We start from the raw sequence: 271,657 nt of genomic DNA, 5'->3' as shown, positions 1-271,657 counted from the left end.
ACTTTTATTATATCCGCGTGGATCATACGTTTTTGCCCCAAAGAAAAAAAAAATCACAAATGGTTCTTATCATAAAGCGTCGTAAATCACGTCTATTACTTCTTTCATGTCGAATCCAGTTATGATTATTTATACCAAAGATGTATCTACACGATATAGAGACTCGCGTGCGAGCACGTGATACGTTTATTATTCCTGGCTTTTATTTTATTTTTTTTTTTTTTTTTAAGCTTCGGTAAAAATCGACGTCGTCTACTCGTCTTTGGTTTGAAAAACGTGTGCTCTGATTTACGAGCTGTGCGGTAGTGTACGAGTTACTACGGCATATGTATATTTTTTTTTTCTGTTCATATACAACATAATTTATTCATACATATATTTTTTTGTCATCGAAATAAGTATACGTGCAATATAAAAGCCTGCTTTTGGATCGTTCGTTATAAATCAGCCGATCAACAACAATTTTGGTGATCGATGTATGTACATACAATCGTGTACAACAGCCAGTCACGTGAGTAATCCGATATAATTCCGATATAGATAATCGTACTTGGAATAATAAATTTTAAAAAGCGATCGATGTATGGTATTCTGAAAAGGAAAAATAAAAAGCTTCTCAACTCGTGACAATAGCGTGGAAACAAAGGCCAAAAGAGAAGGAAGAGAGAGAAAAACATATCAGCAATACTGGAAACAAAATCATAACCTCGAGCTGTGCAACTTACACGGGAGCGAGCGAAATCGAGAGATCTATTGAAAAAGTTATCCAAACGTATACGTCCCGTAGTTTTTACATGCCAAAGTAGCAAAAACATCTCTCTGCTACAACGTGAAAATTCACGCTAACATTGAACTTAAATGTATGAGCATTTTTTTTTTTTTTTTTTTTTTTTTTTACCATTACCTACAGGTATCTCGGTACCCTGTACAGATACTCCCAGAGCGTTGGGCTGGTTGATTAGAAGTAAGTACTTATATATATGTATATGTACGACCTGGAAAAGAGCAGAGAAGTTACATAAAGTGCGTTTTCACCCGTTACGTCATGGGCTGGTAATTTTCCATTTCTAACCAAAAGTATGATTGTAATGATGAAATTTGTCGAGATAACCAAGCTGGTACAGGAAATTCGGGTGAACATCTCTCTTGTTCGTAAAAGCTATATATGGAATCGTCAATTAATCGTGTAGATTAGTGATACAATTTAATAAACAGAGCAATTGCTGGTGTAAATTCTTCAAAATAGGAAAATAATTTTTTTTTTTTTTTTTTAATCAAGTTTCTTGATGTAACGATGTATCTAAATATTACCAAAATCCCACCGGGGAGTTATGAAAAAAAAAAAAAAAAAAAAAAAAACTGGGGTTTAAAGTTACTTTGAAAGTCCACCCCGTCCTGCGAATCTATTCATTTGTATTAATAATCAACCCTAACTTTTTTACGCTCAAAAATTTCATGCAGCCAATTATTTCATCGTAACTTTTTTCTCCTCGATAATATTAACGCGTTTCGCGCAGGTACATGCATAGAAACACGTGGTTACGCCTTTTTCATATACGCTGCAATTATACATATACCTATCGAGCACTGCATGTACCAATTGCACATGAAACAACTCGACCCACCCCAATCCCATGATATTATTACACTCCCAGCGTGTTACAAACGCGAACCACGCGACTGCAGCAGAGAGAGAGAGAGAGAGAGAGAGAGAAAAAAAAAGAAGCGCGAGAAAGAGAGAGAGCAGCCATTTTGATTCCGTGTGATGTCACGACGTGGCCTACTTTGCCTCGGTACTCCACGTGCACGGGTCGATGACCTGCCTCCCGCTTTCTTCTCCACCCCCGCCTACTATCGCTCTTTTTTGCTCGCTCTCTCTCTCTCTCTCTCTCTCTCCGAGGCTCAATCATGCTCGGAATATCGCTGTTCGGGCTTTTGTATATATATATAGTCGCCCCCCCCTTCTGTATACACATGCTCATTACACACATCACAATTGCGCTTATGGCGGGGTCCCTCACCCCTTCAATTTTTTCCTCTTAAGGGTTCACAGGGGCTAATTGGGGAGTCACCGCGGTGTCAGCGATTCGGCTTATACATAAGTACGTATGGATCGCTTGGTTGGTATTCTTTCTAAATTTCCTCAAAGCTATACGATCAATGTAACGGAAAAAAGACTCGAATAGAGAAAAAACAAGTCACTATAGCACGAAATAGAATCCATATTTAGCAAATACAAAAATATGCATATGAATGTGAGAAAGAAAAAAAAAAATGTATGAGAAACTGTTTTTTTTTTTTTTCGTTTATTCATTTTTCTCACGTATACAAATTTTTATATCCAACGTCGATCGATACTCTTCCGCTGAGGTGTGTATATACATATAACGTACGCTCCATGGAATAAATCCCCTGCACCTACACCTGCAGTATAATATAAAAACGTGCGTGTACCGTAACATCAAGAGTTGAGGAAGAAAAAAAAAAAGTTCAGAGAGTCAACGGTATGGTGTCTTTTCATTAAAAAAAAAAAAAAAAAAAAACCGGCTCCTCTCTGTCCCTACCGTTGCGTAGTGTGCATAATTTATTTTCAAGTTTTTTTTTTTTTTTTTTTTTCCTCATTTTTTTCCACGACTGTTGACCCTTTCAGTTGCACGTCATGATGGCATTTTCTTTCATATACACACGTTTTTCCTCGGCTACGGTCGAACAAATGTTCCGAAGGAGTGTGAAAAATCTTGAAAACATCCTATACAGTATACATACACACCTTAGAAAAGCACTTTTACTGTCTCTCTATGTGTATACCTACAACTTTTGTGTGAAATGAAAAATTTGTTTGTCTCGAGAGGCCCAACGACTTACGTGTACACAAAACAACACACACCTGTACGGATGACAAACAGGAAAAAGGTGCTCTTTCGGCAACGATCCGCCATCAATATTTTGTTATTTACGACGTCCCCGTTGTCCCGCATAAAATCCAAAGGTCCGCAGGAGAATTGTTCGTGCAAAGTCACTTGACAACCGCGTGTTTTCCGCTTTTCCCGAAATATTTCCACGCCTCCTGTGCCCCCCCCCACCCCCTGTGCCTTATCTGCCTTTGTGCCATCCATCGTGTAACGGAAAAGGAAAACATACACACACACAAGCAAGTACTGCACCATCGGGTGGCGTGTCGAAACCACGTTGGGCGCAAACGGAATACTCACACAGGTATTACACACAAAGACGGACGGAGATGATATTTTTTTTCTCACAAACGTGGACAAGTGTAGTATAAAATTATAAGATTCCAAAGAGAAAGAGGAAAAAAAAAAAAAAAAAAAGAAACGGCGCCAACTAATAGAACTTCCCCTCGATTTCAACAAACGAGCCGAAAACTCGAGCTCCGTCCCATCTCCCGTTATGTTAGTTATACTTGGTTGTTTCGACATCGTTTCGCCTTAAAAGAAGCGCGTATGTGTATAATGTACCTATATACCTAGTGTAGCAAAACACGCACAGCTCTCTCTCTCTCTCTCTCTCCTCCAAAAGGTCTCCGTTATCCATAAATCCCTGCGGGAGCGCATGGGTTAAAGACTTTTTTTTTTTTTTTTTTTTTTTTTTTTTTTTTTTTTATGGCGCGGAGACAAAGAGACCGGGCTCGGCAAGGAAAATTTTCGAGCTCGGGCTGTAAAGCAGCTCCGCTGGGGATTGTGTGTCCATCTGTGCGTGAGCACAAACACACTTTTTGACAAACATTTGAGTTTTCGGCTAACGGGATGCGTGAGGTGTCGGAGGAGCTTTTCCGTGATGGGATATACAGGGGAAGGGTCATTTAGGAATCTGGAAAAAACAAGACGGTACAAATTGGTAATGAGTTCACTGGTTCACAGTTTTTTTTTTTTTTTTTTTTTTTTTTCAGTGCTGTACGAAATTTAATTGAGCCAGATGTAAAATAACAAAGCATCGATAGTTCATGTCCATATACGATACTCATACAAATCTCGAGTACAGGTCGATAAAATTATCCAACTCGAAAATGTTATACACTCTCCGAGAAAATTTCATGTTGGATGAAAAATTTGTTCTCCAACCAGCTTTCACCTGTAATAATATAATACGTGTGTTTGAGAAGAAAAAAAATAATCTCCTGGCACAAACCTTACGTGTATAGTCGTGTGGCCAAAGATCCATCGTATAATTATATACACATAATAACGATCGCCTTATCGCGTGCCACAGACACGTCTCGTAGTCGTCGAACTTTGTCAAACGACAAAACGACGACTGCTACAATTTTTTTGTCCCCGATAAGCTCTTCCTTTACCGCACGTATTACACACACACACACACACACACACACACACACACACACACACACACACACACACACACTGATAGTGAACGCTTGCGTGCAGTGGATTTGGTTGTATGGTATACGTACATACTTATCATAACTGATGTCGAGCAGCTTTACTGAAATGTGTAACATAGTCTCTGGTATGCCTCATGTACACGTATAGAAAATGACACTTGCTTGGTTATTATCTTTTGTATATATATATATATATATATATATATTTTTTTTTCGGTTGTACCTATGCTTTTCTTAAAAATTTAATTTTTTTTTTTTCGTAGGTACGTGACATTTCATGTGCCGACAAAACGATGGTTTTCGGTTCAAAAGTTTCTATCGAAAGAACCGTCGTAGGTATAACATTACGAAACGACGATGCATACATAAAAAATGTAAGCTCCAATCATCGCATGTAATACATCCGTAGATAATTCCTACGTGCCATAACGATCAGACGCGGCTCCCTATACATCTGATTACAGGGAACTACTCGTGGTACTATCGATCGCACGTGCTGCTGCCGCATTAGCATAATGACGTATTAATGGATTCGATGTTTAAATCGTTCATCGATCGACCAAGTTTCCAAGTAACTTTCGTAAAATTTTATGCGCGGGGATACTCCCTCGGTTCGTTTACATTTCGTCTCGAAAATCATTACACCACACGCGCGTACTTCTCGCTTCCCCACAGGTGCACCTACGGCTCATCGTATTCGATCTCACGTATAATATATACATACCGTTTTGTAAAAAAGTTTTCCGTATCATAGCCCGAAAAAAACTGCTCATGGCTGTGTTTTATGCGCACATATATTTGGAACCGCACGCTAGCGTGCACGTAACCATAATGTACATAATAAGGTACAAGGTGCGTTCGGTTAAAAAGCAAAAAAATGACACTGCGGAAAACTATAGATTTAATTGTCTTGAAATCAATTGTACATCTATAGATAATTGTCGATCAATTTCGTTAACGCGTTTTACTTATAGTTGTGTTCCTTTGTCTCGTCATCTTTGTATTCCAAAGCCCCATTGCACCTTACACCTCCGAAAAACTCGTACCAATCTTCATGTATCACAATGTGCTCCCTTCTCTGTAATAACAGAGAGCCCTTATCATATACGTACATGGACAAATCTCGGGTAATATAATAAACTGCAGTCAGTCCTTTCAGTGCAAGCTTATAAAGTTTATCAAGTTGCACAAGGAGCTAGAGGGAACGGATGGAAGTGAATGTCACTGGCGTGCCTGTCTAATTAGGTAAGGCTCCGCGACAACCGCGCGGCGGCAATTTCAGAGGAGAAGAGCGTGTTGGGCAGGTGATACGGTCCCTTTTGTACGACTCGCCGTGGAAACTCCACTCGTTGGAGAGGAAATTTTGCACGAGTCCTCGTAACTGACGGCTCCTCCAACGGAATTATGGCCATTGATTAATTAATTTCACGCTTCTCGTCCTATACATTGAAACTTTTCGTGTGTCAGGGTTATACAACCTGCGGTTGCAATTAAACTGCATTGTCCTCCTTCCACTCGAGCTCAACAACCTACTTGTAATCGTAACGAGAGCTCCGTATAGTGTCGGTCTTATTGAAAAACGTCACTCATCACGTTGTTCGTGGTACTTCTCCGCGCGTTTGGATGAACATTCTGTCTATTTTAATATACATTTTCACCCTTCATCGACGCTCAACTTGTTTCACATATTTTATATCCATACATTTACAAGGACTTTGGCAGCTTACGCCATCATGCATACATACGCGTTATAGCATATTGAGGTCCATATAAATATAGGTATACCGATGACCATTATACGTATACTTGATAATCATTAGGTATGGACGTTTCGTGCTTCAATACTTGTATATCACTCTCTGTAGAAATCTATATTGCATCCGTGTTGCAATCGTCTAGATGATGGTGATGATTAATTGACACAGTCAAAGTGCCACACCTATACGATGTGTAATGACTCTCTGTGGTGAAGAGCGCGTGTACACACCTACCCCCCCGATCTCGCATGCAACCACCCCCTTTTTGTATACGCACGAAATGATGGCAAGTTATCGTGACACGCGCGCCCTTTTTCTTCTCTCCTAATATACTTACTCGGCGACAACGTCGAGCCCAAGATCGACCCTCTTACTGTTAGATGTGCCTGTACCTATATATACCTACCTTGTGGATATAAGGTGTACCACACAAGATGACCACAATACAGGTTGGATTTTAATAATACACATTTCACTCGATCCACTGTGCGTGTGTTCGACCATTATACACACAATATACTCGAGCGTGCAACGCTCGTATATGGTCGTCGTCAAGGGCATACACGGAGGATGTTAGAACGCGCAGCAATAATCCCACATGGTCGAGTGGGCCGGTCGAAAAGTACCGTTACGGCCTTAGTGAGCCTCTGTAATTCGAGAGAGCCATCGGGAATACAGCGATTGGCGTATCATAAGGTATTAGAAAGTCCGAGTGTGGGTTTTATGGTGATGGTGCCTTGCTTGGTGCCTATACATGTGTACGTATTATTATACATATACAACACACACACGTCCCGGCTCTGGCTGCGCGCATATTTTATTCTGGCTGCGTCTTCTATCTCTCTGAAGCTGGTATATAAACCTACTTTCTGTGCTGTTAGAGGTGGTGCGTGCGATGGGAATAATACTTACAACATTTTGGCCTTTTATAGGCTGTTCCGGAATAATTAATCGGCACCGAATTTTTCTATTTCATCGAAAGAACTAATAGAATCTGGGGGTTATCTGGGCGCAGTTGATACTCGGTAGGCATTTGTTCATGGGTGGGCCATCGTGTTGCTTCATATATTAGTGCAGTATATATTTTATGGGGATGTAGTGGAATAATTTTTATGGTGACGCGCACCCATCAAGTGTATGAAGTATACGGGACGTACGAAACATTTCGATGGTCACGTGCAATATAAACATCTACTCCAACGCCCCTCCAATTGGGCGAACCTCGAAATATATGGGAGGTACCGTGTACGAAAACATCGTATACAATGTCATTGGGCAAACGCGGCGTACACTCGTTGGAAATCATCCTAAATGTCATTCGTTCGTTCGTTCGTTTTTTTGTTTGTTTGTTGGGACTCTCCAAAAATCCCGACCCCCCCCCCCCACCCAGTAAATCTACATTCCACCAGAAGAGATAAACAACTTCAAGGTGTATACGACTGAAACAGCCACAGAGAGGAAGCAACGTAAAAACAAGATTATAGCAGTCTTATGGGTATATACCAAAGCAAAATGACGGCAGAGACGGGCCCACTACATTACTTGTCCAACCCTCGTTCAGGTACAAAATAACGAGTTGAAGTTTTTCGGTGAATGTTTTCGACCTGTCGATACTCGGCGATGGCCGTTGGTCCAGTTTTGTGTTTGGCTCGCAGGATATTGTCCTTCGGACGAAACAAAGGATGAAGATTAGAGCTGCGGTGTCGAGAATAACGAAACTTATTGGTTTTCTTCTTACCGCACTTTTGCGTACGACTACCATCTGGTTGGCATTTTCACCTTCTCACTCGTGCTCCAGTCGAAGCTTAATACTTTGAGCGCTTTCGAGCAACTTTGCTCCAAGCTGATTTACAGCACAACGATTTTGTCGATGCGCCAACTTCTCTTTTTTCCAGAACACATCAAACCGGACTTCCCCAGCCGAGCCGTATATAGACAATGACCGTGCGATTCCGAGTCCTGTTGGAGCAGGTATATGATTTATTTTTGGGGAAATTTTACAACGCTCGTCCTTCCCACCCCAATCCCGAGAGAGGCAAGCACTTGGGCCTCCTCTATTGTACGCTATTGTGTTGTACCTGTGTGCATGATCGCTTTGCCCCAACAAAGGCGCTGATCCCCGTAACACCAAGATCAGACTTTGGCGTGGAGGAACTTTGAGGGGAGGGGAAGAGCGGCAAATCCCACCTTAAACTCCCACGAACGACTCTTCTAAACTATCCCCTCGTGATCGATGCGCGAAACTCAAGTGGATCAATCTGACGGTTTGGAACTCTCTTCCGGACTTTTGGGAAACTCGCGTGATTTATCACGGATTACTTTCTCTGCAAGTACTAAGCTAAAATACGCTATTTCATTTTTCTATTTCAACGAAATGAAGTAGTAGTACGTATTATTTTAACAAAAAAGGGGTCAAAGCTAGTTTTTCCGCTTGGACGCCCGAGTAGAGGAAGCACTCGTCTCTCCACAGCAGCCTCCCTCCCGTTGGCCCAATTCCGATCTAGGACACGTACATGGGCTTCTTATACACTCTTCGGCCGCGTGGGGCTAAACTATACACGCGCCAGAGTTGGCTTCCAGGTCACTGGGTCAACCCTTTCATCGATCTCGGCCCCTGCTCGAAAATTACTCCCCGGATTTACTCTGCACCGCGCACACACACACACTGGAGCCTTCGACCCCCGGGTGACCCCGTTCGCGTGGCTCGGGAACTGATTAGTGGGCCATATATTGCACCACAGCTCCTCTTGTGTTGCTCAAAAATCGCATTGCGCGCAAAAGTACTTGAACCCACGATAAGTGGGGGGGGGGTCGAGGGTCTCTTTATTCCGCGTAGCGCGAGATTTGCCCGCTAATTGCCCCACGTACGAGCGAGGGTGTTTTTTTTGCCCTCGTTTGACTCCCTCTTTTTTTTTTTCACCCTCGTGGCCTGTTTTTTTTTTCCTATGTCCTCCTCACCTGGAAATGACGAACGGGGTGCACTGGCGTCGGTCGACGGAGTTATACTGTTTATTCGATCGACGGGGCTTTGGCTGGCTGTTCGAGTGAAATTTATAGATGCAAGAGAACGCGGGAGGGAAAAATTCATTTCACGGTACGTCGAGTCGAAATGACTGCTATTTCGCCCTCCGGGAATTTTATTTCGTTTTTTATTTTGTAAAAAAAAACTACTGAACCTATACGCTGGATATGAATTTTCATCGAGTGTCACGAGAAACTGAACGTATAAACTCTTGGTAGATCCGCAAAGTATCCTCTAAATGGAAATCGCATTGATAACTGTAGGTATTGTTTCTTTCGGAGATGAAGACTTTCTTTTTATAAAGTTGCAAAAGTTAATACTATTTCCTTGAAAACAACCCCGACCCCTCTGAGAGCCCCGAATCGCCACTTGAATAATTTCCACCCTCCCGAGCTGTCTCCAGCACCAAACGGCCGATAACCCAGATTAAAACTCCGCTCGAGTTACCACGAGAAGGAAAAAAACAATAATAGGTCATTCGATAAATTAAGAGCGTGCAAGAAGTTCCGAGTGGAAACGACTCCGTGGGGAATACGAGGCGACGAATTTTTTCACGCGGAACATTCAGAGAGAGCTTTCTGGGGCACTGGGTCGGGCGTCAGCCCTCCACCGGCTGGCTATCGACCAAACTCCACCGCCGGCGCTGCTACTGGCGCTGTACCGCCTCCCCCGGCTCGAAAAATTTTCTCCAAAACCTTCGGGTGGACGAAAGCGGGGCCGAGGTCGAGCTCGTTTGTTTCCCCTCGACGCTGCCCCCCCTCCTTTTTTTCGCGAAAATTCGCGTGCCGCAAGCACAAAGTACTGATTCTTGTTTTCCTTGGGCGAGCTTTTCTCGCGGCCTTGTTTCTCACCGTTGCTCCTTTTTCCTTCCTTCGAACTTCTTTTGTCTGTTGGCCGAATTTTACAGCCTCAATGCGTGGAATAAAAAGACACCCAGCGCCGCAGCCCCGATTCTCTCGTTGCGTCGCGAAAAAGCTCCGGTTGTGCCCTCGAATCAGGTACTTAAACTCGCAATTAACTACTTTTGACAGGATTGTGTGCCATTTCAAAGTCGGGCCAAAAAAAAAAGTTTAGGTATATGGACAGCTGTAATCCCACAAAACTAGTCCCTCCCGAGCAGGAGGTCAACACTTGTGGGACTTCTATGATTAAGTTTCACCCTGACTCTAATAAGTGTCCACGTTTTCCGCCGGTGGACGTTAAATCGACAGCCACGCGTGTGTGCAGTGATGAATTATAAAATATGGTAATACTTTAATGGAACGAGCCAGAATGGAGACTCGATGAGCCATTAAAAGCACATCGTATTTACCAATTAATGTGTGCATATACATATACATGGATCCCAGAAACGAGGAGATTTTCTCTCTCTCTCTCTCTCTCTCGGCGTATGCGTGAAATATAACGCGCTCGCGTTATTATAAAAAGCTGTATCTTTGCAGTTGGTATTTTATATCCGTATACAGATCGGCTTATGGAAACTAGAGCGGATGAAGGAATATTTTTTCGTTTCCCTGTGCGATATGCAAATATAAAATAGTTATAATCGGCTAACGATGAATTTCCACCCGTTTCCCACCGATAATCGATTCAACGATTACATAATGCATATATAACTAGCTGTTACTTCGTAGAGGCGACGCATATCATCCTTGGATTGCGAGTTTAATTCAATTAAGATGAAATGCGGGTAGTGTAGGCGCATCGAGCACAGGTGACCTCGTTTGATTTTCCCGAATTGATCCGGTGGGCGAATTAATTGTGACGATTATTGCTAATAATATCTTGATACGAGAGAAATGAACGGTGCAAGTGCTCGTATAGGCGGGCGTTTCTCGATTCAAACCCAAGACTGTCGTTTCGTATCCGCAAGATCTGCCCTCGTTTTGGCTGTTGCAGTACATATACGTATGTAGTAGCCTCGGGCTCGAGTAAATGGGTCACCGTGTTTAACAGCAATTAAAATCATTTAATTATACTCACTCGTCGGTGCACCCTGGCTTGACTCCCGAAATAAGTATATGGGAGACGTATTTCACGAATTCACTTGGGACAACCAACTTTTGCACGAATTCAATGACAACTGCTTGGGTAATAAACGCCGAGGGTTGGTTGTCGAAGACGATAATTTTGCAGAGTAAGAGATATGCCTGTTTCCCATACTTCTTTCTCTGTCTCTTTTCTACCCGGAAAATATAGCGCGCGATGAAGAATGGCCTATATCGTTGACAAGCTCAGAGGAGAAAAGGCATTATTATCTTATGCCCGATGCTACTTTTTTTCATTTACTATAAAAATACATGGTGAATAATTCAGATTCTCATGAAAAAACATCGCAATTTAGCAAAAGATAATTATAAATTGACGAGTTGACATCCTTCTCCGCTTATAGGCTGACTATAGGAGAAAAAAAAAAAAAACATCCCCCAGATGGAGAGGGAAAGAAGGACCATCTCTGCAACGTGCGAGGCTGACCGTCAATCAAGCGCGACCTCGTATGGTACAAAAGCTCTCCGCGTCGACGAAAAAGTAGAAGAAAAAGAAGAAGAGCCGAAGGGGGAGGAGGTCGAGGGTGACAGATAAGAAGAACAACGGGGACGTGCTGGCGTCGGGGAGGGGAAAAAGCTTAACCCGGTTTCTCGAAACGGCAGACTGTCGGGCGACTGTACTTACGTAGTGTGCGTACATACAATGCCACCACGTGGCTCCTTCTATACGCTTGTTCTCTCTATTTCGCGTCACCATTGCAAGCTCTGTTGTTTTTGCTTCATCTAGATCTAGCGATGAACTGACTGTTACTACAATTTATACGAGTGATGAAATAAAGCTGTTGAGAGCTTTCGAACTTCTTGTACAATGAAATGCAGTTTAACAAAACTATAACAAAATTCATGCTATTGTACATTTAAATACGTTCTCCGTGTCCCTTCGACACCGAAACCCTCTAAAAGTGATTCCTCGCTAACGTGCACGGTTTAATTCGGTTTCACCCTCAAGCACGTGTGCACGTACTTATTTTTGGTATCCATCACCTTTTGTATAAGCAGGTACGTACATACGCTTGCACGCAAGCTGAGAGGAAACTAGAGTAAAACGCATGCGCGCGAGAGCCGCGACTAGCTCGAGAATAATCCGACCGGAGAGCAACTCCGGGACCCGCTCAGCCTCCCCCGCCCCGATGCGGCCTCTCGGCGATCCGCACTGGTGTATATATAAGAGGGCCGCGTTTATAGGTCACAGTTAATTTACCATTTTAGCCATTTAGCGGGTGGATCACGTGGCTTGGCCGACTTTACGAGGCCGCGGGAGAGCTTGCGGCGGTTGTAGAAAAACTTGCGCAATCACCGGTAAAAAAAAAGGATACACTCCCCTATCCGTGGATGTCCTGTGGGATCTATCGTTTTTTTTTAATTTCTTTCTCCCGGAAAAGGTGAGCCATGAGAACCGATTGAAAGTCGAACGGGATTTGTCCTCGATGAATACCGTAAGGTAAAAAAGAAGAAGATCGTAACTATCTTTGCGATGTTTTGCTATTATAGTGCGGTGGCTTGTATGTGTTTCCAGAGTCACCCTTACGAGGCAAAAAAATATTGGAAAAAAAAAAAAAATACAGTAATCACGAAAAATGGCGTTCATGGTATGGTTGTTGAGCTTTTTCCAGCAGTATTTACGTTGATACAGCTTTTCTGGGATTTGTGCGACTTGCAAGAGCCTATGTATGTAAATATCAATACGAAAGCTTATGCTTAAAGATACTCTGAAACGAAACAACGCAGTTCTGTTTGTGATTTTATGAAGTAAACACAGTTTTGTTCCTCTACCAGTTGCAAAGCTCCCGCAAGCTCTCCACGTAACGTTTCCATATCCATCACAAGAGAAAAAAAAAAGATGCATTAACAAAAAAAACTTTAGCCTAAAGCACCTTGGTCCTCTTCTTACGTGTGAAAGGAAAACAAAAAAAGTCACGAAAAAGCTCGAAAGACGATCCGTCCGTCCAGTGTACATAAAATCCACCTCGTATGGGGGGGAAGGGAATGTAGAAAGGGAGTTACAGTAGACGAAAAAGAGAGTAAACGGGGGCGCGAGTATTGATCCAGTCACGTATAGCTACGCGCTGCTGCTGGTGTGACACATTTACCGAAAAGCTCTCCCTCCACCACCACCCTCTCTCTATCCCCCTCTTGCAAGCTGCCGGCTAACTGGCTGGCCTCTGCTCTACTTTCAAGCGAAATGAAAGCAGCGGCGTATAAGTATAAAACACACCCAGTTTGTGGTGGTTGTAGTTTCAGCGTTGACGTAACGCGCCACGTAAATGTCCAACGAAAGAAAGGGTCTGCTGCTGCTGTGTGCATGAATATAGGTAAATAATAAAGGTCCGCGTGCGTGACTTGCGTTCGAGGGTATAACCTGCAGTGCACTGCTTGTTTTTTTATTTGGCTCATTAAAACTTCGACGTCTGTCGTGTACTTACACACTCGTCCCTTTTTTTATTTTTTTTTTTTTTTTTCCTCTTCGACTGTTGAGCAACGCGCGAGCCTCGTTAAATCGAGGGTATAGGTACAACGTCGCCCGATACTTGAACCGTTTTAATCTTTTTTAATTAATTTTTATTAATCCGTGCAGTTTTTAAGTATTATTAGTGTGATCTTAAAGGAGGAGCTTTTACCAAAAAAAAAAAATTAATATCCTCATTTTTTTCATTTTATTTATACCTGGCCTGTAAACCCAAACGGTGCAGTCGTCTAAAACACCTACGCAGCTCTCACCGGCATGAGGATACGCAACGAAAGAGATAAAGGCCACACGTGTGCAAAAACGGAGTAGGCATAGTCGAGTTGCTTGTACGAAAGAATCTTTCGAGTGTCAAAAAACGCAAAGTCGACAGAATCGCGTTACCATCAAGTCAGTGGCCTCTATATATATCGGTAGAAAAAAAGTGTACATATATGCAGGGTATACCCTAATAAGGAGCGGATATAAAAGAGAAACCGAGTGTGGAAAAATAAAGATTTGAGATATGTATACGTCCGATGGATCCGTCTCGAAACGGGTGCGCCCTCGGGAAGTGGCGGATCTCCTTGTTGAGCTTGGATTTTGAAAGAGATGAAGAACAAATAAAAAAAGATCCTTCAAGGTTTAAATGTTTATGCCCAAAACTCTTGATGCATCAGACAGTGATGCGTGTGAGAAGCAGTGCAGACCCCCGCAGTGGCTTATATATATAAATAACTTGGGCCACCGCGAACGTATACTTACTACAAACGCCGGGAGACTTTTAACGCACATGAGGAGAGAGAGAGAGAGAGATGCGGCCATACGCGTAAAATTCATGCCGACGATGAATACTGCAGTTATTGATTAACAAAGTTTTTTGGCCGCGAGCCAAGGCTCGTGTAAGCGTGCTATAAGCCTGCAAGCTCCCTTTCATTTTTCTTTTTTCTCCGCGTTTGGACTGCCAAAAGAGCGACACGGATGGGGTAGATAGAACCCGTCCCCGGAGCTCGCGTGCGGGGAAATTTTTGTTCCAGCTCTCAGAGTCGAGGCTGAAATTGAATTTTACCATTTGTACATTGTAAGAGTGTGGAAAATAAATGGGCGCGCCTCGCTGATGGCTTTGTGGAAAAGCATGGGAGAACGAGTTTGAAAGCTCAAGACAATGTGTCATAAAAAACCAAGTGTCGTCACACACACACACACACACACACACACACACACACACACACACTTGATTAAAAAAAAATAAATAAATAACAAATAAAAAATAAAAACAGTAGCGTATGTTTGTTCAGGATAATTCAACCGAGTATGGCTTGAAGCCCTCCCAGCTGGCCAGCCAGTCCCAGAGTCCCTCGCGCAGCCTAAATATACATACACTACCCTAACATGCTTACCCATGCATAAGTACCACCGTATATATAGGTACTGCTTTTTCCAACTTTTGCGCAAGGGGCACGATGCAGCATCAACAAAGAAGAGAAGAGAGCTGCCCGCAGTAGCATAGCACAGTATGTATATATACGTACTCTGATTATCGTACAGCCACTCTATACGTATGCACTGTGATATAACTGGTGGTGGTGGTGGTGGTGTACATATATATTTATGCATCAGACAGACAGCAAACTAGTAACGAGAGAGTGAGAGAAAAGCTCGATGCGCGTTGTATGTATGTATATATAGTATACATGTGTATGGGAGAGTATAGCTTGGGAACGTTGCCAAATGGGTCAGACAGCGAGAACCGGGTAACCTCCCTGGTGCACTTGTGTGCGCGCACTCACACCCATATACTTATACGTTATACTCTCCCAAGGCTCGAAAATACATGTATAGCTTTGCCGGAATATGTAGCACACGGCACGTGCTACTGCGTGTATACGCCAGTGCTGCTGCAAGCTCGAGCTTGCGAGGGGAGGGGGTCTGGCTCCCTCTTTATCCGATGCCCTTCTTTCCCTCCGTTCGCTGAGGAGGAGATCCAAAGGGGGCCGTAGCAGCATGAAAAGGACGCGGGGGCGGTATGTAGCACCAGCTCGGCCAGTTTGATCAATACTCTCGCTCTCTTTGCCTGCTGTCACCGGTGCTGGGTGCCGCTCCTCCCTTTATTCCTTCCTCTCTTTCCCTCCCACGCCCGTGCCTCTCGAACTTCTGCATGGTAACAAGCGAGAGAGGAGGAAGAACAACGAGCCCTTTTCCCTCTCGTGTGCGCGTGTGTTCCCATGCGAGAGCTTGCAGGCGTAATAAGCGGAAAACGGACGATTTTTCTCTTGCAACTTTTCTTTTCGACACCGTATAACACTGGGCGAACGGAGGGACGATGCGTGTGTAGGTTACCCGGGAAACGCCTAGCGACTATTTCGATCAAGCGTCCGGAGGGTATAGATTTGATTAAAGGGCGAGCTTTTGAGAGCTTGCGGGAGAGGTTTTGTTTGTCCGCTCGACTCCCCCACGTGATTGATCGATCGATCATTCATACGCGCTATTGGTTTGATGTTTACATACAACTAAGGAATTAAAGTCTATAGCTTACTGCGTCGAGCTCAATCGTACACACGAACGGCCATTGGCGATCATTTTTACTCGGTTCGGACATTTATAGAAAATACGTCCGCGAGAAGCACACATATATATATATATATATATATATATATACACACAGAGAGAGATGGAGCTGAGTATTAAGCTTTTGACATTTATTTAACGGCACGTTTATCAAACATTGACGCTAATGGCATGGCTCCTCGCCAGTGGCGAATAATTGATGCGGTTGGATACACACGCGCAGAGACTCTCGCGGCTTAGGGGTTCAACGGGGGGCACGATACGATTAATTGTTAATAATCGTCGAGGTCCGTTGGGTGTGGGATTTATACGCCCGAATCGATACCTCACGCGAACTCAATTATTGGTCAAATTGATGGAATTTCGCCACGTTTGGGTGTTTGGTCTGGGGTTTTTTTTTCTTTCATTTTCGAGATGAGAAAAAAAAAAAAAAAAAAAAAAAAAAAAAAAACAGGGGCTACAGGTGAGAGATATAACTATACTTTTTTCTAAGCACAAATAATTTGACAGGGGCTTTATTTGCCAACGACTATGTCATACATATATGGGCCAATTGTCTGCTGTGTTCGAGGAAACAAAAGTAATGCTCCTATACGGGATAAAAACGGGCCGGGAACGTCCCAATTGCACGAGCTGCCAGAAAAGCGCCGAGTTTTCCCAACTTTGGCACACATGTGTGTGCACAGTGCGACACAAAGGGGCTTAAAGGTGTATAATAACTTTGCTTGGATTACGGGCTTATTAGAAGGATGCCCTTTGTACGAAAATAGCTGCTAGAGTCCGCGACCACGCGTATCACAAGTGTACACAGTTTAGGGAGGATAATACGCGAGAGGGTGTTTTATCAAAAAACTTGAGGTTTGTGAAATCGCGACGATTATCATCCAAACAATCACGTGACGAGCTCCATTTGTTTCTTTCCTCGTTCAACGCGGGCAATGACAAAGTTTTTTTTTTCTATATCGGACCATCTGGTGCGACACCATAAAGTTTTTGCTCGAACGAAAGTTGAAACGATTCGCCTTGCGTGCCGTGTCGAGAGCGTCGACACTTAAAATATTCCTTGGGTGGTACGGATTGTATACATTTATGTAGGGGTGTTCGCGTGGTAGGGCAAATTTTATTTTTCAAGGGAGAAAGGAAGAATCAGACGTCTAGACGGGGATATCCATTGTATATGGGTACCCATACACTATTATACGGTGTTTGAAGATAACTTATTCCTTAGATATATATACATGCGTTACCTGTAATGACGACTCTTGGAGTAAAATTGAAGGTGTGAGAAGCACGTGTATACGAAGCACCGGACATAAAATTACACAACTGAATTCAGAGCGCATAAAATCGTTCGATTGAAACACCATATATCCAGTTACCATGGGTATTTCAACTCTATATTTACATCCCTCTTTTTTTTCTACTTCTCTATATTAAGTTATATGCAGTGATGCTTCTCGAGAAGAGCCAGAAAAATGAACGTGAATCGATGAAGAGTTTTATCTTCCCTAACTATAATAATAGGTTCAGATGATTGCACACAAGTAGATGTACATTCCATGTATACTCCTCGGTGCCCCTATTGCTAAATTTGTTACAATAGATTATTTATATACAGATATAATGATACTGTCAACATCACCATAGCAATGAACGCACGATAGGTATACCTGAACGCAGGAGTGTATAAACGCGTGCACCATGTCTATCGAGTATATTAGTCGAGTTGGGGTTGAAATGTGTTCAGTTTTGTACCTGAATATTTGCCGACAAACCTTTTCTAAATTTAAATTGCGTCACGTTCGTTATTCTTATATTAAAGTTGAAGTAATTTTCCAATCATACGCCTTTATCATCGCGTACATTTGCAATGCCCAAGAGACCGTTTTACCTTTACTCTTGTACCTTTATTTATCAATGTACTAGAAGTTTCTACTTTAACTGTTGTCTCTATAAATATTGCTCTGCGAGCATAGTATGTTAGTTAGCGCGCCGCGGCGGCAGAGAAAGCTTCTCTCCGCTTGCCTTCACTTGAGCACATTTTCCTAATTTAAGCACTGTAAATATATTGTATAAATTTTTATTGCACATTTGCGTTACAATGATATGACCCGAGTACGGAACAACAACAGTATAATATGATTATACTGTAATGTATGTACTTATGTATGTACACATGCTGTGGGTATAGGGGTTACGATCGAGTCCATGGTACGATAGAGTTATTTGCGCCAGTCGATTGGTGAGGTATCGTATCATCTACAACAGTTGTTATATATTTATACCAATTTGTATACACGCACACACGTTATATTATATCGTAGATGGTGTACATGCATCACGTATATATTGCTCAAGTTTTCTGAAAAGTATGTATAAATAATAAGCGATGAAATAACAAGTTCTCGCAATCGCTAATAGCAAAGTACAAGTATTGGTTGGGGTATAAAAATACGTATACCTACATACATAATATCGACGCCCCGGGCGAAGACTATACGTTCCTAGCACCCCGGATGGCACGGGGTCAGGAAGTGTACTGGATTATTTACGTATATTTGTATGGAACGAACGAAACAGAATTGTAACGTAACGTAAACATCCGCGTCTCTCCTTCCGTTCACTCTTCTTTCGATTTGTCGCTTAAACTGCAGCCCACATTGATGATGATACGGTGATTGGGCGCAACAGCTCGAGACAAATGAGAAAAAAGAAAGAAAAAATTTGCCACCCTTTATTGTCTTACCATGCACACAGTGACGTTCACAAATGTCACTAGTTTTTAGTTGTATGGTATCGTATGGCCATTGTATGTGCTGTTGTTTGCAACCCACTTGATGAACAATCGGGGTCAAATAACTTCCTCTCGTTGAAATTATCAGTACAAAATTTTTCACAAGTGAAAAGCTCGAGTTTGTCAAATGAAAGTAAACGAAATCAGAAAATTTCCTCGTTTGAGGGAAGGAAAAAAAAAAAAGGCAAGCACGCGATCATGGGTCATTAAGAGCAAAACTCAGGGAGAAAAGAGGGGGAAGAGAAGGAAAGAAATTCTCAGCACCCTCGGCGACGCGACAATACAGAAGGGAAGAAAAGCCAAGCTGCGGACACTTTTACAGCGGAGAGAAGAAAGAAAAGGCGCTCGATGACCCGAGAAGAAACAAAGGAAAAGTCCATGTACTTACCCTGCGTGAAACCTATACATACACGTTGTAAAATATATAACGTTATATATAGTGCTTGTAAACGTTAGATACACCAACCTAACCGCCCGTATACGTATACATCGCATCGTGTACGTCAGACGTGTGTATAGCCTACGTCATCGCAAAGGAAACGCGGAGGCAGGCAAGCTAAGCGTATACACGTTATAAACTCGTGTGCGTACGTATACGTACGTGCATGACAGGGGTACATAATATTGTATACTTGCATTTGAGCCGAGGTCGATGATCTCCCTACTTTCCTCCGTAAGTATATATACCCATGTCTGCGTGTTGGGTACTTATTCCGTCTCTCCCTTTTGTATCACGACCATTATCCACATCGGTATATATATATACCTACGATGCCTCGGCTGCGTGTATTCATACACCTACATGGTGTGTATGTGATGTTGCGTTAAAGAAACTAATGGGCTATAATATCACGTTGTGTGAATTTTATTACTCGTGTTTGTCCAAGTATATACAGAGTATATAATTCATATTTTCGAAGGGGTTCTAATGAGTACCTACTTTGAGATATGTGTTTATTATATATATATATATTTGGATTTTCCGAGCCACGCCTACATGGAAACACCCAAAGAAGCGACTTTCCGGCAGTTTGGTTCATAAGGTATATACATGCTTGTACATATACGTATCTATCTCAGCTAGGGTTTTCTTTACTTTGTTCGCTCTTCTTTGTCCGTGCTTGGGGTCTGAACTTGGGGGTAGTTTCTCCATTGAGTTGGACTCGATGCTGTTGTTTTCGTATTGTTCAAAAGAAAATAAAAATAGACACATAATCGAATGAAATGGTAAATTTAGGGGATGAGAGGGTATACGGTGATCTTCAAACCCACATAGATCTTTCGACGAGTGTAAAAATGCCCGCCAACTTTCGATATACTTTCAGGAGCCACAAGTCGAGAAAAGTGTGGGTACAGGAGAGATGGTTTTCGCGTAAAGTTCTTGGCTAACTTTCAGTGGCATGTGTTGCAGCGCAAGTAATCCAATTATGTTTCCCGTTGGGGCACATTAAAGTGTATACACACGCCAACTGCGGGTATCTCTCGCTAGTTTCGGGAAGTAGGTGTACGTATATATAATTACTTTGTAATCGCTAACTTGGCGCTCAAGAAATAATTACTTTCAACGGGGGACGCACGAAAATTTGCCCTTACGAGAATTTAAAGAGTTTTGTCAGGGTGTGCAAGTTGAGATTGGCTCCAAAAGTTACTCAAGACTTGGATTTATTCATTCACGTATAGATTTCAAATTTTTGAAAAGCCCACGCAGCAACTGTTATGTGTAAAATTGGGGGGTACATATTTAAAAATTGTACAGCATTGTCAAGATATACAGCAGGTATGTACGTTTGCAAAGACGAAAAAAATTGTAAGCGCATAATTATTGTCCTTGAGTAACGTGGTATATGCTTGTCGACTATTAAAATACAAAAAAAAGATATTTGTAATTAATTACAACCCTAACATCAGAAGACAGAGATACCTTTTATTAGAGCCTACACGACAAAGAGGGAGAGAGAGAGAGCTATATGGGGTTTCCAAGGGCAACAGCGAGTCGCGCATCGACCAACACGAACCCACACTGCACTACTAACTGTTGTACCGCATCTCCCTTGTACGAACCCGATTATCCACCTATATACGTTCAATACACCTACACTGTGGCTCTGCGGGGTGATTCCGATCCCTCCCTCTCTAGGATAGGCGTCTCTATTCCTCGAAGCTTTTATGTATGACCCTACCATTCTCCCCGAGCTTTTTTCCTCCCTCTCTCTCTCCGATAAACCCGACAGTTTGCTCGATCGGCCATTGAGTTTGTGTATTGCTCATACCAAAAGAGATACGGGGTGGTGGTGGTGGTTGGAAACTCGTGCGCTGTGCGATCGATTTTCAGGACTACTCCGGGGGTCGCCTCGCATTGACGATGGCTTGTTTCATCCAAAAGAGCACGAGGGATCCAATCTAAAATTAGAGGCAATTAATTGAGAGCCGATTTCGGGGATATCCCGAGGTAGGTATCTCCTCCCCCGCCACCCCTATATATTTTCTCGTCGTTGATTACGACGTTTTGTGATGCCAATCGGTGTTATACGTATTATATAGTCACTTGGTCGGTCGAGAAATAACGTAACGACCAATGTTATGGATGTATTAAGAAATGGAGAGTAAGGAACCGGGGGAGAATCTTTCCAGGGAGCTTTCAGGCCAAAGAAGACAGAGGGGAACGAAAGAGCTCTGGAAAATCCCAAGCGCAGAAATCGTGACTGCGATTTGTACGAAACCCCTCGAACCCAATTTTGGTATACTGCATCGTATCATCCAAAAGCCCCGTACACCTGTTACATGCATGCACGTGTACACGAATCATCTCGCGTCAAAGATCTCTTGCGTGTACAAGCGCATTGCACATAGGTATACGCGAGCTCAAAGTGAAAGTACTACACATGACGATGTTTAATTTGTCCTCGATCTCCGTGACGCGTGGGTTACTTTGCGTGTACACTTTTGCACGTAGGTGTCTGTCGGGCAGGTGTGTACATCACGTATGTGAAGCCCATCTCGATTTGCAAAATATTATCCAACAGCATTCGCAATCTCATGCCAACGTTTCCTTGTCCGACGATTCAACGATTTTTATAGGAATAGACTTTGGCCCTTTGTTTGCCTATACAGCCAATAGCTCCCGAAGTATCGTTCGAACCGCCCGGAAAAGAAAAGTCCCGCGTTCAGAGTGAAAAAGAAGAGAAAAAAAAAAAAAATCGGTAAAAAAGAAGCGCTCGGAACGTCGAAAGTGTCGCCACGGGTCGTCGAACCTGTCCTCGTTAATATATATAATACACACGCAGCGCTTTCCATTAGGTATATACGTTAAGGTACACCTAACGAAACAAAGGTTGCCCCACGAAAAACCAGTTGAATCACACGTGTATACGAAAGAACAGGGGAAGGGGAGGCTTTCTCTCCTCATCTTGCCGCGTATGTATGTATATGTACATTTATGTAGTCGTCGACACTTTGCGCGCACGATTTTCAAATAAGGAGGTCGTCGAGTGAAATTGTTATCGGCTGAGCGTACTTTGCTCCACCGTTGCTGTACCGTATCGGGTTATTACTTGTACATACATGTATAGCCATAGTATATATGGCTCGCCCACGCCAAACGTTGCCGCAACCCATAATGTGTAATCGTCCTCTATGTATATATTGCAATTTGATAAAATCTGAATGATGAGGCCATTTGGAGGCTCTATTATACCGAGCTACGTGTTTTGTTGCGCGTTGAAAATGATGCCTACGGTGAGTAAATTAAATCTTACGATTTTGCAAAATTTAGCATCACTCTGTCTCAGTATTTATACGTATAAAATTTAATCAGTGAAAACGCGATGATTGGTTTTTCTCAGTGAATCTCGATTTTTGGTATGTGCTCCAATGGTCGAAGATAAGTATAGCACTATCGGGTTAATAAAGTTTAAGCAGCACCGATACATCGTTACACTGACTTAGCAGTGGCCTAGTTTGAATTGACAAATCAGTGAATATATGCTACATTAAAAAATATGATAAGATAGACATAGAGACTGTTGTATCTTTATAGTTACTCTATATTTCGGAGACTCGTTTCGTCAGAAATTTTTAAAATTTTTTTCTACATTGAATTATCTCATTGACGCGTACAACTATCGCCTACAAGTATTGTTACAAACAACATGGAATGCTTTTTGAGAAACAAAGAGACACGACTCCTCCTTTGTAAGATTATGATCGTTTGTCACTGAATAGTATTAAATTAAGAAGACAAAGTGATATTTACACTGCCCTTATGATTACACTCCTCAATCATGAAATGTCGCATCGCGTAATCAAATTAAAACCACATAATTAGAGTTCGTGTGAGTAATAAGTAAGTGGACACCTTGCAAAACAATACTAGGAACCAAAAAAAAAAAAAAAAAATTTAATCACGAATTACGCACACTCTCAAATGCAAAAACAAGGGGGATCCTTGAAATCTCGATAGAGCGACGCTGTGCGTGATATTACACGTGGGTATAAGTTTTTTTATTTAAACTCTTCCAACAATCTTCATCGCGATCGAAAGAAAAAAAAAGTTTGACATGCAACCAAAGGAGTCGGGAAAATGTGAAAACAACGTATCGCATGCGTGAGGTACTTCTGCCACAGTCAATAAAATGTATCCCAACATATTTGAAACCTGATATGATAATTGCTCAAAGTCACGAAAGCGCCCAATATTTTTCATGTAGTGCGCGCACGGCCATAATCCAGCGAACGTAAAGACTAAGTAATTCGTGTCAAACGTCATTTAGTTGTCGGACCATAGAGGCGCCCCTGCCTGGCCGTGCTCCCCATGTCGAGCATCATGACGAGAAAATTGAGAGCGATAGGCTACGGCGACAATTATTATCATTCATGGCATGAGAAAAAAAAAAAAAAAAAAAGCTGACGGCAGTAGTAAGTACTTGAGATTAAAATAATAGAAAAAAAAAGCAAAGACGAGCCCGCAGAGTGTGAGAAATCGTGATGTCTATTAATAAAAGCACGAGCTGGTATATTTATCAGATCAAGTATATGAGCGTGTGTAGGATCGAGAGGGAGCGTGTTGGGGTTACGGTGAAACCTTCCCAGGTTTTCCGTCTCTGTCGTAGATTTTCTCGCTGTCACGGTATATATACGGCGGAGGCACGTGAGCTGATTTTCTTATAATTTTTGGCACAGCAGGCAGAGCCCATTAATTTTCTCTGTGTGAATTTTAGCTTGCGTTCGTATGTGTATACGTGTACGTAGGCGTGAAAATCGGGAAAACTTCCAAAATCCATGTAACCGCGCCGAGTATACGTGATGGGTGGAGAGAGAACTAGATCGCTTGCCAAGTTGGCAGTGAAAGTCAAGGGGTCGGTAAAAAAATATACAGGTTGAGGTGAGGGGGGGGGCTCGGTGTTGCTTTTTTGGAAAAACGCGTGGCTTACGTAAGAACATTTTGGGTACGGACATGCTCGGATCGCATGAGTATATGTACAAGTTGTGTGGTTTGCGGATTGTTTTTTATTTGCTGTACAAAAATTGGCGTGACTGAGGAAAGATTTTTTTGAAAGAGCAAAGGGAGTAAATGAAAAAGTGGGTGACATCCAATAGAAGGTTATAAGGGTCATGGAATGGCACTTAAAGCATGGGAACTAATGGAAATTTTGCTTTTATATTCGCCCAAGGCAGGAAAATGAGCATTTTCCGCACAGTCTCGAGGATGAAAAAGCCGATTTTCGATACAGTGTGCGGTAAATACCAACTTTCTACACACACATTACGGAATATCGTGTTCGCGTACAATTTCGGCACTTGTTACCGGCCACACGAAATTTTTCAACATCTAATTTATAGTTAATGTATGTAATTTTTTATAAGGAAAGCAAGCCTTGGACACCCGAATTATAGAGTGGGTTCCACAAAGCACGACACTATTGTTTGGCCAATAGTTTTACCGGCCACTTTCAACACATATAATCAACATTTTAATTACCTGGATCATTGTAAATTTCATTAGAGAATGTAAAGAGCGTCATTGAGACGCAGCAGCGTGAAAATAAAACATTACGTGCTATGCGAATAAAATCCACGTCGGTGGTGACAGCATCGTTGCGATTGTATTGCTCAAGAGAAAAGAAAAAATACTCAATCAAACGCTAAAGCACAAATCATGTTTGAAGCATCGAAAGACAACGCAGCGGACGTCCAAACGAATGAAGAGAAAAAATGCTCATTAGAATAGTATGCCACGAGAAAGGCTGAGTAAATTTTAATTCAAGATGAGAAAAGGCGTGTTAATGCGCTGGTGAGGCTTCGAGTATTCGAGTTGCAGCATCACCACTTGTTGAGAATGTTCCCTCTTTGCTCCATGTAACGCTTACACTTACGTGAAATAGTGCAATCTCCTTCTATATATTGTATATTATGCGCCGTCCTTCGAAAAAAGAGCACGTTATACTCGTACAATTTATAATATGTATGTGTAAAAAGAGACAGCGCCTAGCTCGTTGCGTTGGTAATTGAGAAACGAGAAAATACAGCTCATTAGCGGCGCGACTCTGTATTATTTTTCTTCCACCTGTTTTTTTTCTTTTTTTTTTTTTTTTTTTTTTTTTTTTTCATAATCGCGATTGCGCGAGGTTTAGAGGTTGAACGGCGACAGAAGAAGGAGAAAAAAAACAGAATGTAGAAAACACAGGTCTTAGCCTGATTATTATTAATCCACGGTTATTTCTTGCGTAACTTGATTTAACATAATATATATACGTGCAACGTGGGTTTCAACACAAAGTTTTTTTTTTTTTTTTTTAATTAGAGTAGGGCGTGTTTCGTGTAATGTATTTTTCTCATGACCTCCCCGAAAGTACGAATTTTTCCTCTGTGCAGGTGTTTTCGAGGGCGAAAGCGACACGTTTACTCTCAACTGCCTCCCCCAATCAAAGGTAAGTGAAAATATATACGTTCTCAATGAAAAGTCCCTGAAAACAAGAAGGAAAAGCAAGTAGTACTTTCGCAGAAGGTAACAAAAGAAATTCGCAGGTATACTTTTTCGTTTTGTAATATGTGTATACCTGATATACGAAACGCGTACCTTTAGCATTATTTCCTGGATACTCTTCTTCTATTGAAATTTGAAGATAGTAAAGTTACAATAGGTATGTAATTAAAATGTTTTTTTCGAAATGGTCAATAAAAGTTCTATGAAAGCGTACCTTGGAAAATTATGTGTATTTAACCAGATTAGAAGATAAATAATGTAAATTAAGGTTCTTCGTGCGTTTCATTTTTTACATGGACAATAAACAAGTGAACAAATTGATGGACTCGAAATGAATACATATACTTTCTGTGTATTCTATGACAGCCATCACTATTTTTTGGACTTGAATAGATAAAAACTCCACTCATTAATTTACCTTTAATTAACCTTACACGCATTGTACATTAACAACAGCAGCAACTGCATCAGTAACTGACCTCGAAAAAAGGAAGAAAAAAAAAAGCCCGAAAATGGATCAACCCTCGACACAGATTGCTACATACATACATACACACATATATATCTGCATTCGCTTTCCCCAACACAAGCTCGCACGGCCCTGCACCCGCGCAAGTATGTACGTGTGCTCATGGTCCTTACTCCACTCCCCGCAGCCACCCTGGGAGCCCCGAAATTTCGGGGGTAGCAGCACGTGGCTCCCCACCACCGGCCTAAATTTCCTCTCGCGTAGCAATAAGGAAGGAAGGAAGGGGAGAGTAGGTCGACAGCTACACATGTATATATATATATATATATATATATATATATATATATATATATATATATATATATATATATGTATGTATGTATAGGTGGTGACACAGCCCTGCTGCTGATGCGGCCTTTTCGACCGAACAAAGGAACAAAGTGAGTAGAGTAGCCCAACCATCCGGCTGGCGTGCCCTAATACACCTATACATACCCCTATACTGCACGACCCCTCGTCCGCGATCGTCTTGTAGCTCCGACTCGGTTTAAGGGTGCATACAGAGAAGAAGGTACAAAATATGTATGTATATATATAATGTACGGACACTCGGTCTTTGATGGTGGTCGGTCGAGTGGAGGGTTCGATGTCTGCTGGAAAGGATATGTGTCTTGTATTTCTTGCGCCGACTGGGCGCGGCGTTCAGCTTTTTAACTCAAAGATGGATGAGTGTATCGAAAATCTGTAATTGCATATTATTTTTTCGTGGGTATACATTACGTTAACAACAAAAATAACAATTTTCCATGTAAAATGAAAAATATAAAGTCGTGCTTTCCAATTGAAGTAGGAAATTAATACAAAGTGGCAGCGCGAAGGAGAATGAAGAAACAGGTGTGCCCCGTGTATGTACGTGGTCACCTTACGCCTCAAGGGTCAGTGGTCCAGCGATGGAAAACATGAGATACAAGAGCACCGAAGAGGAAGACCGTCAACGACGAGTGTTCGTGTAAAGTATATGTATATATTTCGAGAGAAAGGATATATTATTATGCGTTGACGGTGTCCGTGTGAGTCAAACTGGTTTCAGGCCCTGAACTTGACTCGCGGTGCACCCATCGGGTCCGTATGGATTGTTACTATATGGGCACTGCAAGCGAAAGGGATTACGAAATGCGCAGAAAAAAGATTTTTGGAAAAAATGGCACCGAAACAAGGGTCAGTTTTACCAAAGTAAGATAAATATATTACTTCTATCCGTTGTACTCGTGCGAAATAGGAGCGATCGATGGTATACGGAGAGAAAACTGAGGGCCCCAAGCCCCGCAGTCTCCACCGTTCACCCCACGGCAACGATCGTCCCCTCGAGAGGAAAACTTACAAAGGAAAGCTCTGCGGTAAACGCGTCCTTCGGTACGTTGGTCGTATACAACGTGTATATACAAGTGGATGGCTCACGCGACGCCCGAATCCTTGACACCCTTCCCGAGAATCCTCGGGTATACCTAATGTCTCCGGAGACGCGCGACCTCCGATGCACGTCACCTTGAAACACCTCTTGCACACAAATCACCCCTCCTCTTATTTTACGCCCCTAAAATCAGCACGCGCCAGGGAGTACGCTCGCGTGTACTCGAGTGTCCGTGGGTGGTCAAGTCTGTTTGAAGGTCTTTTGCTGGGTGATTTCAATCGCACGGTCGGAAGCGATGACTCTAGAGATCGGTCGACCTCCGGAAGAAACGTCGACTCGAGTTTTCGATACTTATGATCAATTGTAAGCCTCTGTTCGCACCAGGAGGTGAGGAACGACGAGAAAAGTGGTACGACAACGATAGGAAGAAACAAAAAAGAAAAAAAAAGGGGGGGGGGGGTATATATCAAAGCAAAAGTAAATCGGTATATCGCGGATATATGCGGGCTGCGGTAACTGCACATCATCGGCAGGACACGTCCGAGAGAAGTAGGGATAATATCAGTTAGTGGCACACACAAATACACACGCGCTCGCGTACCGTTCGCCGGGGGAGGAGGATCCTCCTGCCGGGACGAGATTGCGCAGAAAACTCGTTCTCCGCGCTCGCGAATCGGCCTCTCTCTCTCTCTCTCTCTGTAGTCTCTGTTGGCGTGCATTGTTTATAACTATACGTGCAGGTTCAGTTTTCGCGGGGCACATTGTACATTACACATACATCGTCGTGCCTATGTGTGTGTATAACGTACGGGGCGCGAAGCGGTGGTTCGGCTGGTGCTGCCGAGGCACGAGGTGCTCAGTCGGCGCTCGCTTGGTTACCCGAGTGGACACTGCGGGCTTCTTCTTCCTCATCTCTATCTCTCTCTCTCTGCACCTACTTCTGCTTCTCCTTTATCTTCTTTACTCGGTGCGTCAACTTTGGGACCCGCGAAAGGAACTTTTCGCGCCGCGGGGAACGACGCTTGTTTGCAGTAACGCGGCGCACCGTCCGCTTCGAAAGTCATGCGATATTGTTGATTATATACATTGGTTGCTTCGTTGAGTTTTTTTTTTTTTTTTTTTTTTTTTTACTTTTCAAGTTTTGTACAAATATGAACATGTCAATGTCATTCCCCCTCATTCGGCTAAATTTTTGTTACGTACGTCCTCGTACGAAAAGTACGCGTTGGCATCATCCGACCGACGACGACCATTGGATGGAAGGACGCAAGAGGTTTGCCGTCGTTGCTATGTTATATTTCTTGAGAGAGAAAAAAAAAAAAATAGGTAAGCACAGTTTTTTTTTGTTCTGCCTCTGATTTTAATGGACTTTTATGCACCTGTTACGCGAAGCAGCAAATTTTATTTGTTGCTCCAGTAGTCCGTGAAGCTCTGGAACGCATCCTTGCACCTATGCGTGTTAAAAGTGCATTAGTAAGCCAGAGTTGAACTAATATGTCATTTAAAAAGCATCGCTCACGCAACCGTATAATTGTGAAACGTATAAGCTTATGTACCCTGTACTCTTAGTTGTAGACCTCGCGTGTATTTTTTTGCTTTAGCGCCTCACACCTCTTGTTATCATTACCCAAGTAGTTGTCGCCATATTCTGCTTGAAAAAAAAAAAACAAGCGTACATTTCATCTGAATGCTTGCAACCTATTTGTTCGAGTAATTTTTCTCATTTTCAATCATCGTCGTTCAATGTAACACGTTAAAAAACCCCGATGCTTCTCTCTCATTTGAAACTCTATCCGCCAGCTCGCACCATACGCACACGTAGAGTAATAAAGAAAAAAAAAAGCACGTAATGATTATCTCCGAGAAGCCGCGTCGCGAGCGACCGCGAGTGGAAAATGCCGTGCTAAATTTTTTCATGAATATTTTTTCCTCCTCTCCCTTTCCCCCCGAAGATTTCGTAACTGTACACCATTAAACTTGTACTGCAACTTCGTAGGACCGCGTCTGACGGGTGATGATTTTAACGGTGTCTCTGACCTTTCGCCAAAAAACAGAAAAGGGAGCCAAAGTCACGACGTTTGTACTTTGCCCAACATCCGTAGAATTCACGCAACAAGTTGCAAACACGAAAGAAAACCGTAAGGCGTACAGCCAACGCGAAAGAGAAAAGAGGAAAAAAAAAAAAGAGATACACGCGTATATGTATACAACCCCGAGACTCTCTCGGTTGCGTAAGCTCCGCCGCAAAGTCAGCTATATACGCGTGTGCTTCACGTCGTACGTTACATTACAATATGTATATATGTACGCTCGTGGCCTTATCTGTGTGATGCTATACGTACGCACTGTACAATTGCTGGGCCAAGGCACGTGGTCAGCGAGGCAATCACGCGGCCCCGCCAACAACCCACGCGAGCCTAATCTGCGGCGCAGACAAGCTTCCGACTCTTCTTCATCCTTTTTTTTTTTTTTTTTTTTTTTTTTTTTTTTTTTTTTTTCACTATCTTGTATATATATGCACGCAAGAGTGGTGCGTCTCGTACACACATGTCTCGGCTCTCGAATGTTTGTTTTGGGATCACTTTTTTTTCTCTCTGTTTTTTTTTAATTTCGTGTCCAGCCAACGCGAAATAAGTAAACAAACACGTGATAATTTAATAAATATTGTTGATAAAAAAAAAAAAAAAACCTTATCAACCTCAGAGCGCTCAATGAAACTCGGGCGTTGTTTCGCAATTAGATAATACTGCAGGCATATTCTAGAACGCAACTACGAAAGCTCGAGGGAGAGATTATTTTGAAAAGGCTAGAATCAGCGTGCGGGTTACTAATTCCCCCCCGACGATCATCTCTCGTTTGGAAATAAGGTCAAACGCGCGTACGTTGTACCCCCAGTAGTGGTGAAGGCAGTTCGAGCTTGCGCAAGCTCCGAATTTTCCGTTCGAGTGGAAATACGAGCGCGTAAGTATATATATATACATGCAGAACTTTCAGCTCTCCCCCCGCTGAGCTTTTTATAGCCATGCCCGAGTCATTCGCGTGCAGGGCGCGCGGATGAAGCATTTTTATCGAATGTACCTCTGACTGTTTGTCCCATTGGCGCGGGTAGATGCATGGTTGCATTGTCTAGACCTGCATGACGGTATGTACGGTTGCGCGAGGCTATAAATATGCTGAAAGATGAAGGTTGGGGGAAACAAAAAGTAGGCGGGAATCGTAATGTCCGTCGTTATAATCCATCTCAACACGCGTACGGGAAAAACTTGCAAAAGCACGTGTGCCTATGTAACGTATACGCGTCGAAGGGTAGAAGGTCACGAGTTTGTAGACGTGGAAAAAGAAAAGAAACTGTTACAATAGAGCATTGATGAGGGTAGAACTATTTCACCCGACGCATGATTGTTGAATGGCCTAGTTTTTTAATGTGACACTGCGCAATCACATGTTATATATACGCAGTTTGTAATTGCACGCAAGCATCGTGACACCTCGAAATACCTACTTACACGCCGCACAGCCATGAAATTACGGCCAAGGTGAGACTCGCCTACGTAACAATCAAAGGTATGGCTCCACTTACCTATTACGAGTAAGCGAAAATTTCATGGCAGCCAAAAAAAATACATGCTTTTTGTATAGAGTCGAGAATATGTGTGGGTAATACATATACGTACATGTAACGCTCGACGCAAAACAAAAAATAGCCGGGTACTGTCGATTGCAATCTCATTTCCGTGACTGGCTAACGATTGTGTACGATGGATAATACCTGTAGAGGCGAAAATTACGCATCACTCGTAGTTACGTCAGCGAGGAGACGATTGAGAGATGAAGGCTCCGTGTGTATATATACACCTAAGGGGAAATATTAATTTCGAGGCTCAATTGAGTTTTGTATACACCGCAAATAAATACTTCCTACAGAGTTTTGTCAAACCAAACGAGCGTCTTTGGATTTGATTTTTTTTTTTTTTTTTTTTTTTTTTTCATCTCCCTCTTCTCTTTCTCCCTCACTTTGTTGTTTGAATATTGAGTAAAACACAACGCGAGAATGTAAGAATAACTGCTGCAATTGATTTAAATGTAAAGCTTATGTCATAAGGAGTAATTCGTTAAAAAAAAAAATCCATGATAATCCAAACCCCGCGACATTGCTAGATTATCTTTATGAGTGCCCGTTGTTACTTATAATTATTGTCATTTAAAAACGAAATTTCAAATTTTTTTTTTTTTTTCTTCTCGAGTGAAGCTGTAGACGCGCGTAAGAAAAAAAAATCGCAACAGAGCCGATTTCCAGCAAGCAAACGATCGCTTCTCTCCGGTTCTAGATGTACATGTAAGGTATATGTAAGACGTAAAATCGGCCGTGTACCAATACTCGATATACCTTGCAGCTTTCAAGCGAGAGAGAGATAGAGAGGAGGGAAGCCTTGGGCGCGAATCGCCGAGTCAGTGGTGTATGTAACGCTGCAAAAAGATCACAAAAAAAGAGCTAGTAAATACGTTGTGTGTCCTCGAGGCTTCCCCTTCCTGCCTCCACTCCGCCTCTTCTCCCATCCGAAGGCCGTGCAACTGTTATATTTATATGTATAACGTACAGCTCACGCGTAGCTATCCATGCACATGTATAAATACTAGTTGGTAGAGAGCTGGTGTTTAAATTTTATATACGTACCTACGTGGGTATTGGGTGCAGGCGTAACTCAATTGCTGCAGCCTCGAGTTCTCGTACCTATACCTACAAAACAACGGCCAACGGAAGTTAAAATACGTATGCATTATCACATGTGTTTGCGATCTGGCTACACAGGATGTACAGGTCCCTACAGAGCACGCGTTTTGGGCTACGTAATGTATTACGTAACACTTTTTTTTTTTTTTTTTTTTTTTTTTTGCCACAAATCAAATCCGGTCGAATGTTTTTCCACGATGGTTGTTTGATACGCGGCATCGAGACCTTCTGTACGTTGTTATAGGTACGCGTGTATACGTAATGCACTGTCGCCACAGCACTCGTATACAATATACGCGTCAAATGGGACCTTGGCTTCGCATCGCACGCACGTCTAATCGGTACGCTCTTACGTAACTTTTTTTTTTTTTTTTTTTTTCCAACTGACGTTTCCCGGGACTGCAAATTATTACTCCACCGACAGTAGTTGCGGAGGAAAAAAGAGAGAGAGAGAGTATACGCGCGTGCGGTAATTAACCAGTCAGTTGTGGCCTTAGAACCCCATATACTTTACGGATAGTACTCGAGTGCGGATTTAATCGCTAATTTTTTCTACAGATGCCTGTATCAAATGTTTCATTGGTTTGCCGAGTTGATTGCACAGACGCGTTGAGGAGCTCATACAGTTATACCACATGATTTTGCACTGTTTTTTTTTTTTTTTTTTTTCTTTTTTTTTTTTTTTTTATTACCACCGATTACATTGTATATTATGGGGACACTGTGAAAACTTGAAGCTAACGCGATCCTGGGAAGCGTATAACTGTAGCTATTAATTAAAACTAAAAGGGGTGGAACGTCTGCCATCCAAGGCTGCGTTCATCGGCTATAATGTACATAAGTACCTGCATGCCTATACATGTAAACACAAGCGAGGGATATATATATATATATGTATGTATAAGCCCAGTTATGTAAGCCGTTGAATCAAATTTATTCGCTCCGATGCAATTGAATGACGCCGGTTTTCAATTAACGAGAGGGTTATTTAAGTTCTGTTTTTTTTTTTTTTTTTTTTTTTTTTTTTTTTTTTTTTTTTTTCAAACAACTTTGTTATCGACGACGGCGGACGCAACAGATTATTATTTTCATAAGCCACTACTGATGGTGATGACGGCTTCTGTGGCCTCAGAGGCATACATTAGAACAAAGTTATGTCGTTTCAAGGCTTCGGCGATAAAAATCTTGCTGGTGTCGAGATTGTTGGTTTTGAATTCCATGTTCAAATGGACAGACAATAACTAGTACCAAAAAAAAAAAAAAAAAAAAAAAAAAATAAAGAAAGAAAGAAGTCCCTATACACAAGTAGTATGAATAATCACCACCAATCCTGGGCATATCACAATCGTCCTATACCACGTCGAAAGACAAAGAAGCTACCATCATCAGCATGCCGTTGAAGAAGAAAAAAAAAAAAAAAAAAAAAAATAGGGTATTAAGGACGTTACGGCAATGCGACATAACGCTACTCCGTCCCCATCAGGCATATATTTACGTAGGGGGTAGGTATATAGGACCAACATACCATGATCACCCGTCGGTTGCAATTCTCGCGCGCGCGCACACACACACACACACACACACGCATATAGGAGCAAAAGAGCCCGCAACAAGAGAGGAGTTCCCGCTGCAGCTATGTGAGTCAAGGACGACACGTGCGGCTCGGAGCGACCTACATATATACTCTTTTTATTTCCTGCGCGCTCTCTCTCTCTTGCACAAGCGATACACAACAATTTCATCGGTGCATCCAATAAGCGCGCTGCACGTACGGGGTGCATTACTATACGAAACAAAACTCTCCCCCAAAAGGTAAACCTATACGTGTGATGTGTATTTTTTCGGCGCATCGGGTCGGCCTCGGTGAGCCGAACTTAGCCGAGCGTCGTGCAGAAATGTAACATGTAGAGATGTGGCACTCCCCCCCCCCGTCCTGATATAGATCCTTCCCGACGCGCCGCAGCGGCTACGTCGATATATAGCGCCGCCGTGGTTCTCGGGGGGCAGCTCGCTAACCCCGGAACCCCTTCCCCGATACACGAGCGCGAGACCCGAACGGAGTCGGACGTGCGCCTCTCACTTGCACTGTACGTTTGTCACAGCTTTCCCCGTTGGCTTTTTTTTTTCTCTTTACAGATTAATTCATTTTTTCGCTTTTTGCACTCCCAGGTGGACAGAGTGTCGCGGTTTACGGGGCAGCGCGTTGTTTTTGCAAATCCAGGGGGAGGCCGATTTTGCGAGGCTCGTCTGACCAACTAGGCTGTTACTACTGGCTGGCTATAACTGTTTGCATTTTTTCGTCTCGTCGGTACTTATATACGCGATATTTCCTTTTTTTCCTCATTTTTTTCATAGACACGTGTTTTTGCACGTATGGTGGGGGAAAAAAAAAAAACAAATTTAATAAATAAACAACATCAGGGCGCTCGTTGGTTTTGCCGCATGTTCGCTTGGTTAATTGAGTAAGGAAGTCATGCAGAGGCGCGTGTGATAAGAAAAAATGACAACAAGACGATTTGCGCAAGTGGGTTTTTTCTGTGCGTGTGTTTTTACATGTAGGATAAAGACTATGTGCACGAGGCGGGGAAAAACCTGCATATAATATGTATTAATCGTTGTTGTTGTACTTGGCTTGGAAGTTTTTGGACTGGCTTTTCTTTCACTTGAATTTTGTTTTGTTGTGGCTGATGCGACGTAGATAACAAGTACTCGAGTGTAAAAGTGATCATTGACTTTTCGAGTGGAGATCAACGGCTTTACGAGGTGAGAATTTGCACGATTAATCTTTTTTTAATTCCGCACGATTTCAACGCATTGTTTTTTCTTATCGTTCGCCAAATCTATACACGAAGCTGCGGTTTGTCAAGATAACAAAGTTGTTTTAAACTTGCTAGTGGAAAAGGGTATATTATTCAGTACCCATGAGTTGATTGGCAAACGGTACGAATTTTTCAAATTGTTAAAAACGTTTGATTCTAGAACAGCGCAATTTGAGCGGTGCCGTACAAAAGCGCTACACCAATAGCAGTTGAGAGTATATCGTAAACAATTTTAACCTATGAGCCAAGCCTCGAAACGCTTTACTAATAATAGTACACGTGTGTACTCTTTCTCTCGCTTCAAGCTCTAAAATTTCCAAGTTTCCAAAACAACGGCGCAATCGTTCTCCTCTAAAATCTTTATCCACCGTAGCCCCTTCAAAACAATAAAGCCAACTGTTTTTCACCCGTACAAAACACTCCAAAGTTTCCCCGAGAGTCCACAGATTAAGTACCACCCTAAAGTTTCCCACGTCTCCCACAGGCGAGCGACCCAAAAATACACCAATTTCCCAACTCTGCTCGTCAGAGCCCACGCCTGTAGAATCACAGGGGCCCCATAAAAAAAAAAAAAAAAAAAAAAAAAAAAAACAATATTCCATTACTATTAACTTGCGTGACCTATATATTCCGGTGCACCCACATCTTCGTCCAGTGGATAATAAAAGTACAATCTAAAACGACCATCTAGTGAAACGATAAATCTAGCTCTCGGAGATGGAAAAAAAAGGAAGGGGGAGCCCCTTGATATACCCTGCAGCAGCGAATAATCCCAGTAGAGCACCGTATAGACCCAGCACTCCCAAAGCGTTATCTATGGCTGCCTTTGTTCCCGCCCCTCCTCCCATGCCACATCCACCATTGGTATACAACACACACACGCACACACCTATTCTCCTTTTCCTTCCAGGGGCCGGAAATCGGCGTCTTTGTCTCTCTCTCTCTCGAGCGCGCGTTCGCGTCCTAGTTAGCCGAGCAAGTGGGAAGATCGATATAAAAATGGGTCAAAGGTTAGAGAAAGACAGAGGCGCGCGCTAGCTCGCTCGAACTTAATAGCGTGTACACGCATATATTATATTAAATACGTATACAAAGGGCGAATTGTGTGGGCTCCTCCGTATGTGTAGCTATTACATATTATACATATAAATTCGTGGATGAAAATGAGCTTTCGAGTACAGAATCGGTCAATAAAAAAATTGTTGGTAGTAGAGTTACATGCGAGTAAGTACTAATACGATAGAAAGGAACAAACGGGAAAAATAATAATATCCATCCGGTGCGCGTGTGGCCTCGAAGTAGAAAAAGTACGCACGTGTGTGTACGAAGCCATGCACACACAACAGTCGGGAAAAGTATTAAGTATAATTGGGATTTTTTTTTTTTTTTTTTAACGATGTAATTTTCACGAGAACTGATATCTGTACTTTTGTAACTAGAACGAAAATAATCAGCTACGTGATTATACAAGTTGAAAGAAACGATATCGCTTCGGGAAGTAAAGTAATACATTTTTCTTTTTTTCTTTTTTTCATATATCAGCTATGAGGAAAAAAGTAAATAAATATAGAAATTGAAAAATAAACTGAAAGTAGTGACACAATATCAAAGCAATCATTCGTTTCTAAAGCCACTCGAGAGTACATATACATCTAGGTATACATGTAGAGACGTACAAAGGTGCGGCATCGTGGAAAAGTCGGAAAAGCCACCATCGGTGTACGGCCGCCGTGGCACATTTTCCCAGCGCACACACTGACACCGAAAAAATATATAGTATGCTATACCCAGGAGAGGAGGTCTGCTTGTGCATGCACTACCTTACACTGGCGCGCGCAGTCTGTCGCTATGGGCCGTACCCTATCAGCAACGGGGATAAGTATATATAGCGCGTTCCCGCGCCCGCCGCGCTCAGTCTTTCCGCGTCGTCCGCTCAGCAAACATCGCGTCTACCAAAACCCCACCCCCTCCCTCGGCCTCTCCCCACTTCAGCTCCGCCCATTCGCCCTCCCCACCGCCATGACTTTATGTGTGGCAGGTCCGTTGCAGGGTGCGCCTGCGCCGACCAATGGTGCGCTAGTCGAGCCCGACCAATCGACAATCAGCTGTTCCGTTCCGGCGGTGGGGATAGTGCGGGGCCAGCGGGGGATACACGGAGAGGCGACGAGAGCTGCGGCGCGCTGCCTTGTCTCTCGCCGACTGCCGTACGAAACGGTCGTGAAAGTTTTGTCTCTGTCGCACACACTAACCTACTTCAACCTCGTGGTCGTCTTCACGGATGACCAAACGTGCTCTCTCTATCTTATGGACTTTGATTAAAATTTATTCCCGTAACGTGTACTGGTATTTACTTTTCATGGTCAACGTGTAAGTTAAATTTTTTTTTTTTTTTTTTCCCCACGTGCTTTTACAATTTTTCAATGACTGGAGTAACCGTAGTGTATTCACGAAGAAGGAATTATCATCCAAAATACAAGAGGCACGAGATTGGATCGCGACTTCAACTTCGTCGTCATCCAGGAAGATAAGTTACAACTTCTGCATTGCGCGTTTATCATACATTAAACTACTGTGCGAGGTACTACGACGACGGCCATGTTGAATATTTGTCGCGCGGCACAACTGGGTCAGCGCGTTCTTGGCTTTCTATTAGGTGATTACGCTGCTACCGTAAGAAAAGTTTTTTTTTTTTTTTTTTTTTTTTTTATTATTAACACAGCTTTCTTTTTCTTTTTTTATGAAGTATCATAACACGTCAAGACTCGTTAAATTTAACCACGTGTTTGTGCGGAAGTTAACGGTACATAGCTTTCTTCCAGCATGAATGCATGAAAAATCACAGCCACGTTCCGCACCATAACCTCCAAAATTCCCGAGTTCCAACTCTTGCCGTTTCAAAACGGTCAAACGGATAAAAAATAATCGTAATGTTAAGTGAAATTCCAAGAGTCCAAGTTATCAAACTACAGTGACAAAGAAGATTAGGACAACGACGGTGGAAAAATGGAGCAATGATCTATCCATCCCCTTTTGCTCGCGGCGAGCTGTACCAAGATGGCTGAGAGAGGAGAAAGAGCAGCGAACAAGCGACTAGTTTAGCGCGCGCGCGCTCGATTGTTGAACTGCGCAGGCGCACCCTAGTCGTCGTATGCAATGGTGACGCAACGCCTGCGTCACGTGACCTGATCGTGAACTGCTGCGATGGGTAGTGGTGCGTTCTCTCTGTCGATTGCTCGTTGTCCAGCCGTGGTGGCGTCAGTGTGTGTTCTGTTACAAGACTGGCTTGTGTGGCTTGTAACGTTATGGAGCTTAATTTCCGGTCCCAGGAGACAACAATTTTCACCTCTAGATACTACAATTATTTATTCGTTTAGTCAGTGGGGGTGAGAAACTGGCTTGGCTAAGTATTATCCTGTTCAGTGGGACAGTCAGTCTTTTTCTCTCTCCTATTGGCTTGGCGAGCAGTCGTCGTGCAACGTCTGATCGTAAGAAATGCCCAGAAGAAGATGTAACAGTTGGCACACATACGTAAAGAAAAACTGTCGACAAAATGTCTCTACGTTACGTGTAATGTACAAGAAAACTAGTGTGATACACGAATACACCTAATATTTGGCACGTTATTCATTCAATGTTTAAAAAAATCATCGGTGGTAATTGTTATACAATTCATCTCGATGCGTACGGCTATATTTGATGTGATTACAAGACTCAGCAGTGAAAACTGTGTGCCCTAAGACCGTTTTCTTTTTTGGAGAAAATTCGCTTCCTAACGAATTTCTCTTCAGAGATTAAAATTATAAGAGGCTTTGGGTTCACGGGAGACACTGCGGCGAGTTCTAAACTCAACTGCTGCACTCTATCTTGATTACGACGTTCACTTCGCTTTCCATGTTCTCATTTACATTTTAATTCGATTTCATTTTACGTGCGCCTGTATTTTTCTTGCTCCTGCATATTTTACATTACTTTTCATACTGTAATTATATTCTCTTATTCGTAGTGTTAAATGTTCTCAGTGTGTATTTACTTTCACATCTACATGTTTTTTTAGTGACGATTCATCAGATTTTTCACCATACTGCGCCACTAATAGCAACTTTTCTTTCACTTCGCGGGAAGAAAATCCCGACTGTTGGTGCAGGACTGGTAAAAAATCGTGCTTCAACCAGGAGACAAAGAAAGCTGTAGATCACGTCCTTGTCAAATGCTTGCGACCTGAGTCTTTCTTCATTTTCCCTCCCTGTAGGCAAGTAGTGTTACATTTTTGAGTACTCTTGTCGCATTTCAATACATGTTAATCTCTGTTGTCTTGATAATCGTTCCAAAATTTTTTTAGTTGCGATTTTAATGTCAATAAACGTGCGATTTCATCAATACTATTGCACTCCGTATAAAACGTATCATGAATGATTTATAAATTGTTGTTAAGTGACCCCAATAATTGTTATTAAATAAATCATTATAACCGTAACGTAATACATCAATAAAAAACGAAGTTGTCATCTTATACGTAGCGGTTCAGCTAGTTAATGCCCCCAAGCTGCGTTAACTACACCAATGCACGTACATTACACCGCCATACCAGTACACCATACACAGCTCGACTCTCAATTCATGATGCGCGTATATATATATATATATATATATATATATATATATATACATGTTTTATTTTTCTAGGAGGGGAAAAATGTAGGTTAATTCTAGAGAGCCTCTACCATCGCTGTCGTGTACTTACCGCTGCTGCGGCTACATTTCTCTTTCGCCTTTCATTCGGCCTCGTTGGCCACTATATATTTACGCTGTATATACCGCCTCATTGCCTCATATTGTCACACACAACCGGAGATGAGGAAATTCCCCTATCCTTGTGCGTGAGATGGTTAACGGGGTCCCCCTCTACGCTCGTACGTGTAAAGTATATGATGAGTTCCACAGATAATCACCTGTTACAAACAAAAATTGAAATATTTTACGTTCAAATACTTGGATTTTTGTGAAAATTGACGAAAATGTGATTAACAAAGCCCATTTGATAACTTCAACTAAACAGGTCTGGATGTAATTAAACATATACAACAAAATTTTACGGTCATTGCAATAGCGCAGATGTAGCGAACGACCCAAATTCGTAAATTAGTATTTCACTTATAAAATGTTAATTGTAACCTCTGCTGGGGAAAAAGCGTTACAACCAAAAACGGTACACATTTTACAAAGTTGAGAAAAATAAGTTGCCATATCAAGGTGGTCTTAAAAAATGTCACGTTTCTTAAAAGGGCAATCGTGATATTTTCAATTCATCATTAATGGTACGATTAAATATACATATTTTTTTTTTTTATATTCATTATCACCCCTTAAAGAGCTCAGACATGGCTATTTTAACACCATGTAGTATATTTAACCATACGTTGGTTAATGAACAGTAGGTGAAACGGTAGGTTTATTGAGGCTAAAATCTCTTAATAATTAATGAAAAGTTTTGCCCAGAGTGGGATTTGAACCCTGGCCACCAAAATAAATATAAACAATAAACTCCGTTTGAATTTTTCCGAGTACACCGGACAATATGGATGGACGACTTTTTCACGGAATCGCTCGTACACACAAACCGAGCCCGCGCGTAAAGTACATGTATAGTAGAATATAGAAAGAGCCGTTCACCCGTTCGTTCGCTTACACTTTCGAAATCCATTTACTTTCGTAACGCGTATAAGAGCTGCTGCCTCTCTCTCTCTCTCTCTCTCTCTCTTTACTGTATAAGTATACAGCTCTTTTGTATCGCGTACAATATGGTATAGTGTATACCTATACACTTACGGAAATGACGAGTTTAGAACAAAGCGCTCTTGGATTATTCATCCGTTGAAAATAGTGTACTTACTTATCTGCCAGATTTTTATATGATTACTCTTTCTCTGTGCGCCTGAAAACAAAAATTCGAGTGAATAACATTTTTGCATTTTCAATGTCGCAAAGCAAGAGTTGGAAGGCACGCAACAAAGGAGCCACCGCCAACGCATCCACATTCCCCGAGGAGATTCATTAACGATCCAAGACCTCCCGATATTGTTACCCGCTTTTATTTACCGGTGCAAAGCAATGATGGCCGCGTAAATGTACATTGCGAGCATAGCTTGGAGATACTCGGAGAAAAATGTATAAAAACGTGGCGTGCCATTGTCGGGCTCGAAGAGCGCTGCGATGTTAATTTATGTAAAATACGGCCGCCGCGTGTTGCACAAGCGGCACAACTGTAGTTCCACAGCCAGCAGCCCTTTTTCTCTATCCCGTATACCATACGGCTGATGGTGGGCTTTCATGTGTATGGGTATACGCGCTAGGGATCGAAGATGTGTTCTATTCGAGAACATTATAGCCTGCACCTCCGAAACTTGGCTTTTCAGTTCAATAAAATTTTCAGAATAATCTTATATTTTCGCATTAAAAATGATTAGTACTTTTGATGAGGATTTTACGGTGCAATGTTTCATCGATTCAGCAGGAAAAACTTTGATTCGTTCAAAAGTGTAACCATACGTGTTTATACACGTACGCGGTGTAAGTAATAGGCAAATTATGAGATAATTTACAGCTTCTGGGAAGACACGCTATATACTCCGTGCGCAATTTACCCGCGAGAGGGATTTTTCGCTTTGTTGGACGCTTCATCCGCGTGTAATGCGCAAGGCTTTACGACCACACACAGGCAATTAAGTACGGAAGCGAGTGGGAAAAAAAGGCCCGCAATTACCCTGAAACTTTTGTCGCGGCGACGGACCAAAAGTTTTCACGAGAGTCGTTGAGGAAATTGCGGGGGTGGGGGAACAAAAAGTACGCGTTTAGCGACAAGTTGGAGGGAAAAAAATTGTTATCCACGCATGATTATCACTCCAAACTGTGATTGGAGGTGTACACGCGATGCCGAGGTCGTGATTGTACCGGCTAACGTTACTGTTCATGTTATTATATTCACTTTCGAGGGCCATTGTATCATTCTAAGAAAATATTAAAATACAGTATTTTGTACGGTTTAGGCTTATCTTGTTCGTTCTACTGGATCGCGTGTGTGTGATGAATCAAACAAAAATTGTACTTACCTGAAAAAGCCGAGGAAACTTACTTTTCTTAAAATTGTGGCAACAATAGAGATGTTTTCATCTATAAGTTTATTTGTTTATATTTTTTTTTTCTCTTTTTTTTCTTTACTTACGTAGAACTCTTTTCTTAAAATTCCCCATTTTTATCATAATTTATTAACCACATTTAGAAATAATTTGCAAAATGTTAGTGTTTCTTCAAAGACAACTGCGAATATTTGTGAATTTATTTATAAACGAATGTCAGAGGGATGGAAGGAAAAAAAGGACACTTTGAGACATCTTATCATTTTTCTAACCAGAGCCCCTTAATCGTTCTAAAAATATATGTAAACGTTCATACGTAAAACAAACAGTAAACACGCTTTTTGAATTCCAACTGAGCAGAGATCAGTTTCAATAGGTATACAAAATTTTTTTTTTTAATTTTAGATCCATATATGCACACATGGTTTTTTTTGGAATTTTTTATGAGTAAGCATATAATAGCAGTTGGAGTGGAAAATTTGTACTCAAAGAGGAGTCATAAAATGTAAATAATCAGTTCTTATCGGTTTCGTGCACGTATCCATAAAGCAATTTACGGATGAATAAGTATTGAAAGAGGAAAAATGTTTGTTTTATCTCGCATTGTTTGTACTCTTTTAATGAATGAAATAAATTATCGAGTATGAGAATAATCCAGGTAAAATATCTGGTAGAACAAACCGTAGAAACGAGTTTTCATTACTACATACTTTCGTATAATGCCAGAATAAAAAAAAAAAAAAACAGAATTTTACTACCTATACCTATACAATAAAATAAAAAATTAACAATGGAAATAATCATTTTTAAAAAATGTATAAACACACGTCAAACTTTCTAAAACACCTCAAAACCTCCTCCACATCATTGCACACACCGCGTGCGTGTATCTCTCTTTACTTTGAAGTATCCTCTCGCGTCTTTATCTTCATGGTACATTCGTGCACGTCTGTAAGTTTCACATTATGAAGATGCGCCTCACGAACATCCTCCGTCCTCCTTTTATATTTACACTCTACCTTCAGCCTATGAGAGTATACATTTTATTTTTTTTTCTCATTAAACATTCACTACACACGTTGGTGCAATAAAGAACGAGAGAAAGAAAAAGGTGAAAACGCTTCTGTTATTGTCTCTGCTCGTATACGAAAGATTCTCCAAAAAAATTGGGATAACCTCGTTCCCAATCACACTCTTGATAAAATAATTTTCAACGATCATCAGACAATACATAAATAATGTAGATTTTTCGGGTAATTGTGCAACAACATAATATTTGTCATTGAAGTAGCCGTTTTTCATCTCCGGACATGCATTGCCTACTGAATGGGTGCCTAATTTAACCACTACTTTTTCCCTGAGCATCCATTACGTGAAATCCAGTCAAATTAGTGTCCAACATTCATTTAAAAAACCGTAGAAAAATCAATGACGTCCAGATTCCCTTCTTTTGCATTATCGTCGCAAATTTAACAAAAGTAATTAATTTCTTTCAATTTCAAGCGACCCGTCACGTGAGCACCAAAATTTTTGCAGAATCGCTCGTGCACCTATACGTTATAAACGTCCGAGCGAGCAAAGCAGGGCCTCGTTGCAGCGGACAGTAGACACGTATCATGAGTGTGCACATAGCGTTGTACCTACATGTATCCTTTAGCATCCCAGTCACGTAAAGCGACCTAATATTACTGGCATAATCCTCTCTCTTGCTGTCGCTGCAAGCAACCATCATAACAATACACCATCGCAGAGGTCTCGCTATACCCACGGTATTGTATTATTGTACGCTCAAAGTATATAATATCACCCGCTGCAGCGAATTTCCAGTCGTCAGCGAAACGAGACAACGTTGTTGCATCTTTTGCGATGGAAATTAAAAAAATACCCTCCAATATTTCTCACATACTTATACGTATGCCCAAAAAAGTAAAAAAAAAAAATTTTTTATCATTGGGTTACCGCGCGTTCTACATAGGTCGAGAGAGAAAAATTTTTTTACTTTTTTTTTCCGTCCGAGCTGCAGGTTCTGCCCGACTGATAAATACACCACGCGCTTGATAACGCTTGCTGCAAAGAGCTGATGCAAAACACGAGCCCCGATATATATACCAACTGCGTCTTACTTGCGTTCATCCGACGAGTATAGGTATATACATGTGCGATCGTCGCATCCTTGTATCTGTGGAATACCAAATATCCGCGTTCCATTGTGCTTACTTGCACACACGCATACCAAATTTTTTTTTTTTTTTTTTTTTTTTCTCTCTCGTGATCATCAAACCTATATACGTATACGATGTACGATGTCTTGGGTATACGACACATTGTTGATCACTTTAAAAAGCATCAGGCATGGATTTTTTGTTTTCCGAAATCGTGACGCATTTTTCCTATCACTACTTGTAAAACGATGCTCCCCCAAAAAGTTTATATTTTTCAATCCACTATTTTGTCAAGTTGGTATATCGTGTTACAATGAGTACAATAAACCGCGGAACATTTGATGAAATAGATAATCGAGCTGCCGATTTCTGCTTGTATATATATATATATAGGTACCCATACTAATGGTGAGATATACGTGCAATCCTTTTTTTTTTTTTTTTTTTCAACTCGCCTTCGTTCATCACCTTCTCGTTCGGTTCGCTTAATCGCCTATAGGTAAGCAACTATAGTGGCGTGCGTTAGATACACAATGAATTTCATAACAGCAGAGGAGAGCATTATTACTCACGAGCCGAGTACGCGAAGGTCGACTCGGTACGCTCGTGGTATCTCTAATTAGTCGCGGCCCGTCGAAACCGTCGTTTCCCGCGTTTGCACCAGAGGCATAAAGTAGGCACCTAATGCGCCATTCTTGCGTTTCTTTTTTTTTTTTTTTTTCGTTCCGTTTGCTCCTTCTTCCGCTTTTTCTCCTCTGCCTTTCGCGACTCTTTTTTCCCCTCGATATTGCGATTTTCGTAGCGAGCAAAAGATCGATCCGCCTCAAAAATCGCCCTACAAAATATGACATTTGCATCTTGTTGTTGGGCTTGAGCATAAAATAACAGCCTACCTTTTTATTTCCATGATTTCAATGCACCCACGCACCGCGAACGGATGATAAAAAAAAAGAAATCAACACTATATTATATGCACGATAAAATGAAAAATAAATAAATAAATAAAAAAGGAGTCGAACGAATTTATTTGGAGCGGGAAACACGTGGCTGCCAACGAGACGTCGGCGACGAAAATTTACGTGCCAAACAAATAGCTCGCAGCAGCGTCTCCGACCGTTTTATCGTCGGCCTGTACGCCCACGCGTACACGTTATACATATACGTGTATTTGTATAGGCGTGCGTATACACACATGCCCCGATTCGCACCGGCTTATCTTTCATCGCGCATTTTTTCGTTTCTCGGTTGTTTATCATCAGATAACCGAGTAATTGTACCGTCGTCGACGCTGGCACGTGTATGTGGTACATATTGTAACCCTTTTACCAGTCATTTGGGAAAAAAAAAATCGCGGCGCGCTGTTTTACACCGCAAACCTATATTCACCCGAAGGAACCAGCATCATCCGTTCAAGTGTTTACCAAAAAGATACGACCAAATTTACCGCTCATTTTCCCAACGCCACCGAGTATACAAACATTCCATCACGCACGCGCTCTCTCGGTGCAGATGATGCAGGTGAAAAAAAAAAGAAAAAATTCCCTTTTGTTCAGGCTTTTTTCTCCTCCAGCGCACACGCGGAAGACGTGCACACCGACAATACTTGCATATGCACTATCCACGTGGTGGTACCTACACGTAAAGAGGCATTTCCTCGTTCTGCAACGCGATAACGGCGTTTACTCGCCACGGTGGGTGTGGGTAAACGTATATAAAAGCACATGCACCACCGACGCCGAAGTACTATGTATACATCTCATATATATTTATCATCATCTACCACGTATAATGCATACTTATATACATATAATCTCGGGGGCGAGAAGTTGTTCGTAGATGCCCTTTTACATTGTTGTAAATTCGTAAATCCGTTTTTTTTTTTTTTTTTTTTTAATTGTATTGATATGTATTGAACATGAGACCAAAGTAATTGCATTAAGTCGTTGGCCGAAAAATTCTCGATTGTAACAAGAAACACCAATATCGGTACGAGATCGGTGGAAGGGAGGGACAATTGAACAATTAAAAAATGACCGAGTTTACTGAAAAAATCCAGAAAAATCCAGCTGTCACCGGTGCGAAAGATACTCTCTCGTAATAATCATTCATTAGTTAAATTTACTGATTTTTCATATCTCAAACTATTGTCCGATATACCACATACCGGACTAATAAACCCGCGTCTCTTTAACGACTCACGAATACATGATGATAAAGTATATAACACGATATAGGTTCGTCGTGACGCTACAGCTGACAATAGAAGCACGTATGATAATATTCCAAAGCGTGCACGTGTCCGAAGAAATGCGACCAAAGAAAAAATCAATAATTTTCCAATCGCACGATGAAAAAAAAAAAAATAATAATAAAACGATCTCGCAACAGCAAGGGGGGGGGGAGAAAAAAAACACGCATCGGTAAGCACGCGATGCATCGACGGATTGACGGACAGCTCGTGATGAGCGATCTGCATTGTACATAACACATGATCATCGGCGTGTCGCCAATTAATATACGAGAGTTTGTCTCTCTCGGGCGTGTATTTGTTTGTACAATGGCCAGCTATAATGCGCGTGCGTTAGATTGATTATGCGTTTTGCCCGTGAGCTCATCCAGCATCGGTATACCGGCTCACCTCTTTATATATGTACGAGTTTTTTGCAGCCGCAGCAGCTAGTTGCTCGCTCGGTAGCATTGGCTCAACTCCGGAGAGACATACCGGTGCGCCAAACCCATACGATCTATATGTCCTGCGACTCTGCCACTGCTGCGCGAACGTCACTTAACACAGGTGCGTATTGAGCTTTTTCTTCCCCTAGTTGCCACGCTTGCTATGTAGGCCAATACACGTTATTTGTACATATACATATTATATATGTAATGTACCTGTACGTGTGCATACGTATACTCTCTCGTGATTTCTTTCGCTTGTGTCGTTATCGTCTTTGATCGACGATTGTTTCCTATATGGGAAAGGAATATTAATGCAAGCTTGGCACCAAAGTGCCGTGGCTGCGTGAAATTAAACTCCCGCGGCTCGTTTCGGGCGGAAGCGCGTCAGCGCTGGCTTGGCATATTTTTTTTTCCTGAAAAGGACCCGCGACGTGTCATTGTCATCGCCCGAGCGACCAAACAAAAAAAAAACCGTAAACGTTGTACTTACCATCGGTTTCAGAAATAGTGAGGCAATAGGAAGGATGTCGAGTGAAAAGGAGTTGCACAGAGAGCTGGAGCAGCTGAAGAGGAAGGAGCGGGAGCGGGAAAAGGAGCTGCAAAAGGAGGTGCACCGGCTGCGGGAGAGGCAAGAGCAGCGGGAAAAGGAGCTGCAGAAGGAGGTGGACAGGCTTAGGAAGAAAGAGGCCCAGCTCGAGAAGAAGAGGAAGCCCAAGGAGGAGCCGGACAACCACGGCAAACTCGCCAAGGAGCCAAAGGACAAGCCCAAGCTCAGGCAGTCGTTTAGCGCGTCCATTACCACGTTGGCGAGCAACACGCTCCTCCACCATAAGCAGGACAAGCAGCAGGAACAGCAGCACAAGTAGTACCTGTATGGGGACTGCTGGAGCGATTGGGAAGACCGGGAGGAAAGGAAGAGGGACCCGAGAGAAGAGAAAGTGGTGAAAGTTGGGATGTCGTTGTGGCGCTGGTTTCTACAATTATGTTAAGTGGTACGTGTACTCGAGGAAATCCGTTGGTTCGATAGAAACGAGCTGGCTAAAGTTTTTTTTTTTTTTTTTTTTTTTTTTTTTTTTTTTTTCTCCCGAGATACATATACGTGGAGTAGTCAAGGGTTCTTGTTGGCCGATGGAGGCCAAGTGCCATCACCATGTGTTACGGATATTTATTGCAATATCTTACTAATCTTGAAGGGGATCACCATCGTTTTTCCAGATTGGCCAAGAGACGAAACGAAGAGACTAACCAAATGACGACTCTGTTTTCGCACAGAGATAAACAAAAAATTTACTAGATTCGAGAAAATCCGTTTACTTGATTTCTATTGAGTAAAAACAAATCATTAATTACTTGGAACTAGTACATTTTCTTTTTTTTTTTTTTTTAGTGCACCTATAAGGTGTACAACATGCATTGTTTGTACTGTTGATTCAATCATCGACTGTTACTAATTGTACCTGTACGTAACCATAACAGTAACATTAATAATAATAATCATATATTTTTCTACTCTTGTTTTTTACATTGTTTCTTTGTGTACACCTATATGTATTTAAAAATATAATAGTGATGATATACTCGTATATCTTACGTTTTGTACAAAACTTTAACAAAGAATAAACGACTCACCCAAAAACAAACGATCCCTGAACTCCCGTCTCGATTATTATTCCAAACCAAACGATAAAGAAAAAGGGAAAAAGATGTTGCAACAAATTTTTTGCAAAGCCGTACCGAGCGAGCCCATTCTATGAACTCTCCGCAAACGGTCCATGGATGTTAATTATCATTGCGAGAGACTCTTCTTCTTTTGTTTGGTAAGCAAGTCGCCTCACCTTTTTTTTTGCCGCACGTCTCCTCGCACGGGTACAGCGAATAGAAATATACTCATCATTTCCATACGTTGTAAGGAAAAAAAATGATTGTACGAGAAAAAAGTTACAAGCTTTTTCGCTACGTACAAAATTCAATCGAACGCCTGTACCGGTGGTTGCAAAAAACACGCGGAGAAAAGCCACCACCGTGATTTTGCTCGTTTCGCTGAAATATGCAAGCTTATAAAAAAAAAAAAAAAAAAAAAAAAAAAAATGAGCAAGAGTGCCGAGTGATTTATCAGAGGCGCTGATAAGGTGACAGGCGAGACGAACGAAAAGACGGAAACTTTGAGACGCGTATAAATATGCTTGCACCGAACAAATATAAACGTACACCCAGAACAGATACACATGTGTATGTGTGTATTGTTGAGAGAGTGCACGTTTTCAGGTTTCGCGTGATGAAGTTACTAGCGAAAGAGATGTCGAAAGAGCATTTCACATTACAGGGTTCATTCATTTTATTACTGAAGACAAAAAAGATGACTAATCCATCAGATTGAGTCGGGTCGTGTCTTTCCCTGCAATTGTAACATTGTTGTACTTAGGTAATATTGTGTTTTCGTGTGCATCATGAGAGAGAGGCCCATTGCTCGTCTATTTCATTACGCAACGGTGGAATTACACTACACGTGTGTGTCATATATATGTGAGTTGAACCTGCAATTACAATTTACTCCTCTAGGCCTATATTTGGCAAAAAAAACACCACCCGCTTGTTTGTCTTACAAAATCATCTCAATTTCGTAAGATATGTACTCCATTTGTCTATATCTACAACACAGAAGAGGATGAGCCATTACAAAGCACGTGAGCCAAGGGACGTAGCTTCGCGGAAGGATTAAATCGCGTCGCGTATACGATTTTCGGGGAAGCAGTTTAATTTCTTGCATCCCCGTTAAAAAAGGCATCCCGGCCCAGACCTGTTTTCCTTTTCTCCCCTCGTGTTCGTTAGACCACACTGGCGCGATGAATAAAGTTGGAGAGAAAAAAAAAAAAAAATCAACGGGTGATTACATACCAGTGAGGCTTCGACAGGCTGCTATTAATTCGTACGTTACGAGCGAGCTCCAGAGAAAGAGAAACACAAGGCTCGGCTGTTTCAGGTGGCAAATGCGGTGGCGTACGTCGGCTTTTTATTTTTACAACGCCTAAAATCACGAATAATATGTGCGGTGCCCTTCCATTATACTGCTCATTATCGCCGGCTGGTATCATTCATATGCTCACATTTCGAAAGTGTTAAACTCTTGGCACGTAACATAAACGTGTATATAAGGTATACACGACATCGGCAGGTGCCGTTACACTGAGAGAAAAATATAATAAAAATTACTGCGCTAGAACGGTAATCTGGTGTCATTCCGGCGTCTAGGGACTTTTTGCCAACCTAATTTTTACCATTTCGGACAGTAATTTTTATTATATTTTTCTCTCAGTGTACCACTGACACGTTGATATTCGTCCGTCGAGTGCTGATTTACAGGGTGAATTAAAATTAATAACATTATGTTTTGCGGTATAGGATGCAGATGAAACGCGTGTATAAAATCGCTGGATCGTATAAACTTTCCGCTTGTGCGTGGGTATACACGTATACCCATATCTAACGCTGACTCTTGGGAATTTTGCGAGCCAGCTGAATTTTGCACCATTAGCGGCCACAAGCACGAGTGCCCCGGACGCGAAAACATCATTTTGATTCACGCGGTGGTAAATTGTAATGTGGGATTGCACAGCGTGATGACGCGGTAATCCATATCATTCGCTGATTGTGGCGTTTGCCACCGGGAAATGAAAATCTCTGTGGTTTATGTACGTTACATCCATTCGATTTGCGGCGGAAACTTTTGTTTTTCCATGCAGGTACAGTTGTTAATTCCGTGCACTAATCTTTTAAAAAGTGGAAAAATTCGTAGTTGGCGTAAAAGGGAGAAAACATAAATGTACCACGTGAATTTTCCATCCATCCTCGTGCACATCCTAGATGTAATTATTACAATACACGCGCACGCAGTAATATACACGTCATCGTTTCATCAACAGTGAGCTAAACTAGTTAAATAGATTTCTACGTTTGCGTACATGCGCATAAACATGTACAAGAGGGGAGATGGGAGCTGGTGACTTTCACCCTCGTTCGGCCCAGATATTCAATATGGCTTCCTTCGAGTGATGCGACCGAGAGTAGGTCCTTCACACTTGCACACCAAAAGCTGCGGGGGTGCGTTTACAGGCCACGCCCTGATTTTTAAATCTCCTCCCCTCCCATATACTCTTTGCCAAATGGTTTTTTGAGCCGAGGTGCGACTATATATAATTTTACTTTCAACAAATGCGAGTGCCTTCTTATACATTTTTTCCATTAATTTTGTATTATAATGATATACTATGAATTCAAGTGCTTTTAAATACTTTAATTTTTTTTTTAATGTAATTAAAATTTATCCTTAAAAAAAAAAATAATCATTCGTTTAGTTAAAAACTGTTATGTTCAATGAAAGCATTTCTTGAAACATTCATCAACATTATTACTACACCAAATGCATTTTATGTAACTATAGCATCAACTATACTTACTATAAGCGTGTACTTAAAAAAATACTTGGATTTACAGAAGTGTTTCATAATATACTGCACGCCATAATGCGCTAATTTTCTCTCAAGGTGAAACGCAAATCTCCCGATAATAATAAGGTCATAAAGTTGGGGCGAGCAGTTAATCGGGGGAATCCCCGGGGCGGAAGATGCTGTGCAGCTGTACTATATACAGAAAACGTTAAACCGGTAACTTGTGCATGTGGGGGGGGGGAGAGGGTCGCGCCAAGGACGCCACGTGTGTGCAAAAATGCATACGCACCATGTCGATGAAGAGGAATATATAGAGCACGTTATCCGTGCGTCTTCTTCCCATTCGATCATTTTCCTTTTCCCATTCTATTTCTGGGTCCTTTTTGCACGTAGGTACATTTTCTTTCGACTGGGCGCGTTGAAGTTCGAAGGTTGCACGTGGCACCGCTCCAAAGTGCTTTTACATATTTGTACAATCTGTCAATGCGTCGTAAAATTGAAATCGAAGCGAAACCGGAGGAGTAGGTGTATAAAACGCCTCTTTTGTCCGAAAAAATGGGGGTAGGTATTATTATGGCCCGTCCGTAGTTTCCGGTATTGAGCTTTTCTCAATACTCCCGGACTCTAAATCACAACTTCAAACAACTTCCACTGCATTCTTTGATGTTTCGAAAAAATTCAACGGTGGGGAAAAAACTATTTAATTCAAGTCTTTTGGGTCGAAAATGAAACTTTTGTATACGCGCAGCTTCGTCCACCTGACCGTGGCTTGAAAAAAAAAAAAAAAACCGCAATTCAGTTTGTCGCTCCGCATTTGGCACGCGCACGTCATTAATGAACAAAAGAGTGATTGATCGGCCGCGATGTTTCAACGGTTCTCCCCTGGGCCGGTCCTCTCTCGAATTATCGCCATCGCTGGACTGTTTCGCCTACTTGGGCATATATCGCGAATAATGCGCACACACACACATACATACATGTATCACCTGACGGATTCAGGTCATGTAGCGCGATCATCTCATTTGAATGGTCCAAATTTGCGTGTAAGGTATATAATATATGTACATTAGGCGAGGGACAGGAAGTGCACTTAGTCACGGTCTCGTGAATGGTTGAAACTTTTGCCGCGCGGTTGTCCGCTGCTTTTGGCGAGGATGCCTATAAATAATATAAACTGGGTGCCTGTTTTTATGCGACTTTTTGTTACGAGAGTAGAAAAAGTATGAAAATCGAGTGATGAGTTCCCGAATTCATGTGTTTTTCTTTCCTCTCGGTCTTCGAACGAGAAACTTTGCCATCAGTTTACGGAGCGATCGTGTCTCTCTTTTACCTTTTCTTTAAACTCACGGACGCTCCCTCGCTACAGTACCATTAAGATAGTCCTATATATACTTCCCATTCCTTTCGAAACGGATCGATTTTTTTTTTTTTCCGGCGCTCGTTCGAGGAAAGCGTGTACCTACTACACAATATCATTGTATACGAACTCCTTATATACAAACTTTTTTTTTTTTCTTCACATTGTACAACTAAGCTACCGAAATAAGTGGAAAAACTTTTATCTGCAAATCACGCGCTCGTGAAATACTCTCTTCTTTGCGAATTCCCGAATATATTTGTACTTTGTACGTACAAGGTATGGATTATAGAAAAGTTTTTTTACGCTCGCGCTTACGAAGGAACGGGCGCCTGCGTGGCAGCTTCATCAAAGAGAAAGCTTTTTAATAGTTCGTAAAAGAGAGGAAAAAAAAAAAAAAAAAAAAAAAAACAAACGTAGAACTCGAGAGTAGAGATACGGTTTCATTTCGAGACTTTATATAGTATATTTATGTGATGATACAACAAGAAGACAAGAACGAGGAAGAAACTATTTTTAAACGCGCGCGTGTGTGCATTTCTTTCCGAGGAATTTGGAGGCAGGGAGCTTGGGTGATTTTTCTTCCCTCGTGCACACACACGAGGAGTAAAAAGGTATCGGGGGAGAAAATATTCGTAACAAGTTTCGTTGGTTTGGCAGTTGAAAGGTGAGGAGAAATCAATTTGGAAAATCGCAGACCCTCTGCAATATGTTATGTACATTCCACCGATAACGAAATGCGGAGCTGAAAAAGCAAACGATTTTTTTAGTTGGAACAAAAAAATTATAAAACGATAAACAAACGCTACCTAACATTATACACGCGCACTGTGATAGGCAACGAAAATTGCCCACTCGAGGCAACAAGGAAAGAAGAACGTGAGAACTCCATAAAGTAACGCACAGGTCCCCACGGGTAATATATGTATATATATATATTATGTACACGAGAGAATAGGCGCACAAGTAGTCCAAGAGTATAGTAGGAGGAGGCGAAGCGCTTTCGGTGTCCGGGAAGGTATAGGTATATGTATTATTTTCGAGAGTAATAGTACTATATCGCGGCGAGTCCCTCGTTCGAGATTTTTCGTTTCTTTTTTACCTATGCTGTATACGCACGTGACGCGTAAGAATCCATCCTTTGATCCTTTTTTCTATTTACCCCTTTCGCTCCCTCCGTTTCTCCTCTCTCTCTCTCTCGGTTTTGTTTCCGGGCCTGATGCATGCGCCGGGGGAAGGAGAAACTAAACCTAATGGACGGAGTTGCCGTTGAGAGAACCACTGGGACGGAGATGCGCGAGGAGGTGGTACACCGGTTCGCCTTGAATGCCTTGATCCCTCTCAAACTATCTACAAGGTATAGGAGAGAATCGTTACGTAAGAAGGACAAGCTGACGCCACTACGTATATAATACGCAGCTGCATGAGCTACTCTCGATGCATTTTCGAGTGTCTTACTCGTTGTTAGGTATAGATTTGAAAAAAAAAATAAATAAATAAATAAATAAATAAGCGAGGACATTGTGACTGTACTCATACTTCGAGGGGAGGACATTTCTTAGCTGAAGTTTCTCGGCTCAAAGTTGGCTGGATGATGCATTATTTTTGCCTCTCGAGTCATTTGGCGTTTTTTTTTTTTTTTTTTTTTTTTTCTTAGTTTAACTACATCTTTAAGAAACAAAATAATTGTGTAGAACAGTTTCCAAGTGCCCTCCGCGTACAGATGCAATTTTCTATTTCTAGTTTCCAATAATTTCCAAAAAAAAACAAAAATAAAATAAAAACAAAGTTTAATAGTACAAATACTCGCGATATGTTATCGTTTGGTGATAGTTTAGCAAATACGTTGGAACGAAAAAAAAAAAAAAAAAAAAAAAAAAAAAAAAAAAAAAAAAAGAAAAAAGCCAAATAGACCTGCCGTAGATTCCCAGAGGAAATGTTATCCGGCAAAAAAGGGCAGCAACAATAACCTTCAACCGATCCGACACGAGCCAAACTGAGTATACGCTTTCCCTTGCCCTCCCTTCCTCTCTACGAATCCTTTCTTTGAAAACTTTTTTTCTTCATTTTATCCCTTTTACTCTCCATCCTCGTTTTATGTCCCCCTCTTTTCTATATTATTAGCACTGAGGGTGTGCAGGCAAAAATATTGCACAACTACATTATATTTATAGAAAGCCTAATGATGTCTAGTTAACAAAGTTTAACGAACAACTTTGTGAGGCCCATTGGAGATGAAAAACAAAGGACAATGGTTTGTTTGTTTGTTTGTTTGGGCGGTGTACTAGTGAAAAAGTTTTTTTTCGTTTTTAATTCTGCTAATTTTCTTCCTATACATTTTTCATCGCTTTCTCTTACTTTTTATCACGAATTGGATGGAATAGAGAGCTTTTCCTGCTACTTATGTGCTAACGATTTCAATGCTGATTAATTTCTCCCAATTCATCCGAAAAAGACTCTATGACCGGCATCGAAGAAATCTCAAGTAGGTATTTCGTGAGCCCACACAAGCATACCGGACAAATCGGCTCTATTTCATCCTATCACCGCGTGCCCCAGATATACATATACCGATAGCTCAGTGGCTCAAAAAGAAGCATCATCCGCACATAGCTCCCCTCCATCGTAGGTATACATGAGTCACATTTTTGGATCTCTGGCCCCGCGTTGGTCGTCGCCATGGCAACAACTCCAACTTATATATACACGCGCACCCTCCCCTCCCACACACACACTTGCCTCTTTCTTTCATCTTTTTTTTTTTTTTTTTTTTTTTTTCGCTTTTTGATACCCAGCTTCTCCACTTCTCGCTCCCCTCCGCATTTCTATTTGCATCCGTACCGCATAACAGCCGGCCAACCGTATCGCCCTCCCGTTTTCCTCTCGATCCCCTTTGTCCTTCTCTCCTTTCTTCCCCCCTGGATCATCCTCCTCGGACGATTCTTTTCGTCAATCGCGAGAAACAAAATTTGAAAATCCAAGCCACGAAAATTAAACCTTGAGCTCAAGTGACCCGTTAGCTCCCACGACGCGGAACTTGCATGAAACCCTGCGCGGGGCTTTTAAAAATAAACACCCGCGCGTCGCAGTGCAGGGACGCGTACTTTGGCACCGTACACCGGAGTTCCGTACACGGAATGATGTACAAACGCCGGAGCCGCCGGAGTGTACAGAGAGAGATAGAGATAACCCCAAGCGTTTCCTCCTCGTCCCGTTACAGCAGTATATTTTTCGGTGGCTCGCGTCGTGCGCGCGATTAACCGGCCAATAAAAAAATCGTCCGTTTCTCTTTCATTACTGTGTACCCGGTGCAGTGTCAGTGCAGGCCTTTATTGTTTCTGCGCCTATAACAGCTACTATATACTTACTCGCCAGTTTTATACAAAGAAAACGCAGAGCTTGCATTTGGCGTTAGCTTGTTGTTCCTTTTTCACACGCACGCCTAACACGTACTGAGAGCTGCTTCGATTGTCAAATGCTACGCACGATCGTTCTGATTTTCGCGTACGGTTCTCTCTGGTTTTTTTTTTTTTTTTTTTTTTTTATATATAAAACCGCGCACGTACTTTTGTCCCGTTCCCAAATGTGCGAGCTCCTTGGGCAACTGTTTCAAGTACCGTGTTATGGCACACACTCGTCAGACGGCTCGAAACTTTATGCACCCCACCCCCTCTTTTACATGTATCCCTCGTAGTCCTGGTCCCAAAATTCCCACTGTGTACCTATCCACTTTGGCCGCCCCAATGCGTATACTGTTGCCACCCGCCCTACATTCGCTTCCTTTAGCCGCTGAAAATCTCCTCTCGCGAGCGAATGTACCGCAGTTGTCGGGGAGACCGGGAAACGAGAACCCGGTCAGTGGTTTCGCTGAGGAGGAAAAAAAAAAAACAAAATTAACGGGGGTGCGGTTTTGCTCCTCTGGTTTTGTAACGAGCGAGCAAAGCTTGGTCGATTGTGTATAATTTTTCTCTGTTTCATCGATGGAGCCGTATACTCCGGGATCATGAGCCATTGTACCTGCACATATATGTTACAAAATTTCGTACTTTCCATTTTCCTATTGTATCCCAACCAGCGCCGTTACTCTGCGATTTTCTATCGTAAAAAAATCTGCTTCAAACAAAAAAAAAAAAAAAAAAAAAAACAGTTAAGGCGCATCAACCCGGACTCATTGCAGTGGTTCGTGTCATCGCACGTTCCACCCTCTGCCCGCACATAAATATACAGATAGGCTTCCTCAGCGATGCACATACTTTTTTTCATTTTTTTCATTTATTCCCCTATTCACACGCGGGATATACATATAGTTGTATACACAGCAGAGGGGGTGGTTAATTGTGTATGAATGTAACCACACATAAAAGTCATGGTAGCGGGTGGTTACTAGGTCAGCTCCCTCTCGCTCCTCAGTCCGTGGTGACAGACACATGCACGGAGACGAATCAATATTTGCGTTCAAAGCGTGCCGTCACGCTTAAATCGAAACCTCTGAATAATAAAGCCTCTACTGTATGAGGCTTGTATATAAATAACCATAATGTACACACACACGTGCGTTTTTATACGTTTTATATATGTATATATATATATACCTATTACATAAGAGAAACAGCAGCATTATGTAATAAAAAAAAGAAAAAGAGGAAAAAGTGTATTGGTATACGATTCGACAGCAAAAAAAGGGGTTGGGATGCTTGTAGCTGCCCTCCAGGGAGCCCTTCGATGGTAAATATCTGGCACCTTGTTTGCCCCTACTTTATTCATTGGATGGATGCTCGGGAATTTTAATAATATACGCTTCCATGGTTGAAAAAACAAAAAAGTTTTTGTTTACGAACGTTAGTGGCAACGTTTCATTCGAACGAGCTTTTTTCAAACGAGCGCAGTTATCATACGCCGATGCACTGTAAAAATACTCTTTACAATCTTAAAGTTGGTATAACACATCTTGTAGGTCATCTGACAAATAATTCATCAAATGACATGTCTATACCAGTAGGTATAATATACATACATTTTTTTTGTCATACGTGAGAGTATCGGTTTTGTTGCCTCGAAAGTGAAATGCAAGTGTAGTAGGTACATATATGTATATGGTGTGTACATTGCAGTTACAATACACGTACATACATATGTATACAAAGCAAATACAGGTAGCAAGAAAACCAAAGAAAACTTTTCTCACGCTGCAGTACAATATACATATACGTATTCATGTAGAATCCACACAGGTATACCCAAAACGCACCCCAATTACGTCCACTTTGAATATCAATGAGGCAGAGAGTATACTGTGCGTGTATCCGGTGACAGCTTCGTATTTTTCCAAAAAATTCTCGTGAGCTCTCACTTACACGCGAGAACTTTCCCATCTCACCTCTAAACCTCAAAACCGAGTAAGCGCGAAAAACACCTTTTACACCAATACGTGTGCATATAATATAACGCCAGGTGTATAATGCTCATAGAACCTATCACCACCACCAACATAATAATAAATACCAAGGGTTACAAGGTACACGTTACACATGTATTTCGCGCTGGTTTAGTTTAGGAAAACTCTGAACAGTGCATGTATGATAACAATACACACCTAACGTACACTCGGACGATTCAGGCACATTCTTATTAAAGAAATTAATCGTCACGATTATACCAGAGCTTTACGTGCGTGTGGCAAATGATAAGCCACTTTGGTAAAATTGAGCGATTGGATGTGGGCGCGTAAAGGTATAGTTATTCAAACCCCCCCCCCTCTCTCTCTCTCTCTCTCCTTTGCTATCATCGGTTTTGCCGATGAATCAATATACTTATGTGAAGGAAACGAGGCAACAACCTCTTGAATTCCCCTTTTATATAATACAATCACCCTCACCCTTCACCCCCTCACACGACGAACAACGGCAAAAGTAATGACTTATACCTGTACACCCCCGATAATTTATCTTTTTGGGCTCGTTATACTTATATATCGTTGCAGCAGCAGATATGACAATGACAATTAAGAGATACATAAGGTACAGTCCCTTGGCTCGTTATAATTCACACCCCTATTTAAATGGAATACATACGCTACGCATTTATGCGAAGGTATAGAGATTACGCGTATTACGTAACGTGTACCTATTATATGTTGTAATGTGTGTAGCTGCTGTGTATATATTTATACTGACGTGCAAAATCCATAACAATAGGCTGCAAGAGGGACGAGACAGACAGAGACAATGGGTGCCACGGGAGGGAGGGGGGTAGGAAAGGGGTGGTGGATCTTATTGATGATCGCGATTTATTTAACGCCTCGCAGCAGGCACATCGGTAATCGGTATACCGCCGTCACGTCATACACACTGGCTATGATAGTCCTCCGCCTCCTCCTTATTCCCATTTTTCTTTTCCTCCTTCCTGTCTTGCACACTGCGAGTAAAATTTTATATACGTGTGTGCTTATACGTATTGCATACCTACAGCACGCGTGCAAGTTGCAACCGAGAGCGGCCTGACCTACTTTGCTCGTTACGGTCTCTCTCTATAGATACGTGTGCTGCATCAGGTATGTAGGCCAATTGCAGCTCCAGTTGGGCGACTCTCTCTCTCTCTCTGTGTGTGTAAAGTTTAGCGCGAGAAGATGAAAGATGCAGCAGCTAGGCGGGCTCATACGAATAGATATATATTACACCGTTTACACACAAGTGTCGAGGTGGGGTACGGGGTGGTGTAGTATAGTATCATCGTTACCGCAGTATAAAATTGATATTATATGTATATACCTCGTGCGAAATGTGTGTAAGTACGAAATTCCGAAAAGAATTGAAAAACTTCCCATCGGTTGTTTCTATACCCACTACTTGTAACAGCTTAGATTTATCTATTAAAACAAATGGAATATCATATTGTTCCACCCCCTTTGTCAGCGAAAACATAGGATAAAAAAAAAAAAAAAAAAAAAAAACAACCTGTACTTATGTCCAAACGAGTTGTACACCATATCGTGTATAGGTCCATGAACGGTGCGCGTGCCATTTTCCAATCCATCCAGATTTAAAGCCATAAGCTGTCCCAGGGTGTGCATGCAAAATCGCACAGGTGCATCATTACAGTGTAATTGTGTATACCGCGAAATTCGTTTACCCGAGAGCGCGCGCGTGCGTTAAATGCGACAATTATATAATATGTATATGTATACTCGTGTATTTCAATCATCTCCCCCTTGTACCCGCGGAAGAAGGTGCACCTATACAGAGTGATAGGGGAAAAAAAAAAAAACATTAATCGAGCTCGCTACAGGTGTATGATTTTCCATTTCTTGATCGAGTGTAGGTCGGAGGGACGAGGTGACACCGGTGATTTTGTGTTGATTCGATGAAGCCTTTTTGTGGACGAATAGATAATAGAGCCTTTCATCCCAACTGAGCTTTTTTTCCCCGTACGAGCAAAGTTGTGATGATGTATGAAAGATGGTCTGTTTAGGATAAAAGTATATATTGATGCACGGGAGACGAAAGTACATTCTATAGATGTACAGCCTTGGACGGAGACGATGGACATACGTGTGCAGAATAGATATAGGATACACGTAATAATATCCTCCAGATATTATTAATTTTTATACATAATACTTTACTCACGTATAGTCGTCACGCGGAGATACAACCACATACGGATACGATTAACGCGGGCCAGGAGGTTTGGTTCTCCGCGCCCAAGAATAACCCGATAGCGGTGGGATGCGTTTACGCGCGTTTGGAGATTAAACGGGAAAAATCTCTGGGTGGACGGTATACGACTCGTGTCGATGGACGCTTGGCCGATAAAAACCAGTAGATCACATTCACGTTATATTATATGAAAGAATTTTTTTTTCCTTTCCTAAACTCAGGACCTACCGAGAAAAATCCACCTCGTATCCTTTACACCGCCATCCCGGAAAAATACCCGACCGATCACCTTATTGTATCATACCGATTTGTTGAAGCACCTGGAATCCCCGCACGCAAAATAATTTAAAAAAAAAACACCGCCCTCAAGTGACCCTGCGATATCTCTGCAACTTTGTCGTTGAACAATTTTTTTACCTCTCACCTCGTCGTACCGTATAGTCGCAGAGTCTCTTATTCGGCGCTTTCGTGTATTGTGCATGGCTCGCTAAAGGATTGGTAGAGTTACATTCAAATACAATTAAATTCATCCATGCACCCTTAAACAACTCTTGTATCTTTCGAAGCAGGTTGGGCCAAAGATCTTTTTTCCTCGTTTTTCTCGTGAAATTACGCATCTAAGGACCAAAAACGGCTCGGATGGACTATTGATACGGTTACGTCCGCGGTGGCTCGTGCTTCTCCTGGTGATAAGTATGAAATTACATCATTAGCACACGCGCAATTTGCGGTGTATACAGGAAGGAGGGAAAACGGATGCGCACGTGTATATATGTATATATTATGTATAAAAGCCGCGGTGATACTTACGCTATACGGTAATCTCGAAGTATAAGTATCGGGTTCTGTTGTGCCGTGACGAATCAAAATCCCCGGCCTGCATAAATATATACAGCGCGACCGCAGCTTTCCCTCGGCATCGCCTCCTTCTCATCTCCATGCCTTTTCTCTCGTGCATAATCACACGCTCCACATGCACCCGTATATACATGTATATACCCGCATTTTCCGGTATACCTCTCCCCACAGAGCCAACTATACCGCGTGTTTCTACACCCTATTCGTGGATACCCCGGATTGAAGGAAGAAAAACTCTTAGCGAGAGGAAAAAACGAAACGCCACAGCATCCGAGTTGCGTTGGCATACATCGGAGCAATGTTTAGAATTAAAAAAAAAAAGGGTTACCCAGTGGGGGAGAGGAAAAATTTCTCCCATGGCGAAAGAAGAGAGAGAGGCTGCTACTGCCTTACTTCTCCCTCCTCTTATTCTTCTTTTTTTTTCCACTCGAGAGGAGGAAGAGGAGGCACGAATGTGCCGCTTCTAAGCGACCTCGGCTCCTTCGCTGGATATGTATTATAGAGGTACTGCATATTATACCCTTCACGGATCGCGTGTGTGCGGTTGTGGCAATACATTTATACAAACGACATTGCGTAACAACACACGCACACACACACGCCTCATATGGAGTTACGCTCGAGGGGGTATTAGTTTTTTTCAGCCTTGAGTCGAGCACAACAACGAAGGAGAGAAAGAGAGGAGGACGGGGAAAAAAAAAAAAAAAAAAAAAAAAACAAAGAATACGTATGAGGGCCTATATATATGTATGGTGCGTGTGGATGAAGGAGAAAGGCGATAGTGGAAGAGGAGACGCACGAGAAGGATAAATAAGGTCAAGAGGGAACAAGTGAATTCCACTGCCGTGCCCCGCTGCTCTATATATAGCCTCTCTTCTCTCCTTTCTCTCCCTATTTGTTTATACGAAGCTTTATTCCATGGACACATTTCTTTCTCGTATACTTACTGCTGATTAATTGATGTGTGTAAGGGTGAACATTTATATAGGCTTCGATATTTGCGTGCATTTTTTTTTTTTTTTTTTTTTTTCTACTTCTTTAGCAATGAATTGAAGAAAAAATGAAAACGAAGATAGCGCGCGACAAATAATTTTAGTTCTCGACGGAGAGAGGAAGGAAAAAAAGGAACCGAGGACTCCTCGCGCGCACGTGCATGATGTGTATACGTATACGCACGATTCATCCGACGCGTTTACAGAGAAATCAAAAAAATATATATGTATATATATATATAAACCGTGTGGTAGGTATATATATATATATACACACTCCGAGGACGGGTCTAAGCTGCTGGTTTATCGGGTTTTTTCCCTCCGATCGCTCACACGAGAACCCATGGTGTTCGTTTCCTTTTTTTTCCTTCTTACGTTGATACTCTCCTGCCCCGCGGCTCGTATACTCGCGTTACAAAAACTTTACACACGCGAGTTCATAAATACGATACTCGTTGCTGCTGTTCTCACTCGCTTCCCCGTAAGTATTTGCTTCAAGTTTTACGATTTTCCGCAGATAGTTTATGATCTGTCATTGGTGCCACGATAATTTCATTAGGGCGTTTCTTTTAGTTTCTCTCATACGGGAGATAACGCGTGGAAATGATCGATCGGAGATGAATAATATATACCAGAACTGGTTTCCGCGCTTCTTTGCGAAATCCAGAACTCGCGTTGTAAGTTATTCTCGTAGTAGAATGATGAGTAAGTTTTTTTTTTTTTTTTGAAAGAAGTAAAAAATGATTTAGCAAAAGAGGAAAACTAATCAAAGGATTTTCCTCGAGAATGTGTTGTTTTACCAACGAGGTACACCTGGAGTTGCACTTCCGCGCTCCGGCGCTCCACACACGTGTACCGTATACATCGACCTTGGAGCGATTGCTCGTTTCCTACACCGAATTCCTCCGAGTTGCGACATCGACGGCATTGTAAACTCTTGTGCAACGCACGGCTATACGTGTTTTTGAGCGTTTCTTTTTTTTTTTTTTTTTTTTTTCCTCGCTACCACGCGTTTTAAAAATAAAACTCGAAAGAAAAAAATGCACCGTATCCCACGAGGCGCTGACACGTGTGGAAAAGTTTTGGGTACGACTAAACTTTTATTACCAGTCGGTGGCTGCAGGTACCGAAAAATGTCATTTATCTTGAATACGTTATCGGAGAGGAGGCCTGTCTGTTCAGCATCGCGCCCGGAAGCACCGGCTCTAAATGAGAAAAAAAAAATATGATAATTGTGTTCCTCGCTGAGGCGCACATGGAAGTTCACTCTATAATAATTCATCGGACCTCCCGTACAAAGCGTATATTTTTATGTTGTGCGAAGAGTTTGTGCTACTTCGCGTATCATACATAATTATGATATATAGGTGCTGCCGATTATTTACCGAGAGATGAGAGTAAAAAATTTAAGGGGTTACTGAGAAATTTCGTTTAATTTAGAAGTTTTGGAGAAAAATTATACCCGACTTGATTTTAGTTGTTCGTTATACTGCCAAGTTTCGGAGGGATCTCAAAAAAATTAAATCTTAAAATCGATATCTCGCATACACAACATAGGCTCTTCTGTGGAGCTGTCGTAAGGACAAATACACTTTTTTAAATTGCTTTTTCGCTTTAAGAAACGAACAAGGAAATCTTTAAAAAAAAAAAAAATTAATATGTCATCTTAGACCATCATTAACTATAGAATACTATATCAAAATTTCAAAAAATCTAATTTTGGTGCTTGAAAGATATAGTTAATCGTTATTAGCATAAGTGGTATGGGCTTAAAATAAACAGATTATAAACTTGGTTTAAAAGGGGCACTTTTTGATAAACTCTCCAATATAAATGGGCTTACACAAATTGACGAATATAATAATACCGATTATGGTGATAAAAACTTTTGATAGATCGACCTACTGTATTGGGTTTGGTTAACCTCGTTTTAGTGGCAATTCATCGTGGCATCCTCAAAATTTCAACATTGGTTTATGAATAATTTTTAAAAACCAATGAATTTTGAAGATGAACGCTTACCTGGTAAATTGAGATAAAATGCAGATTTAAATGCTCGAAAATTAGCTCAAATCAACAAATGGTCAATGTAGTAAAATGAAACGTCGATATGTCAGTTAAGTAGAGGTACCAACCAAAAAATTTACCAAAAATTTCATTTTCAAACACTATACTGTTTATGCTACAGTATAATATATTATGTATAAGCCTTGATCTGCGCGGGAAATCAGACGACCGGACGTGACGTACTTCTAAACGAGCATCACAACGACACAGTTGGGCGTGTTCCGAAATACTCTTCAAAGTTTCGATCACTTATCGCTAACTTAATCACGACTCAACAGTTGTATTATCGAAGTATAATAGGTATACGCGGCATCGACATTCGTGAGCCACGTCATTTTAAACGCGTCCACTCTCAGTCATTGACGCGAAGTCGAGTTATCAGCAACGAAGTTAAGACTTGTAAGTCTTATCGCGCCAAAGGCAACGCAGAGACACAACAAGCACGTTTTACAGTAAGTACAAGATATAACATTTGTCGTATAATATAAGCACATGATTGGATATACAAGTAAGAAACAAAACTGTTAAAATTGGAAAATTCGACAATAGAAAGAAAAAAAAAAAAAAAAAAATTATTTTGGGGTTGCATCACGTGGACTACGATGAATTTACTTCACCCAGAACCGTTCTAGTGCTCGGCACGATGCTAAATATACCGTAGACGTATGCACATTTCAAAACCCCGAGGTATACGCGCAAGTGTGTAATCTAATCTAACGAGTCCGTTTGACGATTAGAAAACGCGGTGGCCACGTATGCGCACGAAGCACGTCGACAAAAAACCTAGTTGAAAAAAAATATAATTTATAAATACTCGATATAGCTGGTCGAGGAGTATCATCTGAACAACAAAAATATAAAGTTATTGAGTATTGTTTCTAGCTTTTGTCCTGCCTGCGCCCACGTGAAGAGATAACAACATGGTCTCAGAGAACGACGGCAAAATGGCCCGAGTGATCAAGATTCTGGGGCGCACCGGGTCCCAGGGTCAGTGCACCCAGGTGAAGGTCGAACTCATGGGGGAGAACCGGCAGCTCATCAGGAACGTGAAGGGCCCGGTGCGCGAGGGCGACAACTTGGTACTTCTCGAGTCAGAGCGGGAAGCCAGGAGGTTGAGGTGAAAACCTTGCATCTCTGCCCACTGTTGACCACACACAGGTAAGATCGTTGTTTCCAACTATGATTAATTTTTTTTTTTTTTTTTTTTTTTTTTTTTTTTACCACTGATATATAGCTGATGCGTGGGTGATGTGTTTCGAGGTTACTTTCACTACGGATACGTAACACGTGTTTTTTTGTTTTTCCACGCCTGTTTCAGAAGGTATCCAATTTTACTCTTCCTATGGATCATCAAACAAGGATGGGAAAAAGTAATACTGCTGAATACAGTTTAACATGAAGTTTAACTTCCCCCAATGGTTTGTCAACAGTGATAATAAATGTTTAAACAAAATTTCTGGCCGCTTAATTGTTATTGTTTATTGACCATTTTATCATCGTGCGGCGCTCGCTGTCGTACAATCAGTACCTGATCTCTGTATGGTTGCTTGGAGGTGTGCGTTGTACTGGGTTATGGAATGTTAGATCACGTTTATACTGCACAAGACACTATAGGTTCGAGAATGTAAATGACAAAAACAATCGTGTCCTATAAAACTGTTGAATAAAGTGGATATGCTTCGTGGATTTTACAATATGGAAATAGACAGTGTTTTACAATTGTAAAAGATCATTATAACGATAGTTGTATTAACACTGGTATATACAATATTTAAGATCTTGACTTTGGTTACGAAATTGTAGTGAAAGACTTACATTGTTGGCTCGATGGAAATCTAAAAAATATCTGCATACGCTGATCTCTCTCAATCAGTAAAACTGATACGAAATTTCTTCACCCGATCTTGTAAAATTTAAAACACCGTAGCTTTAACATTCTCTATACAATCATCTTTCTCTAATAAAACATTACTTATTCGAGTGATTTGCTTCTTAACATTTCATGGATTGATTTATAATAAGTGGTTTCTACCTCTAAAAAGATAAAATGAAATACTTGATGAAATAATGAACTACATGATAGTTTACTTACACTTGGAAAACACGTAAAAATTCTTTTGTTGAAAAAAAAAATATATATATTATTCTGGTTGGTAAAAATATGATCACAATGACACAAAAATAGAGCATGAACTGACAGATTGAGTCAAGACATTGTTGAAAATTGTTTTTCGTTTATGAAAGTTGCACGCGATAAATCATCTTCGACTTTGTAATTCTTTTACACATCAAAATGTATGTTTTTACCATCAATGACTCTTCCCAAACAACAAGCCTTGAAGTTTCGGCTCATCTAAATCTGTCGTATATATTATTCCAACAAATATACTCTTCTATTCTAGACGAGAAGGTAAATAAGTACCTCATCATCGATTTGTTTCATCGGACGTTGTACAATTCTTGATAAGACCTAATAACACAAGAGATAGTTTTTCACCTCAGCGAAAGCTCGATAAAAAATCCAACAGCCGTACATTATACGCTACGAAAAAAGAAAGGAAAAAAAGGAAAAAAAAAAAAAAACCTCGGAAACAGTCATCATCGAGTGAGAAGTGTATCATCTCGTTGTTCTTTCTGTAGTGGTCTTCAAGGCTTTCTGCTAAAACATTTCATTTTTTAGTCTTGGTACATTTTACCTGTAACGCCAATAAAATCCTTAAGGGTATATACAGGTGGTGGACCCACCCGATGGCACGAGAGTGCATCACGAATTCCAGGCACGACTCTCCGGACCAGTTCAATTGTAACTTTGGGTGCGGATCAGCTATACATGTATATAGCCGTGGAGTGTACCTACTTACTTTTCGCAAAGTTTCTCCGCTTGCCGTCGGCTCGACTGGCGTGGGTTTTTTCGACGCGCGCCCGAGCTTTCCCTGCCTTTCGAAAAAGCTCCAACTGAAAGCTCAACCACCCGCAAAAAAATGCGATTCAACAGCTTTTGGCAATAGTGAAATCTCGATCGAGTACGGAAAAGCTCTAGCACGCAAGCTTTCATGAGCGATATTTCTGACGATGAAAAAGCGAAGAAACTCTGGTTGTTCGTGCTCTGCCTCGCAGGAACAATTTCATCGGGCGGGGCGCGCTAAATCGCCAAATACCCGAAAGCTCGGCTATAAAATAACGGGGCAAAAGCTCCCCGAGTCCATAAATAATATCCTCTTGGCATCGCTCGAAGAGGGGCATCGATGAACCGGGCTTCGCGAGAATTCCGCAAATAGCTCTCGCGAGCCGCGGTATCGAGGAAAGGGCCGAGCGGGTAGAGCCGCTGCAAGCTCAGCGCCAATTCGCTAATGTAATGGCTTCGCCATGAATCGATGCTTATTGCGGGGAGCTCCTTGGCTTTTGGTGCACCTCTTTTGAACTGGTTTTTTCGTCTTTGGGGCGTGTTTGGCATACAAGGGAGAGATGTTGCCTTTGGGCGTGAACGTCGAGGTATGACGGACGCGTAAAATAATAAGCTCCGAGTCGCGAGATAAAAATGTTTCTTCTCCCCCAGACGTGAAAAAAAAAAAAAAAAAGAAAAAAAAGTAGACTCTATAGGCCGAGCAGCAAAGTGAAATCTGGAAAGCACATCTCGCGAACGTATATAAATTAGATTGCCGGAGCACGGCTGCCACCGCAATTTTTCCATATCCCGGTGAGCGCGTGAAATAATTCGCTGTAAATCAACCCGAGTAGGTATACGTATACATATATACGCTTGCACGCGTACATCGAGCCTCAAGATAGCGAAGGAGGAGAAGACGCGCGCGTCACTTTTTTACCAACGAGTATAGGGATTATTATTTAATTTGGCTGGTCCGAATGGCGCCAAGATGAAGTGGAGAAGAAAAAAAAAACAAAGGAAAGGAAGGCAATCTCGTGCGGAGGTGGTTATCCTCGGGGAGACTATATATTGGCGGAAGAAGAAAAGAAGCTGGCTGCCATTAATCATTCCCCAGATTTTCCGCGTTTGGAAGTTCTTGCTATTCACTGCCATCTCATACATCGTACGGATGGGCCATTCGTTGGTTGTGTTATTATTAATCGCGTACGAGAGTTGTAAGTGGTATCGTATTATTTTCCGTCTTGATTATTATAGTCATCGTACGCCACGGTCGCTTGGGCTGGTCCATGGTCATCACATAAGAGAAAAATGACGCAATGGTTTTCGCCAAACGTCCATTAGATGAGAAATCATTACGTGTACTACTGCCAAAGAACAACGCGGAAGTAGGTTTTTTTTCATTCATTTTTTGTTTTTTCTTATCAGGGCTAGAAAATTTTCCCGATCGATGAAGTATTTTCATCCCACAAAACCTATGCCTGCACAGACAACAAAAGCATTGGAAATTTTCGCGCGCACGACCGTGATAACTCATCGCGTATCAACGTGACATCACCCGATGGGAAAACGCTTTCCGCGCGCATGAGGTTCGAGATGTAACGGAACAAAGACAACCGCGTACACCCATACCGATGTTGTTATCCGATTTCATTGGCACATGTGGAGCGAAACGATGGCCTGAATAAATTTACTGCCTTATTATTTACCCGGATGGGTATTTTTTTTTTTTTTTTTTTTTTTTTCACGCAACCTCGCGAGAGAAAAGTAGTTTCGTTGGATCGAGAGGAAGGCATATGTGTTGGCGGATCAAGAAAATTCATGCGCTATAATTACTCTCAAATGGATGCACATTTAGACGAGGATGCGATAACTAATCCTTCAATTCGAGCGAGCGCGGTGTTAATTATGACGTGACCGATCGACGTGTTATATATATATATATGTATGTATGTATGTATGAAAGCTCGCGCGGGGAGAGCCAAGTTGGTTGGAAAAGCGTATACGCCGAAAATAGACCGGAGCCATGTGGTCTCCCTCCTTCTCTTTCGTTGTCACCCTCGTTCTAATTTCGAGCCACCGTTGGCGAGGCTCTTTTTCGAGCGCTTCCCTCCCACGTCACGTGCGACCGAGGCTTTTCATAAAAAAAAATCCCAGATATTATTATTATATATACACCGCGTATACCTTACACATATATACGTATACCCTTCGTTTACGCGTATACATTCCAAATCAAAGTAACAAATAATTGAACAGCGTCAGTCGCGGTAAAAATAGTTTGCCTCGTGTTGTAAAATCTATATGGTTAATCGCAGCGGTGTACGTATATATACCACCCACGCGGGAGTTTGCGTAAGCTCATTGTATATAATTACAAGATAAACTACATATATGTATGTGGCCAATAGTTTCCCTGTAGGTACTACACGTATATATATGCACCTGCATGAACATTAACTGCTGCGTATAATAATATAATGCATTCATATAATAAAGATGTGTACAGAAATTATAGAGAATCATCGTTATATATTTTTACAACTAAAGGTTTTATATAATGATTTTTTATGTACGTTTGTGTGTGTGTGTGTGTGTATGCACAACTTGGGGGTTTATTATTAGGTATACCGTTCGTGCGGCAACGAGTAGGTACATTTTAAGTTTAACGATGACGTGCAGTCGCTTCTATAATTACATAGGTGGAAACTCATTGCTACGCGCGAACCATTAGACGGGCTTTTTATGTTTTTTTTTTTTTCCAACACGTTTTTTTCTTTTTTTCCTTCGTTATTGACGTAAGTGGTATACATATATTATCCATGGAATTCTTCTCCGAATATTCTCCAAAGCTGTAAATTGTAAATCGACACCCATATACTCCACTATAGCTGATTGTGGCATCCTCTTTGTCTTTGAAAGAATTGTCCATTCCCATTGTCATAGCTGAGTGCCTAAATTACATAGTGAGTCCGAAAAAAAACAAAGAAAAAAAAAAAAAAGAAAAAAAAAAAAAAAAAAAAACTGGTATCAGCACACTGAGAAGGAAAAAAAAATCGAGCTCAATATCGAGCAATCGAGGCAAATAGGTCCGCGCGATGAATTAAGTTCAATCAATTTGCCAAGCCGAGTTGAAGCTCTTCCACCCGCCACGTTCTCCCCTTCCGAATGTATACTTTAATTGAATGACTACTAGAGCAACCGGTATAGTGAAGGATAAGCATGGCGATGGTTGGATATTATCTGCCATCGAACATTGATTGTTTGAATAATATTTTGGTCAACAGTAACGAATGAATTTTTTGTTTGTTCTCATTTCCTCGCACCTTCATGGTTATAAATACCACCTCTCGAGCAACCGTGTACGAGTCGGCCGATCCGCCGCGTATGCATCGGAGCGAGAAAAGAGCAGAAATGGACGGTTTTTCTCCTCTCCCGTCACTCTCGCAATCAGCTCTCGAGGCCGACAAAGAATAGTACATGCACCGAGCTCTCGTTAGCGATAAAACGACGCGTGGGTGCAGAGCCTTCTTAGATTAGCTGCTCTTTTCCTATACTCGTTTCCAACAACACTGCCATACTGCCATGCGTACACACTCATCGAGCTACGCACAAGGTATAAAAACGCGTGTGCCTCGATCTGCAATCTACGATCGGTTCGTGTGGGTACGTGCGCAAAGGAACTCTAAATGTCATGTTGTGCAGATAAGCCGGTGCTATTTGTCTCAAAGTTTTTACTCGTTACACACTTCACAACAATACTTCATGCAAGAATCAAATGTTTTTGTCAAAGTGTACAGCTCGATCGTGACCAATTAACCGCGTGATTTTCGATTTTTTCACCTCAATGTCATCTTGCTAGCGAGCTAAAGATGCACCCAATTGGGTTATTCAATAATATATGAATATATTGTCGCACACATGGGACCAGTATGTGTGTGTACGAATGTGCACAGAGCATTGTTTTGGGGCACCCGCGTTAAATACTTGCGTGTGCCAAAAAATGAAAAATTAAGGGCTTACCCGACCCGCGAGAGCATACCTGTATATTTCAAACGCAGCCATGGTATAATATTATGTAACAGCCACGTGCAATGGTTGTCCCGAAGAAACGAGAAAAACCATCGAGCATGTGCAGAGCGGTAAGAGGCTGTACTTGTGACTCGTAAAGAAAAAAAAAAAGAAAAAAAGAGCGAGAAAAACAGAGGCGCGCGCGTGCACGCAGTAAAAACGCGAGAAAGACAAGGTCGCTCTCGCAACGAGAGCTCGTTCACTCAGCGGGGAAACGATAATTGCTATCGCCTAGTTTTTCCCATGTTCCCTCTCTGTCTCGCGTACACGGCCCAAAGAGGCGAACAGCTCGCTTTTGGCGCTTCGCGCATCACCGCGGCCCCGATCGAGCCGAGTTATATTACGTAAACTCGCGATGCCCCAAGGCGTATATATACAATACATATACAACTCTAACATGCACCGAAGAGAGGGTGGAGCCTTGGCTTCCTTCTTGTACGTATATTACGTGCGGGCTCTCTGGCCGCTATTACCACGCGCGAATTGCCTCTTGTTTTTCACTGCCTTCGGCGGTCCGAGGTGCGGGACAAAACGCACGGAAGACTCGCGAGATGACCATCAATTGTTTGTTCCTTTGTTATCGCGCGCCTCTCACTGTCTCGTTGCGCGCAAGGCAATTTACCGCAAATAACGAGAGATCGGGACGACCGATCGTCGTGGAATTGAAAGAAGAAAAAAAAAAAAAGCAAATGTAAAATAACCGTCAGCCAACTCGGGGGGAGGTAATTTCTGAAAAGCGCAGCAGCCTCTTCCTCGCTCGGCAACTTTATCTCCACCCCCCCCTTGGAAATCCTTTCTTCGCGCGTGGGCGTATATACGTATATTATTCGCGCGGTTCCGCGGGCGCGCCGTGTGTGTATAATTGAATCGCAATCTAAAAGCACACTCGAGCCCGCGTGAATAAATGAGCCAGGGATAAATTTCCAAGGGGTGGAAAAACTGCTCGGCCGTACGTAACGTACAACTGGTGAGGCTTGGAAAATCCCAGCTGTTGAATGATCAACGCTCCGTTGTGGGGGTGATTTTGGTGGATCGTGCAAATTTTAGTTGGTGCCAAACGAGCTTCTTCTACGTGGGATAATTATTTTTCACTCGCTGGGGACGATGTAAAAGTACAGAAGAAGATGGAATATTAATAAGAAATTTTACATTGGTTCGGTATACAAAAAAAAAAAAAAAAAAAAAAAAAAAAAAAAAAAAAAAAAAAAAAAAGTAGCTTTTTCTAGGCTGATGGAGGGGAGCTTCCCTTCATTCCAACGACGATACGTTTCATGATAAGGATAATGAAGGCAAAAAGAAAAACCGTCGTCACAATTAAACGATAAAAAGTATAAAAAATGTCCTGGAAGATCAAAGAGAAAAGCGCATTGGCCACGAGAATGGATCGAAAGCCCTCGACCTCACGAGGGCGCCGACACGTATGGATGAAAGAATCAAAGGAGGGGACGCGGCCGACTCGGCGCGGTACACTGGACGAGTTTCCATCGAGCCACCCCTGAGCTCCTTGCCCACAATCCACACGAAAGATCGAGCTCGGAGAGGAGGAGAGAATCTAGGACGAGGCCGGGCCGTGTCGGCCCCTATACACCCCCCCAATCCCCTATACTCGGTGATGTATCTATACGTGCTCCGTCTTTCTTCCATCGACGAAAGGGCCGCGACAGCGCCTGAGATACAACCGGCTACAGCTCGCGAGGAGGATGGGTGAGTTGTAGTAGACGCAGGGCTCGCGACCTTGTTCGAAAGGGGTAAGTACGTAGCGGCGCGTCCCAGTAACGCCACACACTGCCGGATGTACGGATGACGGGTGGCAATGGCCCCGTGCTCTTGTTGAGTTGGACTATTTTCTTGTACCACCGTTGGTTTATAGTCGTCCGTATAGGGGTACACACCTTAGTTTGATGGTTCATCAAAGACTCGGTAACGTTTTTAACGAGGCGTACAGTGAAAATGGCAACCGTTACGTATACCGCATTCGTCGATTTGTTGATGAATCAAGCTGTGCGGTACACAGCTCCATGATTAAAAACGTGCCCCTATATCTCTCTCGCGATCCCATCGGGAATCGTTGATTAATCACAACCCGACCTCTCTGGCACGTCGAATAAATCTCCCATCGAAGAGATAAGAGCCGTGCGAGTTATCCCCTGTATGATAACAGCCAATTTCTGACTGATGATTTCCACCCCCGGAAATTCTGTCGTGGGTATACATATTAGACGTGTGAGGTGGTTACGTGGGTGCACCGTACGATGATTTCATTAATTTTCGCCAAACATTGCATACCCCTTCGCCGTGGTTGGTATCGATTCTTCAGCTCGTACACCGTGTGTACAGGCATCTGCGTAATAATGCCGAATCGGTCGATTCAAATTCAATATAACTTTACGTGTGCGTGGGGTGTATATTCGCGCGGCATGGCCTGAACTTTGTCGATTAGTTTAGGAAACTTGGCGAGAGAGAGAGGCGTGTGCAGTTTACACGGGTAAGTTGAGCTGTGCTCCTTATACGACAAACACAATTGTATATACAGCGAGAGTTAATAAGCACTTGACGTATTATATCGTTTTTTTTTTTTTTTTTTTTTTTTTTTTTTTTTTTCTTAAGCTGGAGGAAAACTGATACCAAACGCGTTGGTGAACGGGTGCGTGAAATGCCGTGTGCGTAGTATAGACGGAACAAGTGGGTCTAAATTGGCCTCGTTGTTCAAGAAATCTATGACTTTTTGTCTCGAAACGATTTGTTTGGAAACACTATACACAACGATTTTTTCGAACCATACGTGTAACTGTACCAACCCACTGTAGATCCACACACGCAGCCACGGACCAATGCGGGAGTCTTTCCAGTATCGTAATAAAAACGTGTATATTTAGTAAGTAGAGAGAGAGAGAGAGAGAGAAAAGAGTGTCACGAGGCGTTGAAAAGTGGAACGAATGAGGATCCGGAGAATAACGAACGATAGGGTTCAAGCGAGTGTGCGCGCGGTAGGGGGGTTGGGAGGGAAAGATGGGATCTGCCCTAGTGTAGGGCAGGGGAGCGGGAACGAGAGGATTTCGGAACTGGAGCAGGATTCGGCCGTATACTGTCTCCCCGGGGGTACAAAAAGTAATAGTGTCACGCACACGAGCCCAACGGGAAAACCAAGGGGGAGGAGGCAAAAGAAGGGTGTGTTGGGCGCATGTGCCTGCCACACATATATACACCCTCCACTCCCTTTATTCTCGCGAGCTTGTGTATTATTCGTGCATGTGTATACACACCATCATCATACGTGTATGGGTAAACGTATACGCAATTACGTGGATGTGTGTGTGTGTGTGTGTGTTTCTGGGCGATCGATGTCGTCTCCATGGTTACCGGGGGCTTTTCGCCGCGCTGATGCTCACCGATGCCGTGTCCGTTGGCTGTTCTCTCTTGCCCTCCCTCCCAACCATCATACTGTCTTCTTTGTACACACACAGTTTAGGTTACACATGCATAGCCTGCTGATGGTCTATAGTGTATAATATATACCTTCCACCACTGATAATTTACGCCAAGGATTCATCATCATCTACGTTTTAGATTCCGTACACACGTATATCATATACATACGTTATGATTGAAAGACCAAGACCATCAAGAAGATTGTATTGTAGATGCACACGCACATATTTATACGTACACACTTGTACAGACAATTTGAAAAGAGCGCGTATATGCGAGCACCCCTCGTTCGGAGGCTCTCCTCTTTCGTTCCTTCTTCTCTATGCGCTTCTTTCTCTTTGTGTGGTGATGTTATGTATATATGTCTTTGAAGATGCGTGTTATACGAGGGAAAGCGAGAAAAAGCAGTGGTAGATACAATAACATTGTAGTATATACATGCAGCCTCGGGGCCTTTCTCCTCTCACCTCGAATACATATACCTGATCTATATGCTTCTTACAATACCTATCTATATATATACTTGTGCTCTAGCTCTTGTCGCTATGTGGATGTTTTCATCTTTCAGTTGCCATGCGGTCGGATTATTGCCTAATTGCCTCCTCCCTCTTTCTCTCTATTTGCCTCTTTTGTCCTTATTCTCTCTCAAATTTGGCTTTTTTTCACCCTATTTTAAAAAGTACGTATTGTCGCTCGATTGCATGATTTCTTTGTTGCACGTATGTAGACTCGAGATAATGAATTGTAGCTGTGACTTATAGACCGGCTGTATACTCGCGACATCTAAGCCTCGCGCGTTTGTGCGCTTCTTGAAAAACATCCTCTTGCGCCACTCTGATAAAACATGAAGGATATACCCCTAACTTGCAGTGATGGCGAACGTAGTATAGTTAGCTCACCTCGGCAGATCGATAAAGAAGAAAAAAAAAAAAAAAAGAATTAAAGAAACAGGGGAATCCCCTTGATTGGCTTCCCTTACATGTATAGCAGAACATGCCTTGGCTATACGTAAGGGCGCCACCTTCCACCATATCGTAATCGAGTGAAGAGTATTAGACATCCACCCCCGCGCGTGGTCACCTTCGTGCCTTATGCCCATCGGAAATCGCCCCCTTTCTCCCCCCACCAAACAATACACACACACACACACACACACGCACACAGCCATCTACTACAGCTGCTATCCAATATTAGAAAATATAAAAGCGGCACAAGGCACTGGGCGCATGGACACACGTATACTTATATACAGTGGACGCCTCGTGCCAGCAGATTTTGAGAAATCGATCCGCGTCTCGGTGACTCGCTCGAGGCTGGAAAATTCTGCGCCATCGCTTCTCAATTTCTATTACCTCTTCGCTGATCATATATATATATACGGATACACTTTACTTACGTGTGTCTGAACACAAAAATATAGGCTTAATCTGTACACCGGTACACCTACACACACACACGGTTAAAACTCTCGAGCCACCCCTTAATTCTCTGTTGTATATATCAAGTACAGCTGCACGTGTACGCACACACTTGTACCCCGAGAAACACAGCAGGGAAAGAAGAGACGAAGAAAAAGAAAAAAAAAAAAAAAAGAGAGAGAGAGAAAAGTGGTTTCGACCCAGTTTCAGAGTCCCGCGCTGGCCTCGTCTCGCGCAATCAATACTCGTACCCGCAGCGCCAGCCAGTGGTTCTCCCTCCCCCCCGATGCCGCCCTTATTTTCGCTCCCCCTGTTGATACCGTACACTCGGGCGTCTCCGTCCTCTCTTTCTTCCCAGCCCATGTACCCCCAAACCCCCCCCCACCCCCCGAGCTTCTTTGTTCGACACGACGGAAGCCCTTCCCTCCTCGCAACAACGGCCGGTTTTTCCGTCTGCTTCTTTGTCAACGCTTTTCCATCCCCTTGACGCGAGTCTATACGTAGACATTTTTTCCTCTCCCACCCCCGACCTTCTTCTCGCCCAACTATACGCGCATCCCTCTTTTATTCGCTTTTTTTTTTTTTTCTTCTCTTTTCTGTCTTCGATTTTTTGGTCCATACAGATACGTCTTGGCTCGCTACGATCCAGAGGGTGTTTCTCCTCGACTTATCCGTCTCTCTCTCTCTCTGGGTGTTGGGGGAAAGATTTCGTTTGGCAAAGTACGGGAAAAGCTGGTTGTTCGGTTTCGATGTATAGGAGATGAGGGGTGTGTGTGTTTGTTCGTGCAAAACAGTGTTTGTTTCTAACGTAAACAATTTTTTTTTTTTTTTTTTGAAGGGGGAGGGTGAACCGATTGTATTATCCACGCGATAAAACATGCAAGTATTATCAAAGTTCATGTATAGACAATGTGGTGCTCGTACCGATAATCACATCTGGGAGCCTACATGTTACCAATATAGGCCCATCGCGCGTACCAACAAACATATTACACGCGTGTACGGATTTTAGCTGTTCGAAACCTTCCATTCCCCATGTGCGTGCACGGCTTCCTCGCGATTGAATGTTCTGCAGGGAGAATCGATCGGTTGGGTTCCATCGGGTACACGTATGCATAATTCACAACTGTTTCCCTGTTTGTTCTCGCGACGTTGTCCACTAGGGGAAAATAAAAGCGCTCGGGGTGACTTGGGACACGGATGCGTCACGAGTTCAAAGGGTGGAAGGTTTCATTGCCCAAAGCCACGAGCCATGGACACAGTAGTTGACCTACTCGCACAAGCGTAGATCCATGAAAAGAGAAAAACGACAAACGGCGCGAAAAACCCACCTCCTTATGGTCCTTGTGTACGTAACATCAGGGTTGTAGCACTTCTCGGCTGGAAAAATCGCGTATTACCCGCGCATGGGTTTAAATCACGCGAGAAAAAGAGAGAGGGAGTGTTACACGTGTATACACGTATACGTTGAGGAAGAAGAGGAGAGAAGTCGCGCACACACATCGCCAAGGCGCACGCGGCGTGTGGTTTTCCAAGAGAGGAACTGCCGTGCCCTGAATTTCTCTTTTGTACGAGGTACGTGTATAACTTACGTGCACCTCGATAAAGACGATTGCGAATGGATTTTCTCGAGGCGGCGTTTTTTTTCTGCAGGTAAACTTTTCCTGTGCCCCAATGAAGCGCCAAATATTTCCCGTGAATCTCGAAAAGCTTCGATCCATCGGCTTTTTTTGTTTTGGTCCCCCTCTGATGTTTCTTCTGCCGAAAGATTTTTCTCTCGCGCACGTGCGCGTGGCCTGGATTTTTCTTATTCGATCCGCCAATGGCTTGTCCGAGCGGCGCCACCCCGAGAGGATCGACGAGCCATCGAGAATATGATGTTTGGGATCGTGGATTCTTGAATGCGATGTTTGGTCATATATTGACGAAAGAATGAAAAAAATAAATAATGTCCCCCTCTGTCTTTCTTACGCGCGCAACGAGTGCCACATTGTGAGCCGATCCAACTGGAAAGGCGCCATCATCGCCAGCACTCCCGCGTCTGGGCGTCTATTTTTAATATTTGGTTTTTCGGATAAAGCTCGACCCTCCCCTACAGGGCTCTGATTTCCTGCAGCGTGTTTTCTCTCCGTTTCCACGGAGATGCTGCTGCTCCACTTGTACAAAAGTATCGACTAAATTTTCGAGGAGATGGCCTAAAAACCTCGTATCGGCCGACCCCTTTCTGGGCTGGTGTTTATGCATATACGAGTGAGCGCCGTGACCCCAAGGTGTTCCATTGAGCTTATGACGGGCGGGAAAATTATTACTTTCCTTATGTATTATATTGTAGGCACGTGATTTACTTCTATGGTACCAACTGGCATTGGCTTGAACTTTTCGTGTTGCTCGGAAAATGTATGTATACAAGGTGTCTCGGTTCATGTACATTTTATTGTAAAGATGTTGGAAGTCGAAGTTGTCTTGACGACGTGTTGCCCTCGAAAGTATAAGCTTCTTCACTGATACATCTATATATATATATAATAGCATATGATTTGTAACTTCACGGAAGAAAATGAAAAACATGAGATGGAAACAAAATATAGTTACCATTTATATAAACAGGCACAAAGAGTTCCACCAATATTCATGTGGACGCAGAGTCAGTTGAAATAGTCGAAATAGTCCGATGGAGAGATTCTTTACGACGGAGCCTCCCCCCCCCCTTCCTCCTTCTCGCATTATAGAAATGCAAATTTTACATACATAAAGGTTAATTCAATATTTTTTAATCGCCATACTTAGTTGCGTTCGAAGTAGAGCTGAAAATGCAGATGCGAATTTTGTTGCTGTGAAAAGCACAACTGTACATACATACCTACGCGCTTGCAGCATTAAAATAACAATGCACAAAGACATTCTTTGTGTATACGCTTTCGTGTACAAGGTACAAATATATTATGTACATCCTAGAGCTAAGAATACAATTTTCAAGCTACTATTATATGTAACATGTGTGGGTATAGTTGCTACAGGAGATTTTCGTTTATCGGCGATCGCTCCCCTTGTCAGTCAATACACATCTATATATTATATCGCAGCTCAAAAGTGTCTCTCGAACAAACAACTCTTTCACATGTGCTTGTTTGCGCGTTTTTATAAATGACGTTTCGAATAGGAAAAATACGGACAGGGTCGCGGAGTAAGAAAAGTTTTTGTTTTCTTTTTTTTCTTTGTAACTCGACGAACCTATTCCGTTCAGCTCGGTTCCGCGTTGAAATCCGGTGATTGAAAAAAAAAAAAAAAAAAAAAAAAAAAAAAATGATGTGTGCCGGACAAATGGGGGGATTTCGAATTATGTGTTGACGTATAGAAACCTGATGTTATAAGCACATGACGTGAAACTATAAAAATTTTTGGCTCCTTTTCCTCGAGGTTTATGAATCATTGACACGGCCGAAAAAGCCTGTGGAGTACGATACTATATGTAAGGCTAAAAAAAATCCAACCACACCATTACGCGTACGTACAGAGAACTCCCGGTATAGTATCAGCTCCTTCGATGCGATCAATAAAAATTCCAGTTCTCCATCACCGTGAAATCTTCCTCGCGTCCAATTCGCAATTTTACGGGTAGGTAGTATTTTATTAACCAAATTATTCGAAAAATATAAAAAAAAGCCTATACCTTATCAATGCCAATACCTATACGTACAAGTAAGTATAACCGCGGCGTCCATAATAGTCGCAAGAGAGCCGCGCACGATTCCTGCATTGCAGCTGTGCATATATATTATACAACAGCAGTGCAGAGTCGCGCGTCGCCTGTATATATAAGTACATACACATCTAACGTTTTGTGTTGAGTATATAATATATACGCGCGCGCAGTTGTGTAAGTAAACCTGCAACTCTCGCAAACGCAGAATGTAGGACAAAGCAGCAGCAACCTCGCGTTCAAAAGGAAATTACCATTTTGCATGCCGCTGCGGCTCCAGCCTCTCTCTGCTTTTTCTTTGCCTCGCTACTAATCTCTTTTTTTTTTTTTTTTTTTCCCTTCTGATTACATTTTGTTGCTTTTCCATCCAGGGAAGTTCAATTACGCCCAAAATCATTGATACAGCAGGTGCACGTAAACGACTTAAAATACATCGCAAACATCCGCGGTGCAAGCTTCCGAGATGCAAGTAAATCGATATGGACAAAAGAAAAAAAAAGAAAGAAAGAAAGAAAGAAAAAAAAAAGAAAAAGAAAAACCAACTTTCCCTGCTCCCCGTACACGAAAACGTTACACCCGATTAGGGAGTGGAAGAAATAAGGCCTATAACGCTCAAGCGCACGGTATAAAAATACAATTTACCAAATGAGATAGCGTTATCCGGGCGCGCGCTGGGGAAAGAAAAAACGAGCTAGCGGTTCTTGCACCCCCAGGGGGGTAACGGCTCCCCTTCGACCGCCCCCTTTTTTCCCCTGTAAAAGTGACGCGTCACGAAACTATATTTGTATGTATGTATGTACACACGCACCGAAGAGGGAGGAAAAAAAAAAAGAAAAGGAACTGTCGAGGTGGGAGGGAAAATTAAAATGTTGAACCCGACGTACACGAGCATATAAGGTGGGTAATGGTATTGCATTTATACACATATATATACGTGCGGTGCGACGGCCGCGTTGTAATGTACGTATGGCGTGCAAGTGTACGTAAGTATATGGTAGGTCGTGCGCGTTGACTCGTAATCGATCAATGGGTGCCTCGCGACGTACATGGTATACGTATATATACAACGCACCGTACGCGAGTCTTCCACGCGTGTGAGGGGGGAGGAGTATTTTGTTAACAATCATCGTTCATTTGAAAATCGAAAAGTAAACGAGTACAAGCACCTACGTGGGTATATATGTCTAGTGCGCACACTAGTGCCAGCGTTTCCTTTGGCCATGGAAGTTGCCTTCATCATTTTCAAATACAAATATATACGTATAAGTAGCGCGAAAAAACTTTATTTCTTCACCGAGTTTTTCATCTCGTCTCTTTGTCTTTTCTTTTCTTTTTTTTTTACAGTCGCAATCTGCAATTCAAATGCAGCGAGAAAAAAAATGCGTGCTGTTCATGCTAATCAACGGCCAGCTGAATTAATGATTCGTGATGAAAAATCGATAATTACACCACCGTTAGAGCTCGGCCGTGTTTGGCAATTGTGACGATGAAAATATTTAAACTAACCAGAGCTACGTCAAATAAACAACATGATTAAATGTTTGTAGCGCATGAAAAAAAAAAAGCGAGAGAGAAAAAAACAAAGTTTATGAAAAACATTTCTTGCGTCAAATCTAGCGTCACAGCAAAGTTATAATGCCATTAATTTCCGTAATTACACGAGCTGTGTCTTTCCACTGCAAGGAAGAAAAAAAAAACAAAAAACAAAAAGAAATAAAAGACAATCCACTAGGGACGCGAGCCAACAATGATTTCAAAATAATTGTAGTACACGCGCGTACATTAAACACGCAAGGCAAGGGCGGTGCTGCACGTACACACACGTGCGAAGCGTTGCAAAACTCAATAAAAATTTTCATACAAGATACGCGCCGGAGCTGGTAGTTTCTATTTTTTTTTTTTTTTCCCCGGTTTGAGCAATTTTTTTCCTTTTTTTTCACGGAAACGTGAGTTTGCACGCGCGCGTTGCGCAAGTAGGTATGATATTCTTTGCGGAACACAATGCGGCCTGTTTTTTCCTCCTCCAGTCGTCTCTATCATCCCGTCGCTTTAATCTCGATAAAAGACATTGAGATCGTTACGCAAGCCAAGGCGAGTCGGAGCGATCATTAGACCTATATATATATACGCATAGCTCCTCGAGTTGACAAAATAATATTGTCGCAGCAAAAAGCACCTCACGACTCGGCAAGAGGAGCCGTCAAGATTTTCGCGCTCCGTGTGAACAGCACACATCACCAGCCGTCACTTTTCTCTGTCAATTTGTCACTATTTGCCATACTTAGTTTGCTGGCACGTCTATACCGTATTATGCGCTCGGTTCTCGGTAAAGGGAGAGCATATGGGAGCAATGGAGACAGAGAGAACGGGTCAGGGCGCAAAACCGGAGCACACATTAATTCGCTTCAATTGGATGGCACCACCATCATCAGTGGCAGCGAGCGAGCAAATCAAGCCGTTCATGTAGTATTACTTGTAACAAGTTGGTATATACACGTATTAAAGTGTAGGTACTGCTCTATGCTGCTGACGGCCTTGTTCTTCTTTTCGCTCTTTTTCTTTTCTTTTTTTTTTTTTTTTTTTTTCTCCTCGTTGTGCAGCTTGTTAACGAGCTGGATTTCGTAACTCATTTTGTGTCAGAATTCTTTGACGAGTGACGTAACGAGATTGTGCCGTACATACATTGGCCACGACAAGCGCAGGGAAAATCGGATCACTCTGGTGCAGGTGTTTACAGGAATTCTCGGTGTATTTGTTCAACAATTTGTGCGTCTGGGTGTTTCGACAGTGTTTGGTCTAAGCGCAAGCGTTACGAAATATACGTACAGGGAGGCGCAGCTTTAGTTGTAACTCTCTTTCTCGTGTGTCGGAGCCGTGTCAGCAGGAGAGCTGGGCTTGAGCGAGCAAAGCCAGAGAGCCGTGAGATAAATAATACAGAAATAGAGTTTTCCCTCGCTAGAGCGTGTACACACACCCGTCGTCGTCGTAGTCGCTTTAACCCCAAATATTTACATTTCTTACTTTTCGTGTTTGATCACGAGCCTCGTTGCTTCTGTTGCGCAAAGCGTTTAGAATTAGGTGGAACTGAATTTAGAAATCAAGCCGAGCTTTGCGAAGCTGTTGGAGCTTGTGGCGGCATCTGAGCTTTTTCTCCGGTAGGTAACTCGGTTCGCTCGCTGTCGCGGAATATGTACACCGCGCTGCAGGTTTTTTACTTGTCGGTATACGTACATCGCAAGTGAGCTTCGAACGATAAACGCTTACTTCATTTCAAATTTTCTTTTCCTCGCTGGATAATTTTGTGATTCTTTGTATCGTTTGAGCATTTTATATACGATTATAACATCAAAGCCTGATGATTTAAATCATTTTACGCAGCATAAAGTATTTTTCTCCACCCAGGAAGGAAATTTCCTACAACGGTATGGAAAAAAAAAATGTACAAGTATTGCTTGTATATCAGTGCAGACTGCGGAAGTGGGTAACGTTACGATAAGATATAGTGAAATAACGGTGAAAAAAACCTTAAATACGTACTATTTTTATTTTCTAAATTTACATACTATACGACTTATCCGTAACATTCCACACGCTTCTTTCGATCTTGACTTAAACTAAATAACTATAAACGAGATTAAAGTAACTAGCATCTTTTTTTTTTTTTTTTTTTTTTTTTTTCAATATTTACAAGGTGTATTGATAAATCGTTCAGCAATTGATACAATTAAAGTAACTCCATCATCAATACGTACACATGTTATTGTAGCAAATAGAAACTGATTTTGTTTTTTGTTCTTTTTTTCGGTGCGGTGTCACAATCGTATAGTTTTCAGTTTGATAATTTTGCACAAAGCATTTTGCGTTTGTACGGTTGAAAAGAAAAATTTTACGAACCACTGTTACAAACCCTGCAAAAGGGTCGATCAAATGTGATAACAAAAAATTCGCGGCTCATTATTATGCGTGAAAAACAAAAAAATGAGAACGTATGTTTTCTCAAGTTGGAACAAAAAAAATCAAATGAATTTGTCTTCTAGTTCATTAGTTTTGGCATATTTTATGCACTGATCATAAATATTGTCTTACATACGCACGGTAATATCTGAAGGGCTTCGTCGCACGAACGTCTCTTGAGTTTTGCAATAACCATTAGCTCGTCGATTGTCCATCAAAGGAGTGAGTGTTTCAGACCCCTAAGACCGATCTCGTTTGATAAAATGATGATAACGAAAAATTAGTCTCGCTCAACTAGTTCAAGTTTTTTCTCACAAGTTGATAATAAATAAAGTACAATTACATGAAAGCCTTAAAAAATACAGGCTTCGCGTACTTTATTCAATACTAAGGATTCATAAAAAAGTAGAATTTGTCTGTCTTGTCGGTTTTTACCGTAGCTAATACAAAGATAGAGAGTTAAAGAGAGAGAAAATATGAACGAGCTTCGGAGATCAAGCAGCCACTCGTGCCGCATCACGTTAAAAAATTTAAGAGATCGTCGTCTCGTTATGACTCTGTTTGTCTGACTTATCAATCGCTGATACGTGATCTGGCTTCTCACCTCGCGCGTAACGTTCCCACATCTTTTTGTACAGCATTTCCATACCAGCTGCGTACATCTTGCAATCGAACAATGGACTGTCCGTTCGTGCATCCCAGACTTTAGCTCGGATGGCTTTCAAGCTAAAAATAAAATATCACATTAGTAAGTTAAGTTGAAAAAAACACAAAGAGATTTTTCGGTACTTACTATTCTCTGTCGGTTCCCAATCTAACGGCGATATCCTGATATTCTTGCCTAGTGCGCGCCACCAGCTCTGGACAACCGAGAGTATTGAGCTGACTGGCGGCTACTCGCGAGGCCAATGTTTCACCTGGCAGCGTGACCACGGGCGTCCCTGTCCACAGAACGTCCATGCTAGTTGTGTGTCCGTTGCACAACGGTGTGTCTAGACAGACGTCAGCCAGCTGACCGCGACGAACGTGTTCTTCTTTGGCTGCAACGTTGCTGAAGAGAATACGGCCTGGAGCGAGGCCGAGTTGTTGAGCGGTAGCTTGAAGATTTGGCTCACCCACTGCCGGAAAACGCAGGAGCCACAGTACGCTATTTGGCACGTGTTTCAGGATCTGTACAAATGTTATCAATTTTAATCGAGGTTCTTCAACAACCAACAAACAATTATTTTCCAAGAGAATATGCTTACATGTGCCCACATGTGAAGAGTAAGTGGATCAATCTTGTAAAGTTGATTAAAGTTACAGTAAACAACGGCGTCCTCGGGCAATCCATACTGTTGCCTTGTCGTAATGACGATATTCTGCGGCACTTCCTCTCCCGTGGCTGTCTTGGTATTGACCTGAGTCGTGGCCATTCCATTCTGGACCAGAACACCGTTGACCGACATTTGGCACTGCCCCGAGGCTATCATAGTCTCGATGGGGGTGGTTGTCGGCAACTCGGCCACCTTCATCGAAATTTCGACTGGTTTACTCCTGGATTGGCCTTCTGGAACTATAACTTCCTTAATTTCTTTGACAAGAGTATTTTCGATCATAGGCGAAAGATCTGTAGCATTGATGACTGCCACGTTATCGGCTAATTTGCTGCCTTTGTTGAGTTTGTCGGTCAAAATGAGGCGTTCCTTCAAATGTGGGAACATTTGTCTGAAAATAATGATGCATTGATTAAAAAAAAAACTGTCTACCTTTTAAACTCAACTGAAATTCTCGACATGGAAAAGAATAAGAAAGACACTAACTTGTGATCTCCAATGAAGAAGGTGTTGGGCATGTAAGCAAGCTTCTCGCTGTACTGGCTGGCTAACTCAATCGGCGAAGTTACCTCATCCGTGATGAGATAATCCATAAAACTAGCTCCCGATGTACCAGGATAACCGAGCCACATGACCTGGATCGGCGCAGGTTTCAGGGCAAATATTTCGTTCCTCGCTCCCTTGGTGTAGCCATTCATGTTCACCAGAATGTGAACTCCGTCGGCATTGATGCGATCCGCAGCCTTGCCGTTGCAGGGAATTTGCGAGAGATCGATAAAGTGATCGGTTTCGCGAGCGATCTTGCCACGGAAGGTTGTGCCGTCGTCGGAGCTCAGTGCGTAGCAGAATATCTCGACCTTGTTGCGATCGTGCAGACCTGGGATCGATTGCATCAGGTGTGAGGTTGGGTGATTACCAAAGTCCGAGGACACGTAGCCGATCTTGAGACGTTGGCCGGAATCCCTTGGAAACTTGTACGGCTGTTTGTGCAGCACATGGATCTAAAAGAAAAATGTATCGATCAGTTGTGTCCTGAATTGCCGAAATCCATATCAAATGATGCTCGGAATAGCCAAGTACCTTCTCGATGCACAGATTGGCGTGTCTCGCGGCAATGGCCTTTCTAAATTCGTGCGATAGCGGGTAGAGCATGGAATGGTGCGGGTGCACGCTAGGCAGGCGATTCTTGTCCAGCTGTTCGGCAACGATGGACACGAGTTTCTTCATCCTGGCCTCGTAGTCCGTCCAGTCGCACACAATCTGCAGGCAGTGGGCCAAATTGCAATACGCGTCTGGAAAATCGGGCTTGAGCTTTAGGGCCGTCCTGTAGCTCTGAATCGCCTCGGGTATGTTGCCCGAGTCCTTGTGTATCGAAGCGAGGTTCGAGTGCGCGTCCGCGAAGGCCGGATTGATCTGGATGGCGCGGCTGTAGCACTGAAGGGCCCCTTGGACGTCTTGCATCTCCTTAAGGGTGTTGCCCATGTTTGAGTACGCGTCCGCGAAGGATGGCTGGATGCGAATCGCCTCCTTGTAATGCATCAGGGCTTCGTTGAGTTTGCCCTGTTGTTGGAGAACGGACGCCAGGTTGCTGTGAGCCGCTGCGAATTCCGGGAACACTTCCAGGGCCTTTAGGTAGAATCGCGTGGCTTCCTCGATGTAGCCCTGTTCTCGTTTTATGTTGGCCTGTAGAGGTATAAGTACATTAGATGATTACGATGATTACACGGAAATTTCGGCTCATCAGTTTTTGTTCTCGCGATCATGTGTACTCGTAAAAAGAAAAGAATTATCGGGGTTGAGGCCATCATACTTATCGTGACACACGAAAGTGAATGAATTTTTTTTTTTCTTTTTTCGTTTCAATTGTTATGTCAAAAGAGTCATTTGGTACACGCGAAAGAGCGAAACTAAATATTGAACGATGGCTGTAGAAATACGTAAAGAAAGGACGTTCACGTACCACGTAAGGGATAAAAATTTTAAATTTATTAATATATTATCGACCACTCTGGTAAATTTTTTATGAAGCCCCAAGGTTGTATGAACGAAAGTATTATTAAGTACGACGGGCAATTGTTTTTATTATTATATTTTTATAGACGAGCGCTCTGAATTATTTAACAAATTGTTCTTCCTTTCGCATGGGTGTACCAAAACGTGCTCACAATGTCACGAAAATGGTCTCAAGCCACGTTATTGCCGTAAGGTGTGGTATACAAGTATGTACTGACCAAATTGTTGAGGGAGTCGGCGTGGGTCGGGCACAGCCGGAGCGCGGTGTTGTAGCATTCCTCGGCCTCGGCCACCTGACCCTTTTCCTTGAGCGCGTTCGCCAGGTTGCAGTAGGCATCCGGGAAGTTTGGCTGGAGCTCAATGGCACGCCGATATGTGTCGATCGCAAGGTCGATGAGCCTACAATTAGACAAGTACCATTCATGATTTGCTCGCCAAATTTGAACGAATATTCCTTCGACACTATAAACTGCATTAAGAACAATTGTACAGTGCACTAGTTGACTGTATCGTGAAAGGAGAAAAAATATATATACTCACCCCTGTTCGTAGTAAACGCAAGCCAAGTTGCCGTGAACGACTGCATTGTTGGGGCTGAGATTGAGCGCGCGCAGGTAAGCGGCAACGGCTCTGTAAACGACAACCATCGAGAAATTAGCTTCAAACATTCAATGAGCCCTCGCGCATTTGCAAGTGGCGAGAAGTGCGCTTCCAGCACTGATTGCTCTTTTTGTTTTTGTATTCAAGTCGAATCGTTATTTTTTTATGTGAAAAAAAAAAAAAAATCTTCTGTACCATTTACAAATTTTTCTGGGACTATTGTAAGAGTTATTCTCTACCCGAGTGATCAGTAGGAACTTTTCACCCTGTATCGATGAAAATTTAAAAACTCAAGTATCTTATCAATAATCATACTGAGAAGATAAAAGGGTCGATATAACATTGTTTAGCCAAAACTGAAAGTACACATCTGAAATTCCTTTAATTAGAATTAAACGTAAAAAAAAAAAAAATATCCAGTTTATTGACATTAAGCACCAATGGCACTGTGAGAAGGAACTAATAAAGCACGGGACAAGATAATTAACTGTCGGGAATTTCGGCTGGCACGTTGACAAAAATTCATTTGACGTCAGACTATAATCGCCTAATTAAAATTGATAAAAAAGAAAAACAATGTATTCTTGAAAAATTATTACGTTTTATAGAGTTTTGCTTAGCACATTTTTTTCACAATAAAGCTTGTCATACAGTATTTGAACAAATATTTAAATACTTTAAACACTTTTTTCTCCCTAAAAAATATTTTTACAAGTACAGTGTTATGATAATAACATACGTTATTTTTAGAAAAACTTTGTAGTGCAAAGTATTTGAAAAAAAAAAGGTATTCATACCAAAGTCCGTCAACACGTAGTTCCAATCAATATTAGGTCAGACATTTTTACAGACGAAGGTTTTTTTGTTACGGTGATGCCATAAGCCCCAGGTTTTTCTTAGTCAACTAGTCTTAAACAGTATAAGAAAAAGTGTACCTATTCTGATGCTTGTGGTGCTTCAAGCTCAGCAATAAAATTGAAAAGGAAACCTACCCCGACAAACGGCACTCGAACCAAAAGGACACCGAAACAAAGGAAATTTCGATGGCTTTCGATTGCTCCCGCACAGTAAACAGAGCAAGTGCACGGAAAAAGAAACAAGACATTCCTGCTATATTTATTACCACCGCAAGGAAGCAAATCCCATTTGGCTATGAGGGCAATTTCAAATTAAAATCCTTTTACGGATTTATGTGGTCGCGTCGGAGGTTCTATTTTAACTTGGGTATAGGGATTTAAACATTTTTAAGAATTTCTAAAAAATTTTCTTCAACGTACCGCTAAATCTCTCCGCGATTATTAAGTTTTCGCACGCAATTTACGACCACAATTTCGAAAACTGCACTGCTCGTTTTTCTTTCCTTTCTGGTAAGTTTCTAAAGTGGCCTAGAAACTACGGTCTTGAAAAAATACTTTTAAAATAAAATTCCCGTCGTGCCGCATTACGTACAACATTTGAAAAAAAAACCTATTTTTTTTTCTTTCGTTTTTTAAATAAAAACAAAAATCCAGCATCAGCCACGCACGCACTACCTCTTGATCCAAGACTTGAGCCAGTCAATGCATCCAGCTGGCGGCCGTCGAGCTACGGTGTTCTCCAGCTGCAGTCGCAGCGTGGGGGCTAAGCTCGTCGAGGGTGAGATCACTGTGTAGACGATGACGCACTGGTACTCCATCCCTCCATCGCTGAGCTAGCTCCCGAAATTTTTTTTCCCCCAATTTGGTATCTATAAAACCCGGCTCGCTGAGCAATGAAAAAAAAAAAAAAAAAAAAGTACCTACGCAGAGTGATCTATGCGCAAGTATTTTTTTTTTATTCTTTCACGACCAACGTGCAAAAGACGGCTCCAATATTGGGAAAAGTTTTTTGGCAGCGCTAACTTGACTTGGGGTGTATTTTTTTTTTTTTTTTTTTTTTTTTTTTTTTTTTTTTCTTAATGGCGCAAGTGCGTGGGTGGGCGAGTGTTTTATTCCGAACGTGCGTTCTTTCGAAGCCAAGAGATAGATTTCTTACTTTGCGCAAGCGGAATAACTTTGGCAAACTCTACGAGGCATTTGGGTTTCGGGCTTTTGCAAAATTAATTATTCATTCGGGCTCCACTTTGAATTTATTTAGTACTTTGGAACTTTGGGTTACTCGTGCAATAATCACGTTTTTTGTTTTTTTTTAATCCAACAAGCGCTTACACGTTGAAAATTGACTTAGGATAAGCGAACTTTTAGTTTTACTCATCTTCCGTATACTTTATACCAATAGCTTACTGAGACCTACGCAGATTTTAATATACATTGAAGTTTAACTATAATTTTTAAAAATCGTCCAATTTGACTTTAACCAAAAAAAAATTATTAATATCGAAAAATATTAATACAGACGAAAACTGTTTAGTTTAATTTTCAAAGATGAATTAGTCGATAAACTACTATAGCTGCGCGCAATTTATAAAAATTAAAAATATTTATTACGAGTTTCAAACGTAATTGCCAATTACCAATTTCATTTTTCATTTCATTTCATTTTCCAAAAAGTTTTATGAGTAAACGTGACGTGAATTAATTATACTTTAATTGAATTATTCGAAACAGCGAATTTCTTCGTCACCGTCGGAGTGATTATTTATTTATATATTTATTTAAAGTAGCTGCCTAGCGGACTCGAGACTTAAAAAAAAAATATTTTAACGAGCTGTCAGTTGCACGTGTTTATAAAAAAAGTATATATATACATATATTTCTCGAGCACGTGTATGGGTACGAATACGTATAAAATTGATGGTGTAAAACAAGTTATTCGACCAAAATATCTCTGAGAAGGAGAATAAAATTGCTCGTTATGGCACTTCAAGAATATTCGCGTTGTGCGTGATACTTGAAGAAATAATGACTACAGGGGTTCGACCTGCCTTGGAAATAGGTACTTTCGGTAAAATATCTGGAATTTTCCTACAACTCGGATGAAAAGAAAAAACAGAAAGATTCTCCCGATGGTTGCGCAGTTCCACCCAAACGCACCACCGTACACGTAGAAAAAGAGATATTTACCCAAACACACTTTCATTACTCTCCTCGCAAATAGGTATACACTGCGAGGGGAAAAAAACAAGACGACCGCGTCGTCTAGACACTGGCCTTAAAATTCACGAGCGCATAGTCCCGTGTTATCTTATCCAATCTACGCTTCGGTTATTTCTTTTTTCCACATACACAATCAATCAGTCTTTCGAGAAAAAAAAAAAAAAAAAAAATTGGAGGGCACCTGCTCGCAGAACTCCTTAAACAAAAAAGTACACAAGCTCTTAGCTCTCATCTAAAAGGTTTTCTACGTTCAACTCCGAGGGGAATTTCCACGCCCTTTTCCTTCGGGAGAAAAGCAAATTCCGTCCCCTTCTTATCTACGATCCCGTTCACGTCGGGCGCCTCCTCTTTGTGCATGCAAGAACGATAACCCCCCGATCGAGCCTCCCTCCGTTCTTTTTTCCCTGCAGTCGTCGCCAACGCCGAGTTAGCGCGTGTTTTTCTTATCCCCGACCTTTTTCCGCGCTGCACTTGTCAAAACAAAAATATATTCGTCGCTTCGCGCGACAATGACAGGTACCACGTGACTCCTGCTGTTACATTCTTTTGGATTGTTTTGTCACTCCCTACTTTTTGTTGAGCGCACATATAGTCACATACTAGGTCAGTTTCAGCTAATTGGGACAAATTTTGCGGAAGACACGTATAACCAATTTTATTTTCCTTCTCAACTCTACTCGTCACAGAAGAAAATTCCTTCGTTTTCTGAAGGCGAGGGGATTTTTATGGGCATGGAATTTCTTAGATTCCTCAGCAAAATTGCTATGTGTTAGCGCAAAGGATGAGAGGGAAAGAAAAATCATAATTATAAGACCAATGAGCTCAACTAATTATTATACCGAATACTACAAATCATTTAAACAAATGCATAAATTTCTTTTGCAATAAAATTGAATTGATCATAGTCGTTCCAACAAGTAAATAGTTAAAAAACAAAACGTAATTTCCCTTTTCACAAATAAAGTTGGACATGCCAATTTGCACACATGGTATACACTTGTAATTCCTGAATGATTTCATGAGTTTTTGATTCATGCACACACACATAAATGAATTTAAATTTATTTCACCGAGAGATGGTGCAAATACGTTGCATTCGATTAGGTAGATGGAGCTTTTTTAAAAAAATCCATCGATAATCGGGCACGATTTTCATCCTCACGAATCGTTTATTAAAACTGCAAACTGCCGCGGGTAAAAGACGCTCGATTAGCGGAGATGGATATACGGTGTATCCGAGTACGTGCGATTGGAGTCTGCGCCCTCGAGAGATTACAGCCGGCAACTCGATCGGGCAGAATTTTCAGGCAACTGCAGTGACCCGCGAGGGAGAGATTGCCGGGGGCAAAGTATACCTGTCGCGGACAGCAGAAGTGTTTTGTTTATTATTTATTTTTTTTTATGGCTCCGCTAGCCATGAAACTTTGAAATTTGAGTCAAACAGATTTATTCTCTGCAATTTTTTAAGGTAACAACTCTGAGTGATTTTGACTTTTTGAAACCAAAACATCATCTAAAACAAACCGCAGGATAGATTCAAGCCAATCGCGTCACGAATAAAAAAAGCCATCATGATGAATGGCTATACAGTATAGCGTTACAATTGTAAAAATCCAAACAACGACAATGTCCAAATAGAGCAGCAACGCCCACCCACACAGATGTCCGAATCGAGCGAAACACCAACCGCCGGTCTGGATTCACGCACGTCAAGAGCAAAACGTGTGTGGCGTCGAAGCGCGGATTCTTCATTTGATGTATACTATTCGAAACCGCACGTGATGCACAGAGTCCTCCGCAAACTGCGCTTTGACCCCTGCAGCTCCCCGGTGTACATGACCCCCACGAATTTCGTCGTGAAATTAGAACGCTCGCGCGTGCGAAAATCTACCAAACTCCACGTGTGTACTCGTTTTAAATGCTAATGGGATTTTTATTCGGGAGCTCGTGAAGCAGGGCTTGGGTGAGTTTTTAAAAGGCATCGACGTGACTTTGTTAATTTAGCCTATTCGACCTTTTTTGGTGCCAGGTGGTGATGAACCGATCGAGATCAGGGGTGGCGTGTGATTTTTTTTTTTTTTTAATTAAAAGAGGGATCAGTGGAAATTTCATCAAGTGTTACTTGACAGCTATAGTATATAGACGGAAGGAAAGAAAACGTGGGGTAAGCAACCTTGGGGTGACTGTCGGAATAACGTCGAACGAGTGGGTGCACGGGCACCTTGACGTTACGTTGAAAGTTTTATCAGCTGCAACTTTTACTGTAAAACGTCATGGTAATTTTTTTTTTTTTTTTTTTTCTTCTTTTTCAATAGACAGTACGCAACGCGTTTGCCCTATTTTCTGTTGGTGCTGACTGTAAGGATGCTCTTTTTATCAAGTTTTGCAATTGAAGCTTACTTTTATAACTGTATCAATTTATGGCAGTAGAATAATAAGTTGCCACACAATATCTTCAAAGGGTGAGATCGTTGGGTATTCATTACAAATACAATGCAATGGAAATGTCGACATGTAGAGGTACATTGAACGTGTATTTGTACAAGAAGGATGTGTATTTTCAATGGAAATGCTCGATTTATCGAAAAATACAAGAATTTTCACCCGATAAAGGTAATAACACTGAATTATAAAATATCGAGTTACAATACGAGGGGTACAAGTTGTGTCAACAACCTCTTCGAGTGAGTTAGTCAGGTACACTTACAAAGGAAAGTCAAAGAAAAAACTGATCCTCAAGATAAATTATTATTGTTGACAGCTACCTCGCTTGCATGTAACATCGAAAGAAAATTGTCTGAAGCTTTGCAAAATAATTTTTAATATTTATTGACAGCTAGAAGCATCGAATCAGCCCAATTCAAATAGAAATATAATTTTTGAATACTTTGTGAATTTTCTTGTCAATTTTACGAGAATTTCATCGTCTAGAGGTAAAAAAATGAAGTATTGTTCGACTAATATTGCAAAATTTGTAAGAACGTACCAACGGTTGTACAAAACATATCTTCATTAATTCTCCCAACCACAGTTTATTTTTTTCCCCCTAAACTCGACCAAAACGGAGGAAAAAAATAAATTAGCCCAAGGACACATTAACGAAGACCTACATTCACGGGGCGTTACATGAATACGGAGAAGCAGTCGAGGAGCAGCAGGAACACAAAGGGAGGGGGGGGAAATAAATCGCATCACCGGTGCAGAGAACGGTAACGCGGTCCGAGTGAATTTTCCTCGCGGTTGCGGGGGAGGGGGGGGGACGTGTAAAATGCAATTTGAGGCAAAGAAAGCCTCAATTAAAACTTTTTCGAGCCTTTCAGCTCCTCGCGGCATGCAGGGTCGATTTCTATTACAGAGCCGCGCGACCGGCCTTAACTCCTCCCTTCTGCGAAAAGGGCGCCTTGCAGCCCGCGGTGAATTGAGTAACAAAGGCACCAACGGTAGCGCCAATTGTACGCTTCGACCGACTGAAGCGAACTTTGCAACTTTGGCTCGGATTTCTTTAATAAAGGCGCGCTGGACGGGCGTATAAGCGCGGAAAAGTCGGGTCGAAGGAAGAAAAGGGGGTTGGACGTAAGACGCGGGTATTGGCACGGGAAAGAAGCACGATCGCCCTTCAATGAAGTTCACTCGATGGTACTACGGTAAGGTATCGCGTGCCGGCTGAAACTGGATTGTGCGCTCTCCGTGGCTGTGATTTGTCGAGGGACCATGTACAGGGTATAGGGAAGCCGTAGGTGATGGACACACGAGTTATGAATTATATAGAGAACGATATGAGTGATAGGGTAAGTTTTTTTTTTTTTCGTTGACATCTTGCGTTTTATAAATTTGTTTGCAAAGTATCACATGTGTATGTCGAGTAGTGCATCATGCAGCCCCATATCGTACAGGTGTTGAAATAGCTTGAGGCGCTCTTTGTTTACACGCGTTTAGCCGATAAATTATTTGTTTACGTTTCGATTAATATCTTTTGAAGTTGTTATTTTTCGAGATGCTCATCCGTGGAACTAAGGCATGTGTATTTTTTTTCTTACAAATATAAATACCATACGCAGTTTTCCTCATGAGCTCGTAAACTGTTGAATAAACTCTCAAAAATATAATAAAGATTCATACCGATTACCACCTAATATTTGGTGTTTCCAAGTGCAAAGGCTTTCTTGTTTTTTTTTTTTTTTTTTTTCCTAAATAATATTACCGTGAAAATATACGAAAATTAATCTATCAACAACTTTATTCAAACTGTAGGAACTTTTTACCTCAAATTTTTTTACAAATAAAAAAACGAGCCTAAATTCATTGCTGTCCTTAAGAGCTTGTACTAAAAGTTGAAATAACACCAATATTTATAAAAGATCGCACAGTTTTTCGAGACTCTGAATACTTATTGTTGAAAGTTTCAGTGCTTTCACTGGATTTAGAAATAATCATTGAACCTCCTTGATTATGAGTAAAATGTTTTTGTTCTTGATCTTTCAGAGAGGACTATTCATTATTATTTTTTATTTGAAATAAACACGTAATACTCGTGTTTTTCACTTTTACATTCAAAGTTTTAAAAATACATGAATAAAATTTTACAAAAAGTAATGGTTAATCACATAAGCGACAACATTGGCGAAGAGAAATAAAAACTATACATTGTGCTACGGCGGCGCTTTTCATACTCTATCGCGACATAATCCGCGACATTGTATGCACCGGCACACCCCAATATTTTGTTCCGTTTATTCAGTGATTCCATTTAATTAAATTTCATGGTCCAATATTTACTGAGCAAAAAATCACGACCGATAAAAACTCCCTTTCGCACCCTACCTCCTTGCGTCACAATATTCCAGGACCATTCCCAAATCAAAAAAAAATCAACCCGCATCATGACGATTTTTGAAAAAACCACTTATAAAATGTTTTGTCACACTATATAACTCACTTCTCCACCTCGGATCAAACACAACTGCAGGCGAAGCCAAAACAAAGCGATCACAAACGAAAGTTCAAAGGACCGATTGAAAAACAACAAATAGGTGGGGGGTGGAGGGTTACCGACCTTCCAAAAGCAGCACGGAGATATGGGAATGCGGAATAAGGTAGCAATAATAAAAAAAAAAATAATAATAAATAAAATGAAAAAAAGCAATGGAAAATAAAAATAAAAAAAAAGGATAAAGATAGAGAGCTAAGAGGAGCGCGCGAAAGTTGGTCTATACGACGAAGCGCGGCGGACGCGGAGCTAAACACTACTGGAGTGCTGGCGCGCGGGAGTGGCCAACAGCGACAGCAGGGAAAGAAAGAGAGAGTATAGCGTAGCGCAGCGCGAGGAGGACAGAGAGAGCAGAGCAGAGCAGAACTCGAGGCACCTAGTGGCGGCGACGACCGGCTCTACGGCTATAGGTGCTACGACGACGACCGGGATGTCTCCCTTTGTCTCTCACCCACCCCTGGGTGCGTTACAACGGTTGCTAGGCGATTGCCCACTGTCGCCGTGGCGCCTCTACGAGGATTAGCTCACACTTATAATACACGCTTTGTTTTTTTTTTGCCGTTCGCGACTTGCACCTATGATACCGATTTCGATCTATACCGTTACGCGCTGCGAACTTGGATTGAACGTCGATCCGATATATTTAAGACGCGCAATTGGCCAAAGTTTCGATATTACGTGCACGAGCATTCATTAATCCAAGCACCATCGCCACGTGCCAAGCTGCTCTTAGTGCCCGTCATATAAGATTGAACTTGGCGCTATTGGGGTATAATTGGCACTTCGATTATGCGATTACCGATTATTATTTTTTTTTATTTGTTGATTCATCGCTACAGAGGTATGAACAGCGACCCCAAAATATTGCCGGTTATTTTGTGGTAAAGAAGATACATTGTTGCGTGTAAAAATAAGCAGTAACAACTTAGACGAATGTGTAGCTCGAAGCACAGGATATGTGTTGCAAAAATTTATTAGCTTCCTCATTATGCAATGAAGGTTTTGCGCCAAAGTTTCAAACAATCGTATGCCCAAATTTCTCCCCGATGACGATCTGGGGGGGAGCCAGCTGGGCTCGCGCGAATGGACGAAAATAACACGGAAGATAAATAAACGTGTCGATTTGACGCGCTAGAGCTATTAGCCGTCCCGAGTCTTGATACATTGCGACGCGATTTCGTTTCGAATTTCATCAGAAGTCGAGTAGTGCCTCGCGAAAGGATAAAGAGCTTGCAGCTCTTGTTTCCGACTGATTTTTGGAGAAATCAAAAAACTTTTTCCAATAGCCTTTGTCACACGAGAGGGTCACAGTCGGCAAACACTCTTGACTCTCGCCCTTTGGGGTATTATCGACGCATATCTGCGAAATCGTTGGGGTATAAGGAGGTTTACCAGGATGACCCTACGATTAACAGGACTTTTTACGACCAACCTGAGCGTTGTGATTGAGGAAACGGGTGATGAAAGTTTCTCGATCTGGGTTGCAGGGGGAAAGATTTTTTCTTCGCTATGAAGCTCAAGGTGAAAAGAAATGCAATTTGCGGGGAAAACGTTGGTGCTTGGTATTTGTTATTTACATTAGTCTTATAAAATATTAATTTTTAATATTTATATCGCGGTAACAAACCTATGTTATTTTATTTATTTACAAACAAAGTATTTTAAGACGTGTACCAGCAACCGTATCGTGTGAATTCTACCGTATGTGCCGTTGATATAGGTTGGGATATCTTCTTTCTTTTTGTCCATAAATAATCATCAAATAACAATTTTTCACTATTAATTAAAAATCACTAACTTTTTAGAAAGAGCCATAGGATTTAAATTGACACTAAATTATTTTGTTGCAAACTTATTTTTTTGCCGCGTACCTAACTTCTTATCACTCTTGGTGAAATTTTTTCTTCCCCTCAAATAATAATCAAAATGATTTACAAGTTGCATCAAACTGCGATGCAAATTATAAGTCGACGTGAGGTAAAAACAAAGTTTTTTCACCCGCTCGTATGATATTGAGTAATTACATTACAGCTGGGCTTCCTGTTCCAAAAAAAAAGGAGGGGCACTAATTGCACGAAAAAAAACCCTACTTCTATTTCTTTTGATACGTTACTATTTCTTGCGTACTACTTTCTTCGTAATCTGCTTATTTGCATGAATGTCGATCTCGGCAAATGGGTAAATTGCAGGCATTAATGGGGGAATCCTTTACACTCGTCGCTCAATTTTGCCATTGTATTAATCCTCGAAACATTATATATACCTCCTACATACGTTGTATTTTATTGTATGTACAATAAAAAATCTCGAATAAAGCTGGCTGAAGAAACAGTAGCACTGCAAGTTGGGGATGATTTTCGACATTCAGTGAAGCTTTATAAGTACTCGAACGCAAAGGTTGATGAAGAAAATGAACAAAATTTTGATTATGTACGCACTTCACACCTAACAACAATGCCACTGCTAACTTATATTTTTCTGCAACAGATTTGATAATAGGATCCGCAAAAAATTTTAATCACGAAACAAAATTGTATAATGGAAGGATTATGGTACACGCTTCACAATTATTCATCGAATCACATAAATTTTGCCACATCGTAGAACATTGAATAAAACGAAATCGGCTTAAAAGCGATTACAAATGCATATTATATAGGTATAAACGAAACTATCGTTAGTATAAGCACGAGTTGGCAAAAATGATTGGACGTCAATTAGTTATTATGACAATACGTCAACTCAATCAAAAGTATCAATTACTGCAATAACTCTTTTACCACCAGATACAAGAACTAAAGAGAGGAACTTTACAACAAATAGCTCGCTCTTACGCGTTAATATTCATTGATTACAACAGCATACCTAGAAGGTTTGAGTTTGACAAGAATATACTGCTCTGAAATTCATAAATCTTGTGCGTGGGATATGTTTTCTATGGGCCACTGCTAATTGCTAATGCCACTGCTAATACTTACGTAATGACTGAAAAATCGAATATAGGTTTGTTTATTGCAAGTTGCAAGTTACAAATAAAATATGCTAGAAGAACGTGAGATGGAATTAAAAACAAAGCCAATACCTACACAGGATAATCACTCATACTGAATCAAACTCGGGCCCAATAAATCCAAGATAATAAAAATGAAAATACATCACATTGGAGTAAAACGTCGTTTCTCTGGAAAGGCTACAGCCGCTAGTCAAGTGCGACATCAAATAAAATTCAAAGTGTAACTAAAAAGGGGGGGAGGGGAGGATCGAGGATGAGGTCTGATTTTCCGCTCGTCAGGGCGCGAGGCCAATTCGAAATGACAACGACGCCGTGTTGCTGCGTCACGTGCACGGGATACGCGCGAGGCCGATTTTCGAGTCGTAGGAGTGGAAAAGCGAGTCATACTCCCCGAACTCGTGTCAAAGATGTAAGGAAAAAGTTTGACGCGATTTTGCAACATTAATTTAAAATTCAAGGCTTCGCGAGAACTCGGGGGAGTGCACAACCCGGTCTCTCGCGAGTAGTGGAAAGAATTTTATTGCCAATCCCGAAAAAAAAAAAAAACTGAAGGAATTTTATTCCACAAAGTTCACGCGAAATCAATGTAAGGTATAGGAATTGGACAGCTAACAGAGAGAGAGAGAGCTCGGATGGCTATCCATTTAGCGTCTCGACAGCGAAATTTAATAAAAGACTTGAGTCGCAGCTCGCTTTTTTACTACCGTGATTATGTTTCATGAGATATATATGTATATCAAGGTTGTATACTATGCGAACGCAATTTGACGCGCCTCCTACTTTGCTTTGATTTAATTAAAGGGCCAATTTTCAATAACAATGTAGAAATAGTTTACACGGGGATGAAAACATGTTTTCCAGAATCCATTCGACGCAGCGGTATACGTACGAGTGACTTTCAGCCTCGTCGTGTTTTTCCGACCAAAGTACAGCGAAGCATAACTGCGGGAGGTCAGTTGGGGTGGATTTCGAGACGAGTGGATTGTATAGGAAGACGGACACAATGAGGAACTGATTGGTTGGCTGCGTATGATTGCCCTGCATACATCGGCATATGATACGATTAGGGCACCTGAAAACTATATGTTCAGTTTGAGTTCGTAACTAAAAGTGCTTGATTGACCCTCTCTTTGAGTGATAAAAAAAAAAAGAAAAAAAAACACGAAATGTATACTTATAGGTGTGAGCAGTGGAAAGCAACAAAAGTATCCGTGGTAACAATCAGAGGGTAGTTTTCACTCATAGAGCGGACCGTCTTGATTGAATATTGGATGATGCGTGTGAGCGATCAAAGAAGTTTGCAAACGAGGTTGCGCGTCGATGGGAATTCTCCAGCGTTAATTTATGCGACTGGAAGTTCAGCGTTTGGATATTGAAATTCCATATATCTCGGGTAACTGCATATGAATGATCAATTGTTCGTGCTTTCAATGAAAATCGCTAGAGTTATCAGTTTTCACGACGAACGAGCATTCATCGCGATCTTTGAAGTGGCGTACGCTACTCGATTTTTTTTGCAAAACTTTTAATTTAAACTTCAGTATGCGGCTTTTCGAAACGAGAAACTGGATTGGCTTTTCATCTCGCGAATAATTATACATTTCAGCCGTGACTACTTGATGGTAAAATTAAATTTTCCTACGCTTCGGGCGAAAAAAATAAACTGTAACTCTTGACGCTATTCGACGGATCTTTACTTACTCGCGATGGTAGAGAAAAATTAATTTAGAACAAAAAAAAGCTACAGCTTTGAAAAGAGGCAAAGTCAACGTTATCTATGGAGACTATACTAAAAGACGACGAGTGTCTATTATTAGCTGGATATCTTAAAACGCGTGGGTTAGCTAAAAAAGAAAAAAAAAAATTAAAGAGCGCCGCGTGATATTCAACGATGAAACAAACACTGGGAATAAGAGGAGTCCAGTGGGGATTCGATATTTATTCCGTTTGTGCTCCTCGTATGTATGTAGGGCGAGTTTGCCGCAGGAAATTTATTGCCACTGTTGTGACTCTCGAGAAAACCCTCAGGACAGATATGTTTTTTTTCGTTGCTCTGTTTTTCTCGTCTCTTTGCTTATTTTTGCCTCCGAACGGGCTGATTGAAACACCTTGCTCCCACGTGCAGATTTCTTTGTGTTCAGATACATATATCTTTGTATAACTTGAAACCCCAGAAATTTACATTTTCCGAATGCATACAAGACGAAGAAAATTGTTACAAGAATTTTTACCGTCATTTGGGACCTATTACAACAGGTTTTAGTATATTGTATTATATATAGAGGTAGTGTTTATCTTGAGCGTAAAAAGTAGTTCAAAACTGTCCTACCTAATTTTAAAAGTAGTCCAAGTGTTGACGTTGAAAATTCTTGTATCATTTACTCTTATACCTTAGTCAAACAAACTAATTTTTGCACGCACACATACAACGAACCAAAAATTTATTTCACCTCCAGGTGGTGCAAAGAAAAAATTTCATTGTTCGCAAATAATTGTCCATTTCACAGCTCGCGAGTACGAACTCACGTGGGGCAGTATTTAGAAAAACAGAATGGTGGGAGGGGAGTCCAAACATGCCAAAGAAACAGATGAAATGGCGCGCTAACGAGCACTCTTTCGGGGAAACAACGGAGAAAATAGGTGAAAAAAGAAGAAACGCTCGTCTGCCAACATCTGCAAAACTTTCGCGCTCACTGTCCGTTAGAGCAGCGCAGGCTTTTTTTCCTCTCCAACATCTACTCTCGAAAGCACTTATTCCCCGCCAAGGGAATCATCACCTGAGGGAGTTTATTATATTATGCGCCTCCGGTCTTTTCCACTTCCTCTTTCGACCTTGCATGCATTGTTAAAGAGCGCCCGGAAAAAAAGGAAAATTCTGCTTCCAAACCAACATTAATGCCTAATTTAAATTTAAAAAGTATCGGATGATTGACATCCTTGATCTCTACTCGACTAAGACTCACGTGAAAGTTAATAAAACAAACAAACGTCACGTTTAATAAATTTAATTGTTCGTACTTTTTTTATTCAGAACACGACATATTTTACAGCTGTTTCGGTACATGGTATATGCTTTTAAAATGTTTAGAGACTGCCAAACTGTATAAAATAAAACAACCGAAAATATATGAATTCAACAATAATGAGATTTATGTCTTTTAGGTCTCATTTGTACAAAGACTCTAATTTCCAACTGAATTTGGGAACAGTACCACAGCCCGTTTGTAGCGATGATTCACTCGTCCGACTAAACTCGAACTCTACTACTTACGCTTCATTTCCAGTGAAACGCGAAAAGAGGGAGACGCACGCGCGTGCTGGCAATCGGTTATTCAAGTTTCTTGGATTTTAGAGTTCTATGTACGTGCCCCGGCGGCAAGTGCTTATCGTTCATTTCCAGCCGCCCCAGAGGACTTGAATCGTGCCGCCTGTAGTTGCAACTTTGATTAAAAGTTACTGTGTAATCATGACTAACTGTGTTTTGTTGTCACGAATGCAGATATTTTTTTTATGCCTGCTCGTAGTTGTAAAACTCACGCACGATTTTTTTGGAATTTTTAACCCCTCTGTGACATTGGTCGTCATATTCGGTGTTACTGACGGCCATCATTGAAAATTTGAAACCCTTTTCAGGGTCTTTTCGGCGTAAGAGTACTTTATTAGATCCTTTAAAATCTCAAGTTGGTTAAATGCAACGTTAAAATTTTAAGGAATTTCATTACGGTATACGTATACTATAAAACTTACGAGAGACGATTAATTCATGTAAAATTTCAAGGGAGTACTCGTAAGGCGAGCTTTGAGGGACAGATAATTAAAAATCAACGCGTAGTTCTCAGGTAGTTAGGATAGGAGGAAGCACACGAATTTTCGCTCGGCTACTTTCTCCTAAACTCATTAGAAAGAAAAATGTTGTTAAAAAATATTTATTACTTGGTTCTACTTGAAAACTAAAAAAAAATTTATCGACATCTTGCGTTGAAAATTTTATTTCTATTATGTTTATAGTTGCATGATTTATCGACAGCCCGAGTGAAAAATGTTATTCAAGTATAAAAAAAATATTTTACCTCGTACTCCTTAAATAAATCATCATGTACGATTATACGTAAATATTGCATGTAACCTTGGTTCGTAAAAAACGCACTGGTGTATGACATAGGGGTTTAACTTTTATCGATTATACGGAAAAACACCGCACTGATATTTTTATTTTTACATGAACATGACACAAATGTTTCCGAAACGTAGCCTTTGTAAAATAAGTAGGATAATTTCAAATAAAGGTCTTTATTCGTGGTGTTATTAGTTCAGGCAGCGATCACGCGACCATAATACAAATCAAATTTGTGGAAGATTTAAATAAAAAAAAAATTTGTCGAAAGGAAATAAAATACTTATTCTTTGTTAACTCTCAATTCTAGTGAAAAAAAATAAATAAAAATAACAATAAATAAATACTATAAATAAAGCAATCACTGATACTAAAATAATTTTTGATGTTTAATAAATTATAATTAGGCAAAGTATTATAGGTAAATATTTCATTAATTAAAGATACAAGTATCGATGCAACTTTTAACTTTTGGATAAATATAATTTTATAATGACTTCACCATGTATTAAAAGTTTGGTTGAAAAAACAATAATAAATAAATTTTTTTTAAAACAAACAGATTTAAATAATTTATCAGTCAAGAGACTAGAAAATTGTTTTCTCGTAAACAATAAATGAACTCGAAAAAAAGCCTATTTCAATGTATAGAAAGGTAAAAAAAAACAACATATTTTCCCTTTTGCGTGCAATCTTCTAAAAGTTGCATAAAAGTCACGTAATCAACAAGATCGAAATAAAAGTAAAATATTCATTCGGTGCAACATAGTCTATATGCACGTCTGTTTGTTATTTCAGCCCGACAAACATGACACGTTTGCTCTGCGTTTTACTCGTTCCGTGTCCCATTTTTCCTGACCCTTGCACGTGTGTACAAGAAAAAAAAGGTTACATGTATTACCATAAAAGAAATCATTCGCCGAAAAACACGCGACGACGCACAAGACACATAACATATGAAAATGGTCTCCAACCTATAGACCCGAGAAACCATAATAATTTTTATAAGCCAATTTTCTAAGTGAAAAACAAATCACTACTATGCCTCTCACTCTTGGGCTTAAAGGGTCATCAAGATAAACCATCTCGAGCTGATCGACCGTAATATTATTAGCACGCAACGTACTTACACATATACGTGTACACGGCATAGGGTGCATTTTCTTTCATTTTCCATTTTCTCCCCTGCGTTCGTATCGATCACTACTCAGCTCCATATAAAGGGTATCGCAATATCCATCAGAGGTCGTGGAAACCATGTCATTGTAATGCACCTGGCCGCTACTTTAATGAACGCCAATGACATAAAGAGAATTGAAAAAAGAAAAAGAAATGATCGAAGAGACCCGTTTTTAGTACCCCTACCTATGCATTGTAAACACGCACCCACATTTTCCGGGAGCTTTTTAACTCTTTGGAAAATACAAGAGCGTACAAGGGAAGCGAAAAGCTTGGAAATGACTTATTAACGAGCAAACGTGCGAGTACCGCGTTTGTTGCTGTTTTATCATAAAAGTACACGAGCTTTTTTGCAGTTCGCTTCGCTCTTTAAACGTAGAGATTGTTACCGGTGGTTATTTTTTCAGTTATTTCTACTGGGGACTGCATACAAACTTTTTTTTATTCTTTATTTAAAAAAAAAAGTATTACTCCACGGGAAATAAAAAATGTAAATATTGTTTGACTCGTGACAATAACCAGTACCATCAAATTGGCGCTGGCGAATTACCCGAGCCAATTCAATTTCGCATAGACTTTAAAACTGCGTATCAAGAGTATGGCGATCGGCAGTTGATCAAACTATGCATAGGTGGTGAAAAAATCAATTTAAATTATTATATCGGATGATTTATCTCGTTTTAAAAAAGGGCGTAGACGAGTATCGAACCTAGCACCTTCGTATTAGGGGCACTGTACTTTAACCACTCGACTATAAATACGAGCGTCGTTCGGTGAGGTTGTATTTATATACTGTTGAATGAACTGTAGTTGTACGACGGGCTGCCTATAGTTGCGGGTGAAAAATTTCGTATTAAGATGGAGCAAATAAAATGCAGTTTTCGAGATTTTTTTAAGTAAATCCTGAAAATCGCATGTATTGGTTGATTAAATAATACGAGTCGATCATGTAAAATAATTTGACTCGTTTTTATCATCAAGATTCTCTTTGTTTTTATTAATTACTAGGGAGGCTCCAACAGATGCGCGTCAACCCTCAGTATCATCAAACGTTCATATTCTTGAATTATTAAAAAACGATTCAAGTAATTAGGGTTCTAAGACCAATCACTTTAATTGTTATTTTAGTCACCATTTTAACTCCTACTGATAAATTCTCCCACCATGAACAGCTTGGATCAATCAAATCTCGAATAAACAGGCTTCATCGCATGATCCATCAAATCTTTTAAAACAGGAAATTTACTATGGAAAAAAATAAATAAATAAATAATAGCAAAGTAAAATTATAAAAACATAGCGTTATAAAGGAACGCTGTACAAAAGCTGTCACCTCCAAGGCTCTTGGCTTTCAAGCTCTAAAAGTAAAAATGTCAAGCACAAAAAGCCGTGTAATTACTTTACCTCTCTATAAAAATACTTTTCGAAGCTCGTTCGTATACGGATATTACGAGAACAGAGCCGAGCTATGGGAAAAAAAAAAAAAAAAAAAAAAAAAAAAAAAAAAAAAGAAACTAGCAAAATAATAGTTGTTCCAGCGCCCGAATCTCCGACGAAGACCCATCAAGACCACGCGACGCCCTCGACATCTTTTGGGGGTGTGGGCCTCGTACGGCGTCGTAAACAGAGTCGAGCAAAAAGAAAAAAAGAGGGGGAGCGTATATACATGTACATTCTCCATAGCATCTTTCGGGAAAGCGCTTCTCGCCAAATTACTCGGAATGAACTCTCCTTCGTCGTGTGTATTTTCTGCGGGATTTATGTAACTGACGCGAAATCTCTTTTACGCGTATATATGTTCATACGTGCGAGCCCTTTTTGGATGCACCAATACATATATTACTCGAAGCATTTCTTACGGATACGGAATTGCGATGGTTGCTTTCGTGGGTACTTTACGTGCTTTACAGCCTGTGCGGGTTTTCAGAACGACTTGGTTTTATCGACGGGTATATCGATGGTTATACATTTACGTTATACAAACGTATTGACCATTGATATTTGCGGATACCCCCGTGAAATTCCATCACGGTAATTTAATATATTATTTTGAAGAGTCTTCCCCTCCATGTGTTGAATAAAGACGTGGTTATGTAAAGGATGGATCTTGTATTGTTTTGCAACACACACACACACACACACACACACACACACACACACACACACACACAATATTTGTCCCTGAAGCTGAGCGCAATTTATTTTCTCTTTCCAAGGTAAACATCACTCAAGAAACCCCCTGTACTCTTCACTCCAGGTGGTTATAAAGTACACCAGTTCCCGCAGAACCCAATCAATACAATATATTCTAAAAGATGATTCGTCCGAAAACCACATAAATTTTTGTTAAGACGATGATGCCTGCATCATACTTATGCCACTTGAAACACCGATTATTTCGATCGATTCATATAATAGCTGTCAATGCAGACGTTAGCGAAAAATTAATAGCCAAAAAATCGGGTGTGTACTCTAAATAATCCAATCGACGTTTTTTACGAATGCGCGTAAAATTGAATACAAGCCCCGTGAGGACAATAAATCGAGGACACCTAACAATCAGCTACGCTCACGCGGGGACGAGAACAGAAGCGCAAAATAGGATTAAGACACGAGCGATGAGAGATTATTGTTATCTAGCGCACATATATATATACACAGGCAGAGAGCCGATTACTTTCAATCGAACCGTATACGACGCCCTATTGATCCTTATGGAAAATCCCATCTGTCGGAAAAATACTCGATTCGGACTTGTGTAGATACATACTGAACTTATTCATTTATATATTACAAAAGTAGTCGCTTATTGAAAACTTCGAGATGAAAAAAAAAAAAAAACTGGTATCTCTGAAAAATTAAACCGCACACAAACACGACCATCCCGGTCGTCAAGTTTGACGTGTAGAATAAAAGCTCATGCGATAGTTGAACGCCGAGCCTCGACTCTCGGAAAGGAAAATCCGGGGCTTTGACGGATTTACGAAACACTATGTATATTATAATATATTCAGGTATAGGGGAGTAGGACAGGAGCTTCAGGGCGTATCGAAGGTTTTCTCTCAAAGGAGACGACAGACGCTATGCTGACACGTTAAATGGATGATGGATGTGCACGCATCGGAAAATATGTAGTGAAAAAGAGAAAACAGAGGGTTTGTGTGTGTGTGTGTGTGTGTGCACAGCTTCCCTAAGAGCGAGAGACAGAGTTGTCGAACGAAATGTCACGTGCACGTGTGATTGACAGCGCGTGTATAAGTATTGAATCAATAATGGGAGAGGAGTCCAGTGAGTGTGTGTACATGGGTACTATGAAATGTGAGAAAGCGTGTGTGTTTTGCGAATCGAGTGATTTACAGGAGATGCCCGCGTCGTCGACCACTTGACTCTCAAGCGTTCGCGCACAAGTGTGCATATTTATGTGAGTTACGGACTATCTCCGGGATGTGGGACGAAAAAATTAAATGGCTCTGCAAAGACTTGACGAAGAGGAGAAAGAGGGACATTTTGTAGAGCAGATCATGCGTTGCATATACGCGTCCGTACGCGTCATTTGGGTTGGCGATTTTTATGGTACCTCGAGGTTGTTTCGATAATATTCCGATTCAAAGTGAAAAGCAGCGCGAATTGATTTCACAAACAAATTACTCCGTTGTATGCTTCGCTTGAAATGAAAAAAAAAAAAAAAAATCTCAGTAGGGGAGATTAGTCGGTAGCGGCGTATATTACTATTATACCTACTTAGGGAAAATCGTTTAATAAAGGCAAAAAACAAGCCAACAAATTACGAATAAACGTCACGCGAGATTTTGGTAAAGCAAAATTGAATTTCCTCGACTGAGCTACTAAAACGCGCAAACGCCATAGCTTTAACTGTACCGAGCTCGTGTACAGTTTAATAAATAAAAAAATTTTTAAAAAACTGCGCAGCCAGTATTTTACTGGCAAAACAAAAGATTCATAGAAAAAGGCCGCACAGAGAGAGATTTTCATGTGCTGCGAAATGATCGTCAACGACGACATGCGAATCAACACGATCTTCTTTTCCTGTATGTTACAAAAATACAGTTATCTTCCACAAGTTGACTCGACGAAAAATCTGCAACGCACATAGGATTGCAAAACGTCGATGATACACGACTCTTGCTGCAGCTTTCAGGGATGATTTAACGCCCAACGAGGCATGGCACATACCCATATAGTGGATACGTGTACTAAAACTATACATTTCTTCTTTCTCTCTCCTCTAATGGTGTATATCTTTGCTTTTCGTTTCGTGACCTAGTTGCGAGTGCGTATTTTACCCGTACATACACTTTTTGACTGACGACAAGCGCGAGAGAGCGCTATAACACATGGCTCTTCACGTTTACAGGGAAAACACTGTAAAAATACATGATTTTCCGTAACAAGTAGCGCAAACAGCCAAACAGGTTTAAAGCTAGTTCGGTGGAAACAAACTTCCCGCCGACATAGCCGCCCCAGGCGAAGCTTTGAAGTTAGCAAGGCTGCGGCGCAGAGGGGGAGGGGAGGAAAGCCGTCAACGAGTTCCCCTTTATCAATTATTCCGGCCACGCCCGGAATTGGTTCGACGCGCTGGGGAATAAAAGAATTTCTTTGTACGCCAATTGGCGTACACGCGGTGATAAATTCAATTAAGACTTGAACCGATTTTCGCTCAAAAGCGAGCGATCGGTACTGTGTGTGTGTGTTATTTCGTACTTCCATATCGATCAACTAGCGTTGGTAGGTATAGAGATACAACAAATTTAACGCTGAGATTGTCCGACTGAATGATAGAGGCTTGAAGTTACGTTGGGAAGAAGAACAAGTCGTGCAAAACGCTGAGATCTACATGTTGACGTGCAATCCTTGGAAAAAAAAACAAAAAATTGTATCCACTCGTACGTAAACGTATATATACTTTCTCTGTGGCTTGTGGTGCAGAACTTCGTCTTTCCGTGCGAGACAGAGTTGCGTACACTAAACTTTATAAGTACATTTGGTATGGGTACAGAAAATTTTTTTTTTTTTTTTTTTTTATGATACAATTTGAAAAACGACACTGGGCGAGAATGACGTTTATAAATCGAAGGCGCGTTAAAACGATCGAAGGAAGAAGCCATTTGACAAATTGGTCATGGAAAAATGGAGGGCGCGCCTTCGATTCTTAAAAATAATAACATGAGCACCAACCTGTCGAAGATGCGGGCCTCCTTGAGGACGTTGCCGAGATTGATGTAGGCATCCAAAAAATTGGGATCCAAAGCGACGGCCTTCTCGAAGTGGTGAATCGCCAGCCAGATTTCACCCTGGGCGTTGAAGACGCAGCCGAGGTTGCTCCACGCGACGGCAAAGTCCGGCCTCTTCTCAATGGCTTTGAGGTAGCATGCCTACAGATCAGCCCCACCCCGAGTGAAAAATATCCAAGGAGAGATAGAGAGAGATAGAGAAAGGGCCGAAGGAGGGAAGAAACAAAAAAAATTACACATGTCAGTGAAGATTCCTCGTAATGCTGCACATCGTTAATTAATATTACGTATAGGTACATGTATAATTATATATGTATATGTCGAGCCAATGCGCCGTGATGCGCGACACGCGCCCATCACGCGTATTACTCTTTCTTATCGTTGCCACTATTAATATTAATAATAATAATAATAATAATAATAATAATAAATAATAATAATAAATCACACGATGGCGTATGCAGTTCGGTTTTCGCTTGTGATGATTATACTGTTGTATTCATGATTGTAGTTTATAATTCATTGTATACTGTTGCGAATAGTCCTTTTTACAGCGTGTACGTTTGACGGTAAGGCGTTTTTGATTCATACATGTTTATAACTATAGAGAGATCGGGTTAAAGAGAAAGCGCCAACGATCTCGAATCTCCTCCTTAGTCTCGGATTTTTCGGTGGCTCGCTCGGCTTTGCTCGCGTGCTCGGTTTTTTTTTTTTTTTTTTTTTTTTGTTGCTCGACAACAACGGCGACAATAATTTACCGGAATCGTAAAAATGATGATTGAAAGTTCAATGGAACGTCGGGGCGCGCGAGACGAGCAGGCGAGCAAAATTCCCTCCGAAATTGAAGTTTCTTTGGGACTCGAGGCTAGTTGAAACGATTATGCACTATTGGCACGAAAAAAAATTATCGAGTGCAGAAAACTTTTTTATACAACTCAAAATAAAGGAAAAAATAAAAAAAAAAACAACAAAGCTGTGACAGGTGAAATTGCGTTGAAAATTTTTTGTTTTACTTGATAACTCGTAACTTTTCATTCAAGTGTACGTATAATTACGTTGTCACATTTAGGTTTGAGGGTAATTTTTTTTTTTTTTTTTTTTTTTCTTGCAATTATAATAAATAAAATTTAGCTAAATTGTTTACGGCAACAATAATTTTTTTTCGTGACTTGGAGCCAAATAGTTAAAGAGACAGAAGTAAAAAAAAAAAAGAAAGTTTGATGGTAAAAAAAAAAATCAATTTTTGAAAATTCAACGAGTACAAAAGAAAAAAATGTACAGTCGTTTTTGCTGTAGTTGTTGCCAGGAAGTTTATGTGATTGAAGAAGCCCAGCTTTCGTTGATTCCTTGCGCGCTTGTAGTTGCCGTGCTTTTTTACCGCAAACAACCAATCACTTAATTTAAGGTAAGCTGAGTATTTAGACTCTATTGATTTGTAAAAAAAAAAAAAAAAAAAAAAAAAAAAAGAATACAATTCATTCATCATGCTTTTTGAGATTTTCTTATAAAAAAAAAGAATGCAATAAAAATTTTATTACAGTATCGCAGCAAAAGTGAAAGCAACACAGAATGAAAGACTTGTCAAGTTTTAACATAAACTAAATGGCATTTATGTAGTTTCAATGGTATTTTAATTACATTATTCGTTTAGACATCCTCATACGATAACTTGAAAAAATTTATATTAAACAATGTTATAATATATAAGCCAATTAAAAAAAGAATTCAGAATGACAAAAAATGAGGGATAAAAAAAAGCACAGCAACTGCTCGCACGTGAGAATCGCTCGTGATAATCGTCGACTGATCCAGGTTTTGAATTCTTAAAAAAAGACACACAAAAAATGTTTCCTTCAATCCTCGAGGTAGTGCTTATTGTACTGTCTGAAAAAAATATATCACATCTTCTCTCTCGTTGACAAATTCTCTTCAGCATAAAGAAAGTACTGATTGAGCTCTTTTTGTTCTTTGTTTTTTGTTTTAAATGTCACAGAGCTACGCTGGAGATTCTTGATCCAAAAAAAAAAAAAAAAAAAAATGTGGAAGAATCTCCGTCGTCTTTGCCCTACCATTTTTCTCAACTATCATATGTGGAAAATGTAACTTGTTAAAAGAAGAGTATCCACTGACTTTGACAAATACGATTGAGGAGAGAAATAGTGACGTTTTTCCCGAATTTTGTAAAACACATGCCAAAAAAGGCTACGAGCTGTAATATGTAAAATTTCAGTGTACAATCCATACCTGAAACATCGATGAACAGGGAATTTTTGCTTCGTGGCCGGCCTCTTAGTCTCAATAAAGACTGACATGATTTTAATGAATCATTAAAATCAACAGAAAAAGTTTCATGGTACATTTCGTTTCAAATTATTCACAAACACAATAACGTAACTCTTTGATTGACGAGATACGTAGATAAGTGGTAAAAACCAAAGTCCAAGAAAAGATCAACAAAATCTAACATGATGCAAATTCTTCATTGGCGACTTGAGGAAGAGATATTTATGTATCAGAAGGAGAGGACGCAGTTAATGGTTTTCGGGATAGCGGAACTGCAAGTAAAAGTAGAGAGACCGGCCTCGGGAACTACTTTACCTTCAGAGTACCCGTCGAGGTAGGATGACAGTAGGTACAGCTCGGTAAGCTCGACTCGGTATAAAATCTTTAGTGCTCTATTGATAAACCTCATCGCAGCGAGAAGTAGTGAGTAGTGAGTAGTTCGGTACTGGTTGGAGTTATCGAGAGACCGTGTGTCTGTGTATCCGAACTTGTTCCGCTCTCCTAGAGTCGATCATGTTTCGTCCACAGACAATAAGAGACAATAGCTGCGTTAATTCGGATTTTTTTGTTTGCGTTTGCGTTTGTCTAATGTCTTAAAACACTACCACTTCACTTTCATTTCTTTTCTTTTTTCTTTCTTTCTTTTTTTTTTTTTTTTTTTTTTTTTTTCTATCGGTTGATTAACTAACTTTCTGTACAATCTCCTTTTTTTCTTTTTTCTTTCTATTGTCACACGAAAAGTTGCGTATTCCGTTCTTTTGCTTGTGCTTTCGAAAAAATGTATATCTTTTTAAAATACCTAGTGTCACACTCGCATAATACAGCCTGAGGACTCGTCACTTGAGAGTTAAGTTTCGTTTTATGTACTGCTTTCTTTCGTGATCGCTTAAAGCTTGGAGCTTTTTTGATGTACTAGAAAAAAATTTAAATTTCGTTAAAACACGTCACTTTTACAAATACTTGCGGATATCTATTCAAACGTTCGAATCCAAGCGTTAACGCTTTTTTACATTCGAACGTCTCTCTTCAAACAAAAATCTGGTTAATAAACAACACTTAACTTTTAATTACGGATTTTTTTTTTCTTCTTCCACAAAAAACTGTGGAGTAGAAGTTTAATTATTACGTAATACACTAAATGTTGATTGAGAATAAAAAAATTAATAGTTTCATAATTATTCATTAAAAGTGTATTCTGAACTGGAGCTTGAAGCTTGTAAATTCATTTGTTACTTTAAAAAATTATAAGTCAATTTGCAGCTGTGATTCACTATTCAAAAAGGTTTACAAACTTTCAATAGAATTCGAATAAAAATTTACCAACTCAAAAGTTTTAACTCAATTGCAAATCTAATTTTGTTCAACCTTATTTCCAAAAAAAGAAAAGATTCGAATTTGAAAACATGTTAGTTGCTGTATAAGTTGAAAAAAAAATTTAACTTAATTACCTTTAGCAGCTAGTTAATTCTTCGGAATGATTTAAAGAGTAGCAGAAAACTCCCCTTGATACCGTTTATCCTAAGTAAAGTCGAAAAAACAATGCGCTCACGAATCGTGAAAAATTTTGACTATTTCATTAGGTCATCTATATTTATTCTTAAGCATATTTTAGGTATAAGTCAAAGAGGCACTTTGATTCATTTACTTCTAAATGAATTTGTGTAGGTACGATTTCATGAGCGCACTTGGTCGCTAATTTCACGCCAAAGCAGACTTCTTGACTAAAATCTCATTGTTAAAAAAATTACAAATAATTTTACCAATTCATTTTGTCAAATAGTGCCATGAGTACTGAAGTTTTTTTATCAATTCGGTAACCAACAATTTTATTTTTTGAGCTAAAAATAAAAACAGCTTGAAAAGCTGTGCATTTTTAATCTACAAGTTTTTGTTAATAGATCGATACAATATTGAAAATTGCAATGACTTTGCGAATTAACATTTAGTAGGATTTGAACGAATTTTCAAAAAAAAATATCAAAAATTTACAATAGCCAAGCAGTCTCACGCCAATTGCTTTTCGAGGCACATTGGGCTTTGCATGACAGAAAAAGAGAAAGATTAAGAAAACTACACCATGGGAGAAGGGGAGGATCAAGAGACACGGTGCTGTAAAAAAAAGTTATTAAGAAAATGAAAGGGTTTCAAAGGTGAACTTAAAAGCTAGCAGCGCGCGGCCGATCCTATTTATTATCGACATGGAAAATTTATTTTTAATGATTCATTCAGTTTCAATAAGTATCAATCACGAATAGTTGGCAAATAGAATCGGCAGTGACAATTTGAAAAGCTTGCAGCAAAGCTGAATGATCAATATCAAAACAACCATTGCTGTAAGTTATTTACAATGCCATTAACATTTCTCCGCCGTTTTGTAAACAACTTTGAAATCGCAAGGAAATGCCACTTGTATCTCAATTACGCAGAGCTCGTAAAATATTTATTTTCTTACAAAAGTATGTTAAAATGGTTTCAGAAAGAATCAACATACTACTATTGCATTACAAAAATTGTCTCAAATAAATCGTTTATTTCTAAGTATCTTACACAATTCCAGTGTGCGTTTTAGTATTCATCAAATATATGATTTAAAAAAAAAAATTAATCAACTCTGCCATAGTAAAATATTGGTAGCATTTACTTTTGTAACGTATTGCATTCATAGTAACAAGAATTTTTAAAACCATTTTAAACTAAATAAGTATTATGTCCAAAGCTCTTGCTATTGTACAATGAAAACTATCAAATGCAATACGGGTATGAATGTCAGCAGTAGAGCAATTTGTCTATTATCAGAAAATTATAATGCTGCAAAGAAAAAAAATTATTTTTATATGCACGGCATTCAACAAAGTCTGATTATAGATGATTGCTCGTAACGCGCGCTATTGTAGGTTACAAAGGCAGCTTTCTGCATGTTATGTTTGAAAAAACATTTACTCTTAACATTCCTCAGAACTACTTTAGCTGATACACATGCATAATACGCATTAATACCTCTGTCTTAATCGACAGCTTTTTGTTTCTTTTCGATCCTCTTCAAGTTTTTACATTATTTGCCAATTTTTTTTATTCACGCATTTTTAAAAAACTGTTTCGATTGTGGACTTTTGGTAGGAATGCGTAAAATGAACCATGTGAGAGCATTTTGATCCTGTAAAAAAGAATTAATTTCAACTTACCTTGGCTTCATCAAGTCTTGCTAATGCTTTCAATAAATTACCCAGATCGCTCCTGACGCAATATAAATCCTAAAAACGAAACAAATAGAAAATTACTTTGTTATAACTAAAATTGGTAGCATTGATAGAAGAATCTACACACTGGATTGTACTGCAATGCAGTGACGTATGCCTGTACAGCTTGCTCCATGTCTCCTGCTGCAACTAAAGCTGCTGCTAGATTAATGTAACCGTCTATGAAGTCTGGTTTCAACCGAACAGCGTGACGATAATTTTCCAAAGCTTCCTGGAGCTGTCCACGTTCTTTATAAACATTACCCAAGTTACTGTATGCCTCGGCTAGCAGAGGATTCTGCTTAATAGCTAAGCTACTGTAGTGGGCTGACCTACAAAGAAGATTTTGTTTGTTTGAAATTTCAATTCTTATATACAAAAAATCATTTCTTTTTGTTACACACTCACTTTTCTAATCTGCGACATTGAAAGTGAATTGAAGATAATAGTAGTAAGACACCTGTGTTGTTTGACTCTTGTCTCCACAGTTGCATACAGTGCCTTTCTGCATTCTCATAATCACCAGCTTGATATTCTCTGTGAGCAAGTTCTAACAACCCTAAAACAGAAAAGTAAAAATGATGAAATTTTTTGTTTATTTGATATACTCGTTAACATAGTCTTTATTTATGGTACTACAGTACTACTTTGAAAGAATTTAATTAATACTTTCAAGGTTCTATTTTTTTAAATTATATCTGTAGTTATCTATTGTTTAAAATACTGACTCAAGACAATGGATGTAATAAAGACTCATCATTAAGATAAGTAAACAGCAGTAGCATTGTTAAATGAGTCATACCTGTCAAGAGTTAAATCTTAATTCATACGGATTATATGTCCTTACGTAAAGGTCACTCAATTATTTGAGTTTACGATAATTGTCATAACTGTTATTAGCACTAATTTTCTTGGGTTAATTTTTTAGCAGCATAACAATCTTGTTATTGTTTGATATTTCCAGTTACTCTACAAGTTTGGAATCACAAGATGCTGCACAAGGTTTATGTAAGTGAAGACGTTACTACTCTAGTAACTTAATATGAATAAAATGTACACTTTATTAAAATTTTCAATGAACTGTCATATTTACCAAACTAAAAAACTAATTAAACAATAAAAAGCTTAAGAACGATTGGGACTTTGTTTTCTCCTACGGAGCCTCCAACAACCAGCTATGGAAATCAATCCCCATCCAATCAATAATCATCTCCCCAAGCCATATTCTAAACGCCTATCCCATACAGGTACAAAGCATATACATTTTATTCCCCCATTACATATACCCGCGCGTGAACATACCTACATACGTTTATCCGCCAGTGTGTGTATATAATACAACGTAAGGAAAGATAGAGACACACGAAACATAATGACAACAGGAAAAAAAAAAAAAAAGATTAGACAACTGATTGGAGAAAGTATTAAAAAATAGTATCGTAAGGCACTTAGAATACGAAATAAAAGTATAAAATGAAATTTAAAACGAACAATAAGAGTCGAGAGCGACGTTAACACCGTTGACGGTTTGCTCATCGGCGACGGCCAGGAGCTCCTTGCCTTGGGCATCCTGGGAAACGACGAGCAAATTTGGCTGCTGCCCGTTTGTCAGATGAGACTGTCCCGACTGTTGTTGTTGCTGCTGAGACGTCGACGCCGACCAGTCGTGATGATGCTGTTGGTGCTGCTGTTGCTGCTGGAGTTGGTTAGCCGTGGCCTCGACGACGCGGTTCACGATGCCGGCGGTCGTCTTCATCAGGCCGCCCCCGCCGTTCTTGTCCACCATCACGCGTGCGCTCATTGCTGCTTACACCAGCATATATGCACATATACTCTCTCTATCTCTACACAGCTACAAACTACCCAGCTTCTTCTTCTTCTTCCTCCTTTTCTCGTCTTTTCTTTTTTTTTTCCTCCCCCAGCTGCAGGCTATCTTCGTCTAGCTTTCACTCACGAGGTCGAGAACCGTATACAGGTATACACACACATCCAGCCTCTCCTCTCTTCGAAGACCGAAGGAGAGTGCCGCCCTTTTGGCATACGTGTAAGTATATACACGTCGTATGAGTAAACGTAAGTACGCGCACGTAGGTATGCAGATTTTCTCTCTCTTCTCTCGTCCTTTGGATTGGATATCCTTCCTCCTTCCGTCTACGTCGTTGTATATATAAGCAAGACGCCAGAAGACGCTGCTTGCGCGTTCAGCTCAGTCGCTCGCTCTATATCCCCGCCACCGCCGAGCTCCGCTTCTGCTTCTGCTCTGGGGCTTTATTATTCTTTCTTGGCCCAACCTAACCTCACTTTCACCTGATGCGGTATAACTATATACACATCGTTCTTTCCTTTTTTTTCTTCTCCTCTCCTTTAATGATCTTCTCGATCGTCCTGGCTCCCTATGGCAGCTGCATGCGGGGATGCTATGTACGGGTAAACTTCTCTTGATGCACGAATATATACCTATGGGTGTACCTGAATAAGTATCTTTAACGATCAACGGAGAGGATTTTTCGCTCTCGAGTCCCTCGACACACTGTGTCTATAAGTATATCTTCACTTTGCTCCAACTTCAATAGAAGTCTCTCCCGCAGCTCTCTTGTACTGTTCCTCCTCTACGGCTCTATATACATTACGGTCTACGCTCTACGCCCTACGCTTCAGTATATAGGATAAGGATAGAGGATTTCTTTGCGCTGCAGAAAGAGATGGAATGAAAGAACAAAGGAAAATAGGGAGCTGGTAGCTGGTATGGTCAGCCAGCAGCAGCGGCGGTCGACGGCGCGTCTTCACTCAGTGGTGTACTTGAGGGGGCTCCTTCACGAAAGTCCCCAAACAGAGATATATTATTTCTTGTAAATAAAAGTCTACTGAATTTAATGGTAGTCTAAATTATATTTCGAATGGGTCAAAATTTTGAGAAATCCGAGCTCAAAGTTGTAACTATTAGCACGTGTCCCTATGGGGCAGCGTGAAAAACAATTTGTTTTCGTTTATAATAAACCTAAATTAAATGTCCCAGCAAACTGAATATATACGTTTTGTAGATGAAGTCTTCCTCTGTAATATGCTGTATTAAAAATTGTGGATAAAGGACCATTTTAGCGAGATATTCGTGATGGAAATAAATAAATAGTGTCTGGGAGGTCAGTAGCAGACGTACTTGTTCACGACATATATATACCATATACCTATACATTACATCGCTATACTACACCAACACAGGTGGTGTACCCTCGTATGCACTAGACTGGTCAAAACAATAATTAATTTTTCGTACAAAGTTAAACTACACACATAAATATCATTTTTCCCACTTAATACGTTATTAAAAATATCATAATGATTTTCAGACACATTTGTTTATTGAAAAACAAAACTTTATTTTTTGTTTGTCTTTGACCTCAGCAGTAGTCGTAGGAGCCCCCTTAAGCTTCAAATGTTTTTTGGTACATTTTGGAAAGAATTTTTTTTCCGTCAAATGACAATGACAACCATCCACTTATAATTGTACAGTATGTCGTATCGTCAGCTCTGTTTTTCCATCCACATACTTAGCATATAGTTCGGAGCAAGACTCTTAGGATAACTCTTATTAGGTAAACATCGGCTTGTAAAATATATACCTATTGCCTCGAGTACTTATTTTCTTGTGCACTGTGCACATTTACTTTCACTTGAAATGTGTGCAGTTATGCATACATACAAATAAATACACTTGCACACTTAATTTTTAATGTCTAAATACCAAAGGTATGCAATTAAAACTATAGTATTTGAAGGTACGAAAGTGATGTACCTAATATAGGTACCTATATACTTGTATTGAGGATCTATTACTCCAAAATTCCAGGAAAGTAAAGTCATGTGTTGATAATTTGACTACGATAAACGCGAGAGAGAGACAACAATGTGTGATATCGTCGTACATTTCTCTAGCTCGTGATACAATATTACCGCTTAACTTTACTGCTCGAGCATTATATTTATATCGGGGAACATGTAAATATAGACCAAAGAGTATTTGATTGGTTCTTCTAATAAAACACGTGGAACTAAGTAATGTGTGCCTTTGGTTGTCTCGTTTCTGCGCTCTGCTGTATTATTATATACGCCTCTCCCTTGTCTTCCCTGCCCTAATTGTACAACGGCGTCCAACAACTATAGGCACAGCAAAAATATACCCTCGACCCAAAAGCGGCAGGCGTCCTGTAGGCGAGACTCTTATTGCGTCTCTCTTATACTTAAATGCATGTGCTCTCGTGTTCATCCCCAAGCAATCTGGACGCGAAACTTGCCAAGGAAACGCAAGGGAGTAACAACAAGAGAGAAAGCTACTTATGGTCGCGGGGTTATATTGTAAAATAGTATCTATATTACTATTATAATATGAGATCCCCCTCATTGCTCATAATTAATATCTTGAATGTACCTAATAATAAATAAATTTTTTGTAATTTTTATTTGCAATCGACAATGTAATTTATTCCATCGAAAGTAGGTGTTGTATGCTTGATTTTTTTTGGCTCTTCGTCTAAAAATAAAATTCAACGGTTGCAAAATTTATTCTGTCATCTGAGGTCACGACTTAATTTTAATTAATCTAGGATACACCGAAAGTAATACATCATTACCAATGCTATTAATCGAAACAAACGTGAATACCTATACTGTGAATTGGTATATTTTGTTTCGTTCGCGTGCAAGGAACAACAAAAAATACATTCATGCAGGAAATCATCGATTATGAGCCTTTGCTTGTACAATATTAGAATAACAATAAAAACTACAGTGTTAAAAAAAAAATCATTAATATTTTGTCAACAATGTTTTTGTTTTATTTCTGTTAATTTTATGATATGTTACACGAGTATTGGAACAGGTCAACTAAACATATATATAAGTACTTTATGTAGATTTTCTCCTTTCGTCTCTTGCAACGTTCAATATACTGTTAAGTGGTTTTCTCTACGTGCCTTTAGTTTTGTTTTATGTTAAAAATAAATAACACGTTTAATTAGATGATAAATTTTCCTCTTTGAAATGACTCAGTAAAAATGTGTATGCATATATGTAAATGTGTATTACATGTATACGCTACTGAATATCAGAGACGCTGTTTTTAATTATTATTATTATTAAATGAATCTCAATCTCATGTCTATCTTTTGTCCATTGCAAAATGGTCTACATCTTCCTAGATATTAAAAATAAAACTCGATGAACAACTAATCGCGTAAACAACGATAGGAACTGATTTAAAAAATTCGTGCCCTGTCACAAGCACCGGATTATTTTTAAAAAACAACTCATATTATTTCTTTCTTCGTTTCCATCGATTGTTTCGTAATCATAGCGATTAAAGAACTCGAGCTTTGGCAAACGCTTTTTTATCTTTTGTTTTTTCTTCTTCAAAGCCTCACGCGCACGGAAAATTTCGTGCTCGTTACGAAACTTCAAAACAAGTGTGAAATCAAACGACTTATCGCGAAAAATTCGTTCGTTCAAACGAGTCACCGCGTTTGCTGCAATAAAACATTTTCCTTTGAACGTCACTTAAAAAAACAAAAAAAAAAAAAAAAAAAAAAAACTCTGACCAACAAAATTCAAGAAATATTTTAGTCAATCGTTGGTGGCACTGCGATGATTACAATATTTAAAAAATTGTGATAATCTCGACGGCAAAAGGCAATACAAGAGATCGACGGAGTGAAGGAAAACCGCTCGAAAAACGTGACGATCCAGTATGTAAAATATTTCTCCTCTATTTTCCAGAGCAGCGAAGCTCGAAGCTATATAGTACACTATAGGGGAGCCCCTTGGCCCTGTACCTCATACAGACCGGTTGGTTTTTTCCACTCGCGTGTATACGGAAGAAAGAACGACAGTCGTCCCAAACGAGGAGCCAAAGGGAGACTCCCAAAGGAGTGTGCGTGTGTGTACCTTTGCTTAAAAATTTCCGCTCCGTCTGTTCGTCTTTTTTCTCCCTCTCTCCAGCGTGACAATGTCTTCTTTTTTTTCTCCGTCATGCTCCATCTCATTGTTTTCGTGCGAGGGGCTTCGAGGTGAAAAACATACCGTATATCTACATATGGGAAGCAGCGAGCTCGCGCGTGCAGCATGAATATTTTATGAACTGGTGCTCAAGTTTCATCGATTCGGCGATTAATAATTTATTTAGTGCTTTTCTCGTGGAATTGAAAAAAAAAAAAAAAAAAAGAAAATCGAAAATTGTGGTGTACAGGTGTGCACAGTCGGTATTTCCCAATGTTGCTGTACGTATATGTATACGTATGTCAAAAGGGGGAAAGGGTAATTTTCAGGTCGATATGTTTGTAAATTCTTTTGGGGCCATTCGAGGTAATTTTGTTGTTGCATAAAGCTTCGGACGACGGTATAGCCTTGGATTTTGCTTGTATACTTACGCGCTTTTTCGGTGAAATAAAGATTGATTTTATCAAGTGTGAACCTCCGGCACAAAATTTAATTCCTTATATACCTGTATACAAGTAACAAATTAAACTAGTCTCAGAGTAAAAAATTAATCATCGGATAAAGTTATTATTATCGACTCGTTTGAATTTTATGTTAGTTTATATTTTTTCTATGTAAGAATTTGGTCTCTAAAATTTAGAAATTTTTTTCCATAAGAGGGAAAATCTACATAGGAACATTTTTCATATAATTTTATTAATTAAAAAATTCTTGTAAAATCTTGGAAAAAAAAAATGTAATAACCCCGAGTACAGTGAAAGAAAAATTTGATTATTGCGACGGCCCTGGGGCCAATGAGATACCAAGGGACGACCGGACGACCCGACGACGCCTGTATTATGTGTATCTGCTGGCTCGTGTATGTACCTACGTATATACGGATACACCTACACACCCGCGTCGGCAGCTCTGTACGTCTATCCTCGTCGCTCTTGCGAGATGTACAAGTGAGAGCCAGTGGAATATTCCATCGGATGTCTGATGTCGGCTCCCCTTCTATATATACTTAATGCTTTCGAATATACGTATATATATATGTTTGCTGTCGCGTAAAAGAGCGCGGGCGAAACGCGATAGACGCTATAAAGCTGGGGACCCGTTTACGCTACGTACGTTGTGTTATATTTTTATACAATATATGGTAGCTGGGGTGTCATTTTTTACTTTGCACTGCAGTATACCTATATGGGTTTAATGAATACTAGAGGGACTTTTGTCAAATAGTTAGGTGGTCAAATTATGAATATGTTGCGAATGTGATGAGTGTGTGTCATATTTGCTTCAAGTCTTTGGGACTCGTTCTTTAGGTATTTTTATCTGCTCGTGTACCTTCATTTAACATTTTTTTCTTCATTTCACACGAATTTCCTTCGAAAATCAAGATTGACTCTCTGAAACGTTTTAAATTCAATTTGATCAATTTTAAACGAAACCAAAACCTGTCCGTACATCATTGAATCGATATATTTTTTGTAAAACGAGTTAAAACGTTAAAAAAAAAAAAAAAACAATTCAGATTTAACGATTTGAGGTCGGTAATTTATCGAAATGGGGGCGAAAAATTTGAACCAAATAGAAATGTATATCATCCTGAAAATACCGCCGTATCTGTCTAACCGCAGTAACGAGTATTATTTAACAAACTGACAACTTTTTTAAAGCTTTTAAATATTTTCAACCAATAATCCATGTGAAAATGTAATAAATGAATAAATTAAAAAAATAAATAAATAAATAAATTTCAAACTCTCAGACTGTCAGGGTGTAAAACTATATATCCAACAGTATAGAACAGCAAACGACAAAATCGATGCGGTATACATATATAGTACTACACAAATATAGAGAGTTTAGCGTAATACAGTCTTTACTTTTGTACATCCAACTTCGCCTACTTATATGAGGGGAAAGGTGAGCTGTAATCTGCTGCTGAAAAAAAAAAAATTCTGTTTAAAGACGGAGTTACTGACTGTGCGTGTAGCTCACGGAGTCGTTGTGTAGGTATTATGTAGGTGTGCAAGTTGTTTTGAAGCGAGAAAAGAATGCCGACTTATTTTGCTCTCGACAAAAGGACCTCAGCAGCTAGCGCCTGAATAATCGCCGATGGAATTTTTCTCGACAGTATAATTATATACTGTACCAATGAAAATTCACGCTTTGAGATTTTTCTTTTACAAGGTTATTTTTTCAATTTATTTCGTGTGTCACGATTCTTGGAGTACATATTATTTTCTAAATTTAATTTTCCTAATTGAAATGACAATAAAAATATTTTTTGGCTGACATGGAGTATGATCATTAATTTTCATGCTTGACGGAGTGCCCCTTCAATTAAAGTAAAAGCTAATGATGATAATTTGTGACTAAATTTTTTTTCTGTGCTTACGAGCTCTACTTTCAGTACGTTATTATTTGGCGTATTGAAATTGGAAATAATAATTTCGACTGCCCATAAAAATAGAATTAAGTCTCGCTTATGTATAATAGCCAACACGGACTAAGTAATCATTTTCATTGAATTTATAAAAATGGATGCAACCATTAATATTCCTTTTCATCACTTTACAACGAATTTTCCATTCTTCAAGAGCAATTTTGAACAGTCCTAGTTGCGCGCCATTTTCGACGTACTAGGTGGCAATAAATTCGCGGACTTGCTTAGTCAGTACTGGTAAAAGGGATCATTCCGTATATTCACGTATATTCTTGGTATTTTCCATTACCGGTTGAGCAACACTCAAGGATAACTCGCGAATATAGTCTGACAAATACCTTTTACATTCAACTATCTGTATTAGTCAATCATTTTTTAAATTAAAAAAATTTTACACAATATTTTTAAGTTTTTTAAAATCAACTATAACGTACATTGCTCATTCAGTTTGATAATCAATTTTTTTATACTTTCACAATTTTTTATCTAAATTAATGAGTTATAATATGCATGGTAACAAGGACAAATATAAATATACGATTCTTTTGAGCAATAAAAAAGTCAGTTTTAATACCAATAGATTTGAAATTCCCGCGCCACCAGCTACAAACTTTTTTTTGTGACAATTGAAAAAGAAAAAGAGTGGAAAATTTCATGCTGGATTTGATTAAAAAAAAAAGCCTAACATTGGAGTTTCCTCTAAAAAAATTTTCCATCGCACAAGCACGACGACCAGTCGACTAATCACACCGACCGATTGTTTGTCTCAGGCCGTTGGAGCACGACTCTTTTCGCTACCTGATAGTTTTTATCTCATCTTATCCTCCTAGCTCTTCCTCCCTGGAGTCGTAAACGAGTTCATCGTATGATTCAGTTTTATCGGGTTCTGATTATGTACCAGCTCGTTCGCTTTTACGTTTACTCACACGTGGTTGGCTTCTTTGCGGGCGTTTCACAAGAAACCAGACGTTACGTGGCTCTTGAAATTTGAAAAAATCCGTTTTTTTACCGTTGTATTTTTGTTTATTTATTCAACCCTGACTGCACTGTATAAAATATATTAAAATCCGAAAAGTTACATTTTTCTTCAAATTTTAATAATTAAAAAAGTAAGAAATAATTGTAAAAAAAATATTACTTTTTAGATTGATTTTTTTAAAGAGAAATTAAAAAAAAGCATTTAATTCTTATTGGCTCAAAAAATGATGTACAAATCAATAGTTACAGATATATTGAATTTGGCCAAACTTTATCAATCGTGACGAAAATTCATAAATCTTAACCACCAAAATTAACGTAATGTTACTTTTGATCTAGATTTTAAATGTTGACTCAACTATTAGCTTCAGAAAAATCCACAGAGAAAACAAAATCTAATTTTGGGAGCGAAAATAAAAGTTATCTTTAAAATACCAAACTAATCCACAAAAAAGTGTAGATCATCTTCTTCAAAGGATGACTTCAGTTTTTCTTTTTGATGGTTTAAAAATACAAATAAAATGAGTTTCAAGAGAGTCAGTAATCAGAACCACACGTTGGATAAATTTTTGTAAAGTTAATAGTGTATTGAATTACATGCTAGCTTGATTATACATGAAGCTTTTTTTGAATTCGTTAACTTTTAACGATAGTTGTGCGTTATTTTTTTTATGTTCCCTCGAACACAAGGTCTTGCTTTAACTAAATTGTGTAAGGCATGTGTGTTATCGTGCAAATACATTTTTTATTTTTAATCGTTTGAAATATATTTGTGGATCAACAAGTTAATTTGGACAAACATCCATATACTTAGGTATGTGTGGGACACACGTTCTCGTTGCTGCCTACAGTATAGCAAAATCATCGTGAAACTGTTTGAAAATACGTATTTATAAGTATGTACTTTACCCTTCAAATGAAAGAGTCAATATATTGCATTGGGTGTACTTTCTACAAAATAAAATATTGTAAGATATAATGTATTAATTTTCCAAACGAATGAATAAAAAAAAAAAAAAACACAAATATTGATTTTGTAAAAATACGTAAAAGACTTACAAATATAAAAATAAAACAAGCTAATTTATATCGTGTAACTCTACTCGTCTCTTTTTTTATACTACTTTTTAATACTTTTGTAGTACGATGACCTTGAAAAAAAAAAGTGTAGTCTCTCACTGGTTTAAACTGGTGCCCTACTGCACTCTTTCGTTTTTCTTCGATTTTTCGCGAGTCTCTCTTTCAGCGGTGCCGTTCCTTTTTTTTTTTTTTACCGCTTACACATCATGATTAAAAATGAAAAAAAAAAAAAAAAAAAACTTATACGAATGTCAAGTTGAGGTCTCCGGATGAGTCATTACTAATGCAAATAAACGCCCATGGCTTTATTCTATACATCCGTGGCAATGGTAATAATAAAGTATTATCTCACAAACGCAATCAAGAGCCGCTCTATACCCGAAGAGATTCAATTTAAGCACTATCGCCGTATGCACTTGGATACTGCATAAAGCGCGCTTACACAATCACTCGCCCGCACTCGAAATGGTAATTAAATTTGTTTTTTTTGTCATCCAAGTTGAAATAAACAATCATAAAGCTGGTGCATTGTTTACAAGAGCCGAGAAATTTTCCGCGCTTCGCACAGTTGCGGCTGTCAAGTAGAGCAAGTGCGTATGTGTGCAGACACGAGCTGCGCTATGCATGTGTATATATACTACTGTCGTCATTACATTTACGTATGTTTATATTATTGTGCATATCGATGTATTTTTTAATACCAAACGAACCGATATATAAAACAAACGCACGAGATATTGTAAAAGTATAATTTTTGTTTTTTTTTTTTTTGGCCCAGTAAATATAAGTTATCGCGATTATCTCTCTGAAATGGAGAGCAGATTAAAAGCATTGTCGAAGTAGATAATACAATTTAACGTCGGTGCATGCAATTTTCTGCAATAACTCTAATGATATATGGGTAGTTTGAGGTTAGGTGTCAGCAAATAAATTTATTGTATATAGTACCTCCAACTTTGCGAGCACTAATTTTTTTACAACAACACTTGAAGCTTGGCGTGGAGTGGCTACCTAATTTTAAAAACCGACGAGGAACAACAACAACAACAACAACAACGAGCTATCAGCTGCATCCAATGTATTTTACGAAATATCGTTCATGAAAATGATTTATTCTCATCGAAACTAATTCACATTGGAAATAATTCACTGAAACTCTAAAATAATAGAAAAAAAAAAAAAAAAAAAAATCAATACTCGGACGGGAGAAAAACAGAACACATAGCCACCTCTTGATGTATTATCCAAACGTAATTTACCGCAAGCGCAATGCGCACCTCCATAGCATATATATGTATGTACCTATCCGATGAAACTATGCGAGTGTAATAATGTATGTACCAAATCCCCACGCGGACTCGTCATCATCGCAAACCATAACACTCAAATTACCACAAATTGCACAAGCAAAGCGTACAAGGACTTTACCAGCAAGAGCACAGGTTAAATAAGGTGAGGAGTCCCTACCGCGTGGTGACATCTCCCCCATCGGTGGACCTTGACAGCTCCTCCTACGCCCTGCACGCAACCCTCGTCGTGGCCGTCAACAGGAGCCCGACAACGACGTGGTCGTACCTCTACAATGTCCGAGGCATGTAATTGGGGTATCACACGGACTTTCGGAAGAAAAAAAAACAAAGGGACTACGACAACACACCACGGCTCGGCCAGATAAGGAGTAAAGGCGCGCCGAAAAAAAAAAAAAGGAAATTGCGCAGATCGAAAATGGCACGCACTATCCGTCGTTCTCTCTCTCTCTCTCTCTCTCTCTTTTATCCCCTGATACTACCCACTCCTCTTCCTCCGTACAATATGCGCCCAACTGTACTACTGCCGTTTTCCCCGAGAACGGTCTATATACCACAACGCCCGAGGAAGATAAAGAGAGAGCGCGCAGTCGCCAGTAGGTAGAGCCGTGACGAGTCAGCCAACGAGCCGATCAATGAAAATGAGCGAGTGCCTGTACCCAACCGCGGCATATTTTTTTTTTACAAGTGATCTCTACCCTCGTCGACTATGATTTCTTCCTTTCTTTCTTTCTTTCCTCGTACATAGGCACGTGTGTGCTTTTGACAATGATTTTTTTATTCCCCCCCGAAATTTGTGTCATCGCGATGGAGTTTCGATTTTTTTTCTGTACTCGAGGAAAGAGGATATATATGTATACAGTGTGGGAACGACTTTCTTTCTCCCCCAATGTGTACCCACGTGGGCCAGGATGCACTCGTCCTTTTTCATATCATATACCCGAAACGTGTGCATGTAACATGTCTGGATCGCAAGCTCCGGTGCGAGAGCTTTTTGACGCCCGCGTTTAAGGACGCGTGCGCGAATAGTAGCGATGCGCGTGGACGGATCGGAAATTACAAAGGATGAGTATAGTTTGTACGTTACAGCAGGAAAACGCAAGGCGCGGGGTTTTTTCTTTCACGCGAAGCTTCGTATATACGTTGTGTATCCACACTCGTGTCTTACCATAATCGTCCGTTTCTACTTCCCTACAGTAAAACTAGATGATATTGTGGTGTACATTTATTTGTTATATTAATCAATTCCTGCAGATGTACAATATGAATTCTTTCTTTTATTAATAGCACGTTTTATTTTTCTTTCTTTCTTTTATTTATTTATTTTTTTTTTAATCACCTTGTTGGTGACGCGTAAACACACGAATCCCTTTTGCGTGAAATAAAAAATGATCTCGCACTCGACGAATGGATTTAAACGAGCGTTAAATCGCATGAAATAATATACCTCACGGCGCTTAAAGTGCCCCGACCAATGTCGTAACACGCGCACCTTTGATTTACAACATTGTGAATGTGCATACACATCTTTATACGATTTTTCTCCCTCTTTTTTTTTCATTCATTGAGTACTTTTTTTGCCGCAAATAACTGTAGTATCATTATAAAATTTCACGAAAAAAACAATAAATTTAAGAAGGCAACTTGTAATTTACGAGCGATTGAGTGAATTTAAGAATGCATATAAATTTTTTGTAAAAATATAAAATTGAAAGAAAAAAAAACAACAACAAACAATCCTACGAAGCTCTGCAATAAGCTTATACGACCCACACTGCACGTACACGTATGCCTATACATACTAGCATGTACTTACCAACGGTGGACAGCTGTTGTACGACGCTCTCGTTCATCTTGAGTATAACATTGGGCCCTGCGACTATCTGCGGCTGCTGTGCGGGCTGCTGTTGCTGCTTTTGCGTCTGCATAGTGACGAATCGCTACAATCAACACCTCGATACCCCAAACTCTACGGCCAATACCTTCTTTGGCGACGACGCACACATAAATATAATCAACAATTTTTCCTTCCCCACGTGCTGCTTCGTTCACTTTTTCAACGTCTTCGCGGGCAATACATGCTACACGCAACACAGTCGAGCTTTCGTGACGCGCGAAAATAAAGTTATACTCAATTGCACGTATATATATATACACACCTACGTGCAGTACTATGTGTATTATGTGTTAAATACACGCCATAGGTGCAGGCAGTACGTATATTATCACAGCACTTTTACACTCGTGTATACAATGTATTAAAGAGCACTTGTTCCCATAAGAACATGTGTATATTACATATTATACGATGCACCGACTGACGGATGCTGGACCCTTTTTGTCTGTGTGCGCGTCAACGGTGTACAATAATAGCAGTACTGTGCCACTTTGACTCGGTGTGATTCTCGTCGACCGTCGCAAGTATACAAACCAAACGAGCGTGTCAGAGCTCGAAAAGTATAGATGGCCTATGCGCGCACTGTGATTCAGCAGTTTAATCGCGTATACATGTGTATGTATATTGGTTTGTGATGGAAAAAAAACAACGAGGGGGGCCTTTTATGACGTATCCGCGTTAGCTCGAAGCGAGGAGCATAAAGTCAACGAAATACAAAAATCAAAGATGGATCGCGGAACCGCAGCAAAAGTTGCCCATCCGTATGGGTCGGATGATTAATCAAGTAGGTATGTATACGGTAGTACAATTATTGCAGATGAGCGAGTGGCAGAGGAATGCCGTCATACAGAAAGAGAGGAGTGTAAGTATACAACGCACGCGCGCTCGAGTGTTTTTTTTTTTTTTTTTTTTTTTTTTTTTTTTTTATTGACCGTGTTTTTTTTTCGGAGCTGAGGAACTAATAATATAATACGGCCGCCAGAGCGACGTGCCTCGGCCGCACTGCGGTCGCCGTCAGGGTGTGTGTGTGCGCATATCGAGACTCTGGGTGAGGCGCGCGCCGACAGCGACACTCTCTTCACCTCCGTGTGTGTCCTTATACACTCCTCCGGCCCCTCTCGCACTCTCGCTCGGGTGACTATGGTTACATGGGTCATTTTACAAAAAAATCCAATGGCTCGATTGCGCGTGAATCAAGGCTTTTGTGTGACCAACTTTTTGGGCCCCTACACAGTAGGGCCATTTTTTTTTTTTTTTTTTTTTTGCAAAATTTTTTAATTGAACTTCCAAAGATCGTTACGGCGCTGATGAAATTCGTACACTGTACCCGCTTGTTTTATTGAAGGGTCGCGAGAATATTTGACGATGTACTCGACGACTCCAGAATGTATACGAAAAGGTGAAATTTCAGGTGTCCGAGGGAGTTGACGGCTTGTCCCTGTACGAAAGTGTACACGTATTATTTGTCTACGTGCAATTTTTTATATACATTACGGAAGCAAGAAATGATTTTTTTTCGACATTATTACGCAACAGCGTGTATTGAGCAAAACAAAAAACAAAAAACAAAAAAAAAGTAACAACATTGCTGACGAGATGTAACGAAATGTGATGTTGTTTTGCAATTGATTGCAACATGGAAATGGCACAGTTTTTGTGAAATGATCCATATGACGTTCACACTTGTGGCCTGTCTCTCTTATTTTTCTACTTTGAAAACTTCCTGATGTACCGCGTTTCCCCCACTATTACGCGTATATATGTATTCTCGAGTAAGCCGTTCTTTTTTTTTCCCTTCCTCCAACCGAAAGATGTACGTATAGCTGTTTAGTAAAAATTGGTCTCTGCGTGAAACGATTTTCTTAAACGTATATAAATGTATAAATGAGTAATTATACCTAACAATCAAATTCTTTGGAAGATTTAAAATTTACAAAATTTGTTGTGCTTAAAAAAGTTAGGATGTAGGATTTATTTTTTTCTACAAAAATTTTTGCTAGCTCTGTTGCTCTGTGATAAGTAGAGAGGTAACATTGGCTGAAATTGACAGATTAAACGAAATTGTCAATTCTGACTCAAATTGTGCTGGTTACGTAAATTTGTTTTGTAGTGAAATATGTTGAGTAAACTTGTCATTGGATATTTAGAAAAGAAATCACGAAAAAAAAGCTTATTAATAATTTTGCAATTTTACAATAAAAAGACTTGGTTGAGGGTGGATACGCCCATGAGTGTCTTTTTCGTAACATGGGTAATTGTTGTTAATTGAAAAACATTTCAAGACTAGGTATAATAATAATAATAATAATAATAATAATAATAATAATAACATTGTCATGGATGAGTAACATTTTAATGTTTGCTGAAACCTTGTAGAAATGGTCAAAGTTAAAAATTTGTTCAGTTACTTACCTTTAATGGTACTATTTGATCAAACTAAGGCACCTAAATTTTAATATCAACCGCATGTCGACCCGCATTCGATACGTAATTATAATAAATTTTCATTACATATTTTGGACGAAATTCGTTATAAACGTAAAAAATGTCCAATGCACATAAGTATATTAGAAACGTGAACTTTATATACATAAGTAGTAGATAAAATATAATATACATTTCTCGCTGCGCTATTCAATATACTTACGTCAAAATTGTCGCTTCAAATAAATTACATTTCCCGCCACTAGAGACGGCCCTGAATTTTTTTCAACAAAGACCCCCCAAAGCTCCAACACGTTCAGATAGCTGATTATTTTATTACTTCACTCAGCATTTTATGTTATTTGTTTATCATTAAAAGAAAAAAAAAACATTCTATGTAAAAAAACATCCTCACCAAAAACCACTCTGTGCGTGGGCGGGTCGAGCTATGTCCCCCCGCCACGATCACACACACAATCGAACTATCGAACGCGGTCTGTCTCGATATATTCTCGAAGCGCCTTCGAAAATTCCAAACTCCAAGTGGCCGGCGTCGTTTCGTGCCTTCTCTTTCCGTTGTCGGCCGAAGCTCCTCGTGCACCCCGTGTGTCCATTATTCGCCTCTTCTTTTCGTTTAACCCAAGCAAGAAAAAAACACATCCCCAGCTGCGAAAATGACGGACAACAAGGAGCGCACCTTCATCATGATCAAGCCCGACGGGGTGCAGCGTAATCTCGTCGGCAAGATCATCCAGAGGTTCGAGGACAAGGGCTTCAAACTTGTCGCCATGAAGATGGTCTGGGTACGTGTACATATTATATCAGCGGCTTTTTTACAACCGCCATATCTCTCTCTCTCTTTCCTTGCACACGTGGTCGTTGTCGTTAATTCATGACAGGCAAACCACGTACACTTAAGTGCTCGGTACCTTTATTTATTGTTTACGAATGGTACCTCGTTTATAGGATGAACGTAGGGCGTTCTATACAGCTGTTTGTCAGTTTGACCTTGGATCTATGATTTTTTTTTTCCCCCCTTCGTGTCGAATTGTTGTCGATTGTATTTTTGGCCTGTATCTAATTTGTTTACTTTGATAGGATAACATATATATTTTAATATGAATGTATACTTGCTCTTACCGCGAGTACTGATTACATTTGGTACTTTTCAGGCCAGCGAAGATCATCTGAAGGAACACTACGCTGACCTTGCTAGCAGGCCCTTCTTCCCAGGTTTAGTGAAATACATGAGTTCTGGACCAGTAGTGCCTATGGTAATTATTATTTCATCTTTTTTCCTAAGTATATCACATTCAAGTGTTCTAGTTCATAAGTCTCTTAGAGAAGCCTTGTCAATGTTTCTGTGACCTCAACTTACGTAACAGCAAGGCAAAAAAAAGGATTTGCTGTCGAGTCACTGTTATCTGAAGACCCATAAATGCTTGGGTTCTAAAAGTTTTTTTTTCTTGTGCTTATCTCTAGATAGCTGCAACTGTTGAACGAAAATTGAATTGTAATTTATTTGCATTGTAACGTTAATCTGCAGAATATTTTAAATACCTTGAAAACGAAAATTCTTCCTTGCAGAAGAATATGGGGATAACATTTTAATTAATTTCAGGTATGGGAAGGTCTTAACGTCGTCAAGACCGGGCGCGTCATGCTCGGCGAGACGAATCCCAAGGACTCGGCTCCAGGCACCATCCGTGGTGATTTCTGTATCCAAGTCGGTCGCAACATCATCCACGGCTCGGACTCCGTGGAAGCTGCCAAAAAAGAAATCAACTTGTGGTTTGGAGATGAGAAGAAGAAGGAGGTCATCGATTGGGCCGCCTGGGCCGAGAAGTGGATCTATGAATAGATTGTTCATTAATCAAAGGATTTTATCTCATTCCACTTTTTAATGATGAAAAGGAAAACTACAATCTGTTAACGAGGATAATCGTTGCCGAATTATTGTGCAACAATTATTATTATTATTAAAAGAAGTATTTGCTTCATAATGAACCACGTAAAAAAAACTGCCAATTGCGCAGCTATAGTGATAATTGTACATACTTTGAAGCTGCTAAAGAAATAAACGTTCGATTTGCTCTTAACTGAATTTTCGTTTAAAACTCATTACATCGAAACCATCATTTATTCATGTATATTGCAAATGCATTCAAAGACCACTGTCAGCCTCTCGCACAAAGAAATACACGCTTGACCAAAGAAGCACACAAAAATTTACGATACGCCGACGTTTCATAGTGCATTCAAAGAAGTTCATCTCGAGTAATTTTCATGTGTATACATGTAACTACTTGCGTCACATACTAAGATATACATACGAAAAATAGTCAGAGTTCTTTATCTTGTCACTGATAATGCGTGAGTACGAATCTAGGGTGCATCTAGCGTCACTCTTTTGTGTATGTTAGATGATACGACGCGAGTGCCGAGAGAAAAATAAAATCAGTCGATTGTACCACCCACGTCAATCGCTGGGGGAAAAAATGAAGGCAAAAAACGACACTTGTGGTTTAGACGCTCCGGATTCGTGTAATCGAAGCATAATTGTATCACCTGATCGGTTTGTCAACGTTTAGTTGTTAGGGCGCAGTGCTCGTTGCTTGTTGCATAAAATCGGTGAATAATATTTTTTTTTTATAAATGACATGTGGCGACCATCGGCCACTGTGCAAATACTCCTGGGCATCTCGTTCGGCGTACTACTGGGCCTAGGACTCAAGCGCTGGACCACCCAGCCATGGAACGAACGCCAACTGATGTACCTGTACTTTCCAGGCGAATTGTTTCTACGGGTCGTCAATTGTCTGATTCTGCCGTTGGTCGTTTCGAGTATAATTAGCGCAAGTGCCGGTCTCGGCAAATCAGGTGTTTATTAAAACAAGCTTTTGATTAGATAAAGGAAAAATTTGCTCAAACGATTTAACGTACAAGGAGCTCTTTGATTTGTAGGGAGTATCGGTAGGATGGCTTTGTTTTATTACATTACAACGACGACGCTGGGGATTACACTGTGTGTCTTTTTGTCCGAGACCATTAGACCCGGAGAGTGGGGTGCGACTGTGGCCAATGACTCGAATGTGACGAATCACCAGCCGGAAAGTCAAGTGAAATTCGTAACAGTGGACACACTGTTGGACCTGATGCGGTATGATGATTGATGATTAAATGGAAATTTTGTTTCACGTTTTTGACTATGTTGTTTTTCGTTAAAACGTAATTTTATTGACCGATTTGAAGCTGCGCTTTCAAGGTTTTATTGTTTCCTTACATGGCATTATTACGAACTAGCCGATCAAACTACGAAAATATTGTTTCGTACTAGTATTGCTAAAGTGGTTCTTTTTTTTTTTAGAAATTTGTTTCCAGAAAATTTGATCCAAGCTTGTCTGTCGCAGGTGATGACTTTGTGAACTTTCTATCTGTAATTTGAAAAAAAAAAATTTTTTGTCCATACTTCATCAAATTGCAGTACCAAACGGTATTACTCGAACCAGATCAAAGTAACGCACCAGCCACGCAACCAGGTAATCAACGCTCGCTATACCGATCGTAAAAAAATCGGTACCTTCGTGTGTACAAACTGTGTACCGATCACGCGATTGAAAGCGCCTTTTTTCGTTGTTTTCTCGCAGAAGTCTCGCTCTACGAGATGGGAATATCGCATCGCTACACTCCGGGCACGAACGTCCTAGGCTTGGTGTTCTTCGGCTTGGTATTTGGCCTGACGCTCGGCACCATGCCCGACAATAAGAAGCAACCTCTGCACGACTTTTTTCAAAGTTTGGCTGCTGCCGTCGCTGAAATGATCGATTACGCGATTAGGTATGACGTTTTTACTCGCTCATTGATTTCGCGTTTCGAAATGTGCTTGAGGAGCGATCTGGTAGGGTGCCCTACTCCACCTCCTGCTGTAATGAAGTGCACAAGAATGCCTGTACTAAAAAAAAAAAAAAAAAAAAAACTGTTTACCGATGAAATTTCAACTCCATCAATCATATGAACGCAATCCTTTTTTTTAAAACTCTAACATGTTTTCAATAGTCAAATTTTGTAAAAAAAAAAAAAAAAAAAAAAAACAATTTCAATTAGTGCCACGTGTACCATGAGACTTCTTTCTTGAAAGAATTAAAACCACTGTCGAGCACCATACTTTAAACTTACGTTGAAATATTACGGATGAGGCCCTTCTTTATGCACGGCACCTTTCGGCAGCTCGATCGAGTTTTATAAAAAATTAAAAAATGTCCGATCAACGTATAGTTCGAAACAATTATTCACACCGTGATAGGTTCCCTGATTTTTTGTCGTGAGATGAGAAATTAATTAAAAAATCGAATCCCTTCCAGAGCAGCGCCGATCGCCGTGGTATTCTTGATCGCGAGCAAAATCCTGCGTAGCAGCCATGATCATCATCATCACGAGCAACAATACGAGGAGGCAGCCCTCGAAGCTCAGCGACTGGGCGTGTTTGTATCAACGGTGTTCGCAGGCTTGGCGATTCAAGCTCTGGTCGCGCTACCTCTCGCCTACCTAGCGATCGCCTACCGATCGCCTTACCGATTACTCGCGAAAATCGGCCCGGCTCTTGCCACTGCCTTCGGCACTTCGTCCAGGTATACATTTTACGGGCGAGCGCGTTTGATGCATTATCAATTTGAGATTCTCATTTTGGATAACTCTTTTTTTTTTTTTTTTTTTTAATCTCTCCCCTGCGATCTTTTTTTTCGGCGTTCGAGTAATCGAGGATTGCATGCAATGCACTTTATCATATGTTGCGGAATGTTTGCATCACTTGGACCACTATTTTTTGTTGTTGTGTATACTGTATACAGCACGGCAACGGTGCCGACAACGATTCGCTGTTTGGACCAGGTGGGCGTCGATCCGCAAGTCTCGAGATTCGTGGCGCCGATCGGAGCTACCATCAACATGGACGGAATAGCGCTCTACGAGACCCTGGGCGCGTTGTTCATCATGCAAATGCGGAGAGTCGAATTGTCTATCGTCCAGACCGTGGCCATCAGGTTTGGATTGGGAAAGAGAAAAGTTATAAATATACTCCTTTTCCCTTTCGAGCTGAGAGACGGAGAATAATAATGCTCGTGCGATCGGATAAGTGTATAATATACATAAGCTTGAGGATCGATGAGAAAGGGTGTGGCGGGGTTTGTGGGATTTTCTGATAAATGTTTTGCCCACCGAGTTTGGGCTTTTCTTGTTTTTCAATCATTTATTTTCATCGAATGTACCTAACATTTTTTTTTGTAATCTGCTACAATCTTTTCTTCTTATTTTTTTGTAAAAAGTAGATTTTTTTCAATGATAATGCACAAAAAAACCCACTATTTTTACGAATTAATACACATGCAGACCCCGGATAATCACCATAAAGTAATAAACATAGTATGAAACGATTGGACTGGTCATGATCTCTGCTCAAATAGCAAACTGATTTTAATACATTATGCACATGATTGCAGTATTACTTGTACATTGTCGTGTATCGGAGCGGCTGGAATGCCGAGCGGTGGCTACGCCATGCTAATTATGGTGCTGAATTCTCTGGGCATCCCCGCTGAGGACGTCGCTCTGATCATTGCCGTCGACAGCTTCGTGTAAAGTGCATTTTTTCATACTTACCATGTTTTTCTCGTTGCAGATTTGTTTCTCATTTGTTGAAAGCAGGTTCCAATCCGAATTTTTAAAATCTGGAATCCTTTAATATTATTAAGCGCATACAATTTTGTTTAGTAATTAAAAAAGTAAATTGTTTGTTTTAGGGATCGCTTCCGAACAATGGTAAATATTGTCGCCGACTGCTTGGGAGCCGGAATCATAAGTGAAGTATTAAAGAGAAGGAAATTGAGACCTAGTCGAGGCACAAAGGATTACGACTCTGTTTTGGGATGAATCCTTTCGTTTTGTTTATATTGAAAACAGGTCCCATCATGTTATGTTGAACAATTATTGCAATAAATATTGAGAGAAGAGAAAACCATTTTTTTTTTCAGTACAAAAATTATCGTATTTTTATTTATAACGAACATATTTATACAACATCTTTACAGCATTATCAAAATATAATTTATCATTAGATTAGTGATAGTTAAAATACATTCGTCATTAATCAACAGCGTACCTGGTCTAAAGAAAGACTGAGGTCATTAACCAGTAATGTTTCAACAAGTGTTTTTGGCACTTCCAGTGTAACCAGTAAGTATGTAACCACCACAGTCATTGGTCGTTATCTCTGGATGAGTTCTTTCGGGTAAAACTTGATAAGATCTTAAAAAATTAGAAAACAGTCTGAGATTTACCACATTAGCTTGGTTTTTTAATGCTACGTAGGTTTCTTCCAGTGGCTCTTGATGACCATGATAAATGACAAATGGCCTGGATGATTTTATAAACGGCAAAAGTCCTTTGACTATGTTGAGCGGATGCTCTTTTGTCACGACTGTCAGGCTGTCGGCCTTTGTCTCTGACATAATGTCAACGGACCTTTCTATTTCAAGAACTTTCCTTGATTTCTTCAACACTGGTCCTTCATCTGTATCTTCGGTAATTTTCCTCTTCAGATCATTACTAGTCATTGTCGCATTGCACTCGTGGTTTTCATTGTTATCTTTAAAACTATCGTCAGATTTTTCATCTTTAATGATCGCCTTTTGACATAATACATCAGCTTTACTATGATTATCTGCTGTGTTTGGCTGTTTACCATAAAATGTCCTAAGAAAGTCAAAAATACTGACAGTTACCAGCCTGCTAAACTGCTCATCAGAAAAGTTCATAGCCCGAGCAATTGGCATCTGTGGTAAATGATCACCGGAATGCAGATACAGCAAATTGCCAGCTGTGTTGGCTCCTATTCTGGACAACATAGCTGCAGGCACAAGACCCGCTGTACCACTGTCATACAGTATAAAAGTGCCATTGCACTTGACATCGCTATAGGATAGAATCTGAGCTATGGCATCCATTCTCATTCCATAGATCTTTGCAGAATCTTGCCTCAGATATATTTCTTGTAAAGCAGCCAGGGTCGGCTTATGAATACTCAAAAACTGGCAATACTTTTTTTCTTTTTTCTTGATGTACTTCTCCTGGGAAAACTCTGTCTTCTCTGTGAAAGAAGCATTGTTTACAATGAGACTACTCACAATCTCCCGTCCGGATTTTCCGGCGTCTCTGAAGTTCAATATATCATCCCTGGACAGTTTCTGTGACTTGCCATCGTCGTTTATGCACCTGTTGTCGTGACCACTGGACACGCTATCTTTGAGATCCCCCAAGGACTCGCACTTTTTTGCAACAACTAGAGTAGACGAGCTTCTTTTGGATTTCTTTTCGCGAGGGTCGCCCTTGGAGCTGACAACTTTGTACGCGGTCCAAAAGGGTTTGCCGATAATTTCGCTCATCTGGATATCCTCCTTGCCCAATGTCAACGAGCCGGTCTCTGACACGCGATATACTTTTTTGAAGTTCAATTTTTGTACAACCACGTGGCTGCCAACTTTTACGAGCTCCGATACTTCGGTTTCCTTCATTTATGCGTTTTTTTTTTTTTTGCAGTTTGAATATTTACACTGTTATCCTCAACGTCCAGCGGACCAAAGTCACCAACTAATGTATTGATAAGACTTGACAAACTTCGATGTTATTTGCTGTTTGCACTCCCATGCCACCCGATATTTCGATGTTTGTTGACATGCGGAACCCACCGACAATTAGTACGCAGGTTGACGCTAGCGTCGCCCGACCATGCGGCGTTACCACGACCTATACGTTACTCAACTGCTGGCAGCCAGCATTTGCGGAACACAGCCTCTGATTTTATCATTCTGGTAAAGAGAGCACGGTGTAAGACATATGTGGAGTATTATGTGTAGTAATTATAGTATAATTACTACACATAAGTAATTATAGTATAATTACTACACATAACACTTAGTAGTAATTATACTATAATTACTACTAAGTGTTATGTAATTATACTATAATTACTACTAAGTAGTTCCATATATTCCATTTTATTAAACTATAAAAGTGTCTATACTTTTGGAGGTCAATTTTCGGGTAAAAGATAATTTGTAAACTTGCCGCAAGTAGCCCATACGTCGTTAATTATTTATTTTGTATCTGTTTCAAAAGTTGCGGCTAGTTTATAAGTGATTAAATGGCTCTAATAGGGCTAAACTGCCTAAAGCTCTCCTTCAGAATTTCAGAAGCAATTTTTGGCCAAAAAAATCACGACCGCTAGATGGCGCTGATCCAAATGATTATTACTACTTATAGTAGAGCCATTAAATCAATTATAAACCAGCCGCAACTAATTTGATAAATATGAAAAAAAAAGTTAACGTTGTCTGCACTATTAGCGGCAAGTTTACAATTTATTTTTTACCCAAAAGTATAAATATATAGAAAGTCAATATTCGTGTAAAAGATGCATTGCAAACTTGCCGCAAACAGCACAAACAATGTTAACTTTTTATTTTGTATTTATAAGATTAGTTGCGGCTGGTTTATAATTGATTAAATGGCTCTAGGGCTAAGCTGCCTAAAGCTCTCCTTCAGAATTCCAGAAGCAATTTTTGGCCAAAAAAATCACGACCGCTAGATGGCGCTGATACAAATGATTATTACTATGTACTTATAGTAGAGCTATTTAATTAATTATAAACCAGCCGCAACTGATTTTTTAGATATTAAATAAAAAATTAACATCGTTAATACTGTATGCGGCAAGTTTGCAATGTATCTTCTACACGAATATTGACTTCCTATATATTTATACTTTCGGGTAAAAGATACATTGCAAACTTGCCGCAAACAGCACAAACATCGTTAATTTTTTATTTTGTAACTATAAAATTAGTTGCGGCTGGTTTATAATTGATAAAAAGGCTCTACTATAAGTTCATAGTAATAATCATTTGTATCAGCGCCATCTAGCGGTAGTGATTTTTTTGGCCAAAAATTGCTTCTGAAATTCTGATGGAGAGCTTTAGGCAGTTTAGCCCTAGAGCCATTTAATCACTTATAAACCAGCCGCAACTTTTGAAATAGATACAAAATAAATAATTAACAATGTTTGTGCTATTTGCGGCAAGTTTGCAGTGTATGTTTTACACGAATATCAACCTTCTATATATTTACACTTTTAGGTAATAGATAAGTTGTAAACTTGCCGCAAACAGTGCAAACAACGTTAACTTTTTATTTTATATTTATGGAATTAGTTGCGGCTGGTTTATAATTGATTAAATGGCTCTAGGGCTAAGCTGCCTAAAGCTCTCCTTCAGAATTTCAGAAGCAATTTTTGGCCAAAAAAATCACTACCGCTAGATGGCGCTGATCCAAATGATTTTTACTACTTGTAGTAGAGTCATTTGATCAATTATAAACCAGCCGCAACTAATTTAATAAATACAAAATAAAAAGTTAACATTTTTTGTGCTGTTTGCGGCAAGTTTGCAATGTATCTTTTATACAAATATTGACTTCCTATATATTTATACTTTCGGGTAAAAGATACATTGCAAACTTGCCGCAAACAGCACAAACAATGTTAACTTTTTATTTTGTATTTATCAATTTAGTTGCGGCTGGTTTATATTTGATTAAATGGCTCTAGTATAAGTAGTAATAATCATTTGGATCAGCGCCATCTAGCGGTAGTGATTTTTTTGGCCAAAAATTGCTTCTGAAATTCTGATGGAGAGCTTTAAGCAGCTTAGCCCTAGAGCCGTTTAATCACTTATAAAACAGCCGCAACTTTGGAAATAGATACAAAATAAATAATCAACGATGATTGTGCTACTTGCGGCAAGTTTGCAGTGTATGTTTTACACGAATATCAATCTCCCATATATTTACACTTTTAGGTAATAGATAAGTTGTAAACTTGCCGCAAACAGTGCAAACAACGTTAACTTTTCATTTTATATTTATGAAATTAGTTGCGGCTGGTTTATAAGTGATTAAATGGCTCTAGGGCTAAGCTGCCTAAAGCTCTCCTTCAGAATTTCAGAAGCAATTTTTGGCCAAAAAAATCACTACCGCTAGATGGCGCTGATCCAAATGATTTTTACTACTTGTAGTAGAGTCATTTGATCAAATATAAACCAGCTGCAACTAAATTGATAAATACAAAATAAAAAGTTAACATCGTTTGTGCTGTTTGCGGCAAGTTTGCAATGTATCTTTTACCCGAAAGTATAAATATATAGGAAGTCAATATTTGTATAAAAGATACATTGCAAACTTGCCGCAAACAGCACAAAAAATGTTAACTTTTTATTTTGTATTTATTAAATTAGTTGCGGCTGGTTTATAATTGATCAAATGACTCTACTACAAGTAGTAAAAATCATTTGGATCAGCGCCATCTAGCGGTAGTGATTTTTTTGGCCAAAAATTGCTTCTGAAATTCTGAAGGAGAGCTTTAGGCAGCTTAGCCCTAGAGCCATTTTATCAATTATAAACCAGCCGCAACTAATTTCATAAATATAAAATAAAAAGTTAACGTTGTTTGCACTGTTTGCGGCAAGTTTACAACTTATCTATTACCTAAAAGTGTAAATATATAGAAGGTTGATATTCGTGTAAAACATACACTGCAAACTTGCCGCAAATAGCACAAACATTGTTAATTATTTATTTTGTATCTATTTCAAAAGTTGCGGCTGGTTTATAAGTGATTAAATGGCTCTAGGGCTAAACTGCCTAAAGCTCTCCATCAGAATTTCAGAAGCAATTTTTGGCCAAAAAAATCACTACCGCTAGATGGCGCTGATACAAATGATTATTACTATGAACTTATAGTAGAGCCTTTTTATCAATTATAAACCAGCCGCAACTAATTTTATAGTTACAAAATAAAAAATTAACGATGTTTGTGCTGTTTGCGGCAAGTTTGCAATGTATCTTTTACCCGAAAGTATAAATATATAGGAAGTCAATATTCGTGTAGAAGATACATTGCAAACTTGCCGCATACAGTATTAACGATGTTAATTTTTTATTTAATATCTAAAAAATCAGTTGCGGCTGGTTTATAATTAATTAAATAGCTCTACTATAAGTACATAGTAAAAATTATTTGTATCAGCGCCATCTAGCGGTCGTGATTTTTTTGGCCAAAAATTGCTTCTGAAATTCTGAAGGAGAGCTTTAGGCAGCTTAGCCCTAGAGCCATTTAGTCACTTATAAACCAGCCGCAACTCTTGAAATAGATACAAAATAAATAATTAACGATGTTTGTGCTACTTGCGGCAAGTTTGCAGTGTATGTTTTATACGAATATTGACCTCCTATATATTTATACTTTCGAGTAATAGATAAATTGTAAACTTGCCGCAAACAGCACAGAAAATGTTGAATTTTCATTTTGTATCTGTCAAATAAGTTGCGGCTGGTTTATAATTGACAACATGGCTCTAGGGCCTAAAATATCTAAAGCTTTCCTTCAGAATTTTAGGGCCACTTTTTAGTTTAGAAATCTGAAACGCTAAAACCAGCCGCAACTAGTTGTGTAGATAGAAAATAAAAAGTTGACATTGGCTGTGCTGTTTACGGCAAGTTTACAAATAATCTTTTGCCTGAAAATCGACCTCCTATAAGAATATTAATACTTTTGTATGAATAATAATTTATCAATTGCATTGTAAAATTACGTGTGAAATGAAGAGTTAAAAGTAAAGTTTGAAATTATGTCATTGTTTACTGTCATTGAACATTTCGCATGTGTGCAATAAATTGATACAGGATTATACAGATACCTATTATTTTGCTGGGTGAGAAAGACGGATATTTGGTTTTGTTAGCATATTCCAGCGGTAATAATGCATATTTGGAATCTATGTTATATATTTATACAGCTTAAAATGTTTAAATATTAATCATGTGTGCCTATATTTACCAACTTATTTGTATAAATTGAACTTTATACAAAAACTCATGATACAATCATTGATTGTCTCAATCATTATTCTAAACGTTAGTGAAAAAGGCGGTTAAGGACGTATACTTAGCCTGCGGACTATTTGGTTTTTCCCTGTTAATATTGGTTTCATAATAATTTCGATGTTTACGATCAGAAATCTACACGGACAGAGCAAAATTTTATTGATCTGACAATCTGGGCAAGTTTTTCATGATGGATTACCGACCAGCCGAAGTAAAAGAGGTAATTCTTATAATTTACAATACATACTTATAAATTATATGACATTGCTGTTCAGTTTACGTTAAATATTGTGCTATACTTTCTAGAAGGTATGCTTATAATATGCTCACCACAGTATTATCTCGCAGAAAGTTTTTCTGAGTAATATTTATATTGATGATTAAAATTTACACTGACAATATACTCTCTCTGAATGTACTGATGACAGCTATTGTTGTTAATTTTGCTTCATCCTAGTATTTTGTATGCTGAGTTTAGTATTTATCCAAAACCTATACTTTTCAGTGGCTCAGATACTTCAAAAAGTATATATCAAAGAAGGACAAGGAAAAAGTCATACAACTGTTGAGTAATGTTCCCCTGTCAATGAGATGTGACAGTAAAGGCAACACTTTGCTACATTACTCGGCAAAAATGGGCAGCAAGATCATAACAGCTTATCTAACAGATGCAGGTTGTCATATCAATGTAAAAAATGATCTTGGAGAACCTCCATTAGCTACTGCCATCCTGTACAATAATACAAAAGTAGCATCAATGCTGATAAAATCTGGTGCTATTCTTTACAACACTTACTACAAAGAAAATTGTGGACCACTACACTTGGCAGCCCAGAGTGGTGAAACTAAAATTGTTAAAATGTTAATTAAAGCTGGCTGTGACGTGACAGCTGTTGACGATATTGGTCGCACTCCTCTTCATGCAGCTGCTCAGTACTGTTTCCGTAAGTAAATTCCAATCTCATTGTAATGAATACAGAAAAAATTAATTTTTGGAATAAAAATTACCTGTATGTCAAATTTTTTTTTAACACAGCACGATATCAGATCTTTAAATTGCTAGTAGACGCTGGAGCAGATGTGAATGCTAGAACGATAGAAAAAAGCTCACTCTTGCACACAGCTCATAGATGCGAAGAAGCGTTTGTACTACTCCTCAGTAAAGGTGTGGACGTTCATGCACTCAATTCACTGGGCCAGACGCCTTTGCACAAAGCGGCTATGTACGGAAATTACAAAGTCACGAAAATGTTAATTGAAGCCGGTTGTGACGTCAACGCAATCGACAATTTTGGAGTAACGAGCTTACATTACGCAGCTACCTGGAATTCACCAGAGGTCGTGAATCTGTTGCTGCAAAATGGTGCCAATGTGGATGTGTATGATGCCGACGATTTAGATCCACTGATTTATAGCATCAAAGAACTAGGCACTAACTTCAGGTACGAATCATTACGCAGAAATTTTGAGATTATTGCCGCGCTAAACGACTATGACAAAGTTTTCGAGGTTCTGCATTTCGATGAGGTAAATATAACCGGATTCATGTATTTCAAGATACTCTTTGGCCTAAAGTACTACAATAAAATACTAACATATGATTTTCAGATTCCCAAGCAATTAGCCGTGATCAAGTTATTATTGAAGGCTGGAGTGCAGTTGAATCGAATAAACGTCAATGGCCTGACGGCATTCAACATAGCTGTTTCGGTCGTTTATCACAGCAGGATACCCAAGTATTTGCTGAAAAAAGGAGCAACATTTGATTTCAAAGACACGCTAATAAGACGAATTTTCGGTGTGCCGAACAAGGGCTCGAAATTACCACATCTACTGTTGAGGCACACGGCCATGTTTGACGCGCACAATCGAAAGGATGGTCCGCAAAATTTTTGCCTTAAAAAATTGAAAAAGAAATATCAAGAGATTTACTCGTGCTGTAGAGATGAGCTGGAACTCATGAAGTCTACCCAACTGTACGATTCCGTGACGCTTTTTAATTTACTCGTTGACAAGCATATCGGGCCTTACGTCAGGAACGAGTTGATAGTCGATGCATTTTTAATACGATCCCATCGTATTTCCGAAAGATTCCCGAATTATCACGATTTGATTGTCGAGAGGGTCACTAAGGAGAGAAGAAAGCAGGAGTACATTAGGAGAGCCACCCGATGCTTAAACCGTATTTTCCAATCGACCGGAGGTAGTCTACCCATAATAATTACCGACAACATTTTGCGTTTTCTACCAAAGAGAGATTTACGCTCGTTGGTTGCGGTTTATGGCAAAAATGCAGTTAAGCATACCTAAACGTAAGCGTATTAATATCCTTTTTTTTACATCAAATAAATAAAATCTGGTTGCGTACTCAAAAAAATTCAACACAGATTTAAATTGTCAAAATAATATTAACTAGGCATAATTACGAAATAAGTTTGAAAGAAATATATTTGTACTATATTTTGTTACCGTTATCGAAACACGATGAACATTTTGCTATGGATCCTTTGAAAAATAAAAACCATCCAAGTCAAACACACAGCTTGTTATTCTTCCTCGGCTGAAAATTATTTAAATAAAATAAAGTTGTAAAAACATGTCGTGCGATTCCTCATCCTTTGCGTAAAATGAGCAACAAAAGTATGGACTACCACCTCATCGATACCTTGTAAGCTACAAATAATATTAACGTCAGCTTAGCGTTACCCGTCAAACGAAGCCGTGGCATTGAATATTAAACACTTTACAGCCGCACCTTATTACACAAATGCGAATACTAAGTAATATTGAATCGCATTGAAAAAAAAAAAGTATATCTCAAAACTCGTTTTGTCCGTCTTTCGCACAATATCGTGGAATGTAATATGTATATATACATAGATCTCGATGTGTATAATGTTGCGCAACAAACACGTGTTTATCTGCACCGTCGCTTTCGTTTCCACTCCCTTTTGCAGGCGTGAACGTCCTCGTTATCTTTTCTTCGAACTTTCCCCCTCTTGCCGATTCTCCATTAACCATTGTAGGTCTGGGGATGCAAAAAAAAACATAAATTCATTCGCTCCGTGAAGAAATTTTATCGATTTTGGCGAAAACATCTCCCGAACCCGCCCACATTTTTCGAACAAATGACCCAACTGCTCTGTAAGCACCCAAACTCACTCACATTCACGGCTATATGATAAATCGAGCGAATCTCTTTTGTATATAACTCCCAGTGAAGCCGCGGTACATAAATTCCACCTCATTCTCATTTCAACTCGCTATCGTTGAGCGAAAGCTTTTACGCGCGACCGGTATCCCTTCATCGATCTCCCAACAATTAATTGCAGCGATTAATAAAGTTACTTATTTCTCCCCGTGAACGGATAAAAGCTCGAGCGCTCCTCTGGCAGTTGGGGGAAGAAAAAAAAAAAAAAAAAAAACCCCAATCATCATCAGCAGGTCGCACCCCAGTATACACCGATCGAGAGGGAATAATGTAATAACCAGCAGAATTTCAGGCGTGGATTTTGCATTCTTATCTCCTCCTCCTCATCGCTCGAAGCCCAATTTTTCCCCGTCCCAATACATAAAATGCACATACCTATACACACTCTCTCCCGCAGCCTCCCGATTTCCAGCTTCTCTCGTATACTTACGCATTACATCTTCTTTCGCTAAGGCCATTTGTCTCTATCCTTCTCCCCTTCCTCCCACACGGTTTTACTCATACCCCGGGATGATTGTATACGCAGACAAAATAAGGATCATCCTCTTGTACTACCCCCCCCCCTCATACGTGCATTGCTGGGTAAAGAGCCAGAGCTGCAGTGCGTCTCTCTCGACTCCCCTTATCTTCTCAACTGCTCGTGCCATGTGAACTGGTATATATGCACGTTGTACGTAAAATATATTTTACCCCAGTAGAGGTTGTAGGATACACAGGTACTCTCTGATGCAGACCCACTCGTAAACAAAAGGTGCACCAGTATACAGCTTCCACGTGCTGGCGAGACAAGAAGAATAACGTAAAAAGTTTTGTTTGTTTTCGAAACAAAGAAGGAGACGAGCGTTCGGAGATCGGATGTCCTTGAGCTTACGACGCGTAGGTGCCCGAGCTTGCGAGCTTTTTTGGAGAGATCGGTATACGATAACACGTGTAAATACCGCACAATGGAGTATTTTTTATACGCATATATATCATCAGAGTTAATAACAACAAGCCATGCAGCGAGTGAAAAAGAGAGGAGGTACTTACGAAGTAAAAAGAGCCACAGCAAGCGCGGCTCGATTTCTGTACGGGTGGGGGTCCGCCTAACCGGTAAAACGACGGGGCCCATGTACACACACAAATATACATATATATTATATTGCTGGCTCTCTGGTGTATATACCTATATGTATACGTATATGCACGGGCAGAAGGCGAGAGGCAGAGGAGAGTCGAACGCGCGTATACAGGAGGAGGAGGATCGTACACACTGTGCAGTCGTCGTACGGTCGCGGGACTCGCTGGTACACACACCATCGGGAGTCGTTGCCGATCGGACAGAAGATCGTCGACTCGCCGTTATGGCGGGAGCTGCATCTTCGCCTCCTCGCGATTGTTGTTCTCGAAGATTGCGACGTCAAAGCTAAATCGATTATATTTATTTGTTAAATTATATACATCGGAAGAGGAAGAGGGGAGCTTGTTGGTCGTCGCTGCGATGGTCCTATCCCTCTGTGGGTTCGTCGAGTGAGAGATTAAAAAAAAAAAAAAAATCCAGACTGGAGTCACCGGGAAAAAAGAGAAACTACGACTTCGAGGAGGGACTTTCTCTCGAAGACTCCTCGCTGCTCTGGCTGGACGCGCACACGCACGTTCCTCTTTATTTTACTTTCCTCCAAAGATCAAAGTGTTGATACACCACGCACGTAGTGCTTACACCAGGTGCTCGCGTGACGTTGTAGCGTGTGTGTAGTATACGTGCGTATAATATAGGTACGCGGAAGCCAAGGAAGCTAGCTGTCACGCATCGGTGGCCTGCGCGATATAGTATAGAGTAGCATCCTCCTAGGGTGCCTCGTTTCGGTGCGTGCGTGTGTCGTTATATATATATCGTCGGGTAAGGACTGTGGCCAACATGTGACGACGAACCGATTTTGCGTCAAGACACTTTTCAACGCCGATCGGTTGGTTTTCCCTGCGTTACCTCGCTTTGCTGGAAATAACAAGGTTGTTACATAGGTAGACGACGACCACTGGATCTCCTTTTGGGTAAGTGTGCAGTTTTTTTTTTTTTCGCGCTCTGTGTATGCAAAAGATCGTTAAGAGATCAGTAATTGCGATCGACTTCGTTTTCGTTCTCGAAGAGCCTCTTTTTTGGCTCATTGGCTCATAGGCCCTATGTCCATCCATACGTGTGCACCTACATGCACGTCGTGAACTTAAACTTGGCTTACATACACACACTATCCGGCGATCGTCCTTGCATTGCAACGTCGTCGTTGTTGTTCCCTATACGTGTGCTCGTATATGGATGCAGGTTTAAGCATCAGAGAGTGTATACTGTACGTGGGTGGGAGAGATCGGTTTATATTTGGCTGTGAGAGCAGAGATGGCGAAGAAGGTTGGTGTGTATATAATATGTATATGTATATTGAGAGGCGCGCGGGCGGGCGTTTTGAACGATCCTCGAGCGACCCTGACGCTGTACGTAATACTCATTTTAAAAAGGGGAAACTCGATGGATGATATGGGGAAACCTTGATATTGGCTTTACGTAACGTATACGCGCGTCTGGTGCTCGTGAGATTCACAAAGTTGTTTGTTCCGTAAAACACGTTTACAGCGCAATCGTAAGGTTGTTGGGTTATTTTTCCCGTTCATTGTGAAATCGACTGAAAAAAAAAAAAATTAAAAGTAAAACGGGTTCATCCTTGCCGATCTTTCGAAGAGCTGCTTTCTGTGGCGGCGATTATCCGAGAATCCAGGCTAATTCGGTAACGATCGCTAATGGTAAACGATTTACGGTAGAAATTTGACGTGCACCGTTCGTTAGGAAATTCACAAAATCGTTTCCTACGAGCTGTATGCACCACCGATGTTTTCCTTCCCTCGAAACATGTGTATACATACCCCGTAATTGGTCTCGAGACCGGCTCATTAGCCAATTACGCGGGTTGATTTAGGAGAAATTCAAAGCGAGCTCGCGCTCAATGTTGCGAGCAACCAGCCCCTCTCACCCCTCCTCTTTCCCACGTATGTACGCGATAATTAAATAAGCTCGTACAAATCACTCGGTGTGTATGCACGAACGTAAACTTTCTTCGTCGCGCGTCGGAATAATCGGTTGGCAAGATTTTTGCCGCGAAATTAGCTGCTTTCCCCGCTGAACAATAGACAGGAAAGCACACGTATGCCCATAGGTATATATCCGCGGCTTTTGGTCACTATAGAAGCGAGAGCGGGGGCTTTGTTATGTAAAACTATACGCGTACGCTTTGTCCATCAGTTTATCTTTTCCAAGCGAGAAAATTGCTGGGAACAAAAAAAAAAAAAAAAAATTACAATACAACATACACAATATAAGTTGTAAAATGAATGCACTGGCGATCGATGATGCTGTTTCTGTAGATAGCGTCGAGAGATCAAAGTTCACGAGCTACGAGTCCTTTCTCTCCCTTGGTTCGCAAGTTCCCCCCCTCCCCACAGCTGAACGGTGCACAAAACGATTTTGCCCGAACGGCAATTAATTAGCTACGCGTACCGGGAACCGTATACACACGCGCATACCGCGCCTCCTCGTCATATCCCGAGAATTCCTGGGTGTCTATTTTTTTTCCTTCCTTCGTTTTCGTCCACTTTTCGTTACTTTACCGATCGCGAGTTACGCGATACCGATCTCTTCGCCATTTATTACGCTACTGTCGCCTGCGTACAAGTGTTACGAGGTCAATTAGGCTACTGGAAACGCCTTCGCGTGTACACGTATTTTCCATAAAGTGGGCCGGATCGCAAAACGATGATCAAAAAGAAAATCTCGCTCTGGACGCCGTGCCGTAACTGTAAGTCGCGCCAGAATCCGCACTTTTATATCATCGTTACTTGCGCGCGTAGCTTTGAAAAAGTAAGTCGCTAGTCGCTACGTTTACACAGGAGGGAGACATAATATTTTTACGCCCTCGTTGGGGCTGATCGGTTATTATTTTGATTCGCCTCGACTTGCCCTTCATAATCACAAAGTGGGTTGAGATGAGAATTTCAACGTACCTCGACCGTACATATGTGCAAATTCTCTCGATTAATTACTGTTAGTTATTTCGTGTGTCATCGGTAATCTCGTACATATATACGTTTGAAGTATTAATTTGAAATTCTTTTTTTTTTTTTTTTTTTTTTCGCAGCAACAAAAATAGATCTACATGGGGTTCGGTGTGAATCATATCCTTTATCCGTACAAACGAGAGCAGAGATTCAGGCGTGAAATTACGTTGTGGTTGAAAATATAATTATACATACATACATGTACTCGGTGACCCGAGCCACATCCTCCATACGAGGTTTGCTCAAAAGAACCTTCGACGTATACACACAATACCTCCGCATTAGGCTCGTCACTCTGACTCATCCTACATACACGCGTATATTGTACGCGCTAACGTTTCATCGTGTAGTATCTTTCGAAAGAAATGAAAAAAAAAAAAAAAATAAAATAAAATAAACTATACTTTGTAAGTTTCAGTTGCAAAAAAACTATCGCATGAAGGTGTGTATCTGATCGTCAAGTATACCCCGTGAAACGCGTCTCCGCGACAAAAAGAAGAAAAAAACAAATTCTCCTCTGCAGCAGCGCGTGAATTATTACGCAAGAGATCGTTTCGTTTTTTTCACCGCCGCGGATTCTCTGCTCCCCATATAAGTAAAATAATTACCCCTCGCGATAAGAAGCCGCATACCGAGAGACCACATATACTTCTTCCCTTTCGTCCGTCTGTGCTAGAATCTACACGCACGCGGTACTCGTGCTTTGCCGAGTTTATACAATGTATGTATACTTGAGTGTGTGTACAAAGAAAGGCTCGCGGGAACAAATGCTTAGTGGACTCTCTCGCGTTATCGTCAAGTCAAGCCACACATGCTCTGTACCCGCGCATTATGTAACATAAAGTATTATATTGTTACTCTACACATGCCGGGCACAAAAAATTATTATATTGCATATATATACGCGTGTATCATAAAAGTTGGATACAACCTACATAAACGCAAGATGTTGTTATCTCTCGGTGAAATTTAACGTACGGCGTATGCGTGCGAATGTTGCCTGTGGCAATGGATAGTAGAGCGTCCCAATGTTTGTATCTCCTATAGCTCTGTAATTGTCGAATTCGTCGAAAACAATTATAATTGCTATCGGGCAAACATTTTACAGCGAAAAGCTTTCAAACCCGAGGGGGAAAGGGTACAAATAATGTAAATGAAGAAGGGAGAAAAAGAGCGGATTCCGAGCGAATTTCGTATCGTGTGTGTGCGCACAGTACGAAAAATTCCACAAAAACATCATCGGTCTATGGGGTCCTGAAACAAAAGAACCTGGAAATATTTAAATGATTATTTTTTGGTTTACTTATTTGGGGTAAGAACATTTTAGAAATTTTGAATACATAAAAAAAAAAAACAACAAAAGAGGGAGAGAAAAAATCTGTCAAATGAGGCTCGTTGAAGGTTAAAAATTATCATTTAAATAAATTACATATGTCCTTAAATTTTCAAAATTGAATTTTCAACGTCAAGACTCGAGCCCGATGAACCTACCGTATAGCCCCTGAATTCTTGTCTTTTGACTCGATACAATTGCTTCGTTTCATGTCACCCAAGTCTACGATGGATAATTTTTGCGGAATTGCTTCTGTACGTAGCGCGTATAGGCACGAGCACGCGAGCACAAAAAAAAAAAACAACAGTTTGTACTTACCCACGGCATATATATGCGCCGACAACAATTAGGTATAGCCGCAACATCGGTGGAATCGAGGATACACATTTACATTCGGTAGCAAATTTTAATTATACATGCGTATCATGATAGCCGTGGAGTGCTGCGGTGCAGAGATGATTGTTTGAATGTGAATGGAATTCGGAAACCGTCCAGTGCACGAGATTGTTTTAGTTTTGCGGTGACTACGCTCTCTTCCTGCAGCGATGAAGATGTCGTTGGTTGGATAAAATCGAGCGATTTTGCGATGTTTATGTTAAGCGTTTCGAGAATCGAGTGTTTTCTTCATTATTATCGGATGATTATTAAATTTTGTTGGATTAAGAACTAAAAAAAAGAGATTTATGACAAGCAAAGATTTCATTCATATCGGCATACCTATGGTAAATTTTTTGCGTCAATTATACAGTGATCAAGTCTTTTTTATTGACACTCACATTCTTCGGGGTTTTGGCCGAAACAACGATGTCGAACCCTTGCACATATTGTTTTTTATTAATATATATGCTAATTGTCCTATTACTCGATTATGATCAAATTGGAATTAGATTTTAATAGTGAGCAGTTTTATTTAATTTTTTTTTTTTTTTTTCAATTTTTCATTGCCTGATTCATTGTACTACTCAATGCACTTTTGTATGAATTTCTATTGTTATTTAACACAGTGAATTTCTCCATCAAGATTGGAAACAATTATTGTACACAAGTAGATTTTTTCATTCTACTGCTTTCGGAAAAAAGTTTATTTAAACACATGTAAACAAAAAAATGTAATAACTCGTTCCTGTTCGAAATTGTATAAGTATGTTCCAAGTGATTGTAAGCCTTTATAAGTAATGCAGTATATTTTTATTAAAAAAAATATCATCATAAAGGATTGAAAGAAAAACAAATTTTTTTTAAAGCAGGCAACCCCTGCATTTTTCTCCCGATAGCAATAATAAACGTAGTTGTTTTCGATTTGAAAAAAAAAAAAAAAAAAAAAAAAAATAGAATAACGCCTCGCGCAAAGAAATCTCATTTACCTCGATCGAATCAGCAAAGCCGGAATTTCCCGCGTAACCATTTTACTCGTTCGGATAACCGATCCCCTCTCCCCCCCCCCATTCTTTTACATTGTGTAAAATATATTGCACGCCAATAACCACTCGGTGCATCCATACAAAGTGTGTACACGCGTACTTATCATATCCCGCGTACGGTATACGTGGCTGGGTGCAACGCTTGCCGCTCATTCACCCGCAAACTTTTGTGAAAAGCGCGCTCTTCTCCTTTTATTCGCGCGATTCTTACAGATACATATACATATACCACACAATGGTACTGTTTCCACCTCGATTTTAATACACTAGTAGTATATTATCTGGCAGGCGTATTCAATTTTCTTTTTTTTCCCTATCTTTTTTTTTTCTTTTCTTTTTTATATACCCGCCCATGTACATACATATGCAATAATGTGTACGGTAAAGCGTTCTCGTTGCGGTATTATCGAAGAATTTGTATATATATTTATGCGGGAATTGCATAAATTGTTGCATTTTAGTGGGAAAAATCACGATACGTTTAATCTGTATCCAATTACTTTTACGGGCTGTAAATATCATACATATAGTACAGGATGCCAGTACCGCATAGTGATTTCTTTATTTACTTACAGTTTTTTTTTTTTTTTTTTTTTTTTTAATTTTTAAAACAGAGATGGTGGTATTTGACATTGAGATTTTTTAATTTGAGATTACCTGTTAAGTACACAATGTGTGCGTGTGTGTGAAGGGAAGAGGTGCATGTGTATAGCTATAGCGTGCCCGTGCATATACGGCCGTTCGACATATTTTCAATGATGACTTGGAAATATTAAAGGATGATCTAAGGGATTCTTTGTTTCCTCCCGTGGGTTGTATACGATTTTTCATCAATCCTGCGCCGAGAGAAGGGATTTTCGTTCCTACTTTCGGCACAGTATGATGAAAAAATAATAATGTAAGAAAACCTATACGTAATATGTATTCGCGCACACGGAGGCTCTCTTCTTCCTCGATGCACCTTAGCTACACACATATATATATATATATATATGTAGGTACCGGGGTGTGTAACCTTTTTCCGATGTACCGTACTTGTACCCAACGTACCCTCCTTCCACCGTTCACCGGTATTTTCATTCAATGGACGCGCTTTTGCAGAACCGAGGCGTGGTCCGATTAGGAGGGAGGAGTAAAAAAAAAAAAAAAAAAAATCTTACTCGTGCAGGGGGCCCCAGTTTCGCTCCGCTACACGAGCACCCGTACTCTCTCGCCGATTGTCCGATCGGACGGACGAAGAGTAATATATATATATATATACCCTGTACGTACGTGTGTGGGGTACTACGCGCGAAAATGATTTACCGTTAACGCGTACACACACACACACACACACTGCTAAAATGTACCATTATAATATAATACCGCTGGAGTTTGTGTAATATATATATATACATATACACATTTATTGTCGAGGCGGTGTGACCCTTTATTTTTCGATGTTTACCTTGTTGTTTTTCCTGCGATCGCGCTGGCCGCACGAACAATAATCCGATCGGTATTACTTACGCACACATACGTGTAACATGGGTATTATACCCCCCGGTATATGTATTGGCTCCTTGCCATGTGCGTTTGGAGTACAAATCGCGTGATTTACATTGTATGTGTATGCACGAGAGCAGAGACCACGGTACAATGTAAGTACTGCACATACGCTTGTTTCAACCCAACGATTGTCGTGACACGCATATATGTATATATATTGTATATGTGTGTGTGTGTGAGTATGTAAAAAAATGGGACACGGGCGGTCCGACAAGAGAGAGAGAGAGAGACATTGTTTAAATGCACGCACACATATTGTAAACCATGCATGTATAGGGGGCATTAATTGTATGGGATTGTCATATTAATTGTTGTGCGTAAGTATACATGAAAAATGTCATACTTTGTCGACGATGATCACAATGACATATATGTAATTCTCGGGAATCTGTATTTAACAAGTAAGCACTTTTATTTATATAACAGGTATAATATAATTATAGTCTATGTGCATCTGTATGATCTGTTTGTCCGTACTTTACCGCGCATCTTACATACTTAAACTGCAGAGTTGAACGTACCCTATATCGTAACCGTGATGTATGTACATATAATATGCGTATACTCTGGTTTAATTTGAAAAAAGAAAAAAGAATCATCCCACTCGCGCAGGATATAAAATTGAGGAACCAATTTAGACGGTATAATGCTCATCGATGGTGCTCGGGTGCGGAGCTTAGCCGATTAAAGGGGTTTAACGAGCGTACCTAATGTCTCGCCTTGCGCATGCATATTATATATACTGTACAACACACGTCGAGGTAATTTCTCGATCGCCTCTAACAATATCGTATGAAAGCGCACGCATATTTTTTTGCACAGCTGCGTCGATAAAAACGATATGATCATGCAATTCTCGGGTGATTTATTCGGATGATTCTTGAGCGCGTTTGTATGAGTTACTTGCGCGCCCCTCGGATTATACAAATAGCCGGTGGATCAATGTGAATGGCTGAACGACGCCTGTACGGTGTTTCGAGTATACATGTGTCCAATGAATATACATTACAACACTATACAGGTACACGTTACATTACCAGTGTTACATCTCCGTTTGACGGGATCAATAGTCGCGTGCGATTTGCGACACATCCAATCCCGGGACATCGTATTTTATTTGCTGTTCAACTGTTTAAAAAAAGCACGATCTTGCATTTGCCCCACCAATACGTATATATATATGTAGACGCGAGCAAAAAGAAGAGCCAATAACAACAAAAAGGCCCTTTTTTTACCCCCCGAAGACGGTAAAATCCAAAGTTGCGTCGAGCACGAAAGATACTCGCAAAGGCGAGGAGACGAGACTCTTTTTCTTTGGTGGGATAAAAAAAGAGGTTGGAGAGAAGGAAAACAAAGTGCGCACGGGACACCCCTCGTATATACAATGTAATACAATGTAACTCACATGAAATGCGTTGGTTGACCGCAGGTTTCTCGGACCAAAGAGGAGAGAGAAGGACAACCACTCTCTCCCTGTTCTGTGCTCGTGGTGGCGATGGAACGGCAGAGGATTGCTTCGGCGACGAGGAGGTGGCGGCGGTGCTTTTGGCAACTCGCCTGTCTACTGCTCGTGCTCGGGCTCCACCAGGTGAGCATCTCGCTTTTTTTTTCTACCTACATATACCTATACAATTTAAGGGTTGAAAGATAAAAACAATCGAGCTCCGATCCTCGGATAGTTAAATTATGGTACCGATTCTCTCCCCCACGAGGATACATCCCGGTTCTCGCAACTCGCCCGCTCGCAATGATATAATACAACGTGCGTGTGCACACGCGTCATCCGTGCAAATTGAGACATACTTCACGCACTGTTTTTTTTTTTTTTTTTATTTATTTTCTTTCATACGCCCACGCACCTCGTAAACTTTATCGTGTACGGATCGGTACCCGGTACTGTGATTTGCGGGGAATGAAATATAATTAACGAGTCCGGTCCCCGGTCTCCGCGAGTTTACCCCGCAGACCTCGCTGAAAAATCGTCACGGGACGTTGTCCGTACAATAAAACCTATCTCACTTGCGATACTTTAGATTACACACCGGTTCCTCCTATACGTGTGCATTACACATTATATATACAAGTCATGCATTTCGTGCCATGTGTAACACTAAGGCTATATACGTACATACGTATACATATGTAGCTCGTATATGAGTATAATTTAAAGAGCCGTAAAGACACCGTAAGGGCCATAAAACCCGAGCTTCGGCCGGTCATCCCTCGTGCAGCTATTATTATTTATCCCCCGTGTATATAAATACATAACATTAGAGGGAGAGGGAGCTGAGAACCTGCACCGGCGGGAGAACAATAACTTTGCCATTTTTCGTTCTCGGTTACGTGTGTGAGGGTCTTTTATAACGGATTCCTCGATTGTTTATCGATGGCCGTTGAGAGCACGAGTCCTGCGCTACATGTGTACGAGCTGTCGCGGCGAGTTATTGCGCTATTACGTTATTTCGCTCGATCATTTTTTTTTTTTTTTTCAATCATCTCAAATATGTGTACACGTATACGTTTGGTTAACGTGAAAACCCCCTCGCTGTGCGTACGAGGTAACAATACTCCTGTACTTTGACGCGGGCACTAATAAAATCGTTACCGAGAATAAGTAGTTGCGCCGGTGATTTTTCAATGTTACAAACACACGAGTGTGTAAATATATGCCCGTCTCCCCTATACATTGAGTTATTTCAAGTATACATATATAATAAACACCCACACGTGTGTAATTAGTGGAGGCATGTTACATATTTTGCACGTCCGTGCAGATAAACAAAGTAGGTTACGCGACAAGAGGAGGTATACGGTTTAATAGATCGTCCAATTTGTTTGCCAAGGCTCAAAAATCCGGTGAACGCGGAGCGATAATAACGTACGTGACAAAATTTATGGAGGAACGAACTCGTTTGGTGAAATAAGAAAAATAACTCGTTGCGTATGGTTGATTGAAAACCGGCTTTTATGCGAAATGGACCGGGCAATGATGTCAAAAAGAGCAACAAAAGGCGGATCAATTTTTCCAGGGGGAAACAAAAAAATCGACCCCAAAGCCTAGAAACCCAGTAAATGAGAGACCAAATCGCGTCAAATATCGATACGCATGAAAATGTTTACCGATCACTCGCTACATGAATATTATTACATACACGCGTCGTGCAACGCTGCGCACATGGACTCCTTATTGAGTGCCACATGTGTACACCAATGTAATATATGTAGCTCCTACGATGAAGATAATTATTGCGCGTTTTGCAAGCGCCGGGATGTAGCGCTCGTACTTTATGTTACAGATATACACGCATTGATTGGAAAAAACGAGGTTGTATCTCTTGTTCTGTGCTCGTTCGCTTTTTTTTTTTTTTTTTTTTTTTTTTTTTCATGAGAAAAACGTGTTGGCACGAATGTCCGAGCGCTTTATACTGTATACTGTACCCGAGTGGAATGAGAAAACAAAAAAAAGCGGCTACCGTGTGCATGTAAGTTGGTATGCTATACTTCTTTGGTATGCTATGCTCTTCAGGTGGATGCGTAAAATGGAACGATTCGTCGCTCTATGGGTTTATTTATTTTATTTTTAACTCTTTTTTTTTTTTTTTTAGTACGCGATTGCTTTGCGAATCCCAAATTTTGTTGTAGCGTATCGCGTATTCAGTGTGAGATCGTGAAACAAATTTGGATGCGTAGAGGCACGCGTGTCTTACCGATTTTGGCTGTTACTGCCGTACTCGGTTGTAGTAGAACCAACCGAGTTCGGTCAGCCCGAATTCTTACAAGAAACCCACACCGATCAGTAAGTATATAATATAAACAGTGAACACACCCACACACCCATACTTAATTGATAAAACATAAATAATATAAAATATACACTCATTGCACCTACGCAGAAATTTTCAACCGCATGTATTACGTAATACATGTACGCAATATGCATAAATACGTGCACGCACGGAATAAACATCTTTCGGTACGCCTCGCTACCTACCTACGCGCGTCTTACGTAAGTAAGTAAGTAACCCGAATCGGCATCAGCTAATTTATACAAATTTGCTACCTATACATAATATACCCACTCACGTATTTATATCTATTTTTATTCATCATTTTAACCATCACGCGCGTACACATCACACGGGAAAAAATAATTACCGGTCCATCGATCACCACAAAACGCGCGAGAGGGATATCAGCTTAGCACGCAAACGATTCGCCACTATCTCTTCTCGGCTCCTATATAAAGTATATATACTTACACACGGAACAACCGTAAAAGCACATCGGCTAAACACTCGCGAATGTATGCATATGGGTACTCGGTCATCGTCAAAAGTTACGTTCAATGTACGCGCCTTTCCCGTTATAGATACCCAAACCCCCCGTGATTCGATCGAAAAATATATAAACCCACCCACCCCCACCTCCTCCCCCATATAAGTATCTCTTTCACGTACGTGTATATATGTATACCAATTCAAAGATAAGTACAAGCTTCGCAGAACTTGCGTGCAACAAAAAAAAGGAAAAGAACATTCCAACCGCCGTTTCGTATATATATGATATCTTTTTGCTGTGCGTATCCGCGCACATGTACATACAGGTATGGGTATAAACGTGTATATGCACCGGAATTCCTTTCTTTCCCTTCCACGCGCGCGGCAGCATCGCCTCGAGAGCCATATACGAAAAATCTCGTCATCGCCGCGAGACGCGCACTGTCCGATAAGTACAGTATAAGGTCTCGTAAAAAAGAAGGACTGCCTGTGTAAGACATTGGGGGGTATAGATTTACGGACGTCCGATATATTATATATATATATATATATATATATATATATATATATATATATATATATATATATATATACCTGTACGTAACAAAAAGCTCGTAAAAACCGGGCCAACCGACTCGATTTCGAGGTCCCGCCTTCTCTTTCTCTTGAAATCGAAAGTATAATATATCGGCAACACGTATACCCTACCTACCTTATACCTACCTACGCACGTATACACGCGAGGCGTAGGCCGCCGTGTCTCTCGCGCGTATAGAAACCTTGTCGTCGTTGTTGGACGGAGGAAAAAACGTTTCGCGAGCCTTGTTCGTATACACACGTGTACTTGAGCTGCTGCCGTTGAGTAAGCCAATGCTGCGGACCATTTATGAAATTTCTACCCACTATAATATATTATGTGTATGCTGTTGAGTGCAGGATTGTGTATATACGTGTAGAGGTACGGATGACTGAGTATACTGTTGCGTAAGAGAGTATATATTGTATATGTATACCAAATAAAGTATTATTTGTTGCTGTGGCGATTAGGAACGGGTGCGTTGTTTCTTCCAGGGTACATTTATATACTGTATACAGTGTGCAGAGCGGGTTGACTGGAATTTTCAGGGGAAAACTTTTGTCTCGTTTCCAAGTCAGAGGCTCAACGAACCTGTTTTGCTCGATCGCGCGTCGCTTTAAAAATCCATTATGCTATCCGATACACACACACACGTATAACGCGCGCCAGAGTTTTGTTATAATATAGGGGGACTTTTTCAGGGCGTGAATCGGTGTCGGCCGCTCGGATCGGCTTTTTTCTGAGACCTTTTACTCGACAGGGAATTCTCCGAAGGTATTTCTTACTTGTTTTTTTTTTAAATTTAGTCCATCCTTCGGGGCCAATAAGGGGATCGGTTCTTCATTGTGACGCGGTTGACGTTGCAAATGAAATTCCTCAATTTTAAGGGGCTTGGGAAGATATAAAGTATGAAATTAATAACATATCCAAAATACACGTCGTGTGGATTGTATGAACACGATCGCGAGTCGAGGGTAAAGGGGATATTTTGAAGCGCGTAATTATAACTGCGAGGAGCGTGTAAAAAGTGCAAGTCGAGCGAAACTGCAGAGAAAAGGCGAGTATATATCTCCTGACGCGGTCAGCTCGCATGTGTGCGCGCGAGAGAGCCGGTTTCGCGATCGGCGTTTTTATGTTTTTTCTTCCCTCCCTCCCCCCCGCCCCGTTTTGTCTCGCCGTATCGTTTTCGCATCGCGATTTTCGAGTGGGCATTTTTTAACGACCCGCACGAACGCGGGCCGTCATACGAGCGGCTCTCCGAAAATTGAACTTTACCAAGTATAGGCACGTCTTGGCGTTCGCGCGCTCATAAAACCTCACTTACGTGATTTGGCCCACCTCCTCCGCGGTAAAACAGTGATGCCCCGAAACGATGAATTTTGTTTTGTTTTCTCGTCATTAGCGCGATTACCGTGAAAATGATCGGTATCATAGTTTCTTTATTGCGTTTGACGAGCGCATCAAAATCAAATCTGCAACGGGTAATGTGTATATACACGAGCGAGCAACGGGTGTACAATATACAGTACCCATCATTCCATTACACGCTGTTACACGTGTGTACAAAGAGAGAGGGATGTATACTACGTAAATGTACTTTGAAAGTTTTTCGCGGAAGAATAAATGCCAGATAAACGCAATTGATTGCCGTCCCTTTGATTACCGTAGTAATAATGATAACTTCTCGTTTAATGCGCGTGTGTACGTATGTATACACGTACGAGGCAACAGATACTTATATACATGGGTACAGTTATCGAACTAACTGATGCTGGTGCTATGCCCGATTAAATATACGCATGGCTGTGTAAAAGACGTTACAAGTACATATTTATCGGAAGTCAAATGATTATACAGCGTAATTTCTTTTTTTTTTCTTCTTGTATACAGTTAACGCTCGTTTGTTGATCATTTCATGATCATCTTTCGCCGAAATTTTAATTGAAAGAAAAAAATTAATCGATAAAAGATGAAAAAGTAAATACAAATATGTGTCGTATTTTAATGCCCCGAATATTGAGTATATAGAACGCATACGCTGACAAAAGTTTGAGCAATAACGAAATCGGTATGCGATCCATTGAACTATTCTACATCGAAACGTGAAATCTAGAATAACTGACAAATATTTTGTCTTTCCCACAATTAGTTTTAATTTAAAAAAATAAATAAATAAAATAAAACTTTTAGTTACAAGCTTGTACTTTGACGTTTATCAGTTACCAGTGTTCACACCGACTGCTCCTCGAGCATTTTGATGAAAAAAGGATGAAAGCAGGTGTAAAAATCTCCACCAAAACGATCAATCCTCGAAGGCAGTATGTACATGTAGGGTCAAAAATCCCATAAGCACCTACTTAATCTCGCGCACGGCGTACACCCCCAGCCTCATTATCAGCGGCCAAGCGCGTGAAACGGGAATAAAAGTGTGTACGCGTATACTCACCCAAAGCTTCGTTGTTACTTGTCTAAATTACATGTGTATATGTATGTATAAGCGGGAGTAAGGTAATTTTGCCTTTGCGGAACCGAAATCTAAATTGTTGCGAGCAAGGAAGCACCACGTCATGGAGCGGCTCGCGGGTACAATATACACGGTTTTCAGCATGTATAATTTTCAGACGATTGTGAAATAAAATCTCTCGTTGGCTGACTCCAGTGTCCTTGAAACAGAGAAAAGAGAAAGTTGGTAATTTTTTTTTTTCAGCGAACGTTATATTTTTAAATAATAAAAGAAAAGAAAAAAAAAAAAAAACAAAAACGGTATGATAGAGCTAATGATAGACGCGCGCTTGGAAATGCATAGGTTCAGGGGGGTAGAGAACCGAGAGCTACATGTACGAATACGTGCATAATGTTATAGTACAGCGCTGCCCGTGGTGGATCTTTGATTTTTTTTACGCGCCGTTGCGTAGCGTTGCGCAACCAACAACGGACATCTGAGAAGGAGGAAGTGCATACGTTCGGTATAACTGTTTTCCTCATTCTCTTTTCGCTCGATCTTTCTTTTTTTTTTTTTTTTTTCTTCGAAATCCATTTAACTTTTGCAATGGATGTATATTCAACCGAATCGGAGCTACAGGAATGACGGAGGAGAAAAAAAAAGGGTAAACTATGTAATTTTCCCTCGTTTCCCTAGGTGGAGTCGCAGCTCCTGGACACCGAGTTCCAGCCTACGGTGACGGCCATGTGCCAGCCGGGTTTCATGAACATCAGGGTCAACTTCAACCAGAGCTTCGTCGGGGCGGTGCACGCGCGTGGCCACAAGGGCGACTTTCGCAAGCCACCGTGCATGGTAGCCGGAAACGGCTCGCAACAGGTCACTCTCACCGTCGACCTGTTCGCGGTGCCCGACTCCACCGAGTACTGCGGCATTGTCGTCAACAACGTGAGTACACATACATACTTTACATCTGCCGAAGAAAAATTACTTTTTTTTTATCGTGATACAATATGACACGCATATACATACAAAGTGGAGCAACGAGTTATATACTTTCCAACACTTTCGCCCCCACAATGGCCCTTTCTCTCTCTCGTTTCTGTGTCAATGAGAATGGGATGTTTTTTTTTTTTTTTTTTTTTTTTTTTCATTATCTTCTTCCTTCCTTCCTGCCTTCCTTTCTCTTGTGCTAGAACAATACACATGCATGTTTTCACACTCGTAAAAACAATGCGGGCACTTTTCACATTCAAAATAAGCTCTCGTCCGTGGTATATAGAGGCGATGCGTCTATCATGGCGCATCTCTTTTCATGTGCATTTTTTCCCTGCACCACACTGATAGTCGATGTCACAGAGGATGCGCGTGATAATAGAATAATGGATGAAATTACAAAGAGGGACGAGTTGGTCGGCTGTGTCGTGGCGGGAGAATTCTTTTGTTAAGTTATACGCGGGTATCGTTGCGCGAGTATGTTTACCATGGAAAATTGTGTGTATAGGTAAAGTTCATAGGTACGGGTATCAATAGCGTTGTGTGCCTTTTAGCATTTGTTGGTGCTCTTTGAAAGTTTATTTGACAAACGAGTAAAAAAACATTTATTGCCGAGCTGGTGAGCGTTTTTTTGGTATATCGTTAAAGTGTGTCAAACGACTCGTGGGCTTTGAATTTCGAAAGGGAGTAGGTGTACTTTGTCGTACCGCAAAGTTAACGAGTTTTTTTCTTTTTTTTTCTTCTTTTCTTTCGCGTTACGTAAGCTTGGACAAGAAGGTAAAAAAATAAACGATGCGCGACTGGGTACATCATCATTACAATCAAATTAAATCTTACGGAATAGAGTTTTTGTTGGAAATACATATTTTCTGTGTAATAAAACTTGGGCCCAGATATAAACTTTTCCAATTTTTTAGAAATATACTTGAACAGTGCATTAAAATTTGAAAGAAAAAACAAAAAAAACAAAAAAAAAAGCTGTGTCAAGGTATTTGAATAATCATTAAAATATTTTATTTCAAATACTTAAAAATAAATGTTAATATATTTAATGTATTGCACTTATCTGCAGGAAAAAAATATTATTCATTATTGTACTGTGAATAATAACGTATAAAAAGTTTATTTTAGTAAAAAGGAAAAAAAAAATTGGTCTTTAAAGACATAAATGGTTTTTTTTTCCTCCCACATCATATATTATTATCATTATGTGGAATCGTCACATCAGTACTTACACTTGTTACACAAAAAAAAAAAATCATCAATTAAAATTAACTCGTTGATGTATGGCACAAATAAAATGTTCTTATTTTTCCGCCCTTCTTTTTGTTCGTACAGCGCACGGACGAGCGTTCGATCTCAATAGCCGTGAGGATACACAAAACTCTCGAGTTGGCCGACGACAAGTTTTACGTAATAACCTGTGGCAACACCAAATACAGGAACGCAAGGTATATAACATGACTAAGAGAAATCAATATATTCATATTACTATACGCATACGTATAGGTACACCTTATATCTATAACATACGTATACTTTGCGCGTGTCGGAACGACGATTCGGATCGCGTTGAAAGTGAAAGACAATTTTTTTTTTTTTTCGCTGATTCGAAAATCTGATTGTATTGTATACGTACAATAGTGGAGTTATGACCAGTGGAGAAAGTATAATCTGGTTGATGTAAATTTTAAATTCATAAGTGAAAGAAGAAGAGGTCGTCGACTGTGACTTAATACCGATGATTGGATAACGACGGTGGCCAGGGTTCTTTTTTGAGTTTTGATTTTTTTCTCTTTCAAATCCAACAAGTACACGACATTCAATGTGCAATGAAGATTAAATCAATGATTATTTGTTACATGCTTGAAAATCTAGTCTCTTACGGTGAAAATAAAACGTGAGTTTCCGAAGAGCAAAAAACCACAGTGATTTCAAAGCAACCCGAATGATTATTCACGCTAGCCCTAATATAAAATAATGACAAAACATGACTCTTCTCACCTCTGCGTCCGAAAAATAATCGGTATGTATCCGCTCCGTCGCTTTTTTGACGCGCAAGGCAATCAAAGCAAATTATCCTCCACTTTGTTTCATTCGTCCTTCCACTGGATGAAAAGAAAAAAAAAAACGTAAAAAAAAAATTTAAAAAGTCCCACCTTGACTCATCTCCGTTGCAAACCCCGTATTAGGAACGAGACGTCCTTGGTGTCCTTGCGGCTGCTGGACGGCACGAGGCGAGTACAGGAGGCCTACTTTGGGCACAACTACACGCTACGGGCCGAGATCTCTCCGGTGGACGGTGAGTGCTTGTTTTTTTTTGTTGCCCATTATTATTGCACCACAGCTCAACTCTGTAGCGGTGTGTACAACACTCGCTGACTTTTAAATGAGCTTTCGCGCAACACTCGCCTCATATCTTCCCTCTCTTGAGAGAGAGAGAGAGATGACGAGCGAGGCACGCTTGTATATAGCCGTAATTGGCGAGCCACGGTTGCCCTCGTTGTAACATTTTTCGCAATTGTTCGAAGATCATCGATGTACTCTTGAAAAACGACTGATATGGTTGGCTGTCTCTCTCGTGTTCCAGGTACTTATGGCTTCAAGGTGAAATCGTGTCTCGGCTTCGACACCGATAACCACAACGTCACGATCATCGACGACCGAGGGTACGTATACATATAATAATATACCTGTGCACGATGACATTATGTCGATTAATTGAAAAACATATGAATACGGGTGGGTCGTGTGTGGTCGAAAGGTGTCCGAACAAGGCGAGGTTCATCACGAAGTTCGCGTACGACCGAGAGGCCGGTGTCGCCGAGGCCCAGCTATTGGCCTTCCGTTTCTCCGACACGCAGAAGCAGCTGCACCTCCAGTGCGAAATAGTCCTCTGCAAAGGTGAGGGATAAAATGAGGTAAATGCGCGTATATAAATTGCATGTATATATCACTTGTCGATCGGCAAAATCAGATAGTTGCGGCGAGCCGGTGTGCGACGGCGACGACACAGCGGTGAGCATAAAGAGCGCCAGTTTCGCCAAAGGACAGCAACAACAGCAGCAGGTGATCAGAGAGGAGGAGGCGGTCCTGCACGCCGGCACGAGCGTCTTCGTCCTCAATCCCGGCGACAGTCCCAGTGAGTATCCCCCTTGCTCCGACATAAGTACTCAGTGGAAGGTGTAACAATAACGTTGGTCAACTCGCCATTTGTCGCAGTGCTCCAGCCCCTGTGCGAAGAAGGCGGGGTGCATCCCAGTTGGCTGCTCTGGTTGGCCGTAGCTCTGGGGGTCCTCTTGCTCATAATGTTCATCATCAACGTGTTCCTTTGCTCGGCCATGACCTGCAGCTGCGCCCGCACCGAGATCATCGAGAAGGAGCCCTCGATCATCGAGGACTACGATCCTTACCGCAGCTGGCACGGTTCACAGTACGGATCGAGGTTTGGATCTTCTCTATCGTGACTCAATTTTTTTTTTTTTTTTTTTTTTTCCCCCTCCGACATAAATATATATATACTTTCAACCGATTTTGCAGTGTATTAAAAGTACGTTCATCAGTGAGCGTGTGGTGTTTTGCCGATAAATTGTTTTTTTTTTTTTTTTTATATATAAAAAAAATATATATATACATTATACATTTTTTGTATTTATACCTTGGGGTAGCTGTGTAGAGTAGAAAAGAATACAATAATGAACACCCATGTGTGATGCTTTCAATCTAAATGACAAACGTTTTTTTCAGAATTATTTAATCTCTGAATACAACTTGAAAGTTAATAATACTTGTAAGTAGAAAAGAGACGAGACATACATATACATATTTGTGCATTAATTATTGCTGTCTGTTTGCCAAATTTTTCGTGCGTTTTTTTTTTTTTTTTTTTTTTTTTACGTTGCACACAGCATATTATTAATTTTTAACTTACTTGTTGGCGCGAAGCTGTTAATTCAATAAATCATCTGCAGGCTAGCTATACATATATACATACATACATAAATCGTGCATGTGCTGGATAAATTAAATTTGTACAGTTTATTAACCAATACTTTACATATTATTTGTACGTAAATTCATCAGAGGCGCACGAGCCTCTTATAGAATAGTCATGTGAATTAATTTCCATTAACTGCAGTTGACACCTCATAATATCATCGTCACGTAACACATTTATTTTTTGATACACGCACCTGTATTGTACATTCATGCTCAATGCTTAACATTGTTGTTTTTTTTTTTTTTTGTACATCCACGTACGATAATTGAATAAAGTTAAATACCTATTTAAATGGTATTTTATTATTTTTCATTTTTTATTACTTTTTGTAATAAGGAAAAAAAAAAAAATTACATTACTCGTTACGTAAAGTAACGTCTCAAATTTGATAAAATACAGTGTATTATTATTGAAAACTATTCTTAAAAATCATGATTCGAGTAAAATCCACGTGTCGTTGTCAATCGAATAAGTGTCTGTCGTTACATGAAAATCGCTCCTGTGTTTAAACAAAATAAATATTAAAAACGACCATCCCCAACGGTGTGCGAAACGAAAAAAAAAAAAAAAAAAAAAAAAAAAAAAAAATCAATCCATCCCACAGGTACTCGCTGAACGGCAAGCCAGGCTACACATCGGGCGGCTCGACGATGAACTCGACGCGCTCGATCTCGACCAACAGCGACCACTACGCGATCGTGCACTCACGGCCGGGCAGCCGGTACTCGGGCCCGGCTCACAAGCAGCATCACCATCACCACCGAGGACCCTCGTCCAACCTCGGATCGCATTATTCGGCCAAGTGACCAAGCGCTACTAAATAAATCAGTGGAAGGAACTTTATTGATCGCGTCGCAAGTGTGTAGTCTCATCTTTTTTTTTTTTTTTTTTTTTTTTTTATCATTTAATCATCATCGATCCCGTGCGAGGGAAATCATGTGTGGCGTTGCGCTGATTGCGTCGAGATAGAGAGAGTTAAATTATCCGTAGCATCGTGTGAGCTATTGAGAGAAACTTTTCTCTCGTGGATGATAGAGTGCCCGGTGTTATATTGTCGAAACTTTTCTTCCATTTTTGCGGTTGAAACGAGCAAAGGTGTACAATCGTTGTATTGTGTTTAAGTAAAAATTTTATTAGAGGATTCAGCGGAGTTTTCTTGGTTATTTCTGCCTTAATCGTCGTAATATCTCTTTGTCTCTAAGATCTTTAATGCGTAAACCACCCGATTTGAAGTAACTTCCGGTTATTGCAGAAAAAGTATAGTCATGTTGCGCGTGAAAGCGTGTATGTAAATATTTAATTGACTCGAAAAAAATATTAACGTGCAATACATTGAGTACTTATAAGCATACATAAATATATATATATTTATAATATACAATAAAAACGACTTTTGTTTTAATGCTATAATATTAACAGATTTTTTAGTCGATTGCGTGCGTTATGATAAATAAATATGGTGAGAAAGTCAGAGCTACAATTTTTCCTAATAAACAAATGTTTGTGCTATCGCTATATTTTTTTACTATGTTTCTTCACTCCACAAAAAAAAAAAAAAAATAATTTTCATAGTAAACTCTTTTGTTTAATATATCTGTAAAAAGTATCATTCGGCTAAGAGTGTAATATTTTTTAAAGCAGTAGCATTTGAAAAAATGTATTTTCAAAATGCGCATGAGGTGCATGAAAGTAACTGCGTGCAAAGTATAGTGTTTTTATTTCAATTGTTTGTTAACTGATGCCACTGAAATTTGAGCTTAAATACATTAAAACATGATTGTGAAATCAGCACTTTTATTTTCCCTACAGTATAACAGAGTGAGCTATCAATATCTTGCATGATATTCTTACATCGTCATTCACTTTGTACATTCATCCTGTAGTGACAAATAATTTTAATAAATGTGTTTTCGAAACAGTATAAAATTGTGCAAAAAATTTTTGTCCTATATTACTTATGTGAGGAGCATCTAATCATACCAATTTATATAAAGAAATAAAAATTAAGTGCAATCTTTATAAATAAGGGACATGTTTGCAATCTTTTACACCCCTTCACTTAAACGTCACAGTATGAATGAATAAACAAATGATAATGAAAAACATTTTACGCTGGGAAATTGTATAATTATAACTATACATGATACACGATACAAATCTTTTAAAACAATAAATCATGTGATTTGTCCTAAAGGCTTAAGTCGCGAGGTTACATTTTAAAACAAAATTAGAGGGTTGTTTTTAAATTAAAAAAATAAACATCATACATAATCTGTAATAATTATACATTTAATAACAATGATTGTGTCAAATGATTAAACCGTAGGAAAAAAAAAAATTTCACATATAAATGTATTTACACGAGAATGAAAACTATTGTCAATTCATGACTAAAACTCTACTCTACATATAATACACGTAGTACAACGATTAATGTAAAAAAAAAGAAAAACACTAATTATATATTTGAGTACACGTTTTATACTCATTAATACCTTAAAAAAAAAAAATAAAAATAAATAAAGTAAAAAAACAAAAAAGAAAAACAAATAAAATTACTCGACCCACCCCACGGAAAGTCACACCACCAGAGCCAGAGCTCTGAGGTCTTTCTCCGTCAAATACTTCAAGATTCGGTCGAAAATGTGGGGAAAAGCTATGGGACTCATCGAGGACACTCTGCTCAAGCCCTTGACGGCCTTCTTCCTGAGCCTCTGCTCCTTCCGCATCTCGTAAAACCTCCGGACCAACAGGTCCTTGTACACGTTGAACTCACCCCCGGCCAAGCGTCGCCTAAAGGCGTCGACAACCGCGTCGAGCATGACCCACTGTCTGGAACTCTCGTCGCACAGTAAATTCAAAAACGTAAAATTGTTGTGTATCCGCGTGTCCTGCATCCGCGCGAGGTTCACCTCGCATCTGCGGTAAAAATCCCGCCAGTTGCCGTTCAAGCCGTCCCTGCTGAAATTCGCCGGCCTCTCGGCCCTCCAGCTCGACGTGTTGCACAGCGCCACGTGTCTTAGGAGTAGCTTGGCTATTTGGTCCTTGCCGCCCATGGCCGATCGCACGATCTCGTTTTCGCAATCAAAGGTCGCCCCGCGCATCAGCAGGTAACGCACGTACGCCACGGAGTGGACCTGCATGTCGTCCGTGTTCACTACGTTGGTCAGCACAGCCATGAGCGCCGATCGGCCGGGAAGGGGCGTGTTCACCTCTGCCCCGTGCTCTATCAGTAGGTCAGCGCAGCGAAAGATGTCTCGTCTTTTCTGTGAAAAACAAAATATAGCCCGATGATGGATGCTGCAGTGCCTTTTGTGCCAATTTGTACACAAAAAATGGTCCAAAGTCATGGCACAAATGGTAATAGATTTTTGTACACTTTTCACGTGTTTTACGTCACTCAAGCAGGATCAAAACATCTTGTTGAAGCGCTACGTCTTATAATATAAGCGATGTTTTAATCGTGGGGACGAAAAATTCGATAGCGTTGAGTTTAAAAACAAAAGATTGAGATTTTTTCTTTTTCCCCCACAATTGAAATGACGAGTATCAATTTACATAGTTAACTCGTGTGTACAACTCACGTTGACGGAGGATCTTTGGTACTCCATGATGTAACAGCCTCTCTCGTTGAAGCAATAACCGAGGGTGTTGCATCCCGTGTTGTCGTAAGCGTTGGCCGTAGCGCCCCTCTCCAGGAGATACCTAATCATCTCGTACTTGACGCAATTGGCCGCGTAGTGCAAACTCGTCCTGCCGGCTCTGTCGACCGCGTTCACGTTGCTCCCGGCGTTTACGAGCAACTTGGCCCGATTGATGTCACCTGCGTGTAAGCGTGTGCACTTTATCATGTACTATAATATAGAAATAAAAAAAAAAAATAAAAAAAAAAAAAATAAACCAGCAACAACTGCTGTATAATAAACAATAACGATAATTACAGCCCAAGGGGGAGAGGGCGACGTAGTGGAGCGGGGTGAAGAGCGCGTCGTCCTTGCCGTGGACGCTGCAGCCGGCCCTCAGTAGCATCTCGACCATGGGGGTGGACGATTCGGCGGCCAAGTGCAGCGGCCCGTACCGATTTCTGTAGTACTCGTTGTCCAAAACGGCACCTCCCGTCACGAGCATCCTTGCCATGGATCGGCGATTCCTGCGCACGGCCAAGTCCAGGGCCAGGGTGCCAAAGCCGTCCTTCCGGTTGACCGACAACCCGGACCTTATCAGGAGCCACACTATCCGTTTCTCGTTGCGCTCCACGAGGTAGTGCAACAACGGCACCCGGTACTCGCCGCACGTCGTGTCCTCGTTGACCTCCCCCAGGAGTCCCAACACCCCGGCTCGCTCGCGCAGCATCAACGCTCGCCTCATCTGCTTCGTCCACTGGTCAAATGAATTTTAAATTAATGAAATTCCTTTTTTTTTTTTTTTTCTCCATTCACCCGACAGATCCCTCTCTCTTACGCCCGATATTTGCACTAACGGACCGTCTTTTTGCGAATGTTATTCATACGTTTCGAGGAGCGCCATCCGATTCAGCCAATTTATCACGCGTATAAGCTATACACCGCGATTCGAAACTCTTATATATTTACAACCAATTCATTTATATACGTATATAATTTATAATGATTTAAATGTTGGGTACAAACATATGCATGCACTGTTGACGTAAGAAGAAGAGAAGCCATACGACGAGTCGTCGGAATTCTATAACATAAACAATAATACTTGGGGCGCTTACCTTGTTCATGAATTCCTCGGTCACGGAGTGGGTCTCCATTGTGATGTACTGATCGTGACTCTGTGACTCATTGATCGTAGGCTCTACGTACTTACTCTATACATATAAAGATAACTCGCGCACTTTTCACCTGGTATACAAACAGTTCGAGCACCTTTCACTGGTATGGTCAATAAATGGCCCTTGGGTCGGCTCTCAATGTGGTGGCAACGTAATACATGTGGCAGAGAGACACCGTCGTGTGTTCGACAAAGGGCACCCGATCCGAGCCTTTATTTTTATTCATCCCAGTGAGCTCAACGGCATCGTATAATTTTACGGAGTGATTTTCGATGCAAGTACTTATCCCGTGTGAACAGTGTTTCGACTTGTCCCCCTGATCAGCCGTTGCTCGTGTCGCTCAAGACGATAAACGATATAACGACAAAGTGGGATGTACGTTGTAACAATTCATTTGCAGCAGACGATTGTCGCGGTTTCTTGGACAAATCAAGTCCACGTACTGTGCAACACTGTCCCTAAAAATTACTCTTTTTCAATAACAAACAGTTGGCGTGAAAATTGCCCGTTGAGTTGTTTGCCCAAGGGATTCGAACTCTAGGGGCTCCATGTTTTGTAAACAAAATTGTTTTTTTTTTTTTTTTTTTTTTTTTTTTTTTTTTTTTTTTTTTTTTTTTTATTAAAAAAAATGGCTACTGTCACGGTACAAACATCGCCAACGTCTTAAAATGTACAACTAATTGACATTATTCGGATGTGTGTATCGTCCGTGTTTTTACCCTGTAATATGCATACATGCATGCATTATTTTTCTAGTTTGTTTTAAATAACACTACAACTTTTCGAAATCACCGTTCCAACACACATCACTACAAAACAATTTTTAGTTGGCTTTGATAAACAGATGTACCTACACTCATGATATCACACATTACGACTCAAAAAATCAAATTAGATTGTATTATAAGAACTCACAGGGTGCCTTAATAAGTGTGCTGTCGGTTATGCCTTGAAGATAATAATGTATAATCGGAATGGCGTTGCTCATGGAATTTTACGATTTAAAAATCTTAACATCTACAATGAAACATGTAATTAGATGATCATCACGTTTGACAAGCAAATTCAAAAAGTTCGCGCTCTAATAATCAGTGCTACCACGGTACGAAAAACGAAAAATATAAAAATAACACAGTTGGCAGCACTTGCGCACTCATACGCAAGAAAGTAGATATATACATGAGCAGAGCAGCCGGCGTTGTTCCGAATTCGAACTTGTCGGTTCGGAGTGCGGAGAAAAACATGCTCGAGTGTTTTTTGTTTATAAATTGAATTTTTATTGTTGCGCGTGTTCATACGTCCACAGGTAATCGTTAAAGGCAACAAGATGCTGGTCCTTTTTGAAACCCCGGCTGGCTACGCCGTCTTCAAGGTGAGTTCTTCGTTGGTTTGTTTGCGGCCAATTGTTATTTTTAACCTCTACCTCGTCCACGTGCTCGTGGTCATCATGGCACATATATTACGAGCAATTTGAACGGGATTTCTATATGAGTTATTTTTTTAATTTTGCGGTTTTACATTTCTATTCAAGGAGTATACCAGTAAGCGCGTGTGATAATTAATGGCTTTTTTTTTGTTTTAGTTGTTGGACGAAAACAAACTAGAAAAAGTTGACAATTTGTATCACGACTTTGAGACGCCCGAAGGTGCCAGTAGAGTGTAAGTATCATCAAGTGGATAGCAGGAAATAGAAGATATATATAATTCATCAACTAAATATTATCCGGTAATAGTTATCAGTTGGTCATTTATATTTCATTTTTCAATTTTAGTTTGAAGCTCAAACATTTTGAAAAGTTTGCTGATACAACAGAAGCTCTAGCTGCTACCACAGCAGCTGTTGAAGGTAAATTATGCAAGTCACTGAGGAAGATGTTGAAAAAACAGTGTGCAGAAGTTCAGGAACAATTGGCAGTCGCGGATGCCAAACTTGGCAATGCCATCAAGGACAAATTGAACTTACAGTGTGTCAGCAATACAGCTGTTCAGGAGCTTATGAGGTGTATCCGTTGTCAATTGGATAGCTTGTTGGTCGGGTTACCTAAAAAAGAAATGACTGCTATGGCACTTGGTCTGGCTCACAGTCTTTCTAGGTACAAATTGAAGTTTTCCCCAGACAAGATTGACACTATGATCATTCAGGCAGTTTGCCTTTTGGACGATCTCGACAAGGAACTCAATAACTACGTTATGAGATGTAGAGAATGGTAAGTTTTTTTTTCCATTGTCATTCAATACTTGCCACCTTCAGAATTCATTAATCCTGATGTGTTTTTAATCTGTAGGTATGGTTGGCATTTTCCTGAATTGGGGAAAATTGTCACAGACAACATTGCATTTGTAAAAACTGTCAATATTATTGGTACACGAGAAAATGCCATTCAATCTGACTTGTCAGATATTTTACCAGAAGATATCGAAGAAAAAGTCAAAGAGGCTGCAGAAATTTCCATGGGAACAGAAATTTCTCAGGACGACATAATAAACATTCAACACTTGTGTGATCAGGTGTGCTATAGTTTGGTTTCCTTCAAGTTTGAACTAACAAGAATATTTATGTTGACTGAAAAATTGTAATTCTATTTTCAGGTGATAGAAATCTCTTCCTACAGGTCGCAGCTGTACGACTACTTAAGGACGAGAATGATGGCTGTAGCTCCAAATCTCACGGTATTAGTCGGCGAATTAGTTGGTGCTCGTCTTATTTCACATGCAGGTTCCCTTATCAATCTTGCAAAACATCCAGCTTCGACTTTACAAATTCTTGGCGCTGAGAAGGCTCTCTTCCGCGCCCTCAAAACTAAAAAAGACACACCAAAGTATGGTCTTATTTACCATGCACAACTTATTGGCCAGGTAATCATTAAGTTCTTTTACTGTATATGATTCATGTATTTTATGCATGTTGATTCATTATCCTGATCGTTATAATATAATTCTAGGCGACAACGCGTAACAAGGGCAAACTTTCGAGAATGTTGGCAGCCAAGGCTTCATTGTGTACGAGAGTAGACGCACTAGGTGAAGATGGGAGCTTTGAGCTTGGTGCCGAACACAAAGTCAAACTTGAAAGTCGACTCCGAATTCTCGAAGAGGGTAACATTAGAAAAATGAGCGGTACAGCACGTGCCAAAGCGAAATTCGAAAAATTCCACACCAAGAGTGAAATACTGGAGTATCCGGCAGCCGCGGACTCGACGCTTCCACGCGGCGTTAAGAGACGGCACAGCGAAACTGAGGAACAGAAACCACTAATCCAAGAGATAGAGGAGACTCCAGAAAAACCACAGAAAAAGAAGAAAAAGAAGAGTGCTGCTGTAGAAGTTGAAGAGCAGCAAGAAGAACCAGTAGAGGCGGAGGTTGAAGACACAACACACACTAAAAAGAAAAAAAAGAAGAAAAACAAGGATGAGGAAGCAATCGTTGAGCCTGTGGAGGTCAAACAAGAAGTGGAAGAGGCAGAAGTAACGCAGAAAAAAAAGAAAAAGAAGGCCAAGAAAGATCAAGAAGAGGTTCAGGAGGCTGTCGAGACGCAAGATGAACCTTTGGCAGTTGATAGCGAGGCGCCACAGAAAAAAAAGAAGAAGAAAAAGAATAAACAGGATTAAAATGGAAAAGTGTACAAAAATAATTTAGTTTTAGGTTATTTCATTCTATATTATAATAAAAACTTGATACATAGATGCCATCTTTGTAATTTTTCACGCCTCTAAACCGACACATAACAGTTTTTTTTTTTATTATTATTTTTTCGTTATTTTAATACACCATCACAGATTTATAAAACTCACGACTTATGTAATGCACTTGATTTTTGCATGACAGAAATGCAATATGTTCAACAAACTCTTCTCAAGCTATGTTAGTATATACATACAATCAACCAACATATATATTATAATATAGCGCAGCAAATGTGTACTATTGTTTGTACGATTAAAAATATGTAATGTACAGAATCCACTTACATTCGAGCACATGTGAAAATAATTTAAATAATTTTACCGAATATATGTATATATTCATATAGATATATTTTATACACTATGTAAATTTGCTATGAATTTACAATTTTTGTTATAATAGAGTTGTCTACATAAAATCTTAAAGAGCGCTTATTATTTACCCATATTGAAACGGCAGTGTATAACTTCTAAATATGTCTTTATTTAAAATTTTCATTTATACAGATTTTTTTTACAGAATGATTGAATCTCTCTCATACTAGGATTATTTAAAATATATTACTTTATCTTTCGTCTCACTTTACGTATAAATTAGTAAATTTTATTAGAAAATTTAACTAAACTTTGTACAATGACTTTTTTCGTTAGTATAAACGAATAATTTTTAATAATAAATAGATTATAGTTTTATTTCTTGCAAAAATGTAGTCTTTTCATTGTACGTAATAAGCGTAGAAAAATTTTGCAACTGTTTTAAACGAACTCAATGAAAAGAATCATCTTTATGTATCTTGTAATTTCAGGGTTTAATTTTTTCAAATACTAGTTCAAATAAAAAAAAAATTTTCAACTTAAAATTTACATGACCATTACTTGAATAGCATAAAAGTTAAGAAACAAATCTTTTAGTTTTTCAACTGTCATGCTTTTTTTATTTCAATAAGAAATTAAAAATACATGTGATGGTAAGCTTTTTATTACAGCATAAATTTTTTTACTGTACTAAAGTTTAGTTCCTATCATATTATTTACAAATACTCATAATACTTCATTGAGAAATTGTAATTGAAGACTTGGAAAATTATTTTATAACATAAAATTGAAATATTCAATTCTTGAGATTTTATTCGCTGATGTCGACGTGCCAAAATAATTACAATTAAACTAATAATATTAAAATTGACTCACTAGATGCTTGTAGTAACACATACTGTGTAATCAGGAATACGTGCATCAAGTTATTATCTTCTAGTTGAGAAGATAAAGTGTTAGCAATTAAAAAAAAAAAAAAAAAAAATAAAAAAAAAACAAATATTGCACAGATGACTTTCTTTGCTGCAGGTCGCGTGTCCAGGGAACCTCGCAAAAAAATTACTTTGTCACCAATTTTTTTTTTTTTTTATTGATCAGTAGTTACTCATTTCAATATATTTAATCAATATATTTTTCTATGATTGAATATTTGTGTCCCAAAGGATTTCAGTATCAATCTGGTCAAAATATGGGAAACTAGTTAGTCAGAACTGTTTAAGGTACCACCTTTAGAAATAAATATTTATAAAGGAAAAGTGATTATCGAAATGAAGTAAATAACGTTTAAGAAAATCAAACTGTTCTACAAAACAATTTTGAGTGTATAAAGGCTAGGAATAAAAATTTACTACAGTTAAAAAAAAAAAATCGTTTTTTCGACAACTTTCTTAGAATTTACTTGCGTTTTTTCTTTGGTTTTAAATTCCAAGAAAATAATCTACACGCCAAAAATATAATTGTAGTAAATTTCTTTCAATTCACCGCGTATAAAAAAATATGTATATAAAAAATCGTGTATATCAGTGCATAAGAAAAAATAAATAAATAAAAAATAAAGCTAGCTTTACAATACATAGCTCCAGGAAATATTGATAAATCAGATAACTAGCTTCCCAAATTGATTGGTCAGATCAAAGCTGAAAAAGAAACGCTTCCACGAGCGTCCAACTTATAATTTTGTCTTTGAATCGTATATGTACACTTCATTCCCGCGGAATATTAGTTAGAAAAAAAAAAAATTATACTCAATGTACAATTGCCTATCTTATCGTATACTGGTAAAGAGATTGAGCACGGATTTGTTTTCTTTCTGACTACGTGCCTTACTAAATACGTTCCAGAAACGCAGTGTCTCGTCGCCAGCACCGGTGACAATCGCTTCGCCGTCTGGTGACATTGCCAAGTACAAGACGCGATAAGAGTGGCCAGTCAGCTTAGCCACCTGTGTCAGACTTGGATACTTCCACACGAGAATCTGGTTTTGCGAATAACCGTGCGTACTTACTAATTCGGAGCTGTGTTTACTCCACGCCAGATTACATACCTGCAAGGTAAAAATTATGATTAGTATCTTGATGGATGTCACTCGTTTCATCACGAGGTTAAACATGTCTTAGATTTCACGTGAATAAACGCCTGAGGCGAAGGGTGATTAACGTGAAATTTAAAGCACTTCTTAGCCTCCGAGTGTGGTGCGTATACTATTTTTCATCAATCCTGAGCCGAGAGAAGGAATTTTTGTTTCGCGAAGCCGCACAAAAGTTTCCACTTTCGGCGCAGTATGATGAAAAAAAAATCTAGTTACTTATTGCATGATAACAGTAAACTTGTCATAACATAAAATAGAACCATGACGCACACATCTAATAGTCTAATACAATACCTGTGAGCCTGTATCGACACATTGCATCGGCTGTCCCGTCAGCGTGTTCCAAAACCTGATGCATCTGTCGGCAGTGCCGCCTCCCGATGCGAGCAAGCCATGGTGATGGGGCGACCAAGCGATAGCTTTAACAGCCGCGAGATGCTCCGTGTAAGTCTGAATGGGTGAAATTGAGTGCAAGTTCCAGACGTAGAGGCGATTGTCGTTACCACCACTAGCCAGATACTGTTTGTCGGGTGACCATTTCAGGCCACAAACCTCCTGGCGATGGGCACCGAGTTTGCGCTCGCCAACAAGACTTGGGGTACGCACGTCTCGCTGGAGAATCAACCGGTCCCGCGAGCCTGATGATAATATCTCTCCGTTCCAGGCGAGCGCACCCACCCGCGCGTTGTGACCTTGCAGTTTGTTCACCTGTAAAATCAAAAGGAGAGGGGAGTAAGTGAGAGGCGACTGCCTTTTGGCCAGAAGCAAGCTTTAAGATAACTTCAAGACGAACTTTATGAACAAGGATTATCAAAATACGTTTATCGGTTTGATAAGAGCAAAAAATTGGTATATATTTTTTATACTCAATAAAATTTTTCATTTAAACAGTGGATAAATTAGATGTAATAAATGATTGGAACATGAAGTTATTAAAATCAACTAGTGTTTTTTAATATTGGTGAAAAATATTATTTGATGCTGATTAACTTCAGTCCTTAAAAAATAAATGAATAGTAAAATACATGAAGAGAAATATATCAGAAATAGATAGCTAGACATTTTGATAGTGCATGATTTCATAGGTCATTTACGTTTGAATTGTAATAGACTGATTTTGAAGTAAAAAATGAAATCATTTGAAATATATTGCTAGACCTAATGTATTATGATGCGATTAGAAATTACTATTATGATTGTGTGCTAAATCAATGACATATCTATACATGTTCTGCAATCAGTTGATTAAACATGACTGTTTACTTTATAAATGAACGGATAGTAAAACCGTTAAACTCGTCATTGATTAGATAAATACTTGCTATCATTGAGTCACGTGAAAACTGTATAGGATTATATAGATTTTAAATTAATTTTTTGGAGCAGAGATTAGAGACAAAAACATACCTGCTTATTCATGGCAACATCCCAGATTTGTATATAGCCAGAATGAGTACCGACGGCTACGAGATTGCCACGTTCGTTCCACGCTACCGAGGTGACACTGTTATTATCACCCGACAGATCGCACAGTCGGGTAACCTGACTTGTACAGGCTGACCAGAGATACACGCTGCTACCCAAGCCGACGCTCAGGACGTTTTGTGATGACCAATCAACAAGATTGAGGTAAAAATCGTCTTGAAGTTCCGGAGCGTCCAGCACCTTAAATGGTATGCGCGAAATCTTGCGTGTGGCTTTGCGTGGGGAACGAAGAAGTTTTTGGCTTTTAGCACTCAGAGGAGATAACGAGTACGGCGAACTCTGATCCAGTAACGAACGGTCTTTTGTTGGGGTTGTGTACTTGAAGAGATTTTTGCCTGCCAGAGGAGACAGTATGCGGCGCTCCTCGCATTGGCCTTTAACGTCCTCGATACTGGCACCTAATCAATTTTCAAAAAAGATTAGTAACGAATTCTCCAAAACTTTGTTAGGCATTTTAACAACGAGAAAACCAATTTACCTAGTAGTTCGTTCTTCAATAGACAAGAGTACGCGATTCCATCACGACTTCCTTCCCCATTATTTTCTCTAATCTTTTTCGTGACAGAACTACTTCTGTTATTCTCGGAGATCATAGAGAATGCAGTTTGCCAATTATTATTCAACCGCGTTGGTATGAAGCGGTCAAAACTACTACTGTTTGAAATCTTTGTAGGCGAATAAAATATAGGTGTAGGCAGGGATGGGCTGCTACTGGTACTTTTCGTAGGAGTTTGCGGCTTTGTTTTTGGCTGTTGCAGCATCTTCTTCTCATCACATTGATCGACGTCCATGGTTACTAATTTACTTTGGCTTTTTGTCCTTTGTACTAATTTTTAACGAAGATTACTGGAAACTGTTCCCTCTACGAATTCTAAAATAAAAATTTTATACATTTTTATAACAGCCTATGTAACTTATACTAAGTTGTTTAATAAATTGGTATTTCATTTGAGCTCGCAATAATTACATTCATAATTAAAATTAAAAAAAGAATTTGTTTCAAAACCCTTATGTTGATATATTAGAAAGGCAATTTTAGGGATATAAAAAAATTAATTGAAAATTACAAATCAATCTCTGAAACTCCAGTTCAAATCAGTTATAAAGATCAAGAAACCACATGTGAACTTGCTAAAGAAGATAAATATACATATAAAAGTGTTTGGAATGTGATAGCACATTTTTTTCATTTGTTTTTTTTTGTCACGATAAGAAAACGGTCAACCATCACGTCAACAAATGATAGAAAGCCAAGGAAACCTGAAAAACATGAAACAGCAGTCGCGTTTGGTATACATTACATCGGAATGCATGAACATTAAATTTATATACATTCCTGCAGGTTTGATGTCTCAAAAAATACAACTGGATGGCCATCGCGAGTGGATGAGGAAAAATGAAATCATTATCTGACTATACGTGAAAAGTACTGTTCACAATTAAAGTCTTGATATAAAAGTAAGTGGCACGTCCCTTCCCCCTTATTCCATCAACATCACAGACAGAGCATACACATCTGTTCCCCCTCGTGAACTAAATCGATTTATAACATTAGCAAGCAAGCATTGAACCCTCCCCTGTCTACTCAACCCGCATATACACTACTTCTTACTGTACAGTCAGAAAAAGAGAGCATTACTTACTACGAAAATATTCGTAACTAAGTGTTTAAAAACAGGAAAAAAAAAAAAAAAAGAATACATAAAATGCAAAACCAAAATTGTTGGCAGATTTCCTAACCTCATCGCCCACATCCGCAAATGATCGATGGGGGAAAAAAAAAAAGAGTAATGCAGTACATGTATATACGACAACCGCGACGATAACAAAATAAAACCAACACAAAAGATACGAAGATGTAACATGTAAGAAACAGGATAACGACGGATGATAGTGGTAAAAGACGTATACGATGGGATATGGGAAAGGAAGCAAGCAAAGCGTGTATGTAAGTATACTTGATGTGTACGAAACCACACGGTAGCGGCGACACGGCCTAGCGAGCGTGTAATATATATGTAGTGTACGTAGTATTACACACGATTGTGGGGTATGTAAGAGAGAGAGAAAGGTCATGCTCTCTCCTTCTCCCTTTTCGTATACTTGCATTTTTTTTTTTAAAGCGACCCACGCAAAGAGAGAGAGAGAACAGGCGAAGCATGAGTACTCAAGCGGAAAAAAGAGAAGACGACGGCCGCAATATCTCGCGGAGCTTACTCTCGCGCGCGATTCAGCTAAAACGAGAATACGCGTGTGGGGGCCTTACTACGATAGAGTTCCAATAAAAAAAATATATATATAGCTTCAAGAATCTATATGGCTAAAACAAAATAATTGTGCTAATAGGGAGTACTTACACTCTTTCCGAGGCATGATTTAGCGCAGACACGATTTCTCGGTTGTTACGAGGATATATACTTTCGTCAGTCCGGGTACAACTGCTGCTGCTGCTGCTGCTGTTTATTCGTTTATCGTGCAGGCACGTCGTCGTCGTCGTAGTAGTCCTCGTCGACGCCATTCACTGCGCCAAGCACGCATATAATGAATGCACTCGTGACACAATAATTTTATCGTTGCAAATAAAACACAACATAATATACACTAGGGTGCACATATATTATACGTAGAAGCCACGCACTAGGTATATACAACACTATCGAGCACTGCGAGTTTTGTTTTCCTCGCAAACTCTTTCGGGACCCCCTGCAGCCTGTGCAATATATTATACGTATATGTACAAGGTGAGTAGGTATACTATAGTTATATGTTTTTCCGCGCAACCTCACCTCGCCTTGTTCTTTTATTTTTCGTCAACTCAACAACTTAAGTATAAATGCTGTTTACCTTAAGTATAACTATATATGTATCAACGATTATCGGAAGAGTCGGATTTTCCTCGCGCAATTATTTACAAAGCTGTATGAACATCGCGTTACACGGGTGACTTGAATTGCTTAAATACTAATACGTAAGACATAAATAAAATGGAGCGCCGAGACAAACACTTTGGTCTTGACGGCGACAGCCTCTCCTCCGGAGCCAAATCTGGGTATACTAACAGTATACTCGAGAGAGTCGGCACACGCTTTCGCGTCGACTTCCCACAAGCGACTCTCGCGCCGCGATGTTTTGTGGAGACGAATCGAGGAATCATCACCCAGCGTCGTTACGCACTGCGCAGCGTGTGTGCACATCTCTCTCTCTCTCTTTCTCTCTAACCCTTCTCCCCCCCCCAACGTTTTATCATTTTATTACGATTATTATTATTGTTGTTGTAGCGATAAGCACCGTAAGCAGGTTTATGGCGTATAAGTAGCTAGTATACGGTGCACGTAATAATAGATTCGTTCATTCGCTTCGTACAGCAATTTCAAAGAACGCCACCTGCAGGGGAAAAGTTGTCCATGTCCATGCTAACTAACAAGAATGTCAAGAATACACAGAATCTAATGGACAACGATCTGTTACAATCGTTTATTTTAACAGTAATGCATCTTATTTAACACTTGTACTAACACGACATATTTTCCCCTGCAGGTGGCGTTGTTTCAAATTGATGCACGAAGCGAATATGACCACGTATCATCGGAGTCGTAGAACTGGAGGAACTGAAACACGGATTTAATTAATTAAGTAAAATTTCAGTACATTTGGCGAATACTCTTTGAGAGAGCGAGAAAATATGTATGCGGGCAATACCATATCTTGTTAAGTAAATCTTTCTATTCGATTTGAAATAAACTTAATTGCACGTAATGTAACTTTATTCCGAATAATATTAATTTATTTTTGGTAAATTAGGTATAATTAGGTATAATTTTCCCCAAAACGCTCATGTTTTAATTTCTTTCACGCAGCCTTTTTGACATATGGTACCTTTTTTCGTCAGTTCTGACAATTACACTTGATTATGTAATCATACAATTTTTTTTTTTTTTTTTTTTTTTTTTTTTTTTTTTTTTTTCATACCGTTAATAGTTAATAAATCGAAAAAGTAGTGCAACTTATTTGTAACTAATGTAATATATTATACTACAGGTTTAGCGTGTGGTTCAAACGAAACAGCGTTTTATCTCTATACAACATAACCGGGTCTTTCAACGACTTTCCACACCTCACAATGATTTGTTTACACTTCGTAATATGACTTTTTAATGACACTATAATCTAGATTTGGGGCTCATTATGCCGCACACTATTTCACAATAGACATGCTGCAGACGTTATTATTTGATAACGAAATTTTTCTATCAAGTATAAACTTTAAGAGTGAAAAGCTATTATATGTAATGTGTTGCAAATTTTTCGGGGAATTTCAGCGAGTTGTACCGTTTAATTTAAAGCTTTGACATCGACGACATCTTTCAATGAAATTTCGCAATCAAAAGAACTACAATAATAATAACCCGTGCACACGAGCGCAAGTTATTCTATTATATGTCGTATCAACGCGCTTTCAGACTTGCAGCTCGCTATGGACATTTAAATTTGGTAATGCACGAAATGCATGCGTCATACGCACATTCGATCTCTGTCCCCCACCTCCTCTTCCTCTCTCTCTCTCTCTCTCTCCCCTTATATGAAACGTGCTTTAAATATTTTCGACTTGCACGTTACACGTGTACGTAGGTGGGTGCGTGTGGGCGTAAGTACGCATTGATGCATCGCGGATGACGATACGCGGCTTCTTCGCGGTAGGAATCACTTAAAGGCCCCCCACGTTTATGCATGTATATATATATATATTACTAAGGTTTTTAAGCACTGTAAGATTGTATAACTGTAGGAAGTCTTTTGAATCCGTACGTTACGCCAAGAGAATGAAGAACAAAAGAGAAGAAGAGGAAGGAAGCGAGAAGACATAGTGCGCTAATGCCGATGCAATCGCCTGTTCGCCTTTTTTTTTTTTCTTTTTTTTTTCTAATTTGAAGTATGAAACGTTTTTTCCTCGTATTAATAAATATGCAGTCATGATATACTATACGGTCATTATCAAATTTAAAAAAACTAACTATTGTGCTAATGTCGTGGTTGTCGTACTTTCGATAACAGAACAAAGTGTGGTCTGTGCAAGGTAGGTTTGAGATATCGTACAATTAATTAATACTTTGATTTCGAGTTTTCGAGCTTCACGTGCAGACTTGGGTATACAATTATTTTATGAATTTTTAAACGCTTTGCAAGGAAATTCTTTTTTCGTGAATAAATTGCATTTTTTTTTTTTTGTTGAAAAAATTTTTTTACTCCTCAGTATTCGCAATACAATACCGAGAAACAATTTTTTTGTACCACTTACAAGAAATTTTTTCACCGTAAACAGCGCATCTAATTATGAACAAAAAATTATATTGCAACAAAATTAAAAAAGATTTTGTGCCCGGGGAACTGATTTATCAACATCTCTTTAAAATAAAGTTGACAACGTTTTCGATATTATAAATTATACGTTGATAAACGTTCGCTCGTACAGCCTAAGAACTCCAAGTATTAATTAATTCCGAAACAAAATGGTGTTTTAATAATACAGGGATAAGGTTATCACTTGTGCGAAATAATTTTTCTCTCTCTCAACTTATCAGTTTAACGTCGATGCAAGTAAAAAAATATTATAACAGTTGCTATCTTGTATCGGTTTGTTCTATGGATCGGATGGAGAACCATCACACCTACTAAGAATAAATATGTGATGCGTACATATGTGGGTATAATGTTCTGCTATTTCCTATAAAATTGGGTAGGTGTATATGTTATATCCTTTGTATGAGAACTCGACTTTGTGGCAAGTTAATTTATATCGTTGAAAGGAATAAAAAACGCATCCAGAAATAATGTACGGCACTTCTCTTTCTCGCTTACGAAAGATCGGCGATCCTCAAAAATGTGCTTTTCGACGATTCACTTTGGCCTCTTATCAGATTTATCGTGTAAAACAAGATATATATATATAAAAAAAAAAGAGTTTCTCGAGATAAATGCCAAGTAAACTTGCGATTACATAAAACATAGACGTAGATCCAAGCCTTTTTGTTGATAATCACACGCGTTTGTGAAACGTAAAGAAGTTCTCAACGTTCCATCCGATCTTTTTTCCAAAGCGCACAACTTTGTGACAAACATTTTACGGAATATCCAACGAAAAATTAAAAAAAAAAAAAAAAAGAAAGAAAGAAAGAAACCTCCGATGCTCAAAAGCTGGAGTCTTATCCAACGAGCGTGATAAAACCTGCATATATATGCGATCGTACTCCAGCAACGTTTAAATAATGACTGTAGGTAAAAAGGGAAAAAAAACGTCTCGAAGGACATTGTCTCACCGAGACTTGCAAGAACACTCATACATCCTTTTAACGCGACGAAAAGAGAAAGAGAGAAAAGGAGAACAAGACTTTCGAAACAAAAAACCGGATGCTCGCGGCGTTAGCGCGTGTAATGAGAAATCGTAGGTGCTGCGCTTTTCGGGCAAAGGGTCTCCTCGTTACAAAAAGCCAAGGTCCCGGAGCGGCTATACTCCCCCGATGAAAATAATTGTCAACGCAATCGGCATTTCAAACCTTCTTCTTCTTTACAATTTTATTCACTCGCGCGTCGAATAAATTATTTTCACTCACGCACCGACGCGTCGGACGAAAATTTCCTTGAAGTTAATTTACACGCGTATACATATACAGGGATGGCCAAAAGAGTGCACAGACACGTTTTTTTTTTTTTTTTTCTTTATACTCGCACGCAATATCATGCTTTGCCCATCACGCATATCGTACACATAAGCTTCGTCGGACCGAGTGTTTATCTTTCAGTGCCGATGGAAAAATAACACTTACTGTTGTTGCTTGATTTTTTTTGCATTCTCCTTCGCGCGACAAACCGTTGATTCGGCATCGTTCAAAACGTTTGTCAAATCATGTAGTAAATGAACAATTTCAAAAATAGATTGTTACATCGTGAAAAAAAAAGAAAAAGAGAAAAAAAATTACCACGCTACGTGAACCAAAACGAATATACGCTTAGGTTTTTCCGAAGGAAAAAAAAGGGGGTCTCTCTCTTTCTCGCTGCTGTATATATACATCGCGCTGTACAACGTTCGGAAGCCTATAAAAAAAAAAAAAAAAAAAAAAAAAGAAAAAAGGAGAGCTGCTACTCGTATAAAAAGAACGTACTCATCGACCCCCTCCACTTTGGATGTTCTCTCGCTTACGATTTAAATGAGAAAGAAGGGACTTCTATAAATATAGTACAACTCCCACGAGTGGTCGGGCGCGTAGTAAACTTTCGTAGTACAGTCGTAGTAAAGGAGTAAAAAAAAAAAAAAAAAAAAAAAAAGGAAAACGATGACGAAACTAGGTATATATATATACATGGGAGGATGGTACGCAGGACGTGCGACGATTAAATATAAGCACGCATACGCCCAAGGGATCGCCAAGGTATATAAGCTCCGCGAAGTGATAGAAGATTGACTTTTAGAGTTCATCCTTACTCTTATATATGTATAGATGGGGGGGGGTATACTCGTTCGAAGGGTGTGTTATTCCGTAAGAGGAAGAATAGTAAAAGGTTCCCTATCCGTCTTGGTCCTATCCTCCATTGTATGAGTACACCATTTAAATATATATAACACAAGACGGGATCTCGGAATATTTTTTGGATCGTTGACCTACACCTTTTTTTTCTCCCTCTCTTCTTGTGCTCTACGCGCGCTGTAGATAAGATAAGGGGGTCCCTTGTCATTTTTCTCTCTTTGCTCGTCTTTTCCAACGAAATAAGGATCCGTGACATTGTTTGCACGCAAACACGGGTAAGGACACCTAATGGGATTTTTTTTTTTTTTTTTTTTTCCCTCAAGGTGTGAATAATATAATACGGCATTCGTAAGCGAGATTTTCGACGTGGACTGGATTAGCCTTATACGTATGCATATGATGTGGCTCGATGAGATAACAATGGTGATGCGCGAGGAAGCGACTTTTCTTGGTACGTTCTAATTGATCTCCTCTCGATACGCTTACCTCTATATATTATATATATATAGACAGGAAGTTACGTATACACTCGTGGTATTGTTTTTTCGTGTTTGCCGTGGCGATAAGACGATGCGACTGGCTCCATCATCTTGTACAGAGAGAATCGGCTCTTATTCACGCGTTGTACATTATTTATGCATCGGAGTGGGTATTTTTAAAACGATCGGGATGAGGGTCGCATTTAACTTTGAGATTGGACTTTTTACTAGGCTCCAAACAATCATTGTATCTCCCGGTGTCTGAGTCAATAGGGGGCATGAATAAAAAATTACGTGGACATGTCAACGCGTGATTTTCAATTAAAGTGCATGATGTCAGTGTCTTATATATAATATATGTACCTAATCGACGATATGATAAGTAAAATTCGTCGCTTACAAGTGTATACATGCGTTTGCTACGTACCTACCAATCGCAAAGATATGTTTGACATAGTTAGCTGTACTGGGCGTCTTATCAGTTTATCGGGTCGTCAAGGTGTTATATACAGGGGGGGGGGTCATGATTGCCGTATGAATTTCAAGTGTCATCGCGCGAGGCAAAGAGATATTTAGTTGAAAAAAACTCACTTTGATATCTGGAAAAAAAAAAAGTATGAAATTAATATTATGTGGTGTAAAATGTGCTGAAGCTCTGCAGTACGGAGTACTCAAACGTACTCTGCTTGAGTTACAATTGAAGAGAGGAAAAGAAAAGAAAAAAAAAGCTGCATTCTCGAGGAACAGGTTGATTCGAGTAAGAGACCCAACAACTTCCTTTCAGCCTCGTCGTATATGTATGTACAGCTTCTACCTGTTTGTCTCCCCCTCACGTGGATGCGGGGACTCCCCGACCTGGAACGCATTTGTTCTCCAAGGAAAAGCTTCGGGCGCGCGAGAGAGAAAGTGTACAAGGGAGTTAAAGACCCACGCAGGCTCGAAATTACAATGAAAAAAAATTATCTCGCTTGTGAAAAAAAAATAAAATAAAATAAAACTTATCTCTACGGTGTGTACACACGTGCGCGTGCTTGTACCTACAATACATCATACAGTGTTGCCCAATACTCTCGCGGGTATGTAACGCGAAGCACGCGTTCTTCATCTTATTTCTCTCGGTTTTTAACTTTTTCGTTTGGCCATACTATAATATAAATGTGCACACGGCCCTCCACGTGAAATCTACTCCTTTGATACCTGAATTGTGTTAGCTATTAATTCTGACGTTCGATATCATATATTAATTTTTTTTTTTTTTTTTTTTTTTTTTTTTTTTTATTAGTACGTTTTGCGTATAAATAAATAGTAGGAGCGTAGTGTACAATCAAATATTATTTTTTTGAGTCATTACTATAAATAAAATTGCGTTTGCAATTGAGATGTATACTTTTTTACATATCTTTTTTTGAGACATTTAAAAATAATCGTGGTGTCATGAGACATTTAAATTTTCTCAGTGCCTTTTAAAATGCTATGTATGTGTAAATATATATGGAAAGGGAACCAACTGGTTTCTGGTTGTGTGTTGAAAGTTTTCTTGAACCATTGAGTTACGGACGATAAAAAGACTGTTACGTGCGGGTCTTTACCCCGAGCCGAATTCCTCACCGTTTTTCTCTCTCTAATGTTACTTTAAACACAAAATTTGTTTTGACTCATGTCTTCTTACGAAACATTGAATCATATATACGTCGAAGATTTTGTTTTCCCTGGTTATTGAAAATTGAGTCATTCTTTGAAAACCATTAGACTCCTTACTGAGAAATGTAAATTGAAGTGTTACTTGAAAACAAACAACAGCTTTCGAATCGTGTCACGTTTTGCTTACAACTGATAATGAGTGTGAAATTTTTGGAAAAATATGGAATACGATGGCCCATTGGATTGCAGCTCGTAATGATAATGATGTTAGTGTGTACAAGTATTCGATATCGTATACTTAACGATCATCAACATAATGAATAATGTACGTTCAACGTGTAAGTTTCAAGTAATATGGACATATTATGTAATTTAATACGAATTATATTATGAATGCAATAAACTATTATTTATCGTCCTTTTTAAAATGTGTTTTTACAGCCATAATAAATTAAAAGCTTCAAATGACTAAATTATATACACGCTTATTAAAAACAAAACCCTACATTAATTACTAACTAATTAACTACTTCAAAAATTGGTATGAATATTTCTTTTTGGTGGTAGTAGTAGCGATGACAAAAATAATTTTCAGCAAAAAATATATTTCGAAATGTTCAAGAATCCATGAAATTATTTAAGTGCAAAACAGCTTACCAAAATAAGTTACAGCTATCATAACAATGTCTACTTTGTTGGATAATTTTTTTCTTCTTCTTAATATTCACGAAGAGTAATCATTTTTGTTTTTTTTTTTGTTTCAAACGTGACAACTGTACACTTTGATTCTCGTACACGTCAAATTTTATATAAACACGACGTACATTTTTCAGCCCAAATTTATAGACATCATCCGACAAATTTCACAGCGCGAGTTTTATCGCCGAAAAATTATCATAAATCAAGCGAACCTAAAAGCCTCTTCAGTAAGAATTTTTAATTTTTTAATTTTTTATTCCTTACGCGTTTGACACATTCACTTGAGTGAGATTTCGCATAATTACACCGACGTAATACGTGTTTTTATCCGACGTTCCATCAAAAAAGACTCTCTTACGCAACGACAAACCAGACAGCAACCCGATACAATTGGCATCAGGAAGGCGTTGTAAGCCATACACCCGATAGCTGCACGAAAAAAAAAAAAAAAAAAATCAAAGAAAACATCGAAAAAGAAAAGTATCTCTGTATGGAAATCGGCGTATATTACTAAATTTCTACGCGCGTTGGATGCGAGAGTGACCATCACCGATCGCTGCCGATGCCGTAGTAGTAGTAGGTATATCATAGTAAAAGTAGTAGGTAGTAAAACGTGCTCCGCATGTTGCAAAACATTAAAAAGCCCATTCATTGCCTCCTATGCCAATACAAGACCATCCCGTATATATCTACCTACTTGATCCCCCTCGTAACGCGGGGCTATCGTGGCTTGATGTTTGACAGTACAGAGTGTACATATACATATGGTATGAAAAAAAAAAAAAAAAAAGAGGGGCCCACTGTCAGCGTACAGGGCCTCTCTGATGCATGGAACACTCTTTTTCTCATCTATATGTATACGTATACATAGGGGCACGGGTATACTTATTTACGTATTCACTGGACCTTTATTCTTTCTTCCGACTTTACTTTTTCCACGTCCTCTTTGTTCGACTGCAACTCGCGTGGCCTTTTCTTCTTCTTCTATACATTTAATTTCTCTCCAAGTCACAATTGACAAGACAAAGTTATAATTTATAACAATATTTAAGTCAATGATTTTTTTTTTTTTTTTTTTTTTAACATATTACGCTATTAGATCCTTGTAGCTATACTTGGTTAAAAATATATTATGAAATAAAAAATTATATGTTGAAGTATGAGTGATGCTTGTTAAAACAATATAATTTGAAAAAGCTCATTGAGACAAAATAGCTGAGTTGACTTTAGCGTTAAAACACCACTTTCAATCTAATGGTACAATAATATGTTACAAGTACTCGATGGTGGATCGAAAGCAATGAGCGTTTCTTCGAGTATACCGATCGGTCGTGCCTCACATGCGAAAAACGATGTCTTACGATGCGTATAATGTACGTGTACACGTAGAGCGTGGAAAGTCGACTCTTGAGACACACGTGGCCTCACGGCTATACGCACGTATATTATACCCATGTATAATTATGGAGACACGTGGCGAGCGACTTATCCACTCACGCTAAAAATAAAATCATAATTTTTCTTTTTTTTTTTTTTTTGTCGATGTCGATGCCTTACTGCTTTTACCCGCAAGCTTTATACTATTTCGTTTGATTCACAGTTTTTTTTTTTCTTCGTTTGTAACAATTTTTTCGACGAATAAATTTCGCATTGTCTCGATGTTTGAACCGGTGCAATGAAAATAATAACTGCGTCATCAGATTTTTTGGAGCAAGAGGAGGCACTACAACACAAGTGGATTTTGCAAACCGCATACAACATGGGGATATTTGGTTTGAAAGCTCCTCAGTCGCTTTAAGAACTCCTATGCCTGATTATATCGATGTATTTTTGATTCCCCAATACAATTGCAAATAAAAAAATTAAAAAAAAGTTCATTATACTCACGGTGGACACATTTTTTCGATCTTTTGCATAAAAATGTAATTTTTTTTTTTTTTTTAAACCGCAAGCAGTCCCGCTAGGATATTTAAAAATGTCGAAGCCATCAGCAGCGAGGGTTGAGTAGCGGATTGAAAGTCTCGTAAAGTTGGTAAGACGAATTAATAAAAAAAAAAAAAAAAAAAGTGTCAAATAGCCGTCGCACCTTCCTCCGTATTGTTATTATTGTATACTTACTCGTTTTCGTGGACTTCCTTATGTGGTAATCGACGCCTCGACGTATATTATATGCCTCCGTGCTACGTGTGCAAATTACTTGAATTGTACGTATATTTATGTATACATTATTTTACTGCGAAAACGAAGGCCAAGCAGTGTCAAATTTATACACATCACACGAGTAGTAGGTATCGCCATGTGTTTGTTGTACTGCAGAGATATGATAAAAGTGTCGTTATTGTCGAATTGATTTATTTATTCTTTTTTTTTTCGTATTACTTGATACACTGGTTAATTACTTTTTTCACAACCTCTTTTTTTTTTTTTTTTTTTTTTCATCGAATAAAAAAGTTTTTCCTCTCTTTGGAGCACATTCAACGCATCACCGTGGATGTACATCGAAATTCCTCGCTATTTTTATAGAGGACGCACTTTTAGTCCAACCAATGTAATAATGTTTACTTTTAGCTTCCAAGAATTTTTATGCAAGCCGTGAAAGCCATGGGTCTCGAATGTGAAACATGTTATACTTACATCCATGTACTTATATCATCGGGCATAAAGCTAACAAAAATTCGTCACTCGAGTGATGGCCTTAAAAATCACGCGCACACGTGCGTCCGTTCCGCGTGTAAATCTGTCCGCAAAATTTGCATACCAGAAGCCTGTAGCTTTTAAAGAGCCAAAAAAAATTAATAAATTATCTCTGGACTGGAAAAAAAAAAAAAAAAAAATTACGTCCCAGAAACCTGTCTCTCGTCTATCTTTACACGCATACATATATGTGCAAGCAACTTTTGAAAAAAAAGATGTGAAATGTATACGAATTTCTAAATTGATCAGTAAATGTTTGATTACTGATTGACGCGTTTAATGGAATTTAATTTCAATATATTCATAGCTTCAGGTTTCATCAGTTTGCCCATAAACGGAAGTTGATGTCTGTGTTGCTTATATTTAGAAACGATTCGAATACACGTTTGAAAGCTCACTACATATATAGTGCGAGAGTAGAGCTTTCGCGTCGTGTCACCGGATTACAGCTGTAGATAATGTAGATAGTCTTGATACTTTTATCAACCGCAATTTATCGGTAACACATTTTGTATACCGATATACGCTTGCCAATCATGCAGACGTTCTGTAAGAACATTTTTGTAGTTATAAGTATACTAATTGCGTCAATTTAACTTAATTTTCATACGAATTTCCTTACACTTCGACATAAAGTATTTAACAAAATCGTTACGCACGATGTTTATTTTTCCAACAATAAATTTTTTTTTTTTAATTCTTTATAAACACAACGTATGATTATTACTGAAAAAAAAATTTCTAGTACCACGTAGGTAGTAAAGAATTAAATAATCATCTAATAAAATTATTTGCAAGCTATAGATAAACCTAATTCATATTTTCGCGCGCTTGGATCAAACAAGCTTTCGCGCCTAGGGTTATTTTCCCTACTTTCACATGTCCCTACACGCCTAGTGTAATTTAGCTTTGCTACCAACTGAACTCGATTCAACTTTCCATCGAGCTGGCGTTGAGTCTTTCTTGTAACCTCACGGTTTTCGTAAGCAGCCAACAAAATGGTAAGTAACAATTAATTTTAACTTTGCGAATTAATAATCCCACAAGATGCTTAAATACATGATCAATTCTATCGGAACAGCATAAGAAAGTTGTTGATGGAATGTTTTTTCCTCTTTGTGCTCGGCTTCTGCGTTGAAACATCATGTGTATAAACAGCATGTGGGCCTAACCTATAATTCGATTTTGACATTTGATCGTTGTGTTTATAATAAATAATGTTTTTCAGGTGGAAGGTTCCGCAACGATTCGCACTCGCAAATTTATGCGCAACCCGCTCTTGTGCAGAAAACAGATGGCAAGTGATGTTTTTTTTTTTTTCGTTTACTTACAAAGTACAGAACCGGTGGGAGATACCTCTTGGCTTACATGTGACTTTACGCGATATTGCAGGTCGTCGATGTCTTACATCCAGGCCAATCCTCCGTGAGGAAAACCGATATTCGTGAGAAGCTCGCCAAGATGTACAAAGTCACGCCAGACGTGGTCTTTGCCCATGGCTTCAGGACTGACTTTGGTGGTGGCAAGTCGACTGGCTTTGCCCTGATCTACGACACCCTGGACTTTGCGAAAAAGTTTGAGCCCAAATACAGGCTCCAGAGGCACGGTCTATTTGAAAAGCAGAAGCAGACCAGAAAACAGAGGAAGGAAAGAAAGAACAGGATGAAGAAAGTCAGAGGCACGAAAAAGACCAAAGTTGGAGCTACCTCCAAGAAGGTGAGTGCATCCAATGGTTGTTGTGCTACACATCTAGCTTCTTTTATTTCAATTTTCCCTTTAACGTGCATAATTAATACCGAATCAATCATATTAACTTTTTGTTTTGTGTTCTTTTCAGTAAACTTGATTACATGGTCATCTGTTTGGTTCTCCTACTCACAAGGAATACATGGCTATGGAGAAGAAAACATCCATTGTGTGCACAGAAATGCATCTCCTGAACATACAGATCACATTTGTTCATTTCCATCGAACTTTATTCTATTTTTGTTTACTTAAAAGTATTTAAAAACTACAAAAATTATATTAATAGTATAATTTGACAACCCGACTTTTTATTTCAAGCCCTATCCTCTAGAGTAGGCTTTTTAATAAGTAGTAAATATTTAAATAATAATTATTACTTATAACTTGGTAATGTTGAATGTCATGTTATCGGAAAAAATTGATAATCTTATGATATTCACTCTAAAAATCTAGTTGTCCGATTTTTTTAAATTACGGACGAGCCGAGCCTTTGGAGCTGTTCACATAGACATTTTTTGCTTAATTCAATGTGAACGTTCATATTGAAAAGGGGGTTCCACTGCTCCGCTAAACTCAAATTGAGTGAACAGACTGAACAGACCTATGCTGTGTTCTCTGTCAGTCAACGTAGTTACGACAGGTCTGTTCAGTCTGTTCACTCAATTTGAGTTTAGCGGAGCAGTGGAACCCCCTTTTCAATATGAACGTTCACATTGAATTAAGCAAAAAATGTCTATGTGAACAGCTCCTTTACCTATTTCATGAAAATTCTCCCTAATTTAAGTCGACCAATCGCATGCCGAAAACCACCTCCCACTCCTCATCTTGTGTTTATTGATTGCAGATCCGGCATACAATATGCATGCCTGGTGCAAACTTCACTTTACGTGGACATAGTTCATTTAAAAAAGTAGCGTTTTTCTTTAATATTCCTAACCTTATATCCACGTAATTACGTGGATTTGGTGCGAATAGACACAGCGTTAGATTATTAAATAATCAAAAAAGCAGGCACACACAAGCCGCACTATGTACGGGCATAATCCAGGGTACAAGGCAAGGTAGTTATCTCCCACAGGCAGAACCAAAAACAAAAATAAAAACACTCTCCTCTTCTAGTCATTAACCAAAGAAACTTTGTATGAATCTCTTTACATTTTACATACATGTACTTATATTCGAAATTTTACAAAAAAATAAAGACTCCTTTCTTTATCTGTGATTGCTAAAAGTAATAAACAACATATGTGGTGTGTGTACGTTGTATCGAAAGGTCGTATACAATGCTTCACTTGGAGCCCACAGGCGAGATCCTGAGGTAAGCGAGCCTTGGCTGAGTTTCTAACAAAACCAAAACAAATGAAATTTAAACAAATTTGTGCAATTAACATTTGCAGCAATTTTTTTTTTTTTCTGATTAGTGAAACTCGCATTTTTTTATCATTAACGCTAGTGTCTTATACAAAATCTGCACTCCACAATTTTTTTTACTACCACCAGAGGTACGTTTCAGTATATTTTTCAATTAATTGTAGTATTCATCATCTTAGCACTCTAACATGGCGTAAATAATTGGGCAAATTTTTTGTTTCTTGTCATCCATTTGAATCATTCAACCTCTTGATACGTGTACACATTCCAAAATTTATGTTGGTTTTCACTCACATCGTAACCACTACTGTTTTCCAAAATCACTTTTTTTCGTTTGCAAGTCATAGTTAAACTTTGAAATATTAGTATTCAAAATGTATATAAATTACAGTTCAAAGATGAAAGGTGTTATTGACGTTCTAGCAATGCAAAGAGAAAAGAGGCTCACCTTACAAAAAGCCATAACAATTGATTATACTAAGGCAGCTGATAGTTTTACAGTGGCAAGGTTTATATTTGAATGTGGTAAGTGCTAAGATAATCTTATCATCCAACTTTTAAACAAATCGAGTTTGGTTGAATTATATATTGACTAGATTTTGTTGACATTTAATTGTAAAATTGCAGGATACAAACTTGATGCAAACCCTTTGACAATAGCCACAGCTGCAACATTATTCCACAGGTTTATGAGAGAAGCAACTCCACAGGGATATGATCCATATGTAAGGACAAGCATTAAATTTTTTGTAAACATTACAGGCATACAGTTATACAAGTATGAACGAAAATATATTTTTACCTGTTGCAGCTTATAGCATCGACATGTTTGTATCTGGCGGGAAAAATAAAAGACAATAATTTAAAAATTAGGGACATCATGAACGTAGCTTACAGTACATTGCACAGAGGAGCACAGCCCTTGGAGTTGGGTGATCAGTATTGGAGTATGCGTGACGCCATAGTGCAGGGAGAGCTATTGATCATGCAAATGCTCAAATTTCAAGTGGCTCCAGTTCATCCACACAAGGTTATACTGAATTGAAAAATTAAATTTGTTTTAAAAAGTAAATCTTAAGGGAAATTCAAATTAAAACTATAATTTTTAGTATATGCTACACTATCTGAGATCTTTACAAGCATGGTTTGGAGAAGAAGAGTGGTCAAGGTATCCTGTATCAAGAACAAGCATGGCTCTACTACAAGATTTCCATCATATTCCAGCAGTTCTTGACTATCCAGCAAATTTAGTAGCTATAGCTTGCATCAATTTAACTTTGCAAATTTATGGAGTAGTAGTGCCTTTGATGGATGAATGTGACCAGCTGCCATGGTTTAATGTAAGTGCAAATTAATTAATACTCATTTTGATTTTTATGTATTTTATTACAATAGAATTTAATCCATGCATTAAGTAGATCACTTTAAAATTTTTTCCAATACAACATGAATATTATATCTTTACAGTTAAACATCCACAAATAGCTTTTTTTTAATTCATAAATTTTCAACAGGTTTTTAGTAAAGATTTGACTAGAGATAAGCTTTGGGAAATAATGGAAAAAATTATGTCATCTTACGACGAAGAGCCAGAAACAAGAGATCGTTAGATTTATAATAAGACAGGATTCACACTGAATATTGATAATTTATTGAATTCCAGTAATTATTTCACTTCACTTATCAACATAAAGCTCAAAATTTCAATTTTTCTGCGTAGATTCATACATTTGTTATGTGTAAATATATAATTATGTAATAAAAACATCACTCAAAAATCAATATTTGTTTTTTTCTTTCTCAGCTAATCTTGTAACCCTCGACTTGGAGAAAATTTTGTTTCTCAATTCGTTAAAATTTTTTTTTACAATTTCGTTGATAGTTCAAATATACGCAGTCTTTCGTTTGGTCAATATGTAATATTATTTTAAGAAAATATTGATCAATGGGTTTGCACAAAAAAAATGTAGTAAATGTAGTATTGTAAAAAAAAGATATTTTCATAACTACATGATGAGCAATAAGTATATAAATGTAAGAAAAGGTGAAAAAGTCAAATAATATTTTTGTTCGTTCGTGAAAAATGATGTCGATTTTTTAATAATTATTAGGCATTTTATACTTATTTGCATAATTTTTCTTAAGCATCTTTAAAATTTAGATGATTGGGCCCCAGTGATTTCAAAAGTCACATAATATAAGTCTCAAGTATTTCGTATAAAATTCTTGGAAACAAAAAAATTTATCATTGGCAACAGGAAAAAAATATTTTGTTTGTTGCATACTTTCATTAGTACGTTGTTTAAAGTTTTAATTTCGGATAAATTTAAAAGTAGCTGATTCGATCGATTTATCATAAAGTAAGCTTGAAATACTTTTCGATACAGCACCTTTAAGAATACTTTTTACGTTTTTTTTTTTTTTTTTTTTTTTTTTTTTTTTGTACATTTCCATTGTTTCGCATATTTGCTCTAATGTAATATATATAATCATTTATTTAAAAAATTTTACGAAGTAAAAAACCAGTTTGCAGTGATGGAATAAAAATCGTAAATCGTCAACGAATAGAAGCTTTCATATGTACGTTTATGTGCTTCTAAACTTTCATATAAAAATTATTCGTAATTGTACAACTGTTGTAAATACAATCAGTCAAGTGATTGACTTGATCAGCTTAATACTTGACTAATCATTAAACTATTCAACAATTTTTTTCATCGAATCAAAGATACATCTCCATTGAACTTGACTAACTTAATTTTTACAATTTGTTATATACAATACACATAAAAAAACAATTGCACCCTGCAACATTTCAAGCAATCTTTTACATTGTGCCTTAAAACTATTCAAGTCACCAAAATAACCATAGCCCGGTAATTTTCATGAACTAAGGAAATAAAACCCAAAATTAAATGATAATTAGAAGAATTGAACATCAAACTTTTAAGTGTACATGAGGGCATCCGTTATTATCTAAATTTGATTTTTTAAGCGTACGCCCACTGCAATCTCTTCTTCGTTACTTAAAATGAAAATCCTAATTTGAAAAATTAATACGTGCCACCAGATCAAACTTGATTTTATTATTTAAATAACTAAATGGGATTTTTAACGACTTTAATACAAAAATGTATCTAATGATTTTAATAACATCGGGTGAAATTAAAAGTACGCACCTATTTCTAGAGTTACTTCTAAAGTTAGATACTTCTAACTTTACTCAATGTAATTTAATATTTTTTCAAGTAGATTAAAAATCACCGTAGAACAATTAAAAAAAAGCGTTTGGCAGCACGTGTTAATAAAATTTTTATTATGGTTTTGTGATTAGGATTTTTTTTTCAGTGGATGCAATTAGTAAAGAAAATTTGACGAAAAAAAAAAAAAAAAAAAAAAAAAAAAAAAACGTGTGACGTAGTCGATACTGATAAAGTCTTTTTCATTATTATATCAAATATAACGACGGACTCTGCGTGCAAACCTTAAATGCTATAGATTATTCGTATCAAGTAGGAGAATAAATTCGTGTAGCTTCCCGAGAAAGGAAATTTTTTAATGTGTATATAATCAGTAAAATTTTCTTCTTTTTTTTTTTTTTTCATATCAGTAACAGTAAATTACCCGAACGTAAATAAATCAGACCTTCTTTGGATTTTTTTCCCCATTATTTCTAGGGACATGTTAAAACAGTCCACCACGGACCACAATAAGAAAGCCTGATGACGTTTCCTGTGTCCGCGTAATCGTCATCACAGTTGAACATTAAATGACAATGAAATTGAAAAATTGTTCCTCCCTTTCGAATCATCATCTTTGCCGATATCGATGTACATTATATGTAGTATAGTACATGAACTGCGTGTATTTTTACACATAAATAGTTATTACAAAACTCGGCAGAACTGTCAGCATTTTTTAGAACCACGTGTATTAGCAGTCATTTTTTTTTTCTTCTTTTTTTAGTAGTAAGTAGTTTAATTTGCCGGTCGTAATAGGGAAAAAAAAAAAAAAAAAAAAAAAAACAATTAAGTCGAGGAAAAGGGAGGTGTGGCTTAACACGCCTCCTTTGCTTTCATGAAGTAGGTGAGCATGTCGATGGGCAGCGGGAATACAATCGTCGAGTTCTTCTCGGCTGAGATGGTGTTGAGAGTCTGAATGGTAAAAAAAAGGACGTCAATTTCAATAAATTTTTCAAAGAAAAGTATCAATTGGAGAAAAAAAAAAAAAAAATAAAAAAACCGACCTGGAGGTATCGAAGCTGGAGAGCAGCGGGCGAGTCGCCAATGACTTCGGAAGCCTCTCGCAGAGCCCGGCTGGCCTTTTGCTCACCTTCAGCAGCAATGACCTGCGAAAAGAGCGAGACCAAGAAATTTTTAAATCAATTCGTCCGATGTACTTGGCTTTGCAGACGCGAAAATAAAAAGAAAAAGAAAATTCATGAATAACCTTAGCTCGAGCCTCGCGAGCAGCTTCAGCTTCGGCTGCCATTGCACGCTGCAGCTGAACAGGTAGTCGGACGTCCTTACTGAAATTTTTGTTTGTTGTTAATATTTTTTAAATTATTTCATCATGGTTTTTAATTATTTTATAAACACCAAAAGGATTCCAAGAACAGCGAGGAATGTATAAAGACAATAAACAATTTTACGGGCAATGCTGTTCAAATTTTATTGTGTCGTGACAACATTTCGACTACACTTTGGCAGTCCTTCTCAAGTCTAAATTCGACGTTGACAAAAATATTACTGAGCAAAGTCAATTCGTATAAGTTGACAATGAGCTTACGAGCAAGAAAAAATGTATCTTAATTAATTACTTTAATTATTCTTAATTATTATTATTTATTATTATAAATAATCAAAATAATCACGACAAATACGTGTTGAAAATATGTTTTAAATAAATTTTATGTTTTTTTTTTAAATTACACAAAGTATTGAATTTCGTTTAACTGCAAGTTTCAAGTTGCACGGATATAGATTTTTTTGAGCCGACAACCGAACTAAAAGTCACTGTTTTTATTTAACTGTGAATTATTAAATTATTAAAAAAAAAAAAAAAAATACCGTTTGACAATAATTTACGGATTTAATTGTATTTATGACGTATTTTTTCGATCCATTGTTAATGAAAGGAGTAAACAATAAAAGAAAAAAGGCTCTTAGCACTCACATCTCGACGCGCTCTACCTTGATGCCCCAGGAATCGGTAGCCTCGTCCAACGAAGCCTGCGGAGAAAAAAAAAAAAAAAAAAAAAAAAAAAGCCATGAGTTTAGTGTAAATATAAAAAAATGTACAGCTAAAAAATGAATTAAATGCACGGGTCACTATTACATAATTATACCCTCGTTACCTGCATGTTACCAGATATGGTCTCGCGCTCGCTGAGTATCTCGTGGAGTGGTCTGGTGCCCATGGTGTTGCGTAGGGTCGTTTGGGCGAGGAGTCGAGTGCTGTGATGGGCGTTTTCGACGTTGGCGATCGAGATCGTCGCGTTGTTCACGCGATAGTAGACCACCGCGTCTACGGACACCGTCACGCTGTCCTTTGTCAGTACCTGAGTGGATTAATATTTTCTTATTAATAATTGTAGTTTTTTTTTTTTCAACAAATACGTAAAATTGGTGATATGAAAAAATCCACATGAAAAAAAAAAAAACCATCAAAGTGGTACGTGGAATTTTCCGTACCCATAAAAGTACAGAGAAAAGTTTTCTCTCTTTTAAAAAGCAAGACTTTATACTCGACACATTTTTCGACACTGTACACGTGCACATGTGTAATCATGCATGCACGTACCTCCTGAGGCGGTACATCGTAGGTTCTCGTGCGCAGATCGACCCGGGCGTAGCTGTCGACGCACGGCAGGATGAAAAAGATGCCTGCAAAAAAGGAGAGCAAAAATATTACATGGGTTTGTAGTACTTTTTGGATATATATATGTATTGTATGCCTATAAGGTCCGTCGAAATTTGCGTTTTTTTTTTTTGGGGGAACTCGTTACGGCAAGAATTTATTTTTTTTAAACTTGCTTTTTTTTTCTTAAAAGATTGCATTTGAAAAAAATGTTTTCAGCCCGCACATGATTTACTTCAACGAGGGATCAAATAGCAAAGATAATATCGAAAGAAAATTATCGCAATTAGTACACAACGAGCTAGAGTTGAGTACATCTGCATGTGGGCTTTTATATTTATGAATTCGAACTGATAAATTTTTCGATCGAGAGTAACTATAAATTATTTTTTATTTCAAAAGCTGCGAGAAGCTTGGCAAGAGGAATCTCATCCTGTTCGTGGAATTTTCAGTCCAATACTATACACTTACATTCGCTCATACGAGAACTACGCACGAGTATCATTAGTATTAATGTTTTTATGATTGTTATTATTATTATTATTATTATTATTATTATTATTATTATTATTATTATTGTTATTATTATTATAATTGTTTGTTATTGATTGGAAAACTGATTATCACAAATACACAGAATTGATTATATACTAGTGGGAAATATGTTAATTAGTAAATAATGATAAAATAATCAGTGGATGCATGATGATACCAAATAATTAATTATCAATTAGTAAAATAAGCAATACATTTAAAAATGATTAAAAAAAAAAAAAAAAAAAAAATGATTGAATTGGAAAAACAGAAAAAAAATTTTTAATGACAAAAAATAATGGGAGAAAAAGAAAATTCATTAAGATAAGTGACTCACCCGGTCCTTTGGCACCGCCCGAGAGAAGTCTACCAAGCCGGAATATGACTGCTCTCTCGTACTCTTGCACCACCTGAACAACCATTGAAATCAATACATTTTCATTACAACAATATTTTTTTTTTTCTCTTTGCGTCAGAATAATTTGTTCTTGACGCATACACGTGTTTCACCACAATTTCCCCCTTCCCCTTATTTACCTTGAAGCAGACAAAGAGTGAAAAGGGCATAGTCATGACCACCAATGCCCAGGAAAGTATGATGAGAACTTTTCCGCAACTTTCTTCATTTCCATCCTTTTGCACGTCTTCCTCTGTTGGAATCAAAATAAAAAAAAAAATATATATATATTTATCAAAAATTTCATACAAACGGGCGTAAATTACATTTGCTTCACTTTCGCAATTATCGCCAGCCAATTGCCATATAATCACAATTCGTAGACAAAGTATTCTTTCATCAACGAAGAAATGTACTCGATTCACCCAAAGTGTTGTCGATCGCGTTTAGTTTGTGTTTGTACAAACACGGAGTGTGAAAGACGAGGCTGTACTTCGCAAGGTATAAAAATAGAAACGGTGACGAACAATAAATTTTACAAGTCTACCCTATAAATAGACATCACCTTAACATTCTTAGGCCATACGTACGCGTGCATGTACAGACAGACACGATCGCGTGTTTTATGGATTGTTCCATAAAGACGAGGTCGCCAGATAGGCAACTGATCTGCTCTATACTTAACACACTTTTTTTTTCCCTTCGTCATATATGTAATGTACAGTTGAGAGCATTTAGGGCACTTGTCGTTTGTATTGGACGAAATTGTCATTGGAGTTTTTTTCCTTTTCTTTTTTTTTTTTTTTCAATTACTTTGCTATTGTAATTCAAATATTAATCAAATGTTCAACTCATCACTCGTACAAATATATTGTACGTATATTAGATAAAAGTGTACACTAATAGAATAAACAAAAAAATATTTACTAGAATAGTTCCAAGTAAACACTCTCTTGAAACAAGTTGTAAAAAAATATTTATTTCAAACCAGAAAATATTTTTTAATGTAAAAATACAATATTATAACTTTACTTGGTAACTCTCAGAATTTTTTCTGTCAGTGTAGGAAAGCCATTCACAGAGCCATTACAGTTATTGCAGAGCTCATACAGAGACTTTATTAGATGAAATGCAAATAACGACGTTATCGTGGCAAATAAGTACGGAGGTACGGTTTTATACTACATATAAATTTAATAAAACGAAGCAAGTACAGTGCCGTCTTTGCATTAAATTTTGAATAGTGACGTTAAAAATGAGCCATCAAAGTCCAATGATGAAAAAAATCAAGCATTAGTCTCGTAGAACGTGTCACGTTGATTTTAATATTCTTACATGAAAAAGTATCGATTTTCATGTCACAGAAGCTCAAGACTACAATGTACCTTCAACTGCTGTACGTATACTATAAATTATTCAAACAAGACAAACTCTGATCTCGTGTGTCTTTTATTGAGCAACATGTTGTTTAATGTGGTGTAACATACTTTTTATAGGCTGATTTGAAATTGAAAAAAAAAAAAAAAAAAAACAAATGATACTTTTTGCAGCAGGGGTAACTGGAAAAGTGTACACCATCACATTGATTTTTTCATGGAGAGCAGATAAATTGGAAAATACCCACTCGAGTACCTACCGAATCGTGCTTTGGAAATTCCGTAGCATCGAAGCTCATCAATGTTTCGTGAGCAATTGACGTAGTCGAGTAAAAAGAGGAAAAATCGATGCAAAAAAAAAAAAAAAAATTTACAAGATTCTTTTTAACTTTTCCCTCGTTCCCACGCATAATTACACGCTAATGAAGTCCTGTCGATTTGTCAAATAATTCCTGTTGCTCCCTTTTTTGAAAGCCCCGCGACACATTTTTCAAAAGTCTCACGTAAAAAGCCAACTCGGCTCGCTAGCAATTACTGCAAATGCCTACCGAGTAATTATAATTACAAGTGCACGATGCAACGTAAATAAAAAGGGAAACACTTGTTTTTTACGAGTTGCATGTACTAAGTTTACCCAGTGCACATGTAGAAAAACCTTCCCTCCCCCCCACTTGTCTTTTGAAATAAATCTCTTAATTTTCCCCCGCTGTTCTTGTCTGCAGGCTATTCACCAAAAACCGTGCACGCGCTGCACGCTAATGCCAATAATCATCCCTCCCGCGTGTACATTCAATTACAAAGTCAAAACTCCCACGTAGGTTACACGCCCCCCCCCCTAACTTAGCCATTTACCCTTTTTTTCCCCCGGCTTAATCCGTGCAAATCCGCTGCAAACTGTTTAGCCAAGCACAGGGGCGAGCTCCAAAACAAGCCCCTCCGGCTAAAATAGACACGGGACGTTATAGCTGCTGGTGACGTCGTGTAGCGTGTACATAATATATATACCTGTACGTGCATGTGTATACAAATGGCTATACGCGTACATATGGTATATATTTGCTGGACAGACGTGGAGTTGCTGTACATTTGTACATATATATACTTGTGCACTGTGCGGCTGGATCGATAAGCCGACACGAGCCAGTGTACCTATGCCCACACGCAGCTGATGTGTATATATAGCGCGTCTTCTTCGCTTCTGCGTTTTCGCTTGACCGACGTCTGGTCCAAACTCGGGAGAGTATATATCCATGTATCGCTTTGGTTCATTGTACATCAGGATGAACAGCATCCCTCCCTCTTTTATGGCCCCTTTGTGGTTCGTATATCGCTTGTTTACTCCGATTCTTTTGTCTATTGTGTATACGACACACACGTGTCAGTTTTTTTCAGCTACGTCTTTGGCTTTTCTCACTCGAGAGGTCCCACCGTTTTTGTTTTATAAGACCCGATGGGCTGTGGTTCTTCTTCTCTCGAGTGTCGATGGACAGTGTGCGGCGATGGACGTTTTTTTTTTTTTTTTTTGTTGAAAAACCGATCTTTTCCCCGTAAAAAGGCTTCCTACTTTCGTTTTTTATTTTACCCGAAGCACCTTTCGACTCAACGTTTAACAACATTTTACGGCTTTTCGTGCAGCTTGACGATAAGATATCTTTCTTTCATTCGCAAACAACAAAGTCCAAACAAACTTTTCTGTTGTATAGCTTTGAATTTTTCTCGGTGATGTAGCAGGGACATTGTTGTTCCCCAAACTGAAATTGGTATGGCTTGAAACTGAATGAAACTCAAAATAATTGCGTTTTTCTGGATTTCTCTTGTTACCTGGGAGTCCAAAATAAAAAAGTTATACTGTCAAAAATTTAATGACGGAATAATTGAGTATCCATCAAGTACACATATCAATCGAGGGCAGCTATCAATTTCAGTATAATCGACCATCACTGTTTCAACAACAAAACACATGTAGGATCCAGAGATGTACCATACGGGGGGAACCCAATTAGCCAATGACAAACGGTTTTCGGCTGCAGCTCGGACGGGGCACGCGCGTTCAATTGACGGACACGTGTACGACGAGGTATACTGGTTGGATTTTGCGCGGACGAGGAGAGCGCGTCGTATATTATGCAAGACCGCACCGCGAAACCGAATCAATTTCGATATAGGTGGGTATCGGGGATGAACCGATGGGCCGATACGGGCTTATTTGACCGACGGGGCAGGGTCGAGAGCCCTACGATTAGGGTGAGAGAAAATTATTGATTTCTCTCAAACTCCCTAAAGTATTGAAATAAGGATTTTTCGGTGTGTACGATTATAGGAGTCCGTACGAGGAAAAAAATAAACTGACCAACAGTTCATTTCGATTCGATGTGTTTCTTTTATCGTTAGAGGATGTGGGTTATTGGATGAGTGACATTATTGGGGCATAATTTCTCACGGGTACATTAAATGCTAAAGTCGTCTCGACAGTCGTCTTGGATACCCTTTATCATTAAAAAACCAAGTTACAACAGCTTGTAAAAAGGACAATAATTTTCGTGTACGCGCCAGGCATCGTCAACTTTAATCTCCTTGCAATTTAAATCTTGACGCTTAGCGTCCGGATGAGGGTAAAAATCGAAGGAGGCATCGAGAAAACATACACGCGTGAGCTTACTTCCTTCTCCCCGGGGGCTGTTGTTGGAGGATAATTTCATGCTGCCACGGGCATCAAAAGAGCCACCTTTATCTCGGCTTTCGCGTTGATTCGCGGCTTACTCCGTCGTCAATCTGGCGCGGCTGCTCGTGGATAAAGCAACGATTGACAGCTCATCTCAATCGGCCCATCTGATTTTGTTTTTTACCGCTCGCATAAAAATTTTATTTTTCAAACATCATTACCATCGCCGTAAGGTTGTTCCGATGCCACGTGGCATATTTTGCCACACGGTAATCGGGTTTTTTTAAGAATTCCAAGCGCGAGCCGAAACGAGCTCTATACCGTTGGAAATAAACAATTGTCCTTTTGACCGACTTTTCTCTCCTCTCTCTACTCTGTAGTTTGCGTTCAAAGTGCAACGGGTTCGCGTAGCTGAGTAAACGTACACACATAACTCGAGTCCCTTTGTCGCGCGCGCTTTGCGTATATTAACTTCTTTACCCTTTTTAGGCGCAGCACTCGTAGGGCAATTGTTTCGGGAGACGGCCAAGTGGTACTTTTGTGTTCGCAACTTCAGTGCTCTCGAGTGTTGTTGCGAAATCGTGTCGAGTTATAATAAACTCCGACTGTACCTTTTTTTGGCTTATGCCGGAAAAGAAAAAGATCGATTTTAGCGAGTGCAAATATGTTCACTGTTTACGTTGTGTATTACGTATTGTTTGCTTGTAGGCCTATTATTGACCAAGTACGGTGTGCATGGAGGGTCGATTTGGTTTTATCATAGTAAAATTGGGTTGTTAGTGGATTGTTTTATTTGAGATTTGTAGGGAAATCGTTTCAAAGGAAATTATTGTTTGGACGATTGTAACTTGATTGTGAAACAAACTTTGTCAAAAAAAAAAAAAAAAAAAAAAAAATAGTCCATCGAGTCAACAACGTCGACACCATCGCGTGTTGTTTGTTTGTGGCCTATTTGGATCGAAATTCAATTGATGCGCTCGCCCGTACAGTTGTAATTGCACGTCGTTAAACAACCCGGCCGCAAAGTTTGGTTGGTTTGAAAAAACGTTCGATCGACGCGAAAAAATTATCATCAACTAAATTGGCGTCTAAATTATTAACTGCACATGAAATATTATTTATTACCAATGCGGAAAATGATTGCACCGACGATAAAACGTAAGGCTATTTGTAGCGCACGTTAGTGTTGGCGTTTCAGTTTTTTTTGTTGCAAAAAGTTTCCATTTGTCCCTATCAAGATCTTTTGAATTTTTCATGTGTTTCGCCTCGATAGAATTTCCCATCCGGAATGATCACACGTACGCGCAAAAAAACGGTAGTATATCTCGACGAATTGCGGCTCGATTATTTTTTTCCCCCCTTATCTTCTTGTTTTGCATTTCAATGAATCACTTATGCCCTCCAGAGGATTTTTTATTTTTTTATTTATTTATTCCACCACACGGTAAAGTTTCAATGAAAACTCATCAGCGATAGCGTTGCACTGTTTCAGGTAACTCCATAATTGGAAAACTTTGGTCGTATAGTACCGCCTCAAATTTTACAAGCTACGAATCTCCGTCCGCGTGCTTCGCCCCGGAAACTGCATGGGTTAAGTGCAAATCAAAACTAGGAGGGAAAACAAGTGTTGTTTTTCGAGACTCGCGATCGCCAACTTGAAATTTTTGTGTCCCTGTGTAAAATAATACAATATATAGCCTCTTGTCGAATGGAAAATTAATTTTTTCGACCCTTGCAAACGAGCCTTCATCGCCAAAGCACTTGGACGCATCACCGTAGGTCGTGTCTGACTATAACCAGTGATTACTACTTGCTCTCCGTTCATCCGCAAGAACACACTTTCCAAATCAAAAAAGCGAGAGAAAAAAAAATCTCAAGACTGTGAAAAGTAAATAACCCATGGCAAACGCCGATTGCCGGCTTGTTTAAAAAAAAAAAAAAAAAAAAAAAAAAAGTAAATCTTAGCGACCCCTTAAAACAAAAAGAAAGAGCAAACGCCCACGCAAAAAAAGCAACAACCCGCGTACCTTTGACCATGATCTCGTCCCAGCTCCTTATAAACTGGAAAATCCTCGATCAACCCTTCCGTCAACGCACTGTACAACAATATAGTACACACACACACGCACGACTCGCGGACACTTGTCGCCGCCCGAGTCCCAGCGCGCTCGTCCTACACGGTCTTTATATACACACTGTGTCGCCTATATTAAGCACACGAGCCACGAAGAGAGAGAAGCTGGAAAAGGGGCGACTCGAGCGGGCCAGTGTCCCCCCGAGAAATGCACTCGCGCCCGCCACTCGCGTTGCCGAGGCTCGTTCACCCCTCTCTCTCTCTCCAACGCCCCGACCCTTCCTCGTCCTGTACAACCTCCCCTGATCCACCCCCCCCCCACTATCGCGTCACCCGGCACTATGTACAACCTCGCCGGCGAGAGAGAAAGAGCTATGGGAGGGGGAGCTTGAAAACTTCTCTCTCTGTAGGTGCGCGGGGGTGGCGTGCGTGATAAAGCGCGAGAGCTTTTTCTTGTTTTTCCCTCCCGCCGCTGTTTGCCCTGTGCATGAAGGTTCGTGTACATGTAAAGGGATACTCACGACTCCAGGACCCACTGTATAAAGGGGTGGGTCTAGCGCCGTTCATTTTATGTTCATCCGACGAGTGTACAAAAAGCAAGTGTGCATGTTACTTCCTCGAATGACATTGTGCCAAGGTAACAACACATGGGTCTGTGGCTACACGGTCAAAGTAACATTATTTATGTCGACGATGAACGTGCCGAGCTTGCGGTGATTGAAACTTATATCGCCATCACGAGAACAAATGATCCAGATAACACACGCGATGAGCTAATCTTTGTATTCATCCGGCTACCTATTAACTAAGTATTATAAATAACAAAAACCAGAGACATTTATCAATTTTGAGTTTTTACCGGGGGGAGAACAGCTGGCCATGCGCAGTGAGCCCAGTCACCCTTGCCGTGTGTGTATTACGTGCACGCACGTCGGGGCTTCATCAAACACTCATACCCCACCTATATAACCCACGACTTGGGGGGGAAGTGAGGAGAAACGACTTCCGTGGTCCAAAGGGAAACAAGAGGGCAAATTTTTCCCCCGTCGGTCAGAATTTTCCCCGAGAAAACGTGGTATACGAAGTGGCGGTCAGGGGGGTGGGGTTGTGTATCGATGGTTCGGCATCGATTTCACGATGTTTATTTTGTTATTCCGAGAGCAAAAGGGGGTGCTTTCGTACCGAGGATGATTCGAGTTCTCTCTCTTTTTTTTTTCTATTTGTTTACCGTGTGCGCGTATGTACATGGGAAGTGTATTTTTCAAGAGTCGAGGTTTATTGATTGCGCGCGTGAGACGATGCCGGAGGGACAAGGAGAGACACGTGGTGGTTGATCGGTGATCTTACGGAGGACGAGAGATTTGTCTGTCAAGAGCTTGGCTGTATACCTGCAACGTTGCTAATTAAAATGGATCTAATAATGTTACTTGTTTTCGTTATTTTACGGTGCAAACAAATTAAGTTGAAGTTCAAAAAGTGTAACATTTTCTAATACTATTAATTGATAATATCTTAGATTGAGTTATCGATCGCAATATGTGGATGAGTCGGATCACTTGGTATTCCCTGGAGTTCCCGTAGGCATATTTGACGAAAGGGTTTTTTGCTTCTCAACTTCCAGCTCGTCCAAGCTTCCGTTGTTAAATTATCAAGTGTACGAGTTTTAATGCGGATATACATACACTACATGACTTAACTCGCTATAGGTATATGGAAAGTGAGGGTGTTACTACTGCGTGCCTGCAATATTGATGATTCGGGTAATTCGGTGAAATGCGGATCTAAAAGATAAAGCCGCTTTAAATGTTTCTTCCCAGAAAATATTGCAAAGAGCATGAAAATTGCAGGAAACTGATTAAATGTTAAAACATATTATACTCGTGGAGTTGTTCGTGCTCTACTCGGCAGAGAGCTTTTTTTTACTTTTGCTTTAAAAGTTCCTTTGACCGCATAGTTCATAAAAGTGGGATTTCTTTTTTTTTTCTAGTCATGCTCCTTTTTATAGGAAATGAAAAAAAAAAAAAAAAAACTTTTTCAGTAACCACATGCTTCATTGAACAACTAGATTTTTTTAAATTACTGCTAAAAAATATTCTTTTCACGTATGAGGAACGAGTTTGGTATAATACATAATGAAACTTTTTCTCCCTTGGAACACGAGTGACTGGAATATCATTCCACGTGAAAAGCTCTGGAGCAAGGTTGCAAGTTGTTTTCCAAGGACTTCTCGCAGAGCCCAAAATCCACGGTACATACTTCCCGGGAAATCCACTGCAGTGCACTGTTCTCACGCGACGATACGAAAAAAAAAAAAAAAGAAAAAAAAAAGAAAAAAAAAGGAACGACTCCAATCTTAACGAAAATAAGTAATCGTGTAAACTCGTTGCGCATCAATCTCCATTGTTGCAACATCATATGGATTACCTCCCGAAGACTCGGCCGTATTTTTCTCTCATCCATCTGGTTCACGATCGACAGCAAAAAAATATACCCTACAGCTCAGCTCTTGCGTGAAAAAAAACTATGCATCACGTTCACGGGCGATCGTCAGCCAAAGTTTGACGTTGCGCGTCTACATAAGTGAACAAAAAAAAAAAAAAAAAAAAAAAAAAAAGAAAAATGTGTATACGTCCGTTTCCGCGTCTTGCTCGTACGAAAGGTCGTCGCCATTTATTGGCTCGGAAGTTCCGGGCTACCGTGCTTCGGTTCGTCGGAGCGCGTGTACCCGTACAACGTGCCATTGATTTCCACGACTATTTGTGCACTCGCTTCCACGTGTCTTTGTGTACATAAACCCTTGCGATTGGATCATAAACAAATGAAGAAATAAAGAAAAGAAGAGTTTGTGCCTTTTTCTGTGCGGTGCAGGTCACGCGCTCGATTGGAGAAACACAAAAAGGGTGGAAAAGTTGGGTAATGGGATCGAAAGGGAGAACGGTGACGAATGAAATGTATAGGCGTAAGAAAAAGTTCGCGAACAAGGGGAGTTGTTCTCTGTCGTGTTTGTGGAAAAACTGAGATTTTGGGTGTTTACAGGACGGAACAATTTACGTAGATTGTGATGGATTAATTTTTTTTTTTTTTTTTTTTTTCAGTGAAATAGGTAGCTTAGGTGTTTTTGAACTTTCCCGAAGTCACAGGTTTGGGTAAATTGACGTTTTTTTAACTATCAAGGTGTTTTCGTAAGTCAACCAAATCAAACTTAATTATTAATCGATAAGCCATTGTCTTCTTGGAGTGAAAATCGATGTTGGAAATTCCTAGCGAGGCGATTCGTTGAAAACAAGTATTGGAAAGCTAAAGTGGAAATTTTATTTATTTAACACGCTGGTGGGTGGTAAAATTATAAATTAAATCATTCGAAGAAAACTTTATGAGTATATTTAATCTTTTTTTTTTTTTTTTTTTTGACTTTTTGTAAATGTTATTTTTAGCTTCAAGCACGAGGGTATTTTTATCACTTGGGAAAGTAAAAAGGAGATCAAAGGCTGAAGCGAGCTGGTTCATCGGAGGAAAAATTTGACGGGGCCACGAGTTTATCTATAATTGATCTAATGGATGGTTGAGGTAAAAATACTTTTTTAATGATGATAATGGAATGTGTTTGTCATGCAATGATTAAAAATTCATAAATTAAACATTATTTCTTTATCGATTCTCCGGTAATTAAAAAAAAAAAAAAAAAACTGTGCTCAATCGAAAATTGTTAGGCATCACTACTACAAACTTTATGAACATGTACACCCTTATCTTTCAATACAGTATTCACGCAATAACCGGTACGAGACAGTTTTCTTCTGCGCAAAAGTACAAAAAATTAAGATCGACCAGGCCTACACAAGCGTACGGCTCAAATTTCCCAAACGCATCAGAATCGAGTTTATTTTCTTTTTTTCCCCGGTATACCTACATACTCTGCATAAAACAGAAACATCACGCAATTACAAAGTTGAATAAGTAATGGAAATTTTCATGAGTTCTGAATAAGGTACATAAGAACAATAAATGCATTCGTTTCACGGCTAGTGCGTGAGTTGTTTAAAAAAAAACATATTTTCCCTAGCCGTGGGTTTAAGAGCTTAGAGGACGCATGTTAGCGTAATCAACGATTGTAATTATTAATTACGTTTTGATATGTATTTATATACGTTTCGAGGACTATACGCGTCGTCCGTTTTGTCCATTGTTATTATAGATACGTACGTCGATGTCGATAATCATTAGGGCCTTTACAATAATTGTTTTAATAGTTGTTGTCATTGTGAGGGGGGGTAGAAAATTCGTCGCTCCATTGCCTATTTACCTGATGTTGGGAAAAACGTATTGACGAGTTAGTCGTTATAGGTATACCGTGGAAAATTAAATTAAACGACGGTACGTGTATATATATATCGTGGCGCATTACGAGCACTTGATTATTAATCAATGGGAGTTGAGTATACAGACGCGTGTAAAGGTTTGAAAGAATCAATCGGTACGCAACAAAAAAAGCGACGAAAATTTACGAGCGATGTTTAAGCACCTTTTAAGTTTCATTCCATAAAGTATCCACGCAAATGACTCGGTTTGAAAAATCAATCGTAGACATACACGTGCAACCTTTTCACCCATCCACGAGCTTACCTAAAAAAAGTTTATACCAACTACGTGCGTGCGTCATAGTATGCGTTATTTACTATATACGTAGGTATTAACGAGTTCCTGCTTCTACAACAATAATCATTAACATTGGCGATGGAAATGTTTTTAGTTTCAGCTCGAATTCAAACTGCCGTGAATGTTACTATGAGGAAATAATAATAACGAATAATCATACGACAGCTTTTTTCTTTAAACTCATGTAATTTGCGACTATACGCAAAAGCCAGGTAGTTGAAAAAAAAAAACTAGGAAAACGAAACTCTTTCTCTGTCTTTCCCTGTCTTGAGACATTCAGCAGAGTGTTTGTTTTCAATGAAAATATCTTGACTCGGTATTTCCCAAGTCATTTTCTCACTCACGTCTTTGGTAAAGAGAAAAAAAAAAAGAAAAAATTGTTTTTTTCAACAATAGATGCAGGTCATCGAAAGGTCATTGTCATGCGTATGGCAACAGTCACTTTTAGCTCGAGTTAAAATTTTTCAAAAATTTGTAGTACCGGTAATTGATTTACCATAGGACAATTTTATCCAAAGTGTAACGCTTACTCGTTCATCGAGATAAGAATTTTTTAACTCGCATCAACTATATACTTGTGATCCCGATTACCAACATGCAACGTCACGCTCAACGGTGACGAAACTCGCTGATCTCGTAATTTCAACGTGACCTCCCAAGAGCGTATACCTAAAAAAAAAATAATCCTTATCCCCCTGAAAAATAAAAAAAAAGTCGATGGAAAAGTGAAAAAAAAAAAAAAAAAACAGTATACGTCTAGCTTCCAAGCCGTGGAAAACCGAGTCAAGTATATATACCCGGTCAGGTTCGCGAGCTATAAATGCCCCGAGTGTCGACCTTCCCTCCGTACATCCCCCCCCCTGCCCCTGTTTAGCCGTCTCTTTCTCTGTTTTAATAAATAATTCACCGATGACACGCAAGGGCAGATTATGCGCTGTAGAGCTGCTCGGGAAAAGATGGCACACGGTACTGCTGAACAACACTCGGCAACTTAATGAAGCCGATCGATTTTTCCCTCCGAGTACGCATTTGCCTTCCCCCCCCCTTCGTTTGCTTTTTTGAAAATTCTTTGTCCAAGCATCCATCGCTCGTCTCAACCTCAAACGAGTGGTAATTTTTGGGTGATATGAACTGTGCTCGTGTACGGCACCCACTGGCGTTGGAAGAAAAAAATCGTTAATTCCCATGAATTGAAATATTCAGGTCTCGAAACTGGAGCAAAGTGAGCCGAGTATTCGTTTGATGCGCCGTGCAATTGATCCATAGATCCCTGGATACGGTGCACTCGGGGGGCTTTTTTTGTTTTATACCGGACTACGCGGGAGGGATTTTTTGCGCTCAATAACGCAACCAAAGTGAGGCATAAGAAAAACGCAATTTATGATTACAAGGGAAGAAGTGGTGCAAAAAAAAGGTGACAAACTGACCTTTGATTACCCGGTTTCGGATGTCGTCGGGTCGCGAGTTGATTGGGATGGTTGCGCCAGTGCCGTTCATCGTCGTCATAGGTACCGACATCCTAATCGGAGTGATTTGTGCGTCGAATCCTGCCAGCTGTTGGAAAATTTCATTTTTTTTGTTTTTTTTTGTTTTTTTTTTTACGCCTCGCCGATCATTTATTTTACATTCACTCACGGATTGATCACAATTTTACATTGGAAGCCGAGTATTGTTTTGACCAATATGGTATAAGCGAAAGCTGGTGTAGCTAGCATTTGTAGTGCCGTTATGAAGCACAAAATGTTTTTTTACCGATCGATGCGTGAAGTGAGTGAAACAGTACAAAGTACAACTTGTTTGGTGTGCATACGTACCTACGTGTACTACTGATGTATCAAGATAGTGCAGTGTTTTTTTTTTTTTTTTTTTTTTTCCCCAATTAAATACGCACGAGTGACACTACTCGGATTGTGTGCTTTCAACGGTAATATCTAGACGAGCGCTGTAATTGAAAAGAGCAAATCATTCATATCGTCATGATGGGAGAATAGGTCGATCGCTATCTAAAGTATAACACACAAAGGATACGAAGAATTATAATAATGATGAATAAGTATAGAAACGCTAACAAAACCATACGAGTTTTGTGGTCAAATTCAATGTACATTGTATTTGGTGTTGAACTTTTGTATTGAGAAAAGATTAAAAACACGCAAACAAAGCCTTTGGAGTTTGATTTAGCGCAATCAATTAGCAAAATGCATTTCTCTCTCTTTTGTGCTTTTGATGTATACATCGATTTTGGAAATTCGAAATTCAAGAGGTCCAAGCACTCGTAATAATTTATATATGTACCATAAGTAATCGTTCAAGTTGTGGATTACATTTCGATCGTCGTGACGAGACAGTTTTTTTTTTTTTTTTTTTTCTTTTATTTATAGAAAATATGGTATTTCGATGAGTTTGCGAGAATAATGAGACAAAATAAAAAGGTCAGGTGCTCAAAGACAATACGTTATCATGTTTTCTGTCCAGTCACGATGAAAAAAAAAAAAAAAAAAATGAGATGAAAATACTGCGGCATTTATAGACTCTACGAGTTAACGCTCACTCAGGTACTAACAAAATTTAATTTTTGTAACTGTCCAGAACTTGAGGTTTTCATTATTTATACTATAAAATAAATTAATTTCCGATTTTAATGGCCAAAAGCCCAACGATATTTATTATAGATTACGTGGATTTAATTCCATTCGATAATAGCTGGGATCGATATTTACCAAAAGTGCAATTTAACGGTGCAAGGAACGAATAAAAAAACTCGCGAATGCGGGTTACCGAACGATCGACGGGGCTAAAAATAGCTCCATTGAAACGTTAATAAACCAAAGTATCCATTACCGATGACTTTGATGCGCGAGCAAAAATAATGTGCCATCAAATCGCAAAGTGCTCCGCAACACTGAAGTGCCGATGAAAGCCTACTTGTCCCGAATTAGAAAAAAAAAAAAAAAAAAAAAAAAAAGTGGCACGACTAATTGATGAAATTTATCAAAAAGCAAAGAAAAAAAATAACAAAGCACAACCAACACGTTTACGATACAACAGTCAAGACTCACCTGTAAGCGGAGCTCTTGTTTTTTCGACAAAGCCGGTGCACGCGTGGCAAATGTACGTATAATATATTATGTTTCGACTGATGTCACACAAACACTTAAAACAACATCAACTACGAACAATTATTGTATTATCAGCGACGACAGCAACAATTGAAAAAAGAAAAAAAAAAACAGTAATACAACAGCGCAACAGCATAAACGAAGCAGGAGATGGAAATATTAATTTTGAACTGTGATGTGTCGCTGTATATTGTACTTGGTGCGAGTAAGTATATATATACTGTTGCAATAATACATGTATGCAAGCGATGGCCAATGGTCACCTTGTCACGGAGCGATTTGGCGTATACAGCGGTAAAGGACGTGTCGCGCCTACGGCGGCCTGAGCTCGAGTGGGTGTACACAAGTGGCCGAGCCGACACTCGAGTGTCAAGAGGAGTGAACGAAGTAAGCGAATCGTCAGACACACTGTGTATCCACGCGATGACGGCTACGTTTTTCCACCCTTACCCGCATCGGGGTTGTCTTCCAACGCGAGTGTTCGATGAAATTTAACGGGCTGTATACGCGATGGGTACGACCCTCCCCCTCCGCCCCTCTTTTGTAGTACCGACGAGTAAACGTGGCACGCAGACTAATTGCGCAATTTGTGTGTTGTATCGGCGAAACTTCGAGTGTCACGAATTGTAAAAAAAAAGAAAAAAAAAAAAAAAAGTCTTAGGGATTGTCTCGCTGTCACGTGTATTTATATGAGTATAATTTTCAACGCCTAAATTTGGTAAAAACTGTGTACTTTGGACATTAGGCTTTTTTTAAGTAAGAAGGTTTATGTGCAAAGAGGTGGGCAATTACCGTATACGTATGTGTGTTTCTGATGGGCTTACCCTTGAAAATACCCTATTTGTTTATACCGAAGAAGTAGAACGTAAGGGAATTTTTCTGGGGTGAGTCTCGGAACATTTTGTGAGACTGGCTCTATGAAATTTGTGTTTTTTAACTCACGTACGTATTTACAATAAAAATGAACTGATATTTAACTGTAGGAAGTTTTATTTATGGTACAAAATATTACAAAGCAAATATGTTTTCTTGAAACAAGATAATATTTTTTTACGTCAAGAATATTTTTTTTTAAATTTGAAATTAATGTTTTTTCAAAGTAAAAAGTAATTATAACATTATTTTAAGAAATTAGGGTATCTTGGAACTATTAAACATACATGGTAAATATTTTATTGATTCCAAGAAACTGTTTTTAAGTGTATCCAATCGACTTGGTTAATAAACAACCAATGAGTATAATAATTAAATAATTGATGGTCTCCAAAAATATAAAATCAATTAAGAAGCCCTTGAAGTGAAGCAATTTTCGTTAACGTATGTACCTAATATTCTCACGCACGTAAAAAAATAATTAATTTTTTTGTAAGCGTTGTACTTAAACGATGAATTAATAATAACGATTTTCAGGTTGTGGTTAAAAAAATTTTTTTTTTTTGTTTTTTTTCAACAGCAAGCATCTGATTTTCAAATATTTTAGCTAAAATTAGTTTGACAAGGAAAAAAAAAATTGACGTATCACTCGTTAAGCCCACATTTATACATTTACGATGGTATATTCATGTAAAATAGTCAAACTGTAGAAAAATCGAATTTCTCTATAAACAATTGCCCATCAATCAACCACTGCCCACTTCATTTGAAAACAAAGCAAACCTATCCGTGTATACGCATTACGTACACTCCAAACTCGTGTTGAGCCAGTTACAAAAAAATAAAGAGACAAAAAAAAAATGCAAGAAGATCCAAATCAAGTTTCAACGGGCCATTGTCGGGGGAAGCTCCGTTGGCTCTTGAATAGACTCGCCCCGTGGCCAAGACTCGCGCGCGACCTGTTCGTTCTATCGGTCAAAGTCACCTTCGCGATACTCTTTGCATCCGCCAGACTCGTCGTCCCACCGACCAAGAAGAGCTTGCTCGGCGAGACCGTTTTGGTAAGAGGATCGATCATTCGAGCTCGAAAAATTCGTTTTTCCACGACACGACGATGGTAACGCGCGTTGGGTTAAAAGCGCCGATCATTATATTTTTTAAACTACGGAGTGTATGGATGTGCGTAAAAAGTGGCCGCACGAAACAATTCAGTGGCTGAAATGAAAAAAATCAACAAGTACTGTATCCACTGAAATTATCAATGTACTTTTCGAGAAAAAAAAGCTGGGCACTCCATTTATCAGTCTTTATTACCAAATGTCATCAAAAGTCCTTGGATGGCATTAAAATCTTTCAGTGGACGTTCAAAGTCCTTGGTAAAATTTTAGAGACTTTGAATTACTTGTATACCTACGTCTCGTGGAGAGACTTTGCCAGTCTTTCGTAATGACTTAAAAAGTGCACAGCCCCTCGGTTTCTGTTTCAAACTCGTAGAATTATTTATTTTTTTGAAAAAAAAAAAAAAAGAAAAAAAGAAAACAATACATCTCTTGGGGATTCCCTGTGTCAGGTGACGGGCGCGGGCCACGGGATCGGGCGCGAGTTGGCACTGCAGCTGGCCGAGAAGGGTTGCATCGTCGTCTGTTGGGACACGGACATCCAAGCGAATCTCGCCACGATCGGCGTCATATCCAAAGACGGCGGAGAGGTATGCCTACACGCGTCAAATGCCCGAGTTCGTGTCTCCCCCCCGTCTAATTATAACGGACGGATCGAATTGACCTGTCTGTATTACCTGCCACGCACGGGGTTAATTAATGTCACGGTCTCTCGACTACCGAGTCCTCGTTAGATTTTAACAGTGCAATGCGCGTCTTGCGTGTTACAATCGGAAAAAATTATGCTCCAAGATATTTACAGCTTCGATCCTACGACTTTGCTCTCGAGTCAAAGTAGGCCATTTTAATCTATATGCTTCAAAAAAGTGCATCTTGGCCATTTCTATACTCAAGAACATTTATAATATAGACACGCAAACATTTTTTGCACTCTTACGGTGGCGATTTTTTCAGAGAATAAAAAAGGGCCAGCGACATAGTTTGTCAATATAATAGGTTGTCATTGAATTTTCACATGTTATTTATAAATTACGTTTTCGGTTCTTTTTTTTTTTTTTGTTCGATCGTGCAAGGCCCACGGCTTCGTGGTGGACGTGTCGCAGCGGCTGGAGGTCCGCGAAGCCGTGCGACTGATGAGGAAGGCCAACATACCCGAAGTTACCATTTTAATCAACAACGCGGCCGTTTTGATGAACTTGCCTTTTTTAGAACACAAGTCCGAGGACATACAGCGGATGTTCGACGTGAACGTGTTGTCGCAATTTTGGGTAACACATATAAATCCATACTTATGCAATCGATACAAGTTTTTTCTCAAGCTCGATCCAACGATCTTTTCGTTTTCTAGACGATACAAGCTTTCTTGCCGTCCATGTTGCACAAAAAAAAGGGCCACATCGTCTCCATGTGCGACATGTGCGGATATTACGGGGTACCCAACAAGGTGCCCTACTGTTCGTCGAAGCACGCTGTCAGAGGTATACAAGTGATGGCTCATTTATGCAAAACTTTTTTGCAGAGCGTCTTATTATTCAGGACAAAAATTGATAAAAATACATAACATTGCAAAAGGTTTGATGGATGGACTCGTCGAGGAGCTCAGGTTAGCCGTGAAAGATGCGAAAATCCATTTCACCACAGTCTACCCCTTTTACGTGGACACGGGACTCGCTCCGGATCCAAATTACAGGTAACAGCTAGATAGACCATTACCAAAATTTGGGTTTCTTTCTCAGTGATAGCGATAATACAATGATGGATCTCATAAATTTAAATAGATTTCCTTACACATTCGGTGCCGTGCACCCGAAGTACGCAGCCAAGGAGGTCATACGTGCGGTGCAGAGGAACTACGAGGAATGCACGATTCCGCGTTACCTCCTCTACTTGAATACGATCAACAGGTGGTGCTGTTTATTCCTCGTTATACATTTCTATTGGTGTCCATACGAGGTCGGTTTGGTAATTGCTTGTTTACATGTTGGATTTTTTTTTTTTTTTCAGAGTCTTGCCCAAACGAGCTGTGAGGCTGATTATTGATTTCTTGAGCAACGCGGATAGATGAAAGTGCCATGCACGAACACATGGCGTATTTTTAGCACGACATTAATAAGAAATATTTTTATCAATTTTTATTTTCTTTTTTTTTCTTTTTTTGTATCCGAGACAATTTTTGTAATCCGTATATTTTTAAGACATGAAAAACCACGTATTTATTAATCCGTATATTTGTAATATCACAATGATTGCGTTCAGACGTTTATATACATGAATAATGTTAGTTTGCGGGAAATTTTTTTTAATAAACTATTTTTTAATACTATAGTATATTATTTTCAATTTTTTTTATCATATATTATAAGTACGTTTGTGTGAAAACCAAAAGCGATCCTCGTTGAATAAATCGCCTTTTAAAAACGTATTTTTCTCTGATTTCCTAGGAAATTCGAGATAAAAGTAACACAATGTTTCTCTTGCTACCATTGAACAGCATAATACGTCAGTCTTGTAAAAATATTCTCAGGATATATATTAAAAGTACGTACTTGTAGTCAAAAGAAAAAAATAGATTATTCAGAGAAGCAATCACTCAGAGACCGTTGAAAAAAAAAAAAAGAAAAAAAAAACCTTGATGAATAAAAAGTGACTATCCCCGAGCATCATCAATTGTGGGAGGAGACGTGCCCACTTGTAAATTATCTCTGAGGCTCGGGCTTTATTAATCAATGTCATCGCGACAGCAACGGCACACGGCGGATACTTATCAACCAGCGTGCACTGGGAACATATACTGTAGACGTACCTGCTGCCGAGCCAATCATGTCGTTCAACGAGAACAATGCAGTCGGTGTATCGATTCGAGCCGAAGAGAAAGACATACATATAGTAATCGATTGGCCGGAACAATGTCCTTGATTTTTTCACGCGTAGCTGTGCTGTAAGGAACAAAGGAACCAAGAGGGCCGATCGTCGCGTAGGTGCCCACCTGTACGGAGGCTTTCCTCTATGTTTACGAGCAGCTCATTGTCCAAACCCCGCGAGGGTTACCCGTTTGACGTATCACGTGAGACGTGATTAATCCATTCTTCGGTTTGCGTGGTTTTTAGTAAATCTTTTCACTCCCACGTGTTTTGATGAATCGAGGGCCAATTTGCGAACAAGGTAAGGGTCTTGTACCTCATTCGTGGGGTTTCGAGTGGTTGTGCGTGATGGCAATTGTCTAAGACGTACTCGAAATGCAGCCAAGACGCGCGTCAGACTGACTGAATCTCATTGTGCATTGGTCGAGAATTGCCAGGAGAGAGGCAGGAGTGGGTTCGACGGGAATTCGGATAACGCGCACAGGTGCATACAAATCGTAGTTGCGCCCTCTCGTTTCGATGTTTGTGCCTTGGCTTCTATATAAACGTGATACGTACTAATTTGTATAGGATTGTACAATTCATCCGGAGGGAGAAAAAAGAAACATAAAGTATTTATTGGTCTACAATGTATAATAATAAATAATTGACATACTATGACAAATTTTTATAGAAAACATTTTACATCGCTAAAAATAGATCTTGCAACTTGTTTCAGTTGGCGCAAAATTACGGCTTGTACAATTTTTAATTTGGAGAATGTTTAAAAAAGTTGATTAAATTAATTTTCTTTTATTAACATTGCCGTTAAATGTTTAAGGACCATTTACAATCAAGACAAGTTGGCCCCTGTTTTTTTTTTTTTTTACAATAGTAATGATTACGGTGTTGTAAAGAAAAAATAATTTAAAGTAGTTCGTAACAATAACAAAATATAACAATAATACAATAAAATATAACAATAATACAATAAAATAAAACAATAATAAACAATATAAATTAAACAAGATAAAAATTTGCAAAATCGAGTTGTGCACCTGATGGTACAGAAAAAAATACTCTTTGGCATAATATATAAAAGAGCCGAGTATAAATGACAAAAAAAAAATCATTAAAAGTGACACTATGACTGAAGGTCAAGTAGTTCTTTTCAACTAAAATTATAAAAATAAAAATTACCGTACGGCGTTTTGGCAACATTATGGAAACCTAGAATTATTTAGTTAAATGCCATAGATTTCTGACTTATAGGCTGTTCATTAAAACTCCTCAAATCATCAATAAAAATTTCCCAGCGTCTATCCCAAATCTCTTTGGCTTTTTTCTTCTGCACTACATTCATACTCGAGTACTCGATCGAATTGAGCGCGAGTTTCTTCAAAGCCCTGAGATCGGCACTGCGAGACATTATCCCGACAAAGGCTTCGTAGAAATCGTAACTCAATCCCTTGGCCTCCCACAGGCCAGGATCGTCATTTGACACCACGACCGGGTAATTGTTGGCAAAAAGTGCAGCTGCCGGATGGTTGCGGAGGTCCTTGACCAGACCCAGGACTTGATTGGAAATCGGCGACACCTCGATCGCTATGCTCTTGTCGCGCACCATTTCCATGACCTTCGGGTGCTTTAGCAGCGCAAACCTCCAAATGGAACAATCACATGTTACCACATCTGCATCTGATGGAGCAAAGAAAGAAAAAAAATAGTCACCCATGGCCGATCCTTTTGGTGTTGAGCAAAACAGCGTCGACGAGATTTTCATCCACACTCGTCCCGTACCAGTTGGTCTCGCCGGAGTGGAAGAACAGCTGGACATCGTTGCCGATCGAGCGCAGCCCCTCGGCAAACTCCACAAGGGGTTTGCCTTTGTCCTCCTGGCCGACGAGATCGAATCCGGCTATGAAATCCGGGAGTTCCCTTTTCAGCTCCTCAGCTGCTCTCAAATGGTTCTCGAATTTTTTATCACTGCATCCACGCCACGGAGCTATGATGAGTTTTGCTCCTACAAAGTCTGAATATTTATCCTGGAACCTGGAAATAAAGAAATAAGCCAGATGCGCGTTTAATTTACCATTTTAACTTATTAAAACAATTAACAATAATTTTATAGGGAATTTTAAACATCCGTTTGCATACCTTTCGACAACATTTTTACTGATTCTTGCAACTTCCGTTTGATTATAAGTTGTACCATTAATATCATACAACGGAGACAGAGACGTCCGTAGCTCCAGATACAGGATATTGTCATTGTAATTATCCAAGAGTCCTTGATATAAAACATCCTCGTAAACTGGCCTGTAGTTCAATAAAGGAGTTAAAAAAGTAAAAATCGACTCAAACTTGTCCCAGATGGTATTTTTCGTTAAATTAGCCGATTTAAGATTATCATTTCTTATTGTAAGTTGTCTCTTTATTCTATCATCGATGTTTTCATCAACTTGACGGACATCGCTGAGAATTTTCCATTTGCAGTGTTCGTCGGGCGTAGAGAAAAACTGAAGTTGTATATTATCGTTCTCTTCGCAAACATAAAGATGTGGATAGTGCGTGACGGTACGTAAGATGTAGTCTACTGTTGGCATGGCTTTGCTGTGAACGTGGAGGATCGCACCCTTTGGCATTTTTTGAATGACTTTAAAGACGTAGGATTTTTCAATTTTTTCGACAACTTGGATAAAGTTTTCCGATGGCAAAAACTTGGATAAACCTGTCAGGGCTATTAAAAAATCATGAGAATTACATTTTCTAAATAACGTAATTATTTATAATACTAAATCAAATAGTTAGTCAATTGTTTTATTTTGTAACAACCTGCATCGATCTCGCGGTGTTTGGCCTCCATCAAAATTTTATTAGCCTCCTGCTCCTGATCATTTAACACGAGATCGCTGCCAAACATTAAGTTGAACTCATTGCTTATAATTGATTTTCGTATTTTCATGTATTCCTCAAAGGTAAAATTCAAAGAGCGACAAAACGAGTCTGCAACCAGTAGAATCATCAACAGCATTACCACTTGGGTACGCATTTTAGAAAACTGGTGTTTTCAATGGTTATTGGAACTTTTTTCTGTGAAAATAAAACACATCCGGATACAGAAATTGTAATAAGGCTTTACATAAAATTGTATTTATGATATAGTCAGTGCATACACTCCAGTGGGTGGTCAACGTACCATGATTTGAAAAAAAAAAGTTTTCGCAAAAGAATAAAGGTTTGAATTAATTAAATAACCAATTAAACTATAAAAGCTACAACTGAAGGGATTCAAAACGAAATTCTTGGGTAATTTATCAATTAAAAATATACACATTCTTTCTTTTTTGTTACTTACATTTTTTCAATACCAATAAGTATATAATTTTCACGAAAAGGCTTACAGCTACGTAATAATTTTAAAATCATTCAGCATATTTATTATCATACGTACAAAAAGTTTTGGCTTGGTGACTATTTTTTTCCAGAAAAGTTATATTTTTTAATTTAACGCAAGTGAGAACTTTTGAGTTGATGACTTGATGAAAACGGAATCATTATTTTTCAAGTAACGATTTGTTATAAATGACTAACTTACGAAAAGCCAAAATTTCCTGAATGTCTACGTAAACATACCTAATCTATTATTGATACATGTTATTTTGGAATTTTCACGTTAATAAAGTTATAGCTATTGATGACGCATTGTGCTGATAAAAATTGTAAAGCCTATACGTTTTTATTCTATTTAATATTAAACAACTTTTTCCTACCCTAGGTGTTTTTGAGGGTCAGGTGTCCCGTCGGTAGGAAAAAGTGTTCAGCCCGCAAGTGCCATCCATCCGGGGCTATACCTTACAGTCACTCGGGCCGCAAAATCACCCCTGAAGCGATGGCACTTTTGTGACAACATTAAAATTTATGACGACTGAGAATGGTACTTTTCGCGTAATTCGTCACTTAAACACGAGACTAACATATTATACTCATAAATACATTTGTGATAATCACCAGAATTGGAATAAGCGAATAAAAGATGTAAATATATTATTAGAGATTGATCGACATAGTAGAAATAAAAACAACAATACTCACACGAGGCTGTCTATAATCACACACACACACACACACACACACACACACACCCGATGGCCCCGACGAAAACTAACGTGATCCACGAGTGACTATATGAAAATAAGCAGGATTCATAGTGGATTCACTGTCGAAAAAAAACACCATTTAAGAGTGCTTGCGAATGTAAGCTGCACTATTCATTTCTCGTTGTCGAAAACGAACATCATTCGTAATGATCTGATCATGACGTAGCATGACCGTCATGAAAATTCAAATTAATTATTCTAGTTCAATCGACGAATAATTTACTAAGTTTATGCAAATTTTCTACATCAACTTAATGTCTACACGTAAATCACGAGTACCGCCTCTTCTCTCTCAACAGTAAGTATTTTCTCGAAAGTTATAAATTGCATGCCTTCAAATTAATTTTAATATTATCAAACAATTTTTCTTAACGTATGTAAACATTTCTTGCAACCTAAGAGTGTGGATCAACTTTAATATAAAATTACTACTGTTGTGTAGCTCGCTGTACTCTTCAGAGCGATCCAGACTTAAAAAGTATAGAAAATAATTATCCAGTCGATGTATTTTTGAAGGAGACTACTAATGATATATATGAACGAAAGTGAACTCAGTTTTAAGATAATAATAAAATTTGGAGAGCCATAAAAATATCGACGCCTTGTAGATTTTTTTAGGCCTCTTTAAAAAACTGATCATTCAGTAATGAAGTACTAAACAAACGCAACCATCTGTCATGATGTTTTTTTGAAGAGTATTTTCGAAACATATAATTTACTTGGGTGCAAGTAAATTTGTATTATCTGAAAGAACTTGTCAATACATAATAAAAACAAAAATAATCATCGTAAATTGCAGTAAAATCAACTAAGCCCTTGTTTAAAAACTACAATGATATCCCAACATTACCTTAGTTTTTACGGTAAAATATCTGTAGTATTCTCTCCTAGGTCCTAATTGTTATATTATAATGTCCTCCATACATACGACAGCACAAACTGGATCATGATAGCCTTCGATGACCCGAGACGAATCATGTTACTTTTCGTCGGCGTTTCATGAATGATGTTCGTTTTCGACATCGAGAAATGGATTATGATCGTCTTCGACAGCCCCAAACGAATGGTATTTATTTTCAACAGAGTAGATTGAATCATGTTTATTTTCGTCGGTAAGAAATGAATCGCGTTAGTCTTCGTTCCATGGCCTGAAAGATGCTTGTTTTCATTTGGCTGGAAACAAAGTTTTCCCCTGTACGAAAATACGTGGGTGTAGATTCCATCTGGGACAGAGTTGGTGGAGAAAAATACAAGAAGTCGGTCTCACCCAGGAGTACAAAGATGTTAATTCGGAAATCGGCAACTTTCTTAAGTATTTTTTCGGTTCACCTTTTTTGAAGCCCAATGACGTAGAAGACTGTTTTTTTAACGACTGAACAAATTTTTAAACTCGCCAGTATGTGTTTGTGCTGCCTGTCCAAAGCTTGGATAAAGAGCGATGGAATAATTTGTTCAATTAAAGGGAAAGTTTATTATCTATGTGTATGGGACTCAACTCGAGTACTAGATTTCATGACCGGGACTGAACTCAAGCATACTACAGATAAGATAAATCGTCTTGGACTCAACTCGAGTTTTCCAGGACTCGGAGTTGTAACAATGTCGGTTACCTTTACACGAGATAAGAGGATGCATGAAACTATCGTTTAACAATAAAATTTTTTCATTTAACCGTCATTATTATAATATTCACCAGCAAACATTTAAGGCATGATCAAACTTAAAAAACATCCCTCTGATAATTGTACATATGATGATGTACGTTTTCCAGTTTGATTCAACCAATTGAGTATTCCCCTGTTTTATGACAATTATTATGTAAATAATATTTTTATGTATAGAATAAGAATCTTACCTTATTACTAAAAAGCAGAAGTTTCGTATGTAAGCAGCCAGTAGGAAATATGGAGTAAATAACGTAAATAAATTTGATAAAATTCAGTATTTCACAGAAATAGTACGCGCACTAGGTGTGACTTTTTCAGGGTGACAATAACTTGAGGCGAGCTGCCCTTACCGTTGGATCATCACTTGCGAGTTGCGAGCACCGCAGCCGAGCCAGGGAGTGCACAGAATCGTGAGGTAACAGCCACTTTAGCAATGCCATTTTTAAGCTCTTGATGACTCCCACTACGACTCTTCGGCTCAATAAGATATATATAAAAAAAATAAATAAATAAGAGTTACCACGCGCATTTGGCATTCGGCGTCAGTCGTATTTATCCAAATTTTCATGAACGTTTATAAATTAGATTAGTTAATTCTAGTCAAATCCTACAATCTCATTGGTTTTTAAGGGTATATTCTGTGAATACGTGGTTGACGCTAGATGTACACATGCGTATGAGTTCATAAATAACTCTATGGATATTTTGTGGACATTTTATTTCTGTGTCTATAAATTCTAATTAACATGATTACGTTTACACTGATCGATTAGAGCGCGCGATATTTACCTGAATATTATATCTTGTTACATAAAAATCTTTGTGACTTTATGCATCGCAGTGAAAACAGAAGAAATTTAATAAATGTTAATTTAAAATATTTATAAAAATCAATATATTGGTTGGTTGATACATCAATAATCGTAGGAATAAGTATAGCATTGGGTATACCATTAGTACTTGAATATATTTGTAGTACGTGGTTCTGAGATCATTTAGATGTGTTTGAAAATTAAAAGTATCCACGTGTAGCATTAATATAAGGTTTTGAACGGCTCTGTTTCAACACGATTGTCTCAAAAACAGTGATACTTCACAAGGTCTTGTTATAATATTATCGAGTAATTGATTCTTACGTTAAAAAATTTCCTGGAATACCATTACTTAACATATACAACCTATGATATTTTGTTATATTTAGAATTGTAAAGAACAATGCATCATTGCAACAGGCAACAATAGACAGTAAATAATATAAAAAACTATGATAACTAGAACTAGAAATAACTCTGCTCGCGCTTATAATTCAATGTACTGTAATTGGTCATTCTCTTTATTTAAATTGGATAAACACCTTTGACTCCAATTAGAACTATCTTCAGTTGCAGCTTCAATTCAGTTAAATATATAAATATAATAAAACATTGATTGAGTTAAGAGTCATTAGACAAATCGACTTGAGATAATATGGACTCGCAGTTTATACATTTTTTTTTTTATATCCATTACATATTTATGTGAAAATTGTCAAAAGATATTTGTTTGTGCTTTTATACTAATCTATTTGTCTATACTATATTATCCGATTTTATCTCCAACAGGGTCATATTCTTTATCATAAAACTAACCAGTGAAAATTGGCTTTAGCATTAAATTAGTTGTTAATAAAAGTTGAGAAAAACTACACAAAGTATTTTTGGGGTTCGACTTTGAAATTAATACTGTAGAATTATCTTCTAAATTGTTTATGTAAGTAAATATATTTTATCTTACGATATGACTCAACATTTTTTACTTGAAACTCGTATCAATACCATAATTTATTATAATCAAAATAATTAACACTGATTTTTTTGTGAAAGAAGTACAAATGTAAAAGAAGCTGAAAATAAAAAATAAAAAATTCTTAGTCAATTTAGTAAAATAAATAAAAACTTGAAATATATACATAAGTACTAACATTTTACTACGACACAATTTCAGAAAAAATTTCTTTTTAATAACTCGTTTGTTTTATCTTACTCTGATATGACGACGGACAAGAGCTTACACCCTTGAATTTGAATCCTCTACAATGACTCATTTCGTTGCCCTGCAAAACATTTATTTCCTACTTTCCTCCATCCTTATATCTTTTAGACGGACAAAGCCTGCACGCTCTCGTTTCTCCCAGACTTTTGGCGTGCGAACAGTACAGAGGAGACATTATTCGTCTCACATAAAAGAGATAATTTCTAGGTGTCACAACACATACTACAATTGAATAGATACAGTTTTTTTTTTAATATAAAAAATACCGTGTCTATAAGGTTACTTTAATGATAAAATTGATGTACTAAATAATATACAAAATGTTAAGTAGTAGCTAATGTAAATTTAAATTATCATCCCTACATATAAGTATGAAATAATAGTATAAATGTGCGATGACAGAAATTAGTTTTTTATTCTTTCCTAATTCTAAGGAAATCTTTTCTGGAAAAAATCGTAGCTGCAACGAAATATTTTTTTTATTCTCCAACACCTTTAATTATACTGCATGAACTTGTTTTTTCTCTGCGTGTGTCACTTGTAATTTTTTTTTTTTTTTTTTTTTTTAGTTGGCTGTGTTGACAAAAAATGAGATCAAAAAATTCAGAGGAGCCTAGCGGCACTAATGCACCACAGCTCATCCGTAATTTTGCCACGTACGTGTCGTGAGGATGATTCATATGAGCGATTTCTTGTTTACTGAGGTTTTTTTGTTTCTCAGGACTTCTCGTGGCGTTTTTGGGATTCATCGTACCATTTAAAAATTGCAATTTATATGAGTTCGAAGATATCATTCGATATTGAAAGTTGAAAATTGTCATGGGAAAACGAAATTTCAGTTATTTAATGATAATCATCTGTGTAATGTATCACCGCTCCTTAAACTTATTTATTAAAATAAATTCGTTAATTCACTAAAAATTTTAATAACTGATAACAAGTATTAAAATTTACTATTCTTGATTTTATATTTACACGAAATGATATTAAAAATAAAATACTTTCAATAAACGTCAATAGTATACACTTTTTCGTAAAAGGTTTATAATGTAGAATTTCGTATCCTAAAAAATAGATCTTTGCTAAAATACCCGCGAAACTGGATAATTTAATTAGACACTCATAAAAACTTCCGTCATTTGACGAAAGGTCCACAATATACGTTATAAAACGTCACATAAAAAAAAAAAAAAACCTATTACCCAAGTTCAATCGCACACCCAACGGAAACAACTACAACAACCCATGCTCTCTCGCTCCTCCACGTAACAGCAACAACACACAATAGTAACGACCTGCAGGCCACCGAGTCTCAGCGCATTACGTATTACATCCCGCGTCATCGTACCGATAGACAGGTCGGGCGAGTGAGAGTTCCCGCGCGTGCATAACTTTTCCGTTTAGCTTATACCAAACACTCGCGCGCCGATCGCGCGCCAAAGTGGACGCGCGAATTTTCCTCTCTCCGTTTCGTGAGATAACATAAGTACCGTATAGTGAACCCTTGGTGCACGTGTGAGACATTTCACCGGAATTTTCATGTCGCGCGAAACTGTGCTTGCTCCCCTTGGCAGTGCCAGGAGACAGTGGAGCTCTCGACGTTGATCTGTCGTTCCACCCCCGCAGGTAATCATCTCGACTTTAGATAAGTTTTCTTTCAAGAGGTAAAAAGCTCGTTTGAAAATTCTCTTGTGGTTCAGCTTGGAAAAATAATGGAAAAATCACGTAAGTTCCGTTGCGTCACCGTCAGTGGTGTGCAAACGCTTTTCACTTGTCTCGAGTGTTTTTACATCTCGGAGGTGGCTCTTAATCATCGAGTGGACTTGGCTCTCTTTTCTCGCTTCCCAGCGTGTAAACAAAAATCTCGTGGTTTAAAAAAAAAAAAAAAATTTCGCAAACATCTTTGGCCACACTGTGTACTCGGTTAGGTATGGCTTTCGTGTGGTCTGCATACTTAACGTATACAAATTTTCTCGTCTTCTTCGTTTTCTCGTGTTTGCACGGAGTGACAATTCTTTAAATAAACTGCCTCTCGCGAGGATGACTAATTTTTCATGGCTGTGCAGGATGGGGTCGTTAAAACGTGGAAAACCTTTACGACGCTCATCGTGAAAATGCGGTAAATCACGAGTTACGTGTTTTATTTTATTTTTTTCCTTAACGATCATCGCATGCCAAGGTGTATTATGCTCTTTACAAAGCGAAAAATCGTGCGATAAAAAGCGTGAAATTACATTGTACTTTTTGCGGCACACGTTGGATTTTTTTTATTCTTTTGAAGTTTGCGCTGTACAGTCTAATCAAGCTTTCACTGGTTTTTTCTCAAAAATTTACAGTTACCGAATGTCTCGACAAACTAATGTCCATTCACGATGCCCGATAAAGATTTTCTATTCATTGCAAATTGCTTTGATACAATAATTAATAATTTATGCTGACAGGTTGCGCAACTTGTTAATTGAGTATATTTAGCTAAGTGAAATTTTTTTTTTAAAGTCAATAGATATGACTCGTTTCAAGATTGGCATTTAATGGTCCTGTTACGATTTATGGGCCACGTACCAGAATATAAATGCATATTGCTCGAATAACTGTATACCATGAAGATTTTATTCTTAACGTAACCAATCTATTTCATTTCGGGTGGCAAGTTGATACCAATTAAAAAAACAATAAACTACATTTTAAATAAATTAATCGAGTTACGAGAGCGTAAACTGCATGTCGCTTCTGGCTCTGATGTAATGAATGGAAATCGGAAACAAAGTGATGCCAATAACGCTCGTGCATCTTCTCTCGAAATCATCTGCGGTAATTAAACGTAGTCAGGACTTTTAATTACATCACGATTTGCACGTAAATGTGTAAACGCATAAGCGAAATAGTAAAAAAAAAAAAAAATATTACAAAAGAGCGGACAATTGGATACATCCGTTGAGTTGTTGCAAAAAAAGATTGGGTATTGTTTTTAATGCGTTTCCAATGTATGTATTTTTTATTACGCGTGAGAAGAATAATTTATTTTTTCTCGATGGTATCACGTAACAGCGTTTGAGGCGTTAAAATGCAATTAGCTGAAGTAACATTTTGGTTTAGTTGATACCTACGAGTAGCATTTACTCTTGAAATTCTTATATTGTTCGCGAATAAAGTAAAATAATTACAAAAAAAACATGCAATCGTGGAAATGTAGAAGCATAAATTATCATTGATGCCTCGGAGTCGAAAAATTTTTTTGTAAAACGGATACTTAATTTCAAACTTTTTTATACCCGCAAACCAATTAGCCAGAAATCATCAAAGTCGTGTTGTATATATATATGTACAGGTGTTTCAAGGAAAACATAATCGAACTCGGATACATAGTTTGCACGAAGATTATGAAAAATTAGTCGCAAAAAGGCAGTTGAGTCGTTGCGTCAGTTCTCTCTACGATGGCTGAGATTTTTCTTCCGGGGCCGTTATTATCTAAGGATAAAAAAGCCGATGACGCGGAACTGTCGTTTCTTCGTTTGAATGCACGAAATATAATGTATTGCTGGTTACGCAGGTGAGTGAAAAATAATGAGCGTCAGGAAAGCAGGTATTGTCTTTGAAAGTAAAAAGAAAAAAAAACTTAATAGTTTGTAATTGACTTGACTTGTTAATGAGTATTTGAGATTCATTGTGCAAAGTGACATTTTACATCAATTTACCTTTTTTACCATTTTTCACATGATACAGTATTCATTTTTGCATACTCTAGGTTCATCATTACAAAAAAAAAAAAAAAAAATTCAAACGTAATTTATCAAACTGCCACGTGTATAATTACAATATAAGTAGTCACACTCAAGAGTGATTTCTTCGAAGTCTAAGATTCAAGTATTAATCAGAATTCTCTTAAAATTTTTTGCAACTTGTTTCCATACCATTGAAATATTTTACATGCAATATCAATTCATGATAATTTGCTTGAAAACATTTCATAAATAAATCTCAAAATTTCAAATCGGATTCAATTCTCATTCCCATCTGTGAATCGAAAAAAAAAATTGTCACTATTATTCCACCGAATCTGATTTATTAAATGGAAGATCATCATAGTGATCTATTTATTTTTCAATTGTAAAAATGTTAATACAATAAATTGGAAATGAAATTCGTGAAGTATAATAAAAAGTTCAAGTTTCGATTGTGCAAATAAAGGTAGTGTAAAATATGAGCACTTTTTTTTTTTAATGTATAAATTTAATGAGTAATGAAGCCTCCAACAAAAAGTATTTGCCAATGTTATCATTGCTCTGTTCACTGTTTGTTTAGTATCAGCTATTTTCAAATCAGAGCATTCATAAGAGAGACAGGGATAATCCATTTTTGTCAAAACTAATGTTCAGTACAGAAAAGTACACGATAAATTTTGCAAAAATTATTAAAACCAATCGCCTGTCATTGACTGCCAATCCCAACTCAGCGAACAGCCAAAGCCATAAAAACACAACCTCGTACTGTACTTATACTCATGAACCACCATCTCGATTCTCAGGAGAAAAAAATACCAAAAAATGGCATCGGGCGCCCGCACAGGTATACATATATATATATGTGTATACCATTACTTCGCCAAAAGTTACGGTATAGGTACATAGCTGCGCGTAGTCTCGTGCACACGCGAAAACATAATTTCTCCCAATCAAATGATTACGTCGGGTAATTCGGCTTATTGCTGCACTTTTGTGTAACTTTTACGTCAGCACGTACAAGAGGCTATCCTTAACTTTGGCGTGCGTGCACGCGTGTGTATATGTACCATCTATGTCAGAGATCTACTCGGGAAAAGTCGACAAAGCGAGCGTCCGTGTACCAATGCTGCTGATACACAAGCCGGAAAATCACCTTGGATTGTACTGCCCACGAACAATAAAGCTCGATAATTGGCCCCCGCACGTGTGCTTGTACACTCCACAGAATACATATTTATTATGTATAGGGTTTGGTGAATAAAACTTACATTTTACCGATACGCTTTATCTTTTTGCTGAAAGAGTAAAGCGTTATTTGTAAGATATCCATTGTAAACAATTATAATACATCGAGATTTGTATATGTTATACAGTACATCATAAACAAAAATTATAACAAAATTCAGATTTGCAATACTTCATCGTTTCCAGATAAATTTTTTTTCTCTCACATAGCGGATTTGCAACATCGTGATACCACAAACTTTTCAATCGTCAATCTCTTCTCGGTGACCAAAATAGTGGGGTACAACTGTAGGCTTTTTTTAGAACGACAGTTGTAATCGTGATTGAAACGGCGCACGTGCCCTGCACACTTTGCAATTTTTTTTTTTTTTTCTCTTATTATTTTATTTCCCAGATTGACACAATGGGTTCTTTTTTTTTCGCAATTTTCACTGTTGCGCTCGAAGCTTAAAGAAAAGGAAAAACAAAAAAAATTTCAGGTCGATTTGTACGACTTTCTTATGGCTGTACTGCCTTCATCTTGATCTATAAAGGTGGTGTGCATGTATATAGGCACATTAATCGTGCATATATCACATATACGCGCGTACGTGTGTTCCTTGGCGCAATTTAGGCCAGTGCAACAGCTCTGGAGTCTCGAGCGAAAGTCATTTTCCGGGTTCGTTCGCTTCGATAGAATAAAAATTTGATGTCTGTTATCGCACATCTATTGTCACCTTGATGAAATTCTCACATTATACGTAATTAAGAGGCGGAAATTATTTATAAAAAAAAAAAATAATAAAAAAAAAAAAAAAAATGTAATTAAAGTATAATGCATGGAAATGTGGAAATTAGACATCCAAACTTTGTGCAATGAAACGTGAACTCATCACCAACGCCTACGTATGCGCCAATCTTCAATTTCGACAACCACCACTTGAATCCTATAATTTTTCAGACGAATGCTGGACCTTTCACGTATTTACTACGCACACATAGTTATGCACAACAAACCTATACTGCACCAGTTTACGATAATGTGGCCAAGCCGTGCACTGTAAGCGACCATACCGAGTTGTATAACACACAACAACAAGTTCGGCTACATTGGTTATTACTAATTTTTTACCGATATTACATAAAATCACACTATAGGTGGGGCGCACGTGCGTGAGAAGAAAGGCACGTACATGATGGATATACATGCGTTGAAGTATATACAGTGCAGGCACGTGCGCAATATCTCACTGCTAAACTATTACCAGCGTACTTCTCAAAGTGATTTATTATATGGTACGGGTGTCACGATTATTATTATTATTTTTTTTTTATTTTTATAATATTAATGTTCAGTGGTACAAGGTAGAGTTATGCCATGATTAAGGAGTTGTCAAAAAAAGTCATATCCTTCTTTTGTTGTGAACGTCATGTACGATTTGTGACTTGGTTTTCCCTTCGTGCAATGTAAATATGGGATAATTTTTTTCTCAATTTATTATCATCGGACTGTCTCGTGTGCGAGAAAAATTATTATTATATTTGTCAAAATCAGTTTAAAATTACTTTATAGTTTTAGGAAACCATTAAAATTTACAGTCTAACAAATAAAAAAAAATGATTGTAGTCTAGCATATTGATGGAAGGATAAATGAACGAATCGCATTTTTTTCTGTAATGTTACATTTTTGTAACAATTCCGGACGATATTCAATCAAATGGGATAACTGTCTTTGGTTTCGTTTCGATCAAATGAAATTATTGACAAAAAATGTATTTTTTACCAATATTTTTCGAAATAAACTAAAAATTTACCCTATACATATTTGTCGCAATAACGTATACATCACATGAATAATTTAACAATTTTTAGTGGTAATTAAAAAAAAAAAAAAACTTCAAATAATAATGATTAATTATGAGTCAATCCAAAAAACAGTAATATTCATTGTCACACTATAGATTACTGTAAATCTTTCCAATAGTAGTATATAATTATTGTATCACTTGCGAAAATAATACAGATCTGGTTAAACTCAATTGCGTTGATGTATTTATTCGTGGACCATAGATATGTGTACGAATAGACAAAATTGATCCATCCATCAATCGAAATCAATTTTTCATACGTTGTCAATTAATTAAATACAAAAATCCCATAAAGCACATATACAGCAATACGTACACGTATGAACCTGTACATATCCAAAAACCTGCAGCTGTCAGTGTTACGTAAGTTTATGCGTATATACATACAAATTCACGTGTAGCAACCGATTTATTTATTTTTTTTTGTATATGATAACGATCGAGCCAGCCTGGGAAGTATGGAGTGACGAAAAATCCGCGCATTACGTAAGATTATCAATGTCTCGAGGATTATTCGAAATGAGATGGAAAAGAGAACGAAAGTAACTCACAACGCCAATGGGTATCTATTTTTTGTTGTTGTTGTGCGGTAAATTCGGTGCGGCAAATTCGGTCTATTAAAGCAAATGTCAGAAAAACCGAGTTTACAAATCAATGATAAATCTACATTATAACGAGCACGTGGTTTGAGTCGAGCGCACGATAAATATACTTCCTGGGTCGTTGCGTCTCGTTAGTCGTGAAAGGTTGCGGTCACGTTGTTGAGGTATATATATATATATATATATATATATATATATATATATATGTATACATTGAATCGCATGAGTTAATTAATACACACCATACAAGCTGAAAATACCATGAGCGATTTTTCGAGCGCATGCATCGAGTGAAATGGACTTGCGAGCTTGTAAAAGTACTGACGGGAAGTTTTTTTTTTACACTTTGTTATTAAATCCAGTAATAATATAGACATGTAGGAATAATTTGGATAAAAACAAATTTCTAATGTAAAAACGATCCGAAGCAACAATATTTCATTCTTCTTATCCTTTTACAAGAGACAATTGGAAAAATAATTGTAGCAAAGTAAAGTTATTGTGAAATGAAATGATGCACAGTGAAATTTCGTAATTTTACAATGCGATGCGTTAGTTATTATGAAAAAAAAAATATATATTTTCGAAGCGCTGTCTATTTACTTATACATTATGTTATAAATTATGTTGTCTTTGAGTAGTGCAGTTATCGACTAATAATGTTGAAAAATATTCATACGTGACTAGTTGTACGAAAGTTGTCATTTGGATCGTGCGAAGCGCATCCGACACAGTATCATAGTATGGGAAAAAAAAAAATCAACACCAATAATCCCAGTTTCGACCATTACTGGCTCAATGACTGCAATATAGGTACTCTGTTTACAGCACCACACTAAAAGTCAACAAAAGAGTAAAGTAACGGAATAGAGTGCGAGGATAGGCTCACAGATACAGCAATGTTGGCATTACGGGAGGAAGCTGTGTCATCGGGGCCAACGGGCCCTTCGTCCGTCACTTGGTTTTATTTGAGCTTCGAATTTCTCTTGGGACTCGCCGTTTCCGGATTCCTCGTCCTTCTCGCTGCAGTCAAGTCTGCACTACCCAAGCCACCCCGTGACCTCACCGGTGACGTCGTGCTGGTAAAAACCAACTGCTGAGTAATTTTTCATCCACGCCCACAAACCTATGTACACTTAATTTTTCGCATACCCTTACATACGAGCACCTCGTTAGATTCTCACGGTATTTTTCCTAAACATCCTCGCAAATCCATCATACATTTATCCAATGCGTATACTTCGTTTCCAAGATATTAACGAGTGAAAAAAAAAAACAAACAAACGAATTTACTAAACAATACTTCAGTCAATCAATAAACTTGGGTTGAAATTTGATAAAAAACTTGGAACAAGTGTGCATTGGTTCGTGTTAAAGTCGTTGTGGCACAAAACAAATATGAATAATTATTCGAAGAAGCAACTTGGGCACATAGCCAAAGATCTTGATCTATATAGTTAAAAAAAAAAAAAAAAAAAAAAGGTAACAGGAGCCACCTCGAGCTTAGGCTCGTCGCTGGCCGAGGAGTTCGCCCGAGGGGGCTGCTTGGTGATCTGCGTGGACGGGGCCGAGAGCAACGTCGAGGAGACGGCTTCGCGCGTACGCGCCCGATACCCGGGGGTGGAGCGGATCGGCCCGAGGTACCGGGACGCCAAGGGAGTAACGTCGAGGGTACGGCGCCCACTGGCCAATGACGGATTGGCATATCGCTGCAACCTCTGGGACAGAAACGAGATAAAGGAGCTGGCCGAGAAGGTCAGGGAGGACGTGGGCCGGGTCGACGTGCTCGTCACCTGCGCCGGCAGTTCGGGACAGGGGCTCCTCGACACCATCAGCCGGACCCTCATGAGCCACTACTGGGTGAGCCCAACCGTTTTTTTTTTCGATAATCTACGGTGGAACACTCATTTTAACCGATGCCCATTTCGCAGACGGTACTGGCCTTTCTGCCGTCGATGCTCAACCGCGAGAGAGCCCACGTCATTGGAGTCACGCCAAGCGTTTCCACGGAGGACGCCTACATGGGCTCGAAAGCCGCGATCGCAGGTTTGCGTTTCCTATCACTTATTGTTACCCGTCCCCATCCACTGTTTTGTTTTTAATTAGACAACGGGGGTCCTTTCGTACAAATACGCGTACTGGTGCACCACGTGTATAAACTTTGTTCAATTCCATTCCTTATAATATGTATATATATATATTGTATGGTTGCAGGATTGATGGAGAGTCTCGGGGAGCAGTTGAGCGGTCGCGGGAGTAGACTGACGTTCATGACTGTGGCGCCGAGAGCCGAGCCGAGGTAAGGTAACGCACGGGGGGTGGTTGTTGTTATTTTTATTTTTATTTTTTATTTTTAATTTTCCCTCCTCTGCGTGTTTTTTTTTTTTTTTTTTTTTTTTTTTCATTTGCAGGTCGATCGAGCAAAACGAGCGGGAAATCGCCAAAGGAGTCGTACAGGCCGTCCGACGGGATATGTGCTGCATCAGCACGACCTGGAGCTCCAAGGTGTTTTATCAGCTCAGGTAAGGCATTATACGCTTTATCGAGCGAGCTCGTGAATTTCGGTTGACGCAACAATGCAATAAATTTACAGACTCGTGTATTTTTTGTTTAGCTGTAAGCTGTACGCGGGAATAACGGCGTTCACGAGGTGGCTGGACACGTGAAAATTCTCATCTGCATCACGAAGGGGGGAGGGGGTGTGGTGTGTACCAGACAATGGAAAAAGCACACAATGCGAGGTATCACCACAGCCACGAGTACTTATTTAAAAAAAAAAAAAAAAAAAAAGAAGAAAAATGTGGTGAATAATATCACAAAGCACATATATTTATTACCTACAGAAAAGTAAGGTTGATTTAGCGTTTGTTTGTTTTTTGTATGAATTTCTCGTAGAAGTAGAGGTACGAATCGCATTATCGTCTAAAATAACAAAATAAAAGCTCCCACTCGGACGCTCCGAGATGTTGATGCAAGTAAAAAAAAAAAAAAAAAGTTTATTATGAAACATACAAGTACACGCACATCTGTACAAGGAGTAATTTTTGAGCAAAGCGTCTCTATTAATCGAAAAACAAGAATCATGACCTATTGCCAGCCAACAGCGGGAGGAGCACGTCGTAGTGGCCGCACTCGTTGCGCCCGCTGAACAGGAGATTGGCGATGCCGGCGCGTCTGCCCAACTCGCTGTAGAGGACCCGCCTGAGGTTGCCCGAGGCATCGGCTCGCCGGTATATCGACAGGCTGAGCTTGTTCAGTTTGGTGGCTATCACGCACTCGAGCTCGCTCGCGAAGGTCCCGTTCGCCCCCATGTGGCTCGCGTAATCGCTCGCGCTTCGTATGTTCCACTCGGCGAGCACCAACGACTTCAACTCCCGCCACGAGTCCTCGATGTGGCTCACCACCTGCGCATCGAGGACCAATTACGAATCTCTATGTTCGGTTACTTTTATTCGTGTACGCTCGTACTCCAGTGTATTGGGTAATTACGTTTGCCGAGTGGCAATTCCAATAGAAGAGAAACAATATGTACATTATAAGTATTGGAACTTCAAACACGAGTATGCTATTTGGACACTGAAGATTACCGTGTGATGTAGTAACCAGCACGGAAAAGTGACGATTGCCGCGTCAATGATATAATGTCGAGATAATAAACCGATTGATCGGTATGTCTTGCATTTGAAAAAAAAAAAAAAAATCCGTACTTGGTGTATAAAAAGTGCGTGTGAAATACCAGCGAGCGGAGATATCTGTGCCTGCTCTCCGTGCCCCAGAGTATAAAGCTGACAGCCCGGAACATGCAGTTCCCGTCGCCGGTGATCTCGTGCAGGCGAAACTCCTGCTCGGTTGTCTTGAAAACTCGACCCAAGCCTTTCTCGAATGACCAAACTTTGAGTTACGTTTCGTTCACTCGGTCGTTGCAATAACCAACCCTAAATACGTTCACCAAAGCTGATATTGATTATTACCATCTCCCGAACGACCCGCCGGCCCCTCGACGATACCAGGGACGCGCTCGTGGAAGCCGTGGCAGCCCGCTCTGCTCCTCCGCCTCCGGTTCTTCCTGGCCCCGCAGGTGGTGGTGGTGGTGGAGCACCTCCGGCAGCAGCTTTTGCTCCCCCCGACTCGCGCTGCTCTCTCGGGGATGCCGTCGTCGCGGCCAACGGCTTCCGGCGGCCGGCACGTTTCTCGGCCATAGCTGCGACGATGCTCTTTTACGGTGTCTTGCTCGTGCTGGTGTTTCCCTGCATTCTCATTGCCGTTGCATCGTTGCTGCTGGTTCTCGGTGACAGGGGAGCCTAAATGTCGGATCGGTCGGAAGAGTTTTCTCGAGAGAGAGGGGGCAAGGTTGTTTTTTTTTTTTTTTGCTCTTTCGCCGGAATACCGTTATGAATCCAAGTGTCGTCGTCGTCGTTGTCGTAAACGTCGAAGCACCAGAAGCATGGCAGGAAAAGGTTTTTTAGTAAAATGCTTGTCGGTGTCGACGGTAGTCGATGGCACGCGAAAATCTTGCGGGTTGGAGGTTAACGTTGCTTCGTTTTTTCGTCCATATGCTCGAAGGGGGTATACACACGTGTTTTTTAATATATTTATTTATTTGTTTATTTATTTATTTATTTATCGGTCATGCAATTTTTTATAAGTCATTGGTTGAATTCACCATAACTCGATTAATGATAAATTGATCATTTTTATTTAACTCTTTAACCTTATACACAATTAGTTAATGGTTGACAAATGAATGAATACAGCTCGAGCATACAAAATTTATCTAGTAATTTCAAATAGTCTCATGATGAATTTAGCGGGCATCTAACGTATCTTTTTATTTTTTGTTTTGTAAAATTATTCAAGGGTAAATTATTAATTTGTTCTCCCAAAAAACGTTTTTTTTTTGTTATTTTAACGATCGTGCTGAAAGTTTCATACGTCAGTACCTACTTGCGTTCTTCAAAAATTATAATACATTTATTGAATTAGCTACATGGTACAATCAACTAGATATTTTTAATCTGAATTTTTCATGATTATTTTGTATAGAGTTTGAATTGTACACATTAAATAGAAATTTATTTGATTTTATTAATTTCATCATATAATTGTCAAAAAAACAGAAAAAAAATATTTAGGATTACGTAAAAATATGCTGTTCTTTATCACGAATATTTGGTCAAAACTTAATTACAACATATTATTAATTTACTTTTTCCGCCCTCGGGTGGTTTTGGGAGTCTGGTACTTCCTCGGGCGAAAAAGCAGTTTTCCTATACTCGTTCGAAAAGTCTTTTTTACGACCCTCGTTACGGACCTCGCCTTCGGCTCGGGCCGCAAACCTCTCGGTTCGCAAACAAAGACTTTTCAAACTCGTAGGAAAACTACTATTGTAATGACTTTAAAACGATTGAACCAATTATATAAATTTAAAAAAAAACTGTTAAATATGCTACAGCGTATAAATACAAATGCAAATAAAAAACTGTACTATTTTTGTTTAACTAAATAAAAACGTAACAATTTTTTGTACTGCAAAATCATAGTTTTGAAAATTCTGAAAGAAAGCAAAACAAATAAATATGTGAGTTATGATATTAACAAATAATCTTTTTTCCGAAGATTTCTGCCCTGGTACGACTTTTTAAAGTAAACATATTGATCAAAGTAATTTATTTCACTGGCGCCAGAGCATTTAATCTAATCTGCAGAAAAAGATTATAAAAACCGGAGAAAAAACAATTTTACCCACAAGGTTTTACGCTCCATTTTTTGAAATACCTTGTCTCACTACGTATAAATCATAGAAAATGAAAAAAAAATACACAAAGACTATAGTTTTTCGACACAGCTGTTTCTATAAAAAAATCAACATAAACTGTCGATTACAAATATTTAAAAAACTTGGTAAGAATCGATAATGTAATAACTAGTAAGAAAAATATTTATAAAAAAATTTCCAATGGTAATCCAGATGCTCACGTGAAAGCATTGTAATTACAATGATCGGCGATAGCACAAAACAACGTAGTAGGAAGCAACGCGTGTTGCTAAAATCTTGTTCCTTTCTCCCAAGTTGGCACGAAGCGTACAGCGGGAAAGTTCAACCGATATAATAATTATCAGATCAGATAATAGGAAACGGCACGTATATGGACACAAGTGAGACGAAACACAAACGATTGCACATCTGTGCCTCTTATTCTGTCTCTGGTCTAATGAAACAAAGACAGTAGAGTATGTGTATGCATCCACTACATTGGCGCCCATGGTATTACTGAAGTAGCAGATCATAAAATGTATAAGAACATAATATACTTGCAAGAAAATAATATATGTATCCGATTTACGGGCTTTTCGAAAGCTGCCCCATGTATGTGCTTATAAAAGCGTGCGAGTGTGCTCCATTGAAATTCTTCTTTTGGCGTGAGCAATGCGAGTAAGTATATTATGCAGCGTGCCTCTTTACTTCCATGCAGTAGCGTCTCGTCTGTCTCTTCTCTATTTAGTCTCTCATCGGCAGCGACAGCAACAGGAAGCAAAGTATGCTTACTGGTACATTATATAGATATATAATTGTGGAGTACAGGTTGGCTGTGTAAGTTGTTAATTATTTTTTTACAATTAAAGGGACGATTATTTTTCTGTAGAAAATTATCGGTTACTATGATTACATTTTTTGGCAATTATACATTTTTTTTTTTTTTTGTTAAAATCATAGAGTAAGATACCGTCTCAATCTTATGAATAATAAATAAAAGTAATGTGGATGCACGTCTCACGCGTGACAAATATTTTTATGTGTTTTTGTTTTTGATACAATTTAATTTAAAAAATATTTTAATCGTACTAGTACAGCCGTTTGGTTTTACATGCAGATTAGAATGATGGTATTGTTAAAAAAATAATAATAAAAATAAATAAATAATTGTTTAGTGCTTTTTTAGTCAAGTCAAATAAAATGCCACAAGTTAAAAGACAAATGTTTTAAAGGAATACACATGTCACTCAACAATTCTAATAAAATTTGTTTTGTTCTTTATATTTTTAATTTTGTTATAAAAAATTAAATATTACATTTTGAGTATAAGAGCATATTTTGTACTTTCAAATCATTACGCCAAAAAAAAAAAAATCACATTTGTTAATTGAAAAATATGGTTACTTTACTCTGACCTATGAAAATCATAACCTTAGATTTTAAATGCATCAATAGATGATTTTATGTATAATAAAGTTTTTTAAATTTCTTATTGTTAATTTAGCTGAAAAATTTTTGTTAGTATATTTAAATTTTGTTTAAAAAGTGCATGAAAATAACTAGGGCTTAAGCGAGGGCTTAAGTATATTATAAGCTCATTAAAAATTACCTTTTTTGTAACTCTTAGGGTCTATAATAACAAAAATCAGTAATAAGATTCTATATCATCCATGAATAAATAATATGATGTATATTTTTTTACAACGATAATAAAGTACAATACAATTCAAAGACTGTTGCAGTTATTTAATGCTAATATCTAACAATGAAACAAGTGTAGGTTTTCAAATACATTTTTGTTGTGAATTTCATGAATTTTATACTTTAAAATGAGTAATCTGGAACCACAAAATAATGTCACAATGTATTATTTTAGCATTTTACTATACAACAAATACATGTATGGTCACATATTTATGTCTGCATATGTATGTGTATGTCCACACCCACACAGAAAAGATACACCTACACAGGTGGAGAATGATCTCGGCGAGAAAATGGCGACGCCACTTCAGCTGTAGTAACGGATAACCACACGCCGTTCCTCATTATATTAACAAAACTCTACCGAATGGACTGTGCAGTACCGCATGAAAGTGTATTGTTTTTTTTTTTTTTTTTATTTAAATTTTAATAATTTTTTATATGAATAAAACGTGCAAGTGATGTGTCGTCGGAGAAGAGGTGGAAAGGATGATTGTGGACGGACGTGAAAAACGAGGCAGAGGAGTTTTAATACGATCGTGAGTGCGTGCATGTGCTGCGAGAGGCCGGACGCTAGGTCGTCCAGAAGACGACGACGACGTCGAGTAAGCCAGCGGACATGGGACTGTGCGACAAGAGGCACTTCCTACTAACAATATGCGTCCTTCAGATGGTACGTATTATTATTTTATTTTTTTTATTTTTACGTACAACGTGTTTCATTCCTTTTTTTTTTTTTTGTTATTTTCTTACTTGGACATCTATTCTAGGATCTGCGAGAATTTATTTGTTGCATGGACACTTTTTTTGGTTTCAAAGCGGAAGAGTATTTTAGTTGGTTGTTTTGAAACAAAAGACAGGGCAGGACAAGTTAATTAAAATTTCCAGCGGTTGAATTATTTATTTGGAGGAGAAAAGGGATGGAACGTGTAACACTCGTATTCATTATTTTATGTTAGTTTGTTTTACAGAAATTTATGCAATCATGAATCTTAAAAAGAGGTATTCATAAAGTACACGTCGTTTGAATAGATAAATATGTGTACTTTATGTTAAGTTGTCTTCCTACTCAGCCCATTGTATTCAAATACATATATACATACAGTTAGTTACTTCTTTCTACTAAATGTTGAGTATACTTTGGTATTGAAGTTTAATACACGAATTTTTTTTTTTTGTTTTTACATATGTTATTGCCACTTTCATTTAATTTTTTTAACACAGATAATGGCCACTTTGGCAACATATTAACAAATAATTAATACAGAATTTTACGTCTGTTAATATTAAAGAGAAAGAGAGAGAGAGAGAGAGATTAGAAAAGAGATTTTTCTGTTATCACAAATATGTGCAATATTTAAATATACGAGATCTAAAGTATTAAAAACTCTGATGATCTCAGCACGTGGTAGCATCCGTACGCTCTAATGATGACTTTACATTACGTTTATTTATATTTTTGCTGAAATATATAAAAAAAAAACATATCCTTTTTTTACCACCTTTGCTGCTACCTGATTCATATAGTGATTCACGCAACCTTGAAAAAATGTAATCGATTCAGAGAAAACACGCTTTTTATCATCGCTATACACGTAAAACGGTTTACGTCATATCAAAACAAATTGTTCTGCTTCACACCAATACTATCATCTTTTATAGGTAAAAATGTATGTTTTTTCAGGTTAAATATCGTTATCAAGATGCTATTTTTAATTTGTCCGTATTTTTTGTATGAGTAGATAAATCCATCATTAAAATTAAAAAATGTAAATGTAAGAGGTGTTGCATTATCTTACTTTATCTTGATACCTAGTTTGGAACTTATAAATTTGATTGCTTTTTAAAAATAAATTCAAAATTATCTAGATGTAAATAGAAGTGTATAGGTAACATTGAAAACCTGCAACAAACTAATGTGTGATTTGTGTTGACATGTATACACATGTGCCCATACAATTAAAATAATATTTTTTTAAATCACAAACAATGTACTATCTTTTACTCTGTTACTTTATGCTTCAATCGCGCTTTTAAACGTACATTTTTCAACTACTGTTTTGATAAAATACTCGCTTCGACAAAATAGAATAGACTCAACAAACGTTAGCACATAATTATCCAAACTACTTATTAATAGAGCAAACTTCTCGCTACACCGGCTGCCCAAACGTATATGCCTTAATTTCCGTGACAGTAGTGAGAACGGGTGGAATACAGAATAATTGCCGCAAATTAAGACCGTCTTACAGCGAAATTCATCATTCATACATAAGAAATTCTTCTCGTAGTTATAAAAAATGCTCCTCCCTCAGTTCTAATTTTCCACGGAACAGCGTATCATCCGATTTCCCGAATTGATAACAAATTTCCTTTTTAATTTCAGATAACAACGAGCGAGCGCCAAGTGTTCGACTTCCTGGGCTTCATGTGGGTGCCGATACTCGTCAACTTTTTCAACATCATTTTCGTGATCCTCGGGTTCTTCGGAGCCTTCCAGTACCGACCCAAATACATCATATCGGTAAGTGCACGCGTTCATTTAATACTTGAGCAATCGATAATAAACACAAATAGCAAAAATCCCGGATGGGCCGTGACGAGGAGAAAATCTCGAAAGCTATCGAAAAAAACTTTTCCCTCGTCGAGCTTCTTCGGGCGCGTGCGTCGATCTCGAAAAGAAAAGGCATTCGAAGATGCGGCTTTCTCCTCAATTAAGACACCTTTCCAATACACACGAGCCAACCACCGTGATCCACTTTGTACGGGGCTTGCCAAGCTGCAGGTGCGCGGTTAGGTATACATATACGCGTGCAATGCACCGATGATTGCGTTTACTCTAAAACGTCTGGAGATCGATATCGGCCCCCAACCAACGGATCGATACCATCTCTATATATATGTACGGTTCGCGTGTACGAGTGTTTATTTAATTTCACGTTTCCGGCAGTGTAGTACTTCATTGTTATATTTGTGGTGGGTTGGAAAAATGAAAAACTAACGTGCACACTCGAGTTATACACATTTTTTTATCATAAAAATTTATCAGTGCATCATTCAGCTACAGTAATCTTCAGTATTTTTATTGCGAAAAATTCTTTCTTTCAATTTTTCTTATCGTTGGCAATGTTTTTGTTTTGTTTTAAACCAAAGTAACATAGTTGTTGAATAAGTTTTGGCCACGCGAGACCTGCACAACTTTTTTCCTCTCAACAACTTTATGCGTATAAATGACCCATAATTGGATAATCCCGTGGGGCAAACAGTCATACCCGTTTATATAAATGTCGTATTAAGGCGTTGTTTTAAATTTTTGATGAAAAAAAGATCACCGTCTAGTCCGATGTATGAAATATCCGACACGAGCTCGCTCCGTAGCGCTAATTAATCAAATGCGCGGGGCTACTTGATAGAAAAGAGCGCCTCACTGAAAAAAAAAAAAAAAAAAAAAAAAAAAAAAAAAACAAAGCGTGAGAATCGTCGTTGGGCCGCACTTTGACATACCTACACATGTATATATTGTATATGTATCATTGTAGTCTTGTAGAGAAACCCGCAGACTTCACGCGTGCTTTTACACACATATACGTTTAAACCGGCAGCGGTGGCCGTTGACCCGCTTCGGCTCACATATGCAGCGTACAAGTATAACGTATAAAGGGCATTCTTAGAGTGTTAGTCACAATATACTCAGTTAAGGAAACTTGTATCATCATACGAAGGACATGAGCACGTTGCCATATTAATGGATGGATGATAAAATATGTATACCTAATAATTAAGAAAACACAGCGTATAGCGTTGTAAAAAAAAAAAAAAAAAATTATTTTATTTTTTGTTTCTCGTATGTTGCAGTACTGCGTGTGGAACGTGTTGTGGTTGAGCTGGAACGCTTTTCTGATCTGCTTCTATCTCGAAGTCGGAGGTCTGGATACGGTGAGTCACACGAGTCAAGTACACAACATGGAGGGAGGAAAGTGATAATTGCGCGTGTGCCCACTGAAAATGTGCGAATCTATTGGAGAGTCGGTTCAGCTGTCCCGAGAGTAAATTGGACGCTGCTCTACTTACTATTTTTTTTTTCTTTTTTTCTTTCGCTTTTCTCTTTATTCTTATCTATGCGGGACGCCAAGGTTTCTCCTTATTGTCACTTGGTACGGTTGTGCTGAAACTGATGACTATGCGTGTGCGATGCAGGGTGTATGGTTTCGTCGACGGTTTAATTATATAAGAGGAGGATGATCCGTACGATGGTTTTGTTTGCATTCACGGAATAAAATTTATAGTGCTAGTGCAACTCTTTTTCTTTTTTTTTTTTTTTAATTGCGTATGATTACTATGGATGGAAATAAAATTATTCATTTCCGTTTTGTCCGGCGGGTGAGTTATTAAAAAAATGTTGGATACGTGACAATCATTTAATGCAATCTACTGGACGGACTTGTTAATTAATAGTTTTTGATGATCCATATTTTTGTACATAAAATGTATTTTTATGCGCGACAATTACATTTCTAATACAAAATTTAACTTTAAATATTATTTGTTAATATCATGGTTGAAAAATTAAAATTTCAGAAGGTAACTTTATGTGTCTTCCAATATAAATTTATTCAAAAAATTTATTTCTTTTATGCATAAAGAACTGAACACCCTGAACACACTGAAACAATAGTATTATATATTATATTATAGTAAATTTTCAAGAATAACAATTAGACTACTCAGAACAAATGAAAAATAAACTAAAGACTTTGATAGGAGTGTATGACAAAATTTAGAATTAGTTCAAAAGATATCTATACATTAAATATTTCGAAATTCTGGAAAACTTATAACAATGACAGATAATTTAAAAAAATCTAAACTCATTGACTTAAACAATAATACCATAAAAATATGGTGATAAATTGTTAGATGCATTCGAAAAAAGTTTAATTTACTTATTTTACAATTTCAATTTTAGTTTGTCAGTATGTAAGTTATCTTTAAAAAACTACTCAATGAATTAAGTGCTGACAAATTACCAGTCGAATTTCAATCAATAAATGAAAAATAATTTTTAAAAATTATTATAATTACATATTTCTGATGGAATAACAAAATTTACTACTCAAAATTTACATAAGTATAACAAAAAAGTTGAAATAATAAGTCATGCCAATCGTTCAAATTTGATTTTCATTTATTAGTTTTTTACGTAAAACAATTGTTCCTAAATAATTAGTCAGCAGAAAGAGGAATATTCAACGCTTATAGAATATTTACAATATATCAAATGTAACTTTTAGATGTTGTTGTTTTTCTAAAAAAATAAAAAAAATAAATAAAATGTAACAAAAAAAAAGTATTATCTAAAAAATTTAACTTAAAACATATCTTTTAGTATTGCTTCACAAAAAAAATAACTTAAAGATTTTGTATGTTTTCATGCAAACGTTTTAAAGAAACAGATAATTTTTAACACCAAAATTTATTCGCCAACAAAAAGTTTGGGATAAAAAATGAATTCCCACGTAATTGATTATTTAATAACAAATGAAAATAAAATTACGTGTGTTATAATTTTTATTATTGTTTAAATAACAGCGGGATGACCTGCTGAACTTTGGCACAGGAAGTTTCTCGTGGTGGCTGATCAACGGACCGGGCTGCAAGGAGCAGTCAAACAACACAGTGCCAGACCCCGATCTCTACAGGCCCATCCGGCCCGATCACGTCGTAGGGTGTCTCTTCAAATACGAAGTCATCGAAGTCATTCACTCGTCGGTACAATGTTTTCTATCGGTGAGAATTTTAAATAAATAAAACTAAATAAATGCATAAAAAAAACACGAATGAAAATTGAAATTTGCATTTTCGTGTCCCCTGTTAGATCCTGTCGGTGATAAGCGGCCTTTGCCTGAGTCGAATGTTTATGGAGGAGGACGACAGCTGTAAGTTGACAAATTTACGAAAAACAAAAAACTTTGCTATCAACAATTACTGTTTTGACTAATTGAGCTTTTCTAGCCACGCGCAACTCACACTTTTACCAATTAACTCGCTAGAGTGTATATTTATCACGTTGTTGTACACCTGTATATAATATATAATGTAACCTAACAATATTGCAAATGCAAAAACATTTTCACGTGCAAGTGTGGTGTTTGATACGTTTTTTTTTTTTTTTTTTTTTTTTTTTTTTTTTTTTTTTTAACCACAAGACACGCCTTTTTTTGTTATATACGACTACGCAACCACGTTGTTGATTATAACGATTCAATTAACTCTGGTGATCGCGGTAAAAGCAATAACAATTAACAGTATTTAGTAAAGAGGGGGTTGTCGGTTGCAGTTGATTTCATTGGTGGATTTGACCCTTCATTATGGTAAGTGCTACGCACTTGTGAGAAAGATTAATCTTGCATGCGAATTTCGGACGAATGGTTGTTGTTGTTGTTGTTGTTGTTGTTTTTGTTGTTTTGCCTCCTTTTGATTTAATAGTTTTTTCATTGATCTATTGTGTGTGGATTTTTTTTCTACCTAACACTCATAAACCTCTGGTATACACGAGTAAATAAGAAGTACTTTGATCATGAATTGTTTTTTTTTTTTTTTTTTTTTCAACAATCAAACGTTTTTTCTTAATTATTCGCCAACGTTAAAAAAATAGATTCACCGTGAAAAAAAAAAAAGAAAAGGTAAAAATCTGTCGAGATATTCATGGAAAACCTTAGGGAATCAGTTCTCCGCATGCATATATTACATTACATACAAGCACTCGTAGACTACTTTGGCTTTGTATCTTGTAGACTGCTTTTATATTTTATATACATTAAATAATAGATTCGTAGAACTTTCAAACTAAAAATACAATCATTAGATATAATTTTTTTTGTTACGTGTATAAGGCAATTGCATCCGCTTTTCATACTCAAATTTTTTACTTTATTTGTACAATCTCAATGTTGATCTTTTATTCTTTGGCTCTACACATTGTACTTGTTGGAAAAAAAAAAAAAAAAAAAAAAAAAAAACGAACCGTAGAAAATTCTATCATAGGATGTAAGGTTGCACCAACGAGTGTTACACGTTTAATGGCGTATGGAATAAAAATTGAAGACGACCACGAAAGTGGCTGAACTATGGCTCACGTATGTTTGCAAGCTACGATCCGTCGCGTCTCGAGCGTACATAATATTTACTTCGCAAACACGCAACGAACGAAAAACCGACGCGATAAACGCACGACCGTAGCGAAAGCGCTCGCTGAGATATAATCCGGACAAAAGAACCGATCCTCAAAAGCTTTTCCATGAAAACTGCAGAACTGAGCGGGAAACTCAAGAAGAGACGAAAGAGAAGGGAAAAATATAAAAATACATAAAAAAAAAAAAAAAAAAAAAAAAAAGCCATGTGTGTATACAGCAACGCACTTGCGTGCACCGCCTGATTTTCCAGTTGACTTTGTCGGAGGCGGTGACTTTGGCACGGCCGGGCACACGCCGCTCCATCCCATGTACGTGAGCTACTCGGCCCTGCCCGCCGCCTACGGGGCCGCTAACAAGCTAACGACCGCCTCGACCAGCGCCACCGGCACCCTCAGCGACCTCAACAACAGCTACTACTACTACCCGACCAACACCACGACCACTGCCGGCTCGGCCTCCTCGGGCACCCTCAACGAGCAAACCGTCCGCAAAACCGCGGCCCCGCCCACCGCCAGCCCCATGTACTCCGTAGCGGTTAATAATCGCGCCCGCGCCGCCCTTCGCTCCAACGCCGAGTACAGCAACGGCGGCTCGCCCAGTGGCAGCTTCAGTCGGGCATCCCCCGGTCGCCCCTCGCCCGCCGTGCTCGAGTGCGCCAACTACTCCAACCCCGTGGACGAGCTCCGAGCCGCCGTGGACCCCAGACAACCACAACCACAACATTACCAGCAGCAGCAGCAGCAGCAGCAGCAGCAGCAACCCGATTACTACGACAGTCTTGAGGTGCACACGCCGAATCTGAGCCTCAACAGGCACCCCATGTACCAGCACGAGCAGCAGAGACAGACGCCCCCGGTGACGTATAGTCCGTTGATGAGGTCGCGTCAGTACAATCGTGCCCCGGCTGGCCCGCCCGGAAGGCTGTACCAGCAGAACCGGAACTCGTACAGGCCCCGAGCCATCCAGGCGGACCACATAAGGCAGTCGAGCGCGGCGCCGGCCCTACCCGTGCCCCAGAGGCAGCTCAGGTCCTTCCACTCGGACCCGAGGCTGTCGATGCTGGAGGAGCAGGCCGCTCCGGGTGCCAATCACGGGGCTGGTGCTGCACCTCCCGCTGGTGCCAGTCATGCCCCGCGAGACGCTCGTCGCGACGCTAGGCCCATATCGATGTTCGTCAACAACTATTGACCCGAACTTGGGGGTTCGACCGCTCGATTCGGGAAGAAGAAAGACATTTTCCGGTCGGAAATTCATGGTGTGCCTGCCTTTTGGGACTTTTCGGCTGTGAAGGGTGTATCGAGATACATATACTTACTTTGGTACTTTTCTTTTTTTTATTTCACACGATGTACCGACAGGCTGAAACACCAGTTGTTTCAGTGTTGCGTGTGGCGCGCGATACTCGTTCGATAAGTGACTTAAGGAATCCAGGTGATGGATGAAAAAAAACTTGTTGTTTGTCGTTTGTACTCCGCGTACGGAGCTGTACTTTTTCTTTTTTTTTTTTTTTTTTCAATGTTGAATTATACACTTGCCACTTTGCCAAACTTGTACGAGGTGCCCGTACAACGTGGGTCTGGTACTGTACGACGAAAGTATTTTCAAAAGTGCCTTTTACCTCGTCAATTATACCGAGCGTTGGAAAAACAAAGGAAAGAATTTTATCGCGACACGAGAAGCTTACTTTTGGTAAGCGCACAGGGTGTACGAGTTTTCAAATCATACAAAAGCCATGGTCAATTTTTAACGGATAAACGATTTTGCAAATGTGATAAAAGCGCGACAACGACTATTACACGCAAGAATGGATGAAAGTTTCTTTTCTTTTTTTTTCCACATACAGTCAACACAACTCACATAAGTGTACGTACATGGAGTTGAAGTAACAGAAAAAAAAAGTTGAAGAATAAACGAATAATAAACAACGATTACGCACTGATGGACTGTGATACGTATGATATATTATATATATGTGTGTGTGTACATACCTATATAAGATTCGAAAAACGAGTCTCACGCGAATGCGTTTCGTTTGCGGAGCGACAAACGAAATTTCTATTTGGTGCCAACGATTCGAAAGTATATATGCTTAGGTTATTGCAATGTCCACGTTTTCATCAAATCTTGTTTAACAGTGGATTATGTGCGTGCACTGTACGTTAAAGTGACGTCCTAGTTGTATGCGTTTTGTGAAGTAGATTCGTTGTGTTTTGAGGATACTGTGGTAAAATTATTTTAATAATTAGCAAAGCATAGTCGAGTGATTTTTCGGGCCTTGTCTCAAGAGACATCTGATGTAACGAATAATTGGTGATTTCGGTCGTACAAAATGTGAATGCGTCTTTCGGAGGAACACAAAATTGAAGCCTGAAACCAAAATAGCCTTATCCTTTGTAGATTATTTTTATATATAGATTTATCGTATTTAATGTAGTAAGTGTACGTACGTGTTATGCGTTAGATTTTATCGTTTTATGCCAAATATCGTAGTTGATGTACAGAAAAATATTTATATTACATCATATAAAATATACGTTTGAGGATAGTAATTTCATCTTCATTCAGAACACCATCTAGATTGTCGTCTATTGCATTTGCGTGCAAGTATCACATTTAAAATTTTTTTTTTTTTTTGTTTAACAGATTTCTCACTTTTTTACGGCTGAAGGTGTTAACTTTGAGAATTGACTTGAAAAAAAAACGAGACTCGTAAGTTGTCGAAGTTGCATACAAAAAATATATATACAATTTTGAGGGTCAGATTTTACTTAAGACTCGTTACGATAAATGAAAAAAAAAAATACATATAAGCTCATTTTTTTATTATTATTTAACTTGTTCATTACTATAGTGATTGATGTGTTCTTCACTGTATCTATAGCGTTTGATTTTTAATTGTTAAGTAGTAATATTTAAGTAGTATACATGTAGCCAATCATTTTTCAGTTCTTTGTACGATAATGTTCATGTAAAATTACAAAAAAAAAAGAAAAAAAAGAAAAACTTTATACGAAATATCAAAAATATTAACTTTGTGGTGAATAAAAGTGCAATGTGCAAAAAACACACGCAATATTTACATGCTTGCTTATTTATTGACAAAATCGTCCTTTCACATTATACTTTCTTTCTGTCTCTAATTAACACACTGGTTTCTTGGTAACTATATAGACAATAGATGCATTCGATCTTTGGGTTACTTTGTAGCATAATTAAACTTTAATTAATAGTTGGTAAAAATAAAAACGTATTTGAATGATACTTTTTAGAAACAACAAAAAAAAAAAAAAAAAAAAAAATTGAGCCCTACAGAAAGACACCAGCGAGTTTTTCGCCATCCCTAAAAATATTTTCACGCTACCGTCGCAGCTCAAATTAGAAAGAAGAAAAAGAAACAGCCGCGGCCGCTGTACAGCATCGAGTACACGCGTCCAGAACCCGCCGTGATCCACCAGCACCACCACCACCAGCAAAACCGACAGGAGCACCACCACCATCAACAGCAGCAGCAACAGCAGCAGCAGCAGCAGCATCACCAGGACGACAACGTGTCGCCGAAGCCAATGACGCCCCGAAGGGTCAAGCGGCGCTCGGTGATATCCAGGGATGGTACCCACCGGCGCTCGAACCAGCGGCTGCGCAGCTCCACGGCCTCGAGGCAATCGGCCAGGCGTAAAAATCCCGTCAACAGAATCATGGACCAGCAGGAGAGCCTGTACGCAAACTCGCCGGCTATCATTAGCACGGCTTTGTCCAACCAGTACGTTAACTCGTTGTCGCATGGTAACTTGAACTACGATCGGATATCCGGGCGCTGGGACCGCGAGAGGAACACCAGTGAGTACAAATTTGGTTTTCCCCTTTTTTTTTTGTTTCCAATCAAAGGGCTACGTCCCTGAAAAACCACTTTGAGTATGCATTATTGAAGTAAGTCGTCATAGGGTCATTTAGCGACTTTTCGGAGTAGAAAGTAATTTTTTTTTTTTTTTTCATATCTTGAGAACATGACCTTAGAATTTTTTTTTATGGCTTAGGTCTGTGCACATACTCAAGTATAGACACTTTATGATTTTCTTTAAATTTGTACAGTTCATTATTAGTGTTTTACGAATGACGGAACTTGGTAAAATTTTTTTTTTTTCTTACCATGAATAATCATAGGATTTTTAAAGATAAAAAAAAATGAAGGAAAAAGATTTTAAACGATATGAACAAATTATCTTAGTGTTTCCTTATGGTCACGAATGGCATGAAAATATTTCATTTACAAGTAATTTCACCATGATGTGACAGTTACATGATTCATTAGACGTATTATCCATATCGACGGTAATTTTAAATATTGTAAATAAAATGATAAAATTAACCGATTAATGATTCTTAGATTATAATATTTTGACAAAACGTATACTTAAAATGTGCAAACAACAATATAAAATACTTTGACGAGCAATGGGGGGTAAAAGATACCACCTCGACGACAGCGATCATCCCACTAAATCCCGATTTGTCCGTGCCACAGGCCACCCGAGCATCCCAAGCTGGCAGCTCGAAGCGATAAATTTGAGCGCATCATCACCCAACATCTGGAAGCAAGACTCGCCGATCTACCCGCCCCCACCCCCACAGGCCACCCTGGGCCCGAGCAACTGGGAATTAGCGAGCTCGACGCGCCACTTGGCCGAAAGCTGGCAGGGAGCATCCGCCGGCAGCATCATCATAAACAACCACAACCCCCATCTCCTGATGGGAGCCGCGGGGGCCAGCGAGCAGAACATCCTGACCCTCGCGGTGCCCAGCAACGCCCCGATGCAGTGGCAGGGACAGAGCAACCCCACCTTCCAACAAACCAGCATACAGAGCTTGAACGGCGAGGACCTGGACGAGGTGTACGGCAACAGGCCAGCGAGCGCGAGGTCGAGCTACAGCAATTACCACGGGGTGAGGGCCACGCCCCAGGTCCCCAGCAGATCGGACGTCGTCAGGCAGAGCCAGAAGCAGTTCGTTCTCAGTGGACCACCCGCCTACCAGGACACTGTGATCTAGGCCGTTACTCTCGTCGTGTGATTGCGTATGGATGAGTATGGGATTCTTTTTTTTTTTTTTTTTTTTTTTTTTTTTCATGCGTCGGGGAATGTTTTTTTTACGCATTAAAATGTGAGCTTGGCGTGCTCTCTGTCGTTTGGCGAGATTTTGGTGTAAATGCGAAATCATTCAACAACAATCAAAACGAACAAATCTTACACTCGTAAAATTAGGCTATTTTATTAGTTTAAGTTGTAGATAGGTGTGTGTTGTAAAAAAGTAAAAGTAGGGAGTTTTAGATATTTTTATTGCATGCACGCAGGGACCGTGTCATCATCCGTAAGAAAAAAAGGGTGGAAAGCTGTCCCTGAACCAAACTACTTAATGCCTTAACTCTGATCTCAAGAATGTTCGATGAAATTGCCTTTCATTTTTTGTCACGTTCGCTATGTACAAGTTCCGCTGTACTTCAAGTGCAGGGTTGAATCTAAGTGGGGTCATGTGTGCGTATGCTTTTTGACACCTCGGGTTAAGTATTTCGTACGTGTAGTATTTTGAATTAAAAAAAATTTTTTTTTTTTTCTTTTTTAGCGACTTGTAGGGTACTAAAACTGTAAATAGAGTCCCGTAAATACGTAACGATTCTTGTCTGCGTGAGGATTTTACGGCTTGAATTGCGCGTATCACCGTTTTGTGTAGCTACTAAACACTTTTCTGCCATTTGTGATGTTTTTTTAAGTTGCACGGCAATCGTACGATGTGTTTCCAAGAGTGGAATTATTGCATAATGTAAATGTGATTATTTTTACACGTAAGTCGGAACAATTAGTTAAGACATTCCAGGTAGTTTAATACGCGCTCAAATTTATTCCTTTTGATAAATACGAGTGCACGAGCATATTTTATTCAAGCACTTTTAACTTTCTTACGCGTATTATGAATTTTTTTTCAAATTTTGGACTTGATGCAATATTTGAATATAGCACAGCGATTATCGAAATTCCTTAACTTTACTGAAAATATCTGCGCTTGTCAATATTTTTTATTATTTTTATTTTTTTTGTAATTGTTTCAAGAGAGACTTTGGTTTATTAATTGAATTGGTTGTGTAAAAGATATTTTAGAATTTTTTGTCCGATTTGTTATAAAATTATAATAAAAAAAAGCATAATAAATAAACAAGATCGTCGCTGTGCTTTATTTTTTTAAGGTCTTCCAATTTATGCATATCTTAGAGAAATTAAAATAATAAACAGCAATAAATCGAGCTGCGATAATGGGAATTTTTTAACATGTGGCATAGAACTATTATATTGTAAGTAGAAAATAGAAAAATTTGAACCAAAGTATTATAAATACTTGTAAGACTCAACATTTGTTTTTTTCTTCGGAAACAGGCGTTGGTAAATTTTTTCACCAATATTCATTAAATGTGAATCGTTAGGAAATTTATAAGAAAAAAAATTTTTTTTTCGATTTAAGAAATTGAGAAACATCAAAGATGATAGTTTCGTAATGCTAGACGTAGAACCATATTTCACATGCAATTGTACAATTTAACTTTAAGATATCTTTCATTCCATCGTGTAAGTGTACTTAAATTTTTTTTTTATTACAATTTTAAATTACAAAATAATGTAGAAGAACAAATAATAGGTCATTGAATATTGAGAATGACATTGTTCTTTATTTCATTGAATTGTATAGTAAGATAAGAAGACACGGGAGATAGAAGCGAACTTTTCTGTGGAATATTTTTAGTAAGCTGTTACATAACAAAACATTTTTGTAGAAAATTAATGTTTAAGTGTAAAATTAGATAACAAAAACACGTGATACATGGTAGAAAAATAAAGAAAAGCCGTATTATAATGACATTACATTGTAACAAATTAAAAAAAAAAAATAAATAAATAAATAAATAGCAATAAAATTTATAACATTACACATACCACCAGTATTAATTCTTATTGAAATTATCGTTATTGAAGATCAAAGAATAATATGCTGGTAAGCTATAACTATACTTATATCTCACATCTGTAGGTAAAAATGAGGTCCACTCAATCTAATTATAATTAATATTCATAGTCAAAGCCACGGTCTAACTTTACTAAATATAAATGTATTTTTGTACATTGGAGGTGAAAAAATAGGCCCAGATTATACCACCAAAAGGAGATGCTACAGTAGGACTCATAGTCGGACATAGCAGATGTTGCGATCAGGTACATATTCAGTACACGTGATGAAGCTGGTATCTCGAGGAAAAAACTAGCCAAAATTTATTATGATTCGTCAACTACTGGGAAAGAAGATCATTTTTTAATCATATACATATTTACTTTTTACAGATGCTCTTTTTTTACTCCTTAAATGTATTATTTTTCCTAAAATTCGGCCTCACCGATACTTTCAAAAAACTCGTACACTTTTATAATTTTATTTTAAATTAAAATGTATCACTAAATAATAATTAAAATTCATAAAAATGTGGTAGTTTGTAGGAACAAAAACAATACATCTAATTAATATCTGTAATTAATATTAATATTGATACCTAAAAATACTTCCAAAAATCCTGAGTGTATTTTAATTCTTTGTATCAAAATCTCGAGGGTTGATTATAAAAAATTAGTACAAGAGTATAATTTTAATCACTCATGATATCAGTAACACAAATTCTAACTTTTTTAAGAATAATTAATTTTTCAATTTTTTCTTGAGTATCATAAATAAAACAAAAAATTCTATTAGACCACATCGTACGTATTTTTTAACCCTAGAACTCAGCCAATATTTCATTTAAAAATTATGAACCTTACAAAAAATCATATACGCGCTTATCTTGTATGAATTAGCCCACATTAGTTGCAAAAACAGATATCTGAAAATTAGTATAACAAATATTTTCATCACACTTCGCTTCAAACAAATTTCTTATTTTATTACAACCACAGGAATGACAATAAAAGTTTAACATAAATAGAAAAGTTGAATAACAAACTAAACAATTAAAATCTTTTGGTACCAAGCTTACCCTACCTATTATTCGCTTTTAGTTATTTTATATACACTATCAATGTTTCGTACTCGTTTTTTTTTTTTTTTTTTTTTTAATAATTAAACACAAATATTCTTTAAAATTGACAAAACCATCGGTTAAAGTTTTATAAAAATACATCATTTATTTTATTGTTGTATTTACTTTCGAAATCAATAACTTGAAATGGCTGAAGCGATAATAATTCTTCAAGAACGAAAACAAAGCCTTTTTGTACTCCATTGTAACATAAAATGCAAAAAAAATATCGCAATTGAAAATTGAAAATGAAAAAAAAAATTTCAGCGCAGTCATATACATATTTCAACGTAAATAATAAATAACTGACGGTAAGTTATAAATACAGCGTGCGAAATAAAGAAAATCCCAATCGAATGAAATACCAGTCACGTAAACTCATAGTATGATTTATAAAAATGTCTTTGCTCCAATTAAACTTTGCTCCTCGAAAGAATAAAATATAAACTGGGAAAACTTTCGAATTTTCCGCAATTTCTTCAGTAGAGGCAAACTCAACACCCGGTACTCTGCCGACAAGAGCCATAAATCAGCCACACACAAGCGGACGATTTTAATCGTGGAGCGCGTCGAAGAAGCACGTACTCGTCGAGGTGAAATTTTGCGGTGAAAACCGAGGTTCGGACCACCGATACTTTTCCTCAAATTTACTCACACTCCCCCTGGTACCATCCGACTACCACCACCAGATTTACCGATGCTCGACGCAGCTCGGCTCTCACGCGCATGTCCCCGAAATTAGTTTCTCCACACATAGGCTGCAGCCACACATCAGGCGCGCTTTTCTCTCTTTTTCTTTGGTTGCCCTACCCCTACAGTCTATAGTACACACGCACCTGTGAAGTTCGATAGCTTTATTTTACAGTATACCCGCAGTCGCAGATTAGTATTACTTTGCTCGTTGTGCTCTAAGGGACATCGCTTTTTGTGCCCATCGGCACTCGGGCGAGCTTTTCGTACGTGTACCAAACCTCATCTTCCTACTCCCCTAAATCCCCCTGTGGTACCTTTTCTCCCCGAGGGAAAATGAACGCGTGCTCACGGTTGTCACGCGTGTAAATCTTGGCTGTGATCTTGGGGGGAAAAAAAGAGGAGGAAAATAATTTAAAAAAAAAAAGAAGAAGAAAAAGAAAAAAAAAAAAAAAAAAGAGAGCATCGAGAGGAGCTTTGAATATACACAGAGCGAGAGGGTCACGGAGCAATGTACAGGGAGGCGGTGATTCGCGCCTTCCGCATCCTGAAATCAACGTCCGAGCAGACGAGCACTGGGTCGAGGCGCTGTTTTCACTCTCACTTGGAGGTACGTATACGCGTACTGCACATGACGGTGTATTGATTTTTAGGGTGCGAGTCGATTTTTTTTTCTCCCCCCTTGTCCTAACCCACCATCATCACCTCCACCACGAGCTCGTGTAGGGGGTGGCTTTTTTTCACGCTCCATTGCGAGGCAGAGCCAACAACGTGATACACGTATTATGTCATACGGAGCGGTGAAACGTGTGTGTCTTTGTCCCTCCACGTGGTTGCGACCCTGTGATGTGTATAATATAATATACGTGCGCGACCCGGTGGTGGCAGTGGCCGTGTGTCCGCCAAGATGTAAAAATAAAACGTTTTATACCTACGGTTGCTCTTGACTTGTGTGCTTACTTTGATGCCTGTCGCGCGGTCTTTGCCCGTCCACCGTTTTGCCTCGGTTTAATTTTAACGCCGGCTACTCTCGCGTGATTCAGCGATCCGGGAAATTTTTTTTTTTTTTTTTTTTCGTTTTTTGTGGTTAGCGAGGTATTTTAAAGAAAACAAAATGTATACGATCTGTCGTTTTGGCTGGCAAGTGAAACGAAAATCGTTATTATATTATGCAAATTAATAACTTGTGCAAGTGTAAAAAAGATTCAAATAAACGAGCTGTAGATACAAGGTTGTAATTGTACCTGTTGGGTTTCCGCTTAGAATCGCCTGGCGATAGGATCAACGATGTAACAGCTGTAACGTATACACGAGGGTGCTTGACTTAGGGGTTGATTGATAGGACTTCTTTGGTCAACTAGCTCGATAATCCCATCGGTCTTTGTTTTCGATCCTGTAGAGCAACCCTAATTATTTTGTTTTCCTGTTCGAAGATTACGAGATTCGCGTTGGGTTCTCTTTTCGAATTTTCGAAAGGTTAATTTCAAGTCTTATGAATGACATCAATTTTTTGAACATTCGTGGTAAGGCCGGAATATGGTTTTACAGAGGGCCAGTTACCACAATGGCAAAAGCTGCCACCTGGTTTTTTTTTGTAACATGACATGCACTTGAAATGTGAAAGAATGTATGAAAGTTTTGGATTTTTCACTTACAGACTTAAATACCATAAAAATGATTTTATTTTTAATGAATAAATACATGAAAATTATCCTCAGCTAAGATAATCGCATTATTTACTATGAATTTGATGATAAATCCAGACTTGGGCAAAGTCAAATTTATTATTTGAAAAAAAACATTATATACTGTTTTATTTAACAAAACAGTAGTTATTTCGTTATTAAAATTCATTTGTATTTAACATGAAACATATATTTTTTTTTTAATATTCATTACAACTATTTGAAATTATTTTAACAAATATCGATAGCATGTTAATAAAAATATTTCCAATACAAAAAATAAATATTCTGTCAATGTGTATGAAATAGTTTATCATTCATGCAATGAAATTTTTTTATTTAAAACAAAAAGATTTAAATAAAATGAACGAAAATATCTTCTTCATGAAATTTTTAATATTTTAAAAATAATATTTTATTTTAAATAAAACGTATTAAAAATATTTTATTAAAAAAAAAAAATGATTTGAAAACATTTTATTTAAAATAAAATGTTTGTTACAGTATTTTATTCAAGTACTTCATTTATCTGAAGTAATTGAGTATTCAAATAACTGTAATTGAAGTTCAAATGAAGAATTTCAGAGTATGTAAATTCTGTTGAATACTGTGTATATATGGTTGTCTAATCGATAACTATCATAAAAATTAACCCTTGAAATTAATGTCGTTTTTCTACAGAAACGGGCCGCCGTGCCAAAGTACACGAAACTCGGCTCGGCGAGATATCTAGATGCCTCTTACGGAAGTGCCTTGGAGCTCGAACGAGCGCAACAGTCACGGTAATTTATTGCAAAATCGTTATTTTTTTTCTGACTATCCATCATATAATTATATATTTACACATGCATAATTTAGTAATTAATAACTGTACTGGGTGCTAGAGTTTGGCAAATATGTTAAAAGGAGCATGCTTACAATGAAGAAATTTAACACGTATATCCATAATTTAGATTTTTACTTGAAAATAATAAAAATAAGGAGTTTGTGACTAAGAGAATCAGAAAAAAAAACATAAACATTTTAGCTGATCCAAGTTTGTGCTGAAACTTTGCGTGCATGCATGCATGAATAATAAAATTGAGATAATAACCCAAAAGGCCAGCTGGTAGGCCTCGACCTAGATAAAGGACTATTTGACCGAGAAATTTATTTTCTTAGCCCTTGCTGCAGTAATTTCGGGGCGGTGTTCGAATTATACACCTTCCGCCACTTGAAATTTTGGTTTTACTTTGATACTATATTTTTTTAATGAGTTTTTTCGGGGTCAGGTAGTAATAAAAAAAAGAAAAAAAAAGATAACTTTTTCTACCAAAAATTGGGTTATTCTAAAATCTAGATACTATGTATTTTTTTTCTTTTTTTTGTAAATCAGACACTCAATGTAAAACTAAAAAAAAAAAAATCACAACTTTTATAAACGCGTTCAATACATTACTCTCTTATGAAAACGCTGATGGTAGCAAAAGCTTGTCTAATAATTGACAGTGGCTCGTCGAGCAGCATTTGTTTGCGACCCGCAATACATTTCAATGGAGAACAATTGATCAAATTGTACCGATTGATCGATAAATCGAAATCGTCATTGTTGGGGCCGAGTACATTTATGTGATATAAAAGTAGTGATCGTCGTGCGTTAACTAGTGTCGCATGGAAGACTTTGACTTCAAGTGCGGCCGCTACTGCCGGCCACACGCGCTCGAGAACTTGTCGTCCACTGATAGGGATATCCCACACCAAATGGGGTATCGACAGTTTTATTTATTTATTTATTTCTTTCCTCCTCATCCATTTTGATCCAAGCACTAACTTTATTAATAAAATAACTATTTTCGTGGGTAAAGCTCACTAATAAACTAATCAACCTGATTTCTATCTGTTATTTACAGCACTTACAGCTTCATTCATGACAGCCACTACATGTAGTGAGTATCATGCGCGTATATTTTGTGTGTGTGGGTGTGGGTGTAAAATTTACTAACGATAATGGTATTACTCTGCAAATTGGTCCCTCGATTGCACATTGGTTACGGGAATATTTAAAATTTACGGTGTAGCATTATTGTATTTTTTTTTTATTTTTGTTATGTTGTATTTTTTTATCGCAGTAAAATTAAAAAAAAAAAAAAAAAATATTCATACCGTACATGCTTAAACCGTTGATTTTAATTCACAGCGAAAAGACTCATCTCGATGTAAAAGAGGTTATTCAAAAACTTTTCAGCACGAGAGACCAAGATCAAGCCACCAACGCGGAGGATGTCATGTTTGACATGTTCAAAAATGAGGAGACTGGATTGCTTCACGTCGGAAAATTTTTGGCGGTAAGCACATCGTTTGGTTAAAAAAATAAAAAATAAACAATAAAATTATAACATATAATCACGTAGAAAAAGAAAATGTTTATACCTATAGGCCTTGAGAACGACTGGTCTGAGAAAAAACGACCCCCGACTGCAGGAGCTTACGGACAATTTGAAAAAGGAGCACATAAAATCCGGCGGCCACGAGGGCATATCCCACGAGACCCAAAAATTGGATCGCGAACAATTCCGAAGGTAATAATAATAATAATAACACACTCGTATGCCCCAACCTTCGAAACGCAATCCATTAAATCGGTAAAATATATTGTTTCTAAAAAAAATAAAATACAATACCTAGTACCATCGATCAGCAACGAAACAATTAACTGAAACAGTTCTTGACAAAGTATTGCCGAGTCGGAGATTTTTCTTGTTAAATAATTATTATTCGAATTCCACATTAAAATGTCCATCAACCAATACACGTGTAAATCTCACCCGCAGGATCATAACGCCCAACATCGTCCTGATCTCGCGTGCGTTCCGGCACCAGTTCATCATCCCGGACTTCCCGGGCTTCACCAAGCACATCGAGGACTTTTACTGGAAGTGCAAGTCCAACATCGAGGGCAAGGTGGCCTCGTACATACCCCAACTGGCCCGCATGAACCCGGAGTACTGGGGCGTGTCGGTCTGCACCATAGACGGCCAGCGCTTCGGCATAGGCGACACCGCCATCCCGTTCACCCTCCAGAGCTGCAGCAAGCCCCTCACGTACGCCATAGCCCTCGAGAGGCTCGGGACCGAGGTGGTCCACCAGTACGTCGGCCAGGAGCCCTCCGGCAGGAACTTCAACGAGCTCGTGCTCGACCACAACAGTAAGCCCCCCCCCATATTTCCCTCTTGTAGCTAATTACCAACGCGGACTACAATGTAATCGTGCGCAGAAAAGCCCCACAACCCGATGATCAACGCCGGGGCGATACTCGTGTGCTCGCTGTTAAAGACCCTCATCAAGCCGGAGATGACGCTGGCCGAGAAGTTTGACTTCACGATGAACTACTTCAAGCGGCTGGCAGGTGGGGAGCCCCTGGGTTTCAACAACGCCGTGTTTTTGTCGGAGCGCGAGGCCGCCGACCGGAACTACGCCCTTGGCTTCTACATGCGGGAGCACGGCTGCTACCCCGAGAAGACCAACCTACGCGAGTGCATGGATTTTTACTTCCAGGTGACCTTTTCTTTTTTTTCACTTTACCATTACCCGGGAAACGTCTCGTCGGTGTTGCTCCCCTCTTGAGATGTATTGGTTGACCGGAGGAGATGATAATGATACTGTTGGTCGATGGATGTGACAATCTTATGTGTTGCAGTGCTGCTCGATGGAGGCAAACTGCGAGACGATGGCCGTGATGGCGGCGACTCTGGCGAACGGTGGCATCTGCCCGATCACCGAAGAAAAGGTCCTGAGGCCCGACAGCGTCCGCGACGTGTTGAGTCTGATGCACAGCTGCGGCATGTACGACTACAGTGGCCAGTTCGCCTTCAAGGTATACATCGTACACCGTCAATCTTTGGGGATTCCCTTACCGATCGCACTTCTCATTATCCATTTTGCCAAAACAAAAAAAATCATCAACAAAGGTCGGCATACCGGCGAAATCTGGAGTGTCGGGTAGCCTGTTGATGGTGATACCCAACGTGATGGGGATCTGCACGTGGTCACCGCCCCTGGATCCTCTGGGCAACTCGTGCCGGGGCGTGCAATTTTGCGAGGAGCTGGTGGGCGAGTTCAACTTCCACCGATACGACAACCTCAAGCACGCGACCAACAAAAAGGACCCGAGGAGGCACAAGTACGAAACCAAGGGCCTGTCCATCGTCAATTTGCTCTTCAGCGCGGCCAGCGGCGACATAACGGCTCTGCGCAGGTACGGCTACCACACCCTTTATTTTTTCCCTTTTTTATGGGTGCGACATAACGTTCCGATTGCTGGATCACACCCTCAATCGACAAACGTGTATGACATTGTATGTTGAATCCGACACCACTCGCTGACAATCCTTAAACATATCATGCGCGTCTCTCTCGTCACCACGACACCGACGGCTATGAAATGCAAATAAAAAAACAAATCCACACAAGACACGGCATGCGAGATTACCTGGAGTGGTGAGTCGCAAAGCTTACAAACTAAGGTTGCCTAACTTTTACGTTACTGCGCACGCACTTACTTTATAGAGAGTAGACCGGCGTTCAGGGCAACTGGACAATGTTTGCTATTAGCCGTGGAAAGAAAATACTTACTCGCTCTGGTGCTAATTTTTTTTTTTTCTCCCTCTCTCCAGCTGCTGCAGCTTTGTTTGCTTTTAGCTTTCGGATTGCGCTTCCCAAGTGGTGTATAGACACTTGTTGCGTTTGGCGATGAGCAATTTTTTTTTGCTTTTATCCCGTTGAAATATACCACTGTACTGTGATAAACCTCTTGCAGGCTTGTCAATTTTAGAGCGCATATAGTATTAATGGGGGGGGGAGGGGAGTGAAAAATGAAAATCAATGCCTGTCCTTGTTTTTATAAATATAATATTGAAAAAAATAAATAAAAAAACAAAGGCACCGGCTGAGTGGCATGGACATGACACTGTCGGACTACGACGGCCGGACTGCACTCCATCTGGCCGCTAGCGAGGGCCATCTGGACTGCGTTGAATTTCTCATCGAACAGTGCCGAGTGCCCCACGATCCCAAGGACAGGTAAGATACCTGTTCTTACTGTTCTTGGCTTCCTGTCGATTTTTCACCATTTTCTAACAGTGTTGTCAATAACTCGGACAATTGTGCAAAGATTGAAAATTAAACTTGTTGACCCTTTTTTTTTTTTTTTTTTTTATTGGATTTTAATACAAGTTTTCGTAAACCTCGAAACATATTCATCATCCCGATATTTATGTTCGAAACTTTAAAAACTGGAGAAATTTATCACTTGTTAGGTAGGTTATAATATATATAATCAAATCGAAAAAAATTTCCAGACTTTGTGAGTCTTATTTACTGTAGTTTCATTATTTTGCTTTTTTTTTAAACTAACGTAACAGCTCGCGTAAGAATAAAACTTGAAAAAAAAAAAAAAAAAAAAAATTCATTAGTAGAGAAGAATTTTTTCGATTCTTTTAACTCATTAAAAAAAACATATAAAATAATTGATTGCACACCGATGTATCGAAAGAATCTATTGCGTGGATCGTCGTTGAGATTTCTCCTCATAGATAAGTTCTAATTGAGCTATCCGCAAAAAGTGGTCCTGAAGAAACAATTAAAATATCAACCTCAGATTACTTTGAAGAAACGATGACTGAAAAACTGTTAAGTCCTATCTAAAGGATTGGCTGTATTAAATTAATTTTTAATTTATATTTTAAAAAATCCTAATTACAAACACGTAATTATCAATTAATTTAATTGCATTGAACCACATACGTAATTATTATTCATTTTTTAAATGAACTTTTTTCAATTTTCAGTAATTTTTTCATAAAATAAGCGAATGATAAAAATCTAATTACTCATGATTATCAAAATCATTACTAATAATCATTTACGCATAAAGTTTAGAGATGTTTTATCAAGCATATTTTTTTTGTTTTTAGATGGGGTAACCGACCGATCGACGAGGCTGAAACCTTCGGCCATGCCCAGGTGGTCGAGTACTTGAAAAACTACGAGTCACTTCGTCAAGCCGGACTTAACAAGAATAAAAACAACAGCAATGGTAATTCTGATGACAACAGCGGCTCATCCATCGATGGCGTGAAAAAAGAGACGATGGAAACAAAATCATCGCCACATCCGATAATCGACCCGTCGTCCAGCAGCAATCAATCTTCACCCCTACCTTAAACGTCAATTCTACGTGTGTTCATTTCTTTCATGAATCTCACGATGTCGAGTGATTCAATAAGTACGACTGTTGTCCACGAAATAAGCATCAATGTTGTTTTTTTTCAGCTTCTTTGTTTATACGTTGTCAATGATTTTTTTTCTTTTTTTCTTTCTTTTTTTCGTAGAATAGTATTTAGCGATAAAAAATGGTACGTAAGACGTCAATTCAGCCGATTGTTTGATAGACATTTTTTTTAGACGATAGAGCGAGCGCGTGTTTTACTGTGTTTTCGAACGATGCCGCAACGTAGCGTCACAACGTACTTATGGTGCTCATCATTAAGGATAAGCTCGAGCCTATACGCTTAACCCTCACTTGTAATATCCGTTCTCACCGATAAAGCTTCATCCGGGCCGTCCTACAAGCGCGAAGAAAAAATAAAAAAATATCATAATCCGTTGAAAAAAAAGTATACAAAGCTTGCGTAGTTGATCGAGCTGCGAAAAGCACAAAGGCGCGATGCCAATGACAATAATGCTTCAAAGACTATTATCTCTATACGTGTACATGTAAATGTTTAAATTCTCTTTATTAAGAGATCGTTGAACCGATAAGTATTGTTGTTGAAACTGGTTTCTCTCTCTCTCTCTCTCCTTGGAGCAGATCTCTTGGCGAAGAGTACTTTGTTGTACGGTAGAAGCGCAAAAGTTGAAAAAAAAAAAAACAAAAAATCTTTTTTTCCAATAACAAATTTTGTATCAAATATCAGCATGGAAATCAGGTTTCATTTTCTACCTCATAAATGATTAATAAATGAAAACTTTACAAGCTGTTGGGTGAAAAAAAAGTACAAATTTCTTTGCTGTGCAAAACCAATCATTGATAGCGAAATGACAAATACTTTTTTTTTTTTTTTTTTTCAAGGAGGACATCTTGAAGTTAATATTATGAATAATGTTCCTTTAAACGTATTGCGGTAGTTTGTAATCGAAAGATTTAAAAGTATTTGTTGGAATTAGTATGTACTACCTTAAATTTGCTTCCTATCTTATGTCATCGAAACTTTTTGATAATCTTTACCGTTACGATTTGAGCTAATTTTATCAGCGCACTTGAGGATTAGAGTTGCCTTTTCTTGTGACACAAGAAAATAAAGTCAATAATATTAAAAGGATATACCTATTACTTGATCTAAATAAACTTACTGACTAAATTAACATGTTTGGATGTATTGTTACCAAGTACGAAAAAACAAATCAGAAAAATCATTAAGTGACAGATGATTGAAATTATACTTGGATACTTTATTATCGAACGATTCGGTATTATATAATGGCAATAAGTTGAATAATAATAATAATAATTATTTTCTAATACAAAATATTATATTATAATTTATGAGACATAAATGACAATAATTAAAAACATTTAAATTACAAAGCAATAATGAGTTTTAAAAAATTTCGAAATATACGTATACATTCCGTTTGTTTGTCATTACATTTATTAACGAAAAAAAAACAACACGTCAAACATATCTTTTAGACATACAAATGCGTACTACTGTTATTCTCATAAAGTAAGCTTATTACGATGAATCCAACTGTATTATTCGTTCAATGTAAATATGTTGTTTAATAAATGTTAAATTATTCAGGGTTGATAAACACATGTTTTTTTATTCTTACATTATCCATGAATTACTTGAAACAAAAAAAAAAAAATTTTCATCCCAAAAATGAATTAGACTTTGTTAATCTTTTGCACTTACGAAATGATGACACGAGTGACTAAATTTAAGCAAAAAAAGCATATGTACCGTTCGAAATTACCGTCCCAATCCACAATCAGCCACACATAATTACTTCAATTCAGAAAAAAAAAAAAAAAAAAAAAAAACAAATCATAATAATCGCTGCACAGCACGTGCGTACGAACGCACAGATCTTGAAGTCACAAGCGTACATCGCCAATAAAGTGATCCACGAAGCCGATAGTGATACAGGCACCAGTAGGTAAGTATATGATATGCGATTGCGCAACATCCAAACCGCGAAAGGACGAGAAATTCTCGCCTCGACTAGTTTTTATGTGTGCTCGGTTGCACGTTCGAGTGTCCGAAAACCCGAAAAATCATCCTCGTCGTTCGCGGTGAATCAGAGAAATTTCACGCTCTCACGGGCACGTTAGTTCAGAGCTACATACCTAGTGGTATGGGTACAGGCTAGACAGCCCAAGATTATTAATCGTACATTCGTATATATGTACACATACACCTGCCCCTTGGCGATCGTTTTCCAAACGATCCTTGCGGTCGTCGTCTCGTGCGTCAGCCAATTCGGTTTCTCGCGATCAATCACGAATACATATACTTTATGCTTAAAGACGTTTGTTTATGAATTTACAGTAGTACAGATTCGTTATTATTGTTCGATTTAGTTGCGCCTATAGCCTTGTTCCCGCGGGCATTTGATAAAGATCGGCTTGCCGATCTCGGCGATCCACGGGGAAATCTAATTAACGCAGTTTAGCGTAGATCGGTAGTCGAGTATATTTGCTCTTCCGACTGGGCGATCGTTACGGAATATGAAAGGGATCGACAAATGAGGCCAAGCAAATCACGCGCGTGAGACTGTGCTGCTTCGGTTTTTTTCCCCGCCTCGAGGGGTTTTCCGCAAAAATATACGTGTGCAAGAACGTCGGACGGCGTTTAACTTTGCGGGGAATCCCCCTCAGCTAAGTAGTCGCATGATTATTGGTTTTTTGGAGAAGTTTGCGGCAGATTTTTTTCAACTGCTCATAAAGGAACCTGATTTTAGGATTTTATACCGTTAATTGGCATTTTATTCTCTGACCTCTTCCGTTACTTTGTAGTCACATCCGCTTGGGCCTGTCTTTTTCTTTTCCATTAAAACGAAAGATCTTCTGTTACGTCAATCGTATGAATCACACATTTTTCGATAGTTGTGTGTTTTTAGCAGACCAGCAGACGTTGTGAGTTAAAATTGTCAGACACGTATATCGTAATGTGTAGGTGCGTATGCGTTCCGGGAACTGCGATAATTGAGGGGAAAAAAAAAAATCGGTTGCACGATCGCAGCAATATTATTATGAATAATAGTTCAAAGTTTCCCAGTTGAACTGCACTGGATATCACATTATAGATACTTTTGTTGTAAATATTTGCGTCAGATGAGTAGCTACGTTGTTTTGTTGATCAACTCTACGGAAGATCATTGAACAACGTTATGTAAGGTTTTTTTTTTATTTTTCTCAGATTATAGAAAATTATATACATGCCACTGTCATAAAAAAAAAAAAAAAAAAATTTGTATAAAACATGTTTTAATGTAACATCAAAGAAACAGTTACAAAAAAAACTTACCAAGTGGTTTTCTTTTACCTCATAAAACATTTGTCTATAAATTTTTCCCTAGGTGCTTGAGCAAGACATTTTCTCAAATAATGTTTCTCTTATTTTGTTCCAAACAAGATCGTGTGAAAAATTACATTGAAAAAAAATTATCGTCACTTGTATATTTTGGATGCAAAAATGTGTAAAGATGTAAAATTTTTAAAATAAACACTTTATGGTTCCATCCTATAAACAAGTGTATCTCAGTGTTGACGGAAAACTGCGATAAAGTTAGGAAAACATATTTTTCAATTGTCTACTCCAAGAGATCGTTCGAATCTATTAAAAATTACTTTTCATTGAAGATAATTTGCTGCTCAGACTACACAGTCATGCATGGACGAGTATTTTAAAAAAAAAATCGCT

At 39.0% G+C, this 271,657-nt stretch overlaps 19 protein-coding genes across 33 annotated transcripts; 12 read left to right on the top strand and 7 right to left on the bottom strand.

The window, feature by feature from the left end:
* The first annotated feature begins 65,029 nt into the window (after positions 1-65,029).
* Positions 65,030-66,203, top strand: LOC106641392 (small ribosomal subunit protein eS28). Its single transcript, XM_014355801.2, has 3 exons — positions 65,030-65,202; positions 65,633-65,908; positions 66,069-66,203. Exon 2 carries the CDS (start codon positions 65,671-65,673, stop codon positions 65,869-65,871), a length of 201 nt encoding a protein of 66 aa, XP_014211287.1. The 5' UTR covers positions 65,030-65,202; positions 65,633-65,670; the 3' UTR covers positions 65,872-65,908; positions 66,069-66,203.
* A 17,574-nt stretch (positions 66,204-83,777) lies between these two features.
* sxc (O-linked N-acetylglucosamine (GlcNAc) transferase sxc) lies at positions 83,778-129,225 on the bottom strand. 6 transcript variants are annotated; one of them, XM_089593889.1, is made up of 13 exons: positions 116,761-117,841; positions 116,680-116,681; positions 115,682-115,832; positions 115,362-115,605; positions 115,220-115,288; positions 109,699-109,895; positions 88,076-88,165; positions 87,754-87,934; positions 86,603-87,205; positions 86,009-86,523; positions 85,454-85,913; positions 85,000-85,376; positions 83,778-84,932 (listed from the first exon to the last, which is right to left on the bottom strand). In XM_089593889.1, exons 1-13 carry the CDS (start codon positions 117,072-117,074, stop codon positions 84,737-84,739), a joined length of 3,399 nt encoding a protein of 1,132 aa, XP_089450015.1. In that variant the 5' UTR covers positions 117,075-117,841; the 3' UTR covers positions 83,778-84,736. The 6 variants fall into 6 exon arrangements, with proteins under 6 accessions (XP_089450015.1, XP_089450016.1, XP_014211297.2 ...); XM_089593890.1 differs by lacking the exons at positions 116,680-116,681; positions 116,761-117,841 and adding an exon at positions 128,877-129,225; XM_014355811.2 differs by lacking the exons at positions 116,680-116,681; positions 116,761-117,841 and adding an exon at positions 127,221-127,498.
* Positions 129,226-131,909: 2,684 nt separating this feature from the next.
* Positions 131,910-133,485, top strand: awd (nucleoside diphosphate kinase). Its single transcript, XM_014355793.3, has 3 exons — positions 131,910-132,184; positions 132,554-132,655; positions 133,003-133,485. The coding sequence occupies exons 1-3, from the start codon at positions 132,056-132,058 to the stop codon at positions 133,240-133,242; spliced, it is 471 nt and encodes a 156-aa protein (XP_014211279.2). The 5' UTR covers positions 131,910-132,055; the 3' UTR covers positions 133,243-133,485.
* Positions 133,486-134,029: 544 nt separating this feature from the next.
* On the top strand, positions 134,030-137,386 carry LOC106641379 (excitatory amino acid transporter 3). Its single transcript, XM_014355790.2, has 9 exons — positions 134,030-134,261; positions 134,346-134,541; positions 134,749-134,791; positions 134,866-134,920; positions 135,029-135,218; positions 135,743-136,009; positions 136,229-136,420; positions 136,877-137,011; positions 137,177-137,386. Exons 1-9 carry the CDS (start codon positions 134,042-134,044, stop codon positions 137,304-137,306), a joined length of 1,428 nt encoding a protein of 475 aa, XP_014211276.2. The 5' UTR covers positions 134,030-134,041; the 3' UTR covers positions 137,307-137,386.
* A 46-nt stretch (positions 137,387-137,432) lies between these two features.
* On the bottom strand, positions 137,433-139,176 carry Trmt6 (tRNA methyltransferase 6 non-catalytic subunit). Its single transcript, XM_014355789.2, has one exon. The coding sequence runs from the start codon at positions 138,944-138,946 to the stop codon at positions 137,576-137,578; it is 1,371 nt and encodes a 456-aa protein (XP_014211275.2). The 5' UTR covers positions 138,947-139,176; the 3' UTR covers positions 137,433-137,575.
* A 4,101-nt stretch (positions 139,177-143,277) lies between these two features.
* LOC106641393 (uncharacterized) lies at positions 143,278-145,832 on the top strand. The gene is made up of 4 exons (XM_089593818.1): positions 143,278-143,589; positions 143,875-144,313; positions 144,406-144,896; positions 144,978-145,832. Exons 1-4 carry the CDS (start codon positions 143,557-143,559, stop codon positions 145,677-145,679), a joined length of 1,665 nt encoding a protein of 554 aa, XP_089449944.1. The 5' UTR covers positions 143,278-143,556; the 3' UTR covers positions 145,680-145,832.
* Positions 145,833-147,874: 2,042 nt separating this feature from the next.
* LOC106641366 (uncharacterized) lies at positions 147,875-168,371 on the top strand. Its single transcript, XM_089593753.1, has 10 exons — positions 147,875-148,611; positions 156,392-156,550; positions 162,956-163,204; positions 164,591-164,703; positions 165,445-165,554; positions 165,843-165,921; positions 166,017-166,156; positions 166,230-166,394; positions 166,475-166,697; positions 167,857-168,371. Exons 2-10 carry the CDS (start codon positions 156,458-156,460, stop codon positions 168,056-168,058), a joined length of 1,374 nt encoding a protein of 457 aa, XP_089449879.1. The 5' UTR covers positions 147,875-148,611; positions 156,392-156,457; the 3' UTR covers positions 168,059-168,371.
* Positions 168,372-169,813: 1,442 nt separating this feature from the next.
* Positions 169,814-172,168, bottom strand: LOC149374358 (uncharacterized). Its single transcript, XM_089594049.1, has 4 exons — positions 171,994-172,168; positions 171,194-171,632; positions 170,837-171,075; positions 169,814-170,518 (listed from the first exon to the last, which is right to left on the bottom strand). Exons 1-4 carry the CDS (start codon positions 172,030-172,032, stop codon positions 169,832-169,834), a joined length of 1,404 nt encoding a protein of 467 aa, XP_089450175.1. The 5' UTR covers positions 172,033-172,168; the 3' UTR covers positions 169,814-169,831.
* A 1,077-nt stretch (positions 172,169-173,245) lies between these two features.
* On the top strand, positions 173,246-176,175 carry nop5 (nop5 ribonucleoprotein). The gene is made up of 6 exons (XM_089593629.1): positions 173,246-173,425; positions 173,636-173,712; positions 173,826-174,260; positions 174,339-174,561; positions 174,643-174,909; positions 174,996-176,175. The coding sequence occupies exons 1-6, from the start codon at positions 173,381-173,383 to the stop codon at positions 175,659-175,661; spliced, it is 1,713 nt and encodes a 570-aa protein (XP_089449755.1). The 5' UTR covers positions 173,246-173,380; the 3' UTR covers positions 175,662-176,175.
* Positions 176,019-182,715, bottom strand: fzr (fizzy and cell division cycle 20 related). Its single transcript, XM_014355825.3, has 5 exons — positions 181,983-182,715; positions 180,104-180,496; positions 179,548-180,023; positions 178,435-178,848; positions 176,019-178,095 (listed from the first exon to the last, which is right to left on the bottom strand). Exons 2-5 carry the CDS (start codon positions 180,414-180,416, stop codon positions 177,817-177,819), a joined length of 1,482 nt encoding a protein of 493 aa, XP_014211311.2. The 5' UTR covers positions 180,417-180,496; positions 181,983-182,715; the 3' UTR covers positions 176,019-177,816.
* Positions 182,716-193,583: 10,868 nt separating this feature from the next.
* On the top strand, positions 193,584-194,703 carry LOC106641405 (small ribosomal subunit protein eS24). The gene is made up of 4 exons (XM_014355824.2): positions 193,584-193,659; positions 193,887-193,955; positions 194,051-194,374; positions 194,496-194,703. Exons 1-4 carry the CDS (start codon positions 193,657-193,659, stop codon positions 194,496-194,498), a joined length of 399 nt encoding a protein of 132 aa, XP_014211310.1. The 5' UTR covers positions 193,584-193,656; the 3' UTR covers positions 194,499-194,703.
* A 564-nt stretch (positions 194,704-195,267) lies between these two features.
* koko (cyclin Q) lies at positions 195,268-197,553 on the top strand. Of its 4 annotated transcripts, none has more exons than XM_089593813.1 (6): positions 195,268-195,465; positions 196,199-196,300; positions 196,403-196,500; positions 196,587-196,805; positions 196,885-197,115; positions 197,290-197,553. In XM_089593813.1, exons 2-6 carry the CDS (start codon positions 196,201-196,203, stop codon positions 197,383-197,385), a joined length of 744 nt encoding a protein of 247 aa, XP_089449939.1. In that variant the 5' UTR covers positions 195,268-195,465; positions 196,199-196,200; the 3' UTR covers positions 197,386-197,553. The 4 variants fall into 4 exon arrangements, with proteins under 4 accessions (XP_089449939.1, XP_014211309.1, XP_089449940.1 ...); XM_014355823.2 differs by having other exon boundaries at positions 196,167-196,300; XM_089593814.1 differs by lacking the exon at positions 195,268-195,465 and adding an exon at positions 195,496-195,722.
* Positions 197,554-199,830: 2,277 nt separating this feature from the next.
* LOC106641372 (band 7 protein AGAP004871) lies at positions 199,831-216,779 on the bottom strand. The gene is made up of 10 exons (XM_089594048.1): positions 216,716-216,779; positions 214,761-214,887; positions 202,706-202,818; positions 202,506-202,578; positions 201,578-201,660; positions 201,132-201,335; positions 200,951-201,006; positions 200,225-200,303; positions 200,022-200,123; positions 199,831-199,929 (listed from the first exon to the last, which is right to left on the bottom strand). The coding sequence occupies exons 2-10, from the start codon at positions 214,849-214,851 to the stop codon at positions 199,831-199,833; spliced, it is 900 nt and encodes a 299-aa protein (XP_089450174.1). The 5' UTR covers positions 214,852-214,887; positions 216,716-216,779.
* A 1,406-nt stretch (positions 216,780-218,185) lies between these two features.
* firl (firelighter) lies at positions 218,186-220,508 on the top strand. The gene is made up of 7 exons (XM_014355771.2): positions 218,186-218,386; positions 218,896-219,033; positions 219,517-219,711; positions 219,792-219,921; positions 220,016-220,133; positions 220,222-220,347; positions 220,448-220,508. Exons 1-7 carry the CDS (start codon positions 218,186-218,188, stop codon positions 220,506-220,508), a joined length of 969 nt encoding a protein of 322 aa, XP_014211257.2.
* Positions 220,509-222,523: 2,015 nt separating this feature from the next.
* Positions 222,524-224,335, bottom strand: LOC106641362 (adenosine deaminase-like). The gene is made up of 4 exons (XM_014355770.2): positions 224,119-224,335; positions 223,441-224,023; positions 223,015-223,335; positions 222,524-222,944 (listed from the first exon to the last, which is right to left on the bottom strand). Exons 1-4 carry the CDS (start codon positions 224,333-224,335, stop codon positions 222,524-222,526), a joined length of 1,542 nt encoding a protein of 513 aa, XP_014211256.2.
* Positions 224,336-237,402: 13,067 nt separating this feature from the next.
* On the top strand, positions 237,403-239,345 carry LOC106641388 (retinol dehydrogenase 10). Its single transcript, XM_014355797.2, has 6 exons — positions 237,403-237,640; positions 238,041-238,418; positions 238,490-238,604; positions 238,773-238,857; positions 238,970-239,080; positions 239,173-239,345. Exons 1-6 carry the CDS (start codon positions 237,458-237,460, stop codon positions 239,222-239,224), a joined length of 924 nt encoding a protein of 307 aa, XP_014211283.2. The 5' UTR covers positions 237,403-237,457; the 3' UTR covers positions 239,225-239,345.
* A 293-nt stretch (positions 239,346-239,638) lies between these two features.
* LOC106641361 (uncharacterized) lies at positions 239,639-240,360 on the bottom strand. Its single transcript, XM_014355769.2, has 2 exons — positions 240,295-240,360; positions 239,639-239,962 (listed from the first exon to the last, which is right to left on the bottom strand). Exons 1-2 carry the CDS (start codon positions 240,358-240,360, stop codon positions 239,639-239,641), a joined length of 390 nt encoding a protein of 129 aa, XP_014211255.1.
* A 2,694-nt stretch (positions 240,361-243,054) lies between these two features.
* NKAIN (sodium/potassium-transporting ATPase subunit beta-1-interacting protein) lies at positions 243,055-256,292 on the top strand. Of its 3 annotated transcripts, none has more exons than XM_089593887.1 (8): positions 243,055-243,150; positions 244,268-244,690; positions 246,404-246,541; positions 247,873-247,953; positions 249,607-249,804; positions 249,893-249,953; positions 254,580-255,047; positions 255,733-256,292. In XM_089593887.1, the coding sequence occupies exons 2-8, from the start codon at positions 244,637-244,639 to the stop codon at positions 256,254-256,256; spliced, it is 1,524 nt and encodes a 507-aa protein (XP_089450013.1). In that variant the 5' UTR covers positions 243,055-243,150; positions 244,268-244,636; the 3' UTR covers positions 256,257-256,292. The 3 variants fall into 3 exon arrangements, with proteins under 3 accessions (XP_089450013.1, XP_089450012.1, XP_089450014.1); XM_089593886.1 differs by having other exon boundaries at positions 244,190-244,690; XM_089593888.1 differs by lacking the exons at positions 254,580-255,047; positions 255,733-256,292 and adding an exon at positions 251,461-253,173 and having other exon boundaries at positions 244,190-244,690.
* A 4,163-nt stretch (positions 256,293-260,455) lies between these two features.
* GLS (glutaminase) lies at positions 260,456-268,790 on the top strand. Of its 5 annotated transcripts, none has more exons than XM_089593882.1 (12): positions 260,456-260,617; positions 262,374-262,474; positions 263,582-263,617; positions 263,917-264,016; positions 264,108-264,250; positions 264,503-264,876; positions 264,946-265,226; positions 265,369-265,545; positions 265,640-265,920; positions 266,142-266,168; positions 266,610-266,750; positions 267,644-268,790. In XM_089593882.1, exons 1-12 carry the CDS (start codon positions 260,519-260,521, stop codon positions 267,891-267,893), a joined length of 2,010 nt encoding a protein of 669 aa, XP_089450008.1. In that variant the 5' UTR covers positions 260,456-260,518; the 3' UTR covers positions 267,894-268,790. The 5 variants fall into 5 exon arrangements, with proteins under 5 accessions (XP_089450008.1, XP_014211266.2, XP_014211267.2 ...); XM_014355780.3 differs by having other exon boundaries at positions 265,640-265,926; XM_014355781.3 differs by lacking the exon at positions 266,142-266,168 and having other exon boundaries at positions 265,640-265,926.
* Positions 268,791-271,657: the final 2,867 nt, after the last annotated feature.

This window comes from Copidosoma floridanum, unplaced genomic scaffold, assembly GCF_036245765.1.
Source record: "Copidosoma floridanum isolate Cflo_tuat_1 unplaced genomic scaffold, Cflo_Japanese_pri ptg000020l, whole genome shotgun sequence".
NCBI classification, from domain to species: Eukaryota; Metazoa; Arthropoda; class Insecta; order Hymenoptera; family Encyrtidae; genus Copidosoma; species Copidosoma floridanum.
The sequence above is the reverse complement of the archived record's forward strand: the minus strand, read 5'-3'. Positions and strand labels throughout refer to the sequence as shown.

Coding starts and splice junctions, on each gene's coding strand:
- Trmt6 (XM_014355789.2), bottom strand. CDS start 138,946: ATGAAGGAAACCGAAGTATCGGAGCTCGTAAAAGTTGGCAGCCACGTG.
- LOC106641392 (XM_014355801.2), top strand. CDS start 65,671: ATGGTCTCAGAGAACGACGGCAAAATGGCCCGAGTGATCAAGATTCTG.
- fzr (XM_014355825.3), bottom strand. CDS start 180,416: ATGGACGTCGATCAATGTGATGAGAAGAAGATGCTGCAACAGCCAAAA. Junction 180,024..180,103: donor ATTGAAGAACGAACTACTAG/GTAAATTGGTTT, acceptor AAAATTGATTAG/GTGCCAGTATCGAGGACGTT. Junction 178,849..179,547: donor ATGTTGCCATGAATAAGCAG/GTATGTTTTTGT, acceptor TTGATTTTACAG/GTGAACAAACTGCAAGGTCA.
- sxc (XM_089593889.1), bottom strand. CDS start 117,074: ATGAGCGCACGCGTGATGGTGGACAAGAACGGCGGGGGCGGCCTGATG. Junction 115,289..115,361: donor CTGCATTGCAGTACAATCCA/GTGTGTAGATTC, acceptor TTTCGTTTTTAG/GATTTATATTGCGTCAGGAG. Junction 87,935..88,075: donor TGCGTTTACTACGAACAGGG/GTGAGTATATAT, acceptor GTCTAATTGTAG/GCTCATCGACCTTGCGATCG.
- koko (XM_014355822.2), top strand. CDS start 195,688: ATGCTTCACTTGGAGCCCACAGGCGAGATCCTGAG. Junction 196,806..196,884: donor CTCCAGTTCATCCACACAAG/GTTATACTGAAT, acceptor TATAATTTTTAG/TATATGCTACACTATCTGAG. Junction 197,116..197,289: donor ACCAGCTGCCATGGTTTAAT/GTAAGTGCAAAT, acceptor AATTTTCAACAG/GTTTTTAGTAAAGATTTGAC.
- awd (XM_014355793.3), top strand. CDS start 132,056: ATGACGGACAACAAGGAGCGCACCTTCATCATGATCAAGCCCGACGGG. Junction 132,185..132,553: donor TCGCCATGAAGATGGTCTGG/GTACGTGTACAT, acceptor GGTACTTTTCAG/GCCAGCGAAGATCATCTGAA. Junction 132,656..133,002: donor CTGGACCAGTAGTGCCTATG/GTAATTATTATT, acceptor AATTAATTTCAG/GTATGGGAAGGTCTTAACGT.
- LOC106641388 (XM_014355797.2), top strand. CDS start 237,458: ATGTTGGCATTACGGGAGGAAGCTGTGTCATCGGGGCCAACGGGCCCT. Junction 237,641..238,040: donor TCACCGGTGACGTCGTGCTG/GTAAAAACCAAC, acceptor AAAAAAAAAAAG/GTAACAGGAGCCACCTCGAG. Junction 238,858..238,969: donor GCGCCGAGAGCCGAGCCGAG/GTAAGGTAACGC, acceptor TTTCATTTGCAG/GTCGATCGAGCAAAACGAGC.
- firl (XM_014355771.2), top strand. CDS start 218,186: ATGCAAGAAGATCCAAATCAAGTTTCAACGGGCCATTGTCGGGGGAAG. Junction 219,712..219,791: donor ACGTGTTGTCGCAATTTTGG/GTAACACATATA, acceptor TTCGTTTTCTAG/ACGATACAAGCTTTCTTGCC. Junction 220,134..220,221: donor GCTCCGGATCCAAATTACAG/GTAACAGCTAGA, acceptor AAATTTAAATAG/ATTTCCTTACACATTCGGTG.
- nop5 (XM_089593629.1), top strand. CDS start 173,381: ATGCTGGTCCTTTTTGAAACCCCGGCTGGCTACGCCGTCTTCAAG. Junction 173,713..173,825: donor CCCGAAGGTGCCAGTAGAGT/GTAAGTATCATC, acceptor TTTCAATTTTAG/TTTGAAGCTCAAACATTTTG. Junction 174,562..174,642: donor TTCAACACTTGTGTGATCAG/GTGTGCTATAGT, acceptor TTCTATTTTCAG/GTGATAGAAATCTCTTCCTA.
- LOC106641405 (XM_014355824.2), top strand. Junction 193,956..194,050: donor TCTTGTGCAGAAAACAGATG/GCAAGTGATGTT, acceptor GCGATATTGCAG/GTCGTCGATGTCTTACATCC.
- LOC106641393 (XM_089593818.1), top strand. CDS start 143,557: ATGATGGATTACCGACCAGCCGAAGTAAAAGAG. Junction 144,314..144,405: donor AGCTGCTCAGTACTGTTTCC/GTAAGTAAATTC, acceptor TTTTTAACACAG/CACGATATCAGATCTTTAAA. Junction 144,897..144,977: donor AGGTTCTGCATTTCGATGAG/GTAAATATAACC, acceptor TATGATTTTCAG/ATTCCCAAGCAATTAGCCGT.
- NKAIN (XM_089593887.1), top strand. CDS start 244,637: ATGGGACTGTGCGACAAGAGGCACTTCCTACTAACAATATGCGTCCTT. Junction 244,691..246,403: donor CAATATGCGTCCTTCAGATG/GTACGTATTATT, acceptor TTTTAATTTCAG/ATAACAACGAGCGAGCGCCA. Junction 249,954..254,579: donor TATGGAGGAGGACGACAGCT/GTAAGTTGACAA, acceptor CTACCGTCGCAG/CTCAAATTAGAAAGAAGAAA.
- GLS (XM_014355780.3), top strand. CDS start 260,519: ATGTACAGGGAGGCGGTGATTCGCGCCTTCCGCATCCTGAAATCAACG. Junction 264,877..264,945: donor GCTCGTGCTCGACCACAACA/GTAAGCCCCCCC, acceptor AATCGTGCGCAG/AAAAGCCCCACAACCCGATG. Junction 266,169..266,609: donor ATGCGAGATTACCTGGAGTG/GTGAGTCGCAAA, acceptor AAAAAAACAAAG/GCACCGGCTGAGTGGCATGG.
- LOC106641379 (XM_014355790.2), top strand. CDS start 134,042: ATGTGGCGACCATCGGCCACTGTGCAAATACTCCTGGGCATCTCGTTC. Junction 136,010..136,228: donor GCCTTCGGCACTTCGTCCAG/GTATACATTTTA, acceptor TACTGTATACAG/CACGGCAACGGTGCCGACAA. Junction 136,421..136,876: donor GTCCAGACCGTGGCCATCAG/GTTTGGATTGGG, acceptor ACATGATTGCAG/TATTACTTGTACATTGTCGT.
- LOC106641366 (XM_089593753.1), top strand. CDS start 156,458: ATGGAACGGCAGAGGATTGCTTCGGCGACGAGGAGGTGGCGGCGGTGC. Junction 165,922..166,016: donor ACGATCATCGACGACCGAGG/GTACGTATACAT, acceptor TGTGGTCGAAAG/GTGTCCGAACAAGGCGAGGT. Junction 166,698..167,856: donor GGTTCACAGTACGGATCGAG/GTTTGGATCTTC, acceptor TCCATCCCACAG/GTACTCGCTGAACGGCAAGC.
- LOC149374358 (XM_089594049.1), bottom strand. CDS start 172,032: ATGGAGACCCACTCCGTGACCGAGGAATTCATGAACAAG. Junction 171,076..171,193: donor CGCCCTCTCCCCCTTGGGCT/GTAATTATCGTT, acceptor GCTTACACGCAG/GTGACATCAATCGGGCCAAG. Junction 170,519..170,836: donor ACCAAAGATCCTCCGTCAAC/GTGAGTTGTACA, acceptor TGTTTTTCACAG/AAAAGACGAGACATCTTTCG.
- LOC106641372 (XM_089594048.1), bottom strand. CDS start 214,851: ATGTCGGTACCTATGACGACGATGAACGGCACTGGCGCAACCATCCCA. Junction 201,336..201,577: donor ACGATGTACCGCCTCAGGAG/GTACGTGCATGC, acceptor TAATCCACTCAG/GTACTGACAAAGGACAGCGT. Junction 200,304..200,950: donor AAGGTAGAGCGCGTCGAGAT/GTGAGTGCTAAG, acceptor CAAAAATTTCAG/TAAGGACGTCCGACTACCTG.
- LOC106641361 (XM_014355769.2), bottom strand. CDS start 240,360: ATGTTCCGGGCTGTCAGCTTTATACTCTGGGGCACGGAGAGCAGGCAC. Junction 239,963..240,294: donor ACAGATATCTCCGCTCGCTG/GTATTTCACACG, acceptor CTCGATGCGCAG/GTGGTGAGCCACATCGAGGA.
- LOC106641362 (XM_014355770.2), bottom strand. CDS start 224,335: ATGCGTACCCAAGTGGTAATGCTGTTGATGATTCTACTGGTTGCAGAC. Junction 224,024..224,118: donor ACACCGCGAGATCGATGCAG/GTTGTTACAAAA, acceptor ATTTTTTAATAG/CCCTGACAGGTTTATCCAAG. Junction 222,945..223,014: donor ACCAAAAGGATCGGCCATGG/GTGACTATTTTT, acceptor TTCCATTTGGAG/GTTTGCGCTGCTAAAGCACC.